The sequence below is a fragment of the Phaenicophaeus curvirostris genome, chromosome 2 (genome assembly GCF_032191515.1).
Source record: "Phaenicophaeus curvirostris isolate KB17595 chromosome 2, BPBGC_Pcur_1.0, whole genome shotgun sequence".
In the NCBI taxonomy this organism is placed as follows: Eukaryota; Metazoa; Chordata; class Aves; order Cuculiformes; family Cuculidae; genus Phaenicophaeus; species Phaenicophaeus curvirostris.
Window position 1 is genome coordinate 16,122,392 of NC_091393.1, and position 241,977 is coordinate 16,364,368.

Consider the following 241,977-nt stretch of genomic DNA (forward strand, 5'->3'; position numbering starts at 1 on the left):
CATAATAAGGCATAATGTGCCTGGGAAATTGTTCACAACTGTTTATCCAGTAACAAGAACAGCCCTGAAAAAAGCAAAACTAAATAAATTAGAATTACTTAAAATATATAAATATTTATATATCAATGTGGCTGTGGGATGTCACTTATCCTGGAATTTTTTTCTTAAGGATTAATAAGAAAACTTGGAAGAGACTTCATTTCTGTTTGTCCAGAAACACACTGTTTGCTGCTATTATTTTTTTTCTTACTCTGAAACACAACTAATGTTACTGTTATTCTATGCGATAATTTGAGGTGCGATGGTACCCAAAGACTTACTTCAGCTGAGAACAAGGTGCCCTGGAATTGGAAAGACTATGGATACATGGGAAGACATTGTCTGTTCTCCAAAGAGTTTAAAGTGGAATTGAGAACACACTGTAAGAACGAAGAACCAGATGGGAGATGAGCACAGTGATGAAACGAATAGTCACAACACTTTGGTTACGTAAAACAGAGCTTTCAAAGAGTCAGTAAGTCTACATCTGTAAGTATAACATAAGAAAACCCCAAGACTATCATCTTCAGTGTGTCTTGGCTTTTAAAGGATGACTGATTTCTTGGAGGCTACACATGCACTCTGCAGAAGGCAACGATGTCTTCAGGAGTGTTTTAAACAGACCATGGCCTCACTGCAGGGTGAGTGCAGCATGTACAAGGGATGATGTGTGGAGAAATTACAGTCTTTTGAGAGTGAGGCAGTGAAGGGAACCTTCAAAGCTGGTAGCATGAAAAAGAAAGGTGGAAGGGTGACGTGTTCTGAAACAGAATCAGAAAAGTAGGACAAGGTGAAACTGTGTGAAGCCTCGGCCATTAGGTGTAACATTTCTGGTTCAGCAGTGGAAAGGATGAACTTGGGAAGACTTTCAGCAAGCTGGGAGAGCTGAGCTGCTGGCTTGGGAACACATTTTCTTTTGTCTCATCTTTTGACAGTTTGAAAGGAGCAACACAGGCAAAAGTAACCCAATGTGTTACAGTAGGCTTTGCTGCCATGGCAGGTGAAGAAGATCTGAATGGCAGTGTGCAAATTATCAATGATTATACACTTTAGAAGGAGTTTCTGCTGGATTTAAATGTGGTCTGGATGTTTGGAGAAAGGAGAAAAATAAACCACACATAGTGTCCAGGGCAACACAAGGACAGCGGTAGTGGCAGCAGGAGCAGAGGGTGAGAAAGTTTGAGAATTTGATACGGAAGATGAGGAATTTTGGTTGCCCTCAGTGAAGGCCATGATTAGATGTCCAAGAGGAGGTCAAATATTGGCCAAATTTCAGAGCTCAGTCAAAGTGGGTAAGTGACGAGGCAGTTTTGTGTTGCTGTGAACTGCAGAGAGAAAACACTAAACTGAGCTAGTCTGGAAAGTCAAAGTTCTAGATAATCATGGGAAGCTCAGAGGAGGACAATATTTCATAAAGAAAATTCATTTCATTTGCATAGAAAGCATCTAATATAACAAATAACAAAGTGGAGAACAAAGGTATGAATTTTTGTGAGGATATCGACATTCCAGGTAGATTAATGTTTTTGAATAGGCCTTACTAATTCTTAATTACAGCTAGCTCTTTCTTAAGGAACTCAAGAAGAATGCTCTATGATTCTTTACAATAGAACAATAGAATTATTGTGAATAAACTCAGCATCTTCATCTTTCTCTCACGCTACAAAGGACTCAAAAGTTATGGAGTTGAAAGGATAAGCTATTGTTCCAGAAACTGAAGCTAGACAAAATGCAGGACCAGTTTAATGTAAGGCTACAATTAAAAGAATAAAACCCTTGTGATATAAAAAGCTTTGATGATGGCAGTGAAGGAACCAGAGGTTTACAAGATTGTAACGTGTAATTATTGCTAATAACCTAGCTTTAATGTAGTACTTTTCAGTTTAAAAGCTCCAAAATGTCTTACGGACTGTATCATAAAAGTGTGGTTTTAAGCTTTTCATTTTGAGCTTTTTATAGTTGGACAAAGTATTTGCAAAATCGTCATGGTGAGCAGTAGGGAAATCCATGGCCATTCAGAGATCACATCACAATTTTGATCAGGCTTTAGTGCAACCCTGCCATCTCACACCTCCCAGCTGCTTCAACTTCACTGCTTTTCCTTAATCTCTCCAACTCGTGAGTCTCCACTCACTTCTCTTTCCTTCAGCGTCACACTTTCATTATTTCCCATGTGAATTTTCATGGTCCCTTCCAGTTGAAACCCAGGCCTAACACAGATCTAATATGACATTTCCCTCTTCATGGAGTTTGTTTTCTGTGTCCCTTCCTATGATAAGTGTCAACTTTGTCCAGTGAGTGTGTAAATTCAGAGGGACAAGGCAGCCCACTGCTCCGTGCTAAGAAAACACTGGGAGTAGGCAGGAACATCACTGATTGATCCAGAGCACATCACAGCATTTGTGATTAGCACGGCTTGGCTTCCACAGCAGTAACAGTCTAAATGGCAAATGAAAAAAATGCACTAAATTAAGGGCTGTCTTTATACAAGCGACCCTTTAGAAAGTATCTTATCTTGAGAGAACAGAATCCAGGTCCACACCAACAATTTGTAAAGGCAACTTGCAATTGTAGAACCAAAAATGCAGAACAGCAGCTCTGTTTCCTGAAGTTTTTCTTAAATTCAGAGAAATTACCAAATAAAGAATTTCTCCTGGTCGTCTGGCTTATAGCTCTCCCCCTAACTTCTCTGCCAGGTCCTGTATGCAGCTGATCAAGACTTATTTATGTTGTCCGAAAGACAACATTTACAAAAGCACTGTGTCCCCATCATGATCACAGAGCATCGTCAAGTGCTCCGCTTATGGGGAAAGACCAGGAAAAATCTGTTTTCCTAGTTCTTCCTTGCAATCACTTTACTCTCCCTGGGACAAACACTGCTCAGGAACAATTCATTTCATACACTAGAAGTGTTCAAGCTGTTGTTTCATTTCTGGGTTTGAGGCTAATGGAGATACATTTTTACGAAAGCTAAATTTTCCTTTCCTGTTATGCTACAGACCAAACACGTTCTGGTGGATTTTGAGACATGCAGCTTTTTTCAAAATATTGGTAACTGTCAGTGGTACAATGGATCCAAGGCCCAAAGATCAAAATTCTTTTCTCCAAAATGGAAATCAATGTACCAAGGGAAATCAGCTCAGCATGTCACTGCCATCTGAGAGGAGTCCTGGATGGGAAAATGCTACCGTGCTATTTTTTTTTAATGTTTATTAATTCCAACACTGTAACTTCAGTTATCAGGTCCGTTAAATATCCTTCTGCAGTTCGTATTTCTGCACCACTTTAATAAGATGACAATCAAACAAAAAAGCTAGCAAAGAACAAAGGAATCAAACCAGATTGTTTATTAACAAAAATATAGTGAAAACTCCTTATAATAGCCTTTTTTACAAACCCGTATTTTTGTCAGAAAGCTAGATTTTTTTTTTATGTTTACATTTCTCCTTTATCTAGTAAACTCAAGTGTAGCTTCAGTGGTACATGAAATTCTAATGAATGGTACATGAATTCTAAGCTAAGCTGTCATTCGTTGCAACCCCAAGATTAAACTGGCATTTTGGATAATATTCTGTGGCATGTAGTATAAAAACATAGAATCCACTCTGGTAGAATGCTGAGAATCACGGATTTATATGGAAATTGAGGGCATTTGGACTTGCTGTGAACCTTCACTTCTTGCTATCATATTCATGTTTACACCAGCCTGTCAAGCCCTGTGTCACCTCAGAATGGAGCCAAAACCAAATGTGAAAAGAAGACAACAAAAATGCAAAAGGACACATTGATGCTGAAGTTCATTTAAATTTCACGATAAAGCTTCTCATCAACCTGTGCAATACTTGAGTAGGAAAGTAAGAATAGAAAAAAGTGCTTGGTAGATTGCGTGTCTGACGTTTCTGGGAGTCATGAGTTCGAGGTCACCTGACTGAACCTGGTGTGGATATCATGTGTGACCATGAGTAAGTCTTTTTAATTTCCCTTTATGGAAAAAAAATGCAAAACATCAGGTGTATGGGAAGGCTGATGGATGCTAACAGTGCATCCCTGTACCCCTCAGTAGGTGGGAGAAAGTATATGAAAATATGGGGACAGGTATTTGAGGAAAGTGCTGCACAAGTTCAGTGCATTTTGACTTTATGCAACCTATGAAGTCATACTCTAGGACAAATGAACTAAACACACTAATAACTAGGTGGCAAAGATCCAGCAGAGCTGAGAAAGTTCCCTTTAACCAGTCTCAGGTTTCCAGGGGTGCAGATGGAGAGGAAGAGCGCAGCGCGGTAGGGGTTGTAACATCTCTATTAGCACTTTCTGTTTTGTTGTAAAATCTTCTGTGTCTTTTGATGTCTTCATGTTTGCAGAGCTTCTTCCCTTGATTTGGGGGCTGCATCTGCATCTTCTTTTAATGACATGGACAAGTGTAGACAGAAGATCAGAGCTCTGCGGGTGGTGTGAATGGCTGTGTCTGGCGAGGTGTGGAAGAATGAGTGTTTGCATAGCTGGAAGATAATATAATGTTTTACATCATTTATCAGAGAAATCTGAGACCAAAGTTGTGAGGAGGAAGAATAAATATGGAGCTCTTGTGCTAGAGATGATTTCAACAATATCACTTCAATTATAAAAGCTGTGTAAACAGCAGGAGAATCACAAGGGCAGCAGTAAAAGCAAATGCCTTCACATGAGTCCTGATTTAGCAGTTCTGGCATTTTTATAGAGGGTGCTTCATCTTTGTCATTGCTATGGGAATGAAGAGAAGGGGAAATAATAAGAGCCTCCTGAATTTCCTCTGATTAATCCTCTATATCTTTTCTTGTCTATTAGCAGGAGTTCAAAAATAACTGCTAGACGTAACAGTCTGGCAATGCAAGGGGATGATCGGGGGGGAATTTTTTATCCTCATTAGCCAACTGTGGAAAATGCAGTTTCGCTGATCCTGCATCCAGATCACTCCTTTTTCAAATAGCTTAAACGAGTGACAGTACTGTACAGAATTTGAGGCTAGAGAGCATTACATTGATAGAGTGTGGCCTCCTGTTTAACCAGGCTGAATAATTTCTCCCCCATACATTGGTTCCTGACATGACTTTCCTAGAATGGCTGTAGACATAGTTCTTAGCATTTTTTCCTATTGAAGGATATACACTTTGCAGTTAATTTGCCTCTCAAGCTCCTTTTTGATACACTGCACAGAGCAACCTTTTGAAGAATTAGGTCAAGCAGTGTGAACAGTGGCACAAAGCTAAGCATGGTAACTAGAGTGTAAAAATACTAAAAATATCTTCACCAAGCATTTTCTCCCACTCTCAGGTAATTTAGGTGAATGTCTCATGCATTCTCTAATATTTTAAGATGTTCCAAAACATGTTGCGACTAAACATGTGTGGAAGATTTCTGCACCAGACACCCATTCCTGGGGTAAAAGCAAGGCTTTGCCTCTGCTTATTGTACCCTCTTGCTACCAATAAGATCTGCATTTTCTTTCACAGTGACCCCCATTCACCTTTTCACTCTTTCTAATTCCAAGTGATTTTCAGAAGTCAGTGAGTTGCCAATAAATACTCATTCTTTTGGTATGAGCTAAAATTTCTGTTCCTTTGTTTTAGAATGTATTGGCTGTATGAAAGTATTTGCTATGGGAATGGGCTGGCATACTGAATTATTCAGATGTCTCAAAAGACTGTCTAGCTTTCATCAATATTTACCATTTTAAAAGTACCATCCAAAGTTTCTATCAGGAATGAGTTCAAGATTATTTGCAGATTTTCACAAAATTTTCTATAGTATTCAGTCTACTGGCAACGCTTTTTTATCATAAAGGTGTCTGTAACTAAGGAGTCTAATCTAATATGGTTAACTTTGTTAACTAAATTTGTGAACTTATCAAAAAAAAGGAAGTAATATGTGTTTGACTGGATCTATTTCTCTTGCTTTGTCAGCAAGTAAGGAGAGTTGGGGTTGTTCAGCCTGGAGAAGAGAAGACTCCAAGGAGACCTTATAGCGACCTTCCAGTATCTGAAGGGGCTACAGGAAAGCTGAGTAGGGACTATTCACAAAGGCTTGTAGTGATAGGACTGGGGGCAATGGATATAAACTGGAGACGGGCAGATTTAGACTAGACATAAGGAAGAATTTCTTCCCAATGAGGGTGGTGAGACACTGGCACAGGTTGCCCAGGGAAGCTGTGTCTGCCCCATCCCTGGAGGTGTTCAAGGCCAGGTTGGATGGGACCTTGGGCAGCCTGGGCTGGTGGAAGGTGTCCCTGCCCATGGCAAGGGGGTTGGAATTTCATGATCTTTAAGGTCCCTTCCAACCCAAACTATTCTATGATTCCATGATTCTATGATTAATTACTCTGTAAACTTTTACTTCATTGATAAATGAAATGAAGCTTTCAGATTGATGTCACACACAGCCCACATATAATAACCTGGATCATTCTGCTCACACTATGAGTATTAGGACAACATTAGATTCTTCCCGTCTGGAGGAATTTTCATGGCGTATCAAAGCAAACATACAACAATGGGCCACAAATCTCCATCACTAGCTTTTGCTCATCAGTAACCCAGCAGCTGATTCCAACTTTGCAGGAGTTTTTACAGATGTCATTGAAACTCCCCGAGTCGCTGAAAATAGCTATGACTAAAATCTTCTCTTTCCAGCCAAGGTGCACTGTGTTTCTGTGCATTAAAGAGTGCAATTATCATATGGCTAAGCTGTCATTCTAAAGCCAGCTTACTTTACTGCAGTATAATGCAGAGAACCGCAGTGTCTTGCACTCCTATGTACATTTTTTCCTCTCTATTTAATGGCTAAATCCTGGAACCGGTTTTGTGGTTTCATTAAATCCCTTAACGCATTCAGCGAAGTTCCAGGTCAAGGCTCATCAGATGAGCAATTGATAGACATACTTGATAATGGCTTACATTCAATACGGAAAAGAAAAAACCCCACAGACAAAATATGTTCAAATTATATCAGAGACTCTTGTTCAGATGACGATTTGTGGTGTCAGTATTAACTTACCTCCCTTCTTCTCCCTGAAACAATTTACTGGATTACAGAATAAAAAAGGAAGATGAAATGGAAAAAATAAGTGGAGTAATCATCAGGATTCTTGGCTTTTTAGGAAGAACTAATGACTGAGAAATTTGAAGTATTCTGATGGAAACATTGTAAAAATAAAATGCCCCCTTTTTAAGAATTTTAGAAAGTTGTTATTAAATTCTGAAATAGTAACATTTTCATAAACAATGTGCAAACAATTATATATTCCATTAATTCAAAACTCTTCTACTGATTATCGAAACCCATCAGAGAGTACTGTGACCCTATAGTGATGTGTGGGCATATGATATGGGGGAAAAGGTCAGAAAAACTTAGAAGGCTTATCTGACTTTCTAAAATAGAAGACTTCCAAGAATATGTCACTGTTTCTTGCTTCTCTCTGTCCAATAACTGTTGCTAAAGATCAAAATTCTTGGAAAGAAATATCTAGTGCTGATCTAGCTTCTCATTGTGATATTTCAGGTTTAGTTATCTTCCCAGATAAGCTTCCAATTTATTTCTAGTGTGAATCTATTTTACCTCAACCTTCGGATGTGGTTTTGTATACTACTCTGAAGATCCTCCATTAGCAACATTTTCCTCTCTTTGTAGATACTTTTGAACTGAAATCAGACTTTCCCTTAACCTTCTCTTTGATAATTAAAATATATTGACATTTTAAGTGTCTAGCTACAAGGCATATCTTTCAATCCTTTCATCATTCTCGGGGCTTTCTTCTCTGAGTTATGTCCAATTTCTCAGTGTTTTTTCTTGAAGTATAGATGCCTAACAGGAATTACCCTATTGTCAGATATGCTTTTTCTAGTTCTGCTTCGTCTGCCTTTTTTTTTTCTGTACCCAAAGCGTGTATTGGTACCACACTATGGACATGGTCTCCTTTCAACTTACTATCAACCACAACCCATGTTTCAGAGCCTGTGTGGCTTCTCCATATGAATCTCACAATCCTACATTCCTTTTAACTGAAATATTTCATCTACTTGCCTGTAGAAGAACATGTGTAGGTTATTTTTATCTTCCTTTATAATTCAGATCTCTAACTATTGTTCTCTTTTCTTTTTTGGTCATATATCAAGACTATATGTATGTGTCATCTGAATGCTTTATCAGCAATTAGGGCATAGAGTCATAGAATGGCTTGGGTTGGAAGGGTTCCAGTTCCACCCCCCCTGCAGTGGATGGGAAGATCTTCTGCTAGATCTGGTTGCTCTAAGCCCCATCCAACCTGGCCTTAAACACCCCCAAGGATGCAACATACACAGCCTCTCTGGGCAACCTGCTCCAGTGCCGCACTACCTTCACTGTAAAAAATTTCTTCCTAGTATCTAATCTATATCTACCCTCTTCCAGCTAAAAACCACTACCTCTCATCCTATTAGTACAATCCCTGACAAAGAGCCCCTTTCCATCTTTCCTGTATGCCCACTTTAAGTACTGCATATTTTCGTCTAGATCATTGCTGGAAAAGTGAAGCTGAACAGGGCTCACTTCTACTAGGTCATCACTAAAAAGATGCTTATTCCACACTGAATCGATAATGTTATTAATGAGCAAAGATGATTGTGCTATATTTAAAAACGTCTCTCTTGTGCTCTTACTTCAACTAGCTACTGATTGATCAATGTTTGGTTTCCCTTTTATTACTAATTTTTGAGAATTCTTAGTTCTTATTCACATCACTTTCTATCTGGTTGCCCTCCTCACTAAGCGTGTGCACGTGTGTGTCTGTGGATGTGCACAATAATTGCTTTCACATATTTCTAGGCTAATTATCTAATACTGTACTCTTCTGGTATTGACTGTAGCTTTTTCAGGGACTAATAAACAAGCACAAATAGTTCCCCATTACCCTGCAATTTCTGCTCAAAATCTTTCTTCTGGATAACGTGTCACACAGTCGCATTGTGCAGCCCAGCTACAAAGGCATTAATAAACCCAGAAGGAAAGGAAATTATATCATAGCAGAGGTGAAGGACAGGTTTGAAAAGGCAAAGAAGCAGGTCATCTAAAGTGAGGAACAAAACCTGACAATTATAATAAAATGAGCAGCTTGCCAGTGAAAAGAAAGAGAAGGAGGGAGAACAGGAGTTGAGAAGAGTTGTCACAAGGCAGATGACTTGGCAAGGAAAGATCCTGGAAATAAATATTAATTAAATAAAACCAAACAACCAACGGCTATAATTATACCACTACTTAAAAAGAGGAAAAGGGCTTAGTACCTGAAATGAGACATAATCAGCTAAATGCTTTTCAGATTCTGAATAACATCAAAATACAAGGGACTTCAATTCACATTCTAACGGAGGCTCTGTTAATTAAGGAAATTGGTCCAAAGTAGTTTTAGACCAGCTTACATCACCCTGAAGGACCTGAGAAAATTATATGTGCAAAAATATGCAAGCTGGTTTTCTACCAACAGAGAGCTGTGCTCGCATCAGGAACATTTTGCTGGCACGTATGACTATGTACCGGCAGCAGAAAGGCACTTTGAGCATGGGGATGATCAAAATGATGGTTAGTAGACATCTGACATACAGGTTTAGGTAACTTGCTTGAGTTCGTGCTGGCTGTAAAGCCTCAGATGGACACTTTGCAAACAGAACACATACAGTAATATACGTCAGTAAACGCTTGAGACAAATTATTGAAAGGTGAAATAAGGCTAACAAGCAGTGTTGCAAATAGTCAGGATCCATGACATGGCTGTGCTTTATTATGTTGAAAGAGCTTTCTAATGAGGATGAAGTGGGCATCATTTAATCAGCTCAATTTTTCTTGCTAAGCAGATTAGCCCATTGGGACTAACCGCTGGCATGGTTTAATAAAGCACATTATAGACAAGAATTATATTCAATGATGTTGCAACCTATAAATTCAAATAAAAAATGAGTTTAAAGTTTGGAGAGAATGTTTGGTAAAACTTCATCATTTACTCCTACAGTACATACTACATTAAAACCCTAGATTTACTGTTTTTATTTAGGCATTCTATCTGTACCCGAGCCTGCCATCATTTCACTATTTAAGGTCATGACAGCAAGATCACCAGTCTACAAAAACACATCATCAGTGCATAGGGAAAAATAAAATAATGCACTGTTGTCTCTCTTGTTTATTGCAGGGTCAGAGAGATTTTATTAAGAGGAAAAATAACACAACCCCACACCCCTGCAAAATAATCCTGCAGTGTAAAATGAAAAGGATAAGGGAACAAAACTTTTCCCATGACATAAAGAAAAGCTATTTGGAGTTGCAGGACTTGAAGAGGAATGGAGGACACTTTGCATTTTGAAGTTTTCAGCATCTCACAGGATTGCACTGAAGCAGAGATGTCACCATAAAACACAAATCATTTTGAAGACGGGTGGACCAGCTCTCACTGTATTTATAAGCAGAAGAATGGCAATTGTATTCTAGTTCAGCCCCAGATGAAGTACATAAAAACTTGAATAACCTGTGCAGTTCTAAGCTGCTTAATCTCCAAAGCGATGCTCTGATGTCGGGAGAGGTTCAGAGAAGAGTATCACAGAGGGTGAAATCTAGGGAGGCTCTGATAGTGTTGGCTGAAGGAACAAGTTGTCAGAGATCATCACTCTGAAAAGACACAAATAGCTGTAAGGAGAAGTAATCTGGATGTGAAAAATCCTGGTGGCACAAAGAGGGTAAAGAAGGAGCATCTGTTTCTTCCATCACCAGAACGAGGAGCCTACAAATGCAGCTAACAGGAACTCAGTGCACAATGTCATGAGAAACAGTTGTTCACACAGTAATGGTGAGCTTGGGACACTTGCTGCCAATGGAAACGGTAAATGCAAAATGTTTATATATATATAATGCATATATAAGGGGAGGCTGGACAAATGCATGTGGAGGAGAGGTCCACTTTGTGTCATTAAATACAGGAAACATGAAGCTCAGAAAATTCTCCAAGCTGAAAACAGTGGGGAACCATAAGACTACTCAAGGTATCAAATCCTCCTGCCCACTCTTAGCTGGAGACAGGATACTGGATGAGTGGAGCCCTTGATCTCCACCACAAACAGTGACTGTGGTAATTTTTAACTGGATTTAATTATGATTTTTTAAGTGGGTAAACTCACTGATTAAGAATTGGAAGAAGACTTTGAAAAAAACCCACTTATAAAGTGGGCACTCACCTCCTCTCATTAACTACATCATCAGGGACCCTGATATGTGTTTCCCTTTCCCAAGACAGCCAGCCCTCCTTTGATCATCTATACCATAATGAACCATTGCACCTGGAAGAAAAAAAAGCCTCTCCACTAGAAGGGAAAGGAGTTTTTGCAACCTTTTTGCAATGTTTTAGCACAGCTGGACCCTGATCTTTGACTGGGCAGTGCTTTTACATAGACCATCATAATTAGCAGGAAAAAATTAAAAGAAACATCATTTCCTACTCTATATTGGATTGTTGCATTTTAGAGAAAAATAAAGGATTCCAGCACAAGTTATCACCCAAATCAGCGTTAATCCAGTAATGTACTTTAATGCACCGGCCATAGATATTTAGGAAAAGGCAGTAGTTCCCACAGGATTATACAGCAGTAATGAATGCTTCTTTATTCTTTCTTGTCATCTGCAGCAATACTACATGTTTTACTATCTCCTTTCATTACAGTTTGGGATTTTAGGAGGACTCTTCTGCGTTCTCTGCCATTGTCCAGCTGTCTGCTGCGTGGAAGGTAACGGTCTCCCAGTTTCATTTTGTGCCTAAAAGTACTGGGCAGGTGATTACAATTTTTTTCCTACTTTGGTTAGGAAAATCTGGATTCCAATTACTGCAACAACTTGAAAATAGACAAAATGTAGATACTTTAAAAATGCTTTGCCTCTGTAGTGGTGAGACTCAGATGGGTTCTTCTGAGACCAGAGGTATGAAGTAAACACAGAATATCTTTCGTAAACTGTTATGTGTTATCCAGAGGTTTGATGGGATTTGTGCCTCCTTTCTTTGTCCTCTCCATACCATTCATATCCCCTGGCCTGTCAGGGAGCATCAGCAGCTGCTTCTTTACTTCCCTTTGGCCTCTGTCTTTTGCGTCTTCCCTCAGCTACCCCATAACCCTGCAAGCAGAAGGGGCAACCAGACTCTCAAAGGAACACCTGACACAAACAAAGACAGGTAAAAAAGATGCTATTCTCTTACTTCCTGGAATTAAACAGCCCTTAATACCTAACAGCTCAGCTGAAATCCACCTGATGCCATACCTGGCTGTGCAAAATCTTTGGTTAAACCTCTTGCAAAGCATTTTCATTATTTCAGTCAAAAAGTCTGCAATGTAGTGAAACTGGGGACAGGATAAAATGAATTTACTATTAAAGATCTGCTTGCCCCTCTGCGTGGCACAAGGAAAGGATAGACAGGGCTTCTGCTGTGCTTTCACATATACTGGGAAGATGCCCTGGCATCACTGTGGGGCTGAGGAAAGTGGGAAAGAAACAAAGACATCGCTACATCCCCACACATAAACACCTACACACATGTAGAACATGGATCTGGTCACCTTCCTCTGGGAAGGGATTTATATTTTGTTGCTCCAAATGTTTACAAACAAAATCCAATTGTCTCAATGGACACCACAAGTCCATCTTATCGTGGAATATGTAGACTTTTGCTTTAAGCAGGTGTGAAAAATGTGAATCATCTTTGCAGGATCTTATTGAGTCTTACAAAAAAAAAAAAAATGGGCAGGAAAAGAAGGGAAGCCTGGACAAAATTAAAGAATACATTTAAATCTCCCAGAATATCAGAACTGTCAATATTAGTCTATTGAACCTGCCATAAGAGTAATGTTAGTTTATAGAAGCCCTGTCACAGTCTCCCCAGCTTGTAAAGAAAATCTTTAGTAAAACATGGAGCAAAACAGATTCAGTGGCATAATACAGTCTCTGCTAAAGCTGCTATAACTTAGCTCTCCAGTATGTATTACCCTGCTGTAATTATACTTGCTGCAGCAGTATTTCCTTAGGGCAAATCCTCCTGTGAAAGGACCACGAGAGGGTTCAGTGTCAATGGCAGAAATGGTGTTATTTTTACCTCACTGTGGGATTTTCTAAATGTTTCCACCTGTTAAATAGAAATTAATTCTCCTAGGGAGAAACGTAAATCTTGAATAGAAAGGGGAAACCTTTCTTAATCTTTCTACCCTACAGCTGTTGAGCTTGTATTGAAGAAAGGCAGAGACTTGAGTCACAATCTATAAATTTTGACAACTTGATGATGAAATCATCTTTTTTTTGTAACAAAAACTCAAGACTTGGATTTCACCAGCATCAACCAACACTTGCCACAGAGTAGTAAATATCTATGCTATCACTGCAAGTGACATAAATTAAGCCACTTAGGCACTAGTTAGAGAAGAGATAGGTGCATAGCTACACATATAATGTGGGACGATATCAAGAGGACTATGTTTAAGAGATTGCACTTTTGCAATGTATCATGGAAGATTTCAGCCCACTTCCCTCAGTGAGATAGCTCTGTTTTGGAGATCTGTGCAAAGATATTTTACCCCTAAGGAGCTGAGCACAACTTTATCAGAAAGTGTAGTGACAGAATGAGGGGTAACAGTTTTAAGCTGAAAGAGTGTAGATTTAGATTAGATATTAGGAAGGAATTTTTTACTGTGAGGGTGGTGAGGCACTGGAACAGGTTGCCCAGTAAAGCTGTGGGATGTCCCATCCCTAGAGGTGTTCAAGGCCAGATGGGATGAGGTTTTGAGCAACCGGATCTAGTGGAAGGTGTCCCTGCCCATGGTTCTTTAAGGTTCATTCCAACCCAAACCATTCTATGATTCTATGATCCTCCAGCACCACCACCTCACCTCTCTGTCCCTCACAGCATGGCACAGCTGGGACAAACAAGTTTATGCCTCAGCTATACTGACCTACAAGAGCTGTGTGAGCCTCTGAGGACTCTTAATATCCACTGTTGGTGAATGGTTGATGTACATCACTCCAAGATGCCTGGTTTCTGGGTGAGGCAGCGTCTGTTGAAGAATGACAGAGAAGAGGGCTAAGTCCTGTGCCCGGGCTCTGCTGTGCATGCAGGTGTACCTGAGGAATCAGGTTGGAGGTTCAGATTAGGCAAAGAGGATGCAGGAAGAGCAGAATGCAAGTTGCCTGTGGTTGTCTGGGTATATTTGGAGTTAAAAATGTGTCAGAGAGAGAGCATTGTCCCTGGACTGGGAAGACACACTTCTGTATCCTTGAACAATTTCTCTATCTGTATAGCAAAGATAATACCACTTAATAAACATGGGACGTGTGAAGGTGAATTCATTAAAAAATGTGAGATAGCTAGATAGTGATGTAATGACCTGCTCTTGAGGTATTTGAGGTGGATTAAAGAAGATCTCAAGTATTTGGAGGGAGAACTTCCTTAAAATCTGGATAACCTCTCACTTATTCATGCTGAAATATTTTGAAGCAATGGATCTTTTTTCTTCAAAAAAATTGTCGTAAATCATAATATCTCAGTTTGCCTTTAGGATATGTTAAATCACAAACTATGATATCAGCTTATCCAACATATTTTGTTCTATGAAAAAAATGAGGGAGTTAAACTGTTTGTCCCTGTATAAGATTAAAATAAACTTTGGAATCTTACAGGTGTTTCTATTAGAAGAGAGAGGCGGTATATTTTTAGCTCAACCTGGCAGATGTAGTGGAGGTCCTGACTCAGGATGAGTTGTGACTTCTTGGCGGTCTGTCCATGCTCAGCTGCAATGAAAGTCATGTCAAAAGCTAAAGGTATTGCATTCATGTACTATGTCGAGTGCAGACTCTCTGTACAAAATCTGTTAATGAAAAATTCATGAAAAAGCCATCTGCAGTCAAGGCTGTCAAGTGCATACACTCCTAGAAGCAGCATTTTCTTCCACCTATGACTTCGGATTGCCAGCCTCCAAATATCTAGTGCAAAGCTAGAGTAAAAATGGAGCTATGCACTTTGCATCAATATACTGTCCTTTCTCAGCATGAAAACTGAAAGGCAGAAGAAAAGCACTTGACATTAAACCTTAGGAATGCAATGTCTGCTATGGAGCCCAATACAGAAAGCTGGTGACTTGGCTTTGTGAGGAAGGTGCACACATTTGAGTTTCCTCTTCTACTTATTCCCTCTTCCTTCTGGTGGGTGTCACAGACTCAGACTCACAGTGAACACTGTGCTCTTCTCTCTGCTAAGCCATCACCCATTTCTGAAACAGAGTTCTGCTGGCTGGTATGATGCAAATGCACAAATTCGTCAGCTCTTGACTGCGGAAGAAACACCACATCAGGATTTCGGAACAGAAATAACCCTGCAAGAAGATCTCTATGTCTGAGGACGTTTCTTAGCTGAAGTTAAAGTTGAATGTAAACGAGTTGGGTGTAATTAACAAAGTCCTGATTTTATCAGTACATCCCTTCTTCTGCTCATATAATACTACAGACTAGAAGGGAAAGGAGGAATCATATTAGATCATAACCTTCTTTGCTAAAGCAGATAGCTTTCTCTAGCACATCTACTGTGTTTTTACTGCTAGTGTTATAATTGTTCCAAGACATCCTATTGGCTCTTCCAGAAAAATAATCTCCATGTGAATGGATTGCACTTTGAAAGAGTTAGCAATAAAAACGTTTGGATTTTTTTCTTTCTGTTTTCTACTTTCAAATTAATTGGAAGACAGATGGAAGTGAAAGAAAAGCCATACATATCAGAAGGAGAGCATGTAACAAATGTTAATACCTATTTTAAACTTTTTTGGCCTTGATTCTCACAAAGGCAATTGTTTCCAGAAGCTTATTGGCATTAATATTAACAAAAAAAAGAAGAGTTACAAAACTGACCAAAGGAAAAAATCTTTTAAATAGTAACTAGTCAAGTTCAATCTTTTATATCACATTGAGATACTTCTCCAGACAACCATGCTAGGCTGAATATAGAGTCAGACTTTATCCAGGAAGCCTTCCTAAGAGCTTGTATCGCAGAATTTAAGGCTTGTAATAATTCCCTTACCTAATATTAAGTTATTTCCTTGGAGTGGGTTTACTGAACATCCTCTCTAAGAAGCCCAGAAATGCCTCCTGAAAGGCAGCACTAGGCTATGCAGCAACCACTCTCTGCAGAGCTGCAGAGCCTGACAGGGGCAGGACTTGCTGAGGAGCCCCTGGGCTGTGGGAAAGGAGCAGCTTAGGGTGGAGGAAAGCCAGAGATGCCTCCCTTGTCCGCATAACATCAGAGACTGCAGTGAGGAAGACGACAGGCAACCTAGGAGGGTGGGGCAGCAACTGCAGAGCCACAGAGAGGGCTGTATGTCAGGGTGGATTTGAGCCAGAGGAAATCTGACAAGTAGATCTTTGAGAAGTCATGACGGGCAGAAGGCATTCCAGGGGACAAAGAATGACAGACGGGTTTTTTCCTCTTCAGAGGGGGAATAAAGGGAGCCCTTGAGAATTTTAGGGAAGTCAGCATAATTTCAGTACCTGGGAAATTCCTGGAACAAATTATTGCAGATTGATTTATAAGCACCTAGAGAATAATAAGATGATAAGAAACAACCAGTATGGATTTGTGGGGGAAAAAAAGAGAGAAAAAGTCAAGGCTATCTGATTTCATCTCTTGATAGGCCTGCTGGATAAGAGAAGAACAGTTGCTGTGACTTCTTCAGTCAGACACTGTCTGACCGTTGACACAGTCGAGTATAATATCCTCCAACATTTCCCAGCACAGTGGGAGACAGCCTGGCTGAAATTACTGTACAGTGGATACATTGCTTGAAAAAATACAGTCAGAATCATTCACATTCTTATCAACACACTCTATCAAACCAGACAAGCATTTTATATAGGCTCCCGCGGGGGGCTATCTTGGGCCAGTTCTATTCAATAATTTCATTAGCAGTTCAAATGATGGAATAGCATGTATGCTAATTTGCTGATGACACCAAGCTGGGAGGGATTGCAAGCTCTGTGGAGGACAAGTGTAGAATTTGAAATGATCTTAACAAATTGGACAAATGGCCAGAAATCAATAAGATGAAATGAAATAAAGACAAGTACAAAGGACTGCACTTAGTAAAGTAAAAATCAAATGCACAAATATAAGCTTAGGAATATCGAGAGAGAAGGATTTGGGATTACATTGCGGAAAAAGGATCTGGGATTACAATGCACCACCATCTTAATATGACTCAAAAGCTCAAAAAGAAAAATGTCGTGAGATGTTTTCGCCAGAGTGTCAGATAAAATACTGGAGTTACTAATTTGTCTGTTCTGAGCGCTGCTGCAATGCTGTGTCTAGCTTTAGTTCCCTTCTTTGAGAAAACAGGGCCCATAGAAAACCAGAAAAATTCAACAATTACTCTGACTTCTAAGGAAAGGCTCAAATATATGGTTTGTTTTCTTTAGAAAATGGAAGATAGAAGGGATAATGATAATGATAGTGATAGTGATAAAGATAATGATAATGGTCTTAAAAGGAAGGGGGCAGGGGGAGATTGTTTAAATTGGACAGAGATTAACTGTGTTTCTTGTCTATTGAAAATAAGGCAATAGTTAATTTTGCAGTAAGGCAGAATTATATTATATATTAGGAACCCTTTTCCAGTTCTTGGGCTAGTAAGACACCGGAAAAACTTTTAAGGAAAGCTTTTACATAACTTTCACGGAAGGTCGAAGAAGAGGTTAGGCATCTCTCTTAGGAATGATGTGAAAATATTTAGTTATGCTGTAAAGCAGGAGTTTGGCTTATAATCATAGAATCATAAGATCGTTTGGTTGGAAAAGACCTCTGAGATCAGTACCTGTCCACTACTAAAACCATATGCCTTAGCACTTCATCTACCCATCTTTTAAACCCCTCCAGGGATGGGGACTCAACCACCTCCCTGAACAGCCTGTTCCAGTGGGTTAAAAGGTGTCTTGGAGTTTCTCGCAATCTTGCAATTGTATGATTTTGGGGAAGCTTTTCCTTAGAGTCTGCCTACAGTTTTAAATATGTACTCTGTTTTTCATCCTGAATAATTCTTTTCCAAACAGATAAATCACCACTATGTTTCCAAGGAAAGGTGCTTTGATTTAGAGATCTTACCGAAATCATTGTTGGAAATCCTGCTGACTGACTTTAACTGCTGCCCCAAAATGGGGCTTTTAGGAGACAAGTTCAAAATGTCTCTACTTTAGTAACTGTGAAAGGCTGGGATTTAATCTCTCTGCAGAAGAAAATATTCTGTGATCCCTGCTACCTGGCTCCTGCTAGAGAGCAGATGTTGGTATTTGTAGCAAACAAAGCTGGGTTGAGCAAATTCCTGTTGTGTTGCATTGGGCAAATTCTTGTATGGTCCATTATATTATTTAAATAGTGCTATAGACTGTTTACCTGATGCTGTTAACTGGTTATATTTCATTTGCTGTTCACATAAAGTAAAACAAATTGTCATACGTTTTCATTACACCAACTCCCTAGGTTAGTTGCTTGCTCTGGCCTAATCTTGTTAGAGCTGCATCTTGGCAGAGTCACTTCTGGCAAGGGTAAGTCCACAGACAGGACAAAACTCTGTTTGTCCTGCCAAACATGGTCTTGGCTGAGATTACAAGGTTATTAAAACCTATATAAGCAGCCAGCAAAATTCAAATGTCCATCGCACAGCTTTGCAGATAATTGGCTTGCTAGTAATGCTATCTCTGGCACAGAGAAGACCTGGATCTTGTACAACATCCATAACGGTAGTAGGAGAACCCACAGGACTCCCACACTGTGACAGAGCATCAAATCTTATTTATAGTCATACTTAAAATTCAAGAGATAATGTGGGTGATTCCAGAAAGAAATCCAGATAGACCCAGGAATTCAGTGGGTACCAACAAACCATCTTGTAACATAGCAAGTAAAACTTAGCTGCAAAGAGCACAGAATCTTTCATCTCCATGCATTCAGAAGAGTGCAACTTGTTCTCACTCAATTGGGTTTGGCTACAGCCACATGTGATTTTCTCCACCTGAAGTTGGCTTGCATAAACCACCTCTCCTGACACCACACTACCCTCTGGAGAGGAGTGCAGACTTGTGCCTGTCCCATCACCTTGGTGCCAGGCACACAGTAGTAGCAATATTCAGGAATCTCCTTGGAGTTGGTAGACTTCTTCCTGGAATTTGCCATAGCTGTGCTCATGTGGTAAGTCCTAAAACACTTGCCAACCTTTTTTCATCACTTTCTCTGGCTCACATTGCCCTCAGAGAGATCTGTATCAGAAGTTGGTACTTTACTGCATTTCAGATGGGCCTCCAGGCAACCTGAAATCCAATTTCAGCCAAGGGGCTTTCAGCTGTAGAACATGCTCTCTCCCTCTCTGCCAGAGAGAGATGTGATAGTCCTTTGGGCATACTGCTTAATTTGTCTTTTCTGGAGGCTGAAGCTCATAGCTGAAGGTTTGGGTTTAATCTTATCAACTCCCTTTCTATACATACACACACATCTGTGTGTGCATGTATATGTTTTGTCCAGAAGATCTTAGCATTTCCCTTGTTTATTTTAAATTATGGAATGAGTAAACATTGCAGATCCTACATAGTGGTTTGGAGAAGGAGGCTGCAGCCAGTTTGGAAGGAAATGACAGGGTTGTTGTCCTTATCCTTTTTTATTTATATACTTAAGTCAGCATTTGGGAAAGCCCACAGGAGCCCCATGAGGTCTATTGATTGGGCTGCCCCAGCAGTTCTGTTGGTGGCGTGGCTACACAGGCAGTGCGAGGCATAAACCACAAAGTGTTGTACTTGCCCCACAACATCTTGTGTAAACTGCTCAGGGGGTATGAGAAGATAGCCTTCCCTTCCATACAGACCTGCTAAATCCTAGCTCAGAACCCTTTTCTTCATTAGCCTTTGAGGATTTATCGACCCTATCAAGTTCTTGTAAATAAATGACTCACTTTATTTTTTTTAGCAGATGGCTGAGACTATTAGTGAACTGGTTTATGGTGTGCATTTGACACGCAAGATTAACTTCTCTCTAGTGGCTGAAGCTGTTAAGAAAAATCTTTCTTTTTCCCCTAATCTAATATTTGCTCCTCCTGATGCACAGGTATTCTTAGTAATCAATCTAATTATACAGTTTAGAGTATTCAAAGCCTGCTTTGTTAGCCTCCTACCTGACAGCACATGGTCTGGCAAAGAAGGCATCCCCATGTTACTCTGTGCTCTGTAAGTGGAAGAGAACTACGATTCTTATGGATGACTTAACTATTTTGATGACTTATGCTTATTGTATGACACAGAACCATAGAATCACAGAAACGCTAGACTGGAAAAGACCTCCGGGATCACTGAGTCCTCCAGCTGGATTTCACACCATCTCCCACCACTCTCTGGGCCCAGCCATCCAACCAGTTTTCCACCCAGGAGAGTGTGCGCCTGTCCAGGCCAGAGGCTGACAGTTTCTCAAGCAGAACGCTGTGAGAAACTGTGTCAAAGGCTTTACTGAAGTCCAGGAAGATACATCCACAGCCTTTCCCTCATCCAGCAGCCGAGTCACTTTGTCATAGAAGGCGATCAGGTTAGTTTGGCAAGACCTGTCTTTCATGATCCCATGTTGACTGGGCCTGATTCTCTTGCATGTGCTTCATGATAGCACTCAAGGTCACCTGTTCCATGACTTTCCCTGGCACTGAGGTCAGACTGACAGGCCTGTAGTTTCCTGGATCCTCCCCGCGACCCTTCTTGTAGATGGGCACAACATCAGCCAGCCTCCAGTCCAGTGGGACTTCCCCAGTCAGCCAGATTTTACAGGCTGGAGAACCTCAAGAGATTCAACAAGGCCCAGTGCAAGGTCTTACACTTGGGTCAGGGCAATCCCTGCTCTCAGTACATGTTGGGGGACGATGTGACTGAGAGCTGCCCTGCAGTGAAGGACTTGGGGGTGCTGGCCGATGAGAAGCTTGACATGAGCCAGCAATGTGCACTTGCAGCCCAGAAGGCAACAGTATCCTGGGCTGCATCAAAAGAAGCGTGGCCAGCAGGTCAAGGAAGGTGTTTCTGCCCCTCTACTCCTCTCTTGTGAGACCTCATCTAGAGTACCGTGTCAAGTTCTGGAATCCTCAACATAAGAGGGAGATGGAGCTGTTGAAACGGGCCCAGAGGAGGCTACAAAGATGATCAGAGGGCTGAAGCACCTTCTATATGAGGACAGGCTGAGAGAGTTGGGCTTGTTCAGCTCAGAGAAGAGAAGGCTCAGAGGAGATCTTATAGCGACCTTCCAGTACCTGAATGGGGCCTACAAGAAAACTGGGGAGGGACTGTTCACAAAGGCTTGTAGTGATAGGACTGGGGGCAATGGATATAAACTGGAGAGGGGCAGATTTAGGCTTGATATAAGGAAGAATTTCTTCACCATGAGGGTGATGAGGCGCTGGCACAGGTTGCCCAAGGAAGCTGTGGCTGCCCCATCCCTGGAGGTGTTCAAGGCCAAGTTGGATGGGGCCTTGAGCAGCCTGGGCTGGTGGGAGGTGTCCCTGCCCATAGCAGGGAGGGTGGAACTGGACAGGCTTTAACGTCCCTTCCAACCCAAACTATTCCGTGATTCTCCCTGGGAAAGAATCACTGAGAGCGACCTTCCAGTATCTGAAGGGGCTACGGGAAAGCTGGGTAGGGACTATTCACAAAGGCCTGTAGTGATAGGACTGGAGGCAATGGATATAAACTGGAGAGGGGCAAATTTAGACTAGACATAAGGAAGAATTTCTTCACCATGAGGGTGGTGAGACACTGGCGCAGGTTGCCCAGGGAAGCTGTGGCTGCCCCATCCCTGGAGGTGTTCAAGGCCAGGTTGGATGGGACCTTGAGCAGCCTGGGAGGTGTCCCTGCCCATGGCAGGGGGGTTGGAACTGAATGATCTTTGCGGTCCCTTCCAACCCAAACTATTCTATGATTCCAAGATTCTATGATTCTATGATTCTATGATTTCAGTATAGATTTCAGAATAAATGTTATCTTAGTCCAAGTCCGTGTTTATTTTTACTCTTCCTTTATAATAAAAGTATAGTAAATAATATTTCTTCATCCAAATTTTCTGAATATTTTTTCAGTCACTCATGGAGTCAAAGTTTGGGTTTTATAAGAACCTGAAAAGTTATCAGCAGAGAAAGAGGCTGTATAATCAATTCTCAATGAAAAAAAAGGCTGTGAGCCGAAGAATGTCCATAGATATGAGTTATATTATCCAGAAAAGAGTCTGAATGAGAGTGAACTAAATGACATAATTTATGGATGACGTAAGTTCATTATAGAAAAACAAAAGGCAGTATAGAATTTCCAAATAATCAAAAAGCATTGCCAAAACCAGCCATGTAATGAAAAATGAAACTGAATGTAAGGCAGATAGATAGTTGCTGTTAAATTAACTGATAGAATTGCAAGGCAGACGGTGGCTGCATCTACCTCAGTTCTACAGTACTCTAACCAGAATTAATTGTAAGAGAGTATACGAACATCGTTATGGATATTTCACTGAGAACGTTTCCAGAAAATAAGAAAGCAGATCAAATAGAGCTTAAGCTGTGTTAAGAAGATGATGAAGAGTAGCACCAAATCAAATGACCAGATGCTTTAGGGCAGGCCACTGAAGACCCGTTAACTAACCTAGGAGGAAGTCTCTAGGATGTGTAGTTTCAAATCCTCTAGCTGAAAACATTACAGCTGAAACCAGAGAAAAAGTTAATACAAAAAAAATGCATAAAATATATTCTTCCATATGAGATCTTTTAAAAGTTAGGATAGAAAAATGAGCAAACATATACACTTTCAGATTTAAGAAAAGCAACCACCCTTGTAGAAATCAGAAAATCCTCAAAGGCAATTCTTTTCCATGCACGATGCATCAGCTCTGTGGAATTCACTGTCACCGCTCTTGAAAGGTTAGGAAGAGTCAGTTACTTCTGTGAGGGATAGAGCAAGTGGGCTTTATCGCTCTCTGATGCACTGCTACATGACGGGGAGAGGCTCTACAAGTGCACTGCAGTCCCTTAAATATTTCAGCTGCCAGCAGCCTTGGTGAGATTAACTCTTGTGTTAGCCAGGATGAAAAAAAGCATGAGAGATGTACGTCTTCCTGCTCTCCGTGTCTTACCTTGCAATGAAGAACAGAACTCCTGTATACACACAGTAGTGCCTACCCTCCCTTTTGGACATACAATCTAAAATCAATCATGCTCTGCCAAACCAGTTTGCTGCTAACCATCACTGGAGGCAAATACTGGATACAATTGGTCTGATTTGGTGTAGTGCAACTCCCCAGGTTTCTGCCCAGCATAGCTGTCATTTACTCTTCTGGGAGAAGATGGGAGTATATATCCACTTAGTCATTGCATATTCCCTTTGAATTTTTTCTTCTAGTATTCAAATTGCTGAAGCCTGGTGTGAATTTTAAGTTAAGGAACTAGTGGGGAGAAAACATTTATTTTTGTTAATGACTTTTCCTTTCAAGCCACATTATTATTCAGTTGCCGTGGCTTATCTGATTTTGTATAGTACCCAGGGAGATATGACAGTGATTGGGCACTTAGAAATACACTGACAGATAGACAAAGTATGTCTGTGAAGGGTAGAATAGTAACAATTTCCGTGTTGGCAACCACCTTGGTCAGCTAAAATGAGGGCCCTTTTTTCCTTTATGTATTGAATATGTCAGATAATTGATTGCCGAGAATTATTACTTTCTAGAATAAAACTATTTACTGCTGAAATTCCTACCTAACCAGAAAAAAAAGATACCCAGCAGAACTACTCCTTCTTTAGGAGCGAATGTATTCTTAATATAAAGAACAAACTCTGGTTTCAAATGCAAGCTTCCCAGTGTTTGTTCATTTGTGTTGCTCTTGCTTTAAAAGCTGTTCTGTGTTTACTCTCCTGCACTCATTCGGAAAGTGTATATGCGGTAAAGCTCCATGCACTTCATTTCCCACAGCCGTCTCCAGAGCCCGCTAGCTCCACTGCAATCTCAACATCTTATTTACAAGTGCTCTGGTGTGTGGGGTTGAAAACATCAAAGGAATTCAACCTGGATATGTCTGTAGGACCCAAAAGTCAGCATGCAGCACCCTAAACAGAGCTTTTGTCTGCTCCAAGAGTACAATCTCCAGAACACCAATTTTCCTACACCACATTGTAGGAGCAATGCTCTTGGCAGCTTTTTCACCTTGTGTTGGTCTTAGAGGGATCAGGATTTTCTGGACTACCATCAAATGTTATTAACTGTACTACAATAACCCAAAATAGTGCAAATCAGGGAATGTGCCTGGAAGGTGTTGTACTGGGCTCTGACCAGCTGTGTGAGCTGAAAAGCATTTCATTTACCAAGCTTGGTTCTTCATCTGACCTTATGCCTACACATTTTGAAGAATTTTGACCTTCCCAAAATGCTCCTTATGTCAAACTCTTGACACATACATTTGTGTCCCATGCAGCCAACCTGCTCAATTGCTGGTTGGACTCCTAGCATGATGAATAACATGATCGATTGTCAAGCAAAAATAGGATCCATCCCTGTACAAGTTTACTGCCATATGTAGGGATGTCACTGCAGAGTGGGCTTGCTTCTGCAAGAGGATGAGCACCACGCTTCTGGTCTCACCATGTACTTGGCCTAGCTTTAAGCACTTAAATTGTGCTGCAGGCTCAGAGGAATAGTTTTCGTGGTTAAGCCATAAGCTTGTATTTTAGAGCATTATTGCACATGGCAGATTGCTCAACATCTTGCAGGATCAGTTCCACAAGGGTGCAGGCTCTGCAGGTGAGCAGAAACGAGTGTAGAAATGAGGTCCTGGGATTTTGAATAAGTGCACTGCTTCAGCCTGCACACAAAGTGGAAACAGTGTTACTTTGTGAATAAAAATTCAAATCACATAATTCCAAAATATTTATATTAAGTACAAGCAATATATTCTCAGGTAACCTTTATGAGACTACCCAATACTGATCTACTGTGTTTTTGTAGGAAGGAGTAGGTGCTTGTAGGTACATCCATATGTGTATATTCAGAGTTTTTATACTGATTTTCATGCATCCACCTCCATTTGAATAAAAGATTTATAGTTATTGACTGTGGGTGTGCCTTTCATGTTATTCTGTAAAACTGTTAGGATGATCTGGTATTTCTTACCATGATTTGCTTTCTAGCAAATCCCACATTGATGCACTTTTTATATCTTTCAGCTTTAATCACCAAGATAAAATGAAATGCAAAGGCAAATAATTGTAAATGTAGAAATATGACGCATTATAATGCACAGGAGAAAAAAAGTTTACAAAAATCTCCAATAATAATGTATTTTCTACTTCAAACCTAATTTATTAAAATTCAGTCACTGTTCTGCCTGTAATATGCTTTTTCCTAGACTCTAATTACTTCTAAGTTCAATGAGGTATGCAGTTGAGACAAAAAATATCTCTCTGAATCCATCGTATATCAGCAGAAATATGGCCCATAATATTATAAAGACATAGAGCCATTTTGCTTCAATGGCCTTGCAGAAGCCCATGTTCATCTTTACAGCAGGAATTACAGAGCTTGTAGACTCTTCACCTTCCAAATGGTTCAAGAGGGACTGCAAAAGTCACAGGCAGTGCTCTTAGTTAGACTTGGAAGGTGATCCAAGTTTCTACCAATACAGCAAAAAGTCTACCTTGTTCTTGTTCAGGCAAAACTGAAAAAAAGAAAAATGTTCTTCTAATCTGTAGAGCATTTCAGGCTCACACACTTTCTCTGCCAAGTCAATTAAAAATAGGTAGTGTTACATTGGACAGAATTCAAAGAAAGGCAACAAAGACTTATAATTACAAAGTAGACCCATGGCCTCCAGGGCAAAATAAAATAGGCTTAATGCAGGGTACATAAAGCCAGCACAGAAAAGCAGCTCCAAAGGAACAACATAAGGTGCCCAGAAGGTAACATCAAAAGGAAGAGCAAGAATTTTCTTGGGTAGTCAGAGTTAAGCCTTTTAGAAAGAACCTGTTTTATTAAACCCTAGGACTGTTAGGGATGGAGTTGTTTAAACAGCTGACTGAGAGAACGATTTTCTAAGGAACCTTGGTGAGACACTGCAACCAGGCTTGAAGTACCATCAGGCAAAACACAAAAGGTAATACTATGTTACGCTGATAGAGGAACACAATGTCCTGTAGTACTGGAAGGAGATTATGTGGCTCAAGTTAACAGAGGATCAGAGAGCTTGCCTTAGAAATGGGAGTTTAAAAAGTCAAATAATGGATACTGTAGGGAACCAAAAGAAGAGTATCTCGGTTGGTTGCTTTTTTCTAGGGACTTAAGCAACTGTTCAGAGTTTATTTGGGGATATAGTATGGAGTGATATGCTGAAGCATCAACTTGAGTGTTTTGCTTCTGCAGGCGACTATGACAAAACTTCATTAGTAGTTGCAACAACCTATGTCTTTTAAGTTCTTAGTTCTCAGGCTCACCCCTAAACTCTTCAGTATGATCCTAAAGGACTACGTCAAAAGGTGAAGGCTTCAAAATGAGGATGGGCACATACAGGACACATGCAGAAGCAATGGCACCATGAGGCTGAAGAGAAGCCTCATGAGGGACATCTCCATCCATGCATGGCTCCTCACTCAGCACATATGGAGCTTCCACCAGACATGATGGGAGCTTCTGGGCACCTTATCCAGGGCAGCAAATCCAAAAAGGCCCAAAAGCCAAGCAGAGAGTCAGCTGAAAAGGAAGTGGCTAAAGAGAAAAGCATGTGTGCGCCTTGCCTTCCCCAGATCCCTGTGAGCTCTGGCTACAGTAATGCCAAGAGAAGGAAGGAGTACAGAAGGTGTCTGATGAGACTGTCCATGCCTTGGTGACTGAAACAAACAGTTAACGTAGAGTACAGGAAGAAACAACTCACAGTGTTACGGAAACTTGGGTATAGAAATACAGTATGGCATCTGAGCATGATATGGAGCATAGCTATTAGGGTCACTTGAGATGGGTTTGCCCGCACCTGGCTCTGTGGTTCTCAGCTCAAGAGAGCTGCCAAGGGCAAATAAATGGGCTGGCCAAACAAGGTGGGCACTTCTTTTCTGTAAGCTTCTTCCAAGAAGTGGAAGACAATGTATCTTTTTGTTCCTATGCCAAAATTATGGAGAAAAATCACTTTGCTGTCATGACCATCACAAATAATTGAAATGTGTTTGTACTTATTAATAATCTTCTTGTCTCTCAGCTGCACCCTAGGGACAATTCCTACTGCAGTTTGCTTTCCAGTCCTAAGCTTGATCAGAGCAATCACATAACCTTCCCATTGCCTGCATGTCAACACTACAACAAAAGCTGTATTTTATTAAAATACCATTATAGCCTCTCAGTGGCTTTCAAAAATTAGGTCATTGTCAGATCAATGCAGCTATGTTTACTTCATTTCAGGGATTGATTTTGGTGCTTTAGGAGGATAAACAAATGGCTGATAGTAGTTGACTCTCTTTGGCATTGCAACGTTTAGCAGTTTGACTGTAAGATGAACCAGTAAATCTCTGCAGTTTTATATTTTGTTTCTAATCAGTCTTAAGGAAAATTTTTTACTCCCAATCTGCAAATGACATTTGCTTCTGCTACTGTTCCTTTACATGCTGAGAACTCCCACTGATATTGTACAGAAAAGACAATATTATTGTCAAGAGCCATGCTGCAGATCCGAGAAGTGGAATTGCTCTTATGATGCCCTTATGCCTTGTGAAATGCATCTGTAAGGAAGTGGCACACAACGTTTGGGTTTACCATCATTCAGTAGCTTCAGAGATGTGCTCCAATTATAAGTAAAATATTCCAGATACCAGCCCTGCAGGCTCAGACTGGGTTCTGCAGCTCAGGCTGCTGTCTTCCCTTCTCACATGCCATCACTAAAGCACCACGAGACATTTCAGTCCTTGGAGTCACTTCACAGAATCACAGAATCACAGAATAACCAGGTTGGAAGAGACCCACCGGATCATCGAGTCCAACCGTTCCTATCAAACACTAAACCATATTCCTCAGCACCTCATCCACCCATGCCTTAAACACCTCCAGGGAAGGTGAATCAACCACCTCCCTGGGCAGCCTGTTCCAGTGCCCAATGACCCTTTCTGTAAAGAATTTTTTCCTAATGTCTAGCCTAAACCTCCCCTGGCGAAGCTTGAGACCATTCCCTCTTGTCCTGTCCCCTGTCACTTGGGAGAAGAGGCCAGCACCCTCCTCTCTACAACCTCCTTTCAGGTAGTTGTAGAGAGCAATGAGGTCTCCCCTCAGCCTCTTCTTCTCCAGGCTAAACAACCCCAGCTCTCTCAGCCGCTCCTCATAAGGCCTGTTCTCCAGCCCCTTCACCAGCTTTGTTGCTCTTCTCTGGACTCGCTCCAGAGCCTCAACATCCTTCTTGTGGTGAGGGGCCCAGAACCGAACACAGTATTCGAGGAGCGGTCTCACCAGTGCCGAGTACAGAGGGAGAATATCCTCCCTGGACCTGCTGGTCACGCCGTTTCTGATACAAGCCAAGATGCCATTGGCCTTCTTGGCCACCTGGGCACACTGCTGGCTCATATTCAGTTGCTGTCAACCAACACCCCCAGGTCCCTCTCCTCCAGGCAGCTTTCTAGACAGACTTCTCCCAGTCTGTAGCACTGCATAGGGTTGTTGTGCCCCAAGTGCAGGACCAGGCATTTGGCCTTGTTAAACCTCATGCCATTGGACTCTGCCCAGCGGTCCAGCCTGTTCAGATCCCTTTGCAGAGCCTCCCTACCCTCCAGCAGATCGACACTTCCACCCAGCTTAGTGTCGTCCGCAAACTTGCTAAGGGTGCACTCGATGCCTTCATCCAGGTCATTGATGAAGACATTGAACAGGGCTGGACCCAGCACTGAGCCCTGGGGAACCCCACTTGTCACTGGCCTCCAGCTGGATTTCACACCATTTCCCACCACTCTCTGGGCCCGGCCATCCAACCAGTTTTCCACCCAGGAGAGTGTGCGCCTGTCCAAGCCAGAAGCTGACAGTTTCTCAAGCAGAATGCTGTGAGAAACTGTGTCAAAGGCTTTACTGAAGTCCAGGAAGACCACATCCACAGCCTTTCCCTCATCCAGTAGGTTGGTCACCTTGTCATGGAAGGCGATCAGGTTAGTCTGGCAAGACCTGCCTTTTGTGAACCCATGTTGACTGGGCCTGATCACCTGGTTCTCTTGCATGTGCTTCATGATAGCACTCAAGATCACCTGCTCCATGACTTTCCCTGGCACTGAGGTCAGACTGACAGGCCTGTAGTTCCCTGGGTCCTCCTTACGACCCTTCTTGTAGATGGGAGACCCTTCTTGTAGATGGGGTAGACTTGTAGACTTGTGTACAGCTGTTTTCCTGTGGCCCAGATGCAAAAACGTTAGGATTCAGTTGATGATGTTTTACAATGAAGAGCATCCGGCTAATATCTCACCATGGTACTGGCTATTCTGGGATAACAAGACCAAAGCTGTGTAAAAAAAAAGTAGGTTCACCACTCTGGAAGGCACAGATGATCCTAATATACAGGCTGTGTATAGGTAAAAGCATGGTATTCTGTACAGTTGCATTTCATAGCAGTGTAAGTCTGCCAAGACGGTATATCATCCTCCTTGGTGATGGCATTTGTCCATGTACTTGGCACTGGTGAGACCACACCTCTAATACCATGTTCAGTTCTGGGCCCCTCACCACAAGAAGGATGTTGAGGCTCTGGAGCGAGTCCAGAGAAGAGCAACGAAGCTGGTGAAGGGGCTGGAGAACAAGTCTTATGAGGAGCGGCTGAGGGAGCTGGGGTTGTTTAGCCTGGAGAAGAGGAGGCTGAGGGGAGACCTCATTGCTCTCTACAACTACCTGAAAGGAGGTTGTAGAGAGGAGGGAGCTGGCCTCTTCTCCCAAGTTACTGGGTACAGAACAAGGAGGAATGGCCTCAAGCCGCATCAAGGGAGGTTCAGTCTACATATCAGAAAAAAAAAATTCATATAAAGGTTCATCGGGCACTGCAACAAGCTGCCTAGGCAGGTAGTTGAGTCACCATTCCTGGAAGTGTTTAAAAGATGGGTAGATGTGGTGCTCAGGGACATGGTTTAGTGGTGGATAGGAATGATTGGACTTGATGATGCACGAGGTCTTTTCCAACCTGGTGATTCTATGATTCTATGATCATGGATAGTTGCCTTCATCCTGTGGGTTGGTTGTTGGGAGAGCCTTATGCCCTTGCGTGGAGAGTCTCTACTACCCGTGGGGAGTCAGAGCCATGCACAGTCACCGCAGATTTTGGATGTGCAGACCATCTCCAGGTAAGAACCATCCCCATGTTCTGAGGCATACTGCTGCCTTCCTGATCCACCACACAGTGCTAAGAGGCCTCTTCTGCAGACATTTATCCAACAGAAATGAGGCTTTTCATCTGACCTGTCTTTATTATTATTGTTGTTTATTTTGCCACATAATACCTGGAGGTGCAAAATATATTTAGTTGGAAAAAAATAAGAGTTTATGGCATTCTGAATAGCTTCCCATAAAAAAAAAAAAAATCATTTCCTAGAAGACATAAAAGTCCTGAATCTCTCATAAATCACTCCAAGACATTTTTGTTACAAAGTAATTGAGAATCCAGAGCCTCTTAACCTCCTTTTAGCCCTATATTTCATTGCATCTCCTACAGCTGAAGAAAGTCCTACTTGTGGTAGGGTATCATATTAAATACATTAGCCTTTATGCCCTTGTTGGACCTCAACACACACTTTCCAGTATTTTCCAAGATAATACAATTTATGCTTTCTTCAAATGTCTTCCAGTGGTATTTTTTTTTTAATAAACCACAGTCAGCTTTAGGAAGCCCAACTTTAACAGAAGTGATTCAATAGCTACTTGATTGCCTTGGGCTTCTTCAAACACTGCTTGAAAGGAAGGATGTGGCGAGATTTATAATGGGATGTGGTGTCTTTACTTCCAAGCTGCCAGCTTGCAGCTGACACTCTTGAGGGCACTCTGATTGGAAAAATTATGTGAAATGTGCTTGCAGCCACATCACTTTCTTATGGCCTGTTGCTTGCTGCAAAAACGCCTGCCCCTGCAATAGGCAGAGCTGTGCTGCAGCCTGAGCAAGGGGCAGCAGGTGAAGAAGGGCAATACTTGCAGCCTGTTAGTTTTAGGACTTGTGACAGTGTATATGAAAGTAACAGCTGTTTTGATTGGCTTTTAATTCTCACAGAAACAGTTGAAAAGTAAACTGAAAATATGGTCCCAGAAAGGAGAAATAATAAAGAGATTTTAAAATGTATCATATTTTCAGAATCGTAATGTTTTGCAAGGCAATCTCACTACTTCAGGAGACTGTCGTTTCTGCACATTTAAACTTAATATGAGAGGAGAAATGTCTTATGAGCTTTTTCTTTAAATGATGGTGTCTCTAGCTCAGGTGAATGCTGAAAATATTTAGCAAAGCAATGTGGAAAAGCTGTGCTGAGTAGCTTGAGCCATAGGTGTTCTGTGAGAATAACATTCACGCTGCTCCCAAACCCCTGAAAGAATCAGGTGCAATATTTCATAGAATCATAGAATCACTTGGTTGGAAAAGACCTTTGAGATCATCAAGCCCAACCATACCTGTCCACTACTAAATCATATGCCTGAGCACTTTATCCACCCATCTTTTAAACACCTCCAGGGATGGGGACTCAGCCACCTCCGTGGGCCGCTGTTCCAGCGCTTGATAACCCTTTCTGCGAAGAAATTTTTCCTGATGTCCAATCTGAACTTCCCCTGGCACAACTTGATACCGTTCCTTCTCATCCTATCACCTATCACTTGGGCGAAGAGACCAACACCCACCTCTCTACAACCTCCTTTCAGGTAGTTGTAGACAGGGAGAAGATCTCCCCTCAGCTTCCTCTTCTCTACATTAAACAACCCGAGTTCCCTCAGCCGTTCCTCATAAGACTTGTTCTCCAGCCCCTTCACCAGCTTCATTGCCCTTATCTGGACACGCTCCAGGACCTCATTTTCTTTCTTGCAGTGAGCAGCTCAGAACTGAACACAGTATGTGAGGTGCAGCTTCACCAGTCCTAATGTACAGGGGCACAGTCACTTCCCTGGTTCTGCTGGCCACGCAGTTTCTGTTACAGGCCGAGATGTTATTGGCTTTCTTGGCCACCCGGGCACACTCTGGCTTATGTTCAGCTACTGTCAACCAACACCCCCAGGTCCTTTGCTGCCAGGCAGCTTTTCAGCCACCCTTCCCAAGCCTTCATGGGGTTGTTGTGCCCCAAGTGCAGGATTCAGCACTTGGCCTTGTTAAACTTCATCCCGTTGGTCTCAGTCCATTGATCCAGACAGTTCAGACCCCCTTGGAGATACCCCCTACCCTCAATTTGGGGGTCCTGGAATGGAACACGACCTACACCGTGCCTGCCCATGAAAGGACGTCTGTAGCACAAACAGGATGCAGAGGACGTCTTGGACAGTCCATAGGTTGAAGTCTACAGGTCCCACCTTTGTGACAAGGCAAAACTTATTTTCCAGCGCTGCAAATGTAACACCTTCAGTGAGCCAATTCGGCATCCCAGGCATGAACCTTCCTAGAGCTGATGTAGAATTTAAGGGAAGTAAGTGGCAAATTGCAACCTGAAGGCACCTACAGGTTAGAAATTTGTCTCAATGCTTTCAATAGAAGCATCACATTTCAACCCACTCTCCTCACCTCATAATGTTCTCCACATCCAGTGGCACAGCTGATTATTTCCAGGATGGCAGGAATACATGGCAGGAAAATTCAGCACAGCCAAGAAAGCTGTGTTAAATTAGTCCCAAAGGTTTAACATCAAGTGAACTGACCTTAACAGCAATATTCTGCTGCCCCCCAGGGGAAGGAAAGAACATGTGTGGATGGGTTCCAAGTGGCCTGTACTACTTTATCCCAAGCTCCAGAGCTGAACTTCTGCTCCTGGACCTGCTTTCTCTAGCCTCTGTGCCTCTGAGAGACAATGTTTAAAAACGCACTGTTTAAAAGACAAAGGCAGAGGCTATAAAAGTAGTGGGTGCTGCAAGACACTTTATTGCCATTTCACGCAAAGAAATACTGAATGAAGATTGCTTACCTGGGTGTGTAGCAAGAAAGGCAAGGTAATGCATATGTATGAGAAATCTAACTGTTTGCAGAAGCAGCAATGCTAATGTCAATAGGCACAAGAATAACTCTCTGTTTCCAAATAGCATACATTATTTAGCAATATTACATGTGCATAAATAAGAAAGTGCACTGAGTATATTTGTGCTTTCTTTCTTTAGCTTCTGAAAAATATTTGTTAGTGTTATAATCATAATGATAAATCTACCTTGCTTAGGATCATAATGAATAAATGGCCTGTGAAGGCAACAGTAGATATCATGGAAACTGGGGCTTCCATGGATCTGCAAAAGAAAATTGTTGTCTCACAAATTCCTCCCACCTGCTGATCTGAGTTTCTCCTCTGTATTTAGAAACATCACGTTGTCCAGTCCAGTGTTAAATGGTTCTAGAAAATGTTTTTGAGTTTGATTTACTCCTCAAGAACCAGTTTCTTTACCGTAAGTAGTTAGTACCATTTAAATGTACCATTTGCATCTGTCTACGTATTTATACTGGATCGTGTTGTTAATTTTGCTGCCAAAGAACTGACACCTCAGTTATGGGAACACATGAAGAGTGAGAACATGATATTGAGCCCCTCATCTCTTCAGTCATAGAATCATAGAATCATAGACCCATTAGGTTGGAAAACACCTTTGATGATGAAAAAGTCCAACAAGTTCTCCCAGGTTAAGAGCTGAAGCAGTTGGTAATGCAAGTCAGAAGAAAGGTATCACCCAGTCCTTACAAGCAATCACAAAAGCCAGCACTGGTGTTTCATATGGCTCATGTGCACCTGACTGTTCCTCTACAGAGAGAGAGAACTACATTAACCCACATTAGATAAGCTATTTCTCCACATTTCCGACCTGAAAAGTAGAAGCACCTGTTATGGTTTAGCTCAGGCATGGCCAATTTCAGTAGCTAAAATGAAGCAGCTGGGATCCCAATTGCCTTCCTCCCCCCACCATCCCTGTGGGAAGGGGAAAGGGAAATGAGAGGAAAAGACTTGCAGGTTGTAAACTGAATCTCCAGTTGTAATGAAATGATAACAAAAAGCCTCAGCAATAATAATAATAACAGAAAATAATAAAATATATACAAATATATTAAACTACACCCCTACCCCTCGATTACTCTACATCACCACAAATGTTGCAGAGCAGACACGAAAGAAAGGGTCCAAGGCTAGGAGGGAGCTGGGCTCAGGAACTGGATCTAGGAATGAATAGAGCTGAGATCAGGAGCAAACAGAGAGATGAGGTCCTCACTGGCTGTCAGCCATCAAAGAAGAGAGAGAGACCCTCATGATCTCTCAGTTTTACATCAAACATGATGTCTGTGGGATGGAATACTGAGTTAGCCAGTTTGGGGCCATCTGCCCTGTCCTCCCTGCAAGTGTGACCTTTTTTGCGTCTTTGACTTACAGCCTTCCAACAGTTCAAGAATGGCCTCGGTACTATAGGAATAAGTGTAAGGATTGGCCTTTCTACATAACAGTGCCCCATGTTATCACTTCTAGACAGAAACGCTGTCTGAAAACCGTGCAGTGAACTTTCAGAAAATGAAGTCAGAAAAATGATTCTACATTAGCTCAAACCCCGACACGCCTATAAAAATAACAGCAACACAAACCAAGCCTGATTAAATCAGTTCTCACTCAACAATTCCTATGGAAATGTAAGACGCAGAAACTGTCTTGTTTTTATTGCAGGTAAGAAATGACACTCAATGTTGAGATTTCAAAGCCAGAACTACAAGGTTAGGAAATATGTATGTGCCAGGGGCTGAATTATGGCTGGACAATCTTCACCTGAACATGTATTTCTGCCCTCTCTGTTTATCTCTACGTGAGCATCCTCAGGGGACTGTACCAGCAGGTACCACAGCTGGTGGAAGTGCTCTCCACCTCATCGGCCAGCTCTGCAGCAGCCCCTGGCAGGCAGGGCACAACAGCGTGGAGGCAGCACACCATGCCCTCTACCAGCAGGCTCTCCAGAAGGCTTAGATGCTGGGGCCTGATAAATCTTCCCTGAGCACCTTTGTGTAGGGCTTTTCACGGTGTCTTACACTTGATCCAAATTCAAGGAAGCTTTCACAGGGATAGAAAACTGCATTCCCCTGGCATGGGATCAGTTGACAGACCGCAAGCCTCCGCTTGAAAGCTCAAAAGAATTTGTCAAGGAACTAGTTGGAATAATTTATTTACTTCTCTTAGCTTTTACATGAGCTTACTCTTGAAAATAGCTGGTGTATTAGCTTTTTTTTAAAAAAAATAAAATTAGAGCGGGGCAACTAACTGGCATGGAAAATGTCAAATCCAGATGATTGCAAGCAGGTAAGAGAAGGTCCTTTAGTGATCAGGTGTGGCCTGCTGTTCCCTTTACTGAAGGATATGTCACTACTCATTGCCCACGTGCGTTGACACACAGGCTTTTTGAGCTGAAGTGAAGTGACTCCAGGCTGTGGACCTGCCATACAGGGACTCCTTGACTTGGCACAGCTCTTGCAGGCTCCTGCTGGCAGCAGAAGCTCCAGGAACATCATTCTGGTACATAGGTTTGTTGGACCTATTGAGTCAGGCTAGTCTTTAAGTCTTTTGTTAACATGCCATTTGGAAGAACCCATCTGCATGAAAACATAGGTGTTTGTGCTACCTTGGCTTGGGAACACTGTCTTTCTGAGGCCTCAAAATCATTCCTGTCACTCCCATTAGGACAATCTGTGTTGAGCCTGTCTTGTCCAATGCAACACTCGTCAGATCAGAAGAATATATATTACGTATGCATTGAATTAGAGGTTAAAGCCACAACTAGGACAGTGATTATTCACCCCAACCCTCTATCTCCAGGAGAAGTGCAGGACTGCACAGTTTCAACTCACTTGGATAAGGTCTATTAAAAGTCCTCCTTTATGCTAAGAAGATTTGAAAGCTCTGCAGCCTAAGCAAGTAGGCTTCCTGATAAGCTTGTTTAATATTATGTACACTTGGTAGTATCCTAAACTGATTGTAATTTGTTAAGATACAATACACAAAGAAATTAAACTATGAACTTTAAAGCATTCATCAATTTCAATTTGATTTGTTTAAAAAAGCTAAATTATGGATTAGCTCAGAAGGTAATAGAATTCAGAAAGAGAGTACTTGTGATATGAGGAGTCCCTTCATACATTAATTTTCATCTTTGGTGAGATGAAGTTTGAAATTAGATTCAGATTGCAAATTATAGCTTTGTATGGGCTCCCTATTGGTACCTCGTGAAATACTTAGGTTCCTGAGGATGAAGCAATTTTGCTTCCCATAATAGACTGTAAAAGCCTTATTTTCCACTGGTAGAATAATAGGTCAGCAGCTTGAAGCGAGAGTGAGCCATGCCTTTGCTCCTTGACTTGGTCACCAATGGGGACACGCTAAAATGAAACATATAACTGAGGTGGAAAGAAATGGCATCATATGATGGGTTTCATTTCAATTCAAAGCTTTTATCTGTCCTATTTTTTTTACTTCCTCAACACACCTAACACTACAGCCCGAATTCTGTGGAGGCTGCCCATCATTTTATGCTGTACACGTACCTTATTTGCCTTTCCTGATACACTGCTGGCTTCTTGCTTTGTACCAGTTTTCAAGACACACAACGCTGACAGATGTAGAGGGAGAAAGGCATTTGTCTCCTTGCATAAACTGATGGAGCCATTTAGTGGAAAAGATCCATTATGTTTAGGAAAGGCAGAAGGAGTAATGTTTATGGCAACAAAGCAGATGTGTGACTCCCTGTAATCCGGAAGGTAACACATTACGTTTGTAAACTATCTTCCTGCTGTGTCCTAAGCACCCATGGTTGTATATATCCATCACTATTGCCTCTGTTGGAATCGTAGGAAGGAAAGCTGCATAGAATTGCACCTCAGCAGGTGCTGGCAAGGGCTAGTCAGGACTGGGTCTTTGACTGGGCAGAGGCTGATGAGCTGAAATCGTGATCAGCTTAAGCTTAAATATCAAATGGAACTGCTCTGTCATCTCCTGTGGCTTAAAGCAAAGTGAGTGCTGTGTGGATACAGAAGTAAAATTAACTAAGAAAATTTTCCAGAAGGATAATGGAAGAGGTTTTTTTTAAAAAATGATGGTGAAATTCTCCAGGAATATGGAAAATAGCTGGAAAATGTTTGAATTTGGTGTCAGCAAGAAAGGAGTGCAGAAAAAGACAGACATTGGGCTTCTGTTTCTCCTGAAGTGTTTTCTGTTTCTTATAGCTCTCAATTAATTCATACAAATAAAGAAATTTTGTTGCTGCATTAAAAAAATGGGAAATAGTGGTGAAATGAAGCAAATGTCAGATGTGTTTCCAGGGTACATAACAGACTTTACAACTGCCACATCTTCCAATTTTAGCTATTTCTATTTCTGAGCAGAGACCGGTTTGGGACTGGGAACTGGAACAAAAGACTTAGAGGGAAGCTCCAGCAAGACACAGGATTAATCCTCAACAAAACAAACTTAGAATTGTTTAAACAAACTGGTATGAAGCCTTCAGAACGTAACTAGCACCCTGACAGTCAAGAGTCAGGCATGTTGATCAAAAGGATGCAAAATTTGAAGCTGGAGCCTTCAAAAAACAATGTCAGAAACTATCCATCCTTTGGCAAACATCACAAGCTATGACAAGTCCTGACCTCTGGGAACAAATGCAGGAATTATGGTGGAGTATATTGCTCAGAGAGAATTTATAGAGAGCTTCTACAAGGGCACACACACTACATGGACGAAAAGACACCAGCAATTTCACTGAAAACCTTTGTATAATGGATGCCATGCAGGCGTATGGAGCCTCAAAGCCAATGGAAAGTGTTTTGCATTTTTAACTGGACAGAAGAGAATGAACCAACATGGTGTTAAAAGCAGTTACACTAATGCTAAAAAAAAGAAATACAGGTAATAGAAGGCAAAGGGGTAAAGTTTAGGACAGAAGGTGAGAAACCTAGCATCTCTGAAGTGGAATGAGAACTGCAGAGAAAAAAACAATTGGGAAAAGGCTCAGACACAGGAGAAATGCCTGCATTACTCTGCTGGAAAAATGTCTGCCCTTTGGTCTGGTTAAGAGCATGTACTCATGTGAGAAGGTGGGAAACAGAGACACAAAGAGGTGTTGTGGAGATGTATTCCGGGGGAGGGGGAGCTGCTAGCAGAGTACAGGATGGAACTGGAAGAAACATCTATCCTGTGTTTCCTATCTTCAAGAATGTTGCTCTAATGTAAGAAAAATATAAGAGAAGAGGATTGTTTCATTATTCTGGAGACTTTAGAGCAGAAGAAACAGAAATCATAGAATCATAGAATAACCAGGTTGGAAGAGACCCACCGGATCATCGAGTCCAACTGTTCCTATCAAACACTAAACCATTCCCCTTAGCACCTCGTTCACCCGTGCCTCAAACACCTCCAGGGAAGGTGACTCAACCACCTCCCTGGGCAGCCTCTGCCAGTGCCCAATGACCCTTTCTGGGAAAAATTTTTTCCTAATGTCCAGCCTAAACCTCCCCTGGTGGAGCTTGAGGCCATTCCCTCTTGTCCTGTCCCCTGTCACTTGAGAGAAGAGGCCAGCACCTTCCTCTCTACAACCTCCTTTGAGATAGTTGTAGAGAGCAATGAGGTCTCCCCTCAGCCTCCTCTACTCCAGGCTAAACAACCCCAGCTCTCTCGGCCACTCCTCATAAGACCTGCTCTCCAGACCCCTCAATGTAATGCTGAGTATATGTAAACAAACATAATTCTTCATTGATGTAAGGTTTCAGAAGGATTTAAATCAGTATGTAAACAAGACTTCTCCTCTAGTTATAATGCCTGAAGAGCTGAAAGAAATGGCTGATATTTCTCTATGCTTCATGCATGGAACAGTGGCATTTTCTCACCAGGTATCCTCATTGGACTGGCAGTCAAAACCTACATGTTTTCAGCATCCTTTGGTTCCTATCTGTGGACAAACTGAACCAAACCACTAGTAAAAGTAGCCAGTGGAGCCCACAAAGCAATTCAGCTGACCAGAGTCTAGAGATAGTTGCTAACACACAACCACTGAGTGACATTTGAGATGCCTTAGGGCATCTGAGCCATCTGCATGAGACTAGTCAAAATAACACAGTCTTTGTGGGACATATCATCCCAGAGAATCACCAGCTGCACACCAGGTGGGCCATGTCAGTGGATCTCAAGTAGCATTTAACATTTATGTGCAGGCAACTGTACCAAGCCCTTAAATGTCCCACTGGGCACCTAGACATTTACTGTGCTTGTGAACACATTCATGCAGACATCTACGCTTAGGTGTTACAGCCTTGAGTTAAATTCCGCCCTAGGATCTGTAGAATCATAAAATGATTTGGGTTGGAAGGGGTCTTAAATATCATCTAGCTCCAACCCTGTGCCATGGGCAGGGACACCTGCCACTAGATCGGGTTGCTCAGCCTCCTCCAATGTGGCCTTGGACACTTCCAGTGATGAGGCATCCACGACTTCTTTTGGTAACATGTGCTAGTGCCTCACCACCTTCACAACAAAATATTTCTTTCTAATACCTAATCTAAACCTATCCTCTTTCACTTTAATACCATTACTTCTTGTCCTACCACTGCACTCCCTGGTAAAAAGCCCCTCCGTAACTTTCTTGTAGGCTTCCTTTAAGTACTGGAAGGCTGCTAAAAGCTCTCCCCAGACTCTTGTCTCCTCTTGGCTGAACAGCCTCAGCCCATCCTCATATGAAAGGTGCTTCAGCCCTCTGATCATCTTTGTGGCTTCCTCTGGACTCACTCTAACAGATCCATGTCCTTCCTGTGCTGAGGACTCCAGAATTGAACCCAGTACTCCAAGTGAGTCCTATGTATAACATACGCGGAAAAAAATGAAACACAGTAAGGTGCTTGGGGAGGTCATGGTAAGTTTAAGACAATATCCAGTAGGATGCTTTTACAGACCAGAAAAAGTGCCATGGCTCCTCCGAGTGGCGAAGCAGGTATGCATACCCAATCTAATTCAGCTCTTGGTGATTGCCAGTGTACAAAGACATGTGCAGCTTCTCATGAAAAGTGCAAGAAGCTTATGGAAGTATTGAGAGGTGGAAAGCACAACAAAATTTTACATGGATGCCTCTGCGCAGAATATTTGTATTCCCTCCTGCAGCTGTGGGGTCAAAACTGAAGGTTCCTAGTTAATGTGCTGTGGGTTCTAGCAAAAGTAGGATGTTAGCAAGATAAGGAAGCCTTGGCTTTGTTCTGTGACCATAAATATTCATGTATTTATTTATGAGAGCCATACACTCCCTGATACTGATCCTAAACAGTTAGTGCCAAAGCTGAAATAGATCAACACCAGTTCACACTCTGAGAAAAAAAATATTTTTTTCAGGGCTAAAATATTGATGGCTGCATGTTACCCCATCTCAGAAAGGAAAATAGAATTTGCAGAAATATCGGCAGCTACATACTGAGTGGCTTCTGCAAGAGGAGCAGTTAAATATGCAAGAACTCTTGGCATCATGGACAGGATTGGGAATTTAAATAGAAAATGATCATTCATAGGTGAGAATAATTTAGTTTGGAAGCGATCGCCTAAAGTCATCGAGTCAAACCCCATGCTCAAAGCAGGTCCAGAGATGGGGACTCAGGGACTTTCCTGTCTAAGTGATGAAATCTCCAAGGATGGAGACCCCACAACCTCGTTGGTCAACAGACTCTAGTGTTTTATCACTCTCTGGGTGAACATGCCACAGAATCACAGAATCACTAGGTTGGAAAAAACCCACTGGATCATCGAGTCCAACCATTCCATTCAACCACTAAACCATGCCCCTCAGCACCTCATCCACCCGTCTTTTAAACACCTCCAGGGAAGGGGACTCAACCTCCTCCCTGGGCAGCCTGTTCCAGTTTGAATGACCCTTTACATGAATTTTTTTTTCCTGATGTCAAGCCTGAACCTCCCCTGTTGGAGCTTGAGGCCATTCCCTCTTGTCCTGTCCCCTGTCACTTGGGAGAAGAGGCCAGCTCCCTCCTCTTCACAACCTCTTTTCAGGTAGCTGTAGAGAGCACATCCCACATTCCAGCTTGTGTCCATTGCCTCCTGACTTGTTCCCGTGAACCCTCAGAAAGACCTCATCTTCTCCACCCTTCCACCAGTTATTTATCTACATTGATAAGATCCCCCCGAGCTTCCTATTCTCCAGGGTCAGGAGTCCCAGCTTTCATAGCCTTTCCTCATGTCAGAGATAACCCAATCTGTTAATCACCTTAGTGGCCTTTCATTGGACTGTCTCCAGATTTTCCTTCTACCCAGGCAAGCCCAAAACTGGATACAGTTTTCCCTTGACCTGCTAACTGCAGGTGAGTTTGCTGCATCCATTATTGCACCCAATACAAGAACTACAGGGCACTACTGCAATGGTCTTGCAGCTGTCCACTTAAAGCAATCAGAAGTTCTTTTTCAGAAAGAACTCAACATGGCTATGGGACTAATCACTGCAGTCTATTTCAGAAGCCAAAAGTATAAATTCATTTTAAAAAGGATTAGAAGGATTCGTTAATACAGGACTATTGTTGCCTAGTAAACATGATAATTCAGATATAAGCACCAGCTCAGGATGCTGCTAAGCTGCCAGCAGCTGGAAGCTGGGAGAGCACACCAATGGGAAGGGGTTTGTCTCCCTTCTACCTTTTCTATTTTTAATCACGATATTTCATTGTACTCACGGAACTGTTATGGAAGGATGAGCTAATGTCTAGCCCAAAACCAATAAGATCTCATTGAATTGGAGAATAATAAACCCCAGGTGTATCAGCAAGGGTCAGAGGTTCAGCGGGAAGTGACAAGAGGAGAGTTTTGAACGGAACATGCCTGACAGCACCACCACCTCCTGGAGGTGTTCAGTGATCCCTTCTTAAAGGCATGAAAATATAGGGCCACAAAAATAGCTCCAGAGTTGACAGGTAGAAGTTGTATCTTTTTGCTTCCCTGTATGGCTGACTGCGCAGGGCTTCAAAAAGGGTGTGAACGCAGATGGGATGAGGGCAAGGGTGCCACCAGGTTCTGAAAAAAATCGTGCTTCAGTGCATTAATCTATGTTTAGATCTTCTTCATGTCACTGAAAGGTACACAGTGAGGGCCCCTCCAAACCACACCGTAAAAAAATATGAAACATCCCTGCATACCTTTGCAAAATGTGCTGCTGGAAGCAGGAGGGTAAGCTGGCTGGTGGCTGCGCTGGCTTCCTGGGGCAGACAAATTCTTATGCAAGTAGAATATAAATTAGCAAGTATTTAGGGAAGGCAGACACACTCCTAAAGCACTTGACAGGAATGCAGTGGAGCAAAGATCCTAGCAGAATGATGTCCATGTCAAGCTGATTTTTTTAAAAAAAGAAAAAACACAATGAAACCTGTCTGGTCCCAGTCAAAACAGGAATCACTGGTTGCCAGAGATGTTGCAGGATGAGACTGCTGAAGGTAATTAAGGCTTTTAACAGGTGGCTGGGATGGCATATTCCCAGGTTTTTTATCAATGTAATGCGAAGCCTTCAAAAGGAGATGGACTTCACTTTGAAGGCAGCAGGAAGGCAAATGTGCAAGTATTATAAAATAATTTCTTAAGGAAAATCTGAAAGTCATTATTGCTGTGTTTTGTATTGGCCTCAAATGAACAGAAATATGGATGGAGTTGCTTAAGTTTATTGCATATGCCAAAGACTGGAGGCTGAGACAAGTATAAAATCTGGACAGGAGACAAAAAAAACCCAAGTCCACTGTGCAAAGTATATTTATTTGTGCTCCTGGAAAAATACAGCCTGGTCGTCTGTGAACTGCTTGCCTTTCTTTCAGCTAAGACTGGGCTGGCTAACAAAGTACTAGCTGTTCAGGCCACCCATTAGGGACAATAATCTCCAATTAATGGCAATTTTAATGGAAATAACAAGAAATGCATGTTATCCCCACTCAAGGGAAAGAGAGAAGCAAAGCTGACACTGCACACAGGGTGCAGAACCTATTCCACAGGGCAACCTCAGGGAGCAGAGCCCAGTGCCTGCTTAGGGCTACGCGGCAGAGCAGCACCAGGGAAGCAGGAGTCATCCTCGCTTGGTGTTTCAGTCAACAGAAAACTAAAAATAAGAATGCCTGCTGGTTGGGAAACAATGACAGAGCCACAAGGAACCTGAAGAAATATAACACAAAGAAAAAGACTGTGGCTATGACTTGGAATTCTGAAAAAGTCCATCTTTTCGTCAAAACAGAGCAGTGGGGCACTGCTGTGGGAGCTAGAGATCACAGGCTGCCTCACAATCACCTATAGGGCTGCTGCCTGAACCCATGCACATTGTGGAGAAATAGTTGATACCTTCTTCAGGCCCTGAAGGGAAAGAAATAAGAGGTATGAAATTAGACATTTTGTTACAAATAACTCACAAACCCTCTTCAGGCTGGTACAAACAGCAAACATATAATTCAACCGAAGAAAATAACGATACTGATTGCTGCCCTGCTATCACACAGAAGCAAAGGAGAATTTTTAAGCAGGGCTTCAGGAAAGATAATAAGATAATTTTGCAGTCCCTCCAAAAGCATGGGAGAAAGCATAGTATTGTGCGTTAAATAATGGATAAGAACAAGCCCTGATAAAAGGTGCTCTTGAGGTGTTGTTGGATGTTCTGCCTCCTACAAAAGGAAAACCATGAATATGGGAGTCCTCTTGCTTATTACAGTTTGCTTCATATGGCTTTTTGTTTTTTTGATTGTGCATAAATTACTTCTCTCTTTGTTAATCAGTTTGTCCTGCTTTATTTACATATACTTTGCCTCTTCTCATGTTGATGTGCTGGCACTCCTCAGCCTGAAAGGAGGAAGGCACAATTAGCAGAGCTGAACCTAAATATGCAGCTGCCCCTTCCTGAGACTCAGGACTTGTGTTGAGACATCATGTTTTTGTTCCCAAGCAGGAGGACATTGCAGGTAACCTCCCAGGAGAGAAGACAGCAGAGATGCAGAGTCTCAATGTTTTTCAAGAATAAGCACTGAGATGCTACCCTGAGCCCTGAAAGCATTCCCTCTTGCCCCATCTTAATCTGCATTTCTGCTGCAGGCCAGCTCTTTCTGGTACCCACGGCAGACTTCTACAAAGCTGAAAACCAGATTAAACTGCAGCAGACAGCTTTCAGGAGCAGAGCTAGGTTTTTTAAAGCTTACTGAAGTATCTCTACATTACAATGCAAACTGCTCTGTAGATACAGTTTAAGCACAAGTCGCTTTATTTACACATATCTCTGATGTCCAGAAGAAAAAGCCAGAAGGCATGCAAAGCAATTCTTCTTGAAGGAATTTTACCAAAGAGCAAATCCCTATTTCCCAGGGGTCAAGTTGGCTTCGGGGACTGATGCAAATCAGCACCTCCAGCAGAGAGCAAACTATTTTGCTGCTCGTGCATTTCCCTCTCTCTCTAAGCTGATTCTGCATAACTTGAAACTCATGATCTTAAGAACAATAACTTGAAGACTGTGTTTAACACAGCAAGCATGTGATGCCTACCATAATAATATATTTATTCATGAGCTATCTAATAACTGAGGAAGCATATTTTATCATAATGCTCAGATACAGAAAAAAACCCACCCTTTGTAGTTTTGCACTGTTCTGCTTGCTTGAGTATGTTGATAGTGCTAATGACCACAATTTGTGCCTTTTTTTGCTAACCACAGAAAATCCTTTCTTTGATAATATTGTGCTGTGACAGAACGATAAGAATTAGGGCTGCGTACCAGAGAGACGTCTTCTTCCTCAGAGCAACTTTGAACTGCCAAGCCATAGCAGCGGAGAAATGCGGTGTCACTGCCGGCCGCTGCAGCCCCAGGGAGCAGGAACTCTGCAAGGGGAACCAGGAGTATCTACAGCTGAGAAGAAGGCAACAGCAGAGGGTCATAGCCAAAACCCACAGGCAGCATTGGTTTAGAGTACCTCTATATATGCTTGCTGCTCAGGGTGAGGGAACGCGTGATCAGATCACAGAAATTACTCTAACCCACCCCCCAAATCTTCTTCCTGTCACTGTGTGATAATTTGCCCCTTTTGGAACAAGACTCTTAGATACACTGGTACCTGTCTGTATGATTTTGGGGAGGACAGTGAACTATTTTGGTTTATCTGAAAACCATGTAAGAAGGGGCCAGACACAGTATGTCACCACCACAAAAGTATCACTGGAGGAATAGTTTATTAGGACAGTTTATTATACATTTAATTTCTACTTCTTTGCCAGAAATTTTGGGCTTTACCTTAACTCTTCAGGGATCAAAGGCCATTGTGCCACTATTCTCAAAGGGAGCAAGTCCAAAAACTTTTAAAATGTCCTAAACTACTGGAGGAAGCATTCCTCTCATATCAATGTGCATCATGCACAGAAACTTGCTTTCGGAGCTGTAGGAAATAAAATCTGCATGATCTATTGATACAAGGTGCACTGCAGGAGCAGAGAGACAAGAATGGATTAGGCTACTGTAGACAAACACCTTTCCAAAGAGGAAGATCAGTTTTCCTCCATGCTGGCAGTGAATGAGCAAAATTCTCCATTTCTTTCCCAGTAGACAGAAGTACCTGAAGTCACGGGACATTACAAATATGCCCCTGGGGTGATTGATGCTGTTTTTCCTGATGGCCCGTCAGCTTGCTACTTTCCCTTGATTTATCTGAGCAGTGGTGTATGTCTATCTACAGGGTGCATATTTAGAGAAAGTGAGAGCATCTACTCAGTTACCACAGACAGACCAGGAGTGAGATTTGGCTGCTAGCATCAGTTTGGATGATGATCTCTCAAAGTCATGGTCCAAAAGAAGTCACAGATGATTCATAAGGTTTGCAATCTTATCCTTGATTCCAAGTGCCTGTATATCTTGTTCCATATATAATTAACCTTGCAAAATCCCAGTTCATAAACACTAATTGGAAGCATGCAAGGGTGTGTTCATGTAAATCCTCCTCTGCGTCTTTGAATGCATCAGGGGCTATGGGCAAACAGATCTGACACTGGAAAAATGCCTGGGAAGATTTGCCCATGCGACTTGAAAATTTAAGCCTGTATGTGAGAAGAAAAAAAGGTGTGTTAAAGCTGGTTTAGAATAGGAGTCAGGAAGAGTTACAGACAGGCTGAAAATTTTATATAGTAGGGAGTGTAAATTGCTAGTAAAAACACAATTTGTAGACCATATAATTAGTATGAATAGCATAATACAGAGATAAATTAAATAAAAATTTTTAGTGGAGTGACTGCCTCAGGGGACTGATAACAAGACTGGATTTGAGCTTAGTGTCTCTAGCCAGTGAGTCACTGATTCTGAAAAAGTCAGACTGAAAACCAGCAAAGATCACCACTGCATAATGCAAATTTAGTTTATTCATTCAGGCTAGTGTTTCTCACTCAAAATAGACCCTGTTTTTTGCTGACTATATGAAGAGGCCAAAGGCTCAATGTTTTCTTGAAAAAGTATGACAGACTTCTATGGATTAAGAAGCAAATTTTCTTGTTTTCTACATGTACTAAGTGTGATTTTAAATATAGAAGAGACATTTGTAGTGCTGTCAGTCAAAGCTTTTGGGCTTTTACTAACAAGACTAGGGACACAGCAAAACCTAATGGTTGGGAAGTGGAGGGTATAAAATTTAAACTCATTACATTTTTAAACATAGTGTTGATGAATTCTAGCACAAACTACCAGGAAAATAAGAGGTTGATTCTCCAGCTCTTGATATCGAGACACAGAGAAGTTACCTTCTGAAAGAAATGTTCATCCAAGCTTTATTTTATCAGCTTTTTGCAGGGGTATCTAAACTGTATTATAAAAGACATCCTCCTACTGGCAGAAGCAGACTGTCTTTTAATTGTGAAAAATTCATGTTAGTGAGGAAACCTCAGTTCCTGAAGCACCATCTAAGACAGGAGAGAAAGGGAATATCTTTCAATTACTACTGTATTATGCAGAAATTATTATGCAGAAAATAATACGATACCCTTCCTGCAATAGACACATCTCCACTTCATCAGACTTACTATAGATGCTTCCAGCAATGTTTGTTGTAATAGATACTTCACTTTTCTTTTATCTCCTGCCAGTCTCCTTTCTCTGTCATTGCCCCTTGCAACTTTTTCCTACAGTTCAGGTCTTTATGGGCTTGATTCCACTTTCCACTGGACAATTTTTCACTGGGGAGCTGACTCTTGACTTTACAGTGGGGTAAATAAAACATGCCCTCGGGCCTTTTGTTTCAAGATTTCTGTCTTTCTCATTGTTAATGTTTAAAAATGCTGCTGGGTGATTTCTGCTCATCCATTCAGCTCAGATACAACACTCCCTCCTCCTACCAGCTTCCCACACTAAAAAAAAAAGGAAAATAAAAAAGATGCATTGCCTTATCTTACTATGATAATGCAAGAAGCAGAAGGAGGGGTTTGAGATGCCTAGAGAGCATTAAAAAAGGTGCTTGTCATCTCAAGTGATAGAAAGGACTTAGTCACCATAAAATCTCCTAACCATAAACCACACAAACTTCACACACATTTTGTGTTATTAGTATTACAAAGCATTTATATAGTGCCATACATTTCCATGGCCATTTCTTGGCAGATAAAGCACATTGCCTTCCTCAGAGAGCCTGCAATCTAAATAAGTCAAGACAAATATTGTACATGATAAAAATAGAGGACAAAAGTTCAGCGGGAATTGATGTGTGGAGACAGCTGATAAGGAGAAGAGTGGAAAGGGAAATGATTAAAGATTGCTGTTTGGGATGCTTTCAAAACTAGGGAGAGGCTCAGCACACTAGAAAGTGTATGGTGATAGATGCAGTGCTAGTAAGACTTCGGTGGCATTTATTCTTGGAAATGTACTTTACATGGAAGAAACACTGCTCAGCTCCTTCTGGTGTCTCTAGATGAGTTAGTTATACATGAAGTGAATCTGGATGAATTATATAGAAAGTGGGCATTGGTTTGGATGCAATGTTTGCATATGTGACCAATTCAGGATTTCATAAATGAGTCTGATTTTCAAGAGGAACAGAATAATGCATCCAAATACTGCCCTTTTGCTGAAGACTCCCAAGCTGGACACCCCTAGACAGAGGCATCCGATACTGAGGAGAAGGTCACGGTTTGTGAGCAAGGTTTCATCAGCTAATGAGAGCTGCTGGTTGCACGCATCCAGGAAACCTGCTGATCCAGGGAAACGCAGTAAGTGTTTTAAAAAGCGCTGCTTCAGCATCCATGCTCAGCAGATGGGGCGTGACTGTGGTGCTTCCAACCTCCAGCTAGAGCCAACGAGTGCACGCAGCCATAGTGCTTGTGGGGCACCCCATGCTCACGGGGAACCTGGCCACGGCAGCTGCGTGAAGGTGGTCTGCAAGCTGGCATTCATGAGAGGCTGGTGCAGGGTGCCCCAGGGAAGGCTTACACCTGAACCCCTTTCTGCTTGCCCCACCAGGCAGCCCGAGCCAGAACAGGAACCCACTAATTCACCTTCTGGTCTTGCTCTGCAAAGATCTGTGCTGCATATTGCAAGCAATCAAGGGGATAGGTGCATCTGAGGTAGAGCCAGGGCCAAAACCAATCAGCAGAGTGCTGGACCCAGCACCCAGGAGATGCTGTCCAGGTCTTCTCATGCTTCTGTTGTCAAGAAACCTACGATTAAGCAGCCCATCCTTCGTCTCCTCCAAAGCTGGCACTGCCACCCTTACCCCATCATTGCAAAGGAGGCTGTTTGCTCTCAACAAATTCATCACAGGGCTTCATGGTACAAGCAGGGGCTCACTGAGGTCTGATGCTGTGATTTAAAACTTTTGTTTATTATTAATATTAAGCTACTTTCTGTGACTTGCTTCAGGCGGCATAAGCTGAAGCACAGCTGTTTGGATAGGCATCCTCAGGGCATTTACCCAAAGTCATGTAGGCTATTCAGAGATTCAGAATAGCTACTTAAATGCCTAAGATGAAGCAAAACTAGTAAACATCTTTGAAGTTTGTAGGTATATATCCATCTATAATGTGTGATCCTTGTATTAGAACCTACTTCGAAAAAAAAGGAAGAGGGGGGCATATAATCTACAATATGGATTAGGAAGCAAACCCAATGTAAGCAGAGGAAGAAAAAGCAAACTTGCAGCTAAGTTGAATATTCAGCAACAAGCAGGAAAGGAGGATGTAAACATCAGTGGACACATAGTTCAAGAAACATTGTCTGAAAATGCATGTTTCACTCTAAAAAATGCTTCTAATTATGAAAGCCCCAAGGAGGAGAGGAAGAAAGACAAGTTGTCAAATTTTAGCATTTGATTAGGCCTGCTTAAGAGACATAAGGGTTAATATTTTGATTCAGATACTCTACGTGTATAATTTTTGGTGTTATTATTGTGCACATTGTAAGAGCTATGCAAGAAATACACAGTAAGAACTAGCCAGATAGTCCAAAATGTATCGCCTGTCTCCCTCCATAAGCACAGAGGGCTGGGACCTCCACCTTCTTGATGAGCTGCCAATCGCTTCACAGGAGACTCAGAGGAGCACTTGAGCCTCCACAGCTGAGAGAATTTCCTTGAGGAAAGGTGGGAGGGTAGAAGACAGGAGCTGGGCAGTGGATAGGCTACAAAGAACAGCAGCAGCCCTATGAGTTCACAGGGCCAGAAGAAAAGACATTTCTGAGGAACCCAGAAGGGATTGGGTAGAGTTTGTTGCAAAGCAGGAATCACAAACGGTTTTGGACTCAGAGCAAACCTGGATAAAGCACAAGGAGACAAGGGATAGTTGCTTATGTGTCCTTCACTGTAATCCACCTTACTCTGAGTTTCTTGATTTAAGACATTCATTGTTTCTGTTTCTAGTATGAGACAGGTAAATCTCACTGATATCACTTTAAAGGCTCCGTGTAGGTTAATTGACTTCGTTGTTCTGGCCCAACTGAGATCTTGCCTCAGGCGCTTCTTCTGAAATGGGAGACTCAGGTTCAGATCTCTCTTTGCTTCATCAGGCTTCAGACCTGTTTTTGTTATATCCCCAGGGACCACTGTCACCATTACACTATAACGGTGGGAGTCTTATTTACTTTTCTTATTTGAACTTCTCCAGGTTGCAGAAGATTAATTCAATAACCGTGAGCCAAATGATATCGTCTATTGAGGGTCACCGAACAGGGGCTTCTGGCTTCAATTTCCCTTTTTAAGGGATACTTAGACGTTCCCTTTATACCAAATTCTGGACACAATGCAGAAACTTTTTCTCCCAGGAGAGATTTCCCCTGCACCCCGCCCTATTCTCACCTGAGCATTGTAATCAGTACGTTCCAGGATTATGATTTCTTTTGCCGGCCTAAAGGTTGAACTGTGTTTTGGAAAAAAACAACATGAGACATTTTTGGAGCACACACGGCATTTTCGAGGCCTAAGTTCAGATGTGCCCTTGACTCTGCAGATAATTTTAAGTGTAGGAGTAGTCTAATGTAGCCAGTTCTAGACGAAAGGCAATTTAATGACTTGCAAATAACCTTTAATTTTTACTTCCTATTTGGTTGTTGTGAAATTACTTTAGGAAGAAAACAGAAGATGCCTCAGCTACTTGAGGGTGGAAGCTATGAAGTGATCTGTTATCATTTTGTCAGAGATGCACATTTTCAGTTACTACATTTCATACAGCTCACTAAAGCACTCAGTGAGCATTCAACAAACCTAAATAAACAGACAAATAAAGAATTACTTATATCTCAAAAAAAAAACCCAACCAAACAAAAAGACATGACACTGCATTTACTTTTGTCCTGTGCATACCCCACCTTTATTTAGAACAGAAACTATTTAATTGATTTTGCAATTTGCCTACACCTGTTGCAGGTGCAAATGAGCATTTCCTTTCGTACCATGAAGCAAATTAAAAACTGCTCATACAGACACATTTCTTTTGTCTGTTGGAGCAGGATTTCTCTTCTCTCTCTGCAGCACCTTGAGCACTTACCCAGGTAAAAGATCTCACCTTCACCTCGCACTGAGGTGCTGCTGTGAACCTACCCAACCACAGCTTTCCATGTATTTAGACACCTCAAAGCCCTTTGAAATGTGAAAACTCAAGAACTCTTTTCAGTGCATACCACTTTGCAGTCCTTTTTTATGAGAAACAGCAAGCGCTATGATCAGGTCACAGACTGAACAATCCCTGTGTCCTAAAGGACATGAGACATAGACTTTCTCAAATACATGAAGAACAGGACAGTGAAAAGTGATCTATAATGTTTTATACAAAGTCCAAGGAGGCATAACATCTAGGGGAAAAATGTGCACAAGAAAGGAGATCAATATGTGTGTTTACTGAGCATCTGATACTGGTAATGACTCTTTGGGTTCAATCTCACCAGTCTTCAGCCAGAGCCAGCTTCCACCCACAAATTGCCCAGTGGGTCAATAGTCATGGATTTGATTTCTGCCTTGGTAGGAGATGAATGTTTCACAAAAAGCTCACAACCCCTTTCCAGGAAGAGCCAATCTGGAGGCCTCCTATCTCACTTTTCTGCACCCAATCACTCAGGCTGTCTCCATCCTAGAATGTTGTCCTTGTACTCCTTAACAGGAGATACCTGGAGCAGTACTTCTGCCACAGTGGTTGTTACTAGTGAAAGATTTCTGCAGCAGAATCTTGTGTTTGCCCAACGATTGTTTAAACTTCTTCCGAGTTTCATCACATATAAGTCTTGTATTGTTAGATATCTGGTCAGGCAATGTCTTTCTACTTTCAATCTGGTAACTCAAATGCATTTTTTACAGTTATTTGTGGAGAATATATAGTATCTAATTAGCCTTCTGTCAATGTTGCTTCTGTGGCTCACATTGTTAATTAACCCTTATACAGCACCAGGTTCTAGCACTCTTCTTGCTAATATTCTCAGCTGTGTTATCCTGGCTCTCACTCATACTCTTCTTATATAAGTGTGCCGAGCAGTGACTGAGCAGTATGAAAGTGCTGCCTGCAGGCTGATGGGACCTTTGGAATGAGAAGGAGCTTTAAAGCTAGTGCATCACCACAATCAGCAGCATCCACTGCTCCCAGCTTCTCTTCTGGAGGAGTTTTCCTAGAGTAAATTTTGTAGAAAGCAAAGCAGGCTGCATATCTATGACTGCATATTGATTTCCTCCCTAACATTAAGTCTTGGCTCATTTTGTGTCTGTACCCTCTCTCTCTCTTCCTTCTTTTTCACACATTTCTCTCAAATTAACACTCCTTTTAGATAGCACTAGATATTTTTAGAGATGCTCTCACTTATGCCCCCATTTTTCTCTTGAACTTAAAGAGAAAAGAGAGTCAATGCAGAGCTGAAGGAAGTCGTTGGCTCCACCAAACACCACTTCCACTCTGGAGGTGAGTGAAACAAATAGAATGCCTTTTACATGTGGAAGAAGATTCAAATCGCCTTCCTGTTGATTTATATAAAGCCAGTTGGATGGACCTATTTCAGAAGTCAGAAGCAGAAACCATTTATAGATGTATAGAAATGACTGATGATGATGCAAGTGCTCTTTCCTGGTTCTGCTTCATCGTTTGGCTCAGAAAATGTTTTTGATAAAGGAGAATTACAGTTTGTGGGCAACTTTTGTCACACATGATCAACTTCAACAAGAAATATATGGACCAGATTAAAAATCTGGATAAATAAACTACAGCCATAGTCTTACTAATATTTAACTGCTCAGCTACTTCCTTGTGGCCACACAGGGTCATTGTGAATCTGCCTCCTTGTCCTTTAGGTAAAAATTTCCTTTTGGTAATGAAGTTTCGCTCAGACCACTAACAGATTACAAGCTGGTTGTGCTAAGTTCAAGTTGTAAAGTCTCTGTTTATACTGCACAGTGCTATTAAGAAAAAAAATCACAAATATCTAATATACTTTTCCTTCTGTAAGCCTGACAAGATCAGACCAACTGCTTTGGTGAAGTATTAAGGGAAGAAAAGCTGTTCAGTTGCCTCTGCTCTTTGCCATTCTGCAGAACAGTGTTGTAAACTGGTAAAAGTTCTGTCTAGGAACAAACAGTGTGAAATCAAATCCTCCGGTGTCCGGTCACAGAAGCTTGTGCAAATAGAATACACTCTTTATTTGATAGATGGACTTCTCCTTGCAGTTGTTAGATGTGCAGGCTGCTCTCTGCATCTATACATCTCCAAAAGTCAGGCTTTTTTGTATCATTTGGAAGAGTCATTTCTATATACTGTAAAGGCTCTTATGCTCAACATACACAAGGGTTCAGTTTTGCACCAGGGGCCTTGAATTCTTCATACTCATTCTTTACCACAGAACTTTGAAATATCAGAAGCATCATTTTATTATAACAGTATATCCTCTTTCTTTATTCATGTTGTTGCTTATGTTAGTATTTCCCTTCTCATCTCCCAGATTTAGTGTTCCCAGTCCAATTAGGACATGTTGTTTGTCTGTGTTTTGGAGTATCAGGAAGATCATATCAGGAGCCAATATTACAGTATCATATGTCAAAATGTTGTTTCTTGTTGCTTAAGAAGTCTAAATGAAAACAGATTTACAATCCACTTTGAAGTCTCCAGTTCTGGCTTTCTCATGTAGATGATAAATTATTCACCTTAATTTTATGGAATTTCTGGTAATGTAATTACAGGAAAATCTCAAATTGTATTTATAAAAGATAGAATGATTAAGATTTTAAGTATCTCATTTACATGCTGGTAGTAATCTTTTCATGAATATAAGATAAGAAGTTATGAATTCAGTCTGAAAGAACAGCATCCACAGAATTTAAAAAAATAGTGATATAGCTACTCTTTCTCCCCTGACTTTTTATCTCCAGATGCACAGAAACACAGTTTTGATTCCAAAACATGCTCTGCATTTAGATAATAATGGAGCATAAGATAATAACAGAGCACAAGCTCTGACTGAAACATAATTCCAGCTCTTCTCCAGTTCTGGCATGCACACGATTACCATGCACGAAATTAATGACTGTAGGAGCCATAAATGAAATTCTTACTGTCACACTGTTATTCTCACTGTTATACTGCTAGGACATACAACTCTTGAACTTGGATTCATTTTTCAGACAGGTTAAATTTAGGCTACTACTTTGCCAGTTCAGTACACAGTCTGTCCACCGGTTAGCCCGTGCTGCAGTGTTAGTGTTTCTGCATGAAGTATGTGACCATCACTATCACAGTTTTAGCCACCCAACACTCTTTCTGCTAGATTTTAGGATAAAGTCACCTTTGGAGAAAAGGACTTCGGACTCCTGTTGGATATCAAATTGAACAGCAATGTGCCCTTATGGAGAAGGAAGCTAACAGAGAGCAATACTGGGAGAAGTATCTACCAGCAGGACGAGGGAGGCAATCCTTCCACCCTGCTCAGCACTGGTGAGGGCACATCTGGAGTGCTGGGTCCGGTTCTGGGCCTCCCAGTAGAGGAGTGACATAAATAAGCTGAAGAGCAACCAATAAAAGGCCACTGAGATAGTTAATGGACTGGAGCAGCTCTCTCATGGGGAAGGGCTGAGAGACCTGAGACTCCTCAGCTTGGAGAAGAGGAGGCTCGAGAGGGATCTCATCAATGTATATAAATGCCTGAAGGGAGGGTGCAAGGAAGGAAGAGGCAAGCTCTTTTCACTGGTGTCCGATGAGGCAGTGGGCACACACTGAAACACAGGAGATGCCATCTGAACATCAGGGAATGCTTTTTCACTCTGAGGGTGATAACATTGGCACAAATTGCTCAGGGAGGCTATGGAGTCTCCATCCCTGGAGATATCCGGAAGCCAACTGGACACACTTCAGGAAAAGTGGCTGTAGGTGGCCCTGCTTGAGCAGGTGTTTGGACCAGATGACCTCCAGAGGTCCCTTCCAGCTTTTATGTGAATTTAGCAGTGATTCTAGGCATCCAGGAACTGTAATATTCTGTTGTGAATCCGGGACAGCTGGTTCTCGTTACTCTCTGTTTTTCATCTTTAGAGCTCTTACCATTTTTAAAACCTACCTGTTGACCAGACTTCAGATACAGTTTAACTTCAAAGAGACAATATCACAATAGCTTCAAATGGCTTTTATGCCATTTTCAACGAGAATAAGGTAAATACTGTTCCTCTGAGTGTTAAAGTAATGCCCCATCAGTAAACGCTCACCCCTTGACAGTTTCTCTCTTATTTCCCCTAAATTTTTGTGTCAGAACTTCCCTTGCCAGGCAGATACTGCTACCTTCTCTCTGCGTGTCTCTGCTCTTCCTACAGCTTCTCTCAAAGACAGAAATATCTTCACAAAATGTACCCAGATAAACACTTCTAGCACCATTTGCCTTCATAAACACTTGATTTGGATGGCCGCACAGTCTTCAAGGTAGAGACTGCTGTTATTCTAACTACTTTCTCCCTGTTGGTGTATCAGACTTCTCTGAAGTGTGGCAGAGTGGTTACATGCCTCCAACTTGATCCAGAGACGTATAAGAGACCTAACCCATTGTCTATCGAAGTCTGGAGAACTGTGCATGTTAGGTCAGTTTGTGTTATACAGTGTTGAATTTTTCTGTTGCCATGAAAATGTGATAGTGAGTTCAAGTTTTTCCTCATGTCCTGTTTTCTATTTTGTTTGATTTATTGATCAGAAAAAAACAAGTACAAGTATGTTCTGACAGATACCCCTTTGCACACACTTTATAATTCAGAGTGCTATCATGCAAGTGATGGTTTTCCTAGAGGAAGACTTTATGATGAAATATGGAGACCATTCTGTTAGAAACGAGGGGTCCATTTCTGCTCTAGTGACAGTGATGCCAATCAGGACTGCGCATCTCCTTTGAAGCTTATAGAATAATGATGGCCAAAAATAGTGGAAGAGTGAAAGCCCAGGAATTATCCCAGATTAATTTCAGGGTGAAAAGTTCACCCTTCTGCACTGAGTCTTGCAACCAATGCAAGGAAAAACAGCAGTTTCTTACACTGCTCCAACAATCTCTTACAGATATCCAGCAATCAATTAGATAAGAATCAGCAGATAAATGATAGATAAGCGTTTCTGAGGTCACAGGGTTGCAGTAGCCTTTTGGATGAGATTCATAGAGTGGGTTTTAATTCCTCCCAAGCTTCTATACTGTTGTGCACCAGTGAGCTGAACTGTTCCACGGTGCTGCAGCTGGGCTGCATTCAGGCATGGGGCTGGCTTTGTCCCCACTGGGGGCTTAGACCCGACCCCACCAGATCCCCAGCCCTGGCTCCCTGCAGCGTCACTCACTCCACTAGAGGCTCCTCGATGGTGCCTTCAACATCCTGACAGATACTCCTAATATTAGGAACTTTCACCCCACCTCTGTTGAGATTTGAACAACAAAAATAGTCAGTTTTACAATCAGCAGTTCTTTTATTTGCCAAGACTGAGAGATTGCTGCTTTTCATACACAGAGAATTCTTTACTAGGATGATTACAGCAGAGTCAATTACTTGTTTCAGGTAGGTGTTGCTATCAAACAAATAATAAAATATTCATCTTTTCAAGCATCCTCTCTTGTTGGAAAATCACAATAATTCTGCTGATGCATTTTGGGAAAACCATGTTTCCTTGATAAAAGTTGCAGTAGTTGTACTGTGCCTCCAAGTCGTCATGTTTCCAGGGAGGAATAAGTTCAGTGATTCTCCCAGCAGTACAGGACCACAAGGTACCTGTTCCCTTTTCCACACAGATCTACCTCTTACTTTCCCATCCTCACATTTCCATCACAAGTGAATCTGAATTCACCCTCCATGGATGAATTTACTGTTTGTCATACAAGAAGCTTACACAGACTACACAAATCAGCACTGGCCACAACGTGACAGTTATGGTTGTTTACAGGAGAGGAAAATCCAATATTACTGTTAATGGCAAAAGGTTCTTTATCTCATTATTTTAAATGGAATTCAACGTAAGAAAAATTGATAACACAATATGGTCTTTCAGTTCATCAGTGTTTCCGAGCAAGTATTTTCTCGTGCTTTCTTACCGAAGACGTTTAGCCTGTTTTCTGCTTGCAAATTATTCATCAACAAGCTTTGGTCTTAAAATATGGTGGTTTTGTTGTCCCAGAACAGTTTTACAAACAGATTTTAGTCTCTTGAGTTCTTAATTTAGGATATTTGCTATTCACTCTTCATCTGGAACACACCATAATTTTGATTCCTTGACCAGAGTAGAAATTCAACCTGTCAGCCAACTTCCTATAAAATAAACATATGTGCTACTTATTTTTTTCATCTTCTTCTGCTTCCCTTTCATATTTTCTTATCTCATTTCATTTTCAGCAGTTTTCCCCGCTACCTCTCTTTTTAAGTACCTCTTTCACTTTTTTCTTTCTCCTTGTACTTTTATTTCATCCTGTCCTCCCACAGTCTACCATCCAACACTTTCTTGTGACATTTACAAGGTTAGAAAAAAATTATTTCCATAAGTTTTCAGGCAAGTTTTCCAAAGTCGTATGAGCCTGTTTTCTGAGAAGAGCAGGTTTCCAAGTCAGGTGTCTTTTCTCTGAAGACTGCCACAAGAACAGAGTGACTAAGAAAACTGAGAAAACTCCAATTTATAGTTTCAGACCCAGAAGAGATGCATACAAATGTGCCAGATTTTAAAGAATGTAATAAAGCTTTATCAGCAGCTGAAATCTGAGGATGTATTTCTTTATTGCCTATGGCAAACTAAACATGAAAAGTTTAGTACATGAAAATTCTCCTAGTAGGAAGAGTTCACTTGTACATATTACTGAGAAAAGTACTTTGGAAGTTTTCTGAAAACCACCAGTTTGTAGATGGGAGTTTGCCAGAGAGCAGAGGTTGTGCTAAGAACCTCAAAAAACCCCGGTATGATATTAATGGTTCTGGTGAACAGTCCTTTCCATCCAGCCAGCAAACATATCTGAAGTCAATAATGAGTAACACTGCATGAGTTGCAAGCAATAACATATTAAAGCTTATATATCATGGGAAAAGCAAGCAGTGATCAGCTTTACTTTCTGACCAATTAACAGCACTCAGACAAGCAGAATTCGAATTATTTTGAAACCCCAGATGAACCCGTCTAACCATTAGAATGTTTGTGGTGCTGCTTCATGCAAGCAGCTGTTCATTTTATCATATTTACTTTTACAAATTGCTGTTATCATCCTGCAACCTTAGCTTTATGGCTCTTTGGAAACTATCCAAGGTTTAATTTTGAAGGACTCTATGTGCAGTTTAATCTACTTCAAGAGAGAATTTTGAACGTTTTGAATGAATCGGAATTGCAGTAGGAAATGTTTTAACAGCTATTTGCAAGCAATAAAAATACGATGTAAAGTCCCACAGACAGTCCTCTCTCAGCTGTGGACTTTCTAATCAGGGAGTTTGGTCCAACACGGCAGGCAAATGGATGGCAGCTGCTCCCTTTTAAGCAGCCTGGGATCCATATCTCAAAATGACCTGCTGAAACCAGTCCCCAGGCCAAACAACCTTTTGCTGCACACATTTCCATTGCCTTCATGCTATCATTGTTTGTTTAACCCACAGTGCCACTGCTCCCCTCCTTGCTTTCCCTGGAGCCTAAGTAACTTCATGACTTCCACTCATCAACAGATGAAAATCATTGTAGATGGCAGGAGACAACATGGGATGCAGCTTCCCAGAAGAATGGGAGCAGAGCCTTTGGGACAGGATATGTTAGAAGTGGGAAGAAGGTAAGGTGTAAAAAAACACCTTCTGTGCTTATACAGCAATGCCTAAAAGCCTGGGAAATCGGATCACAATGTGTAGCTGAGCAGTTCCACCACTGTCCTGCCCAAGCTGGAAAAGCTCAGAGCAGCACTGAACGTGCCAGTGAGCCACAGCACAAGGCAAATCCTAATTTGTTTCCAGGACCACTTCTCTTCCTCTTGTTCTCACTTTTGTTGTTACCAGGGTTGTTATTTTAAGAATGCTAATTGGAAGGGAAGAATGAAAAGGAAAGGAAAGGGCAGATAGAATAGGATATGAAAGGCAAATCAAGTGAAGAGAGAAAGAATGGAACGAGGGCAGATGGAAGAGCCTACTGAAACTCTACATGTTGCCTTCCTCTTTGGTGAAATTTAACTTTCAGGAACTCCCAGACTCTTTCTTTGCTTTTCTATATGCAGATGTCTTTTCAAGATGGATTGCTTGGCATTCACTGATATCTTTTCCCCAAACTCTTCATTTGGCAGCACATGCTGCTGCTACTAATGTGTGTAGACCAGGAAAAACAATTCAGCTGCAGATAAGCAGCTTGTAACTCTATTGTAACATAGAGAAATCCATACACTGGGAAAGAAACTGCACTGCCTGTTGTGTGCTCTGTCACCCCTTAGTGACAGCGCATTGTAGGGGTTAGACTGTGCTCTTGGACATCAGCTCCGCTGCAAGGAAAGAAATGTTCTGCCCCCAAGAGTGGCAGCCTCTACTCCTTTCCCCATTGCAACTATCCTTTACTGCCAGAAGCAGACCCCAGGGCCAGGCAAAGGGAGCTGTGCAGGCATGCAGGCAGCCAGCAGCGCCTCTGTGCCCATCCTCATCCATCTCGAGTTAAGCTAGAGGCAGGGGCAATGGCAGGAGGGACTTTATCTGGGCTGCCAAGGAACTAACAGCAAGGCACAAACCACAGCACTTGCTTTACTAGATACATTTTTATCCTGAAAAAAAAAGCCATCATTTTTCTCTAGCTAGGCAGCTAAAACATCCTTGCTCACGCATACTCTGCTACAGCTGAGGTTAATTCGATATTATCTTTATTTTGTATGGGTGAGGCATTGAGGCACTGACTTCTGAAAAGCTCCGCAGGTCTGGTGTTGTCTTTCGCTGAAATGCTGGATGGAGCTGCACTTTGTTGAATAGACAGAAATTATCTACCCAAGTAGGTAATCTGTCTGAGTCTGGGAAAGGTATTCAGTCTTTCCTAAATTATTTATTCCCATTTGGATAGTACAAGGTTTCCATAGTCACTGGCTGACTGTGATTTCTAAAGCGCTGCTCTCTGCAGGGATCCTCATTCACTACCTCGTTTCCAGTTTTCTTGCTTTTTTTGGTATGGGGAATTTAATTGCAAAGAGTTCTGGACCAAACCTGTGCTTCAATCCTCCCCTTGCCCTGCTATGAGGCACTGCAGCTCTTCCGAATGACTCTGCCCCTTCACATCACATCCTCAGCCTCTGCCCACATAGGACCATGTAGAAACCTTGCCTTACACTCCTATGGGGGATATTCTGATTTCATTTCCCTTAATGAATTTTATACAACATAGAGTTATGTCAGGATCAAAACACACTGAGCAGCCTGTTTCTGTTGCTTATATGCCTCAGAGCATCACACAAAAAAAGCTAGGCAGAGTCTGTCTGAGACATGTGTGTTCAAATTTCTTTTAATATTTCTCTTTTCCAATTATGCAATTAAAAGCAGAAAGTGTACTGGCAAGATGACCATTCTTACTGCCAGGATAAAAGGTTTTAAAGTCTGAGTGGTGCTTGTAGCGGTCTGGGTATGTTCTCTGTACGCTGTAGCACTACAGCCCCTAAGTATTTATTTCCTCACCCATTTACAGTCAGTGGTGGTTTTGCAGACAGACCATGATTATTACTTCAATTGTTAAATACCAGGAATATGCTTAATGCTATGCTGGACACCTGAATCACAGCCACCCAAAGCAAAATCCTCCTCCGAGGAGCGCAGCCCTCAAGGCTCTGCACTGCTGAGCTCTCCCACATTCATTTTGAAGTTCTACTTAGGTAAAGGATTGAGGAGAGGAGTGAATTGCTTTGGTAGCCATCAGGAAGGTGAGGGCTGGAGGCAGCCCCACACTGCTCTCTCCTGTACCCAGGCAAGGGGCGCTGCAGGTGCTTCATCTCAGCAGAAGCCTCAGTTTCTCACAGAGATAAGTTAAAGGAGAAGAGAGCACTAGGGACAAACAAGCAGCAGCTCCAAAATGGTTTGTTTTATTTGCGTACAATCCTGAGGCAACTTTTGGTATTTCATGGGGTTAAACCAGAAAAACGCTCAGAGAAAAAAGTCTGGCCCCTATTGCAATGGCCAGCAGAAGATTTCCTGACCTGAATGGCAAAACACCAGCACAGACACAACTATATCCACAACACTGTGACAGAGCCCTAATCTGTCGTTTGTTTTGAGACCTACACCTTGTTTTTGACAAGCCAAAACCACAAAAAAGCCATCATTCATTAGAACAGAATTTAAACGATTTTCCTTTTTCAACAGAGACAACTCGAAGGGCTTTATATAATCTGGCAAAGGAAAAAAGGTTGGGAGCAGGACAGTGTGGAAATAATATTCTGTCTGGATAAACACCCTTGCAGAAGTGTTGCTGTGTGCTGGTCATGCAAGAACAGCCCACATTTTACTAACTCCTTTGCCTCTAAATAGGCTAAAGGTCATTTTAAAGGTTTCATTGCCCTGCATCTTTAAAAAATGAGAATTATCCTCCCAGACACCAAGTTCTCCAGGCAAGCAGTAATACATCTTCCTCAGAATCAAGGGTCACCACACCACAGTGTTGCTGAAATGGCATTTTCCAACAACAGAAAAAGACCCATGTGGGAGAGACTTGGCTCCCAAAGCTACAATCTAGAAAATATATTGTCCTTCCAGGGTTTCATAAAGGAGATACAAGGACAGATTTGCCTGGACAAATGTAAACCAATGAGCTGAGGGGGTAAAGTTCAGACATACACGTGGCTGCATTTTTTGAGAATCACTGTGATTCCCATTTCCACTTTCAGTTCATGCATCATTCACTAAGCACTCACTTTACTATATTCACATGATGAACCACTGTAATATTACACAACTGGAAATGTTTTGAGCCTTGTCAGGAGATAGTAATTAAAAAAAATATTATTTTTCACCTGCTTACTCTAGTTAGTTTATATTTTTGGCTCACAAATTCTGCTGGGTCTGGACATCTTGTATAATCATGGCTAGAGAGTGGGATGAAGAAAGAAAAAGTCCTAGAAATTAATTGCTTTCTTGTTAGAGTCTCTGATTTGTATCAAAGGACACATTTGCTGCTTCCAGTACTTCATTAACTCTCTGTTGTTTTACAGTACATACGGCAAAATCTTTGTAAAAATGTTTTACCATTAAATCCCTTGCTGCTATTCGTGGCTCTGCTGCTATTCAAAGAGATTTCAAGGCTCTGGTTCACATCTCTGTATACATCTTTTTATCATGGCCAGCACTACCAGAATCAAAGACTCCATTTTATCAATGGACAGTACCTGTCACTTTGTAACACACTTTTTATGGCAGGATATTTATTTTTCAAAGATGCATTTCTCCCCCTGTAATCCTACATGTTCCTCCTTTACACTTGAAATGTGCCAGGCTTTGAAGCAAAGGACAAAGCAAGTGAAAAAAAAAGGAGTCTTTCCACCCACCCAGCCCATTTCTTTTCAGGTACAGAGAAATTAAAACACAGGGCTTTGTGAATGAATTGCTGTCAGAGTCATTTGATAACTAGGATCCCAGTAGAAGCTTTTATAACAACATTAATAAAGATGCACTAGCACGAAGATCCCTGCATGCCGCATACCAATAGCACCAGTTAGAATTATTGCCTTCAGATAATAAATCACACATTTTTAGGAAAGAAAAAAAAAATATTATATCTCTCTCCCTTCCCAAACTCCCCAGGATTTGATAAGAGGAGGGCTTTTCAAAAAAAAGCTGCTCAGAAGCACAATTCTGCTGTCTCTCTGCCTGCCTGGCAGCTGCACCTCCCATGTTCTGCTGTGCAGTTATTCACTTAGAAGAGGCAAACTCCCACCTCTCCATACTTTGACTTATGCTTTCTGCTTCACTAAATAGTTGGATGGGGTTTGTGAGCCAATGTCAGCAGCACAAGAGGCAGGAGTGCCTCCCAGACTGGCTCAGGAAAGCTAGAGCCAGATGATGCTCCACAGCATCTTTTCTCCTGAACTGAAAGGCTGGGCAGAAGTAGGGGTGTCTTGGAGCACAGCACAACACATCCATCACCACATCCCCAAGACACAAGAAGCCAAACATGAATTATGGCTGTCCTGAGGTGACTGTGCATTGCACAGGAAAAGCTAGGTGTGTGGAGCACGTGGAGGTCTGTGATCACCCCCTTCCTCTTCTGCAGCAGCTCCAAGCCCCTGCAGTTCAGTATTGGATAAGCAAAGTCTGAGGTTGCCAAAGGAGCCAACTCTGGGCTGGGGATGTCCAGCAGTAAGTAAGAGGAGTTCCCAGGTCTGAATCTCACACCTAGCTCTAGCATAATTTTACTTGGCTTGTTCTGGGATGTCTGATATGCTAGGGTGCTTTGCATGGCACGTGCCCCACAGAACGTACACTTGCTACCCACCGCATAGGGACACAGCAGAGGACAGAGGTGCCAGAACGATGCTGCAAAGGAGGAGGGGTGCTGGAACCTTGTCTCAGAGGGATAAACAGCAGCTGGGCTGTGAATAAATGAGATGAAACCAATTTTTCTTCTCCTCCAATTCCCACAGTAAGCACAGCTCCAATGAAAGAAGACCAGGATGGCAGAGTTTTAAGCAATTATGACAGCCTGGACTTGGTGCTACGGACCAGCAGCATTGACTCTTCTGGGATATGAGACTCTCTGTATGTTCCTAGCTCTAAGCAGTTCCAGTCAGAGGAATATGAGACTGGAAAGGCTCTCCTGAGCCTTTAATACCAGCCACTTGCCACATATGCTAGTCATACCATTTCATGTGCTGACCACAATTCATATTAACAATGACCAGGTTTTCTACTACCACTCTCCTATTTCAGATCCTCAGTACACTAATAATGAAAAACGTTTTTTAAAATCCTGCCTAAATGTATTCCCAGTTGTTTCCATGTGAATTATATCCTCTGGCTTAAATAGCTTTTCTTCTCCTGTTTCTCCAGATTTTAGTGTCACGATGTGTTTGCAGGGAACAATTATATGTCTTTTCAGCTTCAGAAAAATGAAGTGAGCCAAGTCCCTGCCTTTCCCTCCCACATCCAGCCCACAGGCTGTCCTTTGCAGCTCCTCCATCTTCCACGTACGGGGGTGCCACCATCGTGCACAATATTTCAGATAAAGTCCCAGCATGGTCTTCTGCAAAAACGCCTGAATACTACTTTCGCTTCACTGGAAACATGTCATCAGGGACATCCTCAGCCTGCGTTTGCCTTTCATGGTTGGATCACACTGATGACAATATTCATCCTGACTGGCTCAGTGACCCAGCGCTTTCTATCCATTTCCATTTCCAGCTGATAAATTCCCAGTTTTTAGTGCAAATTCTCCACATAATCTTACCCTTTATTCTGCTGGAGTTTATTGCGTTGCCTGCCTCTTTGTGGCAGTCCTTTTTTCTGCCTGACACCTGCATCTTCTGCCATACAGATGACACCTCCAGTCTTCGTGTCACCTGTAAATCTCAAAAGTACTCTTTTACTATCAATCTTAAGGGTTGTTCTAACCCAACTTAATATTTTATAGTATGAGTGTTTTTCCAGGTTAGATGATAAATTTACGTAATTAGATAGTATCTCATTTTTTAAGAAGAGAGAGATATTTTATTCTATTCCTAAAAGAGTGAGGATTGCTTTATAACCAAGGCTAATATGTATTTAGGTTAATACACCATTTATTTAGCCTCATTCTTCTCCTCGGTATTAGCACTTTCTCTCTATGTACTGGCCATCATCTCATCTTCTATACCTCCATTACAGATAGATATGTTGCTGTTATTTTAATTTTTCCCTTTTTTTTATATTAGATGTCTAGGCATAGAGGTTAAAGAAATCTCTTCCATCCTTCCCCCTTCTTTTCCAAGTTAAAATTCTTATCATCGTTTACATCAGCCTCAAGCCAAGAGGAACAGTGCCCCAGCAGACAGACAGCTTTTTATTTTACCAGTGATACACAGAATCAATCACTCAGCATATTCATGTGAGTGAAAGAAGTGCACTGAAGTGATGGTTTGTTGTGGTTTGTTTGCTGTGGTTTGTTTTTGGTTTTTTTTTTTAATTTGGGGCACATATCCTCGAAAGACTCTGAAAACTGTAGCATTTTCCTGTGTACTACTGTAAACATGAGCACAATACAGTATGTCGTTTGCCTATGGATTTGAGTAACTCTCAGTGCTGAGATTGCACAAAAGGAAGCTTACGGGGATGCAACAAGAGGGGAGCAGTATTTATAACACAAGAACAGTCAAAAAAAGACTTTGAATTTTCAAGGTAGAGGAGCAAGACCCTTGTGAAACTCTGGGGCTGCATGTCTGTTAGTTGTGGGGGTGGCTTAGGCCACCAGCACCAGCTGAAATGGGGGTGAACATCAGCTGCAAAGAGCCGGGGGCAGTCTTGGGTGACAGTATCAAGTCCTGCACACTCGCACATGCATATGACCAAGAGGTCCTGGCCAAACCCGGTGAGTGGAAGTAAAGCAACACCTTTTCTCTGTTATTTGTTGTGAGTAGCTATCATGCTATCTCACTGCTGTGGCTAATAAGGGAAAAGAAGCAATATGTGTAAGACCCATGAGCCCCTCATGCTGTGTTATAGACACAACTACTATTTGGTTGTGTACACACCCATTGTTATTCTTCAGCTGACAAATTTGATTTGTGGTCCTTAATATCTTCAAAGTAATGCTCTTGCTAATTGTAGTCATGCTATTGATTTTCATAGAGGCCTTTTACTCCATATGAATCCATTGCTTTTAAGCCAATTAATCATGCATCACTAACTTAACTGCAATGGTGGTTTTAATGTGAATACTCAAGTAGTGCTTCACTTCAGTGTTTGTCAACAGTGACCATCTGAAGACAATTTCAAAGCCTTAAGAAACTGCTTGATATAGTTATTGGATGCTCACCAGTTCATCAGACTCTGCCCCAGATGCCTCATATATTTTATGCAGAACAAAATCTTCTAATTAAGTAGATGAAAGAGAAGAATTAACATACCACCTAGGGGACCGAACATACACGATTATTAAACATTAGGAAAAAAATTAAAAATGCAGGCCCAGCTCAAAAAAGGGATTAAAACTGAGCTAAATGGGGGAGTAAACCTTCATTACACTGCAAGAGGGAGTTCAGGCAGACCTGATGCCATGACTGGCACCCCAGGGATGTGCTGGAAGTCAGGTGTTAGATTTTTGAAGCAACCGTGTGTGCTGTTTACATTCATTTGTCCATTTTCATTTCCCTTTTAGGGACACGGCTGGGGAGATTTTCTCAGAGGCCCCACCTGGCAGACATCAAGACCCTGCAGCCCACCCCCACCTCTGGCTGCTGCCATTACCATTAGAAACAAAGGTCTTGATTTTCAGTCCAGGTCCAAAGGGGACAAAGGACAAACATGCATTCCCTTGACCGTGTAAAAAGAGCCTCAACAGCCCTCCTGTCCTGCTGTGTGTCTAAAGACTTCTAGTGCTTCAGCATTGTTTACTGTTGCGTCAGTAGTAAAGTCAAATGCACCAACGTTACAACTCACGTCCTCCCCGAGGCTACGTGCATAGGTTATATGTCTGTGGAGCAGAGAGATGACGGATAGAGCGAAAGCATTGATTGCATCCGACCACCCTAACAACAGGCACAATTATAAAGGTGCTGGCTGCCAACTGCTTTGGGATAGGGACTATAGGAAAGAGGTATGACAGAAATGACAGAGCTACTGTGGCTGATCCACCTCACCTTCCCTTGCCTCAGCTTTGCTTTCCTGCATGCACAGAATCACAGAATCACCAGCTTGGAAAAGACCCACTGGATCATCGAGTCCAACCATTCCTATCAAACACTAAACCTTGTCCCCCAACACCTTGTCCACATGTCCCTTAAACACCTCCAGGGAAGGTGACTCAACCACCTCCCTGGGCAGCCTCTGCCAGTGCCCTATGACCCTTTCCGTGAAAATTTTTTTCCTATTGTTCAGCCTGAACCTCCCCTGGCGGAGCTTGAGGCCATTCCCTCTTGTCCTGTCCCCTGTCACTTGGGAGAAGAGGCCACCTCTCTCCTCTCTACAACCTCCTTTCAGGTAGTTGTAGAGAGCAATGAGGTCTCCCCTCAGCCTCCTCTTCTCCAGGCTAAACAACCCCAGCTCTCTCAGCTGTTCCTTATAAGGCCTGTTCTCCAGCCCCTTCACCAGCTTTGTTGCTCTTCTCTGGACTCGCTCCAGAGCCTCAACATCCTTCATGTGGTGAGGGGCCCAGAACTGAAGACAGGATTCGAAGGAGCGGACGCAGTTATTTTCACCACGACTTTTTCCAGTTCCTTCTGAAGCAAATGCAAGTCTCTGACTGCATGAAGAGATGTGTTTGTTCTTTAACAGGCAAATGTTACATTAGGGATAAATTCTTGCATGCAGTAGCTCAAACTGTAACACAACAATATCAGCAGCACAGCCAGAAACAGGGAGTTAGTCCATGCCAGACTGGGCTCACCTGGTCACAAACCTGAGAGCGGAGATATTAAACAACCTAAAGAAAAGAGAAGACCAGGGTGTGTAGTTCAGAGTGTATGAAGCTGACTTGATTCGTACATGCAGACTTGGAGTAATTTTTGAAGAAAAACTAATTAAGCGTGTGAAGATGGATGGGAGATTAATGCAACATGCCTGTCAGATAAGCCTAGCATCTTTCTTGGAAACTATAATTGATATTTTTAACTGCTCTTATTACTCATAACCAAGACCAAAATCTCATTTCTCTAGATACCTGTGAAACATCTGCTATATAGCCACATAGGAAATTACTTTGTTTTGAGAGGAATGAGTACAAGTCACACAGTATGAGTAAGGATGCTTGAAGGGAAATTGTCAACAAGATCAGTTGGAAGGGGTGGTATGAGGCTAGAAGAAGATGATGAGCAGTTTTTTCAAGGATGAGGTCTGGTTTAGTGCTAGCAAGAGTAGTAGTGCAAAATGTGGACGAGTGGTAACAAAATTTGCCAGGCACATCATCCTCAGAATAGGGAAAACTGGCTGTCACACAGGAAAAGATGATCCTAAGGGCTGGAGAAATCCCAAAGGAGGACCTTAACACAGAGCCATGCACTTCAGCAATATTAAGAAGGATGCACACTGTAATCTAGCGGTTCTTCAGCTGAAAACAAGCACTAAAAATAGTGTGTGGATAAAAGCGTGTGTGCACACATACACTTATGTAAATCTACATGCTGGCACATATATACAAGCACTTGTATTTCTCCAAGCCTTGCAGCCATGACAAAGGCAAGTGAAACGTTGTGGTGGCTCTGACCAAACAAGGACTGACATTGGGGTCTCATATTGTTCTAGTCACTTATGTACAAGAAAGTTGAATTTTAATCAGACTAGACACAGGACAGAACTTTTAGGATGAGCAGAGACATTTGTCGTGTGTAGTAAAGACTAGGACAGCTTGGTTTGCTTAGTTGAGCAAGACCCTCAGGAAGAACGAGGCTCCTCTATATCAGAGGGCTAAACTCAAGGAAGGTAAAAGCTATTTCAGATAAAATACAATAATCCAACAACAAAAAATGGCATAAACCAGACAGGAAAAAATGAGGTTGGAAGTCAGGGAGTAGTTTCTGACCACTGGAGCCAGCAAAAACCACAAAGTGAGGCCAAGGCAGTCTCAGGCAGGTTTTATGACCCACTATGCTGGGGGACCAGAAGCAAAAATCCTTTCTAGACTGTACACATGGGAAAGGCAGAGGCTAAGCAGCCCAGCACAGATGATTTAATGATGAGAGAGCTGTAGCTTATGATGTTTGGGTGAAGGGTGCTTCATTCTGTGATGACACCAAGTTCAACTTCAAGTGACCCCAATTCCATTGCAAACACCTCAAATAGCTTTATTATCCATAAATCAGTTAGCATATTGTAGTAAATTACAGGAAGAAAACCTTTGCTTGGGGCTTTTAATAAAGCTTTAAAATGTGTTCTCTTTAGTTTTGTTGCTTCCTATTTGAAATATATAAATAAATAATCAGTACATCAATTATTTCTATCTATTTTATAGTCAAAATGTAAAATGTCTCTGGCAAGTAGTCTTCTTTAAGTGTGGAATAGCATTATGTCTAAAGAACCTATGTACATACTTTAATTAAAAAATACATTCTTTCTAAAAAATGGTGTGATAAAAATGTGATATCTGTGAAACGCAATAAAGTGAAGCTTTATAAAATGAAGTATACTTGTTTTTATATTTTCATATATTTATTCAGTATTTTCTCAGTGTGCATAGAGATGCTGACTCAGTGGTGTCAGTTTTTCTTGAGAGGTAGCTTCTGGCTCCTTTACAGCTGGTAACAATGCTATGCTCTGAAGTGTTATTGCAATTACAGCACTGAAGACATATAATGATAACAAAAGTTAAGATTCTTGTATACATTTATGAAAATTCTACTTATCTCTGTGGGTCGTAACATATCCTCAGGTAAAGAAGAAAATGTCTTCAATGCATTAATATTGATAGTATTATTTCTGTCTTGGAAATATGAATGCAGGATGTTAAAAAAATCTTAAGTACTAAAAAGTGATATGTTGCTTCAAAGATAATCCTCCAGGGATAAATCCCAAATGTCAGCTTTAAAAAGCTTCACATAATGCATGAACATAAGCACAGGAGGGCTGTGGGAGCAAGGTAAAGAAGCTGTATTGTAGCTGTGCAAATATGACTCTCGTCTAAACTTTTATTGATTTATTTGGACTTTGCAGATTGCACCTTTCAAAGTGTGGAAGAAGTTGACGTGAGGCTCAGTTCCACCTGGTTCAGGCTACGAAATGGGAGATGTGAGTGCATGGGAAATATAGCAAGGGACTCAAAAGAGATTGTATTCCATTCTTACTTTGTCTTCTTTTCTTGGATTTTTTACCCATAAAGGACAATTCACCACTGTCTTAGTTGGAGAACACTGAAACCCTACAGGCATAAGGACCTTCTCATCTTTTCCACATCTGAAATACTGTTACTACTATTTAACTTTCTCTGCATTTTTCTCTTGTAGTGTGGCTCAAGCTTTGCTGTAGAGTCACCAGAGAGAAGCACCATAGCTGTCTAAATTTGGACTGACTGAAGTTTTTCGGGAAAATAAAGTTGGAGGAGAAAACTGTGCCCCCAAATTGCTGGGTTTTATTTTACATGTTCTGGTCAAACACAAACAGCTGCAAACTGAGAGTCACAGCACAAAGGGTCATTGGGCACTGGCAGAGGCTGCCCAGGGAGGTGGTTGAGTCACCTTCCCTGGAGGTGTTTAAGGCACGGGTGGATGAGGTGCTGAGGGATATGGTTTAGTGTTTGATGGGAACGGTTGGACTCGATGATCCGGTGGGTCTCTTCCAACCTGGTTGTTCTGTGATTCTGTGATTCTGTTATAGAGTAGCAGGAGATCATGAGATCAGCTCTGGTGCAGCCCTGAGGATGCTTGCTTGGCAGCATCTGTAAGGTGACTGCACAAGGTGCCACCAAGAACAATTTCAGTTGCTTTCGGACAGTCAATGAGACCAAAGGGATCAAACCACTATGAAAGGAGTGAAAAAAAAAAACTATGTAACACCGAGGTGGAGAGGGACCAACATAGATGGGAAAATAGCAGAGGAAGAAAGCATTTCAGGGAAACTGCACAGAAAACTCAGAAGCCACATAAAAGGAGAACTCTGTATTGAACACATGGCTAAAAAAATAAAGAAAAATGTAAAAAGAGGAAGACATGCAGAAATATTAGCTTGAAAACAAATAAGCATATCTAGAAATATAAAATACTATTACAATCTAGACAGGAAGAATATCAGTACAGAGGAGAGAGGGAAACCATTGTAACAAACCCTCAGTTTTTTAGGAAGCTACATTCAGAGAGGATCTTCAATTTACATAGCCTTGCAGGCCCAGGGCTGTACAATCAACCATCAGTAAACTGGGAAATTTGCAGCTGTTTTGCAAACACGTCTAACAGAGCAAATCAAATGCTTTGCATCTCTAAAGTCCTTGATCTGGTGAAGTCACCAGGGGCAACCCCGGAACTGACTGGGACTGGACAGGGAGAGCTCCTGCTCAGCTTCCACAGCCGGCGGCGAGGGATCTTCTCCGGTCAGGCAGCACACTGGGGAAATGAGGAGCATCAGTGAACGAACCTCCAGTGCTCCAAAACAAGAGCAGTGCTGCCTGTGAGCTTGCCCAGCTCCCCCAGGAGCAGGCAGCAATGGGAACACAGGAGAACATCCCGATCTGGGGTGCCCAGCCAAGTGGCTTTATGGAACCACCTGAGAGGGTGATTGCCCAAAGCTGGTAGCACTAATGAGGAAGATGATCAACGGGATTAAATAACCGGGGAATGACAGAGAGACCAGTGGGAGATGTCTTGGAGCAGAAGAGGAGCAATGACCTTGCTTGGGCACTGCCAGGCATCGCCCCACAGCATCCCCAGCCAGGGACCCATAGCACAGGGGCAGCAGGACGTTCTCCGCAGGGTGCACGGGGGGAAATGCGAGGCACCTGCACACAGCGGTGCCATGGTGAGGTGCTAGCAGTGGTGCTAGTACTGTGGTTTATCTGGTGTGTTGCTGATTTCAGTCCTGAACACACAGTTCACTGATTGCAGGTTAAATACATGCTGCTAATATAACAATAAATTCCTTTAATCCCAGTTTGATTTAAATCGTGCGAGCAGACAAGCTTTTCCTTGCAGTAGGGCTGCACATGCCAATGATGCTGTATGAAATCAGGACTGTGTTCTCTGTAGGGGCAGCTACAACTGTGGCACTGGAGACACTACCTTCAACAGGCAACTTTAGCATCCAGCCTACCTTCCAGTGTACTCCTGATAGTGATCACCAGAGTACAGCTATGCACCCTATCCTTTGTGTGGAGGTCCAGGATAATTCTTTCTTAGCTCTGGATTCAATAATCCAATACCACGTAACCATTAGAGGCATTTTATGCCTCTTTCCAGTTGCCTCTAATGGTTACGTGGTATTGGATTATTTTGGATAAAAGTTTCAGTAGTGAGTAAATGAACTTGTGATTCTTAATGACAGCTGTGAGAGCTCACGTCCTTGCTGCTGTCATTGTGTTGCTGGACCATGACTGAAGAAACAACCACAATTTGATCTGTTAGGGGAATGCAGTGAAATGCAGAGCGAGACCGACTTTGTGCATATTGAAAAGGCACCTGAAGTAGACCCAAGCCAACCTTCACTCTGCAGAGTGACTGGTGGACAGTTAATATTCAGATCCAAACCAGGGCATCTTCTAGATCACGAAATTGTAATTTTCATACTAAAAAGTATGAAAGAACACTGGCCCGTTCCTATTATGCAGCGTTATACAGTGCTGACGCTGATGTGCTCCCGGGTAAATGTCAACATAAGCTCTGCCTTGTGGATGTATTTCGATGGCGTGCTTGAGTATGCTACTCAGGGATTTTAGGACAAAGACTACAAAACAATTTTAGGTCTCAGAATGGTCCACTTCTGTGCAAGTTTCATTAAAAGGACCCAAATCCCAGCAGCTGGTGATAAAAATCTGCATATATAGCCAAAATAAATAGGCAAATACCTATGGTGCAGAACAGGACATGACTGCCTGGGTGAACCATCACAACTGGTATGTATGTAGTAGAAAAACAAGAGGACTACACCTCACTGAACACTTTATGAGTATTTCCACTGCATTAAAAAAAAAAGAAAGAAAGAAAGAAAAGAGAAGATTGCTTTGCTGACTGAATTCTGACGGAGTAAAACGATTTCTCAGGTCCACAATGAATCGACTGGAAACAAGCCTACATCCACTGAAAATATGTTTTTATGTGAAGTTGAATGATATGCCAAGTCTTCCGCTCTGCTTCCCAATGCAACAGTGAATTTACCCTAATTTGTTAATTATAAACATGAAATGCTCCCCCACGTGTTCCACAAATTGGGAGCCACTCTATTTGAGCAATGACCCTGGAATATCCTGTATTTCCCTCTGTGGATTGACTCCCTCCTTTGGGCCAGAGGTGCTCCCAGTGGGGCTTTTACAGCTCGCTGCTTGCCAGCTGCAACGGCTGACTTACTATTCTATGGAAATAGCGGCTGGAAAATCAATGGTTGTTTGCTGATTAATAACTGATTTTCCATTGACCAAAACACCACATTGGCCCTGCTTTGCAGGCAGCGCAGGGCACACATGGCTGCAGCTCTGTTTATTATGTGCCAGCCCTGAAAACTCCTTTTCCTTTTCCTTTTCCTTTTCCTTTTCCTTTTCCTTTTCCTTTTCCTTTTCCTTTTCCTTTTCCTTTTCCTTTTCCTTTTCCTCTTCCTTTTTCTTTTCCTTTTCCTTTTCTCTTTTTCCTTTTCCTTTTCTCTTTTTCCTTTTCTCTTTTTCCTTTTTTCTTTTTCCTTTTTTTTCCCTCTGCCTTCCCCTTCCCCTTCCCCTTCCCCTTTTTTGGTCTTTTTCTCTCTCTTTTGTCTTTTTTCTTTGCCTTTTTCTTTCTCTTTTTCTCTTTCTTTGCATTTTTTTCTCTCTTTGCCTTTTTCTCTCTCTTTTTCTTTTTCTCTTTCTCTTTTTCTTTTTCTCTCTTTCCTTCTTTTTCTCTCTCTTTCCCTCTTTTTCACTTTTTCTTTTGCTCTTTTTCTCTTTCTTCGCCTTTTTCTCTCTCTTTCTCTCTTTCTCTTTCTCGTTCTCATTCTCGTTCTCTCTTTCTTCCCCTTCCCCTTCCCCTTCCCCTTCCCCTTCCCCTTCCCCTTCCTCCCTTCCTTCCTTTCTTTCCTTCTTTCTTTCCTTCTTTTTCTTTCTTTCTTTCCTTCTTTCTTTCCTTCTTTCTTTCTTTCCTTCTTTCTTTCTTTCTTTCTTTCCTTCTTTCTTTCCTTCTTTCTTTCTTTTGCTTTCTTTCTTTCTTTCTTTCCTTGTTTCCTTCTTTCTTTCTTTCTTTCTTTCCTTCTCTTTCTTTCTTTCTTTCTTTCTTTCTTTCTTTCTTTCTTTCTTTCTTTCTTTCTTTCTTTCTTTCCTTCCTTCCTTCCTTCCTTCCTTCCTTCCTTCCTTCCTTCCTTCCTTCCTTCCTTCCTTCCTTCCTTCTCTTTCTCTCTTTCTCTCTCTTTCTCTCTTTCTCTCTCTTTCTCTCTTTCTCTCTTTCTCTCTTTCTCTCTCTTTCTTTCCTTCTTTCCTTCTTTCTTTCCTTCTTTCCTTCTTTCTTTCCTTCTTTCCTTCTTTCTTTCCTTCTTTCCTTCTTCTTTCCTTCTTCTCTTCTTTCCTTCTTCTCTTCTTCTCTTTCCCTTTCCCTTTCCCTTTCCCTTTCTCTCTCTCTCTGTCTCTCTGTTCCTCTCTTTCTCCCTCCCTCCCACTCTCTCCCCCTGTCCCCGCTCCCCGCCGCCCCCGTTCCAGGCCCCATGTTGGTTCCCGCTCCCGGTGAGGCCCCGCGGGGCCGGGCGGTGTCTGCGCGGGGCTGTGCCGGCTCCGTGCCGGCCGCGGTACGTGAGGAGCAGAGCAAGGCGGGCGGCCGGAGACCGGCACCCGGCCAGCGCCTCAAGAGCCAAAAAAAAAAAAGGGAGGTCATGAGATGAGATGGTTCCACGGGCGCCGGCGATGCGCACTGGCAGCCCGGAGGCCAGCGGTGTCCGGGGCTCTATCAGAAGCAGCGTGGCCAGCAGGGCAAGGGAGGGGATTCTGCCCCTCTGCTCCCCTCTTGTGAGACCTCATCTGGAGTCCTGTGTCCAGTTCTGGAATCCTGAATACAAGAAGGAGGTGGAGCTGTTGGATGGAGCTGGATCTCCTCTGAGATCCAGGGGAGTCTACAAAGATGATCCAAAGGCTGGAGCACCTCCCATATGAGGACAGGCTGAGAAAGTTGGAGTTGTCCAGCCTGGAGAAGAGAAGGCTCCAAGAAGATCTTACAGCCACCTTCCAGTACCTGAAAGGGGCTACAGGAAAGCCGGGGAGGGACTGTTTACAAAAGCTTGTGGTGATAGGACCAGGGGGGGAATGGGGATAACCTGGAGAGGGGCAGATTTAGACTAGACATTAGGAAGAATTTCTTCACTATGAGAGCAGTGAAGCTCTGGCACAGGTTGCCCAGGGAAGCTGTGGCTGCCCCATCCCTGGAGGTGTTCAAGGCCAGGTTGGATGGGGCCTTGGGCAGCCTTATCTAGTGGGATGTCCCTGCCCATGGCAGGGGTGTTGGAACTGGATGATCTTTAAGGTCCCTTCCAACCCAAACTATTCTATGATTCAAGACAATCCTTATTTCAAACCTGACATGGAAACTTCAAAGCGGGGCAGATGCCAGTGAGACAGAGCAGGGGGCCTCTTTGCAGACCTCGGGCTCAATAAAGGACTGTGGGAAGCCTGCGCAAGGGATGGGCCACTTATTATAATTAGTGTTGGGAAATGTGATTAATACACATGATTTTTATCATAAATATTATATATATGCATAAATTCCATTTATAAAACAAACCTACTACTTGTATTCACCAGCATATAGGGCAGGAGGATCAATCCCTCTCCATATATCTGGTGCTGTACAATGGAATGCCTGCTTCTTCAGACCCCAGCTGGTATTAAGTCGTTTCTTTTCCTGATTTCGGTGACAGTAGGATTTTATTCTGCCCCATGTTATTTGCATTGCCATCTGCTTCTCACTATAGGGGTGATGACAGGGCTTCTGACAGCAGTAGCAAGGCATCCCCTGGCCAGCTGTCCTGGGGAAGTCAAGGACAGAGGATGGAGTGGTGGATAGTGCTGAAGACCTTGGACCAGGCAATGTGTGCTCTGGTGTCCAACTGCGCCGTCCACAAAGTAAGAACTGATATTCATCTTCCACCACTGAAGCACCATGGCTCCCACTGAGGGTGCTGGCAAAGGGCTCTGTCATCCCCCAGCTCTGTGAAATCACAGCGGGCTGATCCTGTGCCAAAAGGCTGAAGAGTTCTTTAGACAGCGAACCCAAAGGAGCTCCCACGTTTTGCAAATCTCTGTGGCATCAGCACTGCTTTTGGAAGAGTTTGCCCCTGCTAACACAGCCAGGCGCATGTACCCCGACGGCTGCGGGCACAACCGCTCCTCTCCCCACCAGCCTCTGCCCGCGTCTTGCCTTCACCCATCAGACCCGCACCGGGGCATCTGGCCAAGAGCACTGCCGTGATGGACAGCCAGAGCAAGTGGTTCATGGAGGTTAAAGCCAAGGCTGTTAGACCATATAATGAAATCTTTATTTTATACAAGCCGTTAAATCTACTCAGGATCTCCGCTCCTGATCCCTCTACGCCTGCCTTGCTAAAGTACGTCTTCTTGCAGGGTATCCAGCATGGATAACCAGAAATAGGGACTTCATCACCCACTTCTGTATCAACAGACTATTCAGTTTCACCACTTCAGACAAGCTTCATTTCCCATTTGATTTTCATAGAATCATAGAATCACCAGGTTGGAAAAGACCCCCAGGATCATCGAGTCCAACCATTCCTATCAAATACTAAACCATGCCCCTCAGCACCTCATCCACCCGTCCCTTAAACGCCTCCAGGGAAGGTGAGTCAACCCCCTCCCTGGGCAGCCTCTACCAGTGCCCAATGACCCTTTCCGTGAAAAATTTTTTCCTAATGTCCAGCCTGAATCTCCCCTGGCAGAGCCTGGGGCCATTCCTTCTTGTCCTGTCCCCTGTCACTTGGGAGAAGATTTTATTCCATTTTGTCCACCAGCCTTGTGGTTCTTATCATACCTGCCCCCAGTAGTTTAAAGAGATTTTTAGCACCCAAATTTTTCTTCTTGTGAAGGGATTTATAATCATAACCAAGGCAGCTTGGGGTCTTTCTTATAACCCCATTAACAGGAAGGCTTGTCCTTTGTTACAAGGCAACCCCTCTGAGCCTTGCTTCAGCTTCATGAGGTTTTCTGCACTCCTTACACTTTTTCAGGAGTTGCATATGACCGCCCTTATTTCTTACAAATGAACAGCATTTGTGTGTAACGCATCAAATGGAAACATCCACCACGATGTAAAATTTAAAGGTCCTGAATCTCATTCACATTAGAGACCTTTAACTAACTCCAGCAAATTGCATTTCATTTAGATCCAATGTATGGCTCCTCTAAAATGTTGGTGTTGGAAAGGGGCCAGACTGTAACTAGCGAGTTGACTCTCAATTATTTTTATTGACTTAATACTAAGCCACTGACCATGCCATTAGGGTTACTGCACTTCTGCTTCTTTTGAATTATTAGAAGCGGACGCTGACTAGCACTCATAACCCGAGTTGGCTGTGCATGTGTCTTAGTATTTTATAGTGGAGCACAAAGATTTATTTCCATCTTCTTTTATTTAGTGGGAGCAGAAGTGCAGTTCCTGAGGGGGCCGTGGTTCTGTGTTAGGCTGGAGAAGGAACACCTGACTGACTTCTCTTCAACCCTCAACCCTACCTTGGCAGAACTTCATTCACTCCTTCAGTGGATACATGTCTGATTTATGTCAGTATTAATAAAATAAGAACCAGGCCTGCTGCTGGTGCCCTAAATTCCCATTACACAAGGATCACCTCTCTCTGCTTCTGCATGCAGAAGTTTCCTTTGTTCCCTTTATATACGTTGTTAGTAACAGCTAAATGGGGGGGCTGAAAAAGCAATAAATAAATCTGCATTTCTAAGCGTGGCTGATGTTTTCTTTCCTTAAAGTTACTTACATGTGGCATCTACTTGCCTGAGTCATTAATTCCGCTTTTAGAGAGACTGCCTCCATTATTGTTATGCTTTGTCCTTGATGTTTGCTTACATTGTCCCTGTTTTCCATGTCAGAGAGCACAAGGTGCCATACCCCATTAAGGATGACTAATACATGGACAGAGAGAAAAAACAAGAGAGATTAAACTAGAAAGAAATGCATACTAAAACATTGCAGAGTGCTTAACAGAAAAACCCTGCTGCTCACATGAAAGCAATCTGGGAAAGGAGACTATTAGAAAGAAAATGCACATGACTAAGGTGGAAATACAATTAAACCACCAGAGTAAAATAACAGAAAATGTAGTAGTGAGGTTAATAATAAACTCCAGTCATGAAAGCATGAAGTGTAGAAGGGAAATTACACTGTCAGTCATCATCTGTTTAGTAGGGAACTCATTAAAACTGGAGCTGTAGCATTTCTTTCACTGCAAAATTTGGATGGGTATGAGCGGGACCCAACTGGAAAGAGGCAACGTGTCCAGGCAAGCTCTGTGTGGGTGCAGAGGAGGGGCAATCCTGCTGCAGATCCTAATGCAGTATTTTCATTAATTGGTTTATGCGCTCACTATGCATATGCATCACAAACATTGCTTGCTGCTCACTACTGCTCCCTTGGCTTCCTTTTATCTCATTCTGCCTCATCTACCTTGCAATTGAAAGCCCCATATTTCAATTTCATGACAGGACAATCTGTAGCAAAATCTTCACTCCTCTCTGCTTCAGTCATCCTGGCTCATCTTATTCTTGCCTTCGCCAGTACTTGACTCTCTTCATACTGCCTGTCCTTCTAGCTTCATGCTTTGCACTCCCAAATCTCCTCCTTAAATTCCATTTTCCCCTTCTCTCCTCCTGCCTTTGCCTTTACTTAGAAGCGAACCCCTTGGTCCTATGTGCAGCCGGTTTGTGGTGTGTCGGGAGATGGGGGTGTAAGAAGATCAGGAACCTTGCGGTGGGAGGAAGGGGACTAGGGATGGGGGTGTGCATAAGTGTGGGTGCCTGTACGATTTTTGCCTAGTAGGAAGGGCAATAACAGCCAAAGAAGAATCTTGATGAAACCAACACATTTACAAAACATTTCAGTTGTGTTTTTTATTGAAAGTGAAAGCTCTGTCAATACAATTTGCTGAGACTCAGAGACCTTTAAATAATTAGAATAACTTTTCTGCATCTAATTTGAAAAGTGCAAGGGTTGGCAAAATAGATGCTGTATCCTTGTATTCCTAGGTGGGCTTGCTATAAGCACATGCATACATTCATATTGGGAGCTTGTAATCTTTAGCTGTGATTTTCCAACTAGAGAAACTCAAGATAAGGATAGCAGTGCTAAATTTCACAATGATTTTTTAAATATTCTTTTTGATATGAAAGTTTTCGTAAATGACATAGCTACAGTGTCAAATTACAAGTCATCTTGAAATAATTTTAAACACAAATGCTAAGCACTGAGGCAGGTTTGTAAAGACACAGTTCCTGGGAACCTCCGAAACCCTTTGGAACCTTGTTCCAAGCTGTGAAAAGTTTTAATAAAAGAGTAGGAGGTCCTCACTTTCTATGAACTTACTAGATGTAGAAACCTAATGCCTCTGTGTTTATTTAGATACCTCTCTGCACTGTTAGAAGGGTAATACTTCGGAAGAGGGGCCCTCTTTGTGTAAAATGCACATATGTTTCTGTGTGAATGGAACACCGCACTCAGCATGAAAATTCCTGCTTCGACACAGACGGTGGGACTGAGTGCTCTTTCAGCAAGTTTGCAGGTGACATCAAGCTGAGTGATGCAGTTGATTTGCTGGAGGAAAGGGATGCCATCTGGAGGGACCTTGACAGGCTTGAGAAATAGGGCTGTGCTAACCTCATGAGGCTCAAGAAGGTCCAGTGTAATGTCCTGCACCCATGTCAGGGAAATCCTCTATATCAATACATGCTGAGGGATGAAGGGATTGAGAGCAGCCCTGCTAAGAAGGACTTGGGGGTACTGGTGGATGAATACCTGGACACGAGCCGGCCATGTGTGCTTGCAGCCTAAAAGGTCAACCCTATCCTAGGCTGCATCAAAAGAAGTGCCAAGGGAAGTGATTCTGCCCCTCTACTCTGCTCTCATGAGACCTCACCTGCAGTACTGCATCCACCTCTGGGGCCCTCAACATAAGAAGGACAGGGACCTACTCAAGTGGGTCCAGACAAGGGGCATAAACATGTTAAGAGAGTTGGGACATCTCTCCTGTGAGGAAAGGCTGAAAGAGATGGGGTTGTTCAGCCTTGGAGAAGAGAAGGTTCTGGGGAGACCTTATCATAGCATTTCATTATACAAAGGAGGCTTATAAGAAAGAGAGAGACACTTTTTACCAAGGCCTGTAGTGACAGGACAAGGGGCAGTGATTTGAAACTGAAAGATGATGGTTTTAGATTGGACATAAGGAAGAAAGTTTTTACAATGAAGGTGGTGAGACACTGGGCAACCTGTTGGTTGCCCTGAGGAGCTGTGGATGCCTCATCATTGGAAGCATTCAAGGTCAGATTCAACAGGGCTTTGAGCAACATGATCTAGTGAAAGATGTCCCTGGAACACTCAAGGGGATGTGAACTAGATGATCTTTAAAGGTCCCTTTAACCCAAACCATTCTGTGAACTCCAGTTGCCCCTCCTGCCCCGAGAAAGGAAAGACAAGCTGAATATAAGAATATGGGAAGCCAGCTGAAGCTGCAGCCCCCCAGCACTCAGAGCCCCATCATTGCCCAGGCTGCCCGGGGATCCCAACCCTGCACACTCTACCAGCACTCCAGCCCCCAGCAGAGCAGGCCTGGGGGAGCCCACCAGGGTAAAAGAAACAGGCAGAGTTAAGAGAAAAGTCAGCAAGAAGTATTTATGAAAGCAGACTTGGCTAACATTTCACGGCATCTCATTTTATGTGTGGAGGATACTTCTGAAGGAAGGGTGAGGGTGAAGAGCAGCTTTGTTTCCAAGAGCTGCCTTTTGCTCCAGCTGTTTTTTTTTGACTTGCCACTGGCAGGATTTGGGCTTGCATGCTGTTTTCTCATTTGATTTTTGCTAGCTCGCCATGCCCTGTGGGAGACTTGGAGAGCTGCTTCCCTTTACCCTTATCATCGCCGCTCTCTATTTTCCTGCAAATTGTTTTCTCTGCTGCTGCTACAGGCTTTCACACTTTCGATTTCTTTCCACAGTTTTCAGCGCTGTGATGGTCCCCAGTACGAGGTCCCTGGAAGAAAAAGAGTTTGCATTAACCAGACCTGGACAATGAGAAGTGTAATTAACACATAAAGTCGTCAACACCCAGCTTATAGCAGCATGGTGATTTTAATCCTCAGATCATCATAGGACTCTGCTATGGGGCTGGCCCAACGGTGTGGGGGCCATCAAGTCATGTGGACCATCGGCGCCCTGGGGTCAGCAGCAGGCCCTGGGGGCGGTAGCGTGTTCTCCCTGCTCCTCTGCTGTGCTCCTGGCTGACCCCAAAGGCTGTTCAGAGAGAGGTGGGCAGCGATGTAAAAGGGCGTGGTGCAAGAAGATGCCTTCTAGACAGGCTGTGGGCATATTGGTTTGTAAACTGGGAGAAAAAAATCAAATGGCTGGAGAAAGCAGACTCCATATTTTATCTAATATCCTTGCAGTTAGGGAATGCTTCACTCAGAAAGAGAGAAACGCATCGTCAGCACTTCCACAGCCTGGAGGGAGTCTAGGCACCTGCTGCTGTCCCAGAGGGGAGATAGAGGTGACATGAAATCTCTTTTTTCCCTCTTTGGCCATGTGATTCCTGCCCTCACTGCTTCCATCCACTGGTATCACTTCTGTGAGTGTATAGAAATCACAGATTCGTTCTTCCACTTGTTTCTGGTGACTTGTTTTTGAGCGATGAAGCTGGTGAGGGGGCTGGAGAACAGGCCTTATGAGGAATGGCTGAGAGAGCTGGGGTTGTTTAGCCTGGAGAAGAGGAGGCTGAGGGGAGACCTCATTGCTCTCTACAACTACCTCAAAGGAGGTTGTAGAGAGGAGACAGCTGGCCTCCTCTCCCAAGTGGCAGGGGACAAGACAAGAGGGAATGGCCTCAAGCTCTGCCAGGGGAGGTTTAGGTTGAACATTAGGAAAAAATTTTTCACGGAAAGAGTCATTGGGCACTGGCAGAGGCTGCCCAGGGAGGTGGTTGATTCACCTTCCCTGAAGGGGTTTCAGGGACAGGTGGACCAGGCGCTGAGGGGCATGGTTTAGTGTTTGATAGGAATGGTTGGACTCGATAATCCTGGGGGTCTTTTCCAACCTTGGTGATTCTATGATTCTATGATTCTATGATTCTATGACTAGCACACATCTTCATGGAAAGGGCATGCTCTGGAAGGTGACAAATGTGAGCTTAAGCCATCCTAGATGGGTTTGGTCTGAAGGTAATTGCTGAGCCACTCACTCAAAGAGAAGTCAGGGCAAAACAAGCCCGGAGTCGTCACGCAGAAACTGTTTAGGTGTTTGCAGGATAGTGCTGCAGCTGAAAAGAAAGGTCTGGGGGTGGTGTCGGGTTGCAAAATTGGGCTTAAGAGAATCACACCTTTCATAAGCTCTAGACTTAATAGACTTAATAGCCTTAATGGTAAAAGGGGAAGTATCCCTGGTGTGCTTTTCAACGGACTGTATGGTGATAAAGCCTCTACATTTAATTCTCCTCCAGTTGGGCTTAAGCTTGAGGAGAAACACTTAAAAACATGTAAACAAGAAGTGGCAGAATCCAGATCTTAAACACCCACCCCAATAGTCTAAAACAAAAGCTTTTAATAAAGGGGAAAATAATCCTCTGACAGAAAATAAACCTTAGGAGAAAACACATAGGCAGAAGCTGAATATATGCTAAGCCTCAGAGGAGGTAGAAGACGATTTTGCTTTGGCATCAGAATGGGATTCAGAAATCATACTTGAAAAAAGAAAACCCTCAAACCTCCTTCTGAAATTGTGCAAGTGTTTTACGCTCTCTGAATGCCTGCAGCTTCCACCTCCTGTAGTGGATGAGGTTCTCACTACGTGGCCTTCTTCACTATGAAATTTAAATTACTTAACTACAAATTGCTTTCCAAACACTGGTTGGCACCTTGTATTTTAGTCAAAGTCACTGGTGATGTGTCCGTCTTTCCTGGAAATGCATTCCGAAAGACTTCTATTGATGTAGAACTTCATGCAGATCTATTATTCCCAACGAAATTCTCCAGGGGATGGTTTGTTATTTCAGACCATGCTCATGCCAAACAATCCTGTAGAACCAATCAGAGAGGGTACTTACCAAAAGCAGTTTGGGGAAGGCAGAGATATTTCATTTGATGGAGAAAATGTAAGATGTAAGAGATGTAAGAAAATTCCATTATTCTGGATGTTTAATTTGATTTCTTCCTCTTGTTTTCACCCCACCCCTAGGTCTTGGTCTGGTTTGAGGCTGGGACAAGTCACTGAGCCTGACTAAGGCACATTGTAGAGCTGTGAATTATTTTGGCCCCAACCTTGCAAGGAACCTCATGCAGTTGTAGGAGTCTATCAGCATTGCTGGATTAATGAATCCACATGAGGTGAACCCCTGCGCAAGCAATGCAGGAAGCCTGCTCGTTACCTCTGAGGGTCCTCAGTTGTCGGAGGGAAGAGCAGAGCTATAAGGAGCTGCAGGGGCAGAAGTCCTGCTGGGGATGGAACTCTCAGACAGCCTTTCCTGGAGCTGCAGAAGAAATCGGGCTTGCCTTTGGAAGACTGGTAGGACTGTTCCTGGTAAGGTGAATATACATTTTAAAATGGGGGTTAGTAAAATTCTAATTGTCCTTCCATGCTCTACACTAAACACTGAGCACTGCTCTGTTTTGAAGAGGTTTGATCACAAGACCTCAAGAAAAGAAGGACAGGAAGTTGCAAACGAAAAACCTCCCTGAAAAGATGTCCCTTCAGCGCGGCTGTGTGCCTGTCTGAGTGCTCTTCACCCAAGCATCACCTCTGCTTCACCACCGGGAATGAAGCAAGAGGCAACACAGCTGGACCCAGCACTGCAGCGTTGCCTGAAGAGCCCACCTTTGGCCAGGGCTCACTGAAGGAGGCAAAAGGTGAGATGCAGGCAAAGCCTTGGTAAGCTTTGGGCTTCATCTTTGAGTCTTTTTTTTCAGTGTCTGGAGTAGAGTTGCTCATCAAGGGGACACTGATAAAGAAATTTAGTCTCCTGGGTTTCTTGGCTAGACCTTGAGCCAGTGCTGTTTAGATTAGTCAGGGGGCATTGCTCGGGTAGTTTAATTCCATGCTGAAGTCTGCAAACAGCTCCTTTCAGAAAAGTAACATCGCTCCCTCTCTACTTACTCTACCTAATCTTTATTTTTTGAACTCAAGGAGACTGAACAACCTTTAGTTGTCATTTGTTTCTGTTTAATACTTTACATGTTTCTTATATCCCTTTAGTGTCTGCTTCTTTTTTTGTTGTTATTTTCTCTCAGTAGCAATGTTAAGAAATCAGGCAAGCCAGTTTTATTTTCAGAAAGCTATAAGCAGTTGAATAAAAGGTTTTAATAATGAAAATACCTGTTTTATTGCATTGCTGTCTAGAGCAGCAATATTTAGAAGGTATAAAAAGCATGTAGTTCCCTATTGAAGAGAAAATGTCTGTCTAACACCAAAAAAAAGCCTGTTTAGCATTGAAGGAATTGTCTTAGTTTTCTGCAAGAGCTTAAAAACGTCTCATGCTTGCTTTGGTTCTCTACTTCTGTGCTATAGTCACTTACAGTCTCTGAAATTAGATTATAAATTCTTCATGATTGGACCTTCTTTATGTGCAACCAGTGCTGCAAGACTTTCATCCTGGTGCATTCTTTGTGATCATACATTCCCTGAAAAGAGATAATGTGCAAACCAGGATGAGTATCTTTATTTACCCTGTGTTGAATTACACAACAAAAATATGAATGAATATGAATTACACAACAAAAAGATTCTTCTGAAAGCTTTATACAAACAGCGACTGATGCTCTGACCCTGTTAAAGTCGGTGGTAAAGCTACCACCAAGCTACCAAACAGTGAAGATTTCATTTAGAAATTCTAATGACCCTTAACAGCTGGCCTGATACTGTGAACAGGTAAATCTGCATTGGCATGGAGAGCCTGTGTGGGAGTAAAGGGAGCACAGTCAGGATTTCAGGTGATGTTTTTCATCCACCACAGAAAAACACTCTGGCATAAGGAGGAGCCATGTTAAAAAAAAAGAAAAAAGAAAATAAAAAAGCACAACCGCATAAAAAACTGTAGAAGCGTAAACTGACTTCAGTCACAGGAAGCTGAAAGAACAAGAGGAATCTGAAAAAAATAAGGATGATCAAGGCTATGTGATGCATCCCAGTACAGGCATTAACCAGCTTTCGAAAGTATTTTTGTCTTATGTTCTGCCTGGGCAAACTTCATCCATGCATGCTATAAATACAGGTAGAGGTGAAGGCAATGAATTATGAGGAGAGAAAGGACTAGCAAACCCTGCTCTTAAAATGATATATAGTTTAACACTTAATCCTTTAAAGGATTCTGAGAGACAGAAATTATTCAGACTTTACTCTAAACAGTGATCTATAAAGCACCGATCTTCTCATGGAATGACTTTGGTAACTGTGACTCCATATCTGTATTTTAATCTAGCCAGCTACTGTTATAATAGTGAAGTTAATATATTTCTCCTATGGAGCTCAAGGTGGAATTTGAAATCACTGTGCTGCACTTGGTCCATGTGGCTTTATATATTGCATTGTAGGTGAGGTTCTTGGAAAAGACTACTCAAAAACCTATGGCATTTTAAAAGCAATATGCGTGACTGACCTTCCATGAAGTTTCTTTTTTCCCCTTTATTAATCACAAAAAAGTGTTGTGGTTTGGGGTTTTTTTTCCCAGATATTTAATGCAATTAATTTCAACAAGAGCACAGGAGCAGAGGATGGACTATCTAGACAGGCTGGCTGTATTCATGTCAGCTGGCCTTGAAGAAATTTCTCCAAGAGTATATCATTACTTTTTCTGAGCAACCTCTGAACTGTTACTGATCATTTCTGAAAATTGCAGGTGGACAGGGAGTCCCAGAGTGCTGGAAAATGGCAAACAAAATCATTTTAAGAGCAAGATTAGGAAGAAATCTATGGGGTATACAAAGATAGATGAGCTTATCTTCTGTACCTGGAAATGCTCTCACTGATCAGTCACTTAATAACCCAGAAAACAGACAATGTACAGTTTTGTTAACAACAAATCACTTGATGTCATTCTAACAAAATTCCTTAACATGGTTACAAACCTATGAAAAACACAGAAAACCACAGACAAAATTTGTTGACCTTACCACGACTTCTCACAATCTTACACAATGTTCTTATGCGCAAGATGAAGGAAAATGACATAAAATTTGAGGTGGATGTACAAGTGATCGTAAACTGCTCTTTGAGTTTATCATTCAGTGGGTTACTTAAGTGAGATGATACAGCACATGAGAATTTTGTCCTGATCTGTTTGGTTTTATTCTGCTGTAGAAAAGGATCCAGAAGATGACAGTGGATTTCAATTGAAAGGAAAAAATACAGAACAAATACCCTCAGGGGATGCACTAACAGGTATAAAATATAGGGGGAGGTTCTTTTACTTGGCTTGGTGCTAGTGACCTGAGCTCCAAAACTGTGTCCATTTTAGGGACGGGTATTTTTAGAAGAATGCAGGTCTGTGAATCACGCAGCTCAGAGGTGAGCAACATGAATGGTAAGAAATGTGACTTCTTGGGAATGGCTGGAAGAATTGAGTTTATCTTTCCCAGAAAGAAGATAAGGATGATGTGAGTCTTCACATGCACAAAATACGTACTCTCCTTCCAAAATCAGCAGGAAAACAATGAATCTGAGTTGCTAAGAGCAAAGGTAATTTAGATTAGGCATTGTCCTTTTAATTGAAAGGACAATTGAGCATTGGTTACTGCGGGCACTGATGGCATCCTCTACACTGAAAGATTTTAAGAGCAGCTGAGAATGGTGTAAATCTGTTCAATTTTGTCTCAAGGATGAGGATGGAGTAAATCAGTGCTGCTTGTTCTGCCGACTATCCCTAGATTGACTGAACAATTTGCCTAGCCTGTTGCCAGCAAGGAATCAGCAGGACCTGTGTGAGCTGTTCTGGGGGTGGCAGCCTCTGCCCACCTCACAGCTTCACAGGAAGATCTTTTATATGGTGAGTACATGTCGGCTTCCCTGACCAGAGAAAGTTGTGTGAAATACAGGGCTGGCAGCAGTATAAAGCCAAATCTGCAGCAGAAGATGAGTGAGCAGCTGTTCCTGGACTCAAGATATCCGTACTGAGGTCCTGGGACCCCTGATGGTTCATAAGCCTGGGGTTCAGCGGTCCATAACTGGCCTACAAAATCATGATTCCCTATTAAAGTTGTGCCAATAAAGCCAGACGGTAGCCTGAGAAATATTCTGAACTTTGACATTGATCCACTGGCTGAAAATGTGTGGAAATCATTAGATGAAATGACCTCCTGAGGTCATTTTCAACCTTACACTGCAGAGATTTTTGTGAAGTAGTGGAATAATTTCACTCCTCTTTGGAGTAACAGCAGGGCTAGAAATGGAAGAACAAATAAAAGATAAAAAATTGTATGGTTCCAATATCCACTACTGATAGGGCAAGTTCATAAGTCTTTTCTCTTTATGCTATACATAATAGAACGTCAACGCAGATTTGGAAGAGCTGCTGTGTTAAACGATGCCATTTGAGAATTGCACAATATCTCATCTTTTGTGAAAACTTATGGCAAATAGCTAAAATATGTTAAGCTATGTGAAAATTTGGGAATTACAGATAGTGTAATTTGAGAGGAAGGTTATGACAGGTACAATTATTTACCTTGTCTTTTCACAAAGGGTGAGACATCTTTTTCTCCTCAAATGCCAAAGCTGGTCAAGGATATATGAAATAATAATATTCCTTAAAACAATTTGATAAATCCAAATCTTTCTAGTTCCACTTTCTAGTTCTAATAATATTAAATAATACTAAATGGCAGTGTGTGCTACCATGTCTCTGTGTCCAGCCCTCATTCTTAAAAAGATAAGGAATCGAAGTGTTTGAACATGGTGAATAGGAGTCTAAGCTGTTTACATAATCAGTGTTCACATTGTGTTAGATGTGACAAAATCATCCCGAAAAAAATTGTCAGTGTTGATAAAGAGCATATCAGTAAACAGCAGATTAAGCAGGACACAGAGAGCCTTACAGCCCAATTATACAGAATTTGTCATGGACATGGTTTGAGAAAGAAATGCACACAATGACTTAGAGAAAATTGCTTAGCTTGGCCACATCCTTATTAACAAAACAACAGTGCCTCAGGGCAAATTGTCCTTGAAAAGTAACTCCTGGGGATAATTGCGTCCTCATCCTTTGCCTCGTGATGAAGAAGAGCCCTTCCCTCCAGTTTCTGATCCTCTCTAAAGTATGAGACACACCCCCTCGCCCTTGGAGAGACTCAGCAGCTTGTTTTTTGGGATGCATGCAGAAATTTCCTCCTACCTTACAGCCAGGGTATCACAGACTTGGGAGGCTGCGATACCTCTCCCATCCCTGGTTGGCTGCTTTATCCAACAAGCATTCCTGCATCCTGCCCAAAGTCTTATTCCCACCTTTTCCTGTGCTCATGCATTGACTGCAAGCACAAAGTAAAATCAAATCACCAGAGAAGTGATCCTATCAGCAGTCTAAGGAAAGTGTCTCTGCTGCTGCATTTTATCCCAGCTGTTCATGAAAAATGTGCTTTTTGTTCCACCACACCTTCAGCAATGATCCCACAGGGCACATTGTTGGTCATATTTCACAGTGACAGCTTAAAACAAGTTTTCAAAATCAGAGCATATTGAGGTGGAGAAGGATGGTGGCTTGTGGTCCATTGTTTTCAGGTAGTGAAAAAGGGATTTTAGAAAACTTCTACAATTCTATTAAACTAACACGAATATTAAGGACAGACTGTCAAAAATGACAGCCTAAAACAGACTGAAAGGTAGAAATGTCTTTTCTCTTGACTTAATCTTCCCTAAAAAGATGAACAATGATCCATTGCCTAGTGATCTTTAAAACGAATAACAAGAGAACAGGATAGAATAGGAAAAGAATCTTTTAAAAAAAAAAAACTTGGATGAGCTTGAATTACTCAAATTACCATTCCTGTGACAAAATCACAGAAATCACTGAGCACTGTGAGTTCATGGGGAACGGGGAAAATCCTGAAGAACAAGAAGAAGAAGAATCTTAAGACAGCCATATCAACACCTTTAGAAAGGAGGGAGTAGAATTATGTAGAGAATACCCGGCTAGGGAACAGTACCATAGAAATGGTCCTATAAGGCATTAAAAAAATTAATCTAAGTGTTCCAAATATCATGTGGAAGACATAAGTGTTAAATACCATCCTTCATATGGCACTGGTATGATCTTGATCAGAGCAATATTTCTTGCATTGGAGTAACCACATTTTACGAAATATAAAGAGGTAATGAGAAGATTTTTATTTATAATGAATTTAAAAAAGAATTTCTAAGAAAAAATGCTTCTCATAGAAAAGCAGAGGTGAAGGGGAGGTGTCATAGAATCATAGAATCATTAGGTTGGAAAAGACCTTTGAGATCATCAACTCCAACCATACCTGTCTAAATCACATCCCTAAGCACCCTAAGTACCCTGTCAGTGGTAGTTGTGTAAGAGGTTGCTATAAATAGGAAAGCAGCCAGTTATTCTCCATTTGCACTGAGACAGTAGCCTGTGAATGTATAGTAACAGTAAAGCTTAAGTATCAGGAGAACTTTCTTTCCGTCAGGACAGGCAGGTACTACACCAGGAGGCGGCCGGTTTATCATCATGGGAAGTTTAAACAAATGTCTCCTGGCCTGAGATCAGTGGTTGGACAACATGACCTTTTGTGCCTGGCATTTCCAGAATACCTTGATTCTCACATTCTTCTGATTTTTGAAGCAATTCAGTGTGTGCCACATTCAAATTCCAGCTGCAAGCTCTTTGTTTTGTTGGCCATATGCTTTCAAACACAGCGCAGTGAGCTGTGCTTGACAAGCTGAAAGGCTCCAGGGACATCCCGCTGGAACAACACAGAAGAAATACTGGGAAGGTGAGTGAAGAGGGAAGGAGGAATATATTAGCTCTGCGGTTCAGCAGCAGTGGTAAAGATACCACCAACACAGAGCTGGATCCTCAGTGTCACTGATACACAGGCTGAGTTTGCACGCTCAGCACAAGGACACCGTCTAACACGTATTTTTACAGTATCATGACCACTGCTAGAGTTTAATGAGAATTTCAGTGTGGGAGGAGACACCATGGGCAGATGGAAAGGCAGCAGTAATCCACAGACATATTGACGAGGCATGCAGGCCAACTGGGTGCTGACCAAGCCCAGCTGTCCCTCTCCCTGGTCTAGTCTATTCAAGAGAAAAAAAAAAAAGAGGCAGATTTTCAAACGACACTTCCAGCACATGAGTTTCTGGTTGGCATTGATATAGCATGACTCTTTTTCCACTGCCTGCCTTATCCATAACCAAGGCACCATCTTCACTGCCTTAGAAGTGCCACCATTCACAGCCTGCACCAAGATGCAGCAAACTCCTCTTTATTTTTGGTATTGGATCTGTACAGGCAAGACTGTCTCGAGAAGAAAAATATGACCTTATGGAGGAGGCAAATGAAAAGGTGCCTGCTCTCCCCTAGCCATGATAAATCCTCAGCTGTTCTGGGTCTGCAAGTCTATTGGACAGAGACCACACCTTTGTACACGCCTTTTCACGCTGACTGCCTAACGTCTCCTAAAATCTTACACAATTACTGTATACAACATATGCAATAGTATACGGTAAGCAAATATCCCCAAATTAGCCACTTAGCTCCACAAAGTCAATGAAGATTTGGGGAGGCAGGTTCTAGGTCTTTGAAGTGACCTGCTAGTTTACAGCTGCTCAGACACTATGGTGCCATAAAACATTCATCACCTCAGAGATGCCATAAACCACTCATTGTCTCTGAAATGCGCTCTGAACACTAGTTTTCAAAATACATCTTCATATAAAAGAGAGCCAGTGTCATCAGTTATTTCCGTGTGGCAAGGACCAACCCAGAAGTAAGTATCGTACCATTAAACCAAGTCCCCAGCCAAACCCAAGAAACTTTCCTATCTGCTGGTTCACAATGTGAGGTGTCACCCAAGTGTCTTGCCAGGCAGCTTGTAAGCCCTGTCATACAATACCCACCGTCTCAGTGTCACTGCTGGCAGTCCAGCTGCAGTGTTGGCCAGGGAGACAACAGATTCACACAGGGATGACTCAGTCTTCAAGTACGATGAAACCACTTTTCTTCCTGAATCAGTCAACTAATACAGGTTCACCAGTACCACTTATGTCAATGATTCTACTTTCAGAGTGGCTTGTTTTGGCTTAGCCTAAAGCCTTTTCCTGATCCGATTAAGTAGGACAGAAAACCACAGCTTTAACACTAAAATAAGTGTGCTTGCTCAGAGAAGTTTGCATGCATTTGGCTATGCTGGTTTAAGCCCACATCTGGCTACACTACAATTTATTCTGTCAACAAGGCCTTGTGTAGGTCTGAAACATAAAGGTATGGGAGGTTCCTTCAGTATTTCAAGCTAAACTGGAGCAAATCTTTCGACTTCTCAAGGACGAAAAAAAGTATTCATCAACTTAAGGTTCTTACAAAAAATCCCACCACGGTGAAAGAAAACATTTTCTTTAAGAGGAATAACTCCAGGGAGTAGCCTGGAGCTGTTCCTCTTTAGAGGGCATATCAGTAAGTTGCTGTTTCAGATCTGAAGAAAAGCTTATATGCCTGAACACTTGTCTGCTTGGGGAATTTTTCTTGTATCATGTAGTCTACTAGAAGATACGCCTCCTTACAAGCTTTCCTGACATATGCTAGGACACTGGTGCTACAACAACATTACCTCATTAATATAACATTACATTGCAAACAAAACATGGAATAAAACATTCAGCCCTCTTAGTGTCAGGACCAAGGGTCAAGTAGCCTTCTTCAGCCATGCAGCTGTTAACTTCCATTTTTGCATACCCAGGGCCTGCTCAGAATATAAGCAAATTATCCAGGTGCCAGGACTGGAGGAGAGCTGAGGAGCTTCTGATATGATTTATAGCAGTACAGCGGATGGAGCATCAAAGAGCGTAAGGATGATCCTCTTCATAATATCTGGAAAGGCAGAATTAAAAGAAGACTGAAGGTGCAAAGGCTGAATTATAAGGCAAGTGCTTGAAGAGATCACTTAAAGGTTCAACAGGCAGTCTTACATGTAGTGCTCCCAGTTCTTGAATACCTGAGTTTGCATTTATGCTTGTATGCTTGTACCATAGGGCTTTTGTGCATGCAGTTTTCTAGGCTGAAATGAAATAAACACTTTCACTTCTGTGTCACCCCTGAAGGTTGTCTCCAGAGATCACATCTTTTGCTCTGTCCCACTGACCTTTGCTGCTTGAGCAAATGCTGTATTTGTAAGATGTCACCTGGAATGTGGCTGAGCAGCACACACTCACATCGGTTTCAGAGGTGTTTGCTGGCAGCAGATGTTGGCGAGAGCATCGATCTCCATCCATACCCACACCTGGACGACCTCCCCTCAGCAGGTTCTTTTCACGTCCGTTTCCTACCTCTTTCAGTCTCAATCACCGAAGCCCATGACACGGAGGGATAATTGAATCTTTTCAGCATTCAGGATTCAGCTCTGTGTTTCAGACTTGGTTTGCCTTACGTATAATGCATTCATTTCCAATTAACACAATGTTCGCTTTTTGTGATGGCTTCTGCCAAGCTATGCACAGCCTTGTTCAATCTGCGTGTCCCCTTTGCACTACGTCACACCATGTCACACCTGTCTCGCCTCGCTGGGTCCTTCTACAGCATTTCAGAGTTCTGCGAGACAGGTATGATACCTTGCTTGTACCAACCGAATGTGACCAGATAGGTCCAAACAGGCCTTTACAGCTCTTCTTTCCAGGAATCTGTTGCTGGTTGCTGTAGTGATAAACAAGTTGACTTATTAGGAAAAGGAACAAAGCACGAGAGAAAATAATTTCAAAATAGCCTATGTGCACACAAAAGCATGCAATCTCATTCTTCATTGTCAGCTCGGGCAGCTGGTTTCTCGTTTCTGGAACAGCAGACCCTATAGACATTATTTAGCAAGCCCAGCCTGATCTCCACTGCCCGTCATTTGTGACAGACAGCGTCCTGTGTGCAGGTGCTGGGTCTTTCACTTACAAGATGGATGGTTGAATTTCTTGGGGGGCTTCCACACCATGTAGGAAATGTGCTCTCTTAGAGAAAGTGTTAGGTGGTCTGATGAGGCTGAAATGAGTCTAAAGGAGCAGAAGAGGACAGAAGAAATTATGCTTTTGCCACATCCTCTGTTGCCACCTCTTTTTAATTTTCTTTTTCATCGCCTCTCGTTGATGCCAAGATACCTCCACGCAGACACTCAGGGTGGTGGTCCATGCCTGTCCGATGGCAGAACGTTACATTCTCCGTAGGATGCCTGGCTGAAGCGTTGGTCTTTTGGACCTTCACTATAATAACGCAGAATATGTTAAATATAATAAACCCTTTCTCATTTAAATCCCTAGATGCACAGGGATTCCACTGAGATCAGGCTTGTGCCCTTGAATGTGCAGAGACAGTGGGTGTTCTTTGACACTTCTGTGAGATGCAGAACCAATGCTCTTTTTTTGGCCAATGACACATTTTGATTGACTAAGCAATGCTAAAAGGTGTAAATTCAAACACTAGAAACCACACTGCATATATTTAATTTAGACAGGCAGGCTAGTCTTTTGCCTGCTATGATTTGAGTCCAGTTTTACCCATCACAGAAACTAAGCCACCTCTGCATGCCAGAGCTGACTGCCCACCTTCCATCCTCACCAGTCGATGCTGCTGAAAGAAAACCAGAAAAGAGTCCAAAGGAATGAACCATCCTTGGGATTGATCTATTAAATTACAACCATGTGAAATAGGAACTATTTCTCCCCGTTATTTTATCCACTAGTTAAAAATAATTGCACATTTTTATATGTTTATCCAACTGACTTTGTTTCTGCTTCCTGCGGGACTGTAATAGTTCTATCAGCCACAGATCCTACAAAACAATCAATTTTAATAGCTTTTTTTTCTAAATGCTATCTATAACTCTGACCATCTTTCCAATATCTGAAAAAGAACAATTTGTAATGCTATACCTAGCTTGAGCAAACCCTGGTGTTCAGAAGCTGAGAGAAAATTCAAACGGAGCAAGCAAAAAGGCTTGGCCAGCTTGCCCCTTCGGCATGTCCAGCTGAAAGGCTGGGAGGGTAGGCTGGGTGGCAGTAGAAGCCTCTGGATGGAGCTGCCTGATGGGTGGGTGACTCCGAGTGGTAAAGGGAAGAAAATCAAAACCGACTGAGTTTTAGAGAAAGCAGAAAAGTACACGCAGATGGCACATCTATAGTAAGTCTCCCACCATGCTTATCCTTTTCTGCAGATGTCAGTATGACCGATACCAGTGAAAAAAGAAGGAATTGGGGTGCACAGTTGCTGGCCAGCATTACAATCCCTTACGACTGCGTTCAGCCAGCAGAAGGCACAGAGTCTACCACGTGCTCCAATTTGAAAAAAGCCTCTGTGGTGCTGTAAAAAACGTTCTCAGGGGCAAGATTTCTTTTGTACATACATACGCACGCTTGCACACACACACAGACACTCTATGCTTTCTCGCACAGTGTCAAGCATGCTCTTGGTAGAGCCAGGCATTCTCTGTGGGTAAGAAGCGCACAAAACTGAAGTGGAGGTAGCTTTTTAAAAAAAACAAACCAAAAAACAAATGAAAAATCAGGTGCCAAGTCCTGACATATCTCTGACAAAAATCTTCGGAGTCTGGGGGCAGCAATCAGTGATACCATAATGGATGAGCCAAGCAATAAGCTACTGCAAACAAACAATTCTGGACCAGATCCTGAAGAGAAATGCCTGCCCACACACCCTGATACAACCCAGAATATGCACTATACTGCATATTGTGTGTGAAACCATAGGAACAGCCTGAGTCACACAATGATTGGTACCATCCATCACAAGTTAGAAACTCGTCCTTTGTTTCAGAGTAGCACCTGAGGCCTCAAATCAAATGTGACAATTTTTATAATAACCGGTGCTGAGGTGTTCGGTAGAAAAACTATCTCTGTAGAGAGTTTGTCCCCGCAAATGGAGTGTTTATTTGACCGGGTCCCTCCAATTTCCAAAGGAAGAACATTTTGCTTTGCTTCTCCAGAAACAACGGTTTAATGAATAGCATTTGGCTTGTATGTAGAGCCTTCATTATCTTTCACCTTTCCATCTAAGATAATCTATACCTAAAGCTAACAGAAAACACGGCTGCGTTATTTGATATTGCACCTGATGCCCCTGACTCCTGACCTTCAAGTCTGTCCTGTGACATGTGAGAACATGTTACAGCAGCTCTGGGGTACAAATATAGTTATTGTGGTTTGTTATCAAACACCTGAATGTCTCATATCGTTCTGTTACAGATCTTGCGTACAGGTAGAAGCAGTGAATAGTATCTTAGCAAGTGCACAGAAACACGCAGTTACCAGCTTTCAGGAACATAATTAAAGAGATGAAAGAACACCAAATAGTTTATTGGGATACATCCCTGGCGCTGAGTTAGTGTTCGTGCTCCCTCCTAAACTACTGCAATTACATTTAACTCTTCTTACTGCTGCCTCTATTAAGGTCTTATAAACTATTACAAATTCTCTCTAGGCTAAGCTCTGAATACGACATGCAAGTCCACTAAAGATAATAATTTTGGATTTAAAATAATATAAATACAAAAATAGTAATTTTTAATATTATAGGGTTGGGTTTTTTTGCAATAATGAATGTCGATTAAACACATCAACTGGTAACCCCCTGTTTCTAGGTTCTGCCTTGGTAGGTATGTAGAGTCCTGGCATGGTATCTAGATGTGACTAGCTTTGAATCAACTTTTCCAAACGACTCCGGACTTCCAAATGACAACAAGCAGTAGCTTATTGCTATGTTGCTTTGATACATATGTTTGCATTATTTGAACAAATCATCTCTGTAAATAAGATTGCACTGTAAATGAGAAAACAACGGTATGTTCAGTCATCACAGAGACGTTTTTTAGATGATTGTCCTCCAGATAAACTGCATCGGCACAAAATGGGCAACTATGATTTCATGTCTGAGATGTTTTTTATTTGGATATATTAAACTATTTATGCTTACTGCGTTCCTCCATATTATTTCGTTAATCGCACAACAACCCTTCCACTCCTCCACTAAACATGCTGGCCCCAATTAGCTCTCTGCTAGACAGATGTTTCCTCATTTAGACGTCCAGCGCCTGGTCATGTGTCACCCTCACTTTCCCGTGTTTACATTACACCACTCAGACGTCCTTTCTGCGTGTGAGCCTGCCGGGTTAATGTGCCCTTTTGAATAACGCATTGATCGTTAGATGGATATGAATTATAGATACACCCATTGCCCGCATTATCTGTACATTACACGCACACAAATCTGAAGGGTGCATGTAGAACAGAAAGGAGAGCTGCAGTTGAAGCCGTGGAGGGTAGTGTGAAGGCATGACTGGTTTCTCTAACCTGCGCTGCTCCCGCTGATAAGTCAGTCTTATCAATGACGAATCACTCAGCAGTCCGCAAGCCGGTGAGACTGCAATTTAGTCTACACAAGGTTAAGCATCTAATCAGAGAATTAAGGAGAATTCAGTAATTTGTAAAGACTAACGCTGTGCCCCCATAGTTTTGTGCCACACCGAGTTTTAAAAGCATAATTCAAGCTGTAAGAAGTGTTCAGCTATGACAGCAGGGAGGGGTGAAAAATGCATCAGAAACTTTCCCGGCAGGAAAGGATTTGCAAGAGCTTTTAGAGCATGTGTTTCATATGTGTTGCGGCACCTGATGAGTGCCTTTTTCTCAAGAGAAAGACAAGTGGATTATGACAAAATTCTCATAAAATAATACGTTTTAAAAAGGAACTCTGGTGAAGGGGCTGGAGAACAAGTCTTACGAGGAACATCTGAGAGAGCTGGGGTTGTTTAGCCTGGAGAAGAGGAGGCTGAGGGGAGACCTCATTGCTCTCTACAACTACCTGAAAGGAGGTTGTAGAGAGGAGGGAGCTGAGCTCTTCTCCCAAGTGACAGGGGACAGGACAAGAGGGAATGGCCTCAAGCTCCGCCAGGGGAGGTTCAGACTGGACATCAGGAAAAACTTTTTCACAGAAAGGGTCATTGGGCACTGGCAGAGGCTGCCCAGGGAGGTGGTTGAGTCACCTTCCCTGGAGGGCTTTAAAGGAAGGGTGGACGAGGTGCTGAGGGGCATGGTTTAGTGACTGATGGGAATGGTTGGACTCGATGATCCTGGGGTCCTTTCCAACCCGGCGATTCTATGTTTCCCAAATCCTTCAGACAGGTGTGGAAGCGGCGCGGTAGCGGACTGGGCAGACGGGGGGGAGGGGGGGGGGGATGTGTGTGGCTGCGTGCGGTACCGGGGCCGCTTTTAGGGGTTCAAACCGCGAGGGAAGCGAGGGGAGCCCGGCTCACAACTTCTGCTGAGGGCAAAGACATCCCCGCGGGGAGAAGGAACGGCGGGAAAACGAGGCGAGAGGCTTGCCCGGCGGCACCGAGGGGGAGCGATCCCCGCGGCTCGAGGGGCGAGCAGCCACCTCCGCGCGAGGGGGGAGAGAGAGCTCCCTGCGGTTGGAAGGGGAGCGATCACCCCCGTTCGAGGGACGAGGGTTCCCTGCGGTTGGACGGGGAGCGGCGGCCCCGGTCGGAGGGGCAGAGCCGCCCCTCGCGGAGCCGGGCGGGGCGTGGCGGGCCCCGCGGGGTCCCCTCCTCCCGCCTCCCTCCCCGCCCTCCGCCAGAGCCGCCCGGGGAAGCGGCGGGGAAGGAGCTTCTCCTGGGAGCCCCGCGGCGATGCCGAGGGGGAAGAACGAGGAGGAGGAGGAGGAGGAAGAAGAAGAAGAAGAAGACGACGACGAGGAGGGCGGGCGGCCACCCCGCTCGCTGCCGTCCATGGGGCGGCGCTGAGGGGCCCGGGACGCGCTCTCACACTCTCTCACTCCCGCTCGCTCTCTCACACTCTCTCTCACGCGCGATGAAGCCGCTGAGCCGCCTGCTGCTGCTGCTGCTGCCCTGGGCGCTGGTGGTGATCGTGGTGCTGGACAGCGACACGGCGCGCGCCCCGCCGCCCGCCGCCCCCCGCGCGCCGCCCCGCGCGCCCCCGCCGCCCCGCGCGCCCCCGGCGCCCCCCGCGCCGCCGCCCCCCCCCATCTACGCCATCACGCCCACCTACAGCCGCCCCGTGCAGAAGGCCGAGCTCACCCGCCTGGCCAACACCTTCCGGCAGGTGGCGCGGCTCCACTGGATCCTGGTGGAGGACGCGGCGTCCCGCAGCGAGCTGGTGAGCCGCTTCGTGGCCGGCGCCGGGCTGCCCTGCACCCACCTGCACGTCCCCACCCCGCGGCGCTACAAGCGGCCCGGGCTGCCCCGCGCCACCGAGCAGCGCAACGCCGGGCTGGCCTGGCTGCGGCAGCGCCACCAGCACCTGCCGCCCCCGCAGCCCGGCGTGCTCTTCTTCGCCGACGACGACAACACCTACAGCCTGGAGCTCTTCCACGAGGTGCGTGCAGCGCCTGCCCCCTCCGCCGGGCCGCCCGCCTCGAACCCTCCTCTGGCTCCCGCTGTTCTCCCGCTTCGCTTCCCCCCCGCCCCGTCCGGTCCCGTCCCGCCTCGAGCGCCCGCCGCTCCCCCGTCACGTGGCGCCCGCCGCTCCCGCCTCGCTCCCCCTCAGGCGCCCTCCGAGCCTCCCCTCATGCCTTTTTGCCTCCCCTCATGCCTCTTTGCCTCCCCTCACTCCTCTTCGCCTCCCCTCACGCCTCTTTGCTTCCCCTCATGCCTCTTCGCCTCCCCTCACGCCTCTTCGCCTCCCCTCATGCCTCTTTGCCTCCCCTCACGCCTCTTCGCCTCCCCTCAGGTGCCCTCCTCGCCCTCCCTCCGCTGCCCGCCGCCTCCCGCTTCACTCCCCCCGCCCGGCACCCGCCTGGACTCCCGTCAGGCACCCGTCTACCCCCCTCGCACCTTCTCAGGCGCCCTCCTCGCCCCCCATCCCACAGCCGCCATTCCCACCGCCCCTCGCACCCGTCCCGTCCCGCGGGGCTGCGCCGACACCGGGGAGGTTCTTCTCTGTGCTCAGCACCGGTGAGACCGCTCCTCGAATCCTGTGTTCAGTTCTGGGCCCCTCACCACAAGAAGGATGTTGAGGCTCTGAAGCGAGTCCAGAGAAGAGCAATGAAGCTGGTGAGGGGGCTGGAGGACAAGTCTTGCGAGTTGCGGCTGAGAGAGCTGGGGTTGTTTAGCCTGGAGAAGAGGAGGCTGAGGGGAGACTTCATTGCTCTCTACAACTACCTGAAATGAGGTTGTAGAGAGGAGGGTGCTGGCCTCTTCTCCCAAGTGACAGGGGACAGGACAAGAGGGAATGTCCTCAAGCTCCGCCAGGGGAGGTTTAGATTTGACGTTAGGAAAACTTCCTTCATAGAAAGGGTTCGTTCTCAAGCACTGGCAGAGGCTCCCAGGGAGGTGGTGGAGACCCCATCCCTGGAGGCGTTTAAAAGGCGGGTAGATTATGTGCTTGGGGACACAATTTAATAGTGGACAGTTACAGTTTGACTTGATGATCTCTAATGTCTTCTCCAGACTAATGATTCTATGATCCTGACCCACAGCACACTCGGTTCCCTGCACCCAGGCACAGATGTGTCAAACCCAGTCCCGGTCCCCTTGCATCGCCCTGTCCCTCACCCGTGCTGCCCAGCACTGACTTGTGCGACCCCCCCTCTCCTGGCTCTGACATTCCTGTCCCTCCCTTCCACACTCCCTGCAACTTCTTACTGCTGTTTTCTCGTTTTCCTGCCGAGTGAGGCAACTTCAGGGTTTGCATAAGGAATCCTGTGTTTTTGTTAGCACTGGGATGAGATGAGGTCTTTGATGTTTATTTTTTCCAGGCTCCATCCCTGTCTCTTAGGGCAAACTTGCATTGCTAGTCACAGTCCCTCATTGCTTTCTCTTGGTGCTAATGAATGAATCCAGAGGCTCCTTCCCCTGGATTTGCCCAGTCTTTTTGAAGCCTTTCACTCTTAAAAGCAGCAAATCGTTTGTGTAGTGACTGAACACCCTTTCAGGAATCTCTTTTGTGAAGGGGCGTGTTTTTGTCTTTACTGCAGCCCGATGGTGAAGCACTTCGCTCCGTTTTGGTGGGAACTGGCAAGCGCTGGAGGGAGAGGGTATCCAGCTTTCTTTCTGGTTTCCCCCTGGCAGGAAGGAGGGGTGTTTAATAAGTGGGCATAAAATAGCAGAAGGAAGATCGTGTACATCTTCTGTGACAGCTAGAAGAGTAACTTTGGCAGGATAGCAAGGGAGAGAAGCTGAAAAGTAGTTGGCAGCAGACAGGGAAGGTACAGGACTTACGGCAGTCCATGAATTCTGCTGGTGGATAGTACAGTGTTTACTGGTGTGCATCCATATTCTGCACTTTGGAAACATTCTGCTTCCTCGAATGCTTTACAGCCAGTATGTTAAAATGAACACACAGAGGGAAATGCGAGGCACGTGAAATTCCCTAGGGCAAGTTATTTTAGAAATGCTTATGCTCATTTGTGTTTAGATTCTTAATGCACCCCTTTCCCTTACAATGCGTGGGCAGGTGCAGTGTCCCCATTCAGCAGAGATGCCCTACTTCCTTTCCTTGTTTGGCATTCAGCGTTGAAGCTGCTAATTTGAAGACCTCTGCCTGGAGGCTAAACCTTTGTTGTAATTGATTTTCTTAAAATCTCATGGCTGTGCTTGGTGCATCATAATTCCATGGATTGTGTTTAATGTGATGGGAGTGTTCACCTCTGTTCAGGAACATAAAACTGATCTGATTCAATCTTAGGGAGTCTGTAAATTGATACAGAAAATACACTTTGCCGCAATGAGTGGTTTGGGGTAAAAGATGTTTGGAGATGAATGTCTCCTTTTTGTGGGGATGGAGTTCTAATGTTGGTGGGCGTATGACTTCAGTGACCCACAGCTACTGAAAGGGGGGCCGATTAGGTTGATTCTTTTATTGTTTCCCATATTATTCTTCTAATTGCTGTGAGTGATGAAACAAAAAAGAACAAGGTACCTCTCTGATCAGCTAGGAAAAGCAGGAAAGCAAGGGGACAAATCTATCTAAAGGGTTAACCTTGAAAATTGCAAGCGCGACAGGCAATCCAAGTTTCCTTTTGCTAACCAGCAGGCAGCTCCTCAGTCCTAAGGCTTGTCTTTCACCACGGTTCAGCTGCCGGGGAAGATGTGTTTATTCAGAGCCTTGAATTCACAGGCAAACACACGTGTTTTCCCTGTGAAGTGTGGTAGCTGGAAAGCTCTGTTACAGGAGCAGAGAAGGAGCTTTTGCTTCAGTTCAAGTTCAAGTACTTCACTGCAAGTTCCCGTGATTGTTTCTAGGGTCACTAATGAGCTGGTTGTGAGATCTCTGGGACGCTGGTAGTAGTAGCATGGGGTGAGCCTTGTTGCCCTGGCGCAGTTAACCAAAGTCCCTTGGCAGGCTTTGCCAACGAGATGTGCCTTTACAACGAGTGGGAGGTTGCATCTGGAGAGAACCAGTAGTCTTGTTTTCAGTCAAGGCACTACTTGACTTCTGGGTGTTTTTTCTTGTTAAAAAAAGCCTCTGTCTTTATGGATTCTGCCTTGACAACTCTGTAGTAAATCCCAATCTCTCCTTCAGGAACTGATTGATTTATGAGGATAAACCATACTCGTCTTCTCCAAGCATGAAAAGAAAGCTTCAGAACACATTGTGTGCAGATGAAATCTGGTAGTAATTCCTGTCATGAAAGTGGCAGAAAGTATACCTGGGAGGGAGGTTTTTTCAGTTTGTTACCCTGCCAGGAACAATTCTCCAGACCTGCAGTCACATAATCCCAGTGGGGAGGTCTGATAAACTGTAGTCTCCTCACTGAGGTGCATGGGATAAATGTAGAAGGATGGACATAAGCTCTGCACTCGGGTCCTACACCCACCCTGTGCTTGCCGGGTGACCTTTAGTATGTCCCTGCCATGGGCCAGGGGACGTGTGGGTCCCAAACTGCCAGCAGGAATGTCTGCTAGCATCTGCCCTCGAGCAGTTATGTGCATTTGCTGGCTTATGTAGGTCTGCAGTCTTTGCCATGGCTTTCTTTTGAATCAAAGTTGTTTTGAGTAACAACAGTGGAGGCTTAGGAGAGGGGAAGGGTTGGGAACCGGTGCCAGTTAGGACGGTAAAACCAAGGTGAGAGAAGCATCAGCATTAGGGATGTGTTTTGTTAAGATGTCGGAAAAGTATTACTGTGGAGCAGAAGGTGTGCCAGGGAACCCACAGCTCTAATACTGTGGGTTTCCCTTGTGCCCTTTCAGAAGACGGAGCCCTTTTAACAAAGCAAAATCACCACCAAAGGCTTTGCTGTGAGTGGAGGTGCATAAACCGTAACGGCATGATCAAAAGGAACATGCTTTGACATGAGATACCATGGGACACTTCTGAGAGCTTTTGATGAGGAAATTCTAATGTCTGTCCAAAGTATTGCTGTCTGGCACTTAAAGGAATCAGTACCTTACATTTGATATGGAGTCAGCTGGGCCCAATAGACCTAGGCAAAATGTGTTTCATGGAAATCAGGAACACTGCCCCCCTCACCCTCAAGCTTTACAGTAGTGTTTTGCTGGAAAACGTCATCATCTGTAGTAAATCTGAAACCTTCTGACATTGTTTATAATTATTTTTTTTTTGTAAGACATATGGTGGCATGTGTGTGTATAGCTTAGCTTGTGACTGGCAAAGCTATGTCCTTAAAGTTGAACTGGATAGAGTGGAAAGCCTGGTCTGTCGTTCTGCTGCTGCAGTATATCCAGCATTGTCTCAGCTGAGCATTTCCTTAGGAAGGGCTCACCTTCCCTCCGACTGGCTCAGCACTTCTGAATTTTTTTACAGTACTAAGTGGAGTCAGCAGTGATGAAGAAATATTTCCAGGAGTGGAAATCTCTTTCCTCTTGAGATTGTGGACAGGTGAAAAATAATGCTTTTACTTTAATGCTGGTGGTCCTGGCACAGTGTATTTTGTCATGTATTATTTTGAGATCCAGACCTTGTAAATAACTTGTTTTTCCTGTTCAGGCATGATCTGTTTATCTGGAGGTGTCCGTCTGTGCCTTGCCATCAAAACCAATGGCCACTGAGAGGCCTGTATTTGATAAGCTTTACAGGTGTTTCTACATGTATCACCGTAACTTTTATTTTTCATTGTAGGCTCTTATTTTTTGGAGTGATCTTGTTATAGTTTCTGCTGCATTTGTGCTTCATCTAGTTCCTGCATGCAAGTTATAATATTGTAGTATTGTAATATTATAATATTATGACCAATGCCTAGCAACTGCCAGTTTTATTTTCTTAGACTTCCAGAAAGAAGTCTCAGTGCAAGTTGAGGATTTTCAGATGGTATCTTCTTAGGGGAACACATGCCATACAGCGTGATCTGAATACAGTCTTGAATGGAGTTCAAATTATATCACAGCATCCATTGTCACTTAGAATCATAGAATCATCAGGTTGGAAAAGACCTCCAGGATCATCGAGTTCAACCATTCCTGTCAACCACTAAACCATGTCCCTGAGCACCATACCTACCTATCTTTTAAACACCTCCAGGGATGGTGACCAACCACCTGCCTGGGCAGCCTGTGCCAGTGCCCAATGACCCTTTCTGTGAAGAATTTTTTCCTGACGTCCAGCCCGAACCTCCCCTGATGCAGCTTGAGGCCATTCCCCTTTGTCCTGTCCCCTGTCACCTGGGAGAAGAGGCCAGCACCCTCCTCTCTACAACCTCCTTTCAGGTAGTTGTAGAGAGCAATGAGGTCTCCCCTCAGCCTCCTCTTCTCCAGGCTAAACAACCCCAGCTCTCTCAGCCGCTCCTCATAAGGCCTGTTCTCCAGCCCCTTCACCAGCTTCATTGCTCTTCTCTGGACTCGCTCCAGAGCCTCAACATCCTTCTTGTGGTGAGGGGCCCAGAACTGAACACAGTATTCGAGGAGCGGTCTCACCACTGCCAAGTACAGAGGGAGAATATCCTCCCTGGACCTGCTGGTCACGCCGTTTCTGATCCAAGCCAAGATGCCATTGGCCTTCTTGGCCACCTGGGCACACTGCTGGCTCATGTTCAGTCGCTGTCAACCAACACCCCCAGGTCCCTCTCCTCCAGGCAGCTTTCCAGCCAGACTTCTCCTAGTCTGTAGCACTGCTCAGGGTTGTTGTGCCCCAAGTGCAGGACCCGGCATTTGGCCTTGTTAAACCTCATGCCACTGGTCTCAGCCCAGCGGTCCAGCATGTTCAGATCCCTTTAGAGCCTCCCTACCCTCCAGCAGATCGACACTTCCACCCAGCTTAGTGTCACCTGCAAACTTGCTAAGGGTGCACTCGATGCTTTCATCCAGGTCATTGATAAAGACACTGAACTGGGCTGGACCCAGCACTGAGCCCCGGGGGTCACCACTTGTCACTGACCTCCAGCTGGAAAGGAAAAAATCCCCAAACTTTTGTTTAATAGCTTAGCAGTTACCCCTGTTGCCCACTGAGTTGCGGACCAGAATTCAGTTTTCTCTAGCTGTCGCTTGCACCAGAATGCCCTGACTGTGGTGGTTGGGTTGAATCTTGAAAGGTGTTGGGAGGAGAGAGAGCTCAAGCCCTTCTGCTGAAAGCTGAGGTAGACTTTACGGTTAACTCAGGACTGATGGAGCCACAGATAAACTAAGAATCTTATCAATGCGGAGCGCAGTCAGCTGCATTGCTCATTGCAGGAGTAACTTAAACATCAACTTAAACAAAAATTCCCTAAGATTTTGAAGGTGCTTATGTAGTGGCCTATATTGTCCTGATAGGATCGTCCTCAGATCAGCCAGATGAGAGCAAACATTCATGAAGAACAGAGGGAAAACAGGAAATACTTTGTCTTGGCTAATGAATGTGACCTTCTCATTGAAGGCTAGGTCTGTCCAACGGGTAATTTCCATAGAGGCACTGTAGAGCAGAGGGCAAGTTTGTGATTCAGACTGAAAACATTTTCTTATGCCTCTGCCCTTCATTCTCCCACAAGGTACATATGAAGGTAAAGTTATTCTAATGGCTCTTAAGAGTTTGTAGCCCCTCCCTCCCATCCCCAGTAAATCATCCTTTTTTGGAAATAGAACAGAAATACTTGCAGGTATTGCATGTCATACAGGCCTCAGTTTTTCCATGATCATCTCTGTAAAATATTTTGAGAGCGACTCAGAAAAGACGTTATGGGAAGAGTTAAATATTTGCCATTTGTTCCAGCTTTGATTAGAGAAGGTTTAGTGCTCCATCAATAACTTTAACATAACTGTCCTCATCTTTATACACTATATACATATATTAAGCAAACTGTATTTTTTAATGGATATATTTATGCAAAATATGTAGAAGTAGCATAAGCGAATATGTTCATCTTTGAAAACGTGGAGGTCTTTTGTTGTATGTCTCAGAGCTGGTTGGGAAAATCAAATTTTTGCTATGGTCTTAAAAATAACATTCAGTAGTCTAGATAGAATTAAATATTACCTGACTGCCATTATTTTCTTCATAATAAAATATATTTAAATATGAGTTAGCAGTCCATTAAATACCTTTCTGTTATATAAATGATTTAAGAATACATGACAGATTTTAAATGCACACTGACATTCCCCTTGCGCTTAGGCATGTAATACCTGTGCTAAAGAGTCTGGATTAGAAAGTCTGGTAGGGAAACAATGTAATAGCTTAAAATTGAGAGAAAACAGTTGCCAAAAAAAATGCTCCTCCAAGCGGGTTCATCCAGGCCAAGGACTTTGGGTTACAAAGTACCAATGCCTCTCTGTTTCTGCACTTGGGAAGCTTTCTTTTTTCACCTTTGAAACTGATACTGTTACTGTGAAATTAATTACGCATGGTCAACAACTCTTCAGAGGCGCAGTCAACATAACATGGTAGAATAATAGGAGGACAAGAAAAAGACTTAGTAAGTAGAAGGGCAAAAAGGCAACATGAGCAGCAGATGTTTTGGAAGTCTTCCCGATCCAGAGAAATTGGTTCCTAACTCCTTTAGTTAAATTCAGTCTGGTTTTCTCCTGTAGGGAAGCAGTATTGATATTTGTGTCCAAGGATGCTGGTATAATTTAGAAGCATTAATCATTGTATCAAATATTTAAAGTGTTACTTGAGAGAAGGGGAATTAATCTGTCCTCCCTCTGCAATGCAGATTGAGTACAAATCAGCAGAGGATGTTTCAGGTGGGTTTTTGGAAAAAAGCTTTCTAATAGTGAGCATTGTGAAGCACTAAAACAGGTCACCTGTGAGGGTTGCAGAGCAGACTAGATCGATGATTGACTTTTTTTTTTTAATTTGTATACCCTTTCTACAAATTTTCCCGTGGAGACATAGCCTTTATAGTCAAGGTTACTGACAACAGACATCGTTTTTGAAATTACTGTCTCCTGCGTGTCACAGTTGCTGAACCACAAAAACTACTGGCACAGATTTCCTGTGCCTCAGCACCTCCTTTGAAGCAATGATAAGCAGGGGCAAAAGCTCCATTTCATGCCAAAGTAAATGGGTATAGCCTCATTGCAGCTGAACTGTCCCTCTGACTTGTAGTGCAGTCATGTAAGTTTTGTTGAAGCAGAATCTGCCTTTAAGTGACTTCTGAGTAATGCAAGATGCCTGTCTGAGAACTGACAGGGAACCTGGCTGTGTGCTGTGCTTTAACTTGTAACATTTTTCTATGTGGAAGAGTTGTAGTGAAGGAGCTCTAGATCCCATCTTTGGTAACAGTAACTTAGAATTTTGCATAGAAATCTGCTTGAGTCTTGCTGGGAAGGAGGGGTGACCCTGGATGATAACCTAGAGTCTAACCAGTACAGATCATAAATTAAACACAGGTTGAAGTGAGAGAGAATGGGAACAGAAAAAAGTACACTGTGTGGCAGCCAGGTCTGCATTTGCTGAAAGCTTTGAATCCTGCATAGAAGTGCGTCAACATCAGTCTGCAAAATCACTAGGATGGCGGTTCCAGCCTGAAACACTTTTCACTGTAGGAAGTACGGCTGTGTTTCCTTCTGTCTGTCATTTTCTTCATTTCCCTTGGGCTTTTATATTTTGTTACTGGTTTGGTATCTTCCCTATCTGTTAGTCCAGAGCATCCTATTAAGCAGTTTTTCTGATTGACCAATGAGATGCTATTTTTGGCAATGCTTTTATCACTCTCTCTTTTATTGCTTCGTTACGTTTTGTGCGTTTTCACTTGTTAATCTTTAGTGGTCTCTCTTGCTACTCTACGTACTGTTAAATGCCCATCCCCTCCCTGGGATGTCTTTGGTCAGTTCTTACTCCTATCCTGTCATTTCCTTTTCCACTCCTTCCCAGTTGTGTGCCTTCCTGTTTCATTTGGGTTTGTTCTGCCACCTTACAGCATCCTTTTCTGAACTTTGCCTATCCACTACATCATCTCCTGCTATGCCCACAACCGTCTTTCAAATAATAACAAAGAAAACAGGGGACAAAGCATTTCCAGAGGGAGACTCATCCTACCTTCAGATAGCTGTCTAAGCCAGGCAGGATGAACCGTGCCAATAGGTTCCTATCTCTGTTGATTAGACATAGACCAGATGCCGAACTTAAGAGTCCTAAGTGTAAGTAAGATGAATATCATTCGTGTAAGCTACTAGGACTTAAAAAGTCGAGTATTAAGACAGCATATGCTATCACATATTAAAATGACAGACTGAAGAGTAATTTACCAAGCTGCTTGTAAGTTACAGGATTTGGGCAGTTCTTTGACCCACAGCAAAAAAGCTGTTTAGAATTAACATGTTTTTGAATCACCTTTTTGTGTCCCAATGATGAGAAGCATCAAATTATAGATGCAAGCTGGCCTTTTAATCCAAATAATAGCTTCTTCCCCATCACACATACAGCCTTAACACATCTGTATATTAAATGCAGTAATGCTATTCCCAGAAGATTAAAAGAAATATTCCTACTTTCATCTGCCTAGCATATCCTAAGGCTGTAAGGTATTTCAGAATTAGCATAAATACCTGTCTAGATGTGCTCGTTCAGTTTGTACTTAAAGGACTGCTGGATTCTTGACAATTGCTTATTTCATTCTCCAAAAATGTGACCTGTTAGAATAAAGATCATAACCCAAGGATGAGATAAAGAGCTTACTTCCTTCTGATGTGTGGTGGCTTTACTGACTTAACTCGTAGATGCTGAGATGGACCCGAAATTGTAATAATTAAAACTTAGGTCATTTCATGCTGGTTTCATGAGGTCAGTAAAATACTTTTCATTGATGGCATTTTCCTATACATTGTGTATAGTAAAGTATTAATGTAACACTGGTTCTGCTGGTGTGAATGCTGTGGCTGCTGTTGACCCAGTTCAGAAGTCTCGTGTGATCTGGTTCATGTCACAGGAGAGGTGCCCAAATGCTTGCTGGGGGAACAGGCAGGGTATGAGCTAACCGTGCAGTAGCTACTCTCTTGTAGTTAGGAGTGTGTCTGCCTTTGTCTTGTGGCATTTTATGTTTACCATGGGCACTGGCAGTTGCCACAGGGTTGCTAAAATGCCATAAATCAGTACACTAGTAGTTTTTCCAGGTATCCATACCCTCCAGAAGGTATTAATGGCAACATAAAATTCAGTGGGTGTCTGTGTTTGTCCTGTGATTAATGCTGGTGTAGCACAGTTGGGTGTATGAGGCTTGATCATGACCTTGTAACCTTGTTTGAAACTTGGCTGTGTAGACAAGTCCAACAGGATGATGCCCTGTGTCCATGTCTGATGTGTTTGGATGTTAATATAAATATAAACACAGTGTTAGAAAAATATACACAATGAGCATGTCATTAAAACCAGAGCTAAAAGATCTTCATGAGAAGATTTGATTTCCATACCCGAATAGTTGACTGTTAACTCCGCATTTCATAAATGGAAGAGTGTAAGAGATTGGAAAAATAGTCTTAAGCAGGGAGAACAGTTACAATCATGTTTAACAATAACCTGTAGAAGGATTCATGGCAATCTCACCAGAAATTAAATAGTCAACAGTTTGGGTAGAACCCTTATTACGAGAAATCCCTGTATTGCAAACTGTATGCACGCATACCCTGTTATTCCACAGCCTGGGCTGCTGCTGAGTGAGATGGTCTGACTTGTGAAGGAGTTCTTATGGTGGAAGTGGGATAATTTTGCTTTGCAAATTTTTAGATACACAAAGAATCGGAGGGAAAGGAGGTGCATGCCTCTCTTCTGTGTGTACATACTTATTTGTGGATTTTTAAATGTGCATTTTATGCCTTCCCTACGTGAAAGTGCTCCTAAGAATCTGCTAATGTGTCTAGCTTAGAAATGTGAACTGAAGTGGCGTGATGTCTTTGTTTTTTTCTGGTGCATCTCCTGGGAGTCTAGATGATATGCATGATAAATCTTTCACCTTAGCAGAAAGAGAGGAAAGTGTTTAATATTTAACCAAGGTTGTCTTTTACTTCAACATCTATTGAATAGAGACTGCAGTTACAAATAAGTAAAACTGTGTTTGTTTTTTCTAAGAGGAGTGCTTGGAAGGAGAAAGGGATAACTTTTCCCTAAGGAACAGGCCTTCAATTACACATAGAAGACGAGATTTTTTCAATAGAGTGTTTTAAAAATTGATCAGATTAAGCCCATGTTACAGTGAAATAGTTTAATACTTGCTTAAGTAGGACCACAATTAAGCACAGTAGTTAAAACAGTGGCATTTGAATCAATGTGGTGACATTGTGCAAGCTGCTGTGTCTGTGCACTCATCTTCTCAAGCTCTCACACCAGACTGGCAGTGATTTTCCCACTGGGAGCAGCGCATCAGCTTCGTGCCATGTTATCTCCTGTTTACTGAAGAAAACGGTCTACTAACCAGTGAACTGAATTCACCGAATCCCAGTCACGCATGCTTTTTGTTAGAGTGACTTCTTAGTATCTGTAGATTCCTCAGGGTTAGATGAGGAGCACATTTCCAGAATTACTCTCCGTTACCTTTACACCATTGGGAAAACCTCACATTACCAACAGCAAACTTGCAGCAGCATCCTGCCTGACCCGCTGTCTGTCCTTCCAAGAAACTTAGCAGAGCTTTTTGAGAGAAAATGTAGAAGTTAAAAGGTTTGGCTCAAACTTAATCATTTTTTGCGAGCCTGTGCATCTATAGTACAAGTCCAGTGCATTGAAGGTAATGGAAATGCCGTGCGTCACAATTTCTTGCACTCGGTGTATTTCTTACCAGTCTCCAATTAACTGTACTTGACTTAATAAAGTGTGTATTTGTTAATCATTACTATAATATTCTCCCTCACAGGGCTTGTACAATATGTAAGCAGCCTATAGAAATAAGCCTCCTGTAAGGCTGCTGCAGTCCTGTGGATAAAAAAGTTCCAGTACATCTTTGAAAACCCAAACAAACAAACAAGAAAGCAAATACCGTTTTTTCACTGCCTTTAAAATTTTTGTTACAAAAAATTATATGAATAAGATATTATCAGAAGAATTGAGGTGCCTATGGGCTAGAGAACTGGAGGTATTGCAGAAAATGAGTGGGTACGTGCAGCTTTCAAATACTTACCCTGTTGGGCTGAAATCTGTGAGCTAGAATTGCTTTTGAATACCTAGCCTTGGTGATTAACGTGTAGGCTTTCCACCAACACCTACAAAAAGAGCCTACGGGGAAAATGTGCACGCGGTCACGCTGTGCTGCCTCTTGCAGATGCGCACAACCCGCAAAGTGTCGGTTTGGCCCGTGGGACTGGTTGGAGGACGGCGATATGAGCGCCCTGTTGTGGAAAACGGCAAGGTCGTTGGGTGGTACACGGGCTGGAGAGCTGACAGGCCTTTCGCGATTGACATGGCAGGTAAGCACCAACTTTCATGATACATGAATGTTTCTCATGTTAAGTATTCTTATATTTTTTTAGGAGTGGGACACAAACTGATATCTCAGTGTAAGCAACTTCTAAAATTTCTGAAGTGCAGCCGCTGTACATAGCCCTTCAGCACTAAATATCCTGGAAGTCTGAGCTTGCACTTCTCATCTAATTAAGTTGCTGCTCGGTGATATCTGAACATACTTTTGCATATTTTTAATTTTATGTGGCAACTTGGTTTTTATGTTGTCTAACTTGTTTGTTTGAAACAAGTTAATTGTAAATTAATTAATCCAGTTAATTTCTGCAATGAGCTCCTGCCTTTCATCGTCATCAGGGTCTCTACCAGGCAATGTAAATTGGAGACCTTTCTGAGACCTACTGTTGTAAAATGCTACTTTATTATGAAATTATTAATTTTTTTAATTGGTTATTTGCAATGATGGTAGTAACTGTAGATGGATATGGTTTGAAACACTGGGCCTAGGGGAAAAAAACATCACTGACAGCTATAGCCTAGTGGATAAAGGCAGAAAAGCTTCAAAGTGGATCTCATCAATCTTCTGCTGTGTAGTTACCACACCACATAGTTCTGTCTTGCTGTTAGTCCATGCTTAGACAACCGTTTGTATATACTCTAACTGTCACATGAATCACTACTGCAGAAATCTGATTTCTGATATGGCAGCAGCTGGTTTCCCAGCAAATGGTATGATATTTGCATATTCTGTATTCAGGAAAGAGAAGGAAGGGAAAAAGTAGGGATACAAGGGCAAGAATGAGGTAGAAATAACCAGCTATTTTCTAATACCCTTATGTTCTGAGAGTGGGAAATGGACAGTGCTTTCTCATTTCAACAGAATATTTCTATAGTATTTACAGTACAATTGGTTAAAAAGAGTAATAGGATGACTTATTTAAAAGGTTTGGGACCACTGGTTTAACTTGTGGCTCTTCCGGGAAGTGCATCCTTGTGTTTAAGCACATAAACTGCTTATTCTAGACAGCAAGATGCAGGGTCAGATTCCGATGTGCAGCAAATGGAGACAGGTCCTGCTGATATCACTGGGATCAGCTCAAACACCCTAGCTGGCCAGCTTCCCTCAATTCCGCTTTGAAGTGTACTCACACACAGCAGTCACATTGGATCAGTTCAGTAAACAGGGGTTATTTCCTTTGAGAACGTTGTGGTTGTCATCGCTCTTCTCTGATGCTCAAGCGCATTCAGCAAGCAGAGGAGCTGTTTTCTGTGCTGCTTCTTGTCTGGCAGCCAGCACACCATGTGAATTAATTCTGGTGTTAGTTCTAAGTTCCACTTCAGTTTTAACTGTAGGCGTGTTCTAGAGTTTAACACAGAATTCCTTATGCTCGGGGAAGGAAAGGGAGAGAACTGGGTGCTTGTAAGCATAGTGACATTGATTGTGATGCAAGCACTATGTCGTTTACATTAGACATGATTTAGAATCTTTATTAAGTGATGCTGCTAGTAATTTACTTTCAGCTTGTTCCCAGTGCCAGAGATTTTGACCACCCCTAAGAACAAGTTAGATCGCGATTGTCCTAATGTCAAGATTTGTCAAGGAAAACTGATGCATACTTTACATTAGCATTCCAGGAGCTGCTTCAGTCGTAGAGATTAATCCATGCCTGTGAATCACTGGGCAAGCAGATTTTGGACTCGTGGCCCAGAGCTCACCCACATTATCTAGGCTCCCTTGGCAGGGCCTGGGCAACCACCTTTTTTTTTTTTTTTTTAATTTTGCTCTAGTTATGAGATCTTTAGTACATCTTATCTTTCGTAAAGTTCCATGAGGAAAAAGCTGCACTGGAAAACATGGCACATTTTGTCTAAATCGTGAAGAGCCACAGCTGGAAGTCAGGAGTACAAACAGAAAAATTTTAAGTGAGTGGCTATCCTTGAAACATCCTTGAAAAAAAAACCCAGAACAGCTGGTAACAGCTATTTTAAATGTTTAGTTAGAAACAAAGAGCCTCGTTTATGGTGAATTAACTGCCAGGTGATACCTTTATTATGAATTACACATAGTCCTGTTGAGCGTCTCAACCTTATCACAACCCAGTTTGTCACGGGGAGAAGCTAACTTGAGAGAAGCTGATCCCAAACCACAGCATGTTCAACAGGCCCAAGACAGTGGCTTCAACTGTGTGGAAACCAGTATATCCATTCCAACATCTGATTGATGAGAAGCTCGGCACGAGCCAGCAATGCATGCTCACAGCCCAAGAAGGCCAACGGTATTCTGGGCTGCATCAAAAGCATGGCCAGCAGGCTGAGGGAGATGATTCTGCCCCTCTATTACTCTCTTGTGAGACCTCACTGGAGTATTGTGTCCAGTTCTGGAATCCTCAACATAAGAAGGATGTGAAACTGTTGGAACAGGTCCAGAGGAGGCTACAAAAATGATCACAGGGCTGGAGCACCTCCCATATAAGGACAGGCTGAGAGAGTCGGGCTTGTTCAACCTGGAGAAAAGAAGGCTCTGAGGAGACCTTATAGTGATCTTCCAGTACCTGGAGGGGCTACAAGAAAGCTGGAGAGGGACTGTTCACAAAGGCTTGTGGTGATAGGATGAGGGGGGATGGCCTTACATGGGAGAGGGGAAGATTTAGACTAGACATAAGGAGGAAATTCTTCACCATAAGAGTGCTGAAGCACTGGCCCAGGTTGCCCAGGGAAGCTGTGGCTGCCCCATCCCTGGAGGTGTTCAAGGCCAGGTTGGATGGGCCTTGGGCAGCCTGGGCTGGTGGGTTGTGTCCCTGCCCATAGCAGGGAGGGTGGAACTGGACAGGCTTTAAGGTCCCTTCCAACCCAAACCATTCCGTGATTCTATGATCAACACTAACCATTAGCATTTATTTACTCCAGAAATGAGAAACCCTCTCAGTTTCCAGCTTGCTTTCAACTACTCTCCTACCCGGAGCATTCAGGAAGCGGAAGCATTAATCACGGCAACAAAATCTTTAAAGACCACCGAAGTCTAACCAGATGAAGAAAAATGGTTCTGCCTTTTAACAGAAGCCATTGATCTAGCACAAGTCACAGTGCAAATTAACAGGAACAGCTTCCGTAGAAAGAAGCACAGATGTAATCTTTGCCATGTCTCCCAGGTATCTTGTCCTCCAACAAATTAATTCTTATCTTGGTGGCTCTTCAGCCAATTGGATCGAATTTACAGTCTTGCATTAAACACATAAAACCCAAACACCTCTTCACACTCCAGGTACGAGAGTGTCCTGCGGCATTTCATGTGATCTTAAGCTCAATACAACCTTGTAGAAAAAAAAATCAAGTAAAAGAATTGTATACATGTAGCACTGTTCTGTTATCCTACACAGGAGACAGTAATCCCAGATTAATCCCTGTTTGGGGATAGAAGTCAAAATAACAGTGTCTTTTCATCTATTACCACAGGATCATTATTTACTAAGAGAAATAACTAGTGCCGGTCTGGTCAAAACCTGAGCCATCTCCTCTGTTTTTTGATGTCAAAACTACCTGTCTGTGACAAAAAGTCAACTGAAAGTTGTCACTAGAAAATAGTTTTCCCTCCAGTCCATCCAAAGTCCATCTACATAAATACAAAATGTAAAAACCTGTGAAGTTAAAGATAAGTCTCTTTGAATTACTTTTTTCTCCAACTTGCTGCTTTATTAGATTCTTTTAAGAAACAAAGACTGCATGACCAGTTATCAAGGAAATGCCAGTCAGTGCACAGCAGTCCATATCGTTGCCACATACAACGCTCAGCTTGATAACGTGACTTTCATTTGATGCCTGAAAATGTGGGATTTTTATTGTAGCCCCCTAAAGCAGGAGCTTGCAATAGCACGATGGCAAGGGCACTTGTTCCACGGAGGGGGCTCAGCACATCTGCATGTCTGTCCACGGGAAAAATCCATCCTCAGAACTGAAGCCGTTTTCTCAAGAGAGGAGTAAGCTTTGCAGCAGGAGGACCCAGGAGAAATTACCGTATGGACAAGCACGGGCTATGGGGGCCACAGAGCCAAGCAAAGGTCTGCAGCAGAAAATCTGTGTGCCTCTTTTGCTTAGAGCGGATTCCTTCTGCACTATAAAAACTAGGACACTACACTCACTGGTTTTGGTGTTTACTTAATTTTCTCCTTGATGGAGCTTAAATGTTCACAATTAAATCTGAAATCTTTTTAAAAAGAAACAGCAGCTCACAAACTGATCAGGGCTCCAATAATGCCTTCCTCTACAAGCATTTTTTTTATGCCCCCCAAATAGAAACCACACCAAAGCCCAATTGCACCAAAAATTTACATTGTTTGTTCTGATTGAGGCAGGGAAAAAGAGCCCTGACCAAAAATACTGAGCTGAACCAGGCCAGTTTATTCATCAGGAGTAAAGCCTACGGAGACAAACCTGCCGGAGACAAATCCCTACCCGAGAAAAAAAGTCCAGACTGCCAGGAGAACCCTTGCTTAAAGCCAGCAGCTGGATCCCAGCATTGCTGCTAGCAGGCAGCACACCCAGCAGAGCAGGGGCTGCAGAGCTTAACCACGGATAGAGGACACGCTACAGCCAGTCTCACGCTCTTACACCTCCAGGAGGTCTTTTACTCATTAGAGGACTCTGTAGGGTGTGGATAAGCCCTTTCCATCCAGACACCTATTCTTTATCTTAGGCAGGATATATTGTATAAAGTTAAATACATTTTCTGCAACTGTATCCATCAGTGAAGTGGGGCCTCAGTTCACATCCAGCCCACAGTCTTCATGTGCAGCACCTAAAAATACATCTATCTATATCTATATCTCCTCCTGGTGTCTTCTTGTGCCTGTAAGCAAGACCATGATGAAGTGGTTTCAAACTGCCTTCTTTGCATGTGATGTAGCATTTATTTCCTTATATTTTCCTCTAAAAAAGGCTCCCATAAAAGCCACAGATAACTTCAAGGAAAATATAGTAGCAAGGTAATTCTAGTAAAAAAGGGGACAGATTGCTCTTCCCTTAGAGGAAGTTACACTGATTTTTAAATCAAGAAAATTTTAATACTAGGTTTAGGATCAAATGTTCTTGCAGTTTTGCAGAACAGATGTCAAAACGTGTTATGAGTTCTGTCAGGAAGGGGCAGGGAACCACTCTGAACTGATGGGAAAAGGGTTTCTTTGGTAGGCTTGGCAATTAGGTATCAGGAGTTACAACTGTAATTTTTCTTAACAAATCTATCAGTTGAGTCTTGAGTCACACTTAAAGAAGCCGACATGTGACTGAGCCTTGGTGAATGAAACGGGGGACTTCTAGAAACAATGGCAAAATGGACAACATTAAAACTCTCTCAAGGCTAACAATCTTAAAACCCCACAGCTGTTATAAGTAGCATTTTAACTTTTTTTGTCTGACTCTCTCCTTTAAACCTAGAAGTGTTTGTACAGCTTAAATATCCTACATTTTATTTTACTTAAAATTTAGTTTTATTTCTTAATTAGAGGTAGAAAGGAAGGGCAGTCCAAGCTGTTTGTAATACCTGACTTTTCAGACAAAAAGCAGATTTCTCTACGTGACAGGAGGTTGATTAAACATGTTGAAAAGATGGTGCAATTAAAAAATTCTGATTGTAACTTCAGGGCAAAACAAACCGATGTAGGATGTACAAACCTACCAAATGGTGTCTATCTGTAAAAACAAGCGTACATGTTGTTAAAAGATCACGGGAGATTTCTATGCTCAAGTGTAACTTGCACAGAACCGTAAAGCCTAAAGGTTTTTCCTAACATTTCACCCCACCCCCAGGATTTGCTGTGAGTCTCCAAGTGATTCTGTCACATCCGAAAGCCGTATTCAAGCGTCGTGGCTCTCAACCAGGAATGCAAGAATCTGATTTCCTGAAACAGATAACAACAGTGGAGGAACTGGAACCCAAAGCAAACAACTGCACAAAGGTACCGATTTCCCCACTTACTGCAACAGTTTTGTACCACCTCTGGAGACGACTGTACTAACACAAACGTTATTTTATAGGTTCTTGTATGGCACACACGAACAGAAAAAGTAAATCTAGCCAACGAGCCAAAATACCATCTGGACACAGTCAATATCGAGGTATGACGCGGAGCCACAGTTACACAGGAACTACAGCACAACGGATGCGTCGGGAGGTGTTTAAATTCAGCCAGTTGCAACAACCCTACTCCTGCACGAGACCTTTAAACAGTCATCTGGTGGACTTCTGTGGAAACAAAAGGAGGTTGTCAGGTGCTCTAATAAGCAAATGCAGTGGGTGTGCTTTGTTCTAACTTGTTTGCATGCGTTTCTGAGCTCTTGTCTTAATAAACTGACACTTACCTTTGCTTAAAAGCTGTTTCCACATAGTAAAAGGAATCAAAGAGAAACATGGCTGCAATGGAGTATTTTCAAAATCATCCTTTATGTATATACTTTTTGTATTTATCCAGCTTAATGGTGTAATTATGAACCGATTTTAACTCACGAACTGATGATCTAGATATCTGCGTAAATGGACCCTCCAAACTGAACATGTTTTCCTTCATTAAAAGTAGACTTCTTGAAGAAATAGCGGTCAATTAGGTCATACAATAACAAAATAAAAACCCACAATCATTTCTGGATTCATCCTTTTAATATAGGGAAATAACATTTTATCATTACGAGGCACCATAATATGTAAACACAATCACTGTCACAAACCTGGATATCTCTGCAAGGAAAAATAGATCTGTTCACATTGAGTTGCCTTGTACAGACATTGTGCCGCTCGTTCTCAGCATTAATACTGTGTACGTGCCTCGTGAGCCAGATCGGATACGTCATCATAGGAAACTCAACTGGATCAAATGCTCATTTTTAAAAGAATAAACTATTGATTTGTAGAACTACAGTAACATCCAGGTTTACCTTTCTTTCGATAACCAGATTCCCTGTTACGCACACCATAACGACATCACAGTGAAATGTATGATGAAACAAAATTCATTTGATACACTAGAAAACATTGCTCAGTGATACATTTACATTCTATTTATATATGATTAAACATTTGTTCATACAGTACCTTCTACAGGATTACCAGGTAATTTGGGGGGGCGGGGTTCATAATTTTGGATATTACTAACATGATAGCTACGTCCCTTATATGCAAACATTTGATCTAGTATTTTGAGGGAAAAAAAATCAGTACGTGGTTAAGCAGCTTCTTAAATATACGGTCTATGAAATCATATGCATTGTATGAAAACGCTGCCAATGATGTGTAAATGTATTCTTGATCTGCTTTTCACTACATCAAATCAATATAGACCACAACACGGTCAGTCAGTTATATTCTTAGTCTGAACAGCTGGGGAAAAAGAAAAAAAGAATATGTACATGGAAGGAACAGCGAGAGTAGATGCACTGAACAAGGAATGTTAGGTGGCTGTTCTGGGCGAGACTCCTATTGCGACTTTCATTTCCAGAGCTGTGTGCTGAGAGTCTGACCAGAGGAGCTTCCAGTCCATCCCGCGGCTGTGCTGGGCGGCTGCCCGAAGCCCATTGCGCTGCTGGAGCTGCTGAGATTCATTCCAGCCATTTGCTGATTCATCTGTGAAGCAAACACAGCGGCCCAGTTAGCGCCTGCAGCTGAGCAATCCCGCACTGCCCCACAACCAGCCTCTCCTAACTGACTCAAGAGAAGCTTCCAGGCATTTTCAGGACACTCGTGTTTTGGGAACCAGTTTCTGTTCAAGCCGATTCCTGCAGCACTGAGCGTTCGTGTCCAGTCTGGATAAAGACCCCACTAGTGAATTTACAAAGCACAAGGGAATCTGATGTGTCTCTGTTGGCGAGAGCTTGAGTCTGAAGGCTCAAAGCTAACCAACAAAATAGTGGCAACTGTGATAAAGAAACAGCAAAGCCAGTCACACAGCCTTGCCTGCATCTGCAGCTCCAGATGGGTGTTTTGTTCCAGCAATATTTCTTTGGAGAGTTCAAAATCTTGAATACACGAGTTTTTCTAGAAATTGTCCAGTGAGGCGGCAATTAACAAAGAATGAGTATTATCTGAGTAGCTATTATAAACCTGAGTATTATCTAAAAGTAACCATTCTGGCTAAAGAATCTACTCAAGATACCGTCTTTTCTTTAAAAAAAAAAAGTGAAATCATTCACATTAAATTAAAGAAAAGCTAAAGGTGGGAAAGAGTTCAAAATTCAGCACATTCGCTTCAGTGATGGTGCAAAAATACTGCTGCTTTCTACAAATCTGATCCGGTCCCTGTCATTTTCAGTGCTCAATTTAAAACATTCTTCAGGTTTCTCACCCTCCAAAACATGAACATTTATTGACAAGGCAAAAACCCGGCTGTACAGATAGAGTAAAGGTGTCCCCTCTCGTGAGTCTGAGAGCAAAGCAGCATCTGGATCGATTAATAGAGATGTTGGATAAACATCAGATCCAAGTTAGAGGCAGCACTGTTTAAAAAACGGAGTTTGTGTAAACGTGAGCAAACAACAATAGGCTGCAAAACGAAATGCTGGTGAATAAAATGGTCAAATAAATGAAAAACTAGCATTTCAGGGTAGAATTCAGTACCTTGTGCTTCCACCTGTGTACGGAATCATAGAATCACTAGGTTGGAAAAGACCTCTGAGATCATCGAGTCCAACCGTACCTGTCCGCTACTAATCCAAAAATCCACTAAAGCTACTACTAAATGCGCAAAAGCAACCCCATCAGTGGACATGGAAATGAAAAATACCTGGGAAAAAGACCATTAACAGCACAGCCACAGATTTTTATTGGTTTGACAGTTTGAAATTCTCACGTTGTAAAAACTACTTTTCAAAGCAGAATGACAGCCTGTGTTTTCAAAAAGAGCCTGTTTTATCCATGTAAAAAGCTCTGCTCACCTTCATAAACGTTCACCACAGGACTAGCAGAACAGTATGAATTAATGCAATCCAATCTAAGGAAGTCACTAAGGTTCATTTCCTGAATTACTGGAATTGGCAGCATGGAATTGTTCTGTTGTCCTTACCACTCAAAATACTATGAGAAACAAAATAGTTGCCAGCACCCACACCAGACTCCAAGGGAATCATTTAGGTGTGTGTCTCTCCTCCCAGTAATCTCTTAAATACCTGATTTTCAAGCCGTTTCACCGGACAACGTACCCATACAGGACTGAGTGTGCACTAACACTTTCAGAGAACCTTTTAAACACATTTAAGAAATATAAAACAGGATGTAAATGCCCCAGATCAATAATGGAGGAGCCCGAGCGCAAAGCGCTGCACATTCCACTGACTTCCTGAAGCCTGTAAATGAAAGTATTAATTGTTAACGGCTCCTCTCAAGCACTTCAATTCTGCTTCTAGTTACAAGGCTGCGTTTACACACCAGTATCTTGCAGCTATAGCTAAGCTTGATTTTTATCCAGGTGGTTCAGGTGCCAGGATGCGAGTAGCTACAGAAGCAGAGAACTGAATCCGGACCACCATGGCTCATTAATTCTCTTTAATTTCTTTATTAACAGATTTTTTTTCTTTCCACGTGTCTCTGGGCAGTTCACAGCCCCGTACTCTGTAACCTGGCTACCCCACAACTTTCCTCCTAGAGCCAAGCACTTTGTACCTGAAAAGCAGCAGCTTTTCCAAAGCGCTCGCCTGGGAAAGGCAAGTCTTTACCTGAGAGAGGTTCCATGGAGCTTGCTGGGTTTGCTGCAATCCATACTTATTCTGTGGCGTGACCATCTGTCCCACCATTCCGCCTTGAGGTCCAACGACATTTTGAGGAAGTCCCATCACACCAGTTTGTGTAGCACCAGTAAATCCATTGGGCATTCCCATTCCTACCATCATGCCTGCGCCCTGTCCCATGACCGGCACCGATTGTCCCATCATGTTTCCCATCATCCCAGTTGCTGCAGGCACAGGAACTCCCATAGCTGGAAAGCCTTGAAAATGAGTTGATGGTTGTGTGGTAAACGGCATAGAAGACGAGCCCATGAACATACCTGCACCAGAGAAGGGGAGACTTTAGCTAAAGCAGTTTGTCATTTTCTCTCCCATCCCCATAAATCAGAAGAGCACCAAACTAATTTTAAGGGACAACTTTTCCCAGTTGTGCAGCAGTGCTGTTCATTTAGTTCCTGGTTAAAGTAAGAAATTGCTTAAAACCTCTCAAAGCAAAGGGACTCGGCACCAAGACGTTAACTCCCCAAACCAGTCTGGCAAACCCCTGTGCTGAACCAATGCCTTAATACCTTTATTTTTGTACAAACACAGCTAAAACCAAGACACGAGAGTTTTGTAGCCAGTTGGCAGCAGAGACTCGGGCCCCAAGCGATGGTTTGGAAGCTGAGTTCACAGATCTTTCTGTAAACTGTAGACTTGATAATTGGAACGGCTATAAAGAAATTAAAATCACACTGGATTTTTATTCAGCTTCTGTATTTTGTTTCCCTAATTTTCTCATTTTTATAAATGGTACAAATAAAAACCTCCATTTGAATGCAGGGAGCAGAGTACCCGACCTCCGCTCTCTGCTGGTAAGAGAGTGCTCCTCTAGGTAAAGCTTAAAACAGGACTGCATAGAAACCCTCACAAGATGATTTACCCGGAGCATTTGGCTGCTGCATGGTTCCTGTGCCATAGAGCGATAGGATGGAGTCTTTGGAGAGTTGTTTCTTCACCGACTCTTCAGATTTTGTTGTTTGCTCAGTGAACAGATCGAGATCCCCGGATGCTGCAGACAAGGTGGCAGCTGCTGGTTTAGTGGAAGTGCTCTGGGAAATAAAGATCAAGACAGACTCTTGAATGAAACCCGCAAAAGGTGTTATGTTAAATATCTCCTGCACAGCTGCACTCCGGAACCAAATAAACCCCAGTTCATTTACAGAAATTAACTGTATGTAAATGAGGATTTAAAAAGGTGTGGAGATGTCAGTACACAGGATGTGGGAAGAGCACCAGACCAGACGGAGGCTGCAAAACAAGGAAAACTAAATCCCCAATCAGCTCCAGGGTGCACGCATACAGATCATTCATTGCTGTTGCTCCATCAGTGAGAAGCATAAATCACGAGCTATAGTTAGGTTATGAAAAATAATTAGGAAATCAATAAGGAGATTACAATTCACGTCTCATTAATCCTCTCATTGGCAGAACAGATCGGAGAACAGCTCAAACAAAAGATGAAGTGCTCTGAAATACACTACAACTAAGATGAGCGGTGTGTTTTGAAGAAAAGGCAAAAGGAAAATTTTGGCTGATCTACTTACAGTAATAAAATTTCTAAAACACATTGTTTAAAATTGACTAAGAGTCCTTTAAGCATGTTTAATTTATTAAGGAAGCATAATTATCTAAAACTTCCTGTAGGCTACATGCAGGCTCTCAGCCTTTTTATTGCCCAACACCAAAATGTTTTGTAAACCGATTACTTGCAGGTGTCTTTCAGTGCTGCTCTTTGGCTGCTCGTACCCATGCAGTCCTGTACAAGAGCCTGCTTAGGTAACCACAGAATCATTGAAGCACTAGGCTGGAAAAGACCTTTGAGATCATCAAGCCCAACCCTACCTGTGCACTACTAAACCATGGCCCTGAGCACTTCATCTACCCGTCTTTTCAATACCTCCAGGGACAGGGACTCCACCACCTCCCTGCGCAGCCTCTGCCAGTGCCCAAGAACCTTTTCAGTGAAGAAATGTTTCTTGCCGTCTAATCTGAGCCTCCCTGGTGCAATTTGAGGCCACGTCCTCTCATCCTACTGCCTGTCACTTGGGAGAAGAGACCAACACCCACCTTGCTACAATCCCAGTCAGATTTCCTACACAGCAGCACTCACCTCACCGTGCAGGTACCCGGGAAGCCCCGTAATTGAATTATTCTACAGTGTCACGGTCACCTCACCATGGCATCTGCCCAAGACAGCTGCCACACAACAGCCGCACTCAGCAGGTTGGGGAACTATATTTAAGCAGTGAAGCGAGTTAAGAGGCACTTTCCTCTCTGTTTCTTGTGCTGCAGTCAGGAAAGGTTGTGCTCTTCTCCAGGAGGAAGAAGAACAGCCACGTCTGGGTTTGTTGTTGTCAGTTTTAAATAAGTAATAGCGTCAGAGAAACTGTTTTCAGCTGGGATGAACCGCAGTCTGGAGTGTCGCCAGAGCTGTGAAATACTGCTACTACGGGGGCTTTAACACAATAAAGCAAATCACTACAGGCATGCACAGGGGAGCAGGGAGAGCTGAAGACCTGGAGGACTGATCAACTATTATGTTTATGTCATGAGATAAATGTTCATTTAACATCTCTTCTTCAGTTTGTTTGTGGAAGATTCTGAGAGGAGCCAAAGCACTGAACAAGTGCTCCCTGAGGTGTTCATCAGCTACGTAAATGGAAGGTAACGCAAAATACGTGGCAAGAAATGGTAACGGCGAGAAAACAGCAGGTGGCATTCAAATAAAAACAAAAAACACTGGCGTGATTTTCACATACCTAAGATTCTCACGCTATCCAAGACCTCTGTAAAACCACGCCTGGCATACACATAATAGTTTGTCTTTAAGAAAGGCTACACGTAGTGCTCTCAAACAATCATTATACCCAAAGTAAATGTTGGGTAGGGAATATTCTGGATTGCTCTTGAGCTTGGAGGAGGTGATCCTCAAACACCAGCTTTCTTGGTCTCCTCTTCTTTCCAGGGCCTTATCCCATTGAACGCTTTCAAGAAGATCCCTGAAGAGGCCAAAATCTGCTCTCCTGAAGTCCAGGGTTGCAAGCTTGCTTTTTGCCATGTTCCCTTCTCTCAGGATCCTCAGCTTCACCATCTCATGGTCCCTGCAGCCAGGGCTGCCTTTGTCCTTCACAGCCCCAGTGAGCCCTTTCTTGTTTGTGAGTACAAGGCTGAGCAGACCACCCCTCTTCATTGGCACCTCCATCACCTGGGTCAGGAAGTTATCATTGCTGTCCAGGAACTTTCTGGATTGGTGATGTCCTCCTGTGTTGTCCCTCTAAGAGTAGCTGAAGTTCCCCCATGAGGACCAGGGCCTGCAAGCATGAGGATGCTCCTAGCTGCCTGTAGAAGGCCTCATCTGCTTGTTCCTCCTCGTCAGGCAGCCTGTAGCAGACACCCAGTACAACGTCACTTACACCTGTCTGCTCTGAAGTCTCTACCTGTAAGCTCTTACCTGGCTCACTATCTGTTCCCGCTGTTCTCTCACATCAAGGAAAACTCCACCTGCTTGTCCTCCAAGCAGCACACAGATCTCCAGTTTCTCACGGTGATTCCCCACGCTCTGTGCATTAGCACCCAGACAGTCCAGGGCTCCCATAAAGATGCCCCACCAAGGGGTCTGGTGGCTTTTTCCCTAATGGTGCCTCATAGGCACTTCCTTGCTTAAGGTGACACCACTTAAGACCTGTTCGCTTTGTAGGGAACTCTCTCCTCCAGATTATCCCTGTCAGTGCCCACATGGAATAAGAGCACGGGGTAACAGGGGGCTGGACAAGATTCAGCACTCCCTTCACAGCATCCCAGTTCCAAGCCCCTGGGCAGGCAGCAAGATTCTCTAGATGACAGGTCAGGTCACCAGACAGGTTCTTCTGTTCCCTGCAGCAGGAACTGCTCACTACCGTCACTCGCTGCTTCACCTCGGTGGCCTTGCACGGCTCTGAATCAGTTGCCACAGGTGCTTCACTTGAAAGCACCTCTTCAGCTTTGAGGGCTGGGAAGTGATTCTGTAGTTACAAGTCTTCAGGTGGAGCTGGAGCCACTTTGTCAGTGCCAAAAGTCATCGGTTTCCCTTCTTTGCTTCCCCAGAGCCTGCACGCACCGCTCTGCCAGGACCAGACTCTGCCTGTTTCTCCACTGTCTTTGGGGTCCAGTGGTCTTGAAGCTGCTGCATCTCTGAGAAGATCCTGCCTGTCTCTCATCCTCCCCGATGCTGCACAGCCTGCTCACTCCCTGCCACAACTCCTCCACCAGCTGACACAGCTCCTGAAGGACTGTGCGCTGCCTGCAGGAAACAAGACCAGCTCTTGTGGCCTCAGGGAGAAGGCTCCAGGCACTCCTTGCAGCCTGTGACTTGCAGAGCTGCATCCACCATAGAATCATAGAATCACTAGGTTGGAAAGGACCCACTGGATCATCAAGTCCAACCATTCCTATCAAAAAAAAGCTCTGTCTCAGCCAAAGCTCTGTCTGGGTTGAAGCCTCTGCCCTGGCTGGGACAGCTGCTCCAACATCTGCAGACCGAAAGGGAGGTGGCAGCACTGGGAGGCGCACGGTGGGGCCCGTGCAGTGGAGCGAAGGGCTGCAGAAGAGAGAATGCACTTCCCTGCTGCCTGCAGGTCTCTGGCACTGGCTGCTATGTTGTAGGTAAGCAGGGATGGGCTGTATAACACCCAGGCCCCTACTGTTTCTCGTTTATGTGGTGATAAATAACAGCCCCACGTAAAATTTTCAATTTCTCCCTGCTGATTGGAAAAGCTACGTGCATTCCAGGGAAGCAGGGAAAATACAGCCTAGCAAATCATTATTCTTACGCAAGCAAGTAAGGCCGTACACAATTAAGGCCCTAAATTCTGTGTACAGTTCCTACTCTTTCTATCTTTGCAGTCAACGGACCTGCTGGGTATTTCAACTCCTCCTGGGTTTGATATTACTTAATTTGGTTTTAGGCACCTAGACAGTTCCACTAAAAAACATCAACTGTTATTTCCTGATAATAACAGATGGGGAAACAAGGGAACCCAACTATATTCAGCTCACAGAATCAAAGAAAAACATTAAGAAACTCATCCGTTCTCTTACTTTAAAGAATTAGCACCAATACCTGAAAAAGTCAGATGAAGATTTCTCTCGCTGTCTCAGGTGGTGCAAAATAACATAATTATCTTTACAATAAAGCCTTTCTCAGCTTTAAGACATTTATCTCCCCTGCAGTCTTATTTCTAACTCGTTCTTTAGATTTCCCTCCTCTAGAACCTAAAATATTTTTCCTTCCCTCTATACTGTCCAGCTGGACCATTCTGGTTTTGAAGTACGATGCCTTCTCTTCCACTCTGCTCCACCTAAGGCATCTCCAGCACTGAAGAGAGGATAATCATAGAATCACAGAATGGTTTGGGTTGGAAGGGACCCTAAAGATCACCCAGTTCCAACCCGCCTGCCATGGGCAGGGACACCTCCCACTGGATCAGGCTGCCCAAGGCCCCATCCAACCTGGCCCTGAACACCTTCAGGGATGGGGCAGCCATGACTTCTCTGGACAATCTGTTCCAGTGCCTCAGCACAATCACAGTAAAAAAATTCTTTGTAGTATCTCATCTAACTCCTCCCTCTTTCAGCTTAAAACCATTTCCCCTCATCCTTTCACTGCACTTCCTGATCAGAGTCCCTCCCTAGCTTTCCTGTAGGCCCAACTTTAAGCACGAGAAGGCTATTAGGTCTCCCTGGAGCTCTATATTCTCTAGGCTGAACAAGCCCAACTCTCTCAGCCTGTCCTCATACGGGAGGTGCTGCAGCCCTCGGACCATTTCTGTGGCTTCCTCTGGACTCCCTCAAACAGCTTCATGTCCTTCCTTGTGCTGGGGACTTCAGAATTGGACACAACACTCCAGGTGGAGTCTCATGAGAGCAGAGTAGGGGGTAGAATCACCACTTCTTTTGATGCAGCCCAGGATACAGCTGGCCTTCTGGGCTGCAGGCGCACACTGCTGGCTCATGTCCCACTTTTCATCCACCAATACCCCTAAGTCCTTCTCCTCAGGACTGCTCTCAATCCACTCATCACCCAGGCTGTATTTGTGTTTGGGATTGCCCCAACCCAGAAGAAGGAATTAAGCTTCAGCTTTCAGATAGCCCAAAATTTAGACATGGATAAAATAAACATAAGCAGAAGCTATAAACAATTCAGTTGATCATATCAGAATAGGACTAAATAGCTCTCCAGCAAGACCTGCATAAATAACATTCACAGGAAGACAAACTTCTGAAATAACTATTTTTTTTCCATAAAAAATGAACACTTTGACACATTATCATTGCCACAATTTATGAATAAGTTGAAGCTTGACTGCTGATCTATGGAACCATGGTAGGTACCATAATTTCCTCCTGGCCTCAGGGGAAAATGAATATTTAAGAATGTCTAGTTATCTATAAGATACTATTACTTTACATGAAATACTGTCAGACACGAATCATGAAGAACATACACCATTTCTATAAAAATACACTTTTGTAGCCATTTCAGCGATTCTCAGCTCCCAAAGCAGGTGCCACACACACACAAGCCCAAAAAGTTTAAGTTAGCTAGATTTTACTATCCTGCTTGGAGAAAGATATATAGAAAACGTTCTAGTGAATTAATACATTCAAACTTAATACCTCACAGTTCTCCCCTTCCTGAAAGTTTCAGTGAAGAGTGAAGATCACATTTTCACTAGAGGACATACCTATACAAGTCTGAAATTTAAATCTGGTTAAAACAATTCAGCAAACTGCTTTCAGCATAGCTAGGAATGACAGATTTTTGCTCAGTTTCTATAAAACATTTAGCAACAAAAACCTTTGTGTTCTAATACCTGTAATTTAACTGTGCTCACTTCACCTGTCTTTTTTCCTGAAATGAGTACATTTCATAGAATCATAGAATGTCCTGAGTCCTGGGAAGGGACCGACAAGGATCACTGAGCCCAACTCCTGTTCCTGCACAGGACAAGCCCAACATTCACACCATGTGTCTGAGGGCACTGTCCAAACGCTTCTTGATTATTGTCAGGCTTGGTGCCGTGACTGCTTCCCTGGGGAGCTGTTCCAGTGCTCCAGCACCCTCCAGGTGAAGAACCTTTTCCAAATATCCAGCCTAAACCTACCCTGGCACATCTTCCTGCCGTTCCTCCTTCTATAATTTATAGCATATGCCTTTCACCTAGCTTTACAATAGGAGCTGGGTAAGTCAAATCTTCTTAAACTCCCTTGAGCTTGCCAATAGGCAGAATTCTAGGGAAAAAGTAACTAATTCTATTATTCTTTACCAGTTCTTTACAAATTCAATAATTTTTATAGCATCCAGCTATACAGAACAGTGGAGGAAATACTCTAAATGTTTTTGAAAACTGTAATAAAGACATATCTGAAAGCAGGATAAAAGCGCATATGATCCTGAATGCTCAAGTAACACTTGAAAAAGGAAAAGCAAATGTTTTTGTTTCCCTTTGAAAATCATGTCTTGGCTACGTCAACGGTCATAAATCCCAAGGCTTGCGGACATCACGCTGTTTCAGTCTCATAATAAAACATTCAGACAGACATTTCTGTGCTCTACAGCGCCATAAAAACATGTACACTTAGTACTAAACGCTGCTGTGCGGATTAAGGTGGAAAAGAAAAGCAATCCTGTGAAAAATCAAGTCATACGCTGTTTCCACAAATCAGTTTGAGGAGCACACTAAATTCCCTTTTCTTTCAATGTTCAGAAATCTCCCTGTGGTATAGAATCATAGAATCATAGAATAACCAAGTTGGAAGAGACTCACCGGATCATCGAGTCCAACCATTCCTATCAAACACTAAACCATGCCCCTTAGCACCTCATCCACCCGTGCCTTAAACACCTCCAGGGAAGGTGAATCAACCACCTCCCTGGGCAGCCTGTTCCAGTGCCCAGTGACCCTTTCCGTGAAAAATTTTTCCTGATATCCAGCCTAAATCTCCCCTGGCGGAGCTTGAGGCCATTCCCTCTTGTCCTGTCCCCTGTCACTTGGGAGAAGAGCCCAGCATCCTCCTCTCCACAACCTCCTTTCAGGTAGCTGTAGAGAGCAATGAGGTCACCCCTCAGCCTCCTCTTCTCCAGCCTAAACAACCCCAGCTCTCTCAGCCGCTCCTCATAAGGCCTGTTCTCCAGCCCCCTCACCAGCTTTGTTGCTCTTCTCTGGACTCGCTCCAGAGCCTCAACATCCTTCTTGTGGTGAGGGGCCCAGAACTGAACACAGGATTCGAGGAGCGGTCTCACCAGTGCCGAGTACAGAGGGAGAATAACCTCCCTAGACCTGCTGGTCACGCCGTTTCTGATACAAGCCAAGATGCCATTGGCCTTCTTGGCCACCTGGGCCACTGCTGGCTCATGTTCAGCCGCTGTCAACCAACACCCCCAGGTCCCTCTCCTCCAGGCAGCTTTCTAGACAGACTTCTCCTAGTCTGTAGCACTGTAGCACTTCTGTATCCCAGAAGCATCTGCTATGCAGAACATCACAGTAAGCACCCGAGTGAGAAAGCAAGCCACACTATTCCAACATTTGATCCCTCTTGACTTTGAATCCCATAGAACTTTCATCCATATTACAAGTTGAAAGACCTTACAAAATACTCATAGCACTGCCAATGGAGAAGCACCCTCAACTCCTGCCCAAAATCAGATTAGACACCATCATCCTGAAACGCGAGGCCTGCAGGACCTGGTTAACCCTAAAGCAAAACAGAATATTCCATTTGGCCTAGTTTACCAAGCAACTCATTTAATCAGCATCAGAAACCTATCTGCTGCTACTAACCCATGGCCCCATCTCTTATCTGGGGAAATTATCAGACTATATTACATCTTCTTTGAGATTACTGATTAAAAATGGAAGATAACCAAGAATTACACCTTGCAATATGCCTTAAGGACTATGAGATAAAAGTTCTGTTTGCTGCTCCCGATTACAGCGCTCAGAAAAAAGCAAAATATCACTAAAACCTGGACTGGTTTGTAAGCAGCAAATAAACACGTGTGTGCTTTCTAGTATATAAACAGGGTGAGACTTACCAGATATGGTGACTAATACTATCTTTTCTACCACTTTTAAATCCATTTAGAAAGTGCCATATTTGATCTAGAAACCAGCAAATAAAAGATATGACTAGATTTCAAAATGTTTCTTGCGGAAGGTCCAGTGAGCAAATCTTTATTGTAGAAATGCACTTTAAATTATCTACGTTCTTTAACTGCTAGTACATATCATTACATATGCTTTAGCAACCAGCCCATAACTTAACCCACCACCAACCTGTAGGGAATCACCCTTTACTTAGCTTTTTCGCACTCTTAAGTATTTACCCTTCTTTTGGATCTCCTGTATTCTACAGCTAAATCACTTGTTTAACCAACAGGTCACATCACTTGTTCATGGAACAGAAACAAATGCTGAAATGCTGAAAGAACTCAGAGAAGACCAATTAATCAACATGAATAGTAACCCAAAAATCTTTTCTCCTGAGCAGACACTAACCACATACAGAGAAATCACTTCCAGCTTCAGAAAGCACAAAAGGGGGAAAACCAGAATTCAGCCCTATCCATTACATGTGTTGCTACTATTGGCCAATTTATTCTGGGGCCAAGTGGAAACTTCACGATTCTGGATTTGAATCTACTCAATCTGCATCCAAACTAGATGCATTAAACAACTCCGGGAAGCTGGAAATGAGCTACTGCTTTTCACATCTAGCTCTGCAGGTTCATCTAGATCAATTTTAACATAAGGCGATAGAAAGCAGACAACAGGCACTCAGATACTCTTCTTCTGGTACTTTGAACTGAGACATTCACAAGAGCCAAGAAAATCTATACCACCAATTTCCTTTGCGATTTTAACTAACATATCCAAACCTAAACGCGTGTATACAGCTCATTTCCCTCACTATTTATGGATGGCTTAAGGCATGGTGGGAAGCTTGCGCTATCTGTAGTTTTATATTTAAAAAGAAATGTGATTTCATTCTCTAAAACTCTACCTAGCCTGTTGCACACCCCCCAGCAACAAGAAGGGGCAGGGGAAGTAAAGTATAAAGAACAAAAATTACAATCAAATCTCTTGAACACGGATTCACTTTGAGGTGACCACAATGACCAACAGATTTGGAAACAGAGTTAAGATATGCCCGTTCAATCAGAATTCATTTCTATCATTACTCCTTCAATTTTCTATAATACAAAAACCAGTGGACAATGAAAAACAAACACAGACCCCAAGTCTCAGAGCATAAATTCGATAATATGTAAGAGTTTTTTCTGGTTCAGCTGAGTGAGACAGAAAACCTTCTGCAAAAATGAGCTTCTGTATTACCTTAAATGGGCCTCATAGATGGGGAGTAGCACTCCTCCAAAGCACCCCTCTCAGAAGCCAGTCTGGATAAAGAGGCCTGAACACGTGTATTCCAGTCTCTACCAGCTACATTCAGCATCAACACCTCATTCTTTGAGGCTGAAAACTACTTTGAAGGAGCTGCGGCTTTAAGCACTTTCTCTGTTTATCCAAAAGCCGCCTTTGTCAGCTACAACAGGCATGGCAATGGAGTGTCTTCTAAATCAGTATGGCTATAAGAGAGGGAATGGTCCAGATGGAGGAGTTAAGCTACCCATCCCTGAGGGAAGAAAGGCATACAAGTTCCAGGAGGAGACAAAAGGCAGATCAGCACAGGAAGGAGTGTTAGTTTTTATTGATATCCATCCCCAACTTTGAGTATGAAGCTTGAGGCCCCAAATTTTTAGTAGTTCTAAGAAAAGGAGTATCTGCTGTAGGTTTTCCTAAGTAACAACATCACAAAGCAGTAAGTGGTCCTTAAAAAGTATGACTTAAAGGCCAACAACCTGAGAACACCAAGCAAAAATATATTCAGCAATACCTATTAAACAAGACAAAAGAATATAAATTATAAGAAAACATGACTACCATTCCCCAGAGTAAGTCAGAATCCAGTTTAGCAGTATAATCAGGGGAATCGGAAGGGAAGACTCCATTACCTCCTAATTCTATATCCAAGCAGTACAGAAGCTTGAAGAGGTGAGAAAACACAGCTGTTGCAGCTAAAGAGCCTCCAGTCATGACTATTGAGAAGTATGCATTCCTTCTGTGTGAATGAACACTTTCCTGAAGGGAAATAAGCACATGGCACGCACATATTCACACACACATATAACTAAGTAAATGTTACCTGAGCAGGAGGTACAGCAGCTGCTGGTAAAGGATTAGAGATCATTGGACCAAAGATATCCAGGTCATCATTCAGTGCTGTGACAGCAGCAGTGCCTTCATTTGTAACTGATGCTTCGGCTGGGCCATCTTAAAAAGACAACAGAACCACATTTAAGGTGAAAATTGTTAATATTTTTAACAGTATGAGAATAATTATATCTGTTCATTCCTTCCTGCCCTGCCCCCACCAAGCGTGTATTCAGTTTCTGAGATAATACATTTTTCAGACTGTGGTATTGTTCAGACTTTGTAAAAGCTACTTTCCCTAAAAAGGCAGTATACTAGTGTGCTTCAGGGAAAAAAAAACACCACCAAAACAGAACACTTAAAACACTTCCCTAAGGACAGTCACACCAACTTATCAGTACGCATTACACCATTTTCAAGTGCCTTTTTCGAGCACACCAACATTTTTAGTGAGAATTTAAACAGATGTCTTACTGAGAAGGCTCAAACTTGGTAGCTATGAGTCAGAAAAAATACACTCTTCTGTGTTCTTGAATTAAAATTTGTATTTTAGAATCCACAAAGTTATTCTTAACACGCAAATTTAATTAAGGGTACATAGCTAAACTTTGCATTAGGAAAAAAGTCCTTCCTTCCCCCTTTTTCGAAAGTACTTTGCATGGACTTTATTCTATAGCTCCACATGAACACCCCGGCCAGGCACACAGGACTAATTATCCACAAGAACCTACGGCTCTTGCTCTGTGCAGTTAACCTTCTGCAGGCTCGGTGCCCGTAGCCACTTCAACACATCAATACATTTAGTGATCTAGGTGAAAGTGAATACATACAGGACAAAAAAAGAGCTGGAGAATTATCCTTTCAAGAAGAACTGCAAGAATATACTTTAAAAGATGTAGGGACGAAAACATCACAAAAAGTTTTTAAGGAACAGAGAACCATTTTTCATTTGATTTCAAGCTGCCTAAGAACAAGAGGAAAGAATTGGCTGACGAATTTTATTCCTAAGCATATCACAAGTGAGTTGCCATTACAGAGAGCACAGAAATACAAAGGTTAGCCCAAATTCTGCTGAGCACTACGATGACTGCATGGTGGTAACAGCAAATCTAAGAAAGCTTTTATAGGCAAAAGAAGAAGTTATTCTAAGTCTCAAAGTATCCAATACTCACTGCAGAAGTCAGATTTCTCTGGCAGATCAAACAAGCTGGATATTAAGTCAAAACTCTCTCTTCAAACAAAACATTTCCATAACAACCAGCATGGCTGTTTGTATATCATGGGAGGATAAGTATTCTAAAATCGCTAGATTACAGAATACTAAAAACCCTACTACTAACATCATAAAACAATTTCTACCTGATGTTTTAGCATGTTTAAAGAACAAACCTCCTCCTAGCTTCATGTGTCACATCCACTGTTCTCATTATTCACACTAAGATTATGTAAATTTAATTTTAACTTGTTTTCCATCTAATTTAAAGGACTGGGTTTTGTTTGTTTTTAAAGTCACACAGTTGCACATAGGTAGCTAATTTCAAATACATCCATCAGACACTTCAGATATATATTTACAAACTAACATAGCAATATAGTCAAAATTTTAAACCTGAATGAATACAGATCAACACCTTCAAACTTCTAAAAGCATCAAGGACATTGAAAAATAGTTGCAATATATTTCAGATATACTTCCTCCTCCTACTAAACTGTAACAAGTTATTTTCCGGTGTCCTACACCCATGACAGATATCCACCTGACTGAAAAGATCCATTTCAAGAGCAGAGGTCAGTCACTGGAATATCAGCATTAACAGTTTAGCTATAACACAAGAAACATATGCCTTACTGCCACAGAGAAACACATGAGGCTGAAGGCAGATGTGAGGTCTAGGCACTTTAAAATTTCTAGAACTCTAATGCTGACAGAGAAGTGATCCAATTAGTAAAGAGCATGGTCAAGATGCAGTATTTAATTATAATCAAATCATAGGAAGCTTCCAGCGCTTATTTAGAACAATACAATACCATCTCTATGTAACTGCAACATTCTTTCCCATCTGCTAAAGAACAGTCACAGAAGAATCAGTATTTTATTATTCTAGGAAAAAAAGATGTAACAGAACAAAGGAGTAAGTTCATTCCTTAGGAAAGTCGTCTCTCTTTGCTCTCCTCCACTTTTTAATTTAAGAACACAAATAACTCGCCAACTACAGCAAGATTTATCTCCCAGCATGTCAAATATTATAATTCTTCACTACACTGGCCAAACACAAAGTTACTGCAGCTGGAGATCATCCTTCCCAGTAGCCCAGGACATCGATAAGCTGGAACAAAATAGCAGAAACAGCAAAAAGCACCAGTCACTTCACCAGCTGGGAAATCATTTGACTGAGGAAACTATCACAGACAACATTTCTGGCTGTTAACTCACATGAGCAGGCACTGCATTCTGCAACAGCCTTCAGAGATGCTTTCTCATTTCTGCCTGCTTCCAGCTCCGATGGAAGGTGTGGGTGTCCCTCCCTGCTTTAGCTGCCTTACATGACATGTTTGTTTATGTTAAAGATTAAGACTGTTACTGCTGTGTATTTAAAACTTGACACACGAGTCAGGAATGTCAAAATCTGACCATATGGAATATATCAGAAGCTACCACCATCCACGTCTATGTGAATTCAGTCTTTTTGTAGATATGTTAACCTTTGGCCTTAGTGTGTATAGGAAACGTGGCACAGCTACAGAAACCAGACCTCTTAACTGACAGTATATGTAACATCCCTAGCATCTTTTTAAGCACTTGGTGCACCTTCTCCATACACGGAATTGTGAAACAACCAAGCAGAAGGGTGGTTTGCAGTTCTTTGGGAGCTATACGTTTGCTTTTGTGACTACTTTAGATGTACAAATTGCTTTATACTCTAATTTAGCATCAAACGTGAACATTAATAGCTCAAATTCTCAAATCTGCTTCATGTCAATGAGACCAAATTGAGACCACAAGCAGATCTAATAACAAAGATCGAAATACCTTGAAGACAGAGATATGAGAAGAACAAAGTGATTGGTGATTGTGAGAAACTGAACGTCAGCAAGTATATTTATTACACAAACTTGTACAAAGTTTGTAAGCACAATTGTGCTGCCCGAAAGAACTAAGATCCAAACTACATAAAGTCAAACCGGCCACGGGAATGGCTTAGCAATATTACATTTTCTATGCTGAGTAAACAGTGAGTGGCTTGAATAAAGACCACAGGAATGAAGCGGCACCTCAGCCAATTTTATTACAATGTTGTGATTTGACTTGCTGGGAGGGTTGCGGTTCCAAAATTTCTGAAAAGCAAAGTTACAAACTCATCTATGATTATAACAAAGTCATTTACATCTTAGCTCCCAAGGTCTCCTTCTTCTCTTATTTCTGTTCTGATGAGTGGAAGTCAGTAGACAGCAAAATGACTGTATGTACAATCTCCACCACTCTACCCACACCAGTGCTTTAAGATGTGTGTAAATAAGCAGGTTAAGTAACAACCTTCAATTGAGGTCACTATGCAGACAGGCAGTTCCAAACACATATCCCCAAAGGTTCACTGTTTCAGATAAATTTAGGAATGAACTGTGCATAATTTCCATGCAAAAGGATTGTCTGGAATTAATAATTCAGTGTTCTCATTTTCTCAGTGAGGCACATGTATTAAAAATTCTCTCTCCTGTCATGTTCCAAAGTGGTTCAGTTTCCCCGAATGTAAAGAATTTTAATACATATGACTGAAAACATAAATGTAATAATTTACTAAAACAAGCATTTTACATACTTGGAGCATTCACGAGAGAGCACATTTGTAACAACATGGTATTTTTCAAGTGTTCAATATGCTGCTTATAAATTCATGCTACGACCCCCCCAGTTTTTTTGCTATATTGCTTCTGTAAGAGTGTTATTTAGTAATGTACACAGCTTTCATCTCTTACTGAATTTCACACTAGAAGTAAATATTTCCCTGTCTGCATCAGTGCAGAAACCAGACATTTTGAATTACTGTTTACAACACAGTTTTAAGCCTGTATTAACAGATCATCCTGCCTTACTGATTTGTCAAAAATGCAGTAGTGGGAATATTTCTATCTATTAAAAAGCAACTGTGAAAACATTTCCTCCTCCACAAAATAAAAGATTCTATAAATAGCTAAACTTCAGGATACAGAAGAAATTAAACACTGTTTTCAATCCAGTCTAGAACTTGTAGCATTATTAGTATATTCACTGAAAATATATATGCATGGAGGCATACGCAGACTTGTATGTCGATATAATAGTTCACACTTCTTATATAAAGATTATGGATATTCTCAATTTCAGCATACCAGGTCATGGATTAGGGAGCACTTCTTTCTTTTCCCTCCTCATTTTAAAAATATCTGTAGTACAAGAAAGATATTCCAGCAGAGTTCTGTGTTCTAAATTATATCTATCTAACTTCTGCAGCCTACGACTAAAAAAATCATTAGAAGAGATAGCGTATATTTGCCAGAAAGAAACACGGCTATAGGCTTTCCAGGGGACAGGTAAAAATCAGATGAAGTTATACAGGCTTGTCTGAATATTTTGATAAATGCATAGCTTCAACTGTGAAGCATGTGGATTACTGTGAAGCAACTAACTTTTAATCAACAGTACTTCATTCACTTTTCTAGATAACACATCTGCAACTAGGAATGAAATATTAGATGTGGCAGCAGCCGTCGCAATGAGAGCATAGGTAAGGCAGAGCTTCCACACCCAGAGAAGGTAACGTGGAGAGTCAAGAGATGCTGCTCTTCGTTGTTTCTCCGAGATGTGGTTCTAAAAATTTTCTTCTTACAATTTATGACAATATGACAGATAATACCCAACTGCTGTCTGCCACACCGTGCAACAGCAGATGCTGCTTCTCATTTCAGATTAGGAAGTCTTGTTTAAATCTGATAGCAGAAACAAAAGCTATTTACCAGGATCTATTTAGTAAGTGAAGGATTCCAGTGAGTTTTGCCTTCACAGTGCTTTTCTGTACATATTTTGCCTGACATGACAATTTCCAGCTCAGTGCTCCCATTTGTTATGAAAGCTTTCATGTACACCATTAATTCTTGGTATATTTATCAGTACCAACAGTAAGAACGAACAGCAGAAAGCTTCAAAGGGAGAGCAAGAAAAGGAAATGGCAAGAAAGATCTGCTCTTAAACGTTGCATTACGTTTCTGAAACTCTATGGGGCAAACTATCTACAAGAACTTTGCCCCTAAACTGCCATGTATTTTTATATATATAATCATTTAAGACAGCCATAGCAAGACTTGCAATAGAGGAAGAGTATGCATATGATTATTTATTACACCAAATTACTTCAAAGGCAGAACTGAGATAAATAGTCCAATACTTTAAACAAAATCCATGACAAAGATATAAACAAGGATTGTTTGTCCAAAATTACTGTGGAATTATTTACCGCATCAGTAGAATTTTATTTTCTGCTAAAAATTTTACAGAAGTGAAAAAACATCCATAGGGAGGACATTTTTATATAACATTTCTTAAAATGAAATGTGTGAAGCCAGAAAATGAACAATGCTGCATGCCTCAACTGGTTGTAAATGTTCTCATTTTGGGTAGACACACTGCTTACCTAGAGCATAATCTTAACATAGCAGAAATACTATAAAAGTTAAGAAGCTTACAAGCTCAAAAACTGGGACCATGCAAATCTCATGCTGAATAAGTCCAAGTGCAAGGTCCTGCACCTGGGTCAGGACGACCCCTGGTATCGATACAGGCTGAGGGATGAAGGGGCTGAGTGCAGCCCTTGCTGAGAAGGACTTCAGGGTGCTGGTATATGAAAAGTTGGACATGAGCCCTCAGCACAGGAAAGACACAGACTTGTTGAAATGAGTCCGGAGGAGGGTCACAAAGATGATCAGAGGGCTGGAGCACCTCTCCTGTGGGACAGGCTGAGACAGTTCGGGTTGTTCAGCCTAGAGCAGAGAAGTCTCCAAAAAGACCTTATTGCAGCCTTTTAGTAGATAAAGGGGGCTTAAAAGAAAGATGAGGACAAACATTTTAGCAAGGCTGCGACAGCACAAGGGGACATGATTTTAAACTAAAAGAGGGGAGATTCAGACTAGACAGGAGGAAGGTATTTTTTACAGCTGGAATAGGTTGCCCAGAGAGGTTGGTGGCTGCCCCATCACTGGAAACATTCAAGGTCAGGTTGGGTGGGGCCCTGAGCAGCCTTGATCTATCTGAAAATGTCCCTACTCGCTGCACAGGGGGGTCAGACTCAATGACCTTGAAGGTCCTTTCCAACCCAAACCATTCTGTGATTTCACACAGAGCACTTTAGCAGGAATAAGCATACACATGCATATGTGGTATTTATGTATCTTTATTATTTCTTCAAAGCATCTTTCCAACTTATGACCAACTATGCTGCCTTGGTACTTAGCAAACAGTACCCACAGATACATTTCTCAGTTATGCCACATTCAGCTATGTTTAAGCTCTCAAAGCTTCACAGAATTCCTTCAGAGACTACTTTCCCCATACAAGCAGACAGGCAGCATTTGGCATATCATACTTCACCTCTAACCATGTCAGATGAAAGCCCCACACGTCACATTCAGTTAATAATGACAACATAATAGATCTCCCTTCTTCTGGTCACTCACTGTAACTTACTACAAAGGTTATCCCAGAATGTGCAATTCTCTAACTTATGAAGGGCACATCTAAACACAGTAAATGATGCTGAATATGTAAAATACACTTTCGTTCTTTCTGATAATTTTTTAAGGCAATAGAGTTTAACTATATGATTTTTTCTTTTTTTTTCCCCTAGATGTTAAACAATTTCTAAACAACCTATCTTGACTAACAGAATGATTCAAAATTCCTTGTGCAATAATCCAAGAAAGGATCGCCACTATCCTCCATAGCTATTGTATAATTTTTTTTACAAGTATTTTAAAAAACTGTATTTACATCTATCTGGCATTACTGGACACATCCACCTTACCTTGTAAGACAAAACCCCTAAAAGGAGCACAGAGCACAAGGTTAACACCAGAGAGATGAAAACAAGTCATTGTCAATGACTTAAATGTTGAAGAACTAGTTTACACACAGTAAATTCCAAAGTGAAAAACATTTCTTATAATTCTATAAAAAAATAAATATTTTTAAATCCTGTATTATTGATTTTAGCGTCAATTATAAGTCTCTGCATTTTCAACAGCACAATCTTTCACTGTGGACAAGATCCAAATAATTGTAGAGAACATTCCAAAAGCAGCTTCAGCTTTAGCCTACAGAACCAGGCGGTGATTTCTCACAGCTTGGAAGAGAGGGGAGGAATTTGTGATTGCATAGCAAGAACACTAAAGCGATTATTTGTAGAGAACATAAGAATATTTAGCTTGTACATGTTCAGTTCCCTGCCTTTTTGTGTGTGGAGTACAGAGCTAGAATCTCCTCTGAATCAGAAGGCCAAAAGCCATGAATGTTGTTGGATCATCAAAAAGTGAATATCCAAACAGCATCTCAATAAAAACCTGCTAGACAGAAACTCAAGGGAATCACATAAATCTATTTTAATAGGCCCAGAAGAAACACAAACACAATAGTTACAGTCACTGAGGATATTACGTCTCTTCTGCTATTACGAGATTTAAAGGTACAATTTGGCTAGGCATATTATCTTGATAATTTTCCAATTTGTGAAGAAAAACAAAACCCAATTTATTTTTAGAAAATTATCTCTCCCAGCTAAAATTTTCACTTCTTACAGTCCCACCTTACAGGTTGTTTACCTTTTGACGGAGTCACTACTATAAATGCAACTGACACAAAAAGAGCAATGACCTCAAGGTTAATTACCCAACGCTAGTACTGAGGATTACCCAAGAAAATACTTTGCAAAAAGCTGGGCTGCTTTGAAAGCCAGAATTATTCTAGCATGAATTGTGATTCATTAAAATTACTTAATCCGCTATCACAAGCAATTCTGATCTGCCCTAGTAAAATCTACTGTTCATTTGCAGAACTGAAGGCCTAGGAGAACAAAACCGTGTCCACTCAGTAAGAAGAATGAGCTATGCAGTAAGAAGAAGTAAGAATAATGAGCTATGCAATCGTATCCATTTTAATATTGTTTGATATGACACATCAAACATTTTGATCAGCAGCAAACAAAAACTGCTGCAGCAACAAAAGCAAATGGGATTCTGGGCTGCATCCACAGGGGCGTTACTAGTGGAGACAGAGATGTGAACACGCCACTCCACTCAGCGCTTGTAAAGAGGCACCTGGAGTCCGCGCCCAGTTCTGGTTCTCACAATTCAAGAAAGATGCAGACAGACTGGAGAGTCCAAAGCTGGGCCACAAAGATGGTCAAAGGGATGGAGAACTTGCCCTGTAAGGAAAGACTGAAGGAGTAAGGTCTTTTCTCTCTGAAGAAGGGAAGGCTCGGGGGGGAATCCCACCCTAATGTGCCAGTACTTAAAAGACAGCTACAAATAGGACAGAGGCTTTCTCTTCACAAGGAGCCACATGGAGAAGACAGAGGGCAACATCTACAAGTTGCACCAGGAGATGTTTTATTTTAATTAAGAAAACAGTGAGATCAATTACCGGAACAACCTTCCCACATACGTGGTAGAGTCCCCATCACCGGAGGATTTCAAGATGTGATCAGACAGGATGCTAGATAAACCTCACCTTCCCACAGGTTAGGTCAGACAGTCTTTCAAGGTCCCTTCCAACCCGGGCTATTTCATGGTTCTATGATATATTGGGTTGAAGTGATCTTTCGTTTAAAACTATCTGAAATTGTCTGCTGCAGGCTTTAATTAAAAGACAACTCTTCAAATGAAATATGCAGCGCTGTTCTCATTAATACATATCTCATTTGTGGCTCAGTGGACTCCAAGTGCTACTAGCTTATTACACTGCCTTTCAATTTGTTACTTATAAGATCTTTAAGCACTCCCTCCCCTAAAATTATGGTTTCTAACATACAAATTATAAACTTTGCCCTTTGTATAACTCACTGAAGAAGCAGTGCCGTTGAACACTAAATATAATACTCTTTCTATCTGTATCACATCTCAAGTTAGCCTACATAATCCGAGTTTATTATCATATCGTAAAATTGTGTTACTAAGGTTCTTTTCAAATCATGACTAAAAGGATACAGAAGCCTAGCCATCTCTAAACCACATATTGATTAAATTCTAGTTTTTAATTAGGTTGTTGGTCTGCTAAAGGAAAATAAAGGAGAATCAGCTTTCCATTAAGTCTAAATTACCTTTTTCTTTTTAATAGGTTCATCCTACATCCGTAATCTAAGTTCTACCGTGTTAATTAAGATCTGGTTTCCTATGAGAGCAGATTACATGGAATGAGATACGGACCACAACACAAATATAACCAGTAAAAACCTATTAATTTACAGCTATTCTACATCCAGAGGGAAAATAACATGCATTTTGAATAATAGCATGATTTCTAAAACGGAGATGATGTTTATTGTTTTGTTGCAACATTATTCATACCTTAAGCCCCCAAAATTTTCCTCAAAGTCTTCAGAATATTTACATTTAAAAGACCTACTAGCCTCCTTCGATATCCTATAAAAATTACGTAGAAATTTAAGAGTAACCATTATATTGATATAAATTGAATACTCTTAATATCCACTCACAACTCCTGGGAAATTTTCCTAACACTGAGCAACAAAAAGAAACAAAAATAGTTACTGTAATGTTTCATTCTTCCAGTTCCATTTTAAGATTCTATAAAACTGAAAAAACACACTTACAGTAACACTAGATAAATGAAAGACAGATTTTAATAACATGGCCTTCAACAAACAGAGAAAAAGCATAAAACAACAGTATAGCCAGCGAGTGCAAATGAAATGATTCAGGTCCAAACAAGTCTATTTACAAGACAAATACCCAGTCACCTGCCCGTCAGAAAACAAAATTGCACGTAAGATAAAAATGAATGATGGTCACTCTCAGTACACAACACTGAAGAGCCCAGTGTATTAAGTTTTACAAGATTCTCTCGTCAGATGCAGTCAGACACTTCACTTAAATAATACAGGAATTTTATGATATAATGTATTTTACAGATCTACAATTCATATCACCTCAGCATTTTCATTAAAAAGTACATTTGTTGCATAAACACTGAAATACCACAATCCACAGACCCTTTGAAGATCACTCTGATAATTTCCCCTTCCCATAGGAGCTCATTACTCTCCTTAGCAAAACGTAAGTACTGATATACCCACTTCCCTATGGTGCTTTCCTTTATAATTTCAAATTCATAGACTCAGTCTCATGGATTTCAAATTAATTTATCAGTAAGCACGTAGAAAATAGAAGTTTATCTATTAAAATATAAAACGATGTATCTGTGTTCAATTTAAAACCAGCTAATTACGTATTTCTTACCAAGTCCTAAGAGGTCAATAGTGGGTTCTGATGGTTTTTTTGGACTTGCTTTGGTTTCTGATTGCTGATCTTCCTTCTTCTGTGGCTTTAAAGAAAAAGAAACAAACACAAATAACATTTCTGAAAAAGATACAATGCTTAAAAAACTCACATTAAAGATGCTGCTCCAATATTAGAAGTAAAAGCCTTTTTCTATATTTGTTTATCATAATTACTTTGATTTATCATTAAATAAATGGAGGGTTGGGAGGCTCTACAAAGGGATCTGAACAGGCTGGACCGCTGGGCAGAGTCCAATGGCATGAGGTTTAACAAGGCCAAATGCCGGGTCCTGCACTTGGGGCACAACAACCCTGTGCAGTGCTACAGACTGGGAGAAGTCTGTCTAGAAAGCTGCCTGGAGGAGAGGGACCTGGGGGTGTTGGTTGACAGCCGACTGAATATGAGCCAGCAGTGTGCCCAGGTGGCCAAGAAGGCCAATGGCATCTTGGCTTGGATCAGAAACGGCGTGACCAGCAGGTCCAGGGAGGTTATCCTCCCTCTGTACTCGGCACTGGTGCGATCGCTCCTCGAATACTGTGTTCAGTTCTGGGCCCCTCACCACAAGAAGGATGTTGAGGCTCTGGAGAGAGTCCAGAGAAGAGCAACAAAGCTGGTGAAAGGGCTGGAGAACAGGCCTTATGAGGAGCGGCTGAGAGAGCTGGGGTTGTTTAGCCTGGAGAAGAGGAGGCTGAGGGGAGACCTCATTGCTCTCTACAACTACCTGAAAGGACGTTGTAGAGAGGAGGGTGCTGGCCTCTTCTCCCAAGTGACAGGGGACAGGACAAGAGGGAATGGCCTCAAGCTCCGCCAGGGGAGGTTTAGGCTAGACGTTAGGAAAAAATTCTTTACAGAAAGGGTCATTGGGCACTGGAACAGGCTGCCCAGGGAGGTGGTTGAGTCACCTTCCCTGGAGGTGTTTAAGGCACGGGTGGACGAGGTGCTGAGGGATATGGTTTAGTGTTTGGTAGGAACGGTTGGACTCGGTGATCCGGTGGGTCTCTTCCAACCTGGTTATTCTGTGATTCTGTGATTCTGTGAAATAAGTTGCAGTTATGGCCATAAGGGACATGGCACAGGTGTGAAAACTTATCTTTAAGCCTTCACTGGTATGTAATAAATTTTAAAATAAAACTAAATGCTAGGATAGGTTAAAATTAAGCCCAAATCTTAAACTGAACCACTGACACCATGCACTAGGCAAGAAGCTGCCTCTAATTTGACTTACTGACTAATTTCAGCACCCAAACTTTCAGAGTTCTGCAGCATTAAAGAGCAAAATCCTCAAGCTTTTAAAAGTTTAAATTTAAAAAATAGAAGCAGACTAATGACATTATATAGAAAACAGCATCTGCAGAACATGCAAACTTTATAGATACTAAGCACCAACAAACACAGTCTGTGTTCACGAGCTTTTCCTTTGTAAACCTGAAGGCAAATGACAGCATTATTCGCCTTTGGAAAACAGAACTCCTAATCTTTTATTGCCTGGAGACTTCCAGATGTAAGATGGCATTAACATTACATTTGATTATGAAAATGACTTCATAAATCTGTTTATAATTCTCATACCAATATCAGCCTTATTACCTGAATCCATCAAAATGTCAGTTTTTTAAATGAATAAAACCTGGTTTATAGTAGCGACATGAGAAATGCATCCTATTGTATGCATTTAATATGCATTTACTCTGTACTTATCACAAAACTGTGGTTTGGTTGATGAACGAGTACAGCTTTTAATTAGAATAGATTACTGAATAACGATGGCAGAACACTGTCATGCTGGGCATTGGGTTGACACCAACAGAACCTGCTTCATTCCCACCTGCATTCCCCCCATAACACGACTTTGCCAGAGTTACTGAGGCTCCCAAGGTTCCTGAAGTCATTAAATCTTAGTATTTAGTATCAGGAAAACTTTACACTTCAAAACACGGGTAGAAAGTTCTCCTTGTTTAGATAATCCTTCACTTGCCTCTTCTGCAAATTGGGAATAAAAAGTAACGAGCTTGGTGTCTGTTAAGAGAAGTGAGGAAACTCAACAGTGTTCACAGGTGGGCCAAGTGAACATAAGCCACTGTCACGCTTACCCTCCTCTTGTGTGAGCGAACCCCCGTAGAAAACCTCCAGGAAAAACCAGCAATGAACTGAACTCCGTTTCTGCAGCTACAGGGAAAAGGTATCTTCACGCTCAAACTGATCCTTGCTAATCCCTCAGAGAAATGCTTGCTTCCTCTTGCCAAAAAATCCTGATGTTGACTTAAACAAACCTTGTTCAAGACTACAAATGTTTGGAAACTATTTGAAAACAAGCTGCTGGAACAATATGCCATGGATTTTCTAATTCTAAAATATATTACAACTTTCATCTTTGAGTATGGGATCTGAAGAACAGCACAGATGCCAAATGCTATCCATTGTTACAGAGTAAAAAGTATGGGTTTGAAAGTACATTTTAGCATATCAATAATTTTTTTAAATGACCATTCAAAATAGTTTTCTACGGCTGATGATATCTCAGTAAAAATGCCATAAAACTTTAATTATTATTATTATTATTATGAACATCAAACAGAATTAACAGAGAGTATTTCAGAACGGAGTTTATCGTAAAAATTTGCATGTTCAGTTTTTCTCCAGTTCTGTAAGGAACACCATGGGTCTCGGAAGCTGTAAAAAGACAGCGCAAGAACTAAACAGATAAGAGTTCAAATAGCACTCTCTTTTCTTCAGTACTTACTCCTGCTGAAAATTAATCTCATTACTCAAACTAAAAATGTAAAAATATAGTAGGAAGAACCTCTTCAGTTCCTCTGTTTTCTCAAACAAACATTTTCAATAACTATTAAATGCACATTTCCATTTCATCACGAAAGGCAAAGAAGATACAAGGTATAAAAATAAGAATTTCTTAAAATTAAGATCCTTTAAGACACCCTTTTCCAATATCGGTACTATATTTCTTGTTTAGCACTTTCAGATTTTGCTCCCTTGTCAATATGTAAACCAATGTTACTTAATAGCTAGTTACTTTAAGAAAAACTATAAAATTATTATCAAGCTTGTTAGTACATGAAATATTTCTACATTTTAATACACTATTCACTTCCTTGATGGAGATTTTCTCCTTAAAGCTCTATTTAGCTCCGTTAAGCTACACAGTTTTCACCAACACACCATCAGTCTAAAAGAATGAAAAAAGCTCTTAGTCACCTAACAATTCACCAATACCTCATCTGTATAGTGGTGGTCACACAAAGCAATATTCAGCAACTATTTGAAACAGAAAACCTTCCTCTTATCCTTAACTTTACCTACAATATTATGTTATTCCCTTTGTTCTCTCACCAGTTGCTGGAAGTTCCTATCCTCCTGTCTGAGATTTCAAACAATTTAAAAATTAAGTACGCCTTTTTTCTTGTTAAGATGTCGCATGCAACATATGAGGGCTTTTGTGCAAATTCAGAAGATGCCTGTTTGGTGCTTAAGGTCTACCATGATTCAGAGATGGACACGGACTTCTCTAAAAGTCATCTACACTTCGGTATAAATTACAAGTAAGATTGGCACTAATGGAATGAGTTAGAATAAGAAACTTGCAATGCATGTAATTATTCTTATTTTAAGAATACCTAATAATCCCCTGTTACCATGCTGTCTCTTAAGACAGGCTTGTTCTCTCTTTGGCCCCACAGATTTAGGGCTACCTGACTGTACTGTGGTCCACTCGAAGAAGGTATAATGAAAAGGAATGTCTTACTAAAGCGTTCTGTAGTAGAAAACACGCCATATTTCTGAATCTGGAGCAGGGGGCCTCCAGGGGTCCTTTCCAGCCTATATAATTCTGGCACAAACAAGGTGTTGAAATGTTCAGAAAAGAACAAAAAGAGATGTCATACTGCAGCCAATCGAAAATTTTGTTCCAAACAAAGAGAAATGTGATATTTCATTTCTTTTTAGTAGTTTTGCTCCAACAGGACTCATACATGACTAAGCTTTATGTAGAGAGTGGTCTTTAGAGATGTTAAAGCTAAATACTGCACACAGTGAGCACAGAAGTGTTCAACAGGCAAAGAACTGCATAGCAAGGCAGTGACATTTCTTAAATTTAATGTTTAATTTAGTGTTTTGCTTTATCTGAAAATTACTGCATTTTGTAGTGGTGCAATACAGCATGACAAATGTTTGGGAATCCTGCTGTATTACGATTCATCTCAGTTTCTATTACTAGTCTGCTTGACTCCCACAGCAATTATTTTAAAGTACTGACACCGTTACTAGGTGAACCATTCCTTGTGTCCTTTGGAAAAAGGCTGCTTAAAAATAAGAGACTAGGTAGCATTAAATGAACTAAAAACAGCACTAAAAATCTGCTATTAAAAAGCCAAGTAGAAGGGCACAAGACACAATTTGATGCACCCATTTCCAAGTGCAGCCTTCAAAATTACTGGGGCTACAATTTTTTACGACATTCAGTGTTGGCTTAGCAACATATGTGATTTTATTAAGTGAAGTATATGACTATAGCAACTCCTAGATATATTTACTTTGCATTGTATATTAACAGCTTCTCATTCAAAATTACCTTTATGGTACTAGTACGTTCTTCTGAAATGTCCTTGCAAAAAGCAGAGCATCAAAACATCTTTGTTATACAGGCCCTACATTTCCATTTTTCACAGTTGCCACCAACAGCCCTTACATTGTACTTTACATTTGTTCTCACTTGGCAGTACCTATTGAGACCAAGCAATGTTCTCTGCCTCGGATATCTGAGATTACTGAAAACAGTCTAATTGCAAATACCATTGAATCAAACTGAGGCCAGGACAAGCTTCAGGTCACTGGAGGTGACCTTTCCCCTCTACTCAGCACTGTTGGGGCCACACCTGGTGTGCTATAATCAGCTCTGGGCTCCCCAGAAGAAGAGAGACATGGAGAGAACGGAGCAAGTGCAGTGAGAGGCTGCAAAGGTGACTAAGGGACTGGAGCATCTTTCATATGGGCTGTGAGATCTGGTACTGTTCAGTCTGGAGAACAGAAGGCTCAGTGGGGTCATATCAACGTATACAGATCCATGGAGGGAAAGTGCACAGGAGCTGGATCCAGACTCTTTCCAGTGGCGCACAGAGGCAGTGGGCACAAACTGAAACACAGGAGGCTCCATCTAGACCTCAGGAAACACATTTTCACTGTGAGGGTGACTGAGTGAGGTTGTTAATTCTCCTCCCTCGGAGATATTCAAAAGCTGCCTGGATATGGGCCCTGACAACTTGCTTTAAGTGACCCCTGCTTAAGCCGGGAGTTGGACATTCTGACCTCCAAAATTCCCTTTCAAATCTCAGTCATCCTGTGATTCTCTCAAGTGACACAGCGCACAGGAATTGTTCGTTATTTTATTCACTCTTGGCAGATGTTTTTGCCAAGGTGGGGGCCTTTCATGCTTTCAGGTACTCGTTAATAATCTCCTAATTTTCCCAATGGAATAGGGCTAAAAGCAATACTGTGATTTCTCAGGGGCTCATCAATCTTTGGTGGTGTGACGCCTAACATATAGAAACACTATTTCACGATTGGTTTTGTAGCTACAAACCCTTTTCTAGTAGTTATTCCTTCTTACTGGATTTTGTCTCATCTGTATCTACCATAGACTCTTCCTGAGGCTCTCCACAAAAGATCATTTTACTAGCAGCTCTTCAGATTGCTTCAGCAATTAAGTGCAAGTATCTCCTGCAGAAATATTATGCAATATCCATACTCCGTACCTAATAAAAGGAAACTGGGAAAAATAATCAAATTCTACTGCAGAAGAGGTAACAGTTGCTACAAGAAACCCTTGAGAGGCACGTGATGCTGATAGCATGGGAAGGAGAGCACTTAACAGGAATCAAGAAAGAACGGACTAAGGTTAGAAGCAGCTTTTTCTTCTGTTGTCTGCTCAGAATTTCTGGTTTTATTCTTCTGAAAAGACTGTGTGATACGTAGGAGACTAAAACAAAAGCTACTCCTTCCTAAAATAGCTGAATTCTTCACATTTAGAAAGTAGAACAATTGTCAAAATATTAGATAATTACATGGATAACATTTTCCTAAAACCCATATTGTATTTTATGAAAAGTACATAAGACAAATGTATGTGGCTATGCACTAAAAATGGATAAAGTTGTTATCATGGAAACGCTTCCTTCTAAGTTTCTGCTCTGATTCAGTTTTCTACATACTATCCAGTGATGAATGACTCCCTATTTTACACCCAAATCAACCTACATCTATATCCTGCCTGCTGTACATCTACAATACACTTAAAACATACTATGATAACTTGGCACTAAAACCTGATCCATAAGTAGCCCTTAGGTACCAAGATAAATCACCCTTCAGTATCTACAGAGCAGAGTTAAAAAATAGTTAGGAACATTGTGTAACTTTACAACTAGCAAAATGAACAGTTGAGAAACTATGTCAACAGATAAAAATAATCATCTCTTTTCTATTTAAATAAAATGGTAGTACAGAAATGAATATTTGGATCTTCACTTAACTTCCACACACGTTCGCTGGAAACAGCTGGCTTGCAATTTGTGGATAGGAATCCGTATGCTGGTAATCTGCAAATATCTGCACCTTGGAACTTGATCGACATTACCTGTTTTGTGCTAGGAAACCACCACCACCAGTATAATCAAAAGCTGATTACTCTAAAGAAGACCAGTCCATCTGTAATTTGTTATAATCCTGAAGTGAGCAAGTGCATAGCCTGCCTTAATTTTATGCAATGTAATTAGATTTGCACCAAGCTGATGACTTCATTAGCGTAAGCTGCACCAAGCCAGTCTTCTTGCAATTCACAGAGGTACTGGCTATGATTTAATCAATCTTGTTTGTTTTCCTACTATTTCACCTCTAAGATTTTTAAGTATTTTGCAGTTCACCAGGTTTTGGCGGAAAAACTACAAAAATTTGTACCAAAGTTTTGGGAGGTCTTTTTCTCATGTTCTGACTACATCCTTACAAGAGCAAACATAATTGTAGAAAACTTCCCAGTTCACCTAAAATGAGAGTTTTCTATTCTGTCATGAAAGAGGATCTTCTAATTCAATCTACATTTAATGCTGCACTGCTCTTTCTTCTCTATTATTCTTTCTTTGCCCATTTTGTGAAACAATAAAAGTTATCAAAGGTTTAATTTGAAAAATAGGGTGAGAGCAGGAGTTTAGGTTAGCAGAAAAAAATAATTATTTGTCTCAAATTAAAAAACAAAGCTCAATTTTATACAAACCATTATTATCTTTTATTGAACTCTCACAATGCATTGCTTTCAATGCACCACTAATAACACAACTCTAGTCCAACCTAATTTATGTGAAACACTTTTCTTGAGTTAGCTGAAACCTAATATATCAGCAAGCAACACGTTAATTACATATCAAGTTCCAAGGTTGATTTTACAGATTTCTCTTTGTTATGTTACTCTAAATTAAAATTTCTAGTAAATAAGGACATTTCTTTAATAAGAACTAGAGAACTGAAATCTACCTTAAATCATTTATTTTGCAAACTAATTGCCTGCAGAGATCTGGCTGGGATGGAGTTACCTTTCTTCACAGCAGTCAGTATGGTGCTATGTTTTCGATTTGTGGCTAAAACAGTTTGGTTACATACCTGCGTTTTGACCATTGCTAAGCAGTCCTTGGACAGTATCAAGGTTTTTTTCTTTTTTTCCCCATTCTGCCCCCACACTGAGTTGGCTGGGGGTGAGAAAGACATTGGGAGGGTACGTAGCCACAACAGCTGGCCAGAACTGATCAAAGGGACATTCCCCACCATATGAAGTTGTGCCTCATGAACTCATCCCATCAAAACCTGCAATACTGACATAACACTTCTAATAGCCCTATCATTTCAGTTTTGGTAGTTTTATGCAATCATATTTCTATCAGCCTTTATTTTGCTAGTTAAAACAAGCCGCCCTCTAAGCATCTCGTTTAGTCAATTCAAGAACTATACCCACACACATATTTACACACACGCAGACAGTAATACTTCACCATTGGTGGTCTATTTCCTTCATAACCACCTTCTCTTACCTTTCTCTAGCATTCTAGACTTTGCCAAGCAGATACAAGGAGCACATTAGCAAACTAAATCAACCTATTTACAAAACACACCCTACAAATCATAATGGTTCATAAACTCTGACTTCCCATTGAAACTTCATGCACACAAGCCTCAAAGCCCTGAACCCGAGCATTATGGATTTGCAGTAAACTCACCCAAAGGTAAACTCCCACTGCCTGAAGTGGGCAGCTATGTTTTCTCTCAGAGACTGAGACAACAAGACTGCAGAAGGTGGAATTATGAAGAGCGTTAACACCTGAAACATAAGTTGTATACTGTAGGAATTTCAGTGCCTCAGTCCAGTATTTAATCAGATTTTGTCCAGCCAGTTCATAGACTCATGGAATAGTTTGGGTTGGAAGGCACCACAAAGATCATCCAGTTCCAAACCCTCTGCCATGGGCAGGGACACACCCCACTAGATCAGATTGCTCAAACTCATCCAGCCTGGCCTTGAACACCTCCAGGGATGGGGCAGCCACGACTTCTCTAGGAAACCTGTGCCAGTGCCTCCCCACCCTCACAGCAAAAAAGTTCTTCCTAATATCTAATCGAAATCTACCCTCTTTCTGCTCGAAACCATTACCCTCTGCCCCATCGCTGCACTCCCTGATAAAGAGCCCCTCTATATCGTTCCTGCAGTTATTTTGGAGATGACCATGACAAATAATTCATTCTGCCTCAGAAAATCAGAAAAATAATGAGAGCACTGTCAAGTCAATCCTCTTCCTTCCTCCGTACAAAGATTACAGTACAGCACATGTGATGTTGTCTGCGGGGATACAGTAATCCCATGGGCAAGACAGAAAGGAGGGTCAGCATCACCATGACTGACACACCTGTTAAATTCACGTACATAAGAGGATGGTACGAGGTCTATTGCTCGTGTTACCCATGCGCTCTTTCTGCACAACATCACGTGACGCTCAGCACAGCATCCACATGCACGTTTGGCTACTAGGTTTAGAAGATGACAGGTGGGGGAAGACAAGAGGAAAGTGGAAAGCTTTACACCAGCTTGCTTGGTTGACAGAACAGGCAGCATACACGAAGTCTTATCAGAAGTGTTAGACTTCTCATTCACATTACCTGAAAGCATTAGAAGGGTGGCATACATGGCGCAAGACATAAGCCATGTGACTAATAACTCTGAAGCAGTAAAAGTCCTAAGTCAAAGCAGTCATAAGTTACTACAGGAGATATTTCTCTTACTCTGAAGCAAGATATCAGTCACTGTCAAAAATCCTATCCATCAACTGTCCAGTACAGTTGGCTGCTTCTATATTAATACTTAAATATTACACACAAAACTACTTCTCTACACATTTTCCTCAATTTAATACTTCAATGAAAAATTCTTATGAATCTAGAATTTAGTTTCATACACATCTGACCTATTCATGCATTTCTTATTTCTATACCCTACCTTAACTATAAGCTTTAAGAAAGCCAAAAATCCATCAAATAATTCAATGAAAAGCACTTCAAAGCAATTTCCAGTTTATTCACTAGAGCTCATTGATGCTTCTATGGTTACTGAACAAAAATCTTCTTTTGCTTTTACTAGTTAAGAAATGCATGCCTTGTGCATGAAGTAATTGGATTCTTCATTACCTGCTTGCAACAAAACGTGCAAGACAGCATAAACATTTGAGAATTTCCAAATGAGAAAATAATGATGTTAGTAATTTATTATAAGCTTGCAATAGGTTTGTAGATAGGATTTCTTCTGACAGCTCGCATACTTCTACTATACAAGTTAGTTTCTTACATACCTATTTAAAGCATTACTTATATAGGCATCCTAGAATTTTTAAAGAACTTTACACAGCTTTTGCCTCAGATGTGTAAATAAGGAAAAACTAATTCTTTCATAATACCGAATTTTAATCATGCTAAAAATAAAATGTGTTGTTCTATCTACCCTTGTATAAGATACTGGAATTTTTCTCAGACTTGCAACTTAATATGAAGAAACTCAGAAATCAGAATAAACTCTTCAAAACTTAGCAAGTGATGAACTTCTGTTTTGCTTAGCTAGTAAAAAAGCCAGAAAATAAGTATATGACAGTAGTATATCACAAGATATACTACAGTGGTGTCATTACGAAGTTGTACAGAGTAGAGCAACTCTGCAAGCAAACTCATGCATTTCTAATCAAGAGGAAAAAAATGCACATCAACTAAATGCTGCTACCACTCCTATTTATAAAACTAGAATGACCTCAAACAAACAGTTAAGACAAAGGGAAAACGTAAGTTTATTATTTAAGCATCTATTTTGATTAGTCCAATGAATCACTCTTAGACACTGAATGACTCACACTGATGCAGGTCAGCTGATTTAAGGCATTTATACTAAGCAAATGAACAAAACTGAATTGCCATTTTTATTTTTGTTGTTAAGTAGGATTCTGTACACATGAATCACGAACTCCCAAAGGAGTTCTACCCTTCCCCTTCATCATCTACCCTTCCCCTTTAAAAATCTGGGTATATGGATTTCATGAGATTTTCACAGCTAGGGCAAGTTACTTGTACAAGATTATGTAAAAGGTGTGATATCTTCAATCATTTGAATTAAAAACTTCATGGCAGAACTAATAGACAGTTCATTCCATTAATATGATTTTATCTGGGTCTCAGCCAATATGTTAATAATATTTAGAGAACACAGATTAAGACTATTCCTTTGCTATTACTTCTTGACCACCTAATACCAACATTTTATTTTAGCTAAATTTAAAATGTTAGCTCAGATCTCATTTACTTTATTCAATGTAGTCCAAGACGGCTTAAAACCTTTCATGTCTCATTCTTGCCTGAATCTGTTAAGCTGCTTCCAGCATACGCATCAGACATTCTCAGAGGCACCTTTTCCTTGCCCAAAACAAAATACACAACTGCAGAAGCCTAATTTCCTAAAACGACCTTGTCCTTCTCTCTAACTTACTGCTGAGACTATGGCAAAATATCAGACAGTAAATCTTTGATTTGTCTTATAATCATGTATCAAATCTATGTATCAAACCATATCTATGTATCAATTCATGTATCAAACCACATTTGAAACACTAGTTGCATGCATTCATTTTCACGTATGTTCATTTCTTTAAGTTGACAGCTTTAGAATAGGGTTTGAAAAAAAGAGGGCAAGCTCTTTTTCCTGAGTTTGGCACCTGAAGAAAATCACCACGAGACTGCAAGATGATTGCTAGGTAACAGTCACAACAAGAATTAGGAACCTGAAGCTGAGCCAGAAACGTCAAGACTGCAGAGAACAGGCCCACAGTCTGAGTGCAGATGTAGAGAAGTTTTCTAGGGATTCTGGTAGCAAGGATTTGACCAGAGCTTGCTGCAGCCTTACAGCTTTGAAATAACTACATTTGAGCCCAGAATCAAGGACCTGTTTACAAGGACACAAAAGGCAGAGGGAAAAGCTGTTTATCAACCCTTTCCCGATTTCGTATTATCTTATCATGGAACTTGATATAGATAAAACCCAAGCGTTCTACTTTTAATCCAACCAAATCTGCTTTTCAAATCTTTTAGGAGAAGTCAGTAAGGAACTGAAAATCTAGGCAGATCCATCTCAAATCTGCAGCTGATCCAGCACCCCATTACAATACCCATTAATGGTATTAGGGCCAAAGTGTCTTCATGCACCTAAGTTTGCAAGCTGTGAAATGCAATAAACATAGTCTGCATTTTTATAAGCTGTTTTAAATACATTTTCAAGTTTTAGAATTACATATTATGGTTATATGAACTCGGCTTACATATTTCCATTCCATTTCTACTGCGCTCATTAGCCTGGGCAAGATTACAACAACGCAGCTAGATTAGTTCAAGTTCCTCATCAAATTGTTTTCTTTCATAATTTTCCTTCTAAAACTCTTTCAAGTCATACATAATACAACATTAGTGTACCAGATCAAAACTAAGGGGTATGTATTTGTAATTCCTTCTACATACACCTTCAGACAAGAATTGAGCTTTTTCAAGCACAGCAACTGACTGAGCTCACAGTGAAAAAACAATCCCGCACAAGCATTGTTTTCCATTCTCATTCCTACCCTCTAAAGGTATCTTCCACATTCTTATCATTAACTATAACAAAAGTGCTTTTTTTCTAAAAGAAGTATCTTTTGCAGGAAACTTAAGTTCATAGAATCATAGAATAGTTAGGGCTGGAAGGGACCTTAAAGATCATCTAGTTCCAATCCCCCTGCCCCAACACCTCCCACCAGATCAGGCTGCCCAAGGCCCCATTCAACCTGGCCTTGAACACCCCCAGAGATGGGGCAGCCACAGCTTCCCTGGGCAACCTGTGCCAGTGCCTCATCACCCTCATGGTGAAGAAATTCTTCCTTATATCAAACCTAAATCTGCCCCTCTCCAGTTTATATCCATTCCCCTTCATCCTGTCACCACAAGCCTTTATGAATAGTCCCTCCCCAGCTTTCTCGTAGCCCCTTTCAGGTACTGGAAGGTCGCTATAAGATCTCCTCTGAGCCTTCTCTTCTCCAGGATGAACAAGCCCAACTCTCTCAGCCTGTCCTCATATGGAAGATGCTCCACCCCTCGGATCATCTTTGTAGCCTCCTCTGGACCCGTTTCAACAGCTCCACATCCTTCTTATGTTGAGGATTCCAGATCTGGACAATACTCCAGATGAGGTCTCACAAGAGAAGAATAGAGGGGGAGAATCCCCTCCCCCAACCTGCTGGCCTCACTTCTTTTCATGCAGCCCAGGATACTGTTGCCTTCTGGGCTGCGAGTGCACATTGCCAGCAACTATCAAAACATAATAAATTCAACGGTCCAAATAAATACTCTTAATCCTTTTAATAAAATGCACGCGATCAATACCTATGTCAATGGTTAATTTAAACTGTAAGACACTAAAAGTTGCATGACAGTGTTTGACCTGTTTAAATCTCTTATGGTATTTTATTTCATTGTTTTTTAAACAATTTAAATCTTAAGCTAATGCCAGAGCTTTTAACATCGTTAGTGGCATGTAAAATTACTTTTTATGGAAAACAGAATTACCATCTTTACTTTTAAGTAAGATTTGCGCATCTGACAGGGCCTCCCACTACTGCACAGACCTGTCTTGACAGTCACACACTGGAGTGAGATCTTTCCTTTGAGGAATTCAAGCACATTCTAGCTTAGGCATAGTAAAATGAAAGAGAACGCACAAAGACGCTTGATTGCTTTGCTCATGCTCCAGTAGTTGTATTATTTTAGGAAAACAAAGGAGGCCTATTACTCAAAACAAGGTAAGATTATTATTTTGAGTGACATTATTTAAATTAAATGCCTTTTTCTTGTTATCAACTTGATCTCATCCAATCCTTAGCCTTCTTTATATTCAGTTCCATTTATCAGTACCACTTCTGCAAAACTGTCACGTTTTTTGATTGCACATTTGATTGATTGTACACAATCACCTAACTAGTACTATAATTTTTACAAAACTTTTTAGATGAGACTGTATATTTGCACTTTCAGTCACGTCTGCTCCTGTGGTTTCAAATGCCTCAGAATGAGTAAGTCTTGGTCATACACCACCCACGAAAAACGCTGATTTAGTTCACACATCCATTTTCATTTTGTTCAGTACACATATATATAGGTAGATTTTGCTTTTGTAATTGTCTCAAAGTCATGAGATAAAAAAGTGAAGCTAATCACAAGCAAGGAGGAGAAAATGCCACCTGTTAATAAGTATAATCAATTGAAAACCCAGGGCAGTTTTAGGTTTTGACCCTGCATGGAGCAAAAATATAACTGAGGATCAGTGAAAACTAAGCACACATAACAATATATTTTTTTTTAAATAGTTTAGCAAATTAAACAAAGGCAAATTTAACCAAAGCAGCCCAAAATTAAGCTCCTTCTCATAGTTTTAAGATTCACTTTCTAAAGATTTTAAAAAAAACCCAAAACCATGAAAACACTTTTCTGCTGCAAACCAGAGTTGAGAGGATCAATCTGATACAGAGAACACATACTGGGCTGAGGTAAAAAACATGATACCCCTCCTGGAAGTTGACTCCTTTTTCAACACTAAAAAGAGAAGTACACTTCTTCCCATCTGACAGAAAAGGGTTTTCTTTCTGTTGCTTTTACCTGCAGTATCTATTTCTTAATTTCTTTGTCTACCACTCCCAATAAGTAATAAGAGCCACAAGAGATTAATTTCACTAAATAAGACAACTATTTTTCAAGATAATTCTCAAACATACGGAGTCCTTTGTTAACTGCAAAGGGAATGAATCGCACAGGTTTGGGAAGAATCTAATTTGATTTGCCTTTCTCCAGATTAACATAAGAAGCAACCAAAGAACCCAAAATAATCTGATCTCTTCCGTAAGAATTAAAAGGCATAATTAGAAATGTAAAACCGAGCTGGGACAAGTCCGTGCAGACTAAAATGCAGACTAAGAGAAGAAGCTTTTAAACCCTTCAGCCTCTGTAAGGGTAGGAGGCAGGGAAACAGGTCCTATGCCTTACTGCAGACACCTAAATCCTTTTACTCGTATTTACTTACTCTGAATTTAAAAACAAGGACTAAGAACATAAATAAGACTACGTACTCGACCAGAGGGCAAAAGCATGTTTCTGTTTTCCTGTTCCTCTGACAAAGAGTCAATTGCTTGCATATTAGGACTTACATTTATATTAAAAATTGAACTTGTGTAAAGAAAAAACATTTTTAAATTAAATCACTTAAAAAGTAAATCATGTCCCCCTAGACTTCTACTCATATAATTCACAACTATGAAAGCGATTTAACAAATATATCAACAATATGGTATCAAAGTAAAGAAAACATTTAGAATGTAATTCTATACTTGAATTATCATTTAGGTCAATATTTGTAGAGTCCACTTTCTCCTACAGCTTAAAAGTCAACCCCTTAATATATAACTTACACCAAACTGCTGTTTAAGTGGACATCAAAAATTCTGCAGGCTTTCATTCTTCCACACATTCTCACAATGCTACTCAGTTTCAAAGAAGTGAAGAACACCAGAGCACTACTTGCTCCAACTCATCTCTCCTTGTACAAAATGTTAGAACGGTAATTTGGAATACCCTGGGTAAGTAAGGAACATCTCCAGAGACCTAATGGGAACTAATAGTTCCTCCTGTCTTACTTGCCCAGGCAGTGGTTGTTTTAGCTGTCTTTGGGCGAAAATAAACAAAACGATTGCCCTAAGAAGCCACATTAAGTTCTCCCTATTGGTTAAAGGAATATTTGACACATTAGTTTTCCCATATGAAGGGAAAAAACTGCGAATATAACTTGCTTTCACTTGTATTTGAGGGGTTTTCCAGCACTTTTACATACAAATACATTTGGGGTAGCACCTCCATTGGCCATTTGGTGCCGGCTGGTATCAGCTGACTGAGAGGGAGCAGTTCATTTTTACTGTTTAGTTTAAGCTGTCTACTTAGTCTCCACTTTGGAGAAAAAAAACCCAGCACTTGATATTCTGCTATTGAAAGATAACCTCTAACTGAACCATTCCTGTCACTTAAATCAACTTTATATACAAACAAGAGCCAATTTCAAACTCAAAATGCAATACAACGAAAACCCCTAAACTTGCAGTGTCAAATAGTACTTCAGTTAATGAAGTTTAAATGCCACAATCCTTCAGAAACATTCAACAACCTGATATGTTCAGCAAAATTAAAACAGTCTTAACTTTGAATGTCAGTATTAGTTTGCAAAAGCACAAGTAGTTTATGAAGAAAAAACAGTTTGTTCTTTACCTCCTAACCATTTAACTTCTCTGTCCCAATATAACACAATCTGTCTCAAAAGGGCTTACTTTCAACAAATTAGATGTGTTTTCATAATATCTGCAACATTCAATTATGTACTATTTTTTCTGTGAAAACATCACAATATTTTCATGAGTGTCTTCAACTCATTCAAAACGTCTAAAATAAACATGACAGAAATCTACATAGTTGATCTGGTTTGAGCTAAAGTAGAATCAATTTTCTAACTTCAACTAAGTCTCAAGTTCAAGCTCAAGCCAGAACAAAAATAGTGCTGAACCCAAGCATTCAGTGCATGGACTCAGCTGAACTTTATCATCTTGGATATCAGAGATAATTGTGAAGCTTTCCAGGGATCACTTTCCAAATCATTTCTGGCTTAATTCTGGGTTGCTAGCACTGAAGCACATCAGATTTTCTTTATCTAAAAATTAACCCTCTATAAAAAGTTGAAGCGGAACAGAAAAATATTCAAATAACCTTGCTGATCACTGTTTTGCAGATCTCTCTCATCTTGAGGAAATACTGCTCTGGATCTGGAATCATGTCTCAAACCTGAACATTCATAAAAAATGTCTCCCATGAAACCCACTTCAAGGACATTGATGATTCTTACCAAAAAGCAGATTCACTAAGAAATCCCCCTACTGTTAAATCAATTCAAAATTATTTTCTGTTCCTTTTACTTATCAAAGCATGCTAATCAACAAAGCGTCTTTTATGCTGTAATTACCTGACACATAAATGCAACACTGGAATAATGCACGTTACAAAATCAATGCTACAAGCTTTCAGCAATATCTGAAAATGCAACAGAAATCATTTTAGACACTAAGATGTGAGTGACCGGAGAAAGGCTCTTACGCAGATGTACGAGCAGATTAGTCAGTTCTGTGAAGCAGAGATCAGAACATAAGAACTGAACGCGAACATTTTAATTTTTTAGGATGCATATTCTCATTTCAAGAGCTAAGAAACTTAAATTCAATATAACAAAGAAGACACAGGGAACTTAAGACTTGTACAAGTATATGACAGTTGTAAAGAGATCTGAAGTTTTCTATAGCTTCATTTTCAACTTTTTACTAGTTTAAAGCCTGTAATTTATTTTTTTTCTATCCTTAATGATTCTTTTTCAGGATAGTTAAAATATTGCTTGAATTACTTAAATCAAGGGAAGTCTCAGAATGGTGGTGAACTGCCAACTGAATGCTCACTTATTCGTAATTAACTTCGCAAGCCTAGAGTGTCTAGACTGGAGACACACCACGCCTGCACTAAAGGCAACCAGAGACTTCACATATGAAGCGTCCAAAAAAATCCTCATAATCTGTTTCCAGAAAGCTGAAAACTGGAATAAATAGCCATCTACTGCTTGACACAGTTGTTGAAACATAATAAAACATGGTCAAGAAGCCAGCATTTCCCTACTGATTCAACATGCGATGGTGAAGGGGTTGGAGAACAAGTCTTACAAGGAATGACTGAGAGAGCTGGGGTTGTTTAGCCTGGAGGAGGCTGAGGGGAGACCTTATTGCTCTCTACAACTACCTCAAGGGAGGCTGTGGAGAGGAGGGAGCTGGCCTCTTCTCCCAAGTGACAGGGGACAGGAGAAGAGGGAATGGCCTCAAGCTCCACCAGGGGAGGTTCAGGCTCAACATAAGGAAAAAATTCTTCACTGAAAGGGTCATTGGGCAATGGAACAGTCTGCCCAGGGAGGTGGTTGAGTCACCTTCCCTGGAGGTGTTTAAGGCACAAGTGGACGAGGTGCTAAGGGGCATGGTTTAGTGACTGATGGGTATGGTTGGACTCGATGATCCAGTGGGTCTCATCCAACCTGGTTATTCTATGATTCTATGATTTAAAATACCCTATTGACCGTCTCTAACTGGATGTGAAGTGTACAATTATTATGACAATGTTTTTCAGCTCCATGAAGAACCACATCACAAAAGCAGCAACGTATTATTCCATATATAAAAGTAAATCACTTGGTCCTTTCTGTCACCACCACTTCCCAAGGGAAACACAAGCATTTGATAGAGATCTCTTTCCTTTGGAGTCTAGAAAAGTAAAGTCAGGCTGTGTCTGAAAATAGTTTATTTTGAATGATCCTTAAAAGCCCTGAAAAGCTCAAGCTTAAAAAAATCTCTTAAATTAAAAAGATGACACATGGATGAGTTCCATTTGAGCAATCAGTGCTGACACATTAATAATTAAATAAAATGTGCTGCAGTATTTCAAACATTTCGCAGCTGTTACAACAGTGCTATTATTTAATGCAGATATATTTACCAAATTCCAGATTTTGTAGTACAAGCAGTTAAAATCAAAACACTTCTTTTTACTTGCTTAATCATTAGCTGGTAATCTAACGACATTTCAAATGTAAATCTAATCAGTGGCAACTGAATTGGTTTGTATTTCAAGTTTCAGAGCAGTCCCTCAGCTGTAACTACACAGCCTTTCTCCTCAACCTAACCAAGTGTTCCCAGCCATGTGGCAGGTTCAAGCATCCTTGGCAAAGGGAAACTCTCTCCCTCCCAGATCAAAACTATACCTGTGGGCTTTAGAAAGTTTAGACTTGCAAACCACAGCAATGTTTTTAGCCTCTATAACTAAAGACTATTGTTCTAAGGATCAGAATAAAATATTTCATCTCGTACCATTTGAATAAGGATATCCTTTCCCACTAGCTCAGAGTAGCTATGCAAATTATCATAACAAAGTTTGCTTTTGCATTTGCTTATTCCAAAACTGGTTTCAAATTTCAGAAAAAAATATATTTGTTTTGGGGTGGGGCTTTTCCCCCCTCCAAGCAAGCACATATTTTTGTATCTTTCTTTATTATGCAAAATAAAAAACTTGTATTTGAAAACTGAACTAGAAATACAGCTGCAATCATAATGTACGAATACACAACAATTTTCATAATTTTAGCACAGCATTATTGGAATAAACTGACAGATGGAGACTTCAATGCATTCTGTGAACTACACTGCAAAAAACAACATACCAATAGACTTACATTATCTGAGAGAGGATGTCTTTCTCAGAATAAATTATTGTATTTAATACTTTAATTACCCATTTCTTTTTTTTAAAAAAATCTTAACTCTACACAGAAGTATATACGCACTTTTAAATGTACCTATGACACTAAGGCTGCTCATTATGCATTACTATAGCTACCTAAAGAAGCACCTTAACTTGTCTGTCTTCCATGGTTTGTGACATGACCTAGTTGAGTATTTTCAGGTTGCCTAGACTACAGTTATTAATTCAATTCTAGAAATCATACATTTATTTTTAATTAATTTAAGACAAAACATTTAAACATTAATTTATATTTAAATAATTTACAAAAAACAGTATTGAGTATAGCACTAAAGAAAATTCAAAATTTTCTAAGCAAAACCAGCAATATTAGATCTTAAATCCTCAATTATCTGAGCTAAAATCTTAACAAATCTTAAATCACTTTCCTCTTCCCTCAAATATATTCCTCATCATGTGGTCAATGAACATCTGTATGCAAGAGAGAACACCAGCAATAAGTAAATTAGTTGTGTGGATTATCTGGATTATTATTTATACACACACAAATTCTCTTTTTTTCCGAATTTTTCCGAATCCTTGTATACGTCTAATTCTATATGTAAGTTTTAAATAGCTGGAAAAAATAAATTCTTCTTACCTTTTCAACGGCTAATTGCTTTGATGTTTTTTCTGATTCTCTCTCTCTCTTTTTCTCTTCTTTCTTTTTTTCTTTTTCCTTCTGGGAAAAAAAAAAAAAGCCCATTTTGCTCTTACTGAATAACAATGCATTTGCAAACATATTGAATGCCCACAGTCATATAGAATATAAGTGAAGATCTTCGTCTACTCCCTTTCAATTCAGAGTTTATAGTTCTATCTGCTTTGCTTCCAGACATAACTCATTTTGCTCAAATAATACTACTGAAAACATTGTAACTTTGAGAATTCAAGAAATTCACTATTTTACCTGCTCATCTGCATTTCTTCTTATAAGCAGAAGAAAAAAGAACCAGTGTTGCTTCTCCTAAGCTAAGCAGATCTGAAAAGAAAAAACCATCTACGAATACTCCATTAACTCAGATAACCTCTGTCATTAGGACAGGTGCCAATCTCTTTATACTCCTGAATGTAAAAAGTTGACTTGATATGACAGACCCGATGAGTAATAAGACATTAAGTTATTCCAGAAAGAGAAAATTTATATAAGAGATCCTTTTATACTTTGATTGCATTCTAATGACATTACAGAAGTTCTCTTCATTTTAGTTTTGAATGAATAAATGGGGCAATATTACCCAGTCTGACTGAAGGAAAGCATAAAATATTCCTTAAGGCATCGTAACGTACAGAAGACGTGGACATTTAGGCAAGCAATTGCTTTAACACAGTGTTAGTAGTGATTTTTACACCCAGCAATCTGTCTGCATTTACCTTGTACAACTACAGTATAGCAGTAATGAGCATCCTTGAACATCAAAATGGATGGAACAAGATGCAATAAAGGAGACAGGATAGTAACTCTGAAATGTTTTCAGTCATTACACTCGGACCTCTTTGTTCAAAGTTTTGAAATAGCTTTGTTCCACCAAACGCTATTTTTTAGCAAGTTTCCCACTATGAGGAAGAAGTTTGAGAGGTCAGATAACTGCCTGTGCAGCTCCTGTATTAAAACCTGCATTAAGCTTACTAGGCCACAGGTTGCTGTCAGTAAGTATTTTTTTTTTACTTTTTAACATCCAATATATGTTATTTTTAAATCCATGCAACATGAAGTATGGTTAAAATATTTCTAACACCAGAATGAAGGGTTTTTTTGGCAGAGTTGGGCACAGAGGGACCCCCATTACACATTGTTCCCAACTTCAAATAATCGATTTTCAAAACTTTAACTGTATTTCCAGATGGATTTGGGTTACTCAATTGAGGTTACTCGAGTTCCAACTAACCCCTGTGCATTATTACATCAGGCATTAACCTGAGCACTCAGGTCCTGGAAAGTAAGATTATAGCACCAAGCACCTGCATAAATGTGGGTGTCACTCAAGCAACAGGAAACAGTGACCACGGTCACAAAACTGCAGAAAAGGGCAATTCGGGGTTTTGAAGAAGAGAAACAGAGACCAATTTAGATATCATTGAGTGGTGGAACATGATAATGTGCATAGGAGGCCAAGCCAGGGGCCAGCACTGTATCTCACCCGTGGCAGTGCCAGGTATTCCAAGAAAAAGTTCGTACGACTGTGACAAGCACAGAGCAGTGTTTTATTTTGAGGCCATTGTAATAACCTAAGACTTGCAGACTTCCTGAACTAAGGTTACAAATGCATTGCCATGCCTTTCAAATGAAGTTTAGCCTTTCTTTCATTACTGTGTCACTGATCCCAGTACCAATCCGCACTCCAAAGACTCTCAAAATACTGTGACTATAATCATTTGTTCTGCACACAAATATACTACCAGAGCAGTAACTTTTCAAAAAAGTTTTCATTCCCTGTCCTCACTCCAACCTTCCCAAGTTGAATAATTTAAACAAGCCTAATCTCTTCTCCTCTGGAAGCTTCTCTACATCTTAGACAACTACTCTTTCCTCTCCTCTTGGGAAAGGTTATTGGAAGTGTCATAAAAGGACACTTTTCAAACACAGCACCTTAAGTTTACTTGAATACATGTAAGTGACAGTAGAGTTAAAGTTTTTGCACATGATAATCTTCAGGATGTCCTGATTTCCAGTTTGACTTTAACTTTTTTTTAATGTATGTTTTGATAGAGAAACCTTGCTCCTAGAGGAAAATGTATCTGGAAACTTTTATCTTCAGGACTTCAAGAACAAGGATGGTTTACAGCAAGTTTCATACGGCAGACACTCCATAAGGTGACCAAAAATAAATAAATGCCTCTCACTGCCCTTAACAAGTCCCTGAGAGCTTCACAGTGAATATATGAAGACTTAAATGGTTCACCAATGTTTCTGTCTCCATGCCTCACAAAGCCTGCAGGATTCCCAGTGACTTTATTTTCATTTACTTCATTTTCACTGTGGACTTGAAAACCCGTAACTCCTTCATCTTCACACTTCACAATTTCAATATGCTTGCTTTTTGCTACAGCTCCGTTAGATAAAAAAGAATTCAGACTAAATAAAAACATTTCTCAGACTATATATTCATGTCAGAACTTCAACTCAAGTGTTTCATTACTTGCAGAAGCAGTCAAAAAGCACTATGAAGATAATAAACTGAAATTGGCTTTATACTGGTCCTAAATTCCAAACAAAAATAATTTTTTTTTTTTTTACCCCAAGATTCATTTCCAACAACACGGCATACTAGTCACACAGAGGAACTTTTGAATCTGAATGCACCAAGAGAGGCAGTTAATAAAGGAAAGGCAAGTTTCATTCTAAATGGCTGCTCCTATTCCAAGTATAATTTAAAACACATGTAAAATTCGTCAAAGCTTGTGGTCTAGTCCATGACACTGACATTTAAATTTTAATTAGTGTTTAAACATAGCTGGATTAAAATAATTTATAGCATCTGTCCACACTTTCTGTATTTAAAGGAAAAACCATGATTTCTGTTTAGATCATAAGCTATTTCATATAGTGTATACAGTCTCAACTTAGAATGAAGTACCCAAAAGAGCCAAACATTGAGCATTCACATTCTAGAATAATGTATTTCATTATTTTTGTAAATAGCGACGTTTACCGAAAATTCATGTAAACGATGTCTCATCTACTACTTGCGGGTTAAGTTTTTCAAAGGCCCTTTTAAAGAGTAAATGTAACATCACCACATACACACATATCCCAGCTAGAAGGGATACTAGAACCAGTTTGAGGTAACAGAAGTGTTGCTGAATTAATTCTGTATTAAGGAGATTAAATGGCTGGAACAGTACTGACAATTTAGATTCTGAAACAAGCAAGTAATACAAAAAAAGATACCAAAAACTATTGCTGAGGAGACAGGACAATGCCCGTTAGCTGGGAATGAAATGGTGTTTTCACAGTTTTGTTACATTAAGCTAGAGCAGAATCAGAATTCTGATAAACAAACACTAAGAGGTAACAATCACGCATGTGCTTTGTCCCATCATATCGTCTCTTTTCATTTATCTAGTCCAGGAAGCAAAGGGGAGAGAAGTATATTAAATACCCAAAGTATTACCAGCAACTCAAATTCCCTAGTTAAGTCAATGAAATTACTCTACATAAATGTAAACATTTGTGCAAAGCAGTAACCTGACAAGAGTTATCCCCAAAACCAATATACCTCTGCTTTGCTTTTCTCAGCAGCAGCTTGCAGAGAAGGAGAGGATACCAAAGGCTGAGCAGCATCAGAAGAGGATATCTGTGCAAAACAGAGGAAAGAAATGAGAAAGAAAATAAGCAAGAACAGCTGGGAAGTGGGGCAGCAGAGGCAGCTGAGACACATGATTTTCATTCTTGTTTTCAATAACTTTTGGAGTGGGGAAAAAGAACACATCAAAAAAATGGTAAAAGAGGAGAGAAGGAGTTTTGTTTAGTTGTTTTTTTTTCTTTTTACCAGCATGATTTTTAATGGAAATCTCTCAGGTAGGAATGAGTGACTTATAATGAAATTCACTAGAACAGAATATAAGAAAATGAATCTGGATAAGATCATATCACAGGCCTAAAAAATATAATTAGGTTTCATCCATTGTTCAATTTTATCTAGTGTGACTACTGAAATATTAATGTCCTGAAGCACGAAGGCACACTGTCCCAGAGGAGGGGGAGAGAAGAGAGTGCCTTTGTTCTGCTTCACTGTAACAGAATATTAATATAAAGACAAATGCAAAATAACTCTGAAAGTTATACATTAATTAAAGTTCTAATTAATTCTTCTCTAAGAGCACTCCAAATGAGTAAAGAGCTTAGGGTTAATACAAAGCCATGTTCTCGCAGTAGGACGCCAGACCTTCCAGACAGGCGATACTTCTTTTGTTGGTATCGCTACGTAAAATTCCTATTAGCACCACTAGACTTCTCAGAATTATCCAAAACACGTAAGTTATATATGCAACAGATACAGTCTGCTCAACAAAGTAGGATTTCTCTAAATGCATTTTCATGCATCTTCCTATTCTATTTCTTTATGCATAGTTGATCCCTTTAATGGAAACATTATCTTCCTATTCTCCTTACTACCAAAACACATCAGAATTACATTTACCAAATATGTAGAAGACATTCAGAGCTATAAAGCTGACACTTCTACACTGTCTTGTCTCACCTCTACTATCTACAAGGAATATATAAAAATAAATGAAACTATTACAGAGCAGGTCATTATGTTGGATCAAAATAACCAATTTAGATGACATGTTTTTACTTAGTTTAAAACAAAAACAACAGCTTGCAATAAAAGGAAACTGAAAGCTGCAACCCCCCTACCTTATAGCTAAATACACCATATTTTTTACAGTAAATCCTACCAATACCATAGTTTATGCAGCCAGAATATTCCTAGAATACACACACCCAGTATTTTTATAAACTCAGAAACTGTGATTACCCTGGAAAGCAGCACTGAGCTACAAGAAAGAAGCTTTAATTTGTAAACCAAACTTTACTTGTAGAAGTAAGAAACAGAATCCTCATTTTTAAATTTAATGTTTTAAAATTCTCAGATTATTAGGAGAGTTCGGGATACATCTGCTGTGATGAAGCAGTTCCTTAAACTGTAGCATTCTGTTGCTATAGGAACACAAGGATCCTGTTTATTCTGATTACACCACATTGTAACCAAATATCAGTGTCAGAAAAATTAGGTAACTACATACATTAAACCATGAGCTCTAACACCATGTTCTTCACTAAGACTTCAATTAAATGCAAATGTGTGATATTGTGGTAATGGAACAGTACATACGTTCAAGTTTATAAAGTAGGATTTTGGTTGGGCTTTTTTTTTATTTTTACATTTTTTTCAATGTTTCAGATTTTAAGATTCCTTAAGCTAAATATCTCTCACAGGTGAAACAGCCAGTAACAAAACCAGGTAAGCATGCACCATTTCATTTGGAGGTCGGGAGGAGATGAGGACTATAGATGTTTACACCACATTTCCATCCTCCCATAATAGTTGTTCTCAATCTGCCTATCATCTTTATAAATTAAGGGATTCTATAACCTAGGGCAAGGTACTGCTATGAAGGCCTGAAAGCAATTATAGTTTTGCAAATCAAGTAATGGAGAAGTGTCATGCACGGTATAAGCAACAGAGTGAAAAGCATCGTAGCCTGGGACATGGAACGGGATGTACCCGTTAAGAAATGCCCAAGTGTAATATTTAAAGATAAACAGCAGCACTGCATCACTTGAGGCTAAAAAACAGCTTTTGAAAGCACACTTCACATACACAAATATTCAAAGAAGCAAGAATACAAAAGGCATATGACTGAAGCTAATCTTTAAGAGAAGACACATTACAATGTGTAAAGAACTGATTAGGTTACTATAATGAAAGCAATAGCATGAGTTTGGGCTGCTGAACAGCTTTATCACCACCGCATCATGTTAAATTTTTTATCTACCATGCTGCGCCAGATAAGGAAAGCTGAATGAAAAAATCCCATCAACTCTAACTGAGTGGCTGGATAAAGCTAAACATAAAACAGGATTAAAAGAAAGGCTGGTGCAGTCCATTATGATGAGTTGGTAAGCAGTCCGAGTATCAAGAGCCAATAAAGGTACCAGAGAAGCCTGGATAAACACTCATCATTGGGACAAACTGATGCTTAAGGGACAGCTGACCCTTTAAGCCTGTTAATGTTGACTAAACCAGTGGCCTGCTGACCTCAGAGCAGTCCTGCGCAGCCCACACTGAGCGCAGAAGAGCCTTGGTGAAAGGCAGCGCTGCCCACCTAGAATTGAGTCCCCACAGTGCCAGCTATTCTGCCCGTAGCCTACAGTCACATACCATAGTGTCATGCCCATATGCAAGAACGAGCACAAAATAAAACTAAAAACTATAAAACGTCACAATCTAAGGATATTCTTTTATTATCTTGGGATTTTTTCAGTTAGAATACTGAATTTTCACTAATACCCCAGTCATTATTACAGATGCTAATACCTTCTTCAAGCATGAAGAGAAACTAAAAACCTTAAGTCATCAAGCACTTGGTTTTCAGGAGATTTCAAAACACTCATTTTTAACCCCAACTATTCCCATATTTTGGCAAATCACTGAAGTTGCTTGATATTCTGAGATGCCTATAAAACCTCACAGGTTTTTGTTTTCCCTTGTTCTGTCCTCCAGCTCTGAAAGGTTTCAAACTGCAGCACACTTTACACATGTAACGTATAGCAAAAAAATCAACAAATAATCCCTTTTATTAGCATAAGTCAACCCTTAACAACTTGGGCACTATTCTGAGGACTTTCTTGCCAAAACCCAGGCTAGATCATGCAAAGTCAGTATTAATACCCTCTGTGTCCTGTTTGCAGTGCAGACATACCATTAGCTATGGAGCATATAATTTATTGAACAGATGAAACACTGGTAAGGAACAGTCGTTGACATAAGTTGTGTGCTGCTGGTTTATACTTCCAGTAAATTGTTCTTTTCAAAACTACTGCGATGATAGAGTGGCTCACAGAGCTGTTATTTGTAGTTGAAAGAGATTCATTAGCTTGCCAACAAATAGCAAATGAGAAAGCCTCTGCTCTGTGACCTATTTCTACATCTGTGGCCAGCAGTGGGAGCGCTGGGGTTAGAACAACCCCCAGACCACTCACCCATGACAGGTAAATGCATCCAGCTCTCCCAGAGTAAGTGCTGCACTCAGACCTGCTGAAACTGTCTTTAATTAGTAGAAAGCCATAAATGCACTTTAAATATTTATAGCAGAATTCTGACCACCTCTCAGGATTGCCAACCAACGTTGTAATAATAATTTTAAAACTGTTTTTAGGAGACTGAGATTGCTTAAAAGCGGCACTATGTAATTGCACATCAAAGAAACATATGGGGGTTCTACTTGGAATTATCAGCATTTATTAGTAATGACTTCTTTCTATAAGCTTGACCAGAAGAATTAGTACAGGAAGATCTACTCCATGCTTGACTCTGAGTACCTGAGAACACTGTTGTTTAGAAGCAGACATCCCCTCCTCAGTGTAGCAAAGAGTTAAAATCTGGTTTGAAAAACAAACAAAAAAAAAAACCAAAAAAACCACCCCAGTGTTCCAAAGCAATAATTGCCTTCTGTTATCACTTTCCTAATTTGTCAGTTTTAATCCCATTGCTATAGTTCAGTGGAAACAAAAATAAAAAAGGTAAAGAATCAGTTGCTAAAAAAACTGGTCAATACTGATACCAACTATGAGGTTTTTACAGCAGACAGCAGGAAAGGCAGAAAAAATGTTTGTTTAATTTAGAACCAACGGGAAAAAAATTGAGCAAGTAGGTACTAAGAGTAAGATTTGTAAGCATAACCACCGAAGAAAAGTGATCAACCCCCCCCCCCCCCCAGTTTCAGCCACATCTGTAAATTTAAATGAATTTCTACACCAAAATCCAAAAAGCAGTTTCCAGCCACCTTCCAGAATTCAAGTAAAGAAGCACACACTGACCTACTCTGATAACATACACTGTGCTCTGGAAAATTGTCAACTAAGACATCCTTGATTATTGGCACTTTAAAGAACCAGACAAATCCGAAGGCAACTCCTGCGAACAACCATACACGCTGCTAGAAAAAGAATAAAGTTGATGTGCTTCTGTGCATTAAGAATGTACTGCAAACTGACATGCTGCATCTGAATATTTCATTTTTGTTTTTAACTTAGGAGTAGTGAGGTCTTTTGAATAAGAAGCGACTTGGTAGTTGCCTAAAAGGGGGAAGGAAGGCAGGAAGCAGTTTATTTAATTTCCACATGCATACCCCTACATCTATAAAATTTCAGTTGTGTTTCAGACTAAAAGATCTGTAGTCATTTTATTTTTAGCAATTCTCTAATCCCTTTTCACTGTTCCTGTTTTGAGACTCCTTTTTAGAAAGGCAGTAAAAATAATCAGTTTGCATAATGAAATTCAATATGGTCTTTAAAGCATCACATACATTCAGTGCTGAGCAAGAAAATACACATGCAATAGTACTGTAAGATTTTCTTTTCAACTATGCTCTGAGAGACATATTCTGGTTCACAACAAAACCTCAAAGCAAATAAGAAAGGATCTGCAGGTTTACAATATTACTCCAGTTCCCTACCCCACATACACAGCAATGTGTTACCTGTCCCTTTTTTGTCCATTAAAAATTTCTACAGTATTTTTTAAGTAATTACCTAGCAGCGGCACTATCCAAATACAGACAATGTCAAGAGTTCACATAAAAGCCTGCATACAAACAGTATCTGGACCCATGGCTCTGATGTATCTATACACTAGTCCACTATTTCAAGTGAAAAACGTAAGCTTAACCAAAAAATAAACAAAGATATCAAAGAGTATAATAGAAAACCTAAGAATTATTTCACTCCAGTTTACTTTGTCCTGACATCCTCCTGATGGTAGATTACAGTCATATAAACAATTATGGTCACTAAGGTCAGAGTACTTAATAAAGTTCTCAGCAACTTTTATTTGTAGTTTTTACAAAATCCTGGTCTTCGTACAACGCAGGTTGCTATTTAGCCTTTTATTTAAAAAAGTTCAAGTTAAAGGTTTAGAAACCTGTATTAATCTTCCACGTAAGTATGAAATTCAGTGTGCTACCACTAAGTAGATTCAAGAGATTAAAAAATGAGTACGTCATCATAGCCTGTCAATATATTCAGGAAATTAGCAGCTGAACCAAATACAAAGGTGCCCTCGAGTGGCCGTTTTACATGCACACAATATACAGGGAAATAACCCAAATAAACAGAACTAAACACTCATTTTACAGGTTTTAAGTTCAGCTGCTACATATGTTTTTCACATCTCAGGAGTTTTCTGTCTTTATTACTGTACATCTTCAACAGATGTTGACAACACTAAAATTAGTATTTTATTTTAAAGCAGTAGCAATTACAGACTGCTATTAGATGCATATAAACATGTAATCAGTTGCTTGCCATTTTGTAAAGATGCTTATTCTCGAAAAACTGAAAGATGTATAAGAATACTAATGTATTAATGTAATAACACTTACCTGTGAATTTCTGTGGAAGTTCTTTCGGCTAATTGGCAAGGCTTTTTATAGTTCCTAAAATGTCTCCCTCATTCAGTGCTCTAACTACTTGACACTATGTAAAAAGGTTGTGTCTCACATTTCAAAAAACACAGCAGTAGCTGGCTTTCAAAGAAGCTGGTACTGCTCTTTGGTCAGTATTCTGAACATGCTTAATACTTCTCCACCCCTCCAGAGTGCCCATATCTTGTTATAGAAATACAGTGAAGCTTGTGTAAAATCCAGCTGTAGTTCTGGATGCGTGCAGAGCTACAGACCTTCATAACATTTACATGAAGCAGAGATGGAATTACTCAGTGTTCTGGGAAACAGTGTTAGACTTGAGCATAAAATATTCTTTCCAACTCTGATCAAGAGCATCCATACCTAGAGCTGCCCACGTTTTTTTAGATTATTTAGCTTCTTCTTAGATAACCAACTCTTGAGATATTGCAGTCACCGTGGCTTATTTAAAGGCTGACACAGGATAAAAAAACCAGATGCTTTTAACCTCTTACTGCAGAGCTCTCCATTTCACCTGTCCAACCTAACAGATGTTTTCAGTATTTGTTCCAGGGAAAACTGTCTTTCATGACAGCTTCTCAACATTTCAGTACAACACCTTTTTTTTTCTCCTAGGTGGCTTGCCCTGCCACATATAGGATCATTTACATCTTCATGATCCACATTAAAACTGGCAACACAGTCACTGCAGATTTTGGCTTCAGCAGAATTTTTGTTTACATGGACACAGTAACTTGTAACTAGGCAGCTCGGCTGTGTGAACTATTCTGCAAACGAAAAGCACTTATGCAAGGCGGGGGGGAAACAAGACCCTGCATGTGGAAGCTACTAAGAATGCAGCCAGGATACTAAAAATCCACATCCTGGCTTCTTTTTCTCATTTAACCGTAGCTGGACAAGTTCCAGCTCAAGCTGAGGAGTACTCACTAGTGGTACTCTCAGGAGCTGATACCAGGGCCAGCTATTTAAGTTCTTAATTTATGCCCCACACAATGGGACAAACCACATCATCAACAAGTTTGCAGATGATACAGCATGAGAAGGAGCAGTTGATGCACTGAACAGGTGAGCTGCTATTCAGAGCACTGCTGATAGGACAGGTCAACAGGAACCACATGAAGTTCAAAGGGAAGTGCCAAGTCCTGCACCTGGGGAAGCAGCAGTACAGGTTGGATGCCAACTGGCTGAAAAGCAGATTTGCAGAAGAGAATTTGTAGGTCCTGACAGACCAGTTGGACATGAGCTAGCAACGCAGCCAGTTCTGGGCTCACAAGAGACGTGGGCAGACTGGAGCGAGTCCAGCAAAAGGACACTAAGCTGATTAAAGGATTGGAGCACCTTTCAGATAAGGAGAGGCTTAGTGAGTTGAGATTACTTACCCCAGAGGAGAGAAAACTAATGGGGGCAGGGGAGAAAGGTGGGGAAAGTGTCTTATTAATGTGTATACCTGGTGGCATGGAACAAAGACTGAGGCAGATTTCTGCCTGTGGTATCCAAAAACAGGACTAAGAGGCACTGAATGCAAATTGAAACACAGAAAATTCTATTGAAATGTAAGAATAATGTCGCTGTTTTGTTTTGGTTTTAACCGGGGAGTAGGGGGGGTGGTTGAACACTGGAAGAGGTTACCCAGAGAGGTTGTAGAGACTCCAGTCCTGGAGATACTCCAAACCTAACAAGGCATAGCTCTAAGTAACCTGTTTCAGTTGACCCCACTTTGAGCAGGGGGTACTGGATGATCTCCAAGGCTATTTTCCAGCCTAAGCTATACTGGATTCTATAATTCAACCTATTCTAAAAGCAAAAATCTTGCAAAATAATATACTAACTTTCACTATCCCTTCCATCAAGTCATAATTCCTGTATTATATTTCAGTGCTTCTACTGATGCCTATCTTCATTAGTATATTTCAAAAATACTTCATATCACTTGAGTCACAAATTCTTAACAGACCACTACAAAAAACACTACAGATCTTGCACTGTTGGGAGGGTTAACTGGTAACCTCTCTCCAAGTCAGTGACTGAAAGCTTCTCAATGTTAACTATAAACTTACTGTTCATGTACCCTATCATACCTTAACTTATTCATCTTAAGGTGTCACATGACATACTTTAGTACGGTAAATGTATTAGGGATTAAATCTCCTTTAAGATAACTTTCTGGAAAATGTGCCATCACAATCTCTAAATTCACATCCTATCTTATCCATCTGCCTAAGTTTATACTCCTTAAATTATACACAATGCCTTAGGAAAGCATGGAAAATGCAGACACGTTATTCTTTTTCTTCAGTGAGCTTAAGAGTTATATGAAACTTCTGCTCCATACATAATTCACAGCCTTTCTTAAATATAGAAACTTTGTTTACTATTCTATAAACATTGTCAGGACATGATAATACATTCACACTCCATGTACTAGAATAGATTGTGGCAGTTCATAATTTTCGAGACTTGAAAGTACCTGGAAACTGCTTCAGCTGATTTACCATCCACCCTGTATAAGGCAATTTCCTGCATTCTGATAAGTTGTGCTCTTTCTTCTCCTATGTAATTATTTTTATTAAAAGCTGCAGAGATTGCTTGTGATAATAACTATACAGCTGATCTTTATCCACACCCAGCACAGTGACCTCGCTGCTTTTCCTCATTATTTGTACGGCATGAGGGTCATTGCATTAGATCAAAAAATAAACAAAGGTTTAAGAGAGGTCACCTTTTTACAGTTTTTGTTTTACATCAAAGAAGAGGTGCCAATTTTCTCTTTAAATGTGGAAAATACGACTCCTTCAAACATCATTCCTGAACCTCTGTGCAACTTCAGTACGCTTTTAATTTAGCAGCACGTTGACACATTCAAATTGAATTATTTGAAATGGGTACTAGAAACCCCTTCATCAGTGCAGCCCTGTGTCTCAAAGAATCAAGCCAAATTCTGTTAATAGTGTATTTTAGACAGATTTTATTCTTTCTGGAACCTCAGTTTGAAAAATCACACATTTCCTCTCGGCTTGCTGATGAACTGAGTAATCAACTACTTCAAAGCTCACTTCCTCTAATCAGTAATTTTGGGAGATTCTTACTAATTCCAAAAAACCTAAAACAAGAATCTTTTGCTATTTCTCTTGGCCACTGCATCCAAGATCACGAGCCTCATTAACAATGGTCCCTCCACCTTACCAGTTGGCATGGCTTTGATTACAAATATTTTGGACTCAATACAAGAGGATCATCAGTCGAGACGAACACTCTGCTCAGAAACGGATTTCACAAAAAAACATCCGAAGTATCTGGAGATCCAGAGCACTGGTCCTGAAACCACTGGGCTTGTCATACTTCTGCCTTATTTCCAAAGCAAACAAATGACTTCTGCTAAGATAAGCCAAGTTGCCCTTTCAGCACTTCACCTCGTCAGGTGTGGTCACAATGCTGAACAGTTATATTTGCAAGCAAAAATCAAACAGCATCTCTCATCTAAACATAGAAAAAGCCAGTCAATGCATTTTCACCAGCTCTGTTCAGACCTGTACCAAGCCAAGGGCTCTGACCTTTCATAATGCCTTCCCTTCAATGAGAGCAAATTCTACCCACTATTATCACCTCAGGCACCATTCCAAGGGCTGGTGATAAGCCTATTAAAGGATGGGCAAAACCAGACAGGAATATTAAGTAGAGAAGCAGCTTTGGGCTCAGCTAAATTCTTTAACCACGACAAGAAATAAGATATATGCATATTTTATCTCCTAAACATCAGGATTCCTGTTCTTTAAAACTCATTACTAATTCTGACATGAAGAGCTACCAGAGTGATAAGTTGTTACACACTCATATTCCCATACAACTAGAACTGCCATCATATTAGTTGAGCAGACTGTGCCCTTCTATTTTGTAATACGTAAGCGTGGAGGGGAATCAATGTAGTCTTACTCCTCAGGTTTTATTATTACAGCCACTAATATGTATAAGCCTAATCTCTGAACAACTTCTTCTAAACTGTAAGTGATCTCCCCAGAAATCTTTAATTTTCAGTTCTGGATTCAACTAATCTGTCCTAGGACTGGTTAGACAAGCAAGGGAAAGCACATGGCCAAAAAGTGAACTTGTCAAGTAACTGCTTTGTTGTGACAGACATGAGTGTGAGTTAACACTTGAAATCTCTCTTGCACTGTTAAAAGCAGTCTAATTGCGAGCATTTGTTGTGGTGTTCTGAACAAATTCCTGAGAGCACACCTCATTCAAACTATGCTGTACAGCAGCCATCTTTAATTTCATTCAGGTGTTTTAAAAGAATCAAAAGTTGTGATAGTTCAACTAAGAAGACAATTAGGCTTGATTATTCAAAGAGCAAGAGGCATTCCTTGTTATGTGAATAACACATCCTATTCACAGAATAAATACATGTAAGAGTATAATCCCAAGTAAGAACCTGTCCCCTTCAAATGTTACTTGTATAATTCCTCTTTTAAAATATAAGCATATATAAAAAGCATAGAAAAACACGAATTCCTGAATGTTTTAAAATTACATCATACCAAAGCAAAAAAGAGAAGCAGCTGACCAGATCAAGAACAGTAGGTTTCTTAAGGTCTTCAGGTCTCAACAGAGATCTCACCACAGTAGGACTATGAGCTACTTTCTGAAAAAGGAAGTTTTGATCTTTTATATCAGTGTGACTCTTGCTAATGTTGTGACAGAATTACAACAGGCACTGGCTTGAGAAATGCTACTTCTTACTCTGTCATGGGCAATGCTGCTTAAATGGAACATAGTTTTAATAACCAGGATACATTTTCCTAAATATGATAAATACCATACAGCTGTCTGCACAGCTGTAGTCATAATATCACAACTCTACAACTCTACCTAAGCATTAATAGATTGCTTCAACTCTAAGTTTTTTCAAAGAGCTGATATGAATCTGGAGACACATAAAACCCAGTTTGCCTCCCCGACTAGGCTAATTGTTTCAAAATTATCTTCTTAACATTGAACAGAATAAAATTTAGAAGTAAATGCTGCCACTTTAGCAGCAGCTAAATGAATATTTTTTAAATGGCAATAATCCAGTACTCTAGAAATAAAGTATTCCTACAAATGCAGTGTTAAACATTTTTCTAAACCTTTTTCTTACTGTCTGACAATATTATGAAGCAACGTATGTAAATTAAAAACATTTTTGAAGAGTAGAAAAACATTTCTGTTCCAATTAAGATCTAAAAAAGTATAAATATTGAGTCTGACCTCAGTGCCGAGAAGATCATGTAACAGGTGATCTTGAGTGCTATCATGAAGCACATGCAAGAGAACCGGGTGATCAGGCCCAGTCAACATGGGTTCACAAAAGGCAGGTCTTGCCAGACTAACCTGATCGCCTTCTATGACAAAGTGACTCGGCTGCTGGATGAGGGAAAGGCTTTGGATGTGGTCTTACTGGACTTCAGTAAAGCCTTTAACACAGTTTCTCACAGCATTCTGCTTCGGAAACTGTCAGCTTCTGGCCTGGCCAGGCGCACACTCTCCTGGGTGGAAAACTGGTTGGATGGCCGGGCCCAGAGAGTGGTGGTAAATGGTGTGAAATCCAGCTGGAGGCCAGTGACAAGTGGGGTTCCCCAGGGCTCGGTGCTGGGTCCAGCCCTGTTCAATGTCTTCATCAATGACCTGGATGAAGGCATCGAGTGCACCCTTAGCAAGTTCGCGGATGACACTAAGCTGGGTGGAAGTGTCGATCTGCTGGAGGGTCGGGAGGCTCTGCAAAGGGATCTGAACAGGCTGGACCACTGGGCTGAGTCCAATGGCATGAGGTTTAACAAGGCCAAATGCCGGGTCCTGCACTTGGGGCACAACAACCCTGTGCAGCTACAGACTAGGGGAAGAGTGGCTGGAGAGCTGCCTGGAGGAGAAAAACCTGGGGGTGTTGGTTGACAGCAACTGAACATGAGCCAGCAGTGTGCCCAGGTGGCCAAGAAAGCCAATGCCATCTTGGCTTGTATCAGAAACGGCGTGACCAGCAGGTCCAGGGAGGTTATTCTCCCTCTGTACTCGGCACTGGTGAGACCGCACCTCAAATCCTGTGTTCAGTTCTGGGCCCCTCACAACAAAAAGGATGTTGAGGCTCTGGAGAGAGTCCAGAGAAAAGTAACAAAGCTGATGAAGGGGCTGGAGAACAAGTCTTACGAGAAGCGGCCGAGGGAACTGGGGTTGTTTAGCCTGGATAAGAGGAGGCTGAGGGGAGACCTCATTGCTTTCTACAACTACCTGAAGGGAGGTTGTAGAGAGGAGGGTGCTGGCCTCTTCTCCCAAGTGACAGGGAACAGGACAAGAGGGAATGGCGTCAAGCTCTGCCAGGGGAGGTTCAAGCTGGACATCAGAAAAATATTTTTCACGGAAAGGGTCATTGGGCACTGGAACAGGCTGCCCAGGGAGGTGGTTGAGTCACCTTCCCTGGAGATGTTTAAAAGACAGGTGGATGAGGGGCATGGCTTAGTGGTTGACAGGAATGGTTGGACTTGATGATCCTGGAGGTCTTTTCCAACCTAATGGTTCTGTGATTCTGTAAATATTCCAAAAAAAACCCAAAAGGCAACCCACAAAACTCATCCACATTAACATATTCCTTAAAATATCAGCTTGATTTTAATTGTATTATCAGTGTTGATAAAAATATAAGGAATACAACATTTCCATTGATGTTTTTTCCTAGGCTTCCTCCCACACACACTGCTTATTCTGAATCAGAACTACAGCTTTTTGTTTCAGCAGAAGAACATGTGAAAGTACATCCATGAAAAGAAGAGACAACTCCCTACCTACACCTCCTAACCTTACCCAGAGCACTGTAGTTTGCCCACCTGGGCTACAATTCCTGCTACATTCCAGAAGATTTTTCGCAAGGCTAAAGCCTAATGCTGTGATCAGGAATTAGACCTAACTTATACCAGAATGTCTCCCAGTACCAAACAAAAAAAACCCCAAACACATAAAAGCAACCCAACAAAAACAAAACCCAAAGACGCTACTGCTTTAGGGCCTCTCAGGTCTTTTGATAAACAGGTCAGAAGCCTGCGTTCAGTTTGAGCAAGAAACTGAGAGTAACTACTCACTGATAACCCACTTATAACAGCTGAGTAAACTGTACAGCTCATTTAGTCTTGAGCAGGGATATAAGGCTGGCATTTCACATTTTCCCAATAAAGACAGGTCAGAAAACTCTGAGATCCATGCATTTTAATAGATTTTAAATTTTTTTCTTAGGTCAGGTGGCTTTCGGTCAGCATTAGATTTTTTTAACGTACATTTAGTTTCTACTTAAATGTATTATTCCATTGAAAATGTAACTAGTCAAGAAAACCACAGATGCTTTTCTGCCCATGGCTTTATCCTGCATTGTTTTTCACTGAACCACGAAAAAAAGGAAATTTTACATATTTGCCTATTTTTAGTCTGCATGTTTGACAGCACTACTCTGCACTGGCTAATTTTGCCATTACAGCATGTAATTCAAAAAAACAGGTTTATTAATACAACAGTCTTGTCAGAAAACAAAAACCTTATATAATTAACAATTATAGAGAAAAATTTTGTAACAAAAGGCCGATGAATCCTGAGCATCACAGAACCAAGAACTGAACTTTGACATACAGGTGGGTCCTGCTGTCTGGGGAAAGGGGTTGGAGAACAAGCCTTGTGAGGAGCAGCTGAGAGAGCTGGGGTTGTTTAGCCTGGAGAAGAGGAGGCTGAGGGGAGACCTCATTGCTCTCTACAACTACCTCAAAGGAGGTTGTAGAGAGGAGGGTGCTGGCCTCTTCTCCCAAGTGACAGGGGACAGGACAAGAGGGAATGGCCTCAAGATCCGCCAGGGGAGGTTCAGGCTGGACATCAGAAAAACATTTTTCACAGAAAGGGTCATTGGGCACTGGAACAGGCTGCCCAGGGAGGTGGTTGAGTCACCTTCCCTGGAGGGGTTTAAAGGACGGGTGGATGAGGTGCTGAGGGGCATGGATTAGTGACTGATGGGAATGGTTGGACTCGATGATCCAGTGGGTCTTTTCCAACCTAGTGATTCTGTGATATACTCCAACAGACATAATACATTAACACAAACGTTGTACTGATAGACAAACTTAAGCCAAGAGAAATATTATACTGCCCATTCTAAGAGAACTTACTCAAAATGTTTATCCGTGTCCCGGTTTGGGTGGGATAGTTCATTTTCACGAGAAGCTGTGAGGGGACACAGCCGAGCCAGCTGACCCAAACCAGCCAAAGGAATATTTGATACCATGGTGTCATGCTCAGTTTATCAGGTGGGGAGTTGGCTGGAGGCTGGGACTGAGGGCACTGTTCATGGCTCAGGAGCGTGCTGGGCATCAGTTTGTGGGTGGTAAGGAGTTTGCACTATGCACCATTCACTTCGTATATTCTTTCATTGTTATTGGTTTTACTGGGCTTTTTCTCCTCATCTCCTTTGTTGTCTTGTCAAACTGTTTTTAACCCAACCCACAAGTTTTACCTTCTTTGTTTCTAACACTCCTCCCTGTCCCATCAGGGTGGGGAGTGAGCAGATGGTGGCCTAGTTCTTTATTGCCAGCTGGGGTTAAACGACAACAGTGCTACAGGAAGTTTTTACCACAAGCAGCTTTTAACAGTGAATAGAATCCAGGAAAGCTCCCTAAATTTTTAAACACCACCTCAGTGAAATTACCTGATTAAGGGAAGTGACGCTTAGGACACAGCAAGCCTGTTCCTGCAATTGTTTACTTCCTGCTTAAACCCAGAAGGGATTAATTTTGCCATATGACAGCATACATACATATCTCAAACTTAAACTGGTCTTAAGCCAAGCAGAAGGCAAAACACTTGGCAGAGGGCTGAAGGCTAAAAGCAGGAATCTCCCCCATTGTCCCAGAGTTCCTAGGGAATCTTAGCCACATGCTGGCAGGGTTGCAAGAGGGACGGTGTCTCAGATGTTGTCAGGACGGCTTTAGAAAATGCCACCAGCCCCTGTATGGGGGCAAGGAAACACGTAGCACTGCATAACTCCCTTTCTCACCCCCCTCTTCTCAAATTCCCCACAGACCTCCATGTGCTGGAAGTGCGGGATAACTTACTCTCTTCCCTACCAACAGCATTCAGGAGCAGAAAAGCAGTGTATCAGACGTGCAGGATGGAGGCCCTGCTTCACCTTTCCTTTCTCTTCCCTGTCAGTCCCAAGCCCACTCGAAAGACGGTCACTGAATACCACTCACAGCACCACACGCTCATGTGAATGGGGTTGGGGCCAGGGAGGGTAACCCAACACAAGCAGCAGACAGACTACAAGCACTACAATAGTTCAGCTAATTTATTATCACGTACTTTTAGGACTTTGCCATAACTACTATTTCAGACTGCCTACCTCAAACTCGATGTTTGGTGGCCTTGAAGAAATGCACATGAATGTGAATCTGTGCAAGTCATCTACTCCTAAAATATTTCATAATTAGGTGTTGTTCCTATCTCAGAGAGATTATGACATTTACATCAGTCAATGACAGAAAAGCCCAAGTAGGAAGAGATAGTATAGCGCTCCCTACTCAGCAGTAACATGCACCTCTTCAGCTTGTCTGGATTCTATCCTTGCTGCTATGACAAGTGATTCATATTAGTCTGCAATACAATAAAGCAAAATCTGATTACTCCTTCAAACATATTAAGGCAGCAGAGGACTGCAATACTAGGCACCTAGGTTCTCTGTTTAGAAAGATCTTGAGAGTCTTTTGTATTTTTTTTAATAATATAATTATAAACAGTTCCTCCAATTTTCTAGTTTGGAATAAAAGTAAAAAAGGGTAACTGACAGTGTAATTCAAACCACAACTGTATTTTACATCCTAGGTGAAGCAATTTTACCCGTACTTCAACATTATTTAATGAAATACACTTCTCTAGTTTCCAGTTTCTTGGGTTTTTTTTAAGAAATGTGCCATGTACCCACATTTGCTATTCCATGCACCTTGCTGCAAGGAACAGTCTGGAATTCATCAGAGCAATAAGACTCTCAGAACAGGGGTGCAGAACACCCTAGGATTTCTCATCAAGGTATCACAGAGAATGAGGGAAGACAAAATCACCAGAAACAGTAATCCTATCTTATGCCCATGACACAGAAAAGAATAGACAGAAAGGACTCAAAGTATATATACTACTGAAGAATGACAGAGAAAAACATGACACAAAGAGTCAGAAGCAAGTTATTTGTCTGATCGTAATGCTTTGCTGTTATAAATGTAATAGACAATGTATGTTGAATATAAAGAACCTAGGAATAGCTTTCCAGAGATATAAAAGAAAGCATTTAGGTCTGTATTAGAACATTTTTGACTGTGAAAGACATTTTAACATACCTAATGTTTTCTACATTTCTCTTATGTAGCTTTCAAAAAAGAAGAGTGACAGAATTATTGCTGAAACTGTTTACTTACATTGAAGGCATTAACTGCATTTTTATCATAATACTTCTTCTTTTCGTACTTATCCCTGATGAAAAATTCCACAGCTCTGGAAGAAGATTTTTAAGGACAATACGCATTCAGATAAACAGCAACATTAACATAAAAAGCTGATGGGTTATTCAAATTAAAAAATTGCTCCAGATTCTTCCACCACCTCATTTTGTAGTTTTAAAACAACAGAACAAACTGCTCTACACAAGAACAACTGCTACTGCAGAATCCAAAACGAGCTTCTTTTTACTGCAGAGAATTAATCAATTTAATCTCTTAATGAAACAATGTGATAAAAATACACTAGAAGTAACTCCATGTTCCACAGTTAGGAAATTTTCACTTGGTATTTATAAGCTACATGGCTGCAGTACTGCAAATACTTGAAGAAAGATAATTGTATACAGTAAATAATTTTACCATCATAACTCGGGAAAAAACACCAAAATATTCTTTTCTACCTCTTTCCAAATAGATCTACATTTTAAAGGGCATCTTGAGCACTCTGAATATACAACTCTCTTAGTATTAATATTGCATTATTCTTCACACACACCAAAACCTGTCATTTTGCCAAGAAATCAATGTGCATTGTCGAATTACAGATGAATGGAAACTATGCAAAATGTAACTCCCAATACTTCTCAAATTTAGCGAAGAAAAACCAGGATGCCCTCAGAAAGTTTATTTTTTCATCTCGCAGTACAAACTAATGCATTGCATAATCTCAGTGGTAGGAGGAAACAGAGAAAGGAATTTCATTTTTTTCAACACTTTTGGGCTCTAACTGAATAACTGTATTAATTACAACTAAATTTAGTCATAAACATAGAAGATTCAAAACTTGATTGTTATAAAATACCTTAGAACAACCTGTCCCTTCTTCAAATAAAAGGTCGTAGCTATCTGCTAAAATTAACATTTTCACATTTACTTTGTCAAGCGTTCTAAGTTTTGATTGCTCAGATTTTGGTGTTGGATATTTTAGTCCTTGTGCATAAATCTTTCCTTATTTTTAGCAGCTTCCCAGAATGCACCCTTGATATTTCAGGCAATTAGAAAGCTTTAATTTGAAAATTAACACAGAATCATAAGTATTCAAATTTCATAGGGTTTAATTTTTCAGGATGCTATTACACTGGGGTACTGAGTTGTGTATTTTGAAAAATATCCACTTTCTTCAAAGTTACTCCACTTCAAAGTGCATGAATTTTTGGACCGTGCCTGAGTTTCTTTAGTACAATAACCTACTGTGTTCTTGTTAACAAAAGAATTGAAAGCAACCTCAACAGATGCCCAAAATTTTTTTAACAAGCGAGTAAAATAAAGAGACAACAAAATTATTCACTCCGCTCTGGGAAAAAACACTTTCAAACAGGAAGCTAAAGCTGTCATACAAAAAACCATCAAGATGATCCTCAAAGTTAGCTTCTAAGCCAGAGAATATCTGCCAAGTCCAACAGAAGAATAAAAAAAAATGCCCAGAAAGGTCAGTCCTGTGATTAAGAAGCAGAAGTGACGGGGAACACTTAGCAGGAGATTTTGGGCAGATCCTGCATATAAGTTTCTCCTGTGTTTCCATTGTACAGCCTAAAAAATAGAAATAAGTGTCTTATAGAGCTACAGGAAGTTAAATGCTAATATAGAAGATTATATACAAAACTGATCATTACATGCAAAGAGTTATCAGCGTTCATCCAAAGGAATATTTGAAATACTGAGAATATTCATAACCAGAATACTGATGAGACCCAGTGCTGGGTTTGTAGTGACAAAAAGGGCAAAGAGGAAAGGTAAAAAAAGCCCATAACACAATAGCTTGTGATGAATGGCAAGTAAGTAGATGCAGAAGTTCCTCTCTCCTGGTATTGTATTTTTAATAAAAAGAACACATACAACGAAATGGGTGGAAAACTCCTGGGTGGAAAACTGGTTGGCTGGAGGGCCCAGAGAGTGGTAGGAGATGGAGTTAACTCCAGCTGGAAGCCAGTTCCAAGTGGTGTCCCCAGGGCTCAGTGCTGGGTCCAGCCCTGGTCAATGTCTTTATCAATGCCCTGGATGAAGGCATCGAGTGCACCCGTAGCAAGTTTGGAGATGACAATGGGTTAGTGATTGATGGAAATGGTTGGACTCGATCCGGTGGGTCTCTTCCAACCTAGTTATTCTATGATTCTATGAAATATATTCCATTGACCACGTCCACCACCCTTCAGAAAATAACAACTGTTCGAAAGGCTATATAATTATTTCAAGGAATACAGTATTGATAAAAGAATTATTTTCAAAGACTAAAAATGAGACTATCGGCCTGATCTGACAAGGAAAGCTTAGAGCAAAGCATTATTGCTTCTCCTGCAATGACACGAGTGAATCAAAGTTAGCTGGAGTAAGAATAAAACATACAAGATTCACTTTTGAGTATATTTTAGTCAAATTATTTCAGTCTTATGCCTGAAACAAAGTTCTAGAATACTACAGTGCTACCTGGTTGGAGTTACCTTTTTCTTATGCATATGTACCTTTAATTTGAAAGCTACTCAAATATGAAAAAACATATCTGTTTTGCATAAGTGCATTTTATAAGGAGGAATACAACCCTTCCAAAAAAAGCGTCTGTATATAGCATATCAACCATAGCATCTAATAAACAGAGGAACCAAAATCATTTTTGGATGTAATGGAGAAAATTCAGATCCAGTTACTACCATGTCTGCTTATCACCCTCAATAGCCTTTATCTCCATCCTGCTAAGACAGCTGGGGAAAGATTCAGCTCGCTTCACAGCAGGTGTTGAGGACCTCATTATGGTTTGAGAGTTCCAGTAAGATCAGCTGAAGCAAATCCTTCCCGTGGAGTTATTTCATTAAATCAGAAGCTAATACAAATCTAAATTAATGTCATTATACATTATCCTAATAATTCAGTACATTTGGAAAAGGTATTTTTGGAGGAAAGCTATTTATTGGCAGTAAACAATTTTTCTTCCAACCTTTCCCTTCCAGGTACATGGTGACAACTACACACCAACACAAGTGGTGGCTATCAGGGAGGTTTGGTTTATTTAGATATTGCCATGCTAGTTACCTGTGCTCGCAAACTCTGTAGAATGCATACACTTTGATTCAAAAAAATTATAGAATATTTAATCTAGAGGAAGAAATCCATACTTCACTTGAGCAAGATCCAACGGCTTATTTTACTTTACCATTCAGCTCATTATTTCTTGTTCAAATGCTTCTAATTTCAGCTGGCAGTTACTCAAGATAAAGACGGAATATTCAAGATCTCTCTAGTACTACTCTAACTTCCTACGTACAGGGAATTTATGGAGTCACCTCTTCCGAAACCAAAAATAAATGGGGCCTGCCAAATCTCATTTCAAAATAGATTTGCTATAACTGAACTAATTTAAACCTTTTCTGAATACCTCTCAACTTCCACCATGATTTCTTATACACCATCATCAATGAAATAAATAAGGTGAAGAGTTGCCAAATGTAGCAGTTCCTTGAAACAGTCATAACATCTAAACAGCATTAGAAGGTGTTTCAATGTGAAAACTAAAACAAAAAAGGATACTGATCTGTTTGAGGTCTTCGGAAATTCTCTGGTAGATTTGCTTCATAGAGTAGTCTTGCTTTAGTATTTCCCATTTCTTGCATGCACTAAAGAAAAGTCATAGAAAACACTTAGTTCATGTCCACCAATGCTTTAAATCCTGAAACAATCAGAATGCTATCGGTGTGCTTAAATGACACTGCAAGTTTGTAACCTGGACACCTCTCCGCTGCCATATGTCTTGTGAGACACCTCCATGGCACAGGAAAGCTGCCTGCCAAGATTCGCTAGACAAAAAGCTAAAAACATAGATGCTGTCTACAGTGTAAACTAACCCGGTCAGTGAAAGATAAGCTTTCATCTCTCAGGATGGCTCTTCAGACCAGGAGGAACAGGAATAAGACAATTTGTCTGGCAGAAAAAAGAGGTTCCAGACTGAAGCATACTTGGAAAAGTCAGTGTTTAGTGCATCAAAAGAATGCAAACAAGACAGACGTATGAATCCTAGCTTACTTTCTCCTACTGAACAGGAAAAGGCTCAGAACACTTTTTCTGTAGATACACAACAGAGCAGCAGCTTTCAGAGTTCCTATGGCAAGGTACAATAAATCTAAAATGACACAGAGTAGGTATCTAAACCAATTTCTGAAGTGAGTTTTCAATACTTCAACTCATTACAGTAGAAATATAACACATTAAGAACTTTGATTGTAAAACATTTAAGATGAGTCATGATAATAAACACAAATCCTTTCAAAAGGATTCCTGGTATTCCCTCCAAACTGCAAACATATTTTAAAATATTTTACCTGTATTTGCTCAGGTGTCCATTGGTCTAAGTTGACAGACTTGACCCTTGATATATGGACGCCAAGGTTTCGATGTATTCCAGCACATCTTATGCAAATAAAAACACCGGTGTTCCAAGAAGCCCATCTTGGACCTAAGGGGAGTGGGGAAATACATTAGTTACTTTCAGAAATCCATATATTGCAAAGATTTTCTTTGGCATAATTCTATACTCACAACAGGAATAAACAAGTCTGAATAAAGGTTCACAGCTGTTTCTCCAAGATATCTATTACTTCTAACATCTCCATTGTTAGCAACGTTATTTACAGCTTTCTCCTTTTAAGTGATGTAGCGTAACATTTGAGTCAGTCAGATTAAGCTAGGAGGCTGCATGTTGTGTTCACCACATCCTACTTGCCCTTCCCCCTAATAAAAACACCAACCCCAGACAGACTTTGAGAGTTCGCTTACTGACAAGATTTTGCTTACATTTTGCATAATCCTCAAGGCTATGCATCACAAGCATCACAGAAATCAGTAGAAGTCGCCCCTTTTTCTCTAATTAAAAGCTTCTTAAGACATGCATCTGTACCTAACTTAATATTAAATGCACAGCAATCTTATTTTAATACAACAAATCCTTTAAAACCTCATATAGCCTAGACTTCACAACAGCAGCGTACAAGCTCTTATGGTACGATTAAACAAAGATTTGCAAACCTATACGATGAAAATATCCCTGACTAAGAATGGTGGAAAACTGAATGTGTTCAGTACTCCCAGCCCAGTGCCCTTTCTCGCAGGACTGGGCCGATTTATGAACCTTGCAACTGTTTCTTGGCTATGCTGGTATGTTGAGACAGACCTAAAGCAGACTGACCTGAATTCCCAGAGTGACATTTGTGATTTTTGACTTGAAGGTACTACATGGTGTTAAATTAAACAATGTTATATCATAGAATCATAGAATAACCAGGTTGGATGAGACCCACTGGATCATCGAGTCCAACCATACCCATCAATCACTAAACCATGCCCCTTAGCACCCCGTCCACCCGTGCCTTAAACACCTCCAGGGAAGGTGAGTCAACCACCTCCCTGGGCAGCCTGTTCCAGTGCCCAACGACCCTTTCTGTGAAAAATTTTTTCCTAATGTCCACCCTAAATATCGCTTTACTCCAGCTCTGTACACCACGACTGTTAAAGGCAATGTTTAGAAGTCCAACTAGTTTGGAGCTCTAAGGATTATGTAATCAACCAGCAGAAGCAGGAAAGTGCACTGAAGACATGGAAAACATTTTAAGCAATTATTTTCTGCCTTTACATGACAGATGCAGGTCTAGATCACCCATGCAACTGCAGCAGTTTGCATTTTGATATTAATATATTGTACGAACACTTTCTTGGTGTCTAGAAAAGAATTGTATGCCTCCCTCTACTGATGGTTAGTGTACAATTGTGTTGGATTGACCCCAACCAAGCACCCACAGAGCTGCTTCCTCACTCTCCTCTCCTGAAAAATGGGAGAAAATAAAAGGGGAAAGTCTTGTAGACTGTGATAAGAACACTTAAGTAAAAACTGCACACAAGAAAAGAAACAAAAAACACTAGAAGAAAAAAAAAAAGGATTTCTTCACTACTTCCCACAGGCAGGCAGGTATCCAGCCACTTCCTAGAAAGCCAGACCTCAGCACACACAGCACTTACTTTGGAAGGCAACACCATAAACAAAAATGTCCCTCCTTCTTGCTCCTTTCCCTGAGCATTTATTGCTGAGCACATCATCATATGGTACAGAACGGTCAATTAGAGTCAGTAGCTGTCTCAGATGCGTCTCCTCACAGGTCCTTCCCACCCACTCCTAGCCTACTCATCTGTGGGGGGCAGAACACAAAGAAGAACCCTGATAGCATGAAAGCACTGTTCAGCAACAGCCAAAATAAGGAAACAGGAGAAATCCTTTCAGTTAAGACTTCATTCTTTTGAATTGGTATTCAAAAATCCCAAGGCATATTCATAGCCCCAGAAGAAGGCAGCAAGAAGCCTTTTTCTTACTAGTGGAAATTCTGGCTATATTTTGGGTAGCCAGGTGGCTTTAAATCTCTCTTGTTCAAGATCTTAAAATGTCAGATTACCTGAAGCTGGTTTTCTCCTGGAACGGTTTTGCGTTTTCCCAGAAGCTCATATTTCACTAATTTCATTGATTAATTATACTTATTTCTGAAATAACTTAGGGAAATCAAATATATTTAAACAATAAAGGAACAAATTAAGCTGTGGAATAACAGACAAAACTGAGGCCAGACAAAAATATTTATGTGTAATCTCTGAATTTATTTTAGACTAATGACAATATGCAATATTAAATACTTCAAGTGAAAAATGTTTAAAGTAATAAAAATCAATTACAGGCACAGTTAAGCAGTAGGTAAAAGAAGCTACAAAACAATGTTTTCTGTGTGGGCATCAAACCAGCTGTGCTTGACTTAGCCAAGCAGTCAACTAAAGCTTAGTCTGCAAACCTTCCTGTGCAAGAAAAGTTTAACAGAAATGCTGGACTGACTCAATAAAGAATTTACAGTTATCCCAATACTGTATGAAGTCACGATCCTTATTTCTGTATGCTGGAAATATTTTGCACTTAACAAAAATATTCTCACGCTTCCTCTCATTAGATCCTTAAAGATACACTTGTTTTTCTCCAGCAAAATTTACAGAATTAACCTAGTTTATCTGCTATGTGTTTTTCTAGACAATTAAGAAAACAGACACTCAGCTTCAGAAATTAAGACTGGAGGTTAAGAATCTCGATAACTGCTATTTTATGCTATTTAAAACAACTTTACAGGTCAGTAGTAATGCCATCTTATCTATTAATAACCACATAATACAGTGCAACTCCTAACAGCCAATATGAACATGAGATACGTATGACATTAGTCTTATGACAACTGCAACTTTATTCTTTTGAAAGCCATTTGAATACAAGCTCTTTTACTAGAAGAGCTAAGCTGCACCACCACTGATGCACCACCAGGTAATTCCTTCAATCATTTAAGATACAGATAATTTAAGAACTTAAAATTTTTTTCAGCCTCTTTCATCTTTTGCTGAAGTAGTACACCAGAAGAAACTTAATAAAAAAAGACTTAGGTTTATGTAGACCATATACTACTACACTATGAAGGTCTGAAACACTGCCTGGATGAATCAAGGAAAAAACTTCAGCGACCCAGAGAAAGATTGTTGCTTCTGAGAAACTATTTTTTTTTTCAATCTAAACTTTTCTTTCTTTTCTATATCTGTCTTCTGATTAGACTTAAATTTTGGTTTCAATTCTTAACAGGTAGGTAGGCAAGGTCAGCTGCAAAGATGTGTGCTATTCTCCAGAGAAATTATGAACATTGAGACAAGATTTTGACTGCATTAGTTCATTCTTGCAAACATCTGGCAATGTTCCTCAGGATGGTCTGACATTAACAATTTAAGCACTCTTAAAATAACTAATCTGGAATGAAAACCTACAAAGTTCATTGTGGATATTTACTCTTACTGTCTGGCAACTGTAATTCATCCAGAATGCTGTGCAGAAACAGCACTAATTGTGACATATTTACTGTATTTAAATAGTCTTTTATTAGAAGCCACCTAGACTCTAAGAATGAAAGAAAAATGTAGCCACAAGACACAACATTTCCCAGTATGTCTGTAAGTTCTTAGAATTGCTACATTACTGGTGAATTTAAGAAACAATCTGAAGAGAGGTTTTTTTCAAGTAAACTTCCATGCCAATATAGCTATAGGACATTCTCCCTACTTGCAGAAATACCTGCAGCTACCAAAAAACTGAGAACATACCAAAAACTGACTTCAGCTTTTTAAAACTTCAGTAATGAAGGGCCTGAAAATCATAACTTTAGACACAGGTGCTCAAATAAGTTGATTTCAATTGTGGAAAAAGTTATCCATGTAGACCTGGCATTCTTTTATTCTAAAATGCATTTCAAGTCAAGAGTTTTGTGAAGAGGCACAATTTTTACATATTCTCTAGTGAGTTCGAAGTTTCTCTCCCAACATCCTTCAAAAATATTCCAATTTTCTTCCCTGCTTTCCCCCCTTCAAGATATTATTTTTATGAGATACTTCTCTATATTATTTAAATTTGTCAAACACCTTGCACATACTTAATGTGTGTCCATATACTCCTATATATCCTTTTCTTCCCATCCCCATAGCTCACTCAATTCGGACCATATGTTCTACTCCACTATATTAGAAAGCAGACTGAAGAAGCTGCAATAAACATTCACAGCACTGCTGACACATCCCGCTAATGTAATTATAGCTGATAGAACAAACTTGTTGTTGGTACAGCTGATAGATATCTTCAGCCAAGAATAATGACAGGAATGGGAATGGTGAAGCTGGTATAGAGCCTTACAAGAGGAAAGACAAGGCAAAACACATTATTTTTTTTAAGTCTATGGTTCAAGTTTTAGTCCAAGCTGACAGGGGACAGGACAAGAGGGAATGGCCTCAAGCTCCACCAGGGGAGGTTTAGGCTGGACATTAGGAAAAAATTCTTTACAGAAAGGGTCATTGGGCACTGGAACAGGCTGCCCAGGGAGGTGGTTGATTCACCTTCCCTGGAGGTGTTTAAGGCACGGGTGGACGAGGTGCTGAGGGATATGGTTTAGTGTTTGATAGGAACGGTTGGACTCGATGATCCGGTGGGTCTCTTCCAACCTGGTTATTCTGTGATTCTGTGATTCTGTGATTCAAGTTTTGTTTTGCATTAGCGGATGCACAGACATGTATCATACATGAAAAAACAAGGCTTACAAGAAATGGACCACTCGACGATGCTGAGGGAAAAAGTACTTTTTACCTGCATCACAAAAGACATGGAAGACTACTATACTAATTGTGTATGAATCAAAGCAGTTAATACAGTACGAGAGAAGGGTTTAGCTTCTCCTTTTGATTAGTCTGCATAAAAAGTGCTGCTTTAAGCCTCCCAGTCAACACTCCATCCTCTACTCAGCAGAAAACAGTTAGTGAGAAAGGTTATGGAGTACCAGACAAGACTGGTCAGGAGTAGCTGTACCTCCCAGATGAACAACTTAACAAAAAAAAAAAAAATAAAGTAATGGAGAGCAGAACAAACCAAGAAGCAGCCAAGGGAAAGAAAAGTACTGGGATATGACAGAACTAGGAGATGTCTGCAAAGAAGAAGTATAGGTTTATTGCAGATATGACTACAAAGTAAGAGAATGATAATGGTTACCTCCCTTACCACAATAATTCAGTTTCCTTCCCTGCATCAGTCCCCTATCATCTGCTCAGTTTACTGAAACTGCAAGTTAATTCTGAGACACTTTTGCTGCAACACAGGCGCTGCCTACTCTTACTAAACACCTCAACCTACAGAGACCAGAGGTCAGAATTGGAGTAAAAGGAGCAAGCACACAGCCTTTCAATTCTATATTTCCTATCAAAAGGAAGGGTGACTGTTCCACATCTCAGCAAACTACTCTGAACTCTTCGCACTAAGTTAGCTGGGAGATTAGTAAGTTTGAAACAAAGCTTTATTCAAGTCTAACTAAAGTTTGTATTACAGAGGCATTTAAAGTCAGTTTTCACTCTGCATTCTTGCAGTCACCACTTCTACAAGGAAGCAAGCTACATTACATGTAAGAGAGCATCAACTGCTTTGCATCTCAATATAGTCTGTAGCAAACTTATCTTGGGCCAACATCTTCAAAGACTTCTGGCAGACTACAGTTCTTCCTTTCACTTAACTGCACCACAAAGAACACTGAAGTGACGTTTAGTCTCTTCTGCTTCTCCAAATTCTGCTGCTGGTTGATAGACTTTATTTGTCAAATAACTGGCTCCATCTTGTGGAATAGTGATTTAACTGCAAGAAATTTTTTCTCACCCATACTGAAGCCAGTTCCTAAAAAGCTACCACTGGCCAAAGACCTAAACGAAATGCCTCAGTGGCTGCATCACTACACGCACACCCATGCAGCACTCACTCTCCCTGCGTTACTCCCCCGTGCAATTTATACTGCACAAGCGTTCTGATATTCAAGTTTCCAATCACTCTTTCAATGAATACTTTCCAAAACCATCTGTAATTTCTCCAAGCTGAGATACAGATAAAAATCATGAACTGAAAATAAGCATTTTGACATAGTGGATAAAGAGAAAAGACAGAAAACAAGTAAGCAGCAGTTGCATTTTGTGTAATTCAACACCCAGGGCAGAATAAAAGAACAAGGCAGAACTATAGTGACTTTCCTGAGTTTTTCTCATTGAAACATAACAGACTATAAACAGGGGAATAAGCCAGGAGATACCAAAGTGCTCAAAACCAATACAACTATTATCATTCACTTTACATCTAATTCTGCTGCTTCAAAGACCACCATTCTCCAATGACTGATGTCATTGGAGTTTGCTTCTTGGAAAAGATAGTCACACCCACCACCTCCAATTATTTTTGAGTCACAGACTCTCAAAAGAAAAAAAAATAGAGGAAAAATCCAACAAGAAAGCACCCCCTCACACACACAACACAATAAGCTTAATCGCAATGTTAATCATGCCCACTGAATCAGTTTGATCTTCAAAACAGTAGTAAGAAGCCAGGAATAAATAAGTCAGACTTTGTGAATTAAAGAACAAATTTTCTTAGAAAGAACAAAAGACCTTGCAGATCTTACATAAAGATCTTGAAGCAAAGGAAACTGTGCAAGAAACACAGCACAAGAATCTTTGTTCTCAAATAAAATGTTCTTCAAGGTCCTTGAAAGTTTAGCCTTTTGAGACTACTGATATGGGATTATTTGCCTCACTTGATCCACTGAATTAGTTTCTGATTAAGCAGAACAAATAGCCTGAAGCACGTTCTTGTGAGTTATCTACTCTTCCACATTAAGCCTGATTTCTTCTCCTCTACAGCAGAATAAGTTTTCTTGCTTTACCTCCATACCCAAAGACTAGGAAGACCATGCAAAGCGCAGTCTTTACGCACTTTTCAGATTCCGAAATCTAAGTATGTAGCAAACCACTGTTTTATATAAATAAAGTGAAGAAAAGGCCATAGCTTGAACATATCTCTAGTCTTCAGAAGCATCTTACAGCTTGCTTAGTAAGCCTGTGTTTTGATAGGAAAGGCCAGAACTGGAAAACTTAACATAGGCTACATTAAAAAAAAAGGTTGGAGGAAGCTCAAACAGGAGTGGCTGCTTGACTAGGTTTAAATAAAATCAAACCAAACAACATGAAGTTGCACTGAAGGCAGACAATTCAAGTAACTAAACAGACTGTTCCAGAGTCCAGCTTGATAACAGCTCAGATTTGTGTGGTTCAAGGTTTACAAGAACACTGCAAAGATAAGCCTTAGAAGCATCACTTAGCTATTTTTAGCCAGTGTCCGGTAAGTGGTATAGAGTTTCAGGGACAGAATGCTCCCAGGTTTGTCTTTTCTATCTGGAGAACTATTTCTCATGAAAGTCACTGACAAATCCATCAAGCTCAGACCTAGTCATAACTCCAAAATGCCTGTGTATAAGTTCCCTAATCGAAACTCTTACCCTGCACAGCCTAGCCTGCCTCTAGAAGTCAGAAAGACCAATCAATCAGTTTCAATTGCTCCTTCACCTCACTGATGCCTTTGCTTCAATGCCATTAATAAGAATTAAAGTGTTTCAAAGAAACAAAGACTTCATCCCTGTTTCAAGGAAGCCTTACCTGGAATGGAAGTACAATGACATGAATGTTCTTTCAGTTCTATGTTTAAGCCACAAGCAGCTGTCTTGATAACTACTTTAATTCTGGCTATGAGGTCCAACACAAAAAAGATAAGACTATGCTTGTAACTCTTTAACAAATTAAGAAAATGATCTATGATCGCATTCAAAATGTTTCCCTTCTGAGATGACACGCAGCTGCATACGATGCTGCCAATGTTCAAAGCAATTCCACAGAGCATTTTCTGAGAAACTGCTGAGGCTTTCTGTTGGTATTGCTTTCACATCATCTACTGACGAAAAACGGGTCCCTTGGAGTACCAACTTGATCCCTGGCATCTCTTCACCATAAGCCACACTGAGCAAAGCAATTGAGCCTTGTCTCCCTGTGACAGGTTAGAACACGCTCTAAACCACCTCTTTGTCCCCTCCCACTTTCGGTTCCCAAGCTATAAGGTTAGGATACTATCTGTGTCAGACCTTGTACATTTCAAACATCAAAATCAACTAGAAATCAAGCTAGGCAATGAAAAAATGCAGCGTGTAAACCAGACAACTGGTTAGTTACAACTATTGAAGCTATATAGGTATCGTCAAATTTATTCTTCATATGAACAGCCTTTTGCTTATTTCAAATGGCTGTTGAAGAAGAAATCTTGTAAGTGAAAGAAATAAAGATTTTTAGCCCTATCAACAGTTACTAAAAATAAGAGTTTTGACTGATGTTTGTTTTTCCAAAGTAGAAAAAAAAATCTTTTTAGCAAACATTAGGTGATAAGATGCAAATGTTAACTTGCTAACCAAATTAAATACACTGTTTCAATTCCACCCTAAAGTTATATACACACGTATGTATACAATCACTCTTCAAGTAAAGTAGCGTAAGAGAAAAATATCAAGAACCACTTTGAGAGGTTTGTTCCCCAAAACTTGAATAGGAGACCTCGGTGAACTTATTTCTAAGATGGCAGGATTTAAATAATGAGGAAGATGTTCTAAAACACTTATTTTTAATGCAAATACCCCCAAATTTAACTCAGCCTTCTGTACTAAAGCTTCTTTTGAAAAAATTTTTCCAAAGTTCATATTCCTAACTTGGAAGTATTTCACACCACAGATTTCACCAACTATCCTAATGCTGCCCAGGCAAGCAGGATCCCAAACAGCTACTGAACTGTGAGAGAACAGCTCCTGCTTCTCTGATAATAAGAAGGATGTGGAACTGTTGGAATGGGTCCAGAGGAGGGCTACAAAGATGATCAGAGGGCTGGAGCACCTTCCCTACAAGGAAAGGCTGAGAGAGTTGGGCTTGTACAGCCTGGAAAAGAGAAGGCTCCAAGGAGACTTTATAGTGACATTCCAGTAACGGAAGGGGCTGCAAGAAAGCTGGGGAGGGATGTTTTACAAAGGCTTGTAGTTGTAGAACGAGGGGGAATGGCTTTAATTTAGAGGGGGGCAGATTTAGACTAAACTTAAGGAGGAAATTCTTCCCAATGAGGGTGGTTCCCAACCAAAAAGGTTGCCCAGGGAAGCTGTGGCTGCCCCATCCCTGGAAGCGTTCAAGGTCAGGCTGGATGGGGCCTTGAGCAGCCTGGTCTGGTGGGAGGTGTTCCTGTCCATGGCAAGGGCGTTGGAATTAGACAATCTTTAAAGTCCCTTCCAACTCAAACCATTCTCTGATTCTGTGCTCATGCTTGGTTACCAAAAGCACACACATCTGTACGTATATGGAGAACACATACAGAATACAAGGGACATTGACATGTCTGATTCTTCAGGCAGTGACTTTACTTTCCGAAGGTGTGCTGTGGCAGGCTCGTATCCTACGAGGCTGGCAAGAGTGCTGTGGCAGAGGTGATAACTCAGGCACATTCCATAAGCTAACATATTCAGAAATCAAATTTCCATTTGGCTAAGGACTAGTCCTCTAATTTTATCCTGCCTCTTCACTTGTAAAGAGAAAGACTGCGTGTATCGAGTTGAAATGGCAAGAATAAGGTGTGCAAGCTGTTATTTCCCGTTAGCAGCATTTGGTACTTCCTAAAAAAGACAAGGTTACGTAGCATATGACAGTATTAGCAGGAAGCTTCTGGAGGTGGTCTTGACTACAATTTTTCCCTTGTCAGCAAGGAACTGCTAAAAGGCTTACTGTTTTAAGTGTACAATTTATATTCCTTTTATATGCAGAAATAAAAGAAAATTTGGGCAACAGTAAGAGCTTACAAAATGCTTTCATAAGCTGACAGCAAGCATTAAGTAAAGCCATCGCTGATAAGGAAAAAAAAAATCAATCTGTAAATCTATGCTACTCAGCTGTGATGCAGCAAGAGCCCCCCTCGTGCAGCCAGGCACAGGATCCGGTTTTATAAGCATCTGCTGCAAAAAAATCTTCAGCCAGCGACTGAAGTTCTTCCTCTAATGATGAAAAGCTTAGAAAGAAGATTTGATAACAAGATGGATTTATAACGTAGCCTATTTGCCATAGGCAACCATTCAGTCTTGTGTGTATCTACCAGACTATCATCATGGTTTAGTCACTGCTGGCTAAGAAGAACCACATGGCCACTTGCTCACTCCTCCAACCGGCCCCCCATGGGATGCGGAGGAGAATCAGAAACAAGGGAAAACTTGTGAGTCAAAATAAAAACAGTTTAACAATGCAGCAAAGGAAGAGAAAAATACAGCAACAATAATAACAATAAAAGAATATACTAAATGGGTGGCGCAAGTTTCTCACTGTCCGGAAACTGACACCCAGCTAGAATCTCAAGCCATGCTTACCACACCCCCGTCCAACTACCTCCTTATATAGAACAACAGAACTGCTCAGTAGAAAAGACCTCTAAGATCATCAATTCCAACTGTACCTGTCCACTACCAAATCATTTCCTTGAGCACTTCATCTACCAGTCTTGCAAACACCTCTAGGGATGGTGACTACCCGGGCAGCCTCTGCCAGTGCCTAAGAACCTAAGAACAGTTAAGAACCTAAGAACAGTGCCTAGTGAAGAAATATCTGAGACCAACACCCACCTCTCTGAAATCTCCTTTCAGGTAGTAGACTTGTTCTCCAGCCTCATCACCAGCTTTGCTGCCCTTCTCTGGATGCAGTCCAGGACCTCAAAATCCTTCTTGTAGTCAGGAGCCCAAAACTGAACACAGTATTCAAGGTGCAGTCTCACCAGTGCCAAGTACAGAGGGAGAATCACTTCCCTGGTCCTACTGGTCACACCGTTTCTGATACAAGCCAAGATGCCATTGGCCTTCTTGGCCACCTGGGCACACTGCTGGCTCATGTTCAGTTGCTGTCAACCAACACCCCCAGGTCCTTCGCTGCCAGGCAGCTTTCCAGCCACTCTTCCCCAAGCCTGTGGCACTACACGGGGTTGTTGTGTCCCAAGTGCAGCCCTGTTAAACCTCATTCCATTGGTCTCAGCCCATCAATCCAGCCTATTCAGATCCCTTTTAAGAGCCTCCCTACCTTCCAGCAGATGCACATTTCCTCCCAGCTTAGTGTCATCCGCAAACTTACTAAGGGTGCACTCAATCCCTTCATCCACACCATTGATAAAGACATTGAACAGGGCTGGACCCAGCACAAAGCCCTGGGGGACACCACTACTGACTGGCCTCCACCTGGAGTTAACTCCATTTACTCTTTGGGCCCAGCCATCCAGACAGTTTTACCCAGCAGAGGGCCTGCCTGTCTAGGCTAGTGGTAGCCAGTTTCTCAAGCAGAACACTGTGAGAAACGGTGTCAAAGTCTGAAGTCCAGGTACACAACATCCCCAACCTTTCCCTCATCCATCAAGGGGGTCATCTTGTCATAGAAGGCAATCAGGTTAGTTTGGCAGGATCTGCCTTTCGTAAACCCATGCTGAGTGCGCCTGATCACCCAGTCGTCTTGCGTGTGCTGTGATACAGCACTCAAGATCACCTGCTCCATGACCTTTCTCTGCACCTAGGTAAGACTGACAGGCCTCTAGTTTCCCCAGATCCTCCCTCCAGCCATTCTTGTAAACAGGTGTAACATCTGCCAGCCTCCAGTCAAGTGGAACTTCCCCAGTCAGCCAGGACTGCTGGTAGGTGATGGAATGGGGTTTGGTGAGAACCTCCACCAGCTCCTTTAATACCCTCAGGCAGATCCCATTCTGCCCAATAGACTTGTGAATGTCTAATTGGTCAAGCAGCCCTCCAATCATTTCCTCTTGAATCACTGGAGTTTAGTTTTACTCTCCCTCTCTGTGTCTGGTTCAGGAGGCCAAGTACCCAGAGAACATCTTACCTTACTATTAAAGAATGAGACAAAGAAGACATTAAGTACCTCAGCCTTATCCTCATCCTTTGTCACTATTGTTCTCCCTGCACCCATTAAAGGATGGAGATTCTCCTTGGCCCTCCTTTTGTTGTTAATAAATTTGTAGAAACATTTTCTATTCAGAATTGGCCAATCTAAGTTCTAGTTGGCCTTTTGCCTTTCTGATTTTCTCTCTGCATGACCTCACTACATCCTTGTAGTCCTCCCAAGATGCCTGCCCCTTCTTCCAAAGCTCATAGACTTTCTTCCTTTTTCTTTTTTTCCAAGATCCATCCAAAGCTCTGTGTTCAGTGAAGCTAGTTTTCTTCCCTGACAGCTCATTTTTCAGCACATGGGGACAGCCTGCTCTTGTGTCCACCAGAATTTCCTTCTTGAAAAGCATCCAGTCCTCTTGGGCTTCTTTGGCTTTTAGGACTGCCTCTCAAGGAACCTTATCAACCACCCTTCTGAACAGTTCATAGTCTGCTCTTTGGGAGTCCAAGGTGGCAGTTCTGCTGACTGTCCCCCTCCTCACTTCTCCAAGAACTGAGAAATCTATCATCTCGTGATCCCTATGGTCCAGGTGTCCTCCAATCATCACATCTCCCATAGCGCCTTCTCTGTTCACAAACAACAGCTCCGGCATGGCACCTTCTCAAGTCGATTCACTCACAAGTTGTGTCAGGAAGTTGTCTTCCACACATTGCGAGAATATTCCAGACTGTTTCCTCTCTGCTGTATTGTACTTCCAGCAGACATCGGGTAAGCTGAAGTCTCCCACAAGAACAAGGGTTAGCAATCACGAGACTTCTCCAAGTTGTTTGTAGAACGTCTCATCAGCCTCTTCTTCCTGGCTGGGTGGTTTATAGCAGACTCCAAACACAATATCCACCTCACTGAGCAGACTTTGGGCTCCACCTGTCATCACAGTCTTCCAGGGTAGAAGAAATAGTGTCTGTGATGCTTGATTATTGCATGCTGCATCCGGAGCTTGCAGGTGATGTATCTGGCATGGCCCACGCCCACAGTTTGTGGGCTGAAAATGTTGATCTCAAGGAAATTGGTAAGTGCCAGTTGCTGAAGCCAGTTCTGGTTCTATCACTGCTGCATTTTGCTCAGTTACATTAAGTTCATCCTTCAACAACCTGGGTGACTTACTGTAATACCTTCGATATGGCACATAGTAACTATAGCAGTGATAACACACAACGGCAGGTTGTTTAGCAATTAATGTAGTACAATTTAATTCATTAGTTGTTCTCACTCCAAATTAACCCACCTCAAGGCACACACTGGACTTCCCAATTACCTATGAAGTGCATCTAGGTCCTTGAGCAAAAGTAATCCCATGGATGGGTTGCCTTTGCCTGAGGCAGGACTAACACAGGCTCTCTTCCCTGTTATAGTTCTCATGTGCACTGTAGTGTCTTAATCCCTTTCTACAATACATGGAAGTTTAGATTAGGCAAGGACAGCTTGATTCCCTAGGTAGATCCCCTAGTGTTAACTAACCAGGTGGCTCTTGCTAAATGTGTACCCCAGCATTTGAAGGCCCCACTACCCATCACTCCTAGAATAGTTTTTGCCAGCCCATTGTATCATTTGACCTTCCCAAATGCTGGTATACCCAGCCAATGCCGTGTTCCTTGGCCCAGGTATCTATGAGGTTGTCTCAGAAATGAGTCCCGTTGCCTGAATCAATTCTTTCTGGGGTGCTGTGTCACCATAAGATTTGCTTTCAAGGCCGAGAACAGTGTTCCAGGTGGAGGCATGGGGCATGAGATACATTTCTAGCCATCCAGTGGCTGCTTCCACTCTTGTACATGCATTATGTTTTCATCTGTGGGAGTGCAATATCATCAGTCCACCAGGCTTCCCTATCAGCCATTATGCTCCATACCAAAGAGGCTTTAACCTCGTGCCTTGCTTGATTGCAGCATGTTTCACATTCTTGGATAACCTGTTTGATAATGCTCACAAGCCCATCTACATGTTGCATCTCTTCCTTGATGGCCTGAGGTGTCATGGGCCCACCAAGCTATAAACAATTCACCCTTATATTGCCAAGTCCAGATCCACCAGAGTCACTTCAATCCACCTGCTGGTTGTTTTGATGTCCTTCAGTGGTCTGACTCTTGGGTATGTGAGCATCTACGTAATGTACTTTCACAACCAGGGTAGCAATATCTTGCCACAATGCGGCAGCCCTGATGGATTTGCCTTTGTGCTGCCGGTTGCTCTGCAATTACCCCTCACAGGGCATTCGCTATCATTCATCAGCCAGTAGAGAGGTAGAGCACTGGCCATTTTTCTCATTCAGCAATATCTAAAGCTAGCTGGATGGCTTTCTCCTCTGCAAAATGACTCAACTCATCTTGTCCCTCTGTAGCTTCTGCAACTTGTTGTGTAGGACTCCACATAGCAGCTTTCCAACTCCAATCATTCCTTGCAATGCAACAGGACCCATCAGGTCAGGGCACACGACTTCTAATTTTCTGGCAAATACAATGGGGCCTCTTCAGCACATAACACCTCCTCCTATGTGATACTCTGAACTCTTTGCCCTCTGGTTGGTCCATAATCACTTTCAAAACTCCTAGGTGCCTGGGGATTCCTGTTTGAGCCCAACATGTGATCAGCACGACCACCACTTACTCCATGCAGCATCAGTTGCATGATGTACAGCAGGGATTCTCTCCTGCAACATCCAGCCCAGCACCGGCAGTCAGGGTGCTAAGAGGAGCTGTGGTTCAGAACAAACCAATTCCAAAGCAACTTAAACCCCTTCATATGCTGCCAGTAACTCTTTTTCATGTGTAGCAGGCCTCAGACCCTCTGTGTTCCCCACTCCAAAACCCCAGGGGTCAGCCTCAAGTGTCCCCTGCTGCTCTATGCCAGAGACTCCAGGTAGGGCCATTCTCTCCAGGTGCAGCATAGAGTACGTTTTTAACACCCTGTCCTGACCTGACTGGCCTGAGGTATGAACTATTTCTTGGTTAATTTGTACAAAGACTTGTTACTGCTTGGGGTCCCATTTAAAATTGTTCTTCTTCTGGGTTGTTTGATAAAGAGTGCCTACAATGAGACTGTGATTTTGGAATACGCATCCTCCAAAAACTCACAATGCCTGAGAAAGCTTGTGTTTCTTTTTTCTTGTCAGTGGAGATATAATCGCTTTAATGATCCATCGGGATGTGATGATGTCCATCTTGCCATTTTATTCCTAACAAATTGGATCTCCTGTGCAGGTCCCTTGACCTTACTCCATTTTATAACAATCCCAGCTTTCAGAAGAATTTGGACCAGTTTCTCCCCTTTTTCAAAAACTTCTGCTGCTGTGCTGCCCCACAAAGTGACACTGTCAATGTATTGCAGGTGTTCCAGAGCTTCACCTTGCTCTAGTGCAGTTTGGATCAGTCTGTAGCAAATGGCAGGGCTGTGACACAGCAATACGAACACGCTGGCTTGAACATCCCAAGATATTAAAAATTCTCAAGAGCTGACATAACTAGCCTAAGAAAGAAAGGGAAGGTGAAAGAGTTTGGGGAAAGTAACCTTCCCAGTCATTCCCATAGACTGCGTGCAATTATTAACAAATTCCAAGAGATGGTGTCCAACGTACAGAAATTACAGCAACGTTGCACAGAAACACCAGCCTAACCCCACTGTCAGTGATGTAATCATAAGTTAATATTACACAAGACATCAACATACGAGGATTCCAGAACTGGAATGTCAATGGCACAAAGTCCAGATGGAGATCTGTAACAAGCGGTGTCCCTCAGGGGTCTGTACTGGGACCGGTGCTGTTTAATATCTTCATCAGTGATACTGACAGCGAGATCGAGGGCACCCTCGGCAAGTCTGCAGATGACACCAAGCTAAGTGGTGCAGTTGCCACATCAGAAGGATGGGATGTCTTCCAAAGGAACCTAGACAGGCTGGAGAAGTGGGGCTGTGAGAACGTCATGAGCTTCAACAAGGCCAAGGCAAGGTCCTACAACTGGGTCAGGGCAATCTCCAATTCCAGTACACGATGGGGGATGATATGACTGAGAGCTGCCCTGCAGAGAAGGGCTTGGGGGTGCTGGGAGATGAGAACCTCCACATGAGCCAGTAATGTGCATTTGCAGCCCAGAAGGCAACAGTATCCTGGGCTGCATCAAAAGCAGCGCGGCCAGCAGGTCGAGGGAGGTGATTCTGCTTCTCTATTCCTCTCTTGTGAGACCTCATCTGGAGTCCTGTATCTCAGTTCTGGAACCCTCAACGTAAGAAGGATGTGGAGCTGTTGGAACGGATCCAGAGGAGGCTACAAAGATGATCAGAGGGCTTAAGCACCTTCCATATGAGGACAGGCTGAAAGAGTTGGGCTTGTTCAGCCTGGAGAAGAGAAGGCTCCGAGGAGATCTTACAGTGACCTTCCAGTACTCAAAAGGAGCCTATAAGAAAGCTGGGGAGGGACTATTCATAAAGGCTTGTGGTGATAGGATGAGGGGGAACAGGTATAAACTGGAGAGGGGCAGATTTAGGCTTGATAAAAGGAAGAATTTCTTCACCATGAAGGTGGTGAGGCACTCGACCAGGTTGGCCAGGAATGTTGTGGCTGCTCCATCCCTGGAGGTGTTCAAGGCCAGGCTGGATGGGGCCTTGGGCAGCCTGATCTAGCGGGACGTCCCTGCCCATGGCAGGGGGGTTGAAACTGAATGATCTTTAAGGTCCCTTCCAACCCAAACTATTCTATGATTCTATAGTAATCTTCATTCATTTCTTCGAGATGATAAACAGCATTGCAAGGAATATATACAGCATACAAGGATTTACATAAACTTAGCATCCTCCCTAGCCAAAATCCAAGTCACACTAATCAAGCCACGAATTTCATTGCCAACTGCGCCACCAATCACACCCCCTATGCACTGAGCATGATGCCATGGTATTGAATATCTCTTTGGTCAGTTTGGATCAGCTGCCCCAGCTGTGTTCCCTCACAGCTTCTTGTGAAAATTAGCTTTCCCAGCCAAATCCAGGACAAGTATGTATCTGTTAATTGTATTTATCAGCTTCCCTTTACTATTTTTACTCAAACCCAACTGTAGATACTGCTTAAGTAAACATTTCCCAAACTACACAACCTCTGTGCAGCCCTCAGCGACTCTGGAAATGCTCTCCCTTGTACCTTCTGTATTACAAATCAGGTAAATGCATGTCCACAACCTCTCCTTTGTAAGCCTATGCTTGAAAAAGACACAGGGAGAAAACACAGACCCAAGTCTGCAGACAGGAAGCAGAGTGACAAATCTCAGGCTCTGGACTGTTGAAATACACTGAAACCATCTGTAAAGACTGACCAGATAGTTTCTGATATCAGTCTTCTCTGCTGTACTAGTTTGTGCTGCAATGGAGTTGATTTTCTCCATAGCAGCCCATACGGTGCTGTGTTTTGGATCTGTGACCAAAACAGCACTGACAACACACCAGCATTTTAGCTGTTGCTGAGCTGTGCTTGCACAACACCTAGACCTTTTCTGCTTTTCAGACCATCCAGCCAGCAACTAGGCTGGGGGTGGCCAAGAAGATGGGAGAGGACACAGCAGGGAGAGCTGACCCCAACTGACCAAAGAAACATCCAATACCATACGGTGTTGTGCTTAGCAATAAACCTGGAGGAAGAAGGAAGGGGAGACATTTTGTTACATAAGTTCTCTTCCCAAGTAACTATTACACATGATGGAGCCCTGCTTTCTTGGAGATGTCTGAACATCTGTCTGGCAATGGGAAGTAGTGAATCAATTCCTTATTTCATTTTGCTTGGATGTGCAGCTTTTGGTTTACCTATTAAACTGTCTTTATCTCAATCCACAAGTTTCCTCACTCTTACCCTTCTGATTCTCTTCTCGATCCCACTAGTGAGGAGGATAAAGCAAACGGCAACCCACAACATCCACGTTCACTGCAGAGACTTATTTACCTCCTTTCTTCCCCTACATATTGTCTTCCCTCACTTCCTTTGTGGGTTAAAAAAAACAGACTAAGTAGACTTCTATGCTTCACTAATCACCTTTCTTACCTACATAGAGCCTACCTGTCCATCTCCAAACACCAATACATTGCAGTCCTTGGGCAGAGAATGTAAATGCAAATCCTTTCACGGATGATCCACAAGTCTTACCGTAACAATGTTATTAACCTTCAGAGCAGCACTTGCTGTGGACCTCAGGGCATTAAGTTAATCAAAGACCATGGGAAAGAAAGGCAGAATCAAGTCTTTCCCTCACTTTGAACTCCACTGGCACAGATACACATCCCGTTCCCACACAGTCCCAGAACTCGTACGCCAGCCTAGCCACACCCCAACTGTACTCTCCAGAGTCAGCACATGGCTCAGATCTTGAAGTGCTTCAATATCCATCCTAGCAGCTGGGTTTCAGCTAATCCACACAAATTATGCGTGCTCTGTGAGATGGTTACATCTGCTTTTTAAAAGACATACCTACTGCACTTCCTCATGAATAAAAAATATAAAATAATTTAGGTGTGAATTGACTTCCCAAGGTCATGTAGGCTAACTCGATGTTCCAATCAGATCTAATTAGACCCAGACGCTTAGGATTTTGTCCAGTTGTCTGGAACACCTCCAAGGTATGTTCCACCACTTCTCTGACCATAATTTGGCCCAGTATTTGAACACTTCATGTTGAAAAAAAAAAAAAATTAACTTCTTTATATCCAATCAGCCACACAAGCCTAAGATGTGCTTTGTATTTTTCTAAAGGCGCCTTCTTGCTTCCTAAAACTGTGGTGGTCTACTCTGAGATGATATCAAATTATATCTATTTCAAATTAACAAAATCAAGCATTCCAGAGTGACAGACAATCATCAACATTCAGATATCACGCACCAGCTACATGTGACTGGGAAAGGAAGAAACAAGTTTACTTAAGTGGCATTCTTCACAATTGTTTTAACTAGACTTGCGTTACACAAAAAAAACACTTGTTCTTTTTGAAAGTTTTTTTTTTTGGTACTTCCTGTAGTCATAAGAAAAGAAGTTATAGCTGTAAAATATTTTCCTCAAGATATCATTTTCTTCAGAAGCTAGAAAGGGAAATTGAATACAATACCAACGTACTTAGCTTCATTTAGTCTGAAATACGTAACTGTGAGAAAGCGTTCGGAGCAGAACTGAGGTTGCTTGTGAAGTATCAACTCAAAATCTACTCCCAAAACTTTGCAGAATCCTCTAGCCTGTGATCTTGTATCTGTTGCACATTTTTTAAGACCAAACACTTGACAGGATCTTTGTGCTGTATAAACATATTTCTTGAATAATCTTTTTAAACAGGAACTCCATGAAGACCTAAACTCCATGGGAACTGCAGTGAACCAGACAAGTGTGAAGAGGCATTTAGTATCGCTTCTTTCTTGGCCATTTGCTATGGGCTGCAGGATACCCAGAAAAGTGAACCAAGGCTTCACAGTCTTTAGAAGGGAAATGACAATTTCTTTTTCCTTAGAAAACATAAGAAACTCTCAGGAGTTGTGATGGGTTAACCTTGGCTGGCCACCACATGCCCATCCTGGGGGGGAAATAAGATGAAAGAGCTCATGGGGCAGGATAATAAAAAAAAGCAAAGGCCATGTGCAGAAGGAAAAGAAAAAAAAGACTTATTCTCTACTTTGTTATTAGTAGGCAAAGCCTAGCCACTTCCTGGGAAGCAAGCTCTTAGGACACATAGCAGTTGCCGCAGAAGACAAAACATCTGAACAATGAATCCTCCCTCAAGCTTTCTCCTACCTTTTACTGCTGTGCACATCATATGGTATGGAATATGACTTTGGGCAGTTGGGGTCAACTGTCCTGGCTGTGTCCCCTCCCATCCTCTCACTCACCCTCAGCCTAGTGGCCTTTGGGGAGAGACTGGAGAGACAAACTCGATGCTGTGCAAGCACAGCTCACAGCTCACAGGCACAGCTGGTGTGTTATCTACAACAGCTGCTATGGGGAAAGTTAACTCCATCCCACACAGATCCAAAACAACAGTTCAGTGCATCTGAAATTGAGAGTAACCCACCTAGGTAGGGAGAACAATGACCACAGAGCTTACACTCAGTTTGTTATTCGCATGTCTCTTCAGTTTAACCACTGCTTAGGAGGGGAGCTCAAATGTACAAGTGCATTTCTGCTGAAGATGTAAAGGGTTAATATTAAGTACGGCATTTTCCATGTTTGAAGAAAGGGATGGTTTTGCCATCATCTACAGATAACAGGCAACTGAACAAATATTCCATAGGTACATACTCTAATGGGAACATCATTGCTTATTGATATGCTGGCTACTTCTGGAAATTGCTGTGAATGACAAATTTAAACCCAAATTACTTGAGTACACATTACTAGGAGCTTGTTTAAAATGATCACTCAGTCCCTGTTGCCACTCACTGCCATGTTCTGAATCCACATGCAAATTCCACGGCATTCAAGAATAATAAGTTACATACAATGGATCGCTTCCATCTTTTGCAAGAAATTCCTATAGGACTAATACCGTCTTTAATCCTACTAGTGAAGTCCTGTACTATGAAGCTTTATCCAGTTTCATTCAAGGACTTAAGTAAAATTGCATTGCAGGTTCTTGTTTCCTCCTGCTTAGAAAGGAGGCAGGACGCAAGAGTACGGCAATCGATAGCCGAACAGGGAATATCATATTCCTTTTCCATGCAAGGACAGTCCCCTGCTCCTCATCAACATAGTTATTTTCTTACACAAAATCAAAGCCAGGTATAGCTTTGAGAAACAGAACTGCTCTTTTACCAAATCACAGCTGCAAAGTTAGTTGCTTGGCAACACTGCCTCTAAGTATCACACACTGATGTCCACCGTTCCCCTCTGACAGGGACTGAGCTACAGTATCTACCTCCTTTTCCTTCCTGGTCTCCTGGAAATAAATCTCTTTCCTCAAGAGAAGAAAGGGGCAACTCACATTCTAAGTTTACTGCGACAGGCAATATATTGACCTGTGCAGTCGTCACCTCCCCCCACAAAACTTGTCACCATTTCGGTGACCTAGAGGATCGCTGCTCTCCATATCCACAGATATCACAGTTTTCCAGCTCTAGGATGTTTTCTGCACCTCCAAGTTCTTCCTCTTCTTCAGATGGTAACCCCTGAAAACAAAAGCATTTGACTCCACTAGGCAGAAGACCAGAGATCTACTCTTAGGTATTTTGCAAAAAGTGGAAACAATGCAGAGCTTGGATTCTTAGATTGGGTTGAGCATCGTAATGCCAAGCAGGACCCCCATGACAGTATATACTCAGACATACACATCTATTACCTCTTAGGAAGCAAACAGGGATCAAGATAAAAGTGTGAAGAATAAATGAGGGTTAGCATTATATCATGTAATCGGAGTCTACTGTAAAGATGAATATGAAATAGGTATCCATTCAAATCTTAAGTTTGCCAAGTATTCACAAAGAAAATGAAAGTTCTGTGTGAATGGCTTTTTGTGAAGCAATTCAAGAGAAAATGTGAAAAAGTAACACTGCTCCAGCTCTCAGCAGTCATTAAAAACATAAGAGGCCAGAATGGAAGGAGAACTGCAATTTGTAGTACTCTGTTTTGCCCCAATATTCCAGGGGACATCATCTGTAGTCATAATAGAGCACTCCAACCAGCAGCTTTAAGATAAACGGAGATTTCTGACACAAGAGACTCCAGTTCTAAGCAACATTCTACCAGCTCCGGGAGGCAGTTTACACTATGAAGGTACTCTCCCAGATGTATTTAAAACAGCAATTCAGTCAAAAGACAACAGTAACTTTTCTGCATAGCCCCTCCAGATGTACAAACCACAGCAAGATTTCTGTATTAGCTATCAATAAAAATCAAGACTAGACTACAGTTTGTATTTATGGCTGTTTAATAACTTCTCTCTCTTCTAAAGGACCTCAGCTTTAAACAAACAATCCACTTTTTATCTACATGGCAGATGCTTGCTCTGGAAAAATAAAAACTTACATGCTATCTGCAGAGGGACTCCATGTCAGCTCATAAACGATAAAACACTTGAATTGCATCTGAAGTAGCTGAGATTAGAAGGGACCCCTGGAGATGATCTAATCCAACCCCCCCTGCTCAGAGCAAACCACAGCACATTGCTTCGGGCTGTTTGCAGTCAGGTTTTGACTATCTCCAGGGACGGAGACTCCATAGCCTCTCTAGGTAACCTGTTCCAGTATTCAGCCTTTTCTATAGTTTAAAAAAAAAAAAAAAAAAAATTTCCTGTGTTTCAATTTGTGCTCATTGCCTCTTGCTCCCATCACCAGATACCACAGAAAAGATCCCCGCAGTAGCCTTCTCTCCTCCAGGCTAAACAATCCTAGCACTTTCAGCCTCGACTTGTATGTCAGACAGACCAATCTCTTCATTTTAGTGTCCCTTTGCTGGACTTGCTCCAGTCCGTTCATGTTTCTCTCATAATATGGAGCCCAGAACTGGACACAGCACTACAGACATGGTCTAAACAGTGCTGAGGAAAGAAGTAGGATCTCCTCCTCCTAGCCACTGACGATACCTTTCCTGAAATTCAGTCGAAAATGCTGTTGGTCTTCTTTGTGGCAAGGGTACATTACTGGCTCATGACCCATTTATAACCCACAGGATCCAAAGCACCCCTTCTGCATTCCCAGCACCCCCTCCCTAGGTGTAGGGCCTTGCATTTCCATTTGTTGAACTTCACATGGTTCCTGTTGGCCCATTTCTTCAGTCTTGTCAGTTTTCTGCTCTGACTAGCAACAAATCCATCTGATTCATCAACCACTCCTCCCAGTTTTGCATCACCTCAAGCTTGCTGAAGGCACAGCCTGTCCTATCACATAGGTCATTAATGAAGATGTTAAACAGTGTTGACCTCGGTATTAACCCCCTGAGGTATCCCAACAGTGACTGGCCTCCAGCTCAACTTTAAGCTGCTGCTCACAACTCTGAGCCTGGCAATTCAGCCATTTACAATTCAATTCATCATTTCTTTATCCAGACTGCACTTCATCAGGTTATCAATAAGGATGCTGAATGACTTTTTCAAAAGCCTCCCTGAAGTCAAGGTAAATATTCACCAGTCCTCTGGCTTGGTCATTGTAGAAGGCTATCAGGTTGGGTGGGCATGATATCCCCTTCGTTAATCCACACCAGCTATTGCCCATCATTTTCTCTTCATGTGTTCTTAGGATTCTTTGTACTATCACCTTTCCAGGGAGTAAAGCAAAGTTGATTGGCCTCTGGTTCCCTAGATTTTCCTTACTCCCCTCTTCAGAGACAGGAATGACATTTGCTTTCTTCAAGACCCTCCCCTAGTCACCATGACCCTACAGTTACCGAAAGTAGCCTGAAAATAACATTGCCCAGCTCTGTCTGCACTCATGGGTACATTCCATTACAGCCCATTGACTTGCATCCAGTTTCTGTAAGCATTCCCAAGCCCTATCCTTCTCTGCTACTGAGAGCAAGCCTTCCTTTCCTGGAATTGCTGAATGAAAATCTTAGCAGTAAAGATCAAGGTGAAAAAGACATAGAATCCCTTATGACCAGGTCCCCTGCCTCATTCAGCAGCAGACCCACATTTTCTCCAATTTTTTCTTTGCAGCCAATTATCTGTTAAAGCCTTTCTTGTCGACATTCATGTATCTCTGGCCAGACCCAATTCCACACGGACATGGCTTTCCTTTCTAAACACATCCTTGCATGCTTGGCCAGTGTCTTCTCTGTTCACCTGTCTCTGCTTCCATCTCTCACGTGCTTCCTTCTTACAGCTGAGTTTTGTCAGGAGCTCCTTGCTCATTTAAGAAGGATCCCTGCTGCCTTTGTGCAATTTCCTATTCATCAGGATGTGCCACAGTAGAGCTTAAAGTAGTAGTCAACCAGTCTCCTGGACCTCTCTATTCTCCAGAACCATATCCTAAATGATTCCTCCAAGTAAATGCCCGAACAGAACAGTCTTCTCTCCTCGAGATTGTGGTTATGATCCTGTTCTTTCCTTTGCTCCCACCTCTTCAGATCCTGAACTCTTCCATCTCACGGTCACTGCAGCCAAGAATACTCCTAACCTTTCCAGCCCCAAGCTTTTCTTTCTTGTTTCTAAGTAACAGGCCCACTCTCCTTTGTTCTCAACCACTTTTATTGAGATGTGGTCATCAATGCATGCCAGAAGCTTCCTGCACTACTATTCCCTGCTGAGCTGTCCCTCCAGCAGATATCTGGGTGGTTTGAATCCTCCATGAGCATCGAGGCCTGCGAATGTTAGGCTTGAGTTGTCCAAGGAAGGCTTCACTAGTACCTTCTTTCTGATCAGGTGGTCTGAAGCAGACGCCCACAACATGACCCATGATGGTCTGCCCTCTAATCCTCAGCCATAAGCTCTCAGTTGGCTCATCAGCCAGCTCTAGGCAAAGCTGCACACAGCCCCATGCTGTTACAGACAATGGAAGCTATCCCTTGCCACCATCCCAGCCTGTCCTTCCTAAAGTGCCTGCATCTATCTATTGCAGTCTTGCAGTTGTGCAAGCTATTCCCCTCTGTGATGCCAACAAAACTGTAGCTCAGTCATTTTTACCCTTCCACGATATCCGAAAACTATTTGTTGTTGACAGCAGAGTTAAGACAGATTCACTGAGTCACGGGTTTAGCAGCATTACTCTTCCAAGAGCTTCAATATGAGACTAAGTTATCATTTATCAACTTTACATGTTCGCAGGGCAAAGTCATTGAGTCTTGGCAAACTTAGTTGTGGCCGCAAAGGAACAATACAAAGCATCTAAGTTTGGAACCTGAAGCTGAATCATGCTCAAATGAACCTCAGTGAGTCAGTCTAGGGCAATGCGACACCTGAGCTAAATCAACTGCTGACTACCCCCTGAGGAATGGCCAGTAATTGATTCTCAAATCCTATAGGAAGTATGGATTAAAGAAGGAGCCACCTCTTCAGGAAAAGGTACCTCCCTAAAAGTCTACATACCACGTACATCTATAGCCCAACACACACACAAAAAAAAAAAGAGACCGTGCCTGTAACTCTTTTTATTTAATAAACTAGGAGAATCAGCTATGATCACCTTAAAAATGGTTCCCTTCTGAGTCGACACACAGCTGCATACAATGCTGCCAACGTTCAGAGTAATTCCACAGAGCATTTTCTGAAAAGTTGCTGAGGATCTCCATCATTTTTGCTTTTATATCTTCTACTAACAAAGAAATGGGTTCCTTTGAGAAATGACTTGATCTTTGGGAAGAGGTAGAAACCACAGTCAGGTGTGGCAAACAGGGTGCGTTTTCAAGCAGTGATGTTGCTTCATAGCCAAAGCGTTGTGTGCTGGTGCACTCCAACATTTTCCAACCGAGGGCAAGAAAATGTCTATATTTGAACATATCCACTCATACTGAGCAAAGCACCTTGAGCTGCGGTTTATCTCACTATAATAGGTTAGAATATGTTCTATAACCATCTCAGTTTCTCGCCTCGTACTCTTAGTTTCCAAACTATGGGGTTAATCTCAGGATTTTTTATGTTGGACCTTGTATATCTAATTGCTTCCTCTGCTGTTAAGAAGTTCTTCAGGCTGCATAGTTGCTCTTTCTTTACAGCATTCAGACCAAACAGGGCAGATTCACAAGACACCACCAGTTTCAGTTCCACAACAGGTCTTCTAGGAACAAATCAAAGATCAACAGCTGGTATCAACTGCATCCCACAGTGGCATCTTTTTCATGTCACTAAAGAGTGGCAGAACCACAGCTTAGGTACCATTAGAAGACACACACCACTAGGCTCTGACCAAAAGAGCTAGGGCGTCTTGCACTTCAAGAAGCAAGAACATAGTCTCACCAACACTAAAAATCATGTTTCAGGAACTGTCCCACCTTTGTGGTCCACACAAAGAAACAGCATAGACCTCCAAGGCCGATACCTGGATGTAATGTAGCAAACTAAGGATTTAAGGATTTCTGCATCTCTATAATCCACCTCAAAGAACCTAAAAAGTTATTACATGATAAAAAACTCCAAGTCCCATAAATATTTTTATTAGCAGTCACAGAAGAATTTAGATTGAAAGGGACCTCCAGAGGTCACCTAGCCCAGCCTCCTGTCAAAGCAATGCTAACTTCAAAGCTGCATCATGCCACTTCGAGTCTTATCCAATCAAGTTCAGTTAAGTCCTGAGGAATGAAGAATGTACCCACAAATACTATTTTAAGGGCTTTGATAAAAAGCCTTCAGGCTGTGCACACAATTTCAACAGCAGTAACCTGTATTTGCAAACAATTCTGTTTTGTTACAAGATAAATAGATTTCCAATGACTTATTCAGAATATGCTCCTGCACCATAAGTCAAGAGATGGAAACAAATCCTTTCCTTAAAGGCAATAAACCACATCAGAAGTCAGCCAATACTGCAACACCCTGCCCACTCACAAGTTTTAAGCTAAAGCTGCCACACTCCTCTTCTACCAAGTGAAGTGCCTTATAAAAAGCTCTCTTCTCAAGTGTGATAATTAATTGCAGTTCTCAGGGCCACAACAGCAACTAATTCCCAACAAAATCTCAGCCTCATGCAACCAGTGTCAGCAACAAGTAAAAGTATACAGCACATAAACAGAGCACTGGGGTAGTTTTGTTCAGTAGCAGGGAATTGGGGGAAAAAAATCCTGATGACAGCATTGGGAGAGACCGAAGGGAGTTTCAGAGAGAAGCCTGAAAAATAACAGTGTAAGTACCAGATGATCACTAGGATTTCTAGTGATACAGTTCCCTCCTGTCGTTAGAGATCAAGATATATCATTCCAGTTGCTAAGATGAAGCAAGACCCACCTTGCATCAACATGGTTAGCCTTCCTTATTCCTTGTAGGAAGATACTGCAAAACCTCACTGGACAGCCAGAAGCTTCCAGTCATTATATCTGGTAATTTATATTCTAGTCTGTTATCTTCACCAATCGGATATCACAGCAGCAAAACCAACCTTGCAATAGAATCATAGAGGAGTACTAGCAATTTCTAGATCCAAGAAACCTGAAGTCGTATCCGATATTTACCAGTACAAAATATCCATAGACCAGTAATCAGCTGCTGGTTGATTACTACTCTGCCTTAGAACTTCAGCACAGGCATAGAAGCTGCACTTAAGCCTATGTGTGAAACTCATCTCCAGTATAACCCAACTGTGTTCCATCCCCTCTGGTGTCCTGCTTCAGCAGTTTCTCCACCTCAGGAGGAGGACAGAGAAGCTCTTCAACTGAGAACAGACAGAAAACGCGTTGTCCTAGAGCGAGCTCACACTCAAAGCATTCTTACATTGGAAGTCAGTGGTAAAAGCTGAAGCCTTGCACAGCCTGGAAGCAGCGGGCTGCAAGAGTTATCCATTGGCTTTAGGTTAAGTCCTGAGGAAGTGCACTACAGGCAAGATTAACACAAGGAAACAGCAACAGCAGCTTCACAAAAAGCGAGATTCATACGCATTTAAGTTGGTCTTGCAGACACAGAAGAGATCATGTGCAAGACTCAGTTGCCTACAAAAAATCTGAGCCTGAACAGCTATAAGCATACCTGGAATAGTCCAGATGTCTTTCAACAGCTAGATTGCCCATTTTAACTTACTAGATATTTTTTCTCTACCACTGTCAAGAGGCTTTGTGTTTGAGATGGGCACGTTGTTAGGGAAGTTAAAGTTATGTTTACTTGAAGCCAAAATTCTAATTCTGACTACACAAATTTCAGTCTTTCCTGTTCAGTCCCTCCCCACACTCTAAAGAGCCTGTACCCGCCACTCTTCAGACATTAAAGATCAAGTCCTCAGTCATATACAGCTATCCAAGGATTGTGAAGTACGACTATAAATACTAAAAGCATTTTTATTTATATTATTATCACAGTAAACCAATTTTAATCTGGCTGAACAAGCAACAGTGTTAATGTGACTATCTCTACTAGGATTCTGCTAAGAGATCATTTAACCAGCTTTCCAGCACTACCAGTCATGAGGTAAAAGTTAAAAGATGAAACAAGAAACCAGACCATCTCCTCTGATACAGAAATTGTTTCACTGTTTCTGAAGGCCCAAGTCATCTGCAACTGTCCATACAAAGGTCTGCAAGTTACCAGTTATGTTATGTTAACCTTGCTACAGTTAAAAATTCTAAAGCAGCTGACATCTCAGGTAATTGCCTTCTTGACAGAGAGATGAATTTATAAGCAGGCTTCAGTAGTCAATCCATTTGTACTAGAGTCAATATCCAAATGCAAGCATAACAGAAAAGGTGTTAGAGAACATTCACACTTGGTTCAAACATCATCGGGAACAGTAATTGGAGTCTTGTGGTCCACCCTTGCAGAGCTAGTCACACCATACCAAGACCGATTGCCTTCAGCTCACTCTCCAGACCCACTTGCTGAGACAGCTACTCCTTCAATACTGCTCAATATATTGTCTTCTTTAAGAAAAAGCACCTCTTTCTGTGCTTCATCACACTCTTCAGCTTCCAAGTCCCTGATTCAGTATTCTTTAATATCAGTCCCCAAATAATACAAGCCTTGCTGCCAAGCAAGGAGACTTCTGGCGTGTTATAATTAGGTACTAAGTACACAGAAACAGCAAATTACAGTCCCTCTAGTCAAAAGGTTGCTGACTGAAGTTAACAGGTTTTGATTTTGGCTCTGTTTGACAGATCTAAGATGTGTTGTTGCTTAAGAGAGTCAAATACCAGCAATGGAACACAATAAAGAAGCTTTTAGTCTCCCTCTACAGTGAAGGGGGGGGACACGTACTTTACAACAGCTTTCAGCACAGTCTACATACAAGACAGATGGGGCAGATCTATAGCTATTTTGTTCTCCTAGATCCTTACAATTCCTGCTAGATGATACACACACAAGGAGCACAAAGGAATTCCAGTTGCTTATCTCTTTCAAAAATTCAGGATGACTTAAGTTACTGCTGAAATGCCTTACTATTTCCTACAAAGTAGGACCAGTAGCATGCCTATTTTCCAGCAGAGTAACACTGCAAAGACACCTACTGCCTGTAGATGGCTGTTCAAATAGGGATGTAAAAAACAGTCAGTGCACAGACAAGCACTGCCTTGTCAAATGTCATCCCAACATCCTCACTCTCCCAAAAACGTCTGATTGCAAAGACAGCTCCAGAACCTTTGATTTTTAGGCTGCTTCTCCACAGAGGTGTCACCTAGTCTTTCCAGCAGCTGGAAGACTTGCAGTTTGAAGGTGACACACAGCGACTACAGTAGGGCCCTACAGCAGGTAGTTTCCAACACATTTTAGCAGTGACAGGTTCACAGCTGCTACTTCAACAGTTAAAAGGCCAATACAGAATAAAAAGCACTTCCAGAAACTGTTGCCAGAGTCAGCAATCCTACTAATTATTGCTTAATGCTTAGTTTGGCAGATGGGTCCTAAGCTGTATTCTCCACCTTCCAAAAGACTGCCTAATGTATCTGCATACCTCGTACTTGAAAAGGTAGACCAGAAACCAAAGGATTGACTTGTTCTTGATAAAAGACTTCGTATTATTTTATTAATGATAGCAAGACTAGCAAGACCAAGAGGTAGCTTTTTTACCTCTTACATAGAGCAAGCGTGCAATAATCTAGGAAAGATGCATCCTTGACACCTCCTCACAAGCAATGTAGATGGTGGTCATACACCAAGAGCAGAGAGAGCTGACTGAGTAATTTAGGAGTGAATCAGCAACAGGACAGCAGTAAATTCTGATGACCTTTTTGATACAAGAAGTAAAACCCAGCAGAGAAGCCTTGATGATATGAAGGAAGAGTTCAACAGCAGCATTACAGTAGATACGATCGAAGTCATAAGTGATAAAAAAGCAAATAGGATCATATTAATTTTTAGGGTCAAAAGGATATTTGTAAGATTTCAAACGATATCTATTTACCTAAGAATTCCCAGAGCCTCTAACAACAGCAGTTAAATCAGATACACCAGTACAGTCTGCAAGATTTCAACATCCCTTGGATGTGACTATCTGAACAGAAGCTTAGGCTAAGTATAATACCTAAGGTTTAAGAGAGACTATAACATCTATGGTGAGAGGAAGGAATTAGTGATGATAGCCTCTCAGCTTTGGTAAAGAACCCATGATGAATTGCCAGATATCTGAAAGGCCACACTGAAAACAATGGTTTCAAGTATTGCCAGAATAAGACTCAAGGCATGACTGCAATTCAGTTAACACAATCAGAGTCAATCATCAAGAAAATATTATCCAACAATTAGGTGAACAGGAAGAAAGCAAAAACCAGAACTCCAGAGATCCTACTGAACAGTAGAGAGGATGACAGACAGAAGGGCAAAGCTCACACAAAAGAGGAATGTAACCGAAGCAGACAGCATTTCAAATAATGAAGAATCAATTACACTACCAGAAGGAAAAATAGTTCTGAACTAGGACTGCCATCAGAGAAGTCCTAAATACTTTGTCATGGACAGCCCCACGTTCATGTCTGCAGAACCCAGGATGAAAAGAACATCCAGTGGAACTGGCAGTAGGAAACTCCAGACTAATCACAAACACAACTAGAGATGAAAGGGACGCTGCCAGTGATGCAAGAAGTGAAGGAGACCGTCACAGCCTGGAGAATGCCATGCAGACAGCTCACAAACACTTGTTAGCTAATAGAGCCCTGTTAAAAACTGCTGCCTCAGACATCTCTGCATACCAGGACTAGCAAAACTGTAACACTGCCAGAACCAGCGAGTCATGAGAACTCAGCTGCCATGGGGTAAGTGCGAAACGTATTATGAAAAAAACCCAACTTCCCTGCAACTGAAAGAAGTATTTTTCATTTTTCCTATTCTTTTAGTCAACAAGAAGTTTTGAAGACAATATAACAAGGAAGAGTTCAACAGTGGCATTATGTGTTCATCACATGCTTCATTTTCATCAAAACAACTGATCTAAACATGCTGATCTGAGCTCCGTATCTTCTGGAGGTACACAGAAATCTAGACTTCAGGCTATAGCAGAGACATCTCAACACTGTTCACGCAACTCTCATTCCTAGAAGGAAACTTCCTAAACTTAAGGAGAGAAATCTACAAAGAGTGTCCATATATAACCATCTCTCAAGTGCCTCTAGAACACCTGAAACTAAAGTAAGTTTAATCACTCCACACTCTCCCCTCCAGCTACAAAAAAAAAAACCCAAACACTTAACCACATGAGTACTGACAAAGGTAGATGGCACTACAAAGTTAATACAATACAATAAAAGACTTAAAATAAGAATTGCCAGAAAATTTAATTTACATTTAAAGAGAACTTTAAAAAAACCCAATTCCTTCAATACTTTAAGCTCACATTGCATCACACAGTATTTTCAAGTCACCTTTCCTGGAGGACAGGGTGAAAGCAAGCCATGTCCCCAGCATACAGAGAGACAGCAAGGGAGAAGTGGGGTTGCACAAAAGAGAAAACAGAGATGCCTTCAGAAGTGCAGTCTGACTTTAGTAAAATCTAAGTAAATAATGTATTAGAAAGAGGGAAACTGAATTACAGGTACTAACAGAAGACAAACTAGTCAAGAGATCAGTATGTCCTCTAGAACCTTAACAGAAAAATAACAAAGTCAAGATACATCAAAGTTTGAACTTACAAAAGAAAATTCTTGTGACAGAAGAGAGGTATGAAGGTATCAAATGCAAGAATAGCAGATAAAGATACTCAATAACACGAATATAAGGAGGAAGATCAAAGTGTCAGCATTGCTGAAGTGGCAAAAGACCAAGCACCAAGGACTATAGAGTCTTACAAAGGACAATTTAACCAGATGATGGTTAGAAAAAAGGAACTCAGAAGACAGGAGAAAAAGTAGTTGGAGAATTCCAGACTGATCTTGAGCAACCCAGCTCCAAGGCCTAGGCTATGGAACAACACACATACAGAATTCTATCAGCAAGCAACTCAGAGCAGTATTCAGCAGGGAAATCTCAAGTGCCAATAATACACAAAACATACAAGCACAGTTTTTGCAGAAAACCACTGGTTATGATGAGTCTTCTACACAGCAACCAGAAGTCTGGGGGCAAGAACAGCTGTTCTAGAAAACAATTAAGAACAGTTACTCGTAAAATAAAACGAGATCTATCACCTTCAATGCAATCCATATTATTACTTCTTAGGGATATACACTAGGAAAATGAAGTCTTACTTCTGTGTTTCTGATGTATCAAACAACTGCAACATGCAAGGTATTGCATGATTTACATCCACACTGAAAAAAGTAGCATGCACAGACTCCGAAGGCAAATTACAAGCATAGTGCCATCTCTGGTTGCTCAAACCAGCTCACCACACTTAACCTCCAGTAGAGGTGGAGAAGGACTGAACACAGCAGTTCTGGAGCTAATCATACACTGCGAACGCCTGGTTGTTATTCAGGAAGTATTATACTTAAAACATTAGCTTACCGTGCAATCATATTACTGAGGTTAACATCTAAACGAACCGAGTCTAGATGAAAGAGGGCTGTGCTACATTTTTCCATTTCAAAGCCACAGAACCCAAGGTAAAACCAAACACAAACATCATAGAATGATTTGGATTGGAAGGGACCTTAAAGCCCATCCAATTCCAACGCCCCTGCCATGGGCAGGGACATCCCACTAGCTCAGGCTGCTCAAGGCCTCAGTCAGCCTAGCCTGGAACACTTCCAGGGGGGCATCCACAACTTCCCTGGGCAACCTGTGCCAGTGCCTCACCACTCTCATTGGGAAGAATTTCCTCCTCTGTCTAGTCTAAATCTGCCCCTCTCCAATTTAAAGCCATTCCCCCTTGTCCTATCACTCCATGCCCTTGAAAAAAGTCTCTCACCAGCTTTGCTGTAGTCCCTTCAGGTATTTTCAATAATAAGTTTCTATAAGGTCTCCTTGGAGCCTTCTCTTCTCCAGGCTGAACAACCTCAACTCTCTCAGCCTTTCCACGTATGGGAGGTGCTCCTGTCCTCTGATCATCTTTGTAGCCCTCCTCTGGACTCATTCTAACAGCTCCATGACCTTATGTTGCAGATTCTAGAACTGGACACAAGACTCCAGGTGGGGTCTCATGAGACCAGAGCAGAGGGGGAGAATCCCCCCCTCGACCTGCTGGCCACGCTTCTTTGGATGCAGCCCAGGATAGGGTCAGCCTCTGGGCTGCAAGCACACACTGCCAGCTCATGCTGAACTCCTCCTCAACCAGCACCCCCATGTCCTTCTCCTCCTTATCCTAGTAGGTATCTATCTACTTTTGTGCAGGATAAAACTATCAGACAAAAGAGTGGTAAGATTTGACACCGATAGGATCTTTAACGTCTCATTTGTCACCACAGCTCTATCTGTGACACATTTAACCGGACAAATACTGGGTCAGCAGGGAGGTCGCTGCTGTGGGCACCGAGCACTCCCCTGCCATCGCGCAGCAGCTTCCTGGGTCCCGCAGCCACCGCCCGCTCCTGATCGATACCCAGCGGTGCAGGGGGAGGACGTGGCAGTGAAACTTCAGGAAAGGGCTAGGCCAGCCATTGCATAAAGCCTGAGCCGGCAGTTCCCGACTCCAGGACAACGCAGCTGTGGCTCAGCCAGACGGAGACGCCGAAATCACTTCTCAGTGGCATTAGAGACTCTCCTCCCTCCGTCAGCCCCACAGACCCCGCTGCCGCCCACCCGGGGTGGGTGGTTTTTTCTGGGTGTTCTAAGGAGACACATTGAGAACAGGACTAGCATAGCATCTGGGTTTTGCTGAGCTTTCATCTGCTGGAATCTTGTAATAGCAGGCTTCAAGGGACATAAAGAACTAATTGCAAACGTTTCCAGGTATCTGCTAATCCACATAGGCTGGAGGGTTTTGATGTGACTACAGCCTGTGGAAACACTGGACACAGTCGAATACATCTGACATGTTCAGTTGTCAGGATCTTTATTTCAGCTGCTACACAGTCACCTTTACTCCTCCTGTGCTGGGCACAAGAAGGAGCCTGGCAGGAAGGAGGTGCAAGTTGCCTTTTTTTCCCCTAAATGGCTAGCCCCTGCTATTTTTTGTGGTGTCCTATCTTGCATTTATTGTCTGTATAAAAGGAACTTCAACTTAGTTTAAGAAAAAAACCAATAAACAAACAAACAACAAAATAAATTCTTCTTTCATTAGGTATCCTGCTCCACAAAACACACCCCCATTTCATTCAGGTAATTGGACTTTACAGGTCAAACACAGCAGAGAAGTGAAGCAAGGGTTGGGGCAGGGGCAGAAGCAGGGGTAGGACCTGGGACAGATGCAGAGGCATGAGCTGGGAGCTTGGGCTCAGGCAGAAGCAGTGACAGGGGCAGGGAGCTTGGGCTTAGGCAGGGGCTGAGGCAGGGGCAGGGGCTGAGGCAGGGGCTGAGGCAGGGGCAGGGGCTGAGGCAGGGGCAGGGGCTAAGGCAGGGGCTGAGGCAGGGGCAGGGGCAGGGGCAGGGGCTGAGGCAGGGGCAGCGGCAGGGAGCGCCCAACCTCCCCCCTCCCCGCCGTACCCTTGGCCTCGCAGTCGGCGCAGTACTTGTTGTCCTCCTCTCGCAGCAGCTTGGCCAGGATGGCCTGGTGCTGCTCGTTCTGCTTCTGCGCCTTCTCGCGGCAGGCGCGGGTGGCCATGGCGGGGCTGGGGCTGCGCTGGGGACGCGGCGCCGCTGCCCCGCGCGCGCCGCCACTTCCGCAACCGGAACTACTTACGCCGCCAGACGCATCCGCCCGCTCCCTCCTCCCCGCACCGAACCCCAAAACCCGCGATGAAAAATAGTCCTCAGGATCTTAACGCCGCCCTTCCGCGCGGGATTCCCTTAGGCGACTCCACCTCGTCTCGGATTTGGAAGGGGCACAAAGGGATGGGTTGGGAGTGGGGAGGTGGGGGTAGTAGGAGGGGGCTGTCTTCGGCAGGCCGAGCGGTATCCATCCGCCGCCCGCGGGAGGGGGAAGAGGAGGAGGGGCGGGGCTGGGCGCGAGCCGCACCTGAGCGGGAGGGGCGGGAGGGAGGAGGGAGGAAGGAGAGGTGAGGGATGAGGGATGAGGGATAAGAGAGAAGAGATAAGGGATAAGGGATGAGGGGTGAGGGGGTGAGGGATGAGGGGTGAGGAATGAGGGATAAGGGATAAGGGATAAGGGATAAGGGGAGGCTGTGCTCTCAGGGGGATGCTCTCTCTGCCTTTCGAAGAATACCATTCCTTAGATGAAACTTAGAAACTCTAGCTTAAATCAAAAATATTCCCCTTTTTGTAATAGTAACTACAGTTCGTATCAATCCCCTTCCCTCACCCGCCCTGACACCGAACATGCCAGCGTATAAAAGGATCTGTCAGGGATTTTTAGGAAGCAGGCAGCCTTCATCAGGCCTGGGCAAGGCGGCAGAGCGATGCCCGTCGATCCTGTGCAGCGAGGATATTCGGTTACTTTCCAAGGACTAATTTTAATGTCATTATGAACTTCACAACAGTGAAATCTCTTGCTAATTTAGAGCTCTGGCTCCAGTTCTGACCTTGCGTTTGAGACAGGGAAAGGCTGCGAACAGGTGGTTACAGAAGAGGATACATCTGTCTGAAGGAAGAAATTACTTGTTATAAGTTGCTAACCTATTAGCTATTTGAATATTATATATAGTTTTTGTGATTTTAGAACTAAAATATAGGATTAGATTGAATAATAACCTTTATATCACCTGTGCCTGGTTACTTCTGCTTAAGTTGTTGCTTAGCCTGGAGAAGAGGAGGCTGAGGGGAGACCTCATTGCTCTCTACAACTACCTGAAAGGAGGTTGTAGAGAGGAGGGTGCTGGCCTCTTCTGCCAAGTGACAGGGAACAGGACAAGAGGGAATGGCCTCAAGCTCCGCCAGGGGAGGTTCAGGCTGTACATCAGGAAAAAAATTTTCATGGAAAAGGTCATTGGGCACTGGCAGAGGCTGCCCAGGGAGGTGGTTGAGTCACCTTCCCTGGAGGTGTTTAAAGGACGGGTGGACGAGGTGCTGAGGGGCATGGTTTAGTGTTTGATGGGAATGGTTGGACTCGATGATCCAGTGGGTCTTTTCCAACCTAGGGATTCTATGATTCTATGAAATAAGGAATTTTAACAAGGTTGCAGTTAGAAAGAATGGGAAGGAATGTGCTTGTATCTAATTAAGCCAGACGACAAGGACTAATGTAATGATAAGAAAAAGAAGAACCAGCTAGGACCACGTGCAACCTTGAAGAGGTGCCCAAGGAGTCTAAGAGCATGCACAAGGAGAGTTGAAGAGTTCAGCTGTGAGGAAGATCTACGGCCTTCATCCCGAGACCCCTGAAGAAGATCCCCAGAGGGCAGAGCGCATGTGTCAAGGGGAGGGAAGTTATGTAAATAAATTCTGGGAATTGATTATAATATTTTCCTGTCCTGGGAAAAGTGATGGATGTGTATGCTTTGACTATATATCGCCTTCGTGAACTGTACTGGAAGCTGCACGCACACTAGGTGAAGTTATCCTCTCCATGCCCGGTGTCACATTGCAGAATACCTTCCTTAATAGTCAAATGAGCATTGGTTATTGAGTCTGGCTTTTCATGGCATCGTGTCCAGCATAGATCACACTGTACACAAGACGTTATCATCTCCAAAGAATGAATGTCATCTGGAAAAGCACTGCTTGAAAAGAGAAACAGAGAGACACTGTCTAACTTTCAGAAATTGCAATTACTTAGCTGAAACTCTACTTCAGCTTAAATCAAAAATATTCCACTTTTTGTAACAGTAGCTCCTGCTTGTATCAAATTCAGGGTGGTGGCCACACGCCTGCCCTTGGCGTGGTCAGCCTGGACGCCACACTTCATGTGTGGCAAGGGGTCTCTGTGCCTTCCACTGTGTAAAAAAGCTGTTGGACCCTCAGCCTGTGAGGTACCTGGTGGTCTGTGCCTCACCAGGTGGCAGCCTACAGGTGGTAAATACCCCAAAACACATGGCCAAGTGATGTGCCGGTGATGGCGGCATTATGTGGTCCCGTGTCCTTGGGGCAGGCGTCTCTCTCCCAGCCAGTGCCTGGGAGAAGAATAGCTGTTACAGACTCTTGATTGCATGGGCATTGCCCTCTGAACTTTCTCCAACTGTACGTGTTTCTGTCTGTAAAAAAAGCGTTATGGGCAGCAGAGACCCAACAATAAGGTGGCTGTAGTGCTGTTTCACTCCGTTTGAGGTGGGATGCGGCTCTGAGGAAGCCACTGTTGCATCCCAGGGCTGCTCTGTTAGTTGGACCTGACGTACCTGCAGAAGGCGTAGCCCAGACTGGGTTCCTGTGACCGGGGCTGCACACCTCTACACTTCCATAGAATCATAGAATGATTTGGAGGGACACCACTTGTTACGGATCTTCATCTGGACATCGGTCCATTGACCACTACTCTCTGGCTGCAACCATCCGACCAATTCATTATCCGCTAAACGGTCCACTCATCAAATCCACTTCTCTCCAATTTAGAGAGCAGGATTTTGTGGGGGACTGTGTCCTACAGAAGTCCTGATAGATTACATCCATTGCTTTTCCCATGTTCGCTGATGTGGTCACCCAACCATCTCTCCCTTAAGAACAGTGTCTCTTTCCAGTCTCCTCCTTCTCCATTCTGTATTAGGTCCCTTTGCCTCTGCTGAAGACTCTTGAGCCTGTTCATCAGTAACATCCTTTTTTTTGTCAGCTCATTCTTAGCTTGCTTTATTTTTTTCCCTCTAATCCAACCCTTCTGGAAAGAGCTGGAGCCTATATATAGCCTATAAAATACTTAAATGAGGCAGATGGAAATTCAGGCTTTTTCTCTCTCAGCCATTAAATTACTGAATCATGCTGTGTATCCTTCTTTTTCTCAAATCCAATGGTTAACTAATTATCCCCTAAGTTTGGAAGAGTTACAACGGAAAGAACAGAGAATACTGCACATCAACTTAATTAGTAGTTAAGCTAGCACCTAACATGGGAGGATGTGTTTAGATCTCCCTCAAATAAAGTAGGGAGCTAAGGTCTGCGCACAGGCTGGGAGAGTGTCCTGGCTGGTGGGTTATTGGTTATGAAGCCGGAAAATGAGTATATGGCATTAGCATCTAATTCCAAGGCATGGTTTAGCATCCTGCTTGCAGGTAGTCATTAAGGGTTAAAACTAATTATATAGAATGGCACAACAAAGTTGAGCTCCAGCTGCCTTACCACAGTGCTTAAATCCAAAAACTTACTGCACTGAAGGTGTGTAAAACAAAGCTAACGCAGCCAGATATTAGCCATACTTGGACGGGGACTCAGTTGTTGGGGCACAGTAGCCCTGGCTGCTTAAACATGATACTAAAGAAGACTGGCTTCTTCCAGCTGAATATTTTATCTACAAGCATACAATCGTTTTCCATTTTCTAGCCCAAAGTATCTGTGATTATTGGATTTTTTGTGGAGAAAATCAGCTTCAGCTAGAAGGGCAGCAAATACCTGTGGCTGGTATTTCCAAGCCTTCCCAGGGCTCGGAAGAGCAGAGTGCTTTTCAGAAAAGCAAAAGCTGTAGGTAGGAATTCTCTGAGAGAGAAATGAGATGAACTTGCCTCTCATATACTAGGTAAGTTTCTCCTGGGTTCTACTATCAAAGCATTGTGGCAGCAGCGCTGCCATCTTAGAAGAAACAAAGAATCAGAGAATCATAGAATAGTTTGGGTTGAAAGGAGCCTTAAAGATCATCCAGTTCCAACCCCCCTGCCATGAGCAGGCACAGAAAATAGTTGTTGCTTCTGTATGTTGTGACAGAATTGACATGTACATTACACAGGGTCTGGAACAGCTGCCCAGGGAAGTGGTTGAGTCACTGTCCCTGGAGGTATTTAAAAGACATGTAGATGAGGTGCTTAGGGACATGGTTTAGTGATGGCTTGGCAGTAGTACATTAAGGGTTGGATTTGATGATCTTAAATGTCTTTTCCAACATAAACCATTCTATGATTCTATAAAATGCTCTACCATATTGCCAGAAGGTATCAAACAGCTTTTAGCAACCAGATTCATTTAACATGCATAAGTTTCTTTGATTCTAAAATGAATATTTTGATTCTTGCTATGAAAAATGCCTACCTATCCAGTTCCTGTGCTTGAAAAAACATACATGAGAGCAGAGTAAGTGCATTGTTTGGTGTACACCTTTGCCCTTAGTGAATTAAAACTAGATGTCCTGACTGCATATTTGCCAAGTCTAAATCCTGTTGTGCGTGCATGTGGGATATTCTCTTCTAACTGTTGAGCACAAAGATATACTTCTTGTGTTCAGCTCTGAAAATTATAATTTCCTTCGATGTACTTATCCATGCTTCTGTAAAGTAGTAGAAATATGCTTCACTATGGGGCTGAGATGACTAAGTCATTAATACTTTAATAGATAGTGCTTTGAAAACAGCATGCTCTAAGTGCATTATTAGCTATGTCCGTGAGAGTTCAAATGAATCTGAAGAAGCCAAAAATGTATCCCTTCTGTGCCTCTGCTGCTTTTTCTAGATCCTAAAGAGAAGCAGAGTGTGGTAGATGTGAAGTTATTGCCTGAAGCATTTTTCAGAGGGGAAAAAAAGGGAAGAAAAGATGTCTTTCAGGATACAGTATGATTTATAGAATGAGTTAAGGTCTGCCCACACCGTGCAGTGAAACATAGTGCAGAGAGGCCAGAGATGTCACCACCTAAGGCTCCTTCAGAGGAGAAGACAGGCAGTTGTATTGCTGAGCCTGTCAGCTTGGTGCCCTTCGCTTCACCTTTCATTAAGCCCTGCACAGCACAGCCTATACAATCCGGTTTTGTATAAGTACATACTCATGTGTTTCAAGACCTGTATCTTTGGAATTGTGTGAGTTTCATGTGACTGGCTGTATTTTCCACAAAGTAACTTAAATCCTGGCGTTCTCCAGTTTCCAATGCTAGAGGTTGTGTTCTGTTCAGTAAAAGCAGATTGACCCAGCGTGAAAAAGAACTCTGTCTTGCTGTCATTACTTGTCATCCTGTAGGCTATTCCACTGGTTTGCAGGGATATCTATAGATTACTTGTGAAGTTCATAGCTGTAATTCCTTGAATCTAGATATCTACCTTATTTAGAGATCTTCCCATAAACCAGCTTTAAATAGTATTTGCTAATCAGGGCAGTATTAGCATAAATTTGACTTAATGGAAGAAAATGTATCAGGTGTGAAGTTATTAACTGGATTGAAACCAGATGTTAAAATAGCTGTGTTTTTCTAATGCCTCATCTGCAAAGTCCAGAAATAAACAGGGTTCCAGTCACAGTTGTTGAAGTTGAGAGTTTCTGATTCATAAGAAACTTCTGTGCTTCAGATGTTTTCAAGCTCTTAAATAAAATAAAATTTATATATATAACTGCCCAGGAAATGGACATCTCCATAATGCTTGGAAATTCAGCTCTTTGAGGTCGGCTTCCCAGGCTGTGGAGTCTGGGCAGCCCATGGGATAAGATAACACGGTACCCGCAGTCCTTGGCTGGCAGAGAATGGCACAACCTGAAGAGTTAATCTTAACTGTTGTGTTTCAGCAAACACTTTAGATGGAATTTCTACCACAGACTTATGAAAATCTTGAGCCAAAACCCAGGCACCGTGTCTATCCATGACAACCAGTGGAGAGAAACACTCGCTCCTAAAGGTGGTTCGTCTTGTTCTCGGACAGGTGTGTGACTGGGGTGAGTGGAATTACCATCTGGAAGGGCCTGTGTTAGGAGGAGATGAATCACTTTCTGGATCGTTTGTGTCTTCTCATTGACTCTAAAGGGTAGAGAGGGTGACCGTCTCATCGCTGAGTGTACAGAAGTTAGACATTTGAGAAATGAATTCTCAAGAGTTTCCTCATATTTTTCTTCTTTGCTTAAAACCAAAACCACAGCCCCACAAATTCAACAAAGGTTTAAAAAATGCAGTGTTATTAAAAATAAACCCCAACAAGCCCCAGTCTTTGAAAATCAGAAATTTTAGGGTCAGTTTTCAAGCTCATTTTAATTCTACTTTGATAGACCTTTTTAATGTTAATATACAAACTATATATACATTTGAACACAATACATTAATTTACGCTTTCAAAACTTAAACTATACAGGACAGAATGTATTGACATTTTAAAAAGAATCCTTATGCGATTCAGAAGTTGTTAGAAACACAGCTACATAAATCATGCTTGAAAATACTATGTGCATAGGAGTAATGAGATTGTATCTCATCACCCCCAAAATGGGCATTAAACGTTTGACAGCCTTGTCAGGGCACTGCGATTGCGAGTCTGACTGATAACGGTTGGGGCTCGCCCCAGGCGAGGCGTGAGTAAGGTATTCATGCAGTTGGATCGCTGCCTGCCTGGCCCATGAAGCAAACAGTTAGAGCATCACTCCCAGGATGGCTAAAAATTTACAAAGGGAGCAAGATTTATAGGTGAGGCTGCATTTTCAATGACTCCTAGTTTCTGTACAGCAGAAACCTGACTAGAGAGATAAGATATGAGAGGCAGTAATTTTTTCTTCCAGTTCCTTGGTTCTTCCTTTACTTCCACACAGAGACTGAGCGCCTGGTATTGGATAAATTATTGACATTATGACATCCCAGATAATGCAGTCTAATTTCTATAGGTGCTGAGCACTTGAATTACACAGAAATTGAAAGATTGTGTTTGCAGTTTTGATAATTAATTATTGGATGGGGCCTTGGGCAGCCTGATCTAGCAGGAGGTGTCCCTGCCCATCACAGGTAAGTTGGGACTGGATGATCTTTAAGGTCCCTTCCAACCCAAGCTATTCTATGATTCTATGATTAAGACAGAAAATCTTAAAACTAGAAAGGGTTCTCCATCTTTTATGAAGTGGCATCCTCTTGTGAGAGCCCAGCACATGTTGATGCTTCACCAACAATCTTGTTTTCCTGAAAGTTACTAGTAAATCTGCATTGTAATTATAAATACAAATCAGTACCTGGGAGGTAACTATAAATTAAATGGATGCAAATGACTAAATGCATTTCAATGAACTTCGCTGTCAGACATAATTGTGTCAGCTCATTAAAAAAAAAGCCAGACTGTAGAGCTAATATGCATCTATGCAATTATGTTTTAAACTACTGCATGGATTTGGCCACTACATTCTAGTGTAGTTTATAGTGCAGGATAGTGTAGGTGTAGAATGTAAGGAAATGGAAGCTCAGTATGACTCCGAGGGAAGCATGGAAAAATTAAATGCTTTGCAATTTCCAAGCTTACTGCGTATTTTAAGCTATTTAAGGCCATGTGTATGTTTCAGCTTGAGTCTTTTAATTTCAATTTATCTCATTCTAAGATTGGGCTTTTTGAACAGAGAGACAGTTAGATGGAACTTTGTGAGTCATGTATTTGGCTCGCTCAGGCTTTGAGGGTAAGAATACCAGCCTTAGGTATCAGTAGTCCTTGATATCTAGCCAAGAAAGGCAGCAATAATCAGACATAAAATCGGTTACAAAATCATAAATTGGAAAGATTAGGGAGAAATGTGAAAAGAAAGTGCACAGAGGGACAGCTGAGCTCCATTGTTATTACTATTTCATGTGCTGCTCTGCAAGAGGTAGTCTTTGAAGCTTAAAAATGTTTTGTTGACTGAGTAAACGACAGGATAGACACTAAAGCTGGGACAGTTTTTGATCTTGGCTTCACGTGGAACAAATCTTAATTTTAGCTCTTCAACAATGGGAACTGTTATTCATGTAGCCCATTTTTCACCCCAATGAAATCATGAACTCGCAGGCAGAGCAGGTTAAATACAAGCTGATGAATTGCAAGCTTCAGACTGCTGAAAAGAGAATCTATATATATGCAGCTTTTGAGAGGGTTTTTGCTCTGTAACAGTGTGTTTTTCCTTCTCTTTTAGTAAGTATTCTTTAGATACTAATGTAAATAAATCAGTGTGCATCTTTTCAATGTGCCTAATGATAAAAAGCAATTAATAACTGCATGTTGGATCTTACTTGTTTGACAGCCTGCAGTGGTCCTGCCAATGCTACCTGGTTTTGTCTTAGTAGAATCTTTCTCAGAAAAGTGGAAACGTTAGGGAGAAACATTTTAAATACTTTCATTTTACTTTTTCTCCTTCAAGTTAATTTCATATGGGGGGAAACTGAGGGGATGGGATCATAGCAAATCAGACTGGCTTCTGCTTTTCTCTAAAGTCCAGAAATGCTGAAGAAGGATCATTTCTACTTCAAAAGCTGGATATTTTTAGTGAACAGTGAGTTTTTCATCAATTGAAGAATGTCCATAGCACCCACAAGCTGAGCTCATATCTGCAGGAAAACATGTTTCTCCTCAGCCACTGGATCCTCTAGAAATGAGAAAAGTGATTTGCTGTAAAAAAAAAAAGAAACCAAAATCCGTTCTGTGATCACTCGCTTGAGGAGGAACACACTTGGATGTGCTCACAGGGCAGTGGCCACATCTGGCAGCTAATAGTCTTCTCGGTGGCTGCCTTTCGAAGCATGAAGTTGGGGATGGTTGCTGGGATGTTCTCCCTGTTTTGTGTACAAAATTGCAGTTAGTGTAACTTCACAGGAAGTGTGATGTCAGGAAAATATGAGCTCTGATTCCAAGAATTTGCAGCTCTTGAAGAGTTGCATGGCCCTACGCAGTGTGTGCAAGAGAACGGGATCTCTCTGGACAGGCAGCCAGTTGTCTGGGATTCCCTCCAGCTCCCTAGCTTGCTTCAACTTTTTACTGCCTCACTTTAGGCTGAATCTGGAATTCCCTCTGGATCAGATCAGGTTTTCACAGAACAGGGAAGTTTTTGTGGAACCCCCCTTGTAACTGCATTGCTTTTCAACACAAGTTTTTTTCTCTGTACACAATCTATGTTGGTACTTTGTCCCTCAGCTGTTTCCGTTCCCTGCTGTGCCGTATGGCACTGGTTACCCTTTACGTGGCGTGTTTGTCTCCACTGACACAGGCCCAGAGAGCTACGTCATGTAAAAAAAAAAAAAAGAAAAATCAACATTGCAATGTCTGTGCTTTTATTACTACAGTATCTTTGACATCAAAGTCCTGCTCAAAATACTAGTCTAGTAAAGCAACGGGGTTTTTCTAAAAGCAATATTATCGTGATTGTTTAAAAATAGACTTCTATCTCTAGAAAGTATATTGAATTTTCTCTTTTATGGCTTTAATGATTTACTGTTAAGACAATCTTAATCAATCTGATGAGTCCATGTTCAATGTTCTGGCAAACGTAATTAGTCCTGGAGTGTTTTCTTGCTCCCCAAAGGCACATTTTTCCTGTGTTTATTTTATTCTGATGTTTTATCTGGAAACTGTATTTCTTTTTCTTGAAGAAAAGTGTTCCGAGGCATGCATAGAAAGCCGTGTGTTTAATTTACATTTATAAAATGATCTTTTTATTTAGGAAGTGAAAGGAGAAGATTATAGGACAAAAAGTCCAGCTAGGTAATGGATGCAGAAGTTACAGAGAGAAAAAGGAAAAGATTGACCACATAAAAATCACGGGGTAGATTTAAAGACAGTTTGTAATAATAAAGACTCTTAGAGACTCCAAGGCACATCCTATGTCTCATTTCTACAAATGATCTGCACAAGGTCCATTTGTTTAACTGAAAGATCAAGATCTACTTTCCATAACTTATTTCTTGCTTCTGAATCTTCGTTTTGTGTTCTTTAATGTCACTTGTCTGCCAGATTGTTCTAGGGCCTTTGAAGTGCAGCAAGATGGTCTATTTTCAGGCTTTACTCCCATGCAGAGTTCCAGTACGCGCTGCAAGTCTCTGGGTAAAGGATTTGTCTCCTCAAATATATGAAGCATAGTACTAAGTACTATATTATAATGAAAGCAGAGAGATTCTAAGCTAAAAATAAAAGGTAGATGTAAATGTATGGGATGTTGAGTCTACCAAAGAGGATCATTATTTTTGTTAAATGAATTTTCTGGCTTTTTTTCTGAATTCCAGTACCTGATTCTGTGAAGATAGCAGTAAGAGCATGGAGCTGCAGAACTGACTGTTTCTGTGCCTCAGACAGTGGGCCTGTCATTTGAAGTGGAACGTACCTTCCCTGTTGCAGGAAAGGCAAGACAAACTTCGAGCCATTCTGTAACAATGATTCCTTCATGCTAATAGCTTTAGTACATCGCTAGACTCTGCTCGTGTTCTTGGATGCTGTGCAGAAGGAGCCTTCCTTAATTGGATCAGCTGCAGGAATGACCTGGAATACGTGGATTATTGAAATAAGGTGTCCGATGTAGCACTCGAAGACTTTGTGTGGCAGGATAACTCAGATTTGGGGCTCTGTTTAAATGTTGTTATGTTAATACAGCACATTTAATAACAGTCTAGTAGTAGGCAGGACATAATTACTTGTTCTCTAAAGGATAATTCATAAGGAACAATGTTGTCCTTACAACTCTGATGTGTGAGATCATCTCTGAACCTTCAGTTTAAATGACACACCCAAGGTCAGTCATTATCTCTATGTATTATTACTATCATATAGTCTGAGAAGAATTATCTTTAATATCCATGCATTGAGTATTTAAGTCCCTGACAGCTCTTTAATACCAGATAAGACTTTTGCTATTCTCTTTATTACGAAATGCAAATGTTCAGCCTGAGCAGAAGGCTCTTAATAAGTGTATTAACAATAGTTAAGATTAAAACAAAATGGTTATGTACTTTTAAGTGATATCAATTAATTCAGATTTATATTTCTAACACATCGTAGATCTTGCCTAACTACAACAGGTCTTGAATTCTGATAATCATGCAGCTATGTAAAATGTCATCCCTTTGACACACTGTTCAGTAGAAACCCTAATCGGAGTGCTAAGATACAGCACTGAATCCCTTCAGCTTACTCAGGGAAGACTTATGATGGTAGTATGACTTTGAACCAATGGAAAAATGCAAAATAAAAATGGATTAAATTTGCATCTGAGGGAAAGGTGTTGTTAGACAGGTGTCTTGCTCTGCTATTTCCATGGGAGAGGCTATTTATTAGTTTGATTAGACTTGGATGTTAATAAATACTTAGTTTTGTTTCTAGTTTGGGGCTGTCTCTCATGAAATCTCTCAAGATCAGCAGTGGGTTTTTCTGTTTGCCTGATGATTCTGAGGTCACCTCTAAGTCAAAACACTGCAAGTCAAGGCTTCTTCTAGTTTCAACTGAGTCTCACTGCTTGCACCTCAGATAACCAAGGAGAAAATTCCCCTGGGCGTCAGAGCAATACTGAAATTTATCCTTGGCAGTGTTATACAAGTGCCTTATATTCTCTGTGACTTCCTCTCTTTGCATTTCAATAGTTAAGGACAAGGTTTCATGTCCTTCGAGTTGCGGCATTTAGAGACAGATTCACTAAGCTCTTTAAGTGGCTCTCTAATCAGGGTGGTTGGCGTGACATTGATGGTGTAACTTAAAAATACAATCTTGAGCCTTTTCATCTTTTACTGTAGCACACATTTCAATAGCCTACTTGTATTGTACAAAAAGAGAAAATAACTTCCCATGGCTTTTATTGGTCTGAGGATTTAACCTACCGATTGCATCAGCCTCACTTCGGCACTGCACAATACTGTAAACAGGCAGATTTGTCAACACACACAATGTGGGCTTTCTCGTACTTCCCTGTGATGTGCCTGGTTGCAGTCAGAGACAGCTTTTTTTGTCTGGATGAAATGGGTCTAATCCAATACAGGCAGACCCAGGCCTGGTTTTGGCCAAGTCATTCCACCTCTAAGGGCTTAGTTTCCCCATCTATAAGATGAGGATAATGTACTGGCTTCCTTTTAAAATGATATCAGATTTATAGAGGTGAAGTGCTGCTAAAGAACATTTTGTTATCAAGTCCTGCATCCCCGGAGCTTGGATTAAGGTGAAGGCGTTTGCCTTGTGCTCGTTTGTTCTTTCTGAAATATCTGTCTGCTTTGTATTTATTTTTAGAATGTGGCATGGATTTTGAGGTTCAAGGAAAAACTTGCTTTCTGTGCTTGAGAGCAGCTGTCTCACTTTGTTGACCCTTTATGGCATCAAGCTGTCTCAGATACAGGGGAGTTTCTGGCATGACTCATCCTGGAATCACAGCTCCCAAGAATATGCATCAGGGGAGTAGAACTAGAAGGTAAGCAGGTTTTCCCACTTCTGATCTCATTTCTGGCTGAGACTAAAATACCCCCATATGTCTTAGATTCTGTATCTCTTCAGTTGAAGACCAGTGATCTTAATGAACCTAGTTCACAACCAGTTTGGGGGCCTTAAAAATCAGCCTGATGCGTATTTCCAGTTTACTTCCTTCATGAGAGCTGTCAGTATGAGAAACAGCAGATGAGAGAAAAGTGCTAGTACTGCCCGAGGATGCCAGGACAGCGTGGCCAGCTCAGGCAGGGGATCAGAAACAGTGTGACCAGCAGGTCCAGGGAGGTTTTTCTCCCTCTGTACTCGGCACTGGTGAGACCACTCCTTGAATCCTGTGTTCAGTTCCGGGCCCCTCACCACAAGAAGGATGTTGAGGCTCTGGAGCGAGTCCAGAGAAGAGCAACAAAGCTGGTGAAGGGGCTGGAGAACAGGCCTTATGAGGAACAACTGAGAGAGCTGGGGTTGTTTAGCCTGGAGAAGAGGAGGCTGAGGGGAGACCTCATTGCTCTCTACAACTACCTGAAAGGAGGTTGTAGAGAGGAGGGAGCTGGCCTCTTCTCCCAAGTGACAGGGGACAGGACAAGAGGGAATGGCCTCAAGCTCCGCCAGGGGAGGTTTAGGCTGGACATTCGGAAAAAATTTTTCACAGAAAGGGTCATTGGGCACTGGCAGAGGCTGCCCAGGGAGGTGGTTGATTCACCTTCCCTGGAGGGGTTTAAGGGACAGGTGGACGAGGTGCTAAGGGACATGGTTTAGTGTTTGCTAGGAATGGTTGGACTCGATGATCCAGTTGGTCTCTTCCAACCTGTTTATTCTATGATTCTATGATCTACAGCAAGAGGCTTCATGAGTCCCCCGTGCTGAGGTAGATGTCTGGGAGGAAGCTGCAGGACCCTGAGCTCCAGCTAAATCCAGCATGCAGCCAGCAATATTTCATGAAGTTTGAGAAGTTCTTGCCCCTCAGAAAACCAGGATGGAGCCTGCAGTGCCTGCAGAGCTTGATCCTCAGCTGAGAGGAGCCCTGTTGGTGGGTACCAGCTGGGCTGGAAAATGCATGCACTGGCCACTCCACAGGACTTGCTTTAGCTGTGGGGCTTGCGTAAGCGGAGGCACAGCCTTCTGCTTTAGTCCTAAAGCTACTATCTTTCACTTGCGGCCAGAACCAAAAGGTCATCTTTTCTGCTATGAAAAGCCCCTTTTTAGTAAACTAAAAATAGAGAACCTTTTTTTTTAAAAAGTAGTTTTACTTTTATCAATGCAAATGTGGATGAAGGAAAACAGTAAAAAATATATCAGGTGAAATCTACATTGTTGGTAGAATTTGAAGCTTTGCTGTCAGTGAACGATTGCTATGAGCAGTCCTGCTCTTTTCCTTTATATTTTCGAGATGCACAACTCCCATAGATGCAATTTGTTTAAATTGTACTTTTGGCATAAAGACTATGAAAAAACATTGGCTGTTATTAGAAAAGCAAAGTAGTTGATAGTAAAGTGAAATTAAAAAGAAATGGGATTTTTCCTCCTTCAGCTACTGTGATTTTAATGTTAATGAAACTGACAAAAATAAATCTTCAGGAAGGGTAAAAACTGGGAAAAAAATATTGAGCATTACAAAACAGTCACTTTAAAGTGGTTAAAAGAGATGAAGGTGTTGCATAAGCACTGATGAGATTGCTTCTTCTGAGAAGTTGTTTTCTTACAGTCACAAGAAGAGATGCTTGTTCTGAGGAAGAAGCGCTATAACTGACAAAGTATCCGCACGCTGGAGACGGTCTGAATGGGACACACGTGGTTTAGTGTGTTAAAACCAGGGGTTTAGCAGTCATATGCCTGAGCACAGTGTGTTTTTGGTTTAACCTCAGGCTAACTCACAGATGCAGCTGATCAGTCTTCTCCCGTTTCTTGCTTCTCCTGCATGCTTTGGCAGAGCCCAGGTATGGAGCTTTCTCTGGCAGGTTGTACCAACCAGCCTGCAGATGGTGGCCAGTGGGGAGTCTGAGGAACAGACGCTTCTCTTCACAAACAGGTTGACCTTCATCTGGCTCAGCAGTGTTACCTCAGAATTTGTTCAGATATCTCCAGCTGTGCAAATTGTTGTTGATGTTCTGTGTCATCCTGGCCGGGATGCTTGTGTTCATCGTTGATTCTCTTCATGTATTCCAGCTTGCGCTGTCTTGTATGCGCAACGAAAATAATCCCTTCCTCCTACTGCAAGGGTTTAGATCAATAATTTAATCAAAATTCTGCTGATACCTCTGTCTTCTTTGAGGGAGAAGACAGACAAGTTAATGTAACAACCACAGCAACAGTCTCAGCAGCCTGCAGAGCAGAATGGGACCTCAGCACTTATCTTTTTTGCTCTGACACTTTCTCAGGCTGCACACAGAATCCGCATTTCTTTGCCTGTAAAAATATCTCAGATTAGTGTCTGAGAGTATTAACACCTGTGCACTTCTTTAGAGAGGTAAACTATGTGAATAGGTTGTGTTTGAGCTGATTGTTATGCAAGAAGTATGTAAGGGGTATGTGTACGGGTATATTTCCAACTGAATGTTTAATTACTATTGTTCTCTTCAGACCCTAATTCCTTACTCCATGCAGTAACTGGCGCTCTCCACCATCAGCCAACTATAATAAGCGCGTTCACACCTACAATCTTCATTGTTCTTGCTCTCTTCCTTGTTTTTCTTGTTCTTAAACACACTTCAGCCATGAGTGACGTGGTTGAGTTCACGTGACGCAGCCCTCTCAGCGCTGTTGACCATAAACTCAGAGAACATTGCTTACCGAGTAATAGGCTCGATGTATCTTCAGATTCTTCCCATTGTTTGCTGATGATGCAGAGGAAGCGTTTTGTGCCAGCAACACAGCCTACAAGCAGAAGGGCAAACACCCCAAGGTACAGAAGCTGCACAAGCCTCAGCTGGATAAAAAGACTAAGAACTATGGACTATCGGCCAGGAATTGTTTTCAACGTCAGAGATCCAGCAAACTGTGCATCCCTGGGGAGAAAACAGGAATGACATCGTCCTCCAATCTCTTCTTTTGGCACATGCAATTAGAGGGTGGGATACAGCTCATGAAAAAATGCTGTTAATATTAGAATTCTGTGTGGAAACAGAAGTCACAACATGTGAACAGAGTTGAATGCCATGTGAATAGGCAAAAGCAAAGATTCACCTTGGAGCGTAAATTTTGAAAAGAGAACTAAACAAAAGACCAATAGAGAGATTTCTCCACTAAGAAACATAAATGCATCTGACAGCATTTCAAAATTTCTTCTCCCATTACTCTAAAAGCGTAATGATGTTCTTACTACAAATGAGAAATACCTGACGTGCCTTCCTGTGGCTTCGGTTGAATACTTGCAGTGAGGAAATGAAATATCTTTATTCACATTGGATTCAGTCTCACATACATTAAAGTCAGTAGAAATGTTACAGTTCATCAGGTCTCTCGTACCTTAAATTTATTCTCTGTATTACCTCCTTTAATGATGTTTATCTTTTTATTTACTATCTTTTTCTACTTAGGAAACACTACAAGTCCTCTTGACTAATCAGAGCATTAAAAAATCACTTGTAAGAAACAGCTCCAAAGGAGACGCTGATTAAAAAAAAGTTTCCAAAGCTAATTTATACATTTATGTGTTAGTTCTGCCTGTCCCTTGCTGATTTCTTTCATGTAAAAGGCCTAGGCCTGCTTGAGGAACTCGAGGCATATATGAGAACTGTACTGAATAACTACGCATGTTTAAAAGTTAAGCTGTTACAACATGGTAAGAGATGATGGAAAATAGAAAATGGGCCCTCTGTTGTTCCCTAGCGCCTCTTATGAAGGGACTTCTTCCAAAGCACTTGGCAATACTTCTGTCAGCTGAAGGATGCTGGCCTAGGTGGATTTTGGGGATAGTTCCAGCAGATGCTGTCAGTTCTTTTACAGTTCGGTGTGGCCAATCAGGATTAGTATTAGCTTTTTATGCCAGTCTTGATCTACATGTAACTTTTTCTTTTTCAAAATGATATAAAATATTGATAAAGTAACCAACTGCAGAAGAAACACTATTAGCTGTAGTTTTACTAGATAACACTCAGGGAGTTCAGAAGCTACCCTGGGCTTGGCTGCCTAAAGCACCGATCTGCCCACAGAAAGGACAATGTTGGGGGCTGCTAAGCAGGACCGTAGCCTGCATCTCCATGGGACATCCTGCATTTACATGGGACATCCTGCATCTCCATGGGACAGTGGGAAGCACAGCCACTCACACAGCCTGTAACTGCTTGGATTTGTCCAGCCCGTAGCCAAGGAGTGGGGGAAGAGAGCTGAAAGTACTGGGAGAGAGGTGGTGGGAAAGGATGATGAATGTTGATTGGATACAGCATAGAGGATGTGTGAGAGGGGGCTGTGACATTTAGTGATATGTGAGGTCATACTCTACTTTTCTTACTGTTCTCAGGAAACTGAGCTGACTGGCTTCCCACAGAACTTGTTTTTGATGTGTGCTACCCGCAATGCACCATAGTGCGTAAAAATAACCCCTGTGTGCCAATCACCATTAAAAAATCACCAAGGCATCAGAGGCCAGTCTCCACTCTCTCAAGCCCTTTCCAGAATCCATGGTTCCAGGCCTTTTGTCCTTGAGTCTAGTAAAGCAGCCCATTAATGCTAAACCTGGCTCCAATAGGCAACTTCCTTGGAGACAGCCTATATTAAAATAAAAACAACAAACCAATAACACAGGCTTAGGAAAACGGCATCCAGGAACAGAATGGAATCCAGACCACATCTGAAATTTTATGAAGCTGTGTCTGGCTGTTGAAGCAAGGCAGCTGGAAAGGGTTTTGGGCACTACAAAGTCAAATTTGTACTGCTATTCCCAAATTAGGTTGTATATTTAGAATTTCCTACAGACCAGGCAGCCCAAAACATTTGAGGGGTTTCTTGCCAAATTTTTCCATCCCCACTCATCACTTAATTCCCTACCTTACCATTTCTTTCATAGAATCATAGAATCACAGAATCACTAGGTGGGAAGAGACCCACCGTGTCATCGAGTCCAACCATTCCTATCAATCACTAAACCATGTCCATCAGTGCCTCGTCCACCCATCCCTTAAACACCTCCAGGGAAGGTGAATCAACCACCTCCCTGGGCAGCCTCTGCCAGTGCCCAATGACCCTTTCTGTGACAAATTTTTTCCTAATGTCCAGCCTGAACCTCCCCTGGCGGAGCTTGAGGCCATTCCCTCTTGTCCTGTCCCCCGTCACTTGGGAGAAGAGGCCAGCTCCCTCCTCTCTACAACCTCCTTTCAGGTAGTTGTAGAGAGCAATGAGGTCTCCCCTCAGCCTCCTCTTCTCCAGGCTAAACAATCCCAGCTCTCTCAGCCGCTCCTCATAAGGCCTGTTCTCCAGCCCCCTCACTAGCTTTGTCACTCTTCTCTGGATGCTCTGGTCAACTCATTCCCACGCTTATTTTCAATAATATGGGGAAACAAAATACTTTTTCTTCTCTTGTGTCCCTGTGTTGTTGTGCTTTTCGGCTTCCTGTAAAGCATCAGAATTGCTGTGTGAATACTATTTGGAGTACTCCACGTTTTCTCCTGGTGCAGGGCTGGTGCAGCACGGCAGGCTCTGTGCTATGGCCGGTATTATCCACACTTTACTAGAAACAGCTTTACAGGAAGGACCATCTGGTTGTCAGCTGCCCAAGTGCATTTGCCTGCCCCTGCACCTGTTCCGTGTGTAATTTGGCCGCTCCCTGCCAGGTGCCCTCCCATCAGAGCTCTTCCCGAGCAAGGGAAGGAGAGGACGCAGGGCATCTCCCAAAACAGCGGCGGGTACAGATGCCTTTTTGAGATCTCTGTTCTTAAGGAGGAACAAATCCTAGCTTACCTTCAAGTGATGTATAATACCAGAAGGCAACTGCCTGGCTCACAGCTCAGCCTCGTGCTATCACAAGCATTAGTGCTCAAAGGAGAAGGTCAGGTCCAGCACCTCAGTGAACGTTACAGGCCACAAGCATGCACAGTGCTGATGATGTCACTATGTTCTCAAAACTCTGTGCCACTTAAGAGACATTTCTCCCACAGTCATTCACAGGTGAGCCAACAGTGCGCCTGCCTGTCAGTCAGAGCTGGGCTTCTCTGTGCAAACTGTAAAAATTGCCTCATGGACTTGTCTCGGGACTGCCCCAACACAGCCACAACTGTTCTGGACAGACTGGACCACAGCCACGCCCTCTGAAAGAAGTTCAATAATGTAACTGTAACAGCTAAGCCACATTCACTGATGCCTGATTAAAGAAGACCTTAAAATGAGTTGGGTTTATGCGTCAAGCTTTCAGAGACATCGGTGTTACTTGTTAGAGGCATCTCCCTCTCCCTCTTTGCGTCCTTGACTCCCCATAAGAGCTACATTTTAATAGAATAATGAACCTGAATTGGAGAGTCAGAAGCAACTGGAGGAGATCCGGTCCACAGGGCTTATCTTTTTTATTTGCCCGTCAACAAGAGCTTCACATACAAAATACAAATTATCAAAAGATTTCCTTCAGAGAAAGAGAAACATCTGCAATTTGTGATTAAGTTTATGAAGTATCCTGTTAATACTCCAGAGGACCTAAGAGTACCTATAAAGAAATGGCTTCAAGGTTGGCAAAAATTAAAAGCAGGATTAAATAACATGCAAGTTAATAGTAAAAGAGCTGCAGCTGTCACTACCGGGTAGAAAAAATGACATCAGCATATAAAGAGAGGATGAAGCATCATGCCTGCTAGACCAGTTACCTGCCACTATCCTGCAGTCCTATCTCAAGAAAAACATCTGGAAAAAATTCTGCCTGAAGATCACACATAGACACTGCAGAGCTTGCAAGTGAAAGCCCTGAGGGAAAAAAGGGGCTAAAAGCAGCATGTTCCCTGAGCAAAGCAACATTTGCTCACGTATCTTCTAGGAGACGGTGAAATTCCCCCCAGCTCTCAAATGGAGGCTGGAAACACACCATCCTTTGTTCCTTAACCCTCATGAGGAAGTCACGCAGACTAAGGGTTTGTTGAGCAAATATATTTGTTTCTAGACAGTTTTATCTTGATATCAGCTCCCTCTCTTTCAGCAGCACATTGGGTGAAGGCAGTTTAGTTGTTAGTTCGATGCACTTCACCCTTTCCTTATTAGGGAAAAAACCCCCATGGATTCCTAGGTTTGAGATACTTGCTGCCACCCGGCTATAAATAGGTCCAATGTTAGTCTCTTGGCTATAGGATGCTTTAGGCATTTGTTTGGGGGTTGGAGAGGCAGAAGGAATTTAAAGTCTTAGCTTCAGCCTTCTTCCTCTCATTTTAGGGGAAGCACAAGGTGCCTAAGAGCTGGCCCTGAACATCCCCTTCCCTGCCAGTGGCATTTGGGAAGGGCACAAACAGCAGGACTGCAGGTCCTGTTGCCTTGCTGCAACCCGCCCTCTGAGAGGGAAGCAAGTAGTTCACACCTTGCATCCGCTGACACTCTGGCTTCTCCACTGTCACCACCACAACGCTGACACATCCAACTTCATCTCTCTAATGGTATCTGCTTAAGACAGCTATTTAGGCAGCCTTTCAAAGTTAACGGAGAGGACACACTTAAAACTTCCTCCCATTCACCATCTGTAATGAAGAATTCATCTCCATGTACTAAGACAGACTACATTTTAGAGCCATATCCCTGCATTGCAACTAATTATGAAGCAAGCACAGATGGCTAAATAAGTCACTTAATTTTAAAGCAGCTGATTAGGAGAGATTCCCAGTGTAAATAACAGTTCAATATCTGGCGTCTAGAACTAACCTGACTACCAGCTCGCTTCATGGCTCACCTAGTTTTGTCAGAGACTAACATTTGAGAATTACAACTGCCTTGATGGCCAGGTATGTCAGCTTTATAATAAATGAATTTGTTAAGTAAGGACCTTAAAGAGCTTCTTAGAACACTCTCATTCTAAAAATGTCAACATGAAATTACATGATTTTTTTACAGGCCCAAGACTCCAGCTGACTGGGAGACTTGGTGCCTGGGAAATGCATG

General features: G+C 41.8%; 2 protein-coding genes across 3 annotated transcripts; one reads left to right on the forward strand and one right to left on the reverse strand.

Moving 5' to 3' along the window:
- Window positions 1–98,211: 98,211 nt before the first annotated feature.
- Window positions 98,212–117,605, forward strand: B3GAT2 (beta-1,3-glucuronyltransferase 2). The gene is made up of 4 exons (XM_069851442.1): window positions 98,212–98,736; window positions 110,984–111,128; window positions 116,920–117,068; window positions 117,148–117,605. The coding sequence occupies exons 1-4, from the start codon at window positions 98,212–98,214 to the stop codon at window positions 117,232–117,234; spliced, it is 906 nt and encodes a 301-aa protein (XP_069707543.1). The 3' UTR covers window positions 117,235–117,605.
- Window positions 117,606–118,144: 539 nt separating this feature from the next.
- SMAP1 (small ArfGAP 1) lies at window positions 118,145–221,492 on the reverse strand. 2 transcript variants are annotated; one of them, XM_069851433.1, is made up of 11 exons: window positions 221,291–221,492; window positions 186,679–186,812; window positions 185,891–185,976; window positions 182,291–182,366; window positions 165,893–165,970; window positions 162,274–162,354; window positions 142,611–142,695; window positions 132,103–132,230; window positions 121,742–121,910; window positions 120,811–121,139; window positions 118,145–118,726 (listed from the first exon to the last, which is right to left on the reverse strand). In XM_069851433.1, exons 1-11 carry the CDS (start codon window positions 221,406–221,408, stop codon window positions 118,592–118,594), a joined length of 1,419 nt encoding a protein of 472 aa, XP_069707534.1. In that variant the 5' UTR covers window positions 221,409–221,492; the 3' UTR covers window positions 118,145–118,591. The 2 variants fall into 2 exon arrangements, with proteins under 2 accessions (XP_069707534.1, XP_069707535.1); XM_069851434.1 differs by lacking the exon at window positions 165,893–165,970.
- Between the last annotated feature and the right edge of the window lie 20,485 nt (window positions 221,493–241,977).

Excerpts from the sequence above, each read along its gene's own strand:
- B3GAT2 (XM_069851442.1), top strand. The coding sequence starts at position 98,212 with ATGAAGCCGCTGAGCCGCCTGCTGCTGCTGCTGCTGCCCTGGGCGCTG. Across the intron at positions 98,737-110,983 it reads GCCTGGAGCTCTTCCACGAG|ATGCGCACAACCCGCAAAGT; the intron begins GTGCGTGCAGCG and ends TGCCTCTTGCAG. Across the intron at positions 117,069-117,147 it reads AAGCAAACAACTGCACAAAG|GTTCTTGTATGGCACACACG; the intron begins GTACCGATTTCC and ends GTTATTTTATAG.
- SMAP1 (XM_069851433.1), bottom strand. The coding sequence starts at position 221,408 with ATGGCCACCCGCGCCTGCCGCGAGAAGGCGCAGAAGCAGAACGAGCAG. Across the intron at positions 182,367-185,890 it reads CGAAGACCTCAAACAGATCA|AGCTGTGGAATTTTTCATCA; the intron begins GTATCCTTTTTT and ends ATCTTCTTCCAG. Across the intron at positions 142,696-162,273 it reads AGCAATTAGCCGTTGAAAAG|CCACAGAAGAAGGAAGATCA; the intron begins GTAAGAAGAATT and ends TTTTCTTTAAAG.